The following is a 246,009-nucleotide window of genomic DNA, read 5'->3' as shown; positions in this document are numbered from 1 at the left end:
TGCAAATGCAAATTCGAGCTCCAGGAAATACTGCATCACTCTCTTCCAGCAGCTTTATTTTAGTCTCATGTTCCTCTGGTCTGCACATGACTAATTGGGGTATGCTGTGGTACATGGCACCGCAATGGGTATAGGAGATCAAGGCCTAAGATTGGAGCTAAATATTTTATCACATCATCCAAGATAGTAAGTTGCTTATTAAGGCCACCTCAGGGAAGTTGTAGACTAGACAGTTTATTCAATACTGCAGACTTCCTGGGCTAGAATATCTCCCCACCTTGCTGAGTTAGTGAAAAGTTTCAAGACCTAATTAGATTACCTTGAAGAATTTGTTGACTGGTTGGTGTTTTGCCATTTGAGAAGTTATCTGAGGAATTTGTTGATTGAACTTCATGATAGGTTGAATGATCGAGTTCAATTCTTATTCTATTTCATTTAGAAATATGGAAATGTGAACCCTGGAATTATGACATCTCTATAGGGCTAATTTTTATGTTAGATGTCTTAAGTAACTTGCCATTTTTAAAAATATGTGCATTTCAATCCCCAGCCCCTCTGACTAGCAACATTCTGTTCTCTGTGTTCATAAGGTTAGGTTTTTATTTTTTTGAAATTTCACATGTAAGTGAGATCATATCGATTTGTCTTTCTCTGACTTATTTGACTTGTTATACTAAGTATTACACATGTAAACTTCCAGTTCAAAAGGAAATAAGTCATAGTGGTGTTAGATACTGCATGATGATTGTAGTCAGTCATATTTTGGTGCACATTTGCAAGTTGCCAGATCTTTACATTTCTTATTATGGGGTCAAGAAAATAGCTCGAAAGGTAGGAGCACATACTTTAAAGGCTGTAGCCCAGATTCAATAAGTAGCATGACAAAAAAAAATATAACTTTATATAGTAATTAGTAATGGTAACTAGAGTTGACTTTGATGATGATTTTAAAACATATTCACTTGAGGCTAATATGTCTTCTATATCAACTATAGCTCAAAAACATAACTATATGCAAGCACAATAACTTTGAAAATACTAAAATTAATAATAGCAGGAAAAAACATCACATGTAAACCATTCCCCTCAAAAAACTTAAAGACTTTAATTCACTGTAAATATGTAGGATTCCTTGCCCCAATATATTTTTTTGTTTTGTTTTGGGGCCACACTCCTGGCTCTGTACTCCTGGGGGTGCTTGGGAGACTATATAAGATATGGGGATGGAACCCGGGTTGTCCACTTGCAAGACAAACTCCCTACCCATAGCACTATTGTTATTTCTTGGGCCCCCAATGTTTTCAAGAATGAAAATACCAAGGAAAAAATAATTGTTCCAGACTCAGGGTTTGAAACTGAAATGTTTATTGAAAAGCAGATAAGAAAGAAACTCCTTAATGGCAAGAACTAAGCAAAGGGCTAAACTGAAGCATAGGTTCATGGTGTAGAACTTTAAAAGGGAAATTAGGGGGTTTTGTTTCTTATGAATCCAGACTCTACAAAGTATCAGAGGATTCCTATTTTTTCCTTACAAATACGGCATTCTGTATTTCCAATTAATTTAATGGTGCAGTCATCTTTCCTTAAAGCTTCTATTTGTATAAGATCTTTATCTTTAATTTTTGACTATTTGCCTTAGCACACCTTTTTTAGCCTCTATGATTCAGCGGAAGGTCTGGGGCATAATTTATTCAGTCATTTTAAGGTATGGTCTTAGAAAACTGTGGGCACCCTTGGTCTTAATGAGAGTCTAGGGAATTGCAAGAAGACTAGAATATAGGATAGAGACTGAAAAGATGGAGTTACTCCCAGAAACCTTCAAGGGAAAACTGAGGCTACCTCCTTCGAAAGGACGTCTCTCAGGGTTCAGTCTTAGATGACCTCTCATTTCCCTTTTATTAAAAAATAAACTTTAGTGAACCTCTACTAGAGATAGTTAAGTTGACAAGACAATTTATAGATCCATTTTTATTTTAGTTACTGTATTTATTCCCTTTTCTATTTATTATTTCTCTGGGATATTAACATTCAGAGTCAGCTATACAAAAGACAGAGCACTAAAGTCATAGAGCTGCAAGTACAAAGGGCTAAGTTAAATAAACAATTATTGAGCAAGCTGAGTTCTTCAAACAAAGTGAGATAATATTCCATCAACTTCAAAAGTATGAGAATGACGAAAATAACACAGTAAATATTTATTAATTGATCTTTTCTAACTTTTATTTTTAATATGTTTGTTATTCTAAAAATGCTGATTTACAATAATAGTGAGTTTTTTGTTGAAATATTGAATATAATCAAAATAAAGTGAAAGTAAAGTGAAATTTATCAGTTACACATGCGGGATGGGGGACTCGGGAGGTCCGGGGGGGAGGCATACTGTGATTCTTGGTGGTGGAATATGTGCACTGGTGAAAGGATAGGTGTTCGAGCATTGTATAACTGAGACTTAAACCTGAAAGCGTTGTAACTTTCCACATGGTGATTCAATAAAATAATAAATTAATAAAAATAAATAAATAAATAAATAAAGTTTATTATAGCCTTCTTAAAAATGCTGATTTACTAAATTTATAACAATATTTTTAAAAATATCAGAATCTGTTTTGGGCCTTCGATGTGAAGTGACAAATAGTATAAAATATGTTCCTCTTATAATCGTTCTTTTTGAATGAATGATTATAAGAGTATCTGCTTTAAGTATTAACAAATAACTGAATCCTAATGATGATGATTTGCTGCTCCTTTAACACATTCCCCATAAATCCCTAATTAGCCCTAGAGTTCTTTGGACTTGGAGGATAGAAAATAAAGAAATCCTAAAAAAAAACTAATAATTTATTCTCTCTGTCAAGAAAGTCGACCAGAGAAAGATCTTTAACTTTTCTGAGGTTCCTTCAGTACAACATTTTGTACTTAACTTTTAGGAAGGATAGAGGATTTGTTTACTCTTCTAACTATACTCTTTTAACTAATTTAAACTAAGCTTAAATTTAGTTTAAGCTCTTGAGAACCTCTTCTCTTACCAGACACAGAGAGCAATTATGGTAAAACCCCTAAATGAAAAGATATTTAATCCAGTGTACTGGTGACCTAGAAATACCATAGAATAAGAGTAATCATCGGGGCTGGAGTGATAGCACAGCAGGTAAGGCGTTTGCCTTGCAAACTGAGGCTGACCTGGGTTCAATCCCTGGCATCCCATATGGTCTCTCAAGCACCTCCAGGAGTAATTCCTGAGGGCAGAGCCAGGAGTAACCCCTGAGCAACGCTGGGTGTGACCCAAAAAGAAAAAAAAAAAAGAGTAATCATCATCATCATGTCTTAACATAATAAATAATTCGTGAGCTAATCATAATGTATCATGCCTAAGACTTCAAGTATCAAATTTTTAAAATAAATTTAATAATTAAATAAAATGCCACATTACATAGCTAATAAGATATTGTCTGGCATGTTTCATTTAGTAGGCCAAAAAGAATAAACCTCCACTTATTAAGCTGAGACTGTTTTATTCTTTGTCACCACAAAATATGTATTCAGTATAAGATTAATATTATAAGAGGAAATCTGCAGGGAGAACAGAGGTCACCTATGAAAGAGATGATTACCTCAAAACATCTCCAGAAGGCCATCTTCTAGGGAACACACAGTCAATAGACAAGGCAGAACTTAAGACATGCATATAATTGGTTTTACTGTGCCTTTTAAATACTGTGCCTTCTCCCTAATGTTATGCGCATCAGTTTTAAGATGGCATGCAAGACCAGATATCATGTAATTCAATTTTGGGGGGATCTCTTCCTTTTGTGAAGAAGTCATATAAACAACTAATAAATTTCTTCTTATTCTTTTTTGCCTTATCAATGTACCTCATGTTTGTTTATTCTTTTTGATCTCTGAAGAAACCAGAGAGATACAAGATGATTTATTTTGTACCCTGATACTGTCAATAAGAGTACTTCATGAAAGTTCATCCTTTAGATAAATAATTTTTTAAATGGACACAGCATATATTGTGCAAAAGGGCTGATTTCCTAGACTAAAGGAGAGAAAATAGCAGGAAGATTACTAGTTTTTTCTTATGGAGAAACCAATACAACAGCTCCACTATAGATCATGATAGATTTCTCTAATTTTACACACCGAGTACAGAGTCCCCTCACACATACACACATACACACATGGCAGGAGCAAATATAAATCCTTTCTAAAGCAATATACTTATATTTTAAGCCTCAAACTACTCCTAAATCGTTTTTGTTTTAAATTGCAATTTTGAGAACTCACTTAAAAATGCTTACATGGGAATTAGTACGAGTACCAAACTAAAAATGAGTACATAAATAACCATCAGAAACAATGCACAGTATGAACTTAGTCTTATACTAAGTTCCTCTCCACTTGGGAAGCTCCTTTATTTTCCTCTTCTACTTTCCAGTGAACTTTTCAGCTGCCCCCGGCACCATGGAAACCCATCAATGGCCAACATGCAGAGACTTAAAAGCAAGTTCCCGGAAGTACACGGCCGCTTTGTGGCTGTGTGATATCTTACAGCCTACTTCTCCCTGTGGGAGAAACTGGCAAGCTACTGAGAGTATCCTGCCCACATGGGAGAGCCTCACAAGCTCCACATGGTGTATTCATATGCCAAAACCAGTAACAAGCTGGGTCTCATTCCCCTGACCCTGAAAGAGCCTCCAATGTGGCATCATTGGGAACGACGAGTTAGAGAGAGGCTTCTAAAACCTCAGAGTTAGGGTGAATGGAGACGTTACTAAGATCGCTCGAGAAATTCAACGATCGACGGGATGATGATGATGATGATGATGATGATGATGATGATGATGATGATGATGGTGGTGGTGGTGGTGGTGATAAGGTATCTACATATAGCGGTACTTGGGGATTACTCCTGTCTCTGTGCTCAGGGTGACACATGGAATGCTGGGGACTGAGTCTGGGTTGGCCATGTTCAAGAAAAGTACCTTACCAACTGTACTACCTCTCCAGCCTCCTAATTTCATCATTTGACACCCTAAAGAAGTCTAATAAAAGAGAGATTAGTGCTCTATAGGAGACAGTACAAAAGTTTGACAGACCTTGGAAAAGACCTAGCAAATGTAGGAATATGCCATGTCTGTAGACTGGAAAACTCAATCTGGACACTAACTTTCCTCAACACTCCATCACTTCAAAACAACCCCAATAAAAAGTTTCAATAGGGAGTGTGAAGCCACCTGCAGGTCAACCTGTACCTGTGGGATGAGTACAGCAGCAGCCTGATGGTGCCTTCAGGCTTCCTGATACTCCTAAATTGCTGCTGTGCCTCTGGCAGCACCCCAACAACTTGGAACCAAGTTTCCATAGAAATTAAAAGTTCAAAAGTTAGGTATGGTGGGAGCCACACCACAAACCACTTCCAGCTCAGCTGCACAAGATAACTTACTGGCCTTGCTTCAGAGACCATAAATAAATCTCAAAAGGGATCAAAAGCCACAGTAAATTTTGGACCCACGCAAAACTTAACAGATGGGATTATTTTGGAGGGGTGGGGGGCAGGTCAACCTGCCCAAGCAGAGCCCTTGGAAGCCACTTGCTTCCACAATCCAAAACCTCCACCATGCCCCAGGCAGGACTCCACCATCTCAAGACAGACCTCACTGAGATATAACTGCTGAAAATTTGGGTATGTGAGTTTTGTAACAGAAATATCCAGGCTATCTTGTGGGTTGGGATAGGTTACCTCCCCCAACCTTCCTGTACTTCTGGATACCTCGGCAGTCACATCCACACCCCAAAGCTACCACCCAGTTAAAAAGCTACTCCAGCCCTACCTTCCTGATAAAAATTCTGAATGTCCTGAAAAAATATGAAACCATAATGCACAAAACAAAAAGGAGACAGAGAGAGAAAGAAGAAGTGCCTGCCATGGACGTAGGCTGGGGGTGGGGTGCAGGGTGTTGGGGGATGGTGAGAGGGAAAGGGGAGACATTGCTGGTGAGAAATATACACTGGTGGAAGAATGGATATTGGATCATTATATCACTGAGACCCAATCATGAACTTTGTCATGGTCTATCTCACAGATACTTAATATTGTGGAGTTCATGCCTGCTTCAATCTGCTTAATCAGAGGCTGAATAAATAGCAGTACTAGGGTGGAGTGATAGTATAACAGGCAGAGTGTTTGCCTTGCACGCAACCAATCTGGGTTCAATCTCTGGCATCCAAGATGGTCCTCTGAGCACTGCCAGGAATAACCCCTGAACATCGCCGTATATAACCCCAAAAAGAAAAAAAATATCAGTGCCCCCACATTAAAAAAAAAAGAAGTACCAACAATCACTGGCGGAGGGACACAAACTGGCTGTGGGTTTGAAGTTGAAATGTTTGGATGCCTAAAACTTTGTAAATCCCAGTGAATAAATAGAAATGAAAAAGAAAACAATCACAACAACAAATTCCAACAAGTTTTTATATGTGATCCATATGCTAATTCTAAAACTTAGATGGAACTTAACCAGAAACAGTCAAAATTATTAGAGAAGGACAAGTTGGTAGACTTGCTTCTACAAAAGGATATCAACACCCTTTTTAAACCTTTCTAACTTGGATGTAGAACTGACACTGATTGCTATAAACAAGTAGAAGAAATGAAATAGTCTGAAATATAGAACCAGACTTTTATATATACATATATACACATATATATCACTGTATCACTGTCATTCCGTTGCTCATTGATTAGCTCGAGTAAGCTCGAGCGGGCACCAGTAACATCTCCATCGTGAGACTCGTTGTTACTGTTTTTGGCATATCGAATACACCATGGGGAGCTTGCCAGGCTCTGCCGTGCGGACGGGATACTCTCAGTAGCTTGCCATCCTCTCTGAGAGGGACGGAGGAATTGAACCCAGGTCAGCTGCATGCAAAGCAAACACCCTACCCGCTGTGCTATCGCTTCAGTGTTATATATATATATGTACGTATATATGTATATATATGTACATATATGTGTGTATATATACATATACACATATCAGTAGTGGAGATTTTATCATACAGAGTAAATTTGCATTTATTTGAAAAATATTTGCGCTTATATAACAGTATGTATAAAATTAATTTTGCTTTAAGTATGATCTTAGAAATAAAATTCAAATTACAAATCTTTTTGTTGTTGTTCAGAGGTGGGGTATATACCTGACAGTTCTCAGGGGACATATATGGAGTTGACTGAATACAAGGCAGGTTCCTAAATTTCTGTACTAGCTCTCTGGTCTTAAATTACAAATCTCAGGAGATAATATAGAATATTGTGAAAATTATGAAAAACATTATTTTAAAAGGACAAGAACACTATTTGGATCACCCAAAGAGGAATCAGAAAAAGTATCACGCTTCACTCAAGTGAGAGAAGGAATCTGGAGTTCTGAACTCCGTCAACGATAGAAGATCAGGGACGCTGTCTCATTTGCCAAGTCATCGAAAATCAGATGGGCCGGACATGTAATGCGATTTAGAGATGACCGCTGGACTAGAGCCGTTACTGACTGGATTTCATGGGCCATCAAAAGAACACCTGCCCGCCCACCTATGAGATGGTCGGACTTCCTCATCGAAACCCTGAACAAACGGGTTGAGGCCCTTTATGTTCCTGGAGTGAGCAGACACCATTGGGCTACACTAGCACGTGATAGGGTTGAATGGAGACATTCCTGGCGCCCGCACAAACAAATTGATGAACAATTAGATGACAAGTGATTACAAGTGATTATTTTAAAAATAGCATCAACAGCACTAACTACAAAATAAAATATTTTTCTCAACATATTTTAATTCTACAAAAGTGTTGCAGATGACTTATGTTAAGTGGAGAGAAGGGATTGATGGCAGTCTTGAGAAAGGAGTCTGCCACTCACCTCTCCACCCATCTCAGTTACTGGGAAGTCTAGGTTAGACAAAAAGTCTGCTTGGAGCCCCTGCATGGTGTAGACCTCATGTCTACATGAGGCAGCCGTCAAGCTGCACCTGCAGCCCATTTGTTCTGCACAGTGTGGGAAATGATCTGCCATGGAATCAGGCTAGCACAAGAAATTGCTCTTTGCAGAAAAAAAAGTCAATCCTAAATTTTATCCAGGCTTTTCAGTTCTTCCTCACAGAAAAGAATTCCAGGAGTAGACAAATAATGAAGCAAACAGCATTATTTAGAGATTATAAAGAAGGGAGGAGAGAGAGAGAGAGACAGAGAGAGAGAGAGACAGAGAGAGAGAGGGAGAAGGAGGAGAGTGGAAAGGAGGGAGAGAGAAAGGGAGGGAGAGGGAAAAGGAGGGATAAAAGGAGGGAGAGAGAGGGAGGGAGGGAGAGAAACACAAGTCAGGTAGAGATGTGTGCCAACCCCCAGTATCGGGAGGTGTATTGTTGTAGTTGTAAAATTGGCTTTATAGGTTTTCTCCCAGGCTTCTCCCATGTGGATTTTTCTACTTACATAAGAGTCCAATGTTATCTACCTAACACCGTGTACGAAAATCAGATCAAAATGTTTTAAAGACCTTGACATCAGACCAGAATCCATAAAATACATTGAAGACAATGTTGGCAAAACCCTCCATGACATTGAAGCTAAAGGTATCTTCAAAGATGACACGCCACTGGCCAAGCAAGTGAAAACAGAGATTAACAAATGGGACTATCTTAAACTCAGAAGCTTCTGCACCTCAAAAGAAACAGCGACCAAGGGGCTGGAGCAATAGCACAGCAGGTAGGGCATTTGCCTTGCACGCGGCCGACCCGGGTTTGATTCCCAGCATCCCATATGGTCCCCTGAGCACCACCAGGGGTAATTCCAGAGCCAGGAGTAAGCCCTGTGCATCGCCGGGTGTGATCCAAAAAGCAAAAAAAAAAAAAAAAGAAACAGCGACCAAAATACAAAGTCAGTCTACAGACTGGGAAAGGATATTTATCCAATACCCATTGGATAAGGGGTTGATATGAAGGATATACAAGGCACTAGTTGAACTCTACAAAAAGAAGATATCCAACCCCATCAGAAAATGGGACGAAAAAGAACAGAAACTTTCTCAAAGAAGATATCTGAATGGTCAAAAGGCACATGAAAAAATGCTGTTCATTAACCATCAGGGACATGCAGATCAAAACAAAAATGAAATATCATCTTACACCACAAAGACTGGCCCGCGGATGTGGGGAGAAAGGGACTCTCCTTCACTGCTGGTGGGAATGCCAGCTGTTTCAGCCCTTTTGGAAAACAGTATAGACAATTCTCAAAAAATTAGAAATTGAGCTCCCATTTGACCCAGCTATACCACTTTTGGGAATATATCCCGGAGAGGCAAAAGAGTATAGTAGAAATGACATCTGCACTTGTATGTTCATTTCTGCACTGTTTACAATAGTCAAAATCTGGAAAAAAACCAAGTGCCCAAGAACAGATGACTGGTAAAGAAACTTTGGTACATCTACACAATGAAATACTATGTAACTCTCAGAAGGGAAGACCTAGTAGAGAGTGTTGGGAGGACCCACCCGGTTGAAAGCTGCATGCCAAAAGCAGACTATAGACTGAACATGATGGCCACTCAATACCTCTATTGCAAACTACAACATCCAACAGGAGAGAGAACAAAATGGAATGCCCTGCTGCAGAGGCAGAGTGGGGTGGTGGGGATTGGGGTGGGGGTGGTGGGAGGGATACTGGGAACATTGTTGGAGGAGAATGGGCACTGGTGGAGGGATGTAAACGAAATGCAAACATGAAAGTTCATAAATTTGTAACTGTACCTCACAGTGATTCACTAATAAAAGTTAAAGAAAAGAAATACTATGCAGCTGTTAGAAATGATGAAGTCATGAAATTTACATATACATGGATCAACATGGAAAGTATCATGTTAAGTGAAATGAGTCAGAAAGAGAGGAAGAGACGTACAAAGCACTCATCTGTCGAATATGAAGTAACAGAATGGGAAAATAACACTCAAGAATAGTAGAGATAAGGACCAGGAGGTTTACTCCATGACTTGGAAACCTGCCTCAAATCCTGCGGGAAAAAGCAGCTCAGATAGAGAAGGGAACACCAGGTAAAGGGTATTTGGAGGACCAGCTCGGGTTGGGAGATGTGAACTGAATGTAGACTATAGATCGAACACAATGGCTACTCAGTGCCTCTAGTGCAAACTACAACACCAAAAGGAAAGAGAGAATAAAAGAGAATGCCCTGCCATAGAGGCTGGGAGGGGGTAAGGGGAGGGATACTTGTATCATTGGTGGTGGAGAATGGGCACTGGTAGAGGGATGGGTACTCTATCATTGTATGACTGAAACACAAGCACGCACATTTATAAATCTCTGTACCCCACGGTGATTCACTAATAAAATAAAATAAAATTTTTAGAAAGAGTCCATTGCTATGGCATTATCAAGTAGAAGAGACTGAAGGTTTTTGGTGGTCAACCTCTCTCTCTGTCACAGCACTTTGTTCCTGCTGGAGCTTCTCTTGGGAGGGTTCCAGCTTTCTCTGGCCCTTTGCTGTTGCCAGTTAGAGCCTTACTAGACCTCAGTTTCTGTGTTCACAAGGTGAATCTAGAGATAATGCTTTTAGCTCTTATAGGACTGGTGACAGAGTAATCTCTTTATTATTTTTTTTTTTGCTTTTTTTTGGGTCACACCTGGCGATGCACAGGGGTCACTCCTGGCTCTGCACTCAGGAATTACCCCTGGCGGTACTCAGGGGACCATATGGGATGCTGGGAATCGAACCCGGGTCGGCCGCGTGCAAGGCAAGCGCCCTACCCGCTGTGCTATCACTCCAGCCCCCAGAGTAATCTCTTTAAAACTTACCTTGGATTCAAGCCCCAAGAACTCCGGGGGACCTCCCTAATTACCTTCCTGCTTCAAAAGAAAGCCACTAAGAAAGCAAAGGACAAGGCCCAGAGTCAAAGAGTTATTTATAACATACATAAGGAATAAAATTCTGGCCGGAGTGATAGCACAGTGGGTAGGGCGTTTGCCTTGCACGCGGCCAACCTGTGTTCAATCCCCGGCATCCCATATGGTCCCCAAGCACCGCCAGGAGTGATTCTTGAGTGCAGAGCCAGAAGTAACTCCTGAGCAATGCTGGGTGTGACCCAAAAAGAAAAAAAAAAGAATAAAACTCATCCAATACCAGCAAAAGAAAAGAATAACTATATTAAAATAAACTATACAAAAAGGGAAAAAATCAAATAAGCAGAAGAAGAGATGATCCCCATTATTAACAAGGAATGCATATTAAAGCAATAAGATGGAGCAAAAAACTGGAGTACAATCCTAAAGTACAAACAATAGGATGAACCTGAAAATCTAGAAATAAAAGCAATGCAAGTATTGTCAAGGTATTGCAGTGCCCTTTATTTTATGTTACAAATTAAAATAATAGTGTGGAAAAAATATAAAACTAGCCACTATTTAAGAAAAATAAGGTTAGACAATAGGAAGCAAAAAAAAAACAGAGATTGGTAGGGTGAAGGAGGTAGGGAGAGGAGAGAAGGGAAAGGAGAACATGATTTTTTAAAAAAGTAAAACCCTGAGCACCACTGGATGTGGCTATCTAAAATGATAAAATTTAAAGTTTATTAAAAAACCTTTTCTAATGGCAGGAAGAAAAACAATAGGTGGCCAACTGACAGAAGTGGAACATCTTTTTATTGAATGTCCTTTCCTGTTTGTTTGCTTGTTTCTTTCTGTTTGGGCGGGGCACACTGGGGAGTGTACAGGTTTATACCTGGCTCTGCACTCAGAATACTCCTGGTGGTCTTGTGAGACATTCTGGTGCTAGGGATCAAACCCCGGGTTGCCATGTGCAAGGCAAGCGCCCTAGCCCTAGCGTACTATTTGTACTTCTCCTCCTTTGTGATTTTTAAAATTCTGGATCATGTGACTTTATTTACTTTTTCAAAATAGGAAAGGAATTACCCTGTAGCAGTTTTCTAGAAACTTGAAAATACTTATCCACAAGAGGTCGCTACTTAATTACATTTAACTCACACTTAGCCAGAGAGAAACCAATCTGAATTCTAGATTTCACTAGAAGTTTCGTTCTAAATTAAAAAAAAAAAATGCTACCTTTTACATTTTGCTCCCATTTTATACCACATCATGTTCCAGGGGAAGAAATTTCAATTCCAAATATATAAACTTAAATTGTGTGTAGAAAGACAAAGAAGTGAAAAGATAATATGAAACTAGGAATGAGTTTACAAGAATTATAGTACGAACAATATATTTCCTATAGATAATTTACTAATTAGATCTAAAATTTCTAGCTCCAATGCGAAAAATGTTTTACAATTAAACCTGGTTCAGGAGACAGTCATGGCTAAGCAAAATGTTTTACAAAGTGGAGTCTTTTAAGGACAATCAGTGAGGACCCTCCCATGTGGTCTTACTTCGATGGCTAATCTTAATAACAGAAACAATTCATGAATCCATTGTGAAGCTATGCGATCTTACCATCTTACCGTTGAGAGAAATAGGAAATGCTTTGGGACTTCTAAAAAGAGAAGTTTCGTTCATGATTAGTCTTGAATAAAAATGAAACTAAGAATACAGAGGAAATCCCATAAAAGTGTGCTATAAAAAAAAATCTGACTTAACACTTAATCTAGAGAGAATAGGTGTTTTAATTTGACTGAAATTTTGAAAATTTAGCTTTTCTGATGAATTTGTTTTTTCTTAAGGCTGAGTTATTCTTCTTTGGCTAAAAATGGGTTAAATGCCGTCTTCACAGTTCAAGGGAAATTAGCCCTGCTCAAACATTTCTACTGGCTCACAAATGCAGGGCTTGGAAAGTATAAAGCACGAGGAAATCCATGTGTAAGAGACGTTTTTCTCACTGGCAGGAGCTACAAGGATAAAAAAACCACCTTGGCAGTTATGGATTCATCTGACATTCAAAGGAATAAAATAGCTATCATTGGCGGTGGCTTGGTAAGAATATATTTAGATGTTATTCCAGTTAGTGGTATTTTATTATATTATCATTACTCTTAAAGGCCATAATTAGTCATTTATACAGATTGTTTATTTTTTGTGAAAACCTTTTTAATATTTAAATACATCAAATTAGAATATAGCATTACTACTATTTTGCTTATATCTAGAAAAAGTATTTTAGTTCTACTAAAACTGAAGGTTTATGTTTTTGTTATTCTGGCTTAGCATTTTTTAAAAGAGAGATAGTAAATTAAGATTAATTCATTCCCACATTGTTTCTAAAGCACATTGTTTAGTTTAAATAGTCATTGTAATGAAAATGTTTACCTCAAGTTCCTTAGTTACTTACTTTATACTGTCCATTAAAAGGGTCAGAATAAAAGGGTGAAGAAAAATTAAATTAATGCAAAATTTTCATGTTGGATTTTTCACTAGATATTGGAATAACTGGGAATAATTTCTTTTTGGTCATCTGATTTAACTGCTAGTTTAGTGGGGTATGTAAAGTCATAAAATGAGCAGGTGAAATTGAGCAGGAACGAACTTACTCCACACCTACAAGTGATTGAAGGAGACTCACCTCGTCTTCAATTATCACTGAATTTTTAAAAAAGAATTTATTAAGGCTTCATATTTTAAAAAGTTACTCATAGTTGGGTTTTAGATAAGAATGTTCCAGCACCAACCTCACCACCAGGGTTCCCACTTTCCCATCCACCCACCTCCAGTGCACCACCTTGACAAGCACATTTTTAAGTTTGGTTATTGAAGTTTGATCCTCTTGTTTTTAGTGTTGTTGACTCTGTGTTTTGTATATTGTACAAAAGTCAGTTCTGTTGTATGTGGGATTGTCTAGGAAAATCTCGTGTTTTTCCCTTTCAACAGAACTAATTTGAAATAGAAATATACCCCTTTGTTAAAGTTCAATCATTGTTTCACCTTTAGTATAATCATTTGCAGGCTGTTGATTCATAGTTTTCCATTGATTTACTCAACAAAAAGTATCTATATACTAGAAACTGAACTAAAACTACATGTAACTCGGCATGTTTTATTCTACACACACACATATATAATGTCCTTATTTACATTTTTCACTTACTTTATTGCTTTTTGTCTAAAGTACTGTAACTGTTCCCTTAATGTTTCCCTTTCTTTGTGCTAATGAATATGATCAGATGTCATGTTGGTCAATACATGAGGCATACTTTTTAATTTTTTCATACTAGGTTTCATTCCAAATATTTCCTGCAAACATTAAAATTCACATATTTAACAAAATTAATTAGTATTTGTCATGTGCCAAGATTGTTTTAGGTGTTAAGAATACAGTTGCAGGAGCCTGAGCGATAGCACAGCAGGTAAGGTGTTTGCCTTGCATGCAGTCGACCCAGGTTCGATCCCCGGCATCCCATATGGTCCCCCAAGTACCGCCAGGAGTAATTCCTGAGTGCAGAGCCAGGAGTAACCCCTGAGGATTGTCGGATGTGACCCAAAAAGTAAAAAAAAAAATCCAGTTGCAAACATTTAAGGGATGAGATACACAGTGAAACCAAAAGCAAATAATTTCAGTTAGAGATAAGTATCATAAAAGATACACAAACAGGATAATGCTATTGGAAACATCAGATGATCTCTGTTTAGAATGTAGTCTAAGACACTCTCTCTGAGAGGAACATCTGACCAGAAGTTTGAATAATCAATCACAAGAAAAGCTATAGGAGGAAGATTTCAGGCAGAGGTGAGGCAAGAAGAAAAACGGTGAAGCAATGAGGAGTTGAATATCTGTTCAAAGAGCAAAGGCTACGACTATCAATCTGAAGAAGAGTTGAGGCAAAAGACATTCAGATTTTAAAGGGTCTTAAAATGTCAAGACAGTATGATTGTATTTTATTCTAAGAAAATGAAAAGTCATTGGAGGAATTTTAAGCAGGAAAGTAAGTTCTAATTTTGAAATATTCCTTAGTGGAGAATTGGGACAATTGTGAGAAGACAAGCTAAGGATGTAGGAAGCTATTGTGTTTGTGTAAAGTTTGAACTAGGGTAATAACAGTGGTGTCTCTTAAAATTTATCTTAAAAATCTAAGAGGAGACTACGAAAGGACATGATATATGATTTGGGAGACATAAAATTATGGCCATAATTCATGAATTTTTTCCTAGATAACACTTATGCTCCACATCATTTAATCATTTTATTATCTTGGCACACATGTTACAAAATAGAAATACGCATTCAAAAAAAGTAATATTCATGTGTAAAGAAACAATTAAAATTTCTCCGCTAAAGAATTCTATATACCTTATTGTTCAGACCCATGCCTATGAATCATGTTTGATTCTTTATTTAAATTTCATTTTGTGCAGAACTCCATTCCTCATTCATTCCATCAGTGAATCTTGGTGGCAATATCCAAAATATACTGGGTGATGGACTGAGTGCCATCCTATTATATTGAGTACCATCCTAATCGATGTCATCATTAACCTTCATTCACATTCATATGAATGAAGAATTTGCCAGTTTCCTCTTATCTACATATAGCCTATCAACGCTGCAGTCAGAATAATCCTCTTAAAGAATAAATCTAATAATAACTATGATAATTTTTTACTTAAGCCCTTCTAATGGCTTCCAACTATAAATAAAATAAAATCAACTTGTCTAAAGATCCTACATAAACTAATCCTGTCTACCTGTTTAGTTGGAACTTTTGCCTTCTTTGATTTTATATATTATCAGTCTTTGTCTGAAATTGCACACACTTTATTTGTTCATTCATTCTTTTTACTTATGTATTAAATTATCTATACCAAGTAAGATATAAACTTTTACCTGCCAAGATATTCCAGCATACATTACTTAATTTTATTTAGTATTTAATAGATAAGTGAATAAGAGAAATTGTCAAAGATCCCAAGTATTTAGCTCTCAGTGTAATAAAAATGGACATGAGAACGAGGAGAGATTCAAGTTGAAAAAAGAAGTAAGCATCAATAACTAGAAGTACATATAAATTGCAGTCATTACAACCAACTCATAAAGATAGTCTCAGAGTGCTCCCTGCCCAGATGAGAACCAGAGTGGCCACACACATGAAAGGGTTCCTCTGCTCCTTAAAGACTATGATCCTGGAGGGCTACTAATCACTTTTGGTACCCAGTGGCTTCTTACAGGAATGCCTCTAGACTGTGAACTGAGCTACAACCCCAGGCAGCCCGGGGAGGGGAAAGGTTTTTCTCTCTCGGCCTTGTCTTTCGGTAACTTCTGGCAGAAATCTCTCTGGACTTAATTACTAAAATATCAGAAATCCAAAACCACTCATATATTCTTCACTCTCAGCAGTGGGGAAAACTGTAAAACACTAAAGCACACCGACGGGCGTGTGCACTCGCGGGCTCTCCAGGCGGCTCTGTCTCACAGCGCTCTGGAAACGCTGTGTATGGACTAGATCAGGATGGACGTTGGCCAAGGACAGGCGAAGGAAGAACGAGGACCAAGCTGGTTGCTGATTAGTTACCGTTTGTTCAATCTTCCATCTTTCTCATCTCCCGGACTCCCAGCTCCGTCCTTCCTCTGGATCTATCACAGCTCTCTGGATTCTCCTGTCTCTATCCTCCCTCTTTCTCTCTTCCCCTTGCCCCTAGGCTACACACAGCCAGGTAGCAAAATCATCATAAGAAAGCCCTTCCTGAGGGCTCGCATTCTAAAGCCCTTCCTGAGTCTTAAGGTGTTTTTCTCCTTTCCTTAGTCCAAACACTCATTAACATCTTAATGCTAGTTATTTTTGTATGGACATAGCAAGAGATACATTGAGGCTTGCAAGGCAGCTCTCCTGGGAACATATTGCCAGACTCAACTACAGCACTCAGGCCAGATTAATCATTCCTCACCCTAGCAGGGTCCAAATCTAGTTATCACTGTTTGGATCATGACATTTGTCCATGACCAAGCTCTTAACTTATAGTTAAGCATTAGGCACTTTGGCCAGGCCCATCTCGATATCAGGGTAGCACACAACTCACTGATTGCTCTGGGTTCATCCCGTCCCTCATCGGGACCCTGTTTTTGGGGGTGCTAGGAAGTAAGGGCAGCTGAGCTTAGGTTGAGAGAACAGATGCCCAGGAGGAAAATATCATGTAGAGTCAAATGACTCCCAGGTTACAAAAGCATAGCATTTGCTAAGTCTTCCTGTGTCCATACAAAAAGGACATGGCTTTGGATAAACTATGCAAAGGACTCAAGGAGAAGAGAAAAACAATATTTACAATTTAACAGAACACTAAGAAAGAAGCTACAAATAAACAAAGAGGAATGGGAGTACTATGACGGGAGTAACCCAATAAACCTAAACTACCTGAGGCTATGTTATCCTACAGAAAACAAATTATCAAATGATGCCTTTTCAGCAGGTTTGATTGTTGGGGGAAAATTCTAAATAATAATAGTGAGTTCTCTGTTGAAATATTGAATGTACTCAAAGTATAGAGAGTAAAGTGAAGATCATTATCCACTCAGGTGGGGGGGGGTGTGGGAGGAGGGTATATCAGGGTTCTTGGTGGTAGAATATGTGCACTGGTGAAGGGATGGGGGTTTGATCATTATATGAAGACTTAAATCTGAAGGCTTTGTAACTTTTTTCACAGTGATTCAATAAAATAAAAATTAAAACTCAAAAAAAAAAGATGGTCTCACAAAATATCGCATTTAGAGGAACAGTTGTCCTCCATCCTAAGATAAATTGAAATTAATTTAACATGGTTTCTCAAAACATGGGATATCTAAAAATCTGAGTAAACTGCAACAAAACATTAAAAAAAAATATAACCTGCCCCACTTGTGCCTAAATCTCTTATTTACTTTGCATAGTTCTAAAAACAAAAGATTTAGGAAACTCTTCCTACATTGACGCAAACTCCTCTTATCCCTACTCCATTTTGCTCTGAGAATAAGGCACAATAGTCAGCGCTGCACATTGAGAAAGGATGTGATCTTAGGAGTTTCTGAGGTTGGTCCTTTCCACTTTGACTTGCTCTTTGGTGGATCATTTCAGTACTTGATTTTAGGCTGAGAATTCTAAGGTCTTCTTGAAGAAGGAGTGGTCAGCCTCTCTCCAGCCCCTAATATTTCTGGAATCCCTGGCAGCCAAACACACAACCCACAACTGCTGCATGTAAACTCAAGGTCTACTTAAATATTATGGAGGTTTTGGAACATGCAGCCAACAGCTCCAAATTCTACCATACTGACATCACAGTAAGAGCAGTCCAAATTAGACAGGAAAGTAGCATGGAAACCAAACAAGCTCAATAAACAAAAACATTCACACAGAAAGTTCAGCTAGCACCAAACAGCTAAATAAACTTTCAGGCAAGGACTTATTGACTCTGTGGTGAGATATAACAATTCGCATGGATCTTCTTTCACTGATTTTTGATCATTCCATTAGCCACTTAGTAGGGTATGTGCATAAGTGACAAAACATAGATATAGTAACATAATTTGAAGATGTAGAACCACACCCCTAAATGCACTTTTGAACCAACGTCTGCCAAATTATTAAAAATTCAGTAAGATATATTATCACTAAAGTCAGAATGTTTGCGTCCAGGTGAAAGGCTGGTGATTGTAACCGAGGAGGGAAGGTGGGGAATTAAGGGTTCTGATCTACTTTGTGACAACAATATTGAATACCACCATATGTGTCTTTTCTCCTCATTACTCATAAAATGTACATGTTTTATAACATTTTGGATGTGAATTATATATCACTGTAAATTGTTTTTAATGGAGAGCTAGAGAAATAGCTCTTTGAGATGGATCATAGGTTGCACAATCAGGAGATCTAGGTTCCATCCCTAACACCACAAGTTCCCCTGAGCACGAAAGGGTGTGTCCCCAAAACCAAAAGACAAAAGAAAAATAAATGGAAACTTACTCTAAAGTTGTACCATTTATTTATTTACTTGATTTTTTGCAGGGAGTCACATGGACAGTTCTCGGGGATCACTCCTAGAGGGCTTAGGGGACCACATGAGGTACTGGGGATCAAACCTAGGTCTGCCACATACAAAGCAAATGCACTATCCACTGTACTATTGCTATGCCCCCTAGTCATATTATTTAGTCGTGAATTAATTTCATTGTTTTGTAAATGGTGCTTTCTAGTAGTGTCTGAGTAAATCAGTATGATGACCTAAATAGTAAAGCATAACCACACACAGTGTTTGCATTTTACCAGTAAAAATTCTCTACATTTGTGTAATAAGCTAAAAACATGAAACAAAATGCTTTGATTTCCAGGTTGGAGCATTAAATGCATGTTTCCTAGCAAAAAGGAATTTCCAAGTGGATGTGTATGAGGCTAGAGAAGGTAAGACAAAACTGGTAATGGTCTGATGTGGTTCTGATTCTCTAGTCTCTATCTTCATAACTTCTAAAGAAAAAATTTTAAAAGAGGAAGTGATGTATTAAAAAACCAAATTATGCAAATTTAATGCAAACGTTCTATATTTATCTTTACTTAAAAGAAGTTAACAATGTCTTAGTTTGGTTCTGATTGTACTAGTGTGCTTATTCTGTCCAAGGGTATGAAGAGGTTTGAATAACATGGATTCTATTTCCAATGCCTTAGATATCCGGGTGGCTAAATCCGTACGTGGAAGAAGCATTAACTTGGCCCTTTCTTATAGAGGGCGACAAGCCTTGAAAGCCATTGGCCTTGAAGATCAGGTACCTTGTTTATACTTTAAAGAGAGAGAGAGAGAGAGAGAGAGAGAGAGAGAGAGAGAGAGAGAGAGAGAGAGAGAGAGAGAGAGCAAGAGTGTGTATGGGGGGGCGGGGAGGAGGTAGGGGTGATATACATGGTAGTTCAGACAGTAGGCAACAAATCATAGAGAGTAATATATATATAAAAAATATATACATATATATATACTATATACTATATAATACCTCTCGGAGAGCCCGCAAGCTACCGAGAGGTCCCACCCACACGGGCAGAGAGCCTGGCAAACTACCTGTGGCATATTCGATATGCCAAAAACAGTAACAATAGGTCTCATTCCCCTGACACTGAAAAAGCCTCCAATTGTTGGGAAAGATGAATAAGGAGAGGCTGCTAAAATCTCAGGGCTGGGAGGAATAGAGACATTACTGGTGCCCGTTCGAGTAAATGGATGAACAACGGGATGACAGTGCTACAGTGATATTTCAACAACTGCATGATCTTGATTTTACTTAGACCAGCACTAAATAATACAGCATAAAATGCCAGGAATACGGCATGAATATTCATTCTAAAAACGTGTTTAAACTTCAAATTTGCCAAAAAAAAATAAATAAAAGAGACTTTATTATTTGAGACACATTGTAGGGGTTAGTGGTGGGGGTGGTGTTGAGGTGGAGTTTGAGAGTTGGGGTTACCAGAGCACAATGCATTGTACAAAGTAGAGAACACTGAAAATCTATCTAATTAATTGCTCTGAATAGTGACTCTCTGTCTATGGAAGTATGATCTGATGCGGTATCTAAGAAGAGGTAGTCAGTTCTGTTCTTTGGATTATATAGGTGTATAGTATCTTATAAACAATTTTGTACTAACAAAACACAGGAACTAGAAAGTTTGCATCACACAATCAGCAGCAAATTAGACTCGATGGCCTTATAGATTTAAAAATATTTTTCATCTTGTTGGAGCTGGGGGCTGGAGGGATAGCACAGCGGTAGGGCGTTTGCCTTGCATGCGACTGACCCGGGTTTGATTCCTCCGCCCCTCTCGGAGAGCCCGGAGAGCTACCAAGAGTATCTCGCCTGCACTGCTGAGCCTGGCAAGCTATCCATGGCATATTCAACATGCAAAAAACATAACAAACAAGTTTCACAATAGAGATGTTACTGGTGCCCGCTTGAGCAATTCGATGAGCAACAGGATGACAGTGACAGTGAGAGTTGGGGCTGGAGCCACAGTACAGCGGGTAGGATGCTTGCCTTGCATGCTATTGATCTGGGTTCAGTTTCTGATATCCTATGTGGTTCTAGGAGCCCTGTCAAGGGACATCCCTGAGTGTTGAGCCAGGAGTAAATTCTGAGCACAACAGGTGTGCCCCCAAACAAAACAATACTTTTTTATTGAGATAATGATTTGCAGCAGAAATTGCATTTGTGTTGCTCTGACTCCATATGTCACTGATATCCACATACAGTTATCTATCTTAAATTTGAAAATGTCTGAATTCTGAAACCAGTGAGTTTCAAGCTTGTGTGTAAAGATTGTGAACCTATGAGTAGATTTTTCCCCATTTGGGTTGTATGTTGCTGAATTGCTCACTTTATCATGTAGCTTGGAAATGTGAGTAGAATTATTTTATATGCTTTTTTTCTGATAATACCTTTGCTAACAATGTGTCCTCTAAATGTTAAGATGTTATATGAAATATAAATAACAAATGTCATTTGCATTTTCACAATATTTTTTAGTTGTATATGGAGGAAAAGACTTTGCGGTTGAGATTTAGAAGTCCGGGGTTTTAATCTTCATGTGATTTACAAATCAGTCATCCTTTCTGAAATGAACTACTTCCTCAACTATAATATTTGGTTTAGAGTAAATAAATTCTAAGTCAATTTAAAAATCTGTTAAAAAGTTAAAACCAAAGTTTGCAGAAATAATTTTAATTAAGTTTCCACCATACTTGATGGTCTTTTACAATACTTTTAAAATTGTTCGAAAATACTTAAAATTCATATTTAAAAATAATATCTACTTTATTTGCACTGAGTCTATATTATAAAAATAAAAATATATGTTTTCATTTTCATTTTAGATTGTATCCCAAGGTATTCCCATGAGAGCAAGAATGATACATTCACTTTCAGGAAAAAAGACTGCAATTCCTTATGGAACAAAGTCACAGGTCAGTTTACCCTGGAGATTCTTGTTCAGTGGTTCTTGAGTCTAATGTCAGAAAATTGCCAAATGCATATTGGCCCTCCATTTCTTCTCTAGGAAGAGAAGGCCCACCTCAGTCTAGACTTTCAGAACTTGGGGATGGGAATGTAGTTGAGTGGCAGAGCACTTGCCCTGCTTTATAAGAATGTGAGATCTTGAGTTCTAGCTCTGGCATGATACACAATTATGAAATTCATATTAGTTAGTAGGTTAATTCAAACAAATCTTGACTAAGTTATCATTATTATATTTATTAGGCTATTTTATTTTCGCCTATATGTAAAGTTCATATAGTTTGGGAATCCCTGTTCCCTCTCCTTCCCTTCAGTTAAATAATAAAAAATTTCATGTTTAAATTGGAGAAGAATGACATTGTTAATCGTAATATGCCAAAACAATTCAAGATAGCTTTGTGACAAGATAGCCTTCTTCAAAGTGAAGAATTTATAGAATGAACCAGAAATGATTTTAATATTGCACAATTTCTATCATAATGGAGGCCAGACGGTGATATAGAGTTTATGAAATAAAATATTTTGTCATAGTTTATGTTTTACTTCTACATAGGAATGTATGTAGTTGGTCAAAATATGACTTTTTATCTAACTTCTAACTATACTTCGCAAGTTTGTTTCCTTGAGAGAGAATGAATGTGTCAAACATCAAGTAGAGAAAAGCTCTTACTTGCTTTATACAACAACACCTCATTTTATTTTAAAGTCTCCCCCTCATTTTATTAAGTGAAAATTCCATGTGAAGTTAATTTCTTCTGTGTTTCTGACCCTCAAGCTCCCATTTCAGGTAGATCAGAGTCCCGTGGGAACTTGTTAACACTCAGATACTGATTCCAGAGGGCTAGGTAAAGGCTGAGGTTCTGTATTCCAAATACACATAGAAGTTGTCCAAGTTGAATACATATTTTGGACAAGAGATAAAGCACATAAACTCAAGGAAGTAAGGCCCTTGTTGATCCTGTGATGAAAAAAGTGCCTGGAGCATTATACTCTTTAGGATGTACTATTAGAAAACTAAATCAAAATAAAAAAACAAGAGTTGCAAAGAATGTGAAAAAATCAGAAATTTATGCACTATCGGTGGTAATATAAAATAGTGTAATCACTATGGAAAACAATTTTATGGTTCCTCAAAATACTGGAAATAGAATAACCATATGCTACAGCAATTACTCTTCTGGGTATAAAAACAAATCAAAACAAAATGCAAAAAAAAAAGTGAAATCGAAGTCTTGATGAGATATTTAACTGTTCACATTCATAGCAGTGCTATTAAAATGCTAAAAAATTGAAGCAATTCAAATATTTGCTCATTAATGGCTTGAGAGATAAACAAAATGAGCTTATCATCTATCTATCTACCTATTTATTCTGGTAATCAATGATGGGCATGATTATTGATGAGCATCAATATCTACTCCCAATTCCTGGCACTGTTTCTAAATCCCTTGTGATTTCCTAAATAAAATGTCGAAGAGCACCGTTTACTATGATATTTGATATTTAACCCCAGCTCCCTCCACAGAGTTCTTATATGTCTTGGAATCTCTGGGATGACAAGAACACCTTTTGTTCAGGGGAGGATGGGAAAAAAAAAAAAGAACACCTTTTGTTCAGGACTCTTGATGCATGCCTAGAGACTGGTCTGCAGAAGAACCAAGCCAGGATTAGAAAGCTCGCCATCCTCCATTCTCCAGAGAGAGGAAAGGGGTTGAAAGTTGAACTAATCTCAACCATACTCACATGAAGCCTCATAAGAATTGCAAATGTGTAGGGTTCAAAGAGCTTCCAAGTTTGGGGTTGGAGCACAGCGGATAGAGAATTTGCCTTGCACGAGGCCGACCCGGGTTCGATTCCCAGCATCCCATATGGTCCCCTGAGCACCACCAGGGGTAATTCCTGAGTGCAGAGCCAGGAGTAACCCCTGTGCATTGCTGGGCATGACCCAAAAAAGCAAAAAAAAAAAAAAAAAAAGCACTTCCAAGTTTATAGTAAATGTGAAAGAATTGGGAGACTGTCATGCACACCACCTTGCCCTATGTGCATCTCTGTTAACCCATATACTTTTTTACATCCTTTTGAACAATCTAGTAAAAAGAAAATAAACTGCTTTCTTCTGTGAGCCGGTCTAGAAAATTAGTTGAATCTGAAAGAAGATGAGAACTTCTGATTTAGAGTCTATTGGTTAGTGTAAATTAAAACTAAACTTACATCTGAGGTCTCTGAAGAGTGGAGAGGCAGTATTTATAAAAGAAAATGTATTATTACATTTTGTATTTTCTTCTCTTATAATTAATGTACAAAATTGGCCACAACATATGTTTTTCCTAACTGCGATTTTTTTCATAGCAAGTTTAATTCCTTGAGAGGAAAAAAAAAAGATGTACCAAATATTATCAACCAGAGGAAAACATTAACTTGATTTTGGGACTAAACTCTTCGTTTATGAGGTTTGACACCATCTCTAAAATTGAAATAACTCAGAACTGAGTCAAAATTGTAGGATATCCAGTTGGTAAAGCAAAGGAATTGTTGGTGGGGTAAAAGTCATATATCTGGTGTCAGAAATATTCTGTGGTAATAGTATGAAACTAAAGGGGAAAAACATAGAATGAGAAATATAGATATTCTGTCTAACAAACATTGGAATATTACTTAGCCTTGAAAGGGAAGGAAATTCTAATATATACTATATATTGAGGCAATTTGAGAACTTTATACTAGATGGAATAAGACTTACAGAGAAGGATAAATAATCGATGACCATATGAATCATTTACATGAGGTGCCAAGAGTAGCTAAGTTCATGTAAACAGGAAGTAAGGTTTCCTACAGATGATTACCTGGAGGAAATGGAGAATGGAGGAGGTAGTGTTTAGTGAGTACCAGGTTTTGGTCTGTACATGAAAATTTCTGTAAAATGATGATTGTAGTTGTTGAACAATAATGTAAATGAACTTAATGCCATAAACTGTATATTTTTAAATAACCAAAATTATGCATTTTGTTATATGTACCTTTCACCATTAAAATCTGTTTAAAATTATTAAATAATAAAATATTCTAATAAATAAATATTTGGGGTAAGGGGAGTAGGGGAAGAATCAAATTTTCTGTTAATGATTGAAATTATAATATTCTTTTAATTGATTTATAAAAATGGAGCAACATATGAGCATGACAGAGGGGAACAAGGCCACTGACCTTGCATAGTCAGAAAAATAATGTCAATTATTAGTAGTTTCTCTTTAGTTGAGCCTCCAATTGAACAAGGAAAGAAAAAAGAAAAAGAAATAAATTGCTTCTTTTCAACCAGCAATTGAAATTTGCAGTTAAAGTTAAGTATTTACAATTACAACAATTACAAGTTAAATCAATAATCACAAGAAGTTGTATCAAATATATCCTTTCTATAAACAATAATTGTCCTCCATTTTGCACTGAGAGCCAGTTGCTAAGTGATTGGAAAGAAGCACGTCACATGGTGGAGAAGGTAATACTCAAGTTCATTAGGAAGAGAGCTCTGCTGACTGGTGGCAGGAATACGCAACTGTATGATTTATTTAGAAATTAGACTAAACTGTCTCAGAGAGGAAGTAAAACTTTAATTTCCAGAGAACATTAGAAAGAGGAACTGAGATTTGGTTGGTTTTAAAACTTATTTTAGCAGAAAAATAGCGCTGTCTTAAATCAAATGAGGATATTTGCCTATGGGAAGGAAGTTGGATAAGGCAAAATCCCTAAATGTGTACATTTCAAATGCCTTTGTGTATTCTGTCACTGTCACTGTCATCCAGTTGCTCATCAATTTGCTTGAGTGGGCACCAGTAACGTCTCTATTGTAAGACTTGTTGTTACTGTTTTTGACATATCAAATACGCCACAGGTAGCTTGCCGGGTTCTGCCCTGCCGATGAGGTACTCTCGGTAGCTTGCCGGGCTCTCGAAGAGGAGCGGAGGAATCGAGCCCGGGTCAGCCGTGTGCAAGGCAAATAAATGCCCTACCCACTGTGCTATGGCTCCAGCCCTTTGTGTATTAAGTGAGAAATTTATGAATTCATTTTTGTATAGGAGATCCCTTATAGCAATCAGCAACCTTAAATTCATTAAATCCAGCCACTTGCTTTACAGATGAAGAAACAGCTCCAGGAACATGAGGTTGGCATTAAGTTTAAGGCAAGGCAGGTTGCCTCAGAGAATAGCAAGCAGAGTGGGGGTAGGAGGAAAAGAATGCGTGATGTATTTCTCAATGTCCCAAACTGTTTACCTGGGTGCTAATAACTCTCCCCTGCTGCTTTTATCTTGTATCAACAACACAGAATTGCTGAAGAAGGTAAATTTATCACACCAGAGATTTCATTAATAACACGTAAAAAGACCAAGGAGCAGATGTTGCTAAATTGAACAACATATTGTTTAAAGAAGAAGACTTTAAACCTAAAATGAAAATAATCTTCCTTGAGAGAGAACCAAAGACAGAATGATAGAGACAGATTTCTCACCCCCAAGAGGTGTCAGTGGGGCCCTGAATCAGGGGTATATTAATCTAATCCCTTGCTCAAAAATTCTGCCATTTTTCAATTCTCAAGATTTGAATTGACATTAAATTTATAGTCATCTCTGTTTAATTTTCAATGCTGCTTTTATATATCAATGAGAGCTGAGGCCTTTTTTTCCTTTTAAGAATGACATAAAGTTACTCTGGACCACTCAGTTCTACACCTTATACAAAGAAATCCAAAATTAATCCCATGACCCAGGATTTCAGTAAATCCCCAAGGAATCTACCTGATAGAAACTTCTATCTCTTGGTGTTCTGCTCTCTTCAACTTGGCATTGTCTGTGTACACAATTTCCCAATTTCACATATAATTCTCACTAAAAAACTCATGACTATGCAGAAAATTTGAGGTCATGGAAGGCCCACATTCTGCAAAGAACAGCAAACAGTTAAGAAATTCCTGATGTGCACAATTTCATCTCCCCAAATCCTTTCTGAGCCACAGTTTCGCATCTCCGTATCCCTTTCTCTACTGCTTATCTGCTCAATGTTCAGACTTGTCTTACTGGTTCCTCCCACATGCAACCCCTCTCACTGCACTAAGAACAACCAAAATACCAAACCTCTCACTGCACTAGGAACCAAAATACCAAAATATTCTTTAATATAGAGGTGGTCAGAGTTTTCCTATTCTAACTCTTCACCTCATACTCCCTAAATAGAGAAATAGTATCCCCTAATTAGAGCATATTTTCATTTGGAATGAGGTGTGTTCCCAAACAGTGCTCAGGAAGGAGGTCCACAGTTGATTTTCAGGAAGGTGATTTTTTTTCAGGAAGGAGGCCACTGGTGATTTGCAGACCCAGTGATTAAGGGTTGGTGATGTGAAGCTTACAAGAACCTGCAGTGGTGGGGATATCTGGGGCAACTCTTTGGTGCTGGATGTCTTCTGGGCTGCACCTGGGGATACTTATTGGGCCATGTGTTACTGCAATTTGAACACAAGTTAGGTACATGATAGATAATTCTGTCCTAATCTGTAATCTGTGTGCTATCTCCTGACCCTCTAAGACATTTTAAAAGGCACCAATGTGCTATTGTTATAAATTTCCAAAGAATGGTTTTTTTTTCTTTTTCTTTCTTTTTTCTTTTTTTTTTTTTGCTTTTTGGGTCACACTTGGCGATGGCACAGGGGTTACTCCTGGCTCTGCACTCAGAAATTATTCCTGGCGGTGCTCAGGGGACCATATGGGATGCTGGGAATTTAACCCGAGTTGGCCGCGTGCAAGGCAAACGCCCTACCCTACCCGCTGTGCTATTGCTCCAGCCCCAAGAATGTTTTTCTTTAGTTTTTTGTTTGCTTTTGTTTATTTCTGTTTATTTCTATACAAAGCCCACTTTATAGTTCATTTGTCTATTTTTATTTATGTATATTTATATAATCAACCACTTAACCAAGGTATTGGAAAACTGTCATTTTATGAGCATGACTCGTTTATTTACATAAAATAATACCCAAAGATATGTAGGCAGACAGGTTTATTCTCAGGTTTGTCTGCAAGAGCAATATTTATATTGGCTTCTGAATGACAGCGATTTCAACCAAAGGTGATAACAAATATAGAACAAATATTTTCCCAATATGAATGTTTCCTCACATACTTTGAATGTGTTTATCACCAAAGTTTATCGATTAATGACATACATTTCATAAAGACTGGAAAACAAGGCTAGACAGATAGTACAGCAGGTAGTACCTTGCATGCAGCCAAACTGGGTTCAATTTCCTACATCCCATATGGTCCCCTGTGCCCCATGAGGAGTGATTCCTAAGCACAGAGCCAGGAGTGAAAACTGGGTACAGCTGTCATGACCCAAAAACAAACAAAGAATCTGGAAAACAGAACTATGAAAGGATTTAAATTCAGGGGTCCATATTAATTTCAATTTATAGCAAACAAACAGTAGAGTCCTTAGTCACTTCTTGTGTAGTATGACTAGTACATTTAGTAGCATATATTACTTCAATATAATAGACTTCAAATTTTTTTTTAATAATTTTATTGAATCACCATGTGGAGGGTTACATAGTTCTCAGGATTATGTCGGTTATACAGTTCTCAAACACCCTTCCCTTCACCAGTGCCCATCTCCCATCACCAACGCCCCCAGTATACCTGCCACCCCCTCCCACCTCCCCAGTCCCCACCCTTGTACATGATAAGTTCCACTTCGTTTTTGCCTTATCTCGATTATATTCCATGTTTCAACACACAACTCACTACCGTTGTTGGGGTTTCCCCCAAAAAAGGAAAGCAGTCCTATTGCCAAGGAGGCATTTGATAGTTCTCCACTGCTAAGAATATAGAGATATTAAGTCCCGCTGTTTGTTACATAACTTTTGTTTTTCCCCCTTGCCCCGCGCCACCGAGTTCACGCCTGTTTAGTAATCGCCACGCTGCCTGACAAGGGAAAAAAAAACCGAAAAGGATGGTTATTTCCCGTCATCGGCAGGCGTGGGGCTCTGGCTTAGTTGATAGACTAGTAGAGTGTCTGCAAGCAGTTTCTGGAACCGAAGAGCTTGCGCTGGTATCGGCTCTGGCTCGAGATTCCACCAGCGTCCCACCGTTCCATGTACATAATTTTTCCCCTTATATCCCATTCCCACGCCACCAGGTCTGTTTGCTTAATGGACATCACACTATGTTTGACACCACGCCGCGTTTCTTCCCGAGAAAGAAGGATATTTCTTCTCAGCCGGTGTGGGGATATAGCTTAGTTCAGTCTAGAGAGATGGCTACCACTTTGATTGCCTTCAATATTTCACCAACAGACTTACTATTCTTGTTAGGATCTCCCACAAAAGTCCGACCCATTAAGAAGGGACATATTACATATTGCTGATGCTAAGATGACATTAGGTCGCTCGGTTTTGGGTTTCTGTATAAAGTCCAGGGAAAGTACAACCAGAAATAACATCACTACAAACTTTTACCCTTTTATGGTGCTCATAAGATGGAGAAACCTAGAGAGAGGCTCGGCGTCTCCATTTTGCGCTCAGGAAAACCGCGGATCCTGCGCTGTGCTCAGGGGGGAGGTGTGGAGAGAGAGAGAGGTTAAAAGAATTGGGGGATGCCCGGTTCCCACTGTTTCAGCGCACCGTGGGGTCTCTGGTCCCATGCCGGAATTAGTTCAGTGGGCTGTTTGGAGTCCAAGGGCGCTTTCTTGGGCTCTTCCATCATGCTCGCTCCACAGGGCTCCAAAGGGCTAGACTTCAAATTATGAATGTCTCTATGTGGATAAGATGAAATTCACAAGTTAATATATTTGTATTAAATATTGTAATGTCTCATAATTTGGAAAAAAGTAATTTTTAAATATTTAAAGCAGTAGATTCACCTGAATTGTAAAACTATAAGACTTTAATGTGTCCTGAGTAGGCATTTTTGTCTTTTAAGGGTCCTTTATTCTAAGTTTTTTTTAATGTGTGACATAAAGAAACTAAGAAAAAGAAGAAACAAAACCAAATCAAAGGAAATCCTTAGCCTCCTATTTTAAAATGAATGAAAAAAATTTTTCATGAATTTTGAAAAATGTTGTGGGTCTAGTCAGTATGTCTACTGTGTTATAACGAGCAGAAATTTCTGCTAAATAATACCCTGTAAAGTTCAAGACAGTAAGACATGACTAATTGAGGTTAGTGGTATTCTTAACAAACCCCTTTCCACCAAAACCAACACAAAACACACACACCCCAATATCTTTGAGATGAAAAGGAAGGCCTTCCAAATAGTCTGCCTAGGGAATACTACATTTACTTGAGTGATACCTTTCTTTATGAAGCTTTTAAAACTTGGAACCCTAAGCCAGATAAATTGTATAGTGGATAGGGCATTTCCTTTTGTATAGCCAACCTGGGTTTTAACTCTGGTAAGATATATAGTCCTCACTATTCACTATTATTGTTTGGCGTTTCCCCCCGCCAAAGTCAGACCTGCTGGAAAGGAAGCATTTGATAATTTGTTTTCCATTGCTGATAATGAAGAGACATGAGGTTGTGTGGCCACAATAGTGGCAGTCAGTTTTTTGTTGAAATATTGAATGTAATCAAAGAGAAAGTAAAGTGAAATTTACCAGCTACACAGGCGGGGTGGGGGGCTGGGGGGTTGGGGAGGTGGGGGAGAGGTTTACTGTGGTTCTTGGTGGTGAAATATGTGCACTGGTGAAGGGATGGATGTTTGAGCATTGTGTAACTGAGACATAAGACTGAAAGCTTTGTAACTTTCCACATAGTGATTCAATAAAAAATAATAATAATAAAAAAATTAAAAAATTTAGGGTTCGAGGAGAAAAAAAAAGATATATGGTCTTCTTAGTCTCTCAGGAATGATTCCTGAGCACAGAGCCAGGAGTAGGCACTGAGCACTGCTGGATGCACTCTACTTAACAAATCAAGAAAAATTTAGACTCTAAGTCCCAAATACGGGATGTATGATATGTTGTTAAAACTTTAGTAGAAATACTATTTTTTCAAAAGAGAAAGGTTTAGTTTTTATATTAAACTTCGAAGATCCTGAATTTAAATTTGAGCATCATATTACATATATTTGTGTAAAGTTAATATTTTAGAGGTTACTTAGGTGTATGATTATAAAACTAAGATCTCAGCCTCCTGCCAAACAATATCTGCTACTCTGAATAAACATAGTATTATATTTGTCCCTTTTTTTTTTCAGAAGCTAACATTATCTAACATTATCTACTCTATTTCTTTCCAGTATATTCTTTCTATAAGCAGGGAAAATTTAAACAAAGATCTACTAAATGGTAAGTCTAAATGTTATTTACCCACTGTCATTTTGAGCTATGCACATGTAACTAATTTTGTCATATGACTTACTAGGATTGTTTACGCTTCCCTTTTATGGATTATTTTAAGAACGAGATTTTCGGGACCAGAGTGATAGTACATTGCGTAGAACACTTGTCTTGCACATGGCCTACATGGGTTCAATCACTGACATCCCATGGATAAACCCTCAAACCTTGCCAAACTCAGAGTCAGAGTAAATCCTGAGAATAGCTGAGTGTGGCCCCCAAACAAACAAACAAATGAACAAAGAACAATGTTATATACAATGCAAAGTTTTAATTGAAAGTTAGTGGTAATATATCTTTTGCCATTTATTTCCTTTTTATTTGTTTATTTATTTATTTATTTTGGCTTATTTGGTCACACCTGGCAATGATCAAGGATTACTCCTGGCTCTGCACTCAGGAATTACTCATAGGGATTCTTGGTGGACCATATGGGATGCTGAGGATCAAACTGGGTTAAACACATGCAAAACAATACTGCTGTACCATCTCTCCAGGTCATTATCCATCTCTCCAGATCTCTGCAGTGCCTCTCTTATCTTATTAATGATCTAATGAAAGCCATATTTTTGACATGTATTGAGTTCCTATTGTCCTCTAGGGATGAATGAGTTCTCACTGCCTGATAAAGAATTCAATCTAGGGCTTAGGAGTGATAGCATAGAGTTTAAGGCACCTGTTTTGATCCAGCACTGAGCACTGTCAGGCTGATTTCATGAGCACATAGTCAGCCTTCAGCTCTGCTTTGAACAATACAAAGTATGGCCCAGTCATTTGTGTGTATATACATACACACACATATATAATATGAATAAAATCATTTGAATATATATATAAATACATATATTCAAATGATTTGTAAAGTGGCAGGGTTAAAATTACACTTCAGTAAAATGAAAAACAGTAGTGTGAATGACACCTGCAGTTTTTAGAGTACTGTACTAATTCCTGTGTTTAAGTACTAGGTCATGATTAAAACTATATGAATATGCTTATAAGGCCACCGATTTATAAAAGATCTAATAGAGGTGTAGGAGGCAAAGAAAAAAGAAAATACAAAATATAACCTTGAAGTATCTCATTTGAGTAACTAAAAAGATCTATCTACTGATGAAAAAACTCAGAGGATTATAACATTAAATGGATAATTGCTTATCAGTCTGGTCACTTTTCATCTATTTTTTGGGGTTTGGTTTTGTTTTGTTTGGGGGTCAGATCAGGCAGTGTTCAGGTCTTACTCCTGGCTCTGTGCTCAGGGATCACTTCTGGCAGTGCTCAGGGGACTATATTGGGTGCCAGGGATTGAACCTGGTTCAGCCGCGTGGAAGGCAAACACCTTACATGCTGTAGTATCACTTTGGCCCCTCCATGAACTTATGATCATAACAGTGTTTTCTTTTATTTTTTCATCATGTCTTAAACAGATTCATTCTCTTCAAAGCACTCCACTTAAATATTTCTATTGTCTTCTGTTTCACTTCCTTCTGACAAAGTCTAACAACCTCTGATCTTTAGCATGCGGTTTCCACATCATGTATCTATTTTTCTACATTCTACTTCCCAGTGTTTGAAATATGTTTTAATTAAACTGAAAATTTTAAAATATATATAATTAAAAATCATGTTTTATAAAATTATTAATAGTTGTTTTAAACATATATTATTTCTACACCAATCCCAATATTTCAACTTCCCTCCACCAGTGATTCATCCATCTTTCCCCTGAATTAAACTGGACTAATCTGGAAGTATAAGTAAGGGGGAAAATAACTCCAGCAACTTTTGAAATAGGTCTTGTTTTATTGTTTATTTTATGTTATTTTTAATTTTTAGGCTGTTTTAAAATGTGTGGGATGAGAACATGTTGCTAGACTTATTTTATATTGATATTAAGAAAACAAATCACAGAACAGTTTTTTTAGTGGTAGGATAACATAGCTAAAATGGTCTCATTATAGTATCCAATGAATTTATTAAGATTAGGATGATAACAAACACTTACTGAGACCCCAGTGATTACTTTATATGCATTGGTTTATGTAACTTTACTAACAATTAATTGAGGTGGCTATCAATTTTATATGTTTTACAAATTGCAAAGGAGGTTTAGAGAGTTCATGGTTGGAACAATTCACACTGTTTCTAAGTAGTACTATCTAATTTGAACAGTACCTTTGTTACTGTTTTTATGGTCACTCCCTAAATAATATATATGAAATATATACTAGTAGTAAGGAGCTGAAACAGGGAATAGTAAATCTTAGTTCATAGGTAAAAAAACTTCCCAGTTTTTTATTAGTAATATGTAACACAGCATGCAATTTCTAAAATGCCATAAATACATTAATACTATTAATGTTTCATTGCTTGAATCCTCATCTTAGTTTGACATGGAAAATTCTGTATTCCTTTTATACTGCATCAAATATGTGAGCTCTCCATTTCATATGTCCAATCAATTACAAATGCTTATTCCTCCTAACTGAATAGCCTTCTCTCTGAAAATGTTGTAACTTAATTATTTCACTGCATCAGCATTTCATGCAGAACTGTTTCATGATTCACATTCTTTGGAGGTTAATAATTGTTATGCAAAAAACAGAAAAAAAATATGTGACCAAGTAAGTTTGATAAGTCCTGCATATTACACATTTTAAAAGGTTTTTTCCCTTATTTCTTCTCAGGGCTTTTTAGTTAATTTGTAGATCTTTTAAAGTAGCATTGTCCAAGATGTGGTCACCAATGTAAGCCACATGTATAATTCTAATTTTTATGGTAACCACGTTTTTTTTTAATTTAAGAAAGCATAAATGATATTAATTTAAATAGCAATGCATTTTAATCTATTAGATCCCAAATATAATCACGAAGTCACTATAAGACAGTTGTTTAATATAAAAATATTTTTAAGTGCTAAGTTTTATATTCAGCTCTGAAACTTGCATTTTTATTTCAAACTTTGAGAATAATAGGTGCCTGGTGGTAGAGGGGGACACTGGATGATGGTAGAGAGAATTAGATTATGAGAGAGGGTCTGGTTCTGGGTTGTGTTATGCATGGAACTCAACATTAATAGTATTGTAAAACACAGAGCCTAGGGCTGGAGTGATAATACAACAGGTAGAGCATTTGCCTTGCACGCAGGCGTCCTGGGTTTGATTCCCAGCATCCCACATGGTCCTCCAGCACCGTCAGGATTGATTCCTGACTGCAAAGCCAAGAGTAATCCCTGTGCATTGCTGGGCGTGACCCAAAAAGAAAAAGAAATCAAAAACAAAGTTGCCTAAAATTTATTGAAAAGGGAGTAAACATCCTGTCACTATAGTTCACTTAACATTAATAGGGACATAAATAATATTTTGTCATTGTGATAGGAACATGGTTAATAGATTAAAAAATAAAGTTTTATATATTGCTGATAGGATAAGCAAACAGAACAAAAATAACTTGATTTTATTTATTGAAATGATTCTTCTTGCTCATTCTTTCCTGAATCATTCCAGTGTTTTATTAAAAGAAGGTGTAGTATAAATAATCTTTATTATTTAAATAAATCAAAATAAAGTTTAGATATAAAGTTAGGAATGCCATGATAAAAATTTTTGTTTAAATATTTTCAAACACAAACAAAGCTTTTAATTAGAGGCAAGTTCTAAAATATGTAAAGTCTAATTATTTTTTTTGGTCACACCCGGTAATGCACAGGGGTTTTTCCTGGCTTATGCACTCAGGAGTCACTCCTGGCGGTGCTCAGGGGTCTATATGGGATGCTGGGAATTGAACCCGGGTCGGCCACGTGCAAGGCAAATGCCCTACTGTTGTGCTATCGCTCCAGCCCCTGTAAAGTCTAATTCTTTGTCAGGGTATCAATATTTACAGTGATATAAAATTTATGTAATGGGATTCATTTATGTGGTTTATATGAGGATAACTGATTTCTGTTTGTGTTTTACTATGAAATCATCTGAAGCATTTAACCAGTTACCATTTAAACAAATAAATTTTATATAGTGAATAATAGATGTTTCTTATCATACTATTTTCAGTAAAGGATTACTATTGCAACTTGAAAAATTGAAATGCCATTTTTATTTGCTTTCTTTTATTCCTTAGCTGTTGAGAAATATCCCAATGCGAAGCTGCACTTTGGCCACAGGCTGTTGAAATGTAATCCTGAAGAAGGCATGATCACAGTGCTTGGGTAATCACTGGTCAGCTTTTTTTACTTCAGGGTAAAGGGTTAGAGTGGAGAACGTTATCTTTAAACTTTGTTCTCTGTTCTTTGAGTTAAATGGTTACTAAAGGGATAACTCAATAGTGTTCAGAGTCAAAGAATCTTAGATCGAAAATGGGTATAAGATGACTCCTAAACACCACAAAAGTGCTTTTTCATTTGTTCATCAATCTACAGTTCAACACTATGGCTTCAGCTTTTACTCCCTTCATATAAATGACTGTCTTCTTTCTACCCTGATGCTCCTCTCTTTTTAATAGAGAGTTTTTTTCCTTAGTTGACTCTTTTTTGTCAAAGAGTCTTGACAAAAGACCTATATCCCAGTCTTGGAATATGATATGTGCTCATAGTCCATTCCGCCATTCCTTTTTAACATAAAACATTTTATCCCAGGTACCTTATCTTTGTTCTCATTCTCACTGAACATCTTCATAGGTATACAACTTTCCATATACTCTCAAATACTTTTAAAATTTGGGTCATCTATTTTTTGGGGGGTCACACCCGGTGATGCACAGAGATTACTGATGGCTCTGCACTCAGGAATTTCCCCTGGCGGAGCTCAGGGGACCATATGGGATGCTGGGAATCGAACCTGGGTAGGTCGAGTGCAAGGTAAACGCCCTACCCGCTGTGCTATTGCTCCAGCCCCATGGGTCATCTATTTTTTGATCAGAAGTTTCACTCCTAACATTCTTAGAACCAATATTTCCCCTATTTTCTACATTTTCCTACTTTCTCTGTTAGTTCTACAAACATTTCCCAGTCTCTCTTCCTGCCAGCCTCAGATCCTATGGTTTCTTCCTTCCAAATACCATAGTGCTTAGAGTCTTATACTTGCACATTTAAATGACAGCAGTCACCTTATCCCTCTTTTCCCTGCCTTCTAAGTTCCATGTTCACTTTAATATGTTCACAGTCAAGAGAATTTTCTTAACTATACATCTTTATATATAATCTTTCATTGCAAAAGAATTCTTAGTCAAAATAATGTATTTAAATCTTTTGTATTAATATTCAGCTGTCTTCTCTCCTACTTTACCCTTCACATTGTATTTTCCTTCTCTTCCTTCCTTCTTTCCTTCCCTCTTTCTCCTCTTTCCTTTCTCCTCTCCTTCCTTCCTTCCTTCCTTCCTTCCTTCCTTCCTTCCTTCCTTCCTTCCTTCTTTCTTTCTTTCTTTCTTTCTTTCTTTCTTTCTTTCTTTCTTTCTTTCTTTCTTTCTTTCTTTCTTTCTTTCTTTCTTTCTCTCTTTCTCTCTCTCTTTCTTTCTTTCCTCCTTCCTTCCTTCCTTCCTTCCTTCCTTCCTTCCTTCCTTCCTTCCTTCCTTCCTTCCTTCCTTCCTTCCTTTCTTTCTTTCTTTCTTTCTTTCTTTCTCTCTCTCTCTTTCTTTCTTTCCTCCTTCCTTCCTTCCTTCCTCCCTCCCTCCCTCCCTCCCTCCCTCCCTCCCTCCCTCCCTTCTTTCTTTCTTTCTTTCTTTCTTTCTTTCTTTCTTTCTTTCTTTCTTTCTTTCTTTCTTTCTTTCTTTCTTTCTTTCTTTCTTTCTTTCTTTCTCTCTCTCTCTCTCTCTCTCTCTCTTTCTTTCTTTCTTTCTTTCTTTCTTTCTTTCTTTCTTTCTTTCTTTCTTTCTTTCTTTCTTTCTTTCTTTCTTTCTTTCTTTCTTTCTCAGTCACAAGTGATATTCAGGAGATAATTCTGGTAATATGCTTGGAGGTTACTCCTAGAAGTGTTCACAAGACTGTGTGGTGTCAGGCATAGATCTGACATTTGCCACATGAAAGGCACACTCCTTACCGTCTGTACTATGTCTCTGTAGTATTTCTTAAGCTTATCTTCTGATATTCTGCTCTCAAACTACACATAGTGATCCTTGAAATTCCTGCTTCCCCATACTTAAAACATTACCTTCTTCACAAGATTCTCTTCCTTTGTGTATAGAACTTAACTCTTAGTCACATTTTGTGTATATGTGTGTGTGTGTGTGTGTGTGTGTGTGTGTGTGTGTGTGTGTGTGTGTGTAAAAATAAAAAGAAAAGGCGCGGGCGAGGGAAGGGACGCCTCACCGCACCGAGCCAGGCACAGGGCCTAGGGCAGCAGCTGTCTCTCCCGCCACCTGAGTTCGGTAGCCTCCGGCCGCTTCCCCCACCCAGGGGAGGTTGATGGCGAAGATGTGGCAGGCGAAGGAAGGAACGGAGCCAAGATGGTTGGTCTCACTTGCAGTTTATTCCAATCTTCCCTCTATACACTCTCCTCTGGAACTCTCCCCCTGCCCCCTCATACAGCTACCTTAAATCTCCCCGTCCCCCAGCAGCCTGGGGCTATCTAAAGGTGTGGTTATAATCCATAGGGGGTATAGTTCTATCTCTTAGGGGAATGCCTTCACTAGGACAGAATCTCTCTTTCAGCAGGAAGACCCACCCAAGGGCAGAGTCCCATGAATGTGTTTCTCTTCTCCTCAGCCAGCAAACATATAAGAATTCATAATATTAATCATTTTGTATGGACACAATAAGAGATGCATTAAAGATTATAGAATTGCTCTCCTGGGGCCATCTCAATCTCAGACTACAGTGCTCAGGCCAGATCAGTCTTTCCTATCCCTGGCAGGGTCCCAGTCTCATAATTACTATCGGATCATGACAGCATTTGTCTATGATCAAGCTCTTAACTTATAGTTAAGAATTAGGCACTTTGGCCAGGCCCATCTCGATGCCACGGTAGCACATAAATCACCGCTTGCCCTGGATCCTTCCCGTCCCACGTCGGGGACCCTACTTTGGGGTGCTAGGAACTGAGGGCAACTGAGGCTTAAGTGGAGAAAGCAGATGCCCAGGAGGGAATATCGAGGCCAATTAAGTCTTAAGTTATAAAAACATAATATTGTCTTCTTGTGTCTATACAAAAAAGACACAGCTTTAAAGTAAATTATTCAAAAGGCATAAAGAGGAGAGAAAGGCAATGTTATAATATTCAGTGTCCTAGGAAGTTCTGACCTTACCAATTAACAGAGTTTGATTAAGGGAAGAGCAGATAAACTGGTAGAATTGGTTACAGATAAACAAAAGAATGGGAGTGACTCGGGAGCACTTTGATGGGTGTGACTGATAAACCTAAGCTCCTTGGGCAAGGGGAGCAAGGACGAACCAAAGTCAGGCCTAACATATTTAGAGCTATATTCCAACATGTGTGTGGTATAAAATGCCTTCTTTATTTTTTTTTATTGAATCACCATGTGGCAAGTTACATAGTTCTCAGGGTTATGTCAGTTATACAATATTCAAACACCCTTCCCTTCACCCGTGCCCATATTCCATCACCAACCACCCCAGTATACCTCCCACCTCCCGCCCCCTCCCATCTCCCCAGCCCCCCCTTGTAAGTGATAAGTTTCATTTTCTTTACTCTTTATCTTGATTACATTCCATGTTTCATCTCATAACTCACTATTGTTGCTGTAGCTCCCCCCCCCAAAAAAAAGGCAGTCCTTCTGCCAAGGAAGCATTTGATAGTTTTCCATTGCTGAGAATGTAGAGATATTAAGTCCCGCTGTTTGTTACATAACTTTTCTTCATTTTTTCCCCCCCTCCTTCCCGAGCCACCAAGTTCATGCCTGCTTAGTAATCTTCATAGTATGATTGACACCACGCTGCCTGACAGAGGGAGAAGAAACCTAGAAAGATGGTTATTTCCCGTCATCAGCCGGTGTGGGGCTATAGCTTAGTTGATAGTCTAGCAGCATGTCTGCAAGCAGTTTCTGGAACCAATAGTAGTGCGCTGGTATCGGCCCCGGCTCCACCAGCATCCCGCTGTTCCATGTACATAATTTTTTTTCCTTATATCCCATTCCCACGCCACCAGGTTCATGTCTGCTTAATGGACATCATAATATAGTTAATTCCATGCCACATTTCTTCCTGAGAAAGAAATATTTCTTTCCTTCAGCTGGCATGGGGTTATAGCTTAGTTCAGTCTAGAGAGATGGCTACCACTATGATTGCCTTCAATATTTCAACAAAAGACTATTCTTGTTAGGATTATTCCCACAAAGTCCAACCCACTACAAAGGAACCATTTCATATTGCTGATGATTAGATGACATTAGGTTGCATGGCCGTAGTAGCGGCCACGCGGTTTTGGGTTTCTGTATAAAGTCCAGGGAAAATTCTGCCTGAAATTCTATCACTACAATCTTTTACCCTTTTATGGTGCTCATAAGATGGGAAAACCTAGAAAACCTAGGGGCAGCCTGGCGGAAACGCTCAGTTCACATACTGGAAGTATTTCAGTGGGCTGCTGGTGTCCAAAGTAGCTCTTTTGGCCTCCTCGGTCATGCTGGAGCGGCGGCAGCGGCGAGTGGGGAGCCCACGTGGCTCCACTGTCCTTAAGTATCGGCGGTGGGCGGAGACCGGTACTTCCCGCCACGAGATCTCCCGCAATCCGCGCTGCGCTAAAATGCCTTCTTTAATAACAATAGTTGTGTGTTATTCTGGTTCTCAAAAGTAATTCTGTGACTGGGTCAAGTATTATTATTTTAATTTAATTGTTAAGGAATCAAAGCTCTAAGCAGATATATAAACATGAAGAAGTGAATCCTATTACTAAAAGTAAGTACATTATTTTATTATTTTTTTCACTGAACTTTTGTTTTGGGATGGTTTACTTCATTTTTCAGATCTGACAAAGTTCCCAAGGATGTCACTTGTGACCTTCTTATAGGATGTGATGGGGCCTATTCAACTGTCAGAACTCATCTTGTGAAGAAACCTCGCTTTGATTACAGTCAGAAATACATTCCTCATGGATACATGGAATTGTCTATTCCACCTAAGAATGGAGATGTAAGTTCTTCTTCCTAATGTCCTTTTCACAACCTTATATCCCCTTCTGTTTTGGAAGAAGTATATTCTAGTTCAGTTTCTATCAATAACATGTCCTGATTAGTTCTAATGAATAATGAAATAATTATTCATTATAACAATAATGAAAATTGGATATAGCAGTTTCTCTTTACTTGTATTATTCTCACTCCTCATATTTAAATACAGTGTCCTGAGTGGAAAGTGAAGCAGAGAAATTACAACTATCCTATGCAAACACATAGGGAATGTTTATAAGTAATAATTTGTTTTTTCTATTTTCTCTTAAAATGGACAGAAGGGTCAGAGAAATAATAAGCAAGAAAGGTCCTTGCTTGCCTTGCAAACAGTGGATCCAGGTTCAATCCCTTGTATCAGTATATGGCCCCCATAACATAGTCAAGAGTAATTCCTGAGAACAAAGTCAGGAATCAGTCCTGAGCATAGTTGGTTGTGGCTCCCAAACCAAAAAAAACCCAAGAAAACAAAAAAAGAAAAGGGAAAGGATTTAAAAATGACACACAGAGGGTCAAATACCTGTTTAAAAATGCTCATCATCACTTTTTGCAGTAAAGTATAAACCAAAATCACAATGATATATCTCATACCAATGAGAATTACAAATATTTTTAATTTTTTAAAAATTAAAAAATTGTACTGTATTGTACAATTGGAAACAGTATTGTACTGTAGCACCGTAGTCCCATTATTCATTGATTTGCTCGAGTAGGCACCAGTAATGTCTCCATTGTGAGGCTTGTTACTGTTTTTGCATATCGAATATGCCACGTGTAGCTTGCCAGGCTCTGCCGTGTAGGCAGGATACTCTCAGTAGTTTGCCGGGCTCTCCGAGAGTAACGGAGGAATAGAACCAGGTCAGCTGTGGGCAAGGCAAACGCCCTACCCACTGTGCTAACGCTCCAGTCTTATGTGACACAAATTAAAATGCTTAATACCAAAAGTTAGCTGACAAAACAAATTTCTCTTTTCCCTAAGCAATACTGTTTTTAATCAAAGACATTTGGGGTTGGGTTATTTCAGTATATCCCTTTATCCCCCCAAAAAAATCTTTAAAAATAATTTTTTAAAGGATAAAATTGGGCTCATCGTAAGGCATTTGACTTATATACTGCCAACCCTAGTTCAATTTCCAGCACCATATATGGTCCCAAGAACACCATTTGCTCCAATGTAAAACCTGAACACAGAGCCCTGAGTACCACCAGATTTGGGGGTCCTCCACTGAGAAAAAAATCCATATTTAAAAGGAAAATATCTAATGTCTAGGATTTGGGGAGGGGAGGGATCAAGCTGGGCTTCAAAAATAACATTTTAAAAGACTTATATTTAACTCAGGGAACCAAATTAGACAGATTTATTAGAAAATAGCCCTCATTTACCATTGGTTAGAATGTTACCTAGTTACCCTTTCTCTTTGGAGAAAAGTATGGAAATTTCTCATAAAAGTAAAAAATAATTCTGCTTATTAGCATCTAAGCCCCAAACATCACTGTCACTGTCACTGTCATCCCATTGCTCTTCGAATTGCTTGAGCGGGCACCAGTAATATCTCCATTTTGAGACTTGGTGTTATTGTTTTTGGCATATCAAATACACCACGGGTAGCTTGCCAGGCTCTGCCGTGTGGGTGAGATACTCTTGGTAGCTTGCCGGGCTCTCCGAGAGGGATGGAGGAATCAAACTCAGATCAACCGCATGCAAGGCGAACGCCCTACTGCTGTGCTATCGCTCCAGCCCACCCGCAAACATCACGATCACAATCACGAAATCCCATTAATCATCAATTTCTCGAGCACGCTCAGTAACCTCTCCATTCGTCCTTTCCCTGAGATCTTAGAAGTCTCTTGTAACTCGACCCTCCCAATGATGTTGCACTGGAGGCTCTTTCAGGGTCAGGGGAATGAGATCCAGCTTGTTACTGGATTTAGCATATGAATACACCATGGGAAGCTTGCAAGGCTGTCCCCTGTGGGCAGGAAACTCTCAGAAGCTTGCCAGTTTCTCCCAGAGGGAGAAGTAGGCTACCCACAAACATAAAAACATTAATTTGTAAAGGTAGCTACATTCATTGCAACCAGTTTACAATAGCAAGGATATGGAAACAACCCAAAAATATAATGAAAAATGAATGGATAAAGAAGTGATTCATATACATAATGAAATTCTAGGGTGCTGAAAGAAAAAGTAAAATCATGCATCTTGCCAAAACTTGGATAGAGGACAAATTAAATAATATTTTAAAAAAATAAGTGAAATAAGCTTGATGGAGTAACACAAATACTGGCTGATCTCACTTTTCTGTGGTATAGACAAACAAAACAAGGAAATATTAATAAATGATGATGAGCCCTTAGATCTGGATTGCATAACTGAGAACAACAGATTGTGAGGAGATTTAGGGGGACATGCTGAGGTGAACCAGAAGTAACAAGGCATTAGTGGAAGCTCTTGGGCACATTGGTGATGATGAGGTGGAATAACTACATATCAAAATTTTTTAATGTCAACAGAAGAGAAAAATGGAGCTGGAGGTGATTTGTTTACTGAAAATCCAGAATTATTATTATATCACATGATAATTATTAAATAAAGTAGTTAATAAATGAGTTAAATTATTAGAAGAGATTTTCATTAAATTTCCTTATTCCCTGGTTTTCATGTTCAGCATACAGTGTGAAGCAAATATGTTGTAGGTATATTTTATGTTGTCAAAATTAAAAAAAAGTTAGATTAAAGAGCAAAATATGCAAGATCAATAAACCACTAGCAAGACTTTCACATACACACAAAAAAAAAAAAAAAGAGAGAAAACCCTAATAAACTGAATCAGAAATGGAAAGGAAGTATTACAATAGAAATTACAGAAATCCATAGGATCATACGAGGTTACTTTGAGAATCTTCATCCTAAGAAATAAGAGAACCTTGAAGAAATTGATAAATTCCTGGATTCCTATAACCTCCAAAGGCTGATCCAAGAAAGATTTGGAATACCTGAACAGACCTACCACCACTGAGGAAATTGAAATGCTAATCAAAAGTTTTCCCTAAAATAAAAGCTTAGGTCAAGATGGATTCACTAGTGAATTCTTTCAAATAGGACCTACTGCCAACCCTTTTCAAACTTTTCCAGGAAATAAAAGAAACAGAAACACTTCCAAATAGTTTCTATGAAGCAAATATCACCTTGATACTCAAAGCAGATAAAGACACCAAAAAAAAAAAAAGAAAAGAAAATTACAGACAGATATCTGTGATGAACACAAATGCAAATATCCTCAACAAAATATTGGAAGATGGAATCCAACAACTCATCAAAAGGATCATACACCATGGTGGAATATGAGCACTGGTGAAGGGATGGGTATTCGAGCATTGTATAACTGAGATTTAAACCTGAAAACTTTGTAACTTTGTAACTTTCCACAATAAAAAATTAAAAAAAAAATTAAAAAAAAAAAAAAAAAAAAAAAAGGATCATACACCATAACCAAGTAGGATTCTTCCCAGAGATGCAAGGATGGTTTAACATTCACAAGTCAATCAATATAAAGCAACATATAAATAAGAGAAAGATTAAAAATCATATCATATTAATAGATGCAGAGAAAGCATTTGATAAGATCCAGCACCTATTCATGATTAAATAACATGATAATAACAAATGATAATAACAAATGGGAGTTGAAAGAACTTTCCTCAGCATAGTCAAAGCCATCTACCACAAGCCCACAATTAGCATTATTCTCAATGGGGAAAATCTAAAGGTTTTACCCCTAAGATCAAGCACAAAGCAAAGTTTCCAACTATTGTCACATGTATTCAATACAGTACTGGAAGTACTTGCAATAGCAGTTAGGCAAGAAAATTATATCAAAGGCATCCAGATAGGAAAGGAAGAAGTCAAGCTTTCACTATTTACAGGTGACATGACACTGCACTGTAGCATGTATCACTGTCATCCCATTGTTCATCAATTTGCTTGAGCGGGCACCAGTAACATCTCCATTGTGGGACTTGTTGTTACTGATTTTGGCATATTGAATATGCCATGGGTGGCTTGCCAGGCTTTGCCATGCAGGCAGGATACTCTCAGTATCTTGACGTGCTCTCTGAGAGGGACGGAGGAATTGAACCCAGGTTGGCCACATGCAAGGCAAACGTCCTACCCGCTGTGCTATCGCTCCCTAAGTATTAAACTATTGTATTGCATTTCTTATTCCAGGACAAAAATGTATTTACTAATTCTTAAATGCTAATTTTATGGATTTCAGGATGAATCTTGCTCTCATGGTCCAGGACTTGATAATTCTGAGTTATAAGATAATAGGATTCTGTTGAAAATTTTGACAAAAAAAGGAAAGATGACCAGAGAAGTATTTGATAGGTTAAGTGCATGTCCTGCATATGGGAAGCCAAGGTTTGACCCCAACACTGCCTGGTACCCTGAGCACTGCCAGTAATGATCCCCCCAAGCATAGAATCAGGAGTAGCCCCCAAGCACCACCAGGTGTGGCCTGAAACCAGCACTCCTAAGGAAAAACTGGAATGAAATAATTCCAAATGTAAATTTGATGGCCACTTATTTTCTATTCATTTTAATTGTGATGATTGTTAAATTGTAAAAGTTTCCACTCTTTCAAGAAACACTTTTGACATAGGTAGTGATGAAACATAGGAAAATTTTTATATTCCCCAAATAATCCTCTAATTGATTCTTCTTTTTTCCATTTTTCTTCCTGCCTTATTTCCTTCCTTCATCTTTATTTCTTTCATGTAATAGACAATTTCACCCCATCTCTTATGGTTGGAATGGTAAAAAATGATTAGGTAGATTTCAGAACTGAGCTATTATTTGAGGATGATTTGGAGAATTGTAAGGAAGAGTAACATAATATAGCATATATATTTACTTTAGCATAGCAAAGAAACTACTTTTTTGCTAAGAACTTTATGCTTGAAGAGACTTATTAGGAAATTAAAGTGGGTTATAAGGGGCCTATCATTGACATTGCTGTTTGATAAGAATATGTTTGCTTGGTTTTAGGGTTAAACCAAGTGATAGTGAGGGTTTATTCTTGGCTCTGTGTTCAAGGATCTCTCTTGAGTTTGCTCAGGGGACCATATGTGGTGCTGAGTATGGAACTGGGGTTGACTGCATTCAAGGAAAGTGCCTTAACCTTATAATATTTCTCCAACCTGTTAAGGGTGTCTAATGAGTGAATGAAATATAAAAAAGGAAACAAAAATTTCACAGAATTATTTTCTAGTAATAAATATATGCAAACATAAAAATCATTTTATTATTATATTGAGCTGGAACAATAGCACAGTGGGTAGGGCATTTGCCTTGCATGTGGCCACCCAGGGTTCGATTCCTCCATCCCTCTCAGAGAGCCCAGCAAGCTACCGAGAGTATCCCGCCCCCATGACAGAGCCTGACAAGCTATCCATGGCGTATTTGATATGCCAAAAACAGTATCAACAAATCTCACAATGGGGGGTGCTGGAGTGATAGCACAGCAGGTAGGGCATTTGACTTGCACAAGGCCGACCTGGGTTTGATTCCCAGCGTCCCATATGGTCCCCCAAGCACCGCCAGGAGTAATTCCTGAGTGAATGAGCCAAGACTAACCCCTGTGCATTGCCGGGTGTGACCCAAAAAGCAAAAAAAAAAAAAAAAAAAAAAAAAAACCATCAAAAACAACAACAAAAAAAAACCAAGCCTCACAATGGAGATGTTACTAGTGCCCGCTTGAGCAAATCAATGAAGAACAGGACAACAGTGCTACCATGCTATTATTATATTTGCTATATAAAAAATATTACATGAACCATTTCTATGTCAATGATAAAGATATGTGGTATGTATTATCTTCCCAATTATTTTCAGTCCTTATTATCATAACAAATAACAAATCGGTTTCAGCTGTCAGTTCTCTTTATCTTTTTGAGTTCTGAATGTTTATGAAAGCAATCAGATATCAAGAAGAGAAAGAAAAGACCTTATCAAGACTGGTCTTAGATAAAACATTCCTTTCAGCCTCTTTCACTTCTCTCAAATTCTTCTTACCTAGAGTCACTTTCCTTCATTTTTGATTGCTATATTAACACCTATTTTTAATTATTTCATTTCCAAATGTTTCTTACCTGCCCTGCTTTTATTTCCTATATTCCTTTGACACTTAATCATTTATTGCCTCTCTACTATTTGTACTGTTAAAGAAAACTGAGTTTTTCTTACACATACACTTTTCATACACGTACCTTATGTATCTTACCTATTAAGCTGCATTATCAAAAAGTTACACATTCATTTTTATACCTTTGTGTTGGGCATTATTTGAGGCTCCAGGGACCTTTAAAAAGCCAGACGATGGGACCTGAGCAACAGTACAAAAAGTAGGATACTTGTCTAAATGCAGCCAACCCAGATTTAATCTCTATCACCCCATATGGTCCCATAGCCCCATCAGGAGTGATTCCCTGAGTGAGTCATGAGTAAGCCCTGAGCACCAACTGTTGTGGCCCAAAAAACAAAACAAAAAATAGTAGGGAGAAACTGGAGAGATAGGACAGTGAGAAGCGTGTTTGCCTTGCACTTGGCCCACCTGACTTAGCTCCCGGGCATTGTACGTGGTCATTTCCCCAAGGAATAACTAGGAATAACTCTAGACCCAAGGGAAAGCTTTGAGCATCAGCAGGTATAGGTTAACCACCCCCTCAAAAAAATTAAAAATCCAGAAAGAAGAAATCGTCTCTTCTGGGATGCAAATACCACAGCAGATTTGAAAAAATTTAACTAGAAGACCATGTTGTGCAAGATAAACACATCATGGATGCTTTCCAAGGTTTTATGAGGAGAAAGAAAGAAAGAAAGAAAGAAAGAAAGAAAGAAAGAAAGAAAGAAAGAAAGAAAGAAAGAAAGAAAGAAGGAAGGAAGGAAGGAAGGAAGGAAGGAAGGAAGGAAGGAAGGAAGGAAGGAAGGAAGGAAGGAAGGAAGGAAGGAAGGAAGGAAGGAAGGAAGGAGAGAATGAGGGAGAGAATGAAAGAAAATACAAACTTGGATAATTGAACTCCCCTCATATATAAAGTCTAGTAATTTATGGTTTCAATAAAGTATATCTGATAGAAAAAATACAACACAAATTTAAACTCAGAGTTAAGTCCTTACTAAAAAGAATTAGATTTAAAATTGATTAAAATACTTAAATATCTATGCACATATGCATTTATGTACATATAATTGTTGATATGCATTGAAAAGTATATAAAACAATAGGTAATGTGCTATGCCACTATACAGGCACAGTGAGCTGAATAGTTTTTGTTGGACATTTAAAGTAATCCAACTATTCAGTAGGCATTCTTATCAAGCATATGAAAACTGGCAGTAGGATAATCATGAGTTTGCAGTCAGCTATATGTAGGTGTGAAATCTACATGTAATATTGACAGCTTTTTAGTGTTGATACTAATTTCTCTCTACCTCTTTGTATTCTCCATTTTTTAAAAAAATTTTTATTAGTGAATCACCATGAGGTACAGTTACAAACTTATGAACTTTCGTGTTTGCATTTCAGTCATATAGTGATCTTTTACCCATCCCTCCACCAGTGCCCATTCTTCTCCACCAATGTTCCCAGTATCCCTCTCACCACCCCTACACCATCCCCCACTACCCACCCTCCCTCAGCGCAGGGCTACCCCTAGAGTATTTAATATGCCAAAAACAGTAACAAGAAGTCCCACAATGGAGACGTTACTGGTGCCCGCTCGAGCAAATCGATGAACAATGGGATGACAGTGATACAGTGATGCAGTGATTTATATCTGATTGACTGTTATGTATGTTCCCCATATCTCTTGGTTTAGGATTGAAATTGGAATTCAAAAAAAAAATACAAACTTGAAATAGTTGGAAAAGATGGCATATTCATATGTATATAATACCCTTGAGAACGTCAAGTGTTCAGGTTAGTTAGGTTTTGGGACTCTTTGATCTACCCAAACAACCAATTCTTATTTCTGTTGTTGTTGCATTATCAGAGAGTCACTAGAGAAAGAGTTTTTCATTCATGTTATAAGAAGCAGGTAATGAAGCCATTTGTAAAATTTCGCATTTCCCAGGAAATTTAAGCAAGTAGTATCTCTGTCTATTATGTCCCCAAATAAAGTAAAAATTAAGTACAAAAACCATAATCACATAATATTATTTGTGTGATATGCAAAAATGTATATAAATTATGTCTTCATGTTTTATTGGAAGGCTTGAGCTATAGCTGGTAGTGTTCAGGGTCTACTCCTTGATCTGCTCTCAGGTGGTGTTTGAGAGACAATATGTGATGCTGGAGATCAAACTAAGATTGGTGGGTGGCAAGGCAAAGTGCCTTAACCCCTGTACTCTTTAGTTCAAATATTTATATATGCAAATATAAAATACACAAGAATATGTATATGTTTGTGTATATGTCTATGTTTGTATATGTGCCTGAAAATAGAGAGAAAATTTCTCATAACAAATTCTAAAATTTTGAATACTGCATGGTATTACAAACTCACTTAAGTTTATAAACTCAAGATATTTTTGATTGAGTTTATAAACAAAATATTTTCTAAGAAAGGTGTACTTTGTCATAATAGATGTGCATGTTATCATACACATACTATTTATATTACTATAAAAGCATTGAACATACAGTTTTTGTTATACTGTGCATTAAAACACTAATCAAAAAATGTATTTTTTTCTTGAAGTTTGCCATGGAACCTAATTATCTTCATATCTGGCCTAGAAATACCTTTATGATGATCGCACTTCCTAACAAGGTAATATAGAATTTTTTATCAACAATAGACTTTCATTTAAAATTAATATTTTTTTATTTTACTATTTACTGAGTACATGTATACCTAATGCCATTCAATTTAGTGATTTTAATTTCAAAAATTGGTTGTCACTAAGATAAAACTGAAAGAATTCCATGGGGGTGGGGAATATAATAAGTAACAAAAGTTCATGTGTGCTGGTACCTGATTTATCTCCCCCAAGATGGTATAGGAAGAAATGACTACCAGTTAAAGGAAAAAAATATATATATAGATAGATTGATTGATAATCTATTAAACAATACTTTCAGTGTTTAAGTTTGTAGTATATTAATAACATATATTATCCCAAAGGAGCATGGCTGTTCCTTCATTTGATCCTAAGTACTCTTTTTCTGAATATTAACTATTTATCTATTTTGTTTTTAATTTGTATTGATATCAATCCTGGCCTCCAATGACTCATAACACTGTCTTGAAAGGAACAATAGAGGGAAAGAAGGGAAAAATAAATTAAATCTATTAGTAACCTAAGGAGGATAGTGTTTCTTCAGTAAAAATTGCTGTAATTTACATGTAAATTTTTTTGTCTTTTCTTTTTTTGAAATAGAAAAGCTTTTTGGAAAATAGAAGGTAAAGGAACTCCCAAGCTGGGGAAAAACCTAGTATCGGCTAACTTCGACATGTGGAAATTTTCTAATAACCAAGTGATCTGGGAAACAACCCCGAGACTTGACAGAGGTTTACTTTAAAAGTGAGGGAGGAAAGAAAGCAAGGATGCATTCCCGTTTATGTGGACATTATTTCCCAGTGTCCTTGGTTGCAGCAGGAACCCTGTGATTGTTGAAAATAGAACCTTGTGATTTAAGATGCACCTTTAGGATAGTATTGCCTGATGCCCATTCTCTCAACTGTGCCTTTTCTTCTCACAGAACAAGTCTTTCACATGTACCTTGTTCATGCCCTTTGAAGAGTTTGAAAAACTTGTCACTAGCAGTGATGTGCTGAATTTCTTCCAGAAGTACTTTCCAGATTCCATTCCTCTAATGGGAGAGTAAGTTTCAAGATGCAGTTGTGTCTGTGGTTCCATTGGTCTGCATAATTCAAACAGAGGTTATCTACTTTATTTTAGTTTTTGAACAGTGTGAGCAGTTGTGGGCCTGAATCATAAATATAATGAGAGCCAAAGTCTAAGCCAGATTTCAACTTGGTAAACTTATTTGACCTACTGCCCCCTTTTCAAAAAAAATAAAAATCCATCAGTGTCATTCCCCAGAAGTCTAACCTTCTTTAATGGGACTAACAGAATGTGACTATCTCCACCAACCGCAGTTGCACTGAGGCAATCACTGCCCTTCAGGATCTTTACAGGGCCTTAGGGGGCATATCAATTACCTTGATAAACATTATTCCAAGCAATGCAATGTGAGCAGAAACTGAAAAATCACAATCCACATTAGTTTCTTTGAGAGTCACCAATGTCCCTTGGTCTTCTTTATCATATACAGGCTCTTGCATCTCTCAGGGCTTGGTGTGTAGGTAGCCCCCAAATAATCATGTAACCATCTGCTTTATTATCCAGGAGCCCTTGTGGCCCATGCCAATATCACTCTCCATATGGACATTGTCATTTGTTCTTTTTCAGTGTCCGGTGTTTCTGTTCCCATGGTCTCTCTTCTCGAATCCTTTTTTACATTCGGCCTTCAGTGATTCCCATCTCCACTGAAGTAGCACAATATTGCAAAAATTAAACAAGTTTTAGGACTGTTTCTGCCCTTACTTCCTAGAACCTCAATTTTGTTTTAATGGGCCTCAAGATACCTCCTTCAATGATACCTGAAAATTAAATGAGCCAGTTATGTGAAAGAAATACCCACTATCAATTCATAGAAAATCTTTCTTTCTAAAAAATTCTTTCCTGTACACTAATTCAATGTATTGGTCACCACTTTTTACTCTTTTTAATTTTGGGTCAGTGCTGAGGGCTTACTCCAGGGTCTACATTTTGTGGGGCTCAATCCCAGGGACTTGATACAGTAGCATACAAAGCAAGTGCCTACTAGCCATATTAACTTTCCAAACTTAGTAATGTTTTCAATTCCACCTTTGAAGGAAAATCTCTGCATACCAAATTAAGCCCTTTTGTACTTTTAAAGCTCATTCTACAGCTATTTGTCTTTCCTATCAGATTTAAGATCCTTAAGGGTGTGTAAGCTCTTCCTATAGTTTTCATGAAATTTTGTAGATGACTGGAAAAACTAGGTTGATTACAACTGTTTAATTTTGTGTTTGAGGAGCCTTCTAAGTAATTCTCAAATGTTCTGAAGTTCATTCCTAATGATATTCAGCCAATCTAGCTAGATGATTTGATACTAGGGCCCAGAGTTGTAGTGATGGCAGTACCAGGAGATGCCTCACTTGATCAAGCTCAGAGACCTCAAGATCAACACACAATAATATTCAGGTGTATTTTTGCAGTACAAGAGATGAAATTCAGGTCCTTGAAAAATCATACTGTGCTCCCATGGCTCCTGGTTATTCCTTCAGCCTTCAGCTGTCCATTTCTAATACATAAAAATTTCATTTTAATTTTTATTTGGTTATCACAATATCATTTAATATTCCACATAAATGCATAATAAATCAATGTGTTTGAAAATTGCATGACCCAGTGGAAAGGGGAGCCGCTGAGCAGGGATAATTAGTCACAATAATGTTATCATCATCACTGTTACTGGCTGAGTAAGTCTGTGGGGTTAGTGAAGCTGTGAGTGGGGGGTGTCAGATAAAATCTGTCAGACAAAACACTCTCAATCTCACTAAGACAGTCATCAGTCATGGTTCTTAGACTGAGAAGTCACGCTCTTCACAGGAAAAGAAAGTCACTCACAAATATTTCCTAGGTTTGCTGTCCATTCTTGTAGGAGAATTTCAGGAGAAACAAAAATACTTTCATTAAATGATTATGGGAGAGAAGAGAAACAAGGGAGAACCACTAAAGGAAAGAAATTATGCCCAAAGTTGGAATGTGCAAGCAACCCTAGAGTGGAGTATACTGGGGTTGCTTTTGCAAAGCTGATTACAATAAGCCTTTTCTAATCTGTCAAGTGTTTGGAACTTTCTGTGCCAAGAAGAGTCCTTTGGTAGAGCATCACTGTCAATGTCACTGTCACTGTCATCCCGTTGATCATCGATTTGCTCAAGTGGGCCCAGTAGTGTCTCCAATCATCCTAGCCCTGAGATTTTAGCAGCCTCTTTACTCATCCTTCCCAATGGTGCCAAATTAGAGGCTCTTCAGGGTCAGGGGAATGAGACCCATCATTGTTACTGTATTGGCATATGAATACGCTACAGGGAGCTTGACAGGCTCTTCCCCGTGCAGGCAGTAAACTCTCGGCAGCTTGCCAGGTTATCCAAGAGGGAGAATTAGGCTATCAGAGATCAGGCTTCTGGGAGCTTGGTTTTATAGTATCTGGATGTTGGCCATTGATGGGATTATATGGCGCCAGGGGCAGTTAAATTCATATAGAATAATAAACCCCCTCGAATAGTAAAGCAATTCTTGGGGAAAAGAAGACGGGAGGCATCACCTTCCCCAACTTTAAACTGTACTACAAAGCAGTAGCAAGTAAAATAGCATGGTATTAGAATAAAGACAGCATTGCCAAGGGAAAAAACAAAAACAAAAAACAAAAACCATGAGATCTCGTGGCCCTCAGTCAGAATCCTTTTTTGTTCATTTTTTAATTTTGGGCCACACCTAGTGATGCTCAGTAGTCAATTCTGACTCTGCACTCAGGAATTACTCCTGGTAGTGCTCAGTGGACCATATGGGATGCAGGGAATCAAACCCAGGTTGACCAGTGCAAGGTAAATGTCCTACCTGCTGCACTATCTTTATGGCCCCTCATCCAGAATCTTAGTCCAAATTCTTGGTATTGGACTAATGTACAGACTGATGACAGTAAACTCTTCATATTTTGGGAATTCTTGTTTTTATTGTCACTATAATTGCCTATTTTATAATAAAATTTAAATAAATATTACAGGCATATTTCAGTTTTGTGACAGACGAATTTATTCTTTTTAGATGTAATTAACACTGCTGCAAGTAAAATGTATTTTGAATAATAGGGTATCAGATTTGGAAGAAACACATTTTTTATTTTCTGTTTACTTGGATTTATTGTTCATCATAAATTAATATCCTATAGTAAAACTATTGGTAAATCTGAAGGAATCCTGCAGAATTCTGCAATACTATTAATGTAGCCTCTCTACCTTCTGTTTATTTTCCTTTGAAGGCAAGCCCTGACACAAGATTTCTTTCAGTTGCCTGCCCAGCCCATGATATCTATAAAATGTTCTTCTTTTCACTTTAAATCCCACTGTATGCTGATGGGAGATGCAGCTCATGCTATAGTGCCCTTTTTTGGGCAAGGAATGAATGCGGTAAGTTATTCTCCCTGTGTGTTCATAAAAAAAAAATTTAGGATCAGACACTATTGTAATGTTTTTAATTGTAAAATCTTACCATGTAATCTGTGAGAAAACAATCAACTCTACAATCATAACAGCTGTCTAACTAGACTGATCACTAACCATAGTGAATATATTGGCTTATTTGATTCAGTAATCTAATGTAGAAAAATCATATAGCATAAAATAGTCCTCTGCTCACTTAGAAATAATATTAAACTTGAAATTTTGAAAACTATTAATGCTTCCAGACTATATTTTTAAAAATATAACATTTTCTTATATATAACTTGCCAGCAAGATAATTCAAGTGATAGAGCATATGCTTGGGTCTTGCAAGTTAGACCCCTGACAATACGTGCACCTCAGCTACCCAGCACCATAAGTGTGACCTTATAAAAAGAAATCAACATTAAAACTATATGTTACTAAATATTATACATAAATGCATATTAGTAGCACCCACATATAATTAATAGAACCATCTCAAGTATGCAGTTCATGGAATTTTATTCATAATTCAATTTTATTCATAATTCAGAATAACTTCATAATTCAATGTAAGTCAATATTTGTGTGCTGCTTGATGATAAAATATCCTACTAGTTGTACTCACCATGGAAGATCTGTTCAAAATTGCTAAGAATCTATTACTACCAGTTTATTTTTCATAATTTTCTTATTTTAGGGCTTTGAAGACTGCTTGGTTTTTGATGAATTAATGGATAAGTTCAATAATGAGTTTAGTAAGTAAATGTTCTCAATTGGTTATGAACTAGTTAATGATTAATTGTGGACCTATTTTTTAATCTTAAGCATACCAACCTATGATGCATACTCCATGTCTAGAATAATAAATTATTCTACTAACATTAATTGTATTGTTATCATTGTTGTCCAATGTTGTTCAATGAAGCATCCAATCAGAGAAACACAGTTTAAGGTCCTACATGGAAGTTTCTGCATTAATCCACATAAAGTCCTGAGTACCAGTTTGGTGAAGGACTCTTCTTATCTCTCCTTTGAAATCTAGGTAATATGCGCTCTCTGTACCCCCTATAACATACACTTACACATACCTTTTCAAAAGCTTCAAAGTCCTCTTGCTTTTTAATTTGTCGGAGATTTCACAAGGAATTCAGCTAATATTGCAAGCATAAACTAATAACATGTGCCCACAGAATAATGGAGGGGAAAGCTTACGATAAACCTAATGATGTATCTTAAGTACAATAAAACACATGTGAATGGAAGCAAGGATGAACAAAAAGAAAGGTAGCAAGATCTAAGAATATATTGTATAAACTTCTTTATACTTGTGAAATACAGAAAAAATTATTAATCAAGCAAGCATATATTAGTTTTACTAATATCAATTAGTAATACAGAAAAATTACTAATCAAGCAAGTATATATATGTCTTACTTCATAACATGTATGCCCTTACATTATTGCTTGCTATTAGTTACACAGCTGATTAGAGAATACACTTGCAGTAAATACAACATTTAGTTTAATCTGTGCAGAATTCAGCATATTATAGACTATAATAGCACATTATAGACTATTTTGGAAAATATATATTATTTATTGATTTCCAGGTCTGTGTCTCCCTGAATTTTCAAGAATGAGAGTTCCAGATGATCATGCAATTTCAGACCTATCAATGTACAATTACATAGAGGTGAGTAATTAAATTTAGCTCTAACCCAGAAGCTCATTCACTGATAATTTCATTAAATGTTTCCTTTTTCTTTTCTTTCAGCCCCATCTCATGCATGATGTCTATAATAGGTACAGAAGAACATACTAACACACCCACACCATTTTATACATTTGAGTAGATTGTGACTGTGGACCAGAAGTTTTCAAAGTTATTTGGCCTACTTCCACCTTTACAAAACAAAGAAACAAAATATCCACTCAGTATCTATAAAAATCTACCCTTCCTTAAGCAAAACAGTCAAAGCAAAACAGAAAGTGCTCCCAGTTACGCCTGAAGCTTCGACCACAATCCTGGAGATTCCCAGTGCACCTCAGGCGGTGGCATTGTCACCCAGTTTCAGAAACACTGATCTAGATTATGACTCACACATATCACCTCCACCTATCTTTCAGAGACACTTAGGAGATGAAAAAGATGAAGAAATGTTTGGTTGCAATCTTTAATAATTCATAGGTTCAAGCCTTACATATTTGGTAGAGTTAGTATTATGACATTTTAATGTAAATATAACCTTGATTCTGTTCACTTACTAGAAAAGACAGAAATGTTAAATGACTTTTCCTTTTTTTTTTTTTACTTAAAAAAATTGTTTTTCAAATGCCCATAGGAGTCAATTACTGACAAACAAGCCAAGGTCAGACCAATCCACATCTGCTCAGCAGAGCAGAGTATTCAAGGACAGGCTCTAAACCCAAGACAAACATCCAGAGCACCTGGGTGAGAACTGTTCCAGGAGTTAGAAGAAATTAAACTCAGAGTCTTGATCAAGAGTATCCCGGTGTCCTTTGCTCCTGCTGCCAGGCGAGACCAGTAGACCTCCGGCTCTCCTGTCTGGCGGCCTCACCTACGGGCTGCACCTGGGCGGCATGAGCCTTGAGTGAACGCAAGGCTTCCCGCCGCTGAGCTTCCATGAGCTCCCAGTAGTGCCCAAACACAGAGCAAACCAGCTGTCTCTTCCGGGCCAAGAGGGTCTTCCGCTGCGAAAGGCTTGACTTGCTACAGAGCGGGCTCTTTCCCTTTGGGGTTGGGTCTCTGCATCTTCAGTGCTAGCTCCAGCTGCTCCACGCACCAGGCCAGTTCCCTGGTGAGCTGCTCCTCCTGCTCTTTGCATTTTGGAGGCCTTTCTCTAGGATCAGCTCTTCTGAGACCTCTCTCTCTCTCTCTCTCTCTCTCTCTCTCTCTCTCTCTCTCTCTGCCTCTGTCTCTCTGTCTCTCTCTGTCTCTCTCTGTGTCTCTGTCTTGGTCTCTGTCCTGTCTGTGTCTCTGTGTCTCTCTCTGTCTCTGTGTCTCTCTGTGTCTCTGTCTTGGTCTCTGTCCTGTCTCTCTCTCTGTGTCTCTGTCTCTCTGTCTCTCTCTGTTTCTCTGTCTCTGTCTCTGTCTCTGTCTCTCTCTCTCTCTCTGTGTCTCTCTCTCCAGTGACTTACTGGTAATAGAGGGAACATATGGTGGAGGGAATTGAATTGCATGTGAGAGCCTCATCACATGCAAAACATATGTTCCAGTCATTTAAACCATCTCCTTGAGCTAACTTTTCTACTTTTAACATTATAAAATTCAAAATTACAGCAGCATTGACTATCCTTGAGAGCTTATTTTGGAGATTCTAGTAGAAGAGAGCAGCTACCCTCAGTGGAAGAATAGTCACTCTCTATTCTGGGAAAAACAGCACACAGCTTTGGAAGGGAAGTATATGGATAGTGAGGTCAGAAGGGGACACCCACTTAGCCCACCAAATTAGCTGAACCAACCTTGGTGATCAGTGGAGTGACAGATGTCACAGCTAAACTGCTCTCACATCCAGCACTATCCTTTGACACATAATGTACCTAAAAATGTAATACCAAAGAAATTCATGATTAGAATATCAATACTCTGAAGAAAACCGCAATTCCATTTTGAATCAGTCACATTAAAATTATAGCTTAATATCTATAGTTTGTAAATAATCAAATGAAAAAATTTTCAACATGGGTTTTAAAAGAGTGTGGTTATTTTCTATCTTAAAAACAGAAAGTCATAAAATAAACTTCCACTTAAACAGAATTGTTTCAGATGTGATAAAAGGAAATTTGATAAAATGCTAAAAGGCCTCATTCATTTTGCCTACGTCAGTGGTTTGTACTTAAGAACTATATTTGTCCTGAATATGTTGTAAATCAAGGCAAAATACCTTTAAGCGGACCACTTCTTGTGATAAACAATATTTCAGACTTACCAAGAAACGAAGCTGGTCAAATGTTTTGGCTTACAGATAAGATGTTGATCCAGTTGAACAAACACCTTGCTGAAATTGTTTCTCATATCTACTTCTGAGCAAAATAGTCACCTAACAGGTATAGCATAATTGCTCTCATTTTCAAAGCAATATCCTACTGACATTTATTGAAAAAATGTGAGTTTTATTATTATTATTATTATTATTATTATTATTCACCACGGAAGAGCCTGGCAAGCTCCCTGTGGCATATTTGATATGCCAAATACAGTAACATTAACAGCCTCATTCCCCTGACCCTGAAAAGAGCCTCTAATCATTGGGAGAGACTGTAAGGAAAGGCTGCTTAAATCTCAGGGCTGGGACAAATGGAAACATTACTGGCACCTGCTCGAGTAAATCAATAAACAATGGGATGACAGTGGTACAGTGGTACAGTGATATATTATTATTATTATTATTATTATTAACATTTACTAAGAAGAATTGAGACTGATTGTTTCAGAAAGAAGTTAGTATTTTGTTAGTATTTTGCGGTGAATGGAAAAAATGTAATAACAGATTACAGTAAAGAAATAGTTACTTTGTTTAAAGTATTCTGTAAGAATTTTACACTATTGCAGATGCGAGCACATGTCAACTCAAGATGGTTCATCTTTCGAAAGAACATAGAGAAATTTCTTCATGCTATTATGCCATCTACTTTCATTCCTCTATATACTATGGTAAGGTTTGAATTTAAGATTTTTACTTATTTCAATATTTTGTATAACTATCACAAAATTCGCCAAAACATCTTTTGAAACTTCTTTACAGGTTACCTTTTCCAGAATAAGATACCATGAAGCAGTGTTGCGCTGGCATTGGCAAAAAAAGGTTGGAACAGATTATTGCTTTCAAAAATATCTGACACATTAAAGTTAATAATATTGGGGGCCAGAGCGATAGCACAGCGGGTAGGGCATTTGCTTTGCACGCGGCCGACCCGGGTTCGATCCCCGGCATCCCATATGGTCCCCCAAGCACTGCCAGGAGTAATTCCTGAGTGCAAAGCCAGGAGTAACCCCTGAGCATCGCTGGGTGTGACCCAAAAAGCAAAAAAAAAAAAAAAAAAGTTAATGATATCATGGGTCATGTAATTTTGATTATCTTTATATCAGAAAAGTAAGGAAGTTATATGACACCTGCCAAATATCTGTATTTTAGGTAAAAATATACAAGTGAAAATGTCCTGGGAAAAAAGAAATTCTAATGACTAGAATAGTAAAAATGAGGTACAGTGGGATCATTTAAAAAAATTTATTTGGGATGGTGCTGGAGATTGAACCATAGTTGGCTATTCTCAAGGCAAACTCATTACTTGTATACTATCTCTTCAAAGAAAGAGTTTTAATAGGGAAGAAATATTTTAGAAAAGGTAGGAGTATTTCTAACTATTTTAGACATGAAGACATGATTTAAGAATTTTATTTAACAATTCACTTTTGCTTAATGTGATATTTTATCGACTTAATTTATAAAATTGGACAATTGATCACTTCTCACACACTATTTGATTCTAATAAGGCTATTATACATCTGTATAAAGTGTATTAATCTGGGGTGGTTAACAAAAATAGATGCCAATGAGTAACATTTGTATACTAGTTCTTCCACTTTGGAAACTTTGAAACTGCATATAAAAATAGTTTTGTTTAGTTTGTAAACAAAGAAGTTTGGAAGTGACTAATAAGTAGTGTCTGTACATAGCACGGGTCTAATAAGGACTTGACCTAGAGGAGAGACAAATCCCATCCCTGACAGAAAAGTCAAGGACTGTAGACTGGTGGCTGCTAGGAATTTGACAAGTATTTCAATGAAGCTGGAAAGAATTACATATGTGTAAGGTTGGGCAGAGGTGGAGTTGGAAAAGTTAAGTGGGGTCTTAAACACTTTGAATATTATCTTAAAGAGAACTAGAAAAGAAAGAAGATCTGTAATTCAGATGCATATTTTTAAAAGGAGACTGCTCTGATAAACTTATATTGGAAGAAATCAACATTTATTTACATATAGGTAAATAAAAAATGTCCCTGCCCCCAAGAAACTAAGAGTCTAATAGGGAGAAACAGAATGAAACTAAATTTTCAGCATGCACGATTATGAGTGCAGTGATAAGAGGTCAAATTATAGGGAAGACTCTTCACTCCTACCAAACCCTGACTAGAACAATCCTTTATTGTCTACTGCCACTTTATTTCCCAGTGGCAGAAAAGGATCATGTTTAATAACTGTGTATGTCTTCTGAATTACAGAGACCGTATGTCCCTCAGTCTTCTCATGGGTGCTTTTCGCAGTGTCTGTAAGAGAATGAATTATTTTGACTTTGGCACAGTGTTTTCCTAAAATAGCCTTCATAAATCTTTTTTTAATGCATGGTGTTTTTTTTTCCTGGTGGTACAAAGACCAACTGCTAAGAATTCTTCATAGAAAACAAAAGAATCCAGAAGTTTCTGCAGAGAGAGGGAGGGAGGAAGCAACTGAAATCTTCATACAAATGGTTATGCTATTAAGTTGTCAATTCTGGTTTTAGAATAAAGAGGAAATTGTGCATAATGTCATTTAAGAATGGGATTTATCTTAATATTTTAACCTCTGGACAAATAAAATGAATGTTCTTATTGTATTTACAGGTGATAAACAAAGGACTACTTTTCTTTGGAACGCTGACAGCCGTTGGTAGTACTTACCTTCTAATACGCTCCATGTCACCAACACCCCTGAGCTATTTGAGAAGTCCAAGGGACTGGGCCACTTACATTCATAATACAGGTCATATTTCCCTGAAAATGCCATGGGGCTACTAGAATAAATTCCTTTTTTCATCAACAAGTAAATAAAGGCCCTAAAGTAGCAAATTCTTGATTTTTCTATAACCAAATTTAGGAGTCAAACTATGTTTTTGTCATCATATTGAATTTGCTAAAGGATGATGTTTGACTTTCTTTTTTTTTTTTTGCTTTTTGGGTCACACCCGGCAATGCACAGGGGTTACTCCTGGCTCTGCACTCAGGAATTACTCCTGGCAATGTGCGGAGGACCATATGGGATTCTGGGAATCAAACCCAGATCAGCCGCATGCAAGGCAAATGTCTTACCTGCTGTTCTATTGCTTCAGCCCGATATTTGACATTTTATATTTAAATTCAATGTGAATGTTCTATCTGTTCACTGCAGTAACTGGAAAATTTTCTTTAAGTTGCAACATTACTTCCCTACAACAATATGAATTCTAAATATAAATTTACATGCCAAAATTTCTGTCTCAATTTTCAAAAAGTAAAGCCCCAGAAGTCTGGAGGAAAACAGTTATGGCAATTTCCTTTAAAAATACAATAAAAGTCACTATAGAGTTGGCATGCTTGGAACAAAAACTTTCCTTCTTGCCTATATGCTAATTTCACTTTTTCTACTCTGATGGAATTCATCTAAGTACATGTTTTAGCTTCATTTAATGAAACTGGAAGTGTAAATGAATGTAAAAAGGAATTCAAAAAGAACTACAAAGAATTAAATGAGTATGTTTTATTTCCCAGTTGTTAAATGTTAATATTACTTTCTGAACATGAGTGTGTGTATGTGTGTGTATGTGTGTGCGTGTGTGTGTGTGTGTGTGTGTGAGAGAAAGAGAGAGAGAGAGAGAGGGAGAAAGAGAGAGAGAGGGGAGACAGAGACACCATTAATAATATATTTAAAAATGAATGTGAAGACTTTACTTTCGAATTAAATATGTACTTACACAAAAGAGGGGGAGATATTTTCATAAAAATTTGAAGTCATGCATAAGGTTTTTAAAAGCTCATTAAAAGAAACAGTAACACTGTCTTTAGTTCTTTCTTCTCTAAGAGATGATTTGAGTAATTAAAAAACCTTTCTTAAATTTGGAAATTTTGACTTTTAAAAATCCCTGTTTAGAATTTCCCAAGGCTGTGGTGTTGGAGGGAACAACTCTAGAACTCTCCAGGGGAATGTTAGTGGCCTCGAGTGCAATTGGGAGTCACCATCCTTTTATTCCTTTAAAGAAGGAGGATTTCTAGAGGGGCACTGAAAGGTTTTTTTTCTTTTTTTTTTTTCTGAAAAGGAGGTGGTAGACCTAACAAGTTTGGGAACCTTGAGCTTTAACAATGACCTATGGAAAGGTGGTGTCTTTACTAGCATTGATCATTAATTATTCAGTGCTTTAACTGAGGAGAGGTAAAATTTCTATAACATTTTATCTGAATACAGTTTTCAACTTAGTTTCATCCACATTCAACTGTTAATTGAACTTTTGTTTGTTTGCTTGGAACACCTTTGACAAATCTAGAGCTGCTGATAAAACTACAAAAAATTATTTATTTATTTACTTATTTATTTAGTTTTGGGGCCACAGCTGGCAATTCTCAAGGGTTTCTCCTGGCTCTGCATTCAGGGTACCATATGATATCTCAGGAATCAAACCTGGGTTAGCAAGACAAGCTCCCTACCCACTGTAATGCCTCTCCAGCCCCTAGAAAATTATTTAAAATTAACTAATAGGTGAGAATAAAAATGCCATGTTCTTGTTTTGAATTGAATTCATGGAAATGCTTCATACATGTAGATTTCCTTATCAATGACAGATCACACATACAACTATGGGCCCAAAATTCTTATTGTCTAATAGATAACACAGTCACCACCATATTATTATACAATGTTACTATGCTCTTTTTTTCAGTATTTACCAATGCTATTGATATATTCGCCTTTCCTTATGTTTAATAAATTGCCTATAGTTCTGTTCATTCTAAACTCTAAGCTAACAAATTCACTTTCAGCATTGCCAGTTAGAAACCATATTAAGTAACTAACCTGGATGAAAAATTTACTTGAAACTATACCATAAAGCTATACTAATCAAAACAGTATGATAATGAAATTAAATATAGAGTCTTTGATAAATAGTCTATAAATAGAGTACCCAAAGACAAAGCCCCAATTTCCAGTCAACTTATTTTGATGAAAGCGGTTGATACATGAAGTAGAGTGAATTTCTTCAATCAATGATGTTGGGGAAGCTAGATAACCACATGTAAAAAAAAAATGAATCTGTACTTACATCTCACATTTTATACAAAAAAATTTGAAATGAATCAAAGACCTTAAGGACGACCGAAAATCTATTATAATACACTGAGGAAAACATAGACAGAACTCTCCAAAATTTGAACCTCAACTGGTGTCTTCAATGATACTATTCCAAAGGAAATAGAAACAATAGTAAGCAGGGGCCAGAAAGATGGAACAATAGTAAGTCACTTAGCTTGGACGCAGCTGACCCAGGTTCAATCTTAGACACCCCATTTGGTCCCGAGAACCACCAGGATTGATCCCTGAGAGCAAAGCCAGTAGTAAGCTCTGAGAAGCATTTGGTATGACTCAAAAACAAAAAAATTAAGAAATAGAAAACAAAAGGGACTACAGAGAAAACAGAGTTTCTGCATAGCACTAGATAAAACTGAAAGACAGCCACTAAATAGGAGAAAATATTTGCACTCAACAATCAAATAGAAGTCTAATATGTAAAGAACTTACAAAGATCAGCAACAAAAATAATTCCAAAAACCCTATCAAAAATGGGGGATTAAGTAAAGACAGGTACATTAAAAAAGTGTTCATCACTTATTTTCAGAGAAGCGCAATCAAGATGACAAGTATCTTTTCTCACTGGTGATGGAAGTTACTAATAAAAACAAATGGAAACAATCTGTGTTTGGTAGGAATGAGAAAAAAGAATTCTCATCCATTTATAGTGGTAATTTTTTCTGGCTTAAACCCTATGGAAAACAATATAAAGACTTTTCAGAAAATTAAAATAAAGCTGCCATATTACCCAGACACTTTGCTTCTTAATACAAAAGTATTCATTAAAAATGACATTCATTCAAAATGCAGTTCTTAGAACAGCAACTAGGATATGAAGTCAACCTAGGTGCCCAATGACAGATAAGCATTGCTTTAATTTGATGATCTCAATTAAAATTTTAATTTAATAAAAATTTTGGCACCTAAGCATTGCTGGGTGTGGCTCCAATACAGAACAATTAAAAATTAAACAAAAAATTTAATGAGCCAGAAAGTACAGTGAGGAGTGCATTTGCCTGCACACACCAATGCAAATTCTATTCCTGGCATTGTATAGGATCCCTTGAGCATCACCAGTGGTAATTCCTAAGTGCAGAGCCAGGGCTAACTCCTGAGAATCAACAGATGTGGCCTCCAAACAAACGAAAGCAAAAAAAATGGACTATCTACCTCATATCTAGGATATAAAGAAACATAGTAAGAAGACAAAAAAAAGGCCAAAGGCAACTGAAACTGAGAATTGGTTTTTAGTGTGAAGCATATCGCTGCAGGGGAGATGGAGTACAACAGGTTGGGGTTGGGTAGAGACACCTGGATAATAGTAGACAAAAGTGCTATATGGAATCATAAAGTTTGTGAAATCATAGTCAAACCCATACTGAAAAACAAGTAACTGGGAGGTATCTCACTACGTAAATTGAAGTTATATTATAAAGCCATAGTGATAAAATAAGCATGGTACTGGAACAAAAACTCTCTGACCAGTGGATCCGAATAAAAGATACAAACATAAACCCCCTTACATATGTTCCGCTAACTTTTGACAAAGTTGCTGGGAGCATGAAACAGAATAAAGACAGCCTCTTCAACAGCTGGTGCTGGGAGAATTGGATAACCACATATGAGAAATTAAAGCCGGATCCATTTCGCACACTTTACTCAAAAGTCATTTCTAAGTGGATCAAAGACCTTAAGATAAAGGAAAGTATATCTAGATCTAGATATTAAAAATCTAGATCTAGATATAAAAAATCTGGATCTAGATATAGATATAAAAAGTATCCAAGATCTAGATCTCAAAGGAGTCTTCTACAATACAGTGGCATTGGCAAAGGTTACAGAATCAAAACTACACAAGTGGGACTACAGCAAACTTAAACGTTTCTGTGTGGGAAAAGAAGGGAGACATCACGACATCGGCAACTATCGCCCAATCTACCTGCTGTCTGTCGTCTACAAGTTGTTCACTCGTGTCATCCTGAATAGAATAGGCAGAACACTAGATGAAGGACAACCATGCGAGCAAGCCAGGTTCCAAAGGGGATTCAGCATGATAGACCATATCCACACAGTGACCAAATTCATTGAAGTTTTGCTAGAGTTCAAGATGCCACTCTGTCTAACGTTCATTGACTTAAAGAAGGCCTTTGATTCTGTTGAGACTAAAGCAGTCATCAAAGCCCTGGCCAAACAAGGTGTTCAAATTCAGTATATCAAAATCCTCCAGGAGCTGTATTGTGGATTCACCACCAGGATCTCACCATTCTACAAGGAAGTGATCATTGATGTAAAAAGAGGGGTTCGGCAGGATGATACCATTTCACCAAAACTCTTCAGTGCCACCCTCAAGAACATCATGTGACGACTGGAATGGGAAGGAATGGGAGTGGAGATAGACAGTCGGCAATTACACCACCTCCGCTTCGCTGATGACATAGTTCTCATAACGCCAAACATTAGCCAAGTGACACAAATGCTGGCCAACGTCAACCACGAGTGTGGAAAGGTCGGATTGCAACTGAATCTCAACAAGACGATGCTCATGAAAAACGAACTAGTCCCTGAAGCTCCATTTGCTCTCAATGGAACGAGCATCTCCGAATGCAGCAGCTATGTGTACCTGGGTCGAGAAATCAACATGAGGAATGACTTGGTGCCAGAACTGTGCAGGAGGAAGAGAGCAGTGTGGAATTACTTCAAGAGCATCAAAGAAGTGGTTAAGAGAATGAAGAACCTCTGACTCTGGGCACATCTTTTTGATTTCACCATTCTTCCTGCACTAACATACGCCTCAGAGACCTGGGCCCTAGGTCTCTAGGGAAAGCAGGATGAGAACACTATTCCGGTATCCCAAAGAAGAATCGAAAGAACTATGCTAGGAGTATCACATCTCACTCAAGTGAGAGAAGGAATCCGGAGTTCTGACCTCCGTCGACAATCAAGAATCAGGGACGCTGTCTCATTTGCCAAAGCATTAAAAATCAGACAGGCCGGTCATGTAATGTGATTCAGAGATGACCGCTGGACTAGAGCTGTTACCTTCTGGATTCCACGGGACGTCAGAAGACCTCGAGGCCACCCACCAACTAGATGGTCAGATTTCTTCGTCAAATCCCTGAATGAACGGTTTGAGGATCTTCCTGTTTGAGGATCCTCCAGAGCAAGCAGATATCATTGGTCTGCACTAACACGCAACAGGGACAAATGGCGACATTACTGGTGCCTGCTCGAGCAAATAGAAGATCAACGGGATGACAAGTGATACAAATGATGGCAAAAGAAACATGGACTATAAAAACTAAATTACACCTGCAGGGAGAAAGGAACTCTATTCATTGCTGGAGGGAATGCTGATTGGTCCAGCCTTTTTGGAAAACAATATGGACATTCCTCAAAAAAATTAGAAATTGAGCTCCCATTGACCCAGCAATATAATGTCTGGTTGTATTGGGGTCCAAAAATAGACAATAGAAACACCATCTGCATTTCTATCTTCATTGCAGCACTACTCACAATAGCCAGAATCTGGAAATAACCCAAGTGTCCAAGAACAGATGAATGAACAAAGAAACTATGGCACATCTACACAATAGCATACTACACAGCTGTTAGGAAAAATACAGTAATTAAATTTGCCTATAAATGGATGGACATGATGAGTATTATGATGAGTGAAATGAGTCAGAAGGAGAGGGACAGATACAGAATGACTGCATTCATTTGTGGGATATCAAAAAAATAGTATGAGACTAATAGCCAATGCCAGGGAAAACAGGGCCTAGGAGGACTGGTCAATGGTTGGAAATTACCACAAATTTGTGGGGGCAACTTCTGGGAATATATCCTGGAGATGCAAAAAAAAGTATAGTGCAATGACATATGCACTTGTATGTTTATGGCAGCACTGTTTACAATAGCCAGAATCTGGAAAAAACCAGAGTGTCCAAGAATAGATGACTGGTTAAAGAAACTTTTGTATATCTACATATTGGAATACTATGCAGCTGTCAGAAAAGATGAAGTCATGAAATTTGCATATAAGTGGATCAACATGGAGAGTATCATGCTAAATGAAAGAGTCAGAAAGAGAGGGACAGACATAGGATTGCACTCATTTGTGGAATATAAGGTAACAGAATGGGAGACTAACACCCAAGGATAGTAAAGAAAAGGACCAGGAAGATTGTTTCACGGCTTAGAAGCCAGCCTCACATGCTGGGGAGAAAGGCAGCTCAGATAGAGAAGGGACCACCAAGTAAAGGATGATTGGAGGACCGGCTCAGGATGGGAGATGTGTGCTGAAAGTAGACTACAAATCGAACATGATGGCCACTTAATACCTGTATTGTAAACCACAACAACTGAAAGGAAAGAGAGAGAGAAAGGGAATGCGCCTGCCACAGAGGTGGTTGGGGAGGGGGCGGGGGAATGGGGTGGTGGTGGTGGTGGGAGAGACTGGGAACATTGGTCGTGGAGAATGGGCACTGGTGGAGTGATGGGAACTCGATCATTGTATGACTGAAACATAAGCGCAAGAGTTTGTAAGTCTGTAACTCTACTTCATGGTGATTCATTAAAAAATAAATGAATAAAATTTGTGGGGGCAGAGAGTAAAGATAGAGGAGGGTCTAGTATGACAACAATAGTTGGAAATGATCACTCTGGACAAGAATTGATTGTTGAGTGAAGGGAAAGGGATATACATGATAATCTTTCAGTATCGGTATTGCAAACCATAATGCGCAAAATGAGAGGGGGGGTGAATGCTTGCCATAGAGTGAGGATGCTGGGAGGGAAACTGGGGACACTGGTAGTGGGAAATTTATACTGGTGAAGAAATGGGTGTCGGAACATTGAAAAACTGAAACACAATCATGAACAACTTTGCAATTGTGTATCTCACTGTGATTCAATTAAATTTTTAATAGGAATAATCTAATTTGTAAACAAACATATGGAAAAAAGAATAAAAACTTCTGTAAGTTTAAACAAGAACTCCTCTTTCCCTACTGAAGTCTATAGATCATATAACAATCAAACAGGCTTCTGTGTGCTCTTCTATGAACACCAGAATAATGCCACTTAACTGAAGTCTAAGTATTTCTTACAGGATTTTGTGAAGAGGCTGGGGTACAGTTGTCAAATGGTCATGCAAGCAGCTGTGTTTTAGGGGCAACCTCGGGCAATAAAAATTGTGGGATCAGGAAAAGTGAGTGGGACTGAATTTCTCTGGCATTGGTACATGGAAAAGCTTCTAGACAGGTTTTGCTCCATGAACAAAACTTCTGTGAAACTTGCATGTGAGCTGTACACACACTGGGGTCAGAACAAGGGGTTGAAATTATTTTAGTTTTGTATTTATTTATCTTCTAGCTCATCGTTTCTAGCTCATTGTATCACTTGTCATCCCATTGATCTTCGATTTGCTCAAGCGGGCGCCAGTAACGTCTCCATTTGTCCCTGACGCATGCTAGTGCAGCCCAATGATATCTGCTTGCTCCAGGAACAGGAAGATCCTCAAACCGTTCATTCAGGGATTTGACGAAGAAATCTGACCATCTAGTTGGTGGGCGGCCATGTGGTCTTCCGTGGAATCCAGTCGGTAACCCCTCTAGTCCAGCGGTCATCTCTGAATCACATTACACGACTGGCCCATCTGATTTTTGATGCCTTGGCAAACGAGACAACGTCCCTGATTCTTGACATCGAAGGAGGTCCAAACTCCGGATTCCTTCTCTCATTTGAGTGAAATGTGATACTCCTAGCATGGCTCTTTCCTCTTTGGGATTCCTCTTTGGGATTCCTGTTTGGGATACCGGAATAGTGTTCTCATCCTATTTTCGTAGGGTCAGTATCTCTGAGGCGTATGTTAATGCAGGAAGAATGGTGGAGTCGAAAAGATGTGCCCGGGGCCAGATTCTTTATCTTCTTAACTACTTCTTCTACACTCTTGAAGGCGTTCCACGCTGTTCTCTTCCTCCTGAGCAGTTCTGGTGCCAAGTTGTTCCTCATGTTGAGTTCTCGATCCAGGTACACATAGTTGCTGCATTCAGAGATGTTTGTTCCATTGAGAGCAAATGGAACGTCAGGGACTAGTTCGTTTTTCATGAACATCATTTTCTGAGATTCAGCTGCAGTCCGACCTTTCCACACTCGCAGTCGAAGTCGGTCATCGTTTGTATATAGAAATGCAACTGATCTTTGTATATTGATTTTGCAGCCTATTTCTTTGCTGTATTGGTTTTACTGTTTCTAAGAATATTTTAGTGGAATCTTTAGGGTTTTCTGTTTAAAATATTCTATCATCTGTAAATAGTGATAGTTGAATTGTTTTTCCAATATGAATCTCTTTCTTTTTCTTGCCTAATTTCTATAGTTTTCCAAAATGATAATAATAATAGTGGAGAAAGTAGATATCATTGCCTGGTGCTTCATCTTAGAGGAATAACTTAATTTGTCTATGGGTTTGTTTTAAACAGCCATTACTATCTACAGGTATGTTCTTTCTATCCTTATTTTGTATGTGTGGAAGGACTGGCTGGAGAGTATCATAAATGGTTGTCCAAACCTCTCTCTGTTAAAAAAAATCCCTTTATCTACATCAATAGATTTGATCATATGACTTTTAATTCTTCTTTTATTAATATGGTAAAGTACACTAATTGATTTGTGTATATTGAGCAATCCTTATATCACTACAAGGAATCCTACATGATTGTGGTGTATGTATTTTTTAATATATTGTTGGATTCTATTTGCTACAACTTTGTTGTGAATCTTTGCATTATGTTGATCAGGGATATTTGTGATCATATTTAGTTATAGCTCTGTCAGTGTTCAGTGTTAGGGTAATGATATCTTCATAAAAATTATTAGAAAGGATTCCCATTTATTTGATATTTTTAGAAAGCTTTAGATGTATAGATAATAAGTCCTTTATGAAGGTTTGGTGAATTCTTATAGTTCATCCATTTGGGGGACACATAATAGCACATAACTCATCATAGAGGCATAGAGTTGTTAAACTCATGTAGTAAACTCATGCTCTTTTGCATTTCTGAGATTTCTATTATAATCTCTCCCCTCTCATCTCTGAATCAGTTTACTTTAGTTTTATTCCTTTTTTCATCAAATTGTCTGACAGGTTGTTTATTCCTTTGAAAAATCAGCTTCTGGTTTTATTTACTCTTTACATTGTTTACTTGGTATCTATATCATTGATTTCTGATCTTTAATTATTTCCTTATTTAATTATTTCTGATCTTTAATTATTTCCTTCTACTTGCTTTTGGATCTTTTGTTCTTTTTCTAGATTCTCAAGGTATAAGTTCAAACTATTGATTTGAGTGCATGCTATATAGTGATGTAAGCTTGCATATCTATGGACATCCCCATTAGAAATGCTTTTTTGGGTACCCCCTAGATTCTGATAGTGTGTGTTCTCATTATACTCATTTCAAGGAAATTTATTTCTCCTTTGATATACTCTTCAGCTCAAAAGTTATTTAACAACACGTTGTTCAGTTTTAAAGTGCTGGAGCTTTCTTCAATTTTTTTAATACTTAATTTTTTACTGTAATAGCATTGTAGTTTGTAGGATAACACCGGGTTCGTCCATTCAGCCTTGCTTAGCTTACCTTAAAGCAATGTCCTTTCTGTATGGACACAGGAAGACAGTTAATATTATGCTTTGTAACTTGGGAGCTGATTGATTCCAATAATATTTACTCCTGGGCATCTGCTTTCTCAACTCAGGTGCCCCTAGTTTCTAGCACCCCAAAAGCAGGGTCCCTACAAGGGACATAATGGGCCCAGGACAAGCTGTGAGCTACCCTGGCATCGAAATGGGCCAGGCCAAAGTGCCAGAATACTCAACTATATATTGAGATCATGGTCATAGACAAATATTGTCATGATCCAAAAGTAATGATTAGACTAGGACCCTGCTGGGGTTAGGAAGACTAACCTGGCCTGAAGACTGTGGTCTGGAATATATAGTGAGTGTCCTTAGGAAGAACCAAACTTTAAGTCTGATCTATCTCTTACTGTGCTCATACAGAATGACATTGCTAGAAATATTAGAAGTAAATTTACTACAACAAATTAAGTGGGTTACCAGCTGAGGAAGGAAGAAATTGACACACCCTTATTTGGATCCCACCATTGAGTGGATCTCCTAGTAATCTGGAGTCATCTTCTTAGATGAGATTTTGTTAATCTCCTGGAGAAGTGGTCTTACCCTTTTTTTGTTGATTTGTTAATGTTCAACCCACCTTTGTGTCACCACCCTACATGATTGCTATATAAACTAAGACTGTAAAAGAAGTAGAAGACAGAGGCAAGACAGAGCAGCAGAGAAGACACAGAGGAGAGAAGACACAAGTGGAGGAGAAGAGAAATGGGAGAAGTAAAACAGAAGCAAGGAGAAGAGACAGAAGTGGAGAGAAGACACAGAGGGATGACAGAAGACACAGCAGAAGACACAGAAGCAAGAGGGAAGACACAGAAGCAGAGAGAAGAAACAAGCAGAGACAGAGAGAGGTTGGAAGAGACCAGAGAAGAGACTACAGAGGCAGAGACAGAGATAGAGAGATAGACAGGAGCGAGCACAGCAGCACACACAGAAGCAGAGCACAAGAAGGAGCCATCCCGATCTGGTCTATACATAGCGGCTCGAGAACACCGAACACGAGCAGCGAGAGAGTGCTGCCTCGAGAGTCCGAGAAAACACAACACACGTCATCACCCCCTTCCTCGAGTGCGCGCCTCGTTTATATTTTTTACAGCTGGCACCCAACATGGGCCCAATGTTATCCTACAGTAGTATATAAAAGTTCTTGATATGATTTATACTTCTGCAGCTTTATGGACTCTCAACCTGTGCCCCAGAATACTATATATCCTGGAGAATGTTTCATGTGCACAGGAGAAGAATGTGTGTTCAACTTTAGGGGGATAAGGTATACATGTTTAACAACCCCTTTTTAAAGTTTCTTCTTTTAGGTCTCTTGTTTCCTTACTGGTGTTCTTTCTGGTTGATTTGGATCTTATGTCTCTGACTACTATAGTGTTGACATCACTATTTCTCCTCAGTTCTATTAGTAGTTTTTAAAATAAATTTCCCTGCCCCTTCATTAGGGCATACACGTTGACAAGAATTCTTCTTGATATACTGATACCTTATGCATTATGCAAGCTCTACATTATTACATTCCTATATTTCTTATTATATATTTAGCTTTAATACTATTTTATTGGGCTGGAGCAATAGCACAGCGGTAGGGCGTTTGCCTTTGACATGGCTGACCCATGTTTGATTCCTCCGCCCCTCTTGGAGAGAACGGCAAGCTACCGAGAGTATCTCGCCCTCATGGCAGAGCCTGGCAAGCTAACCGTGGCGTATTCGATATGCCAAAAACAGTAAAAATAAGTCTCACAATGAGAGACGTTACTGATGCCCGCTTGAACAAATCGATGAGCAACGGGATGACAGTGACAGTGGCTAATTGATCAGATACAAATATGTTCATCTCTGAATTTTCAGTCTATCACTATCTTGTATGATTTTTTCCAATTTTTAACTCAGAACCTACACTTATTATGAGAGTTCAAGTGTATCTCTTGTAAGCATCAGAACAATAGGCTTTTAAAAAATTCATCTTCTTCATATACCTGTGCCTTTTCATAGGAAATTTTAGTCTTCTGACATTTAAAAAAATTATTACTATTTTTCTGTGATGATTTTGGTTATTTATGCCATTCAAAATTTGTTTTAATACAGATGACATTAAATAGTACTTGCAGAGCTGATAAAGATGCAGTTTATGTCTTTAGGTATTGTTTTTCTAATGATTTTTATAACTCCCTAAAATTTGAGTAATAGTCTTAGAGGGTAGAGAATTTTTGGTTGCGAGTTCTCTTCAGTATTCTGAATATATCATTGTTTGATTCTTGCTTATAGGACTTCATTTGAAAAGTCTGATGAAAATTCTATGTTATTTCCCTTGTATATTAAGCTCTATTTATTTTCCTTTCTTACTACTTTAAGGAGTCTAACTCTCTGTTTACATTATTGTCATTTCGACTACAATGTGCCTTGATATTATGTTTGAATTTATTTGTTTGGCTGACTTTGGATGTCCTGGGTCAGTGCACAAGTCTCTCCTGGAACTGACTTTCTTCGATCAGTCATTTTCCCATTCTCTTTTTTCCTGTCCTTCTGGAATTCCTATGATTCAGAGGTTGTCTTTCTTGCTATTGCCCATTGAATAGTTTAATGTCTCTTCATTTTAAAAATTCTGTAGTGTGTTATATAGATAATTCAGTAGGTAAAGCACTTTCCTTGCATGCTGCTGACCTGGATTAGATTCCTAGCACCCTTTAAGGTCTCCTGAGCTTCCCAATAGTGATTTATGAGCACAGAACCAGGTGTATACCGGTGTGGCCCTCAAACAAAACAAAATAAATAAAACTTCTCTATTACCGTTTTTGTTATTGTTGCTGATGTCATGTTTCATGTCTTGGAGACCACTGATGAGATTTCAGGATTCTTCCATTGTGCTATTGAGTTCTGCTACTGTATTCTTAGTTCCTTCTTTTCTGCTGGAATGAATTCTGTAAGTTTTTTCTATTAGCATGTCATTGATTTATTGAATTTCTTTTCCAATGATTTTCTCAGCTCAGTGAATAATGGGAGGATTACTTCTCAGAAGATATCCTCTAGAGCTGTTGAAAGTTCTGTCATACTTTTAGACTTCCCTGAATTTCTGTATCCATCTGTTTATGTTGCTGTATTCCTTTCATTTTTAAATTCCTGATGATTTGTGGGAGCAAAGAGTGGAGCTGCAAGATCCAGGTAGTCTGAGCAGCCATTCAGAGCTCCCATTTGCAATATAGGACTTGTGCCTATGAACCTACTAATTCACTAAGATCAAGAATGTCTTCTGAGGAAGAAGCCAGGCAGTCTGGTGAGCAACGCGGCCGGAGCAATGCTCCGGCCCCGAATCCGGGCCAACAACACCAGGGATCCAGACGGAGAAGGTACAGCTAGTACACCTTCTCCATATGGAGCCCTGGCAACACTGAGCAGCAACTAAAACGGCTCCAGGTTGCGGGACTGGAACACATCTGAAACGCGCGGCCGCGTTAGCGGCCACGCGACCTTTTCTAAAAACTGAAAACATACAATCTTTTAATGGAAAATCAATTATCAAATGCTTCCTCAGTGGGGCTGTCTTTCTTGGGGGGAAACTCCAACAACAATGTGAGTTTTGTTTTGCAATATGGAACGTAATCAAGGTAAAGAGAAAATGAAGTGAAATTCATCAGTTATACAGCTGGGGGTGGGGGGCAGGGGCGGGGGGTATCCTGGGGATTTTGTTTGTGGAATATGGGCACTGGTGAAGGGATGGTGTTTGAATATTGTATAACTGAGACATAAACCTGAAAACTTTGTAACTTTCCACATGGTGATATAATAAAAATTTAAAAAAAAAAAAAGAATGTCTTCTGAGGGTTTCTTAAACACCTGAAAAATCTATCTTCTGCTCATGGCTTTGATTTTTCTGAGATGTGTGTATGAGCACAAAGGATGTGGTACCAGTGTACTGTAACTGCTATGCCAGCAGGTCTACCTGGCCTAGGTTGTGGCCCAGTATTCACAGTTACTAGTGTGATGTGATATCACAGTCCATCTGACTTGGGCAGTAATTGGACATTACTGTTCATGTGACCAAGTAACAACTGTTCAGCAACCTGATTGTTAGGACTTTTGCATTTTCCAGTACTAGTTTGAGGATGTCTGCTCTAAAATATAATCTAGTGAGCTGGACTCACCTCCAGGGTGTCAGCTTCCTGTTTTCACCTCTGGAATGACAACTCTTAGTTGCTTTCTTGGGAACAAGATGTTCCCAGATGTGTCCTAGGGACAACTCTACTCTCTCTGTGATGGATACTGCCAGTTTCCCATCTCTTTCTGACATAGGGCCATAAGCAGAAAATAATACTTTTTGATCCTCTGCTCTCTTTGTCCTCTAACTAATTTTGATGATTAAGTCTGGTGTGACTACTTAGTTTATGAGTTGTGTGCAGGTAAAAACTGTCAGATTTTGTGAACGGTGGATCTGGAACTTCAGTCTGTGTGGCCAGGGCTGAGACTGTGGACCTGTCATAGCAGGGCTATGACTGTGACCCCCTGTTTGGCACAATGCAGACTGAGACTGTGACCCTGCTGGGAAGTGCTCATCTCAGTAATAAAAATTTCCAATGAAGCTGAGGTGTCATCACAACTTTGGTGGGTGGGGGGGTTGACAAGTCTTTAGAATCTGTGATTACTTAGTTCCAGTGCAAAATTTAATTCTGTGATGTCTAAATGCTCAGCATTTCAGAGTGCTGTGTTGGCTCAAGTAGCAAGACAATTGGGTAAGGTCAAGACTAACACCCTATTGAGCACAGGCTACCTTGACACTGACTCCTCCTGCTAATGTCAGAAGCAGCAGTTTACCACATTAAGATTTACCAGCTCTGAATCTACACTTCACTTTGAATTTTACTCGTATAAAACTGATGTTCTAAAAGTTTTTGTATTCAGCATCATCCTGCCCTAGGTTGTTGTTTTCTGTATGATACCAACCTGCCAGGCTTTCCAGTCTCTTTTCTCTTCCAGATGCTGCCTCTCCCTTCCACCTCTGCCCACTTTTCCAGAGCAAGCATTCCTTTCCTCTTGTTTGTCCACTATTCAGCCTCCTGCAAAGTTGAGTCTCCATGAAAAGATAGGCATTTTCTCCATAGTATTTTCTCAATGGGCAAAAATATTTGTTAAGCATGTAGATTTAGGAAAATTCTAGAGCTATTATCTACAATTTTAACAGAGAATAAGAATATGGCTTTCATAGAAGTAGGACAGAGATAAAGGTGATATATTTTCAAGATGCTAGGTGCCCAATAACAAATTCTGTAACTTTGGAAATTCATACATTCTCTTTAAACTTCAATTTTGTTTTTCTTTCCATAAAACTGAAAAACGTTCACATTATAAAAAATTTCAATAATAAAAATGAAATTATAAGATACTAGACTCAGAAAGCAGCAGTAAAATATTTATGCCATAACCTGTTTTTATTTGGAGGGAGAGCAGTATTGCTCTCAATGTCTGATAAACGTGGCATTCAATAAGTACTTATTTAAAATGCTTAGTAGATACATACTTTATGGAAGATTAGATTTTGAAATGTAGTCAAAGAAAATGATTAATAAAATAAAGTATAACAGGAAATAGTGGAATTATTTTATTTTATTTATTGCAACACCGGGGCTGAGATCTCCAAGCCTGCTTGGATTTGGACTAGGCCTCCTCCACCCAGACCCCCCATTTTCCAGTAGCTAGGTAGTCACACCCAGAAACTGACCCCAGCGCTGTGTAATCCCATCAACAGCCAAGATCCAGAGACTATAAAATAAAACTCCTGGAAGGGATCAATGAAGAGTGTCCTGCCCCCGCACCTGGCTGTCTTCACCAGGGCCCATCGGAGAGGGGCAGGTTGAGTTTCCCTCCCTGCCATGAGCAGAGCCCTGAGAGCCGAAGACCTCCAGAACCCAGCCATAGTCATGCTCAAGGCCACTCTCCATGCAGAGAAACCCAGGTGTGTGGGACCCAGGGCTGAGATTTCCAAGTCTGCTAGGATCTGAACTAGGCCTCCTCTACCCAGATCCCCCATTTTCCAGTAGCCAAGCAGTCACACTCACAAACTGCCCCCAGCACTGTGTAATCTGATCAATGGCCTAGATTCAGAAACTATAAAACAAAGCCGCTATAGGAGTCACGGTGATTCAATAAAAGAAAAATTAAAAAAGAAAAGCCACATTCGCGACAGGAAGACCTCTTATTGTTCTCCCTCTTGGAGAACCCGGCAAGCTACTGAGAGTATCCTGCCCACAGGGCAGAGCTTGGCAAGCTACCCGTGGTGTATTCAATATGCCAAAAACAGTAACAACAAGTCTCACAATGGAGATGTTACTGGTGCCTGCTCAAGTAAATCAATGAACAATGGGATGATAGTGCCATGACCGTGCTATGAAACTGATTGAAATACTCTGAGAACATTATAAACAAAATAATTAGCTGGAAATATGTGTTTTAAAATGATGAATGTAGCTTTTTCTCAGCACAAATATGTGTATCAACTAGAATGATGTCTCATTTCCTCCTATTTTTCCCATTATAAAATTGAAGATTTCTTAATCACAATGTATATCTAATGTCTAAATATTTTATTATGTCCAATTATGTTGTTTATATGAATATTCCTCTACTCAATGATTTGGACTCTTCTGAATTTGCTAAAAGACAGTGTGCACTGTCAGTAATTGCTTTTTAATAATTTGCCAACAAAATTTTATTAAAGCAAATATAGAATGGCCATTCATTTTCTTAAGATACGGGTCAACATTTTAAATGGTGGTTTTGCTTGCCATTCTGAAATAGCTTCCCACCATCACCATTGAAAATTTTCTTTGGGTAAGCTTCTGATTGGGAAGGAGGAGGAGTTTGCTTTATGTGTAAGATGGAACAATGACTAAGTGACACCTGGATAATAGGTAGCAAATAAACTCCACACAATACACATTAAAGTTGGAAAATTAAAAATATCTTTGCAGATCCAGGTGCACCGGCCCCCCTCACCAGGCACCCCAGCCCTCCATGCCCACGCGCCACTCGGTCCCAAGATCTGATCTCAACTCAGCATTCAGCGGGTAGGAACCCCAACCCCCAGGCACCAGGGCACACACTGTGCTTCCTGCTTCTTCATCCAGAGGGCCAGTCTCCATCATTGAAGGCCAGAAGGGGCGTGGCCTCTGCTACAGGGGGCGTGGCTCGGGGGGGCAGCTGCTTACTGCCACAGTTATTTTCCCCTGTTTTAATATACTTGACAGACATCTCAATCCCCATTACCTAACTTTGTAGAGATCTCCCCATCTACCTCAAACGGAGAAGGCAAATAAGCCACTGGCCTACTCCAATTGCACCAAAATATTGGTGAGCACAAATCCGTTCGAATTACATTAGATTACCATTGCGCATAGGAAGATACACAAGCCCAATATAAAAGCACACAACCTCTGAACCTTTTCCAGAAGTCTCACAAAGAGAGAACAGCCCTAGTGAATTGGAAGGTCCCACCTCCATACAACCATCACAGCACGAAGAAACAGCACAAATCCCTACAGCAAGGAGAAGATGAAGAAAAGAGTCCAGAAGCCTCAGCAGGGGTTTCCCACAAATATGATCTCTCCGATAGAGAATTCAGAGAAAAAATTCTAAGAATGTTCATCGAACTTATAGAAACGGTGGAACAGTCAGCGAAGAAAATACGGGAAGAAATGAGAGCAGACAGAGGAAAGCTACATTCAGAAATGTCACGAATAAAAGACTCAGTAAACGAAATAAAAAACACAGTGGGAGCCCTCAACAGTAGAATGACTACAGCTGAAGACAGAATTGAAGATTCTTGAAGATGCTTGAAGAGGAGCAGCAGAAAGCCACAGGCTACAACAAACAATTGGAAAAGACTTCAAAATAGCTCTAGGGAGAATCAGAGACCTAGGGGATGATTTCAAGAGGAATAATATAAGAATCATCGGAGTTCCAGAAGGGCAGGGAGGAAACCCTAATGAGAAAACCACAGTTAAAGAAATTGCTGAAAAGTTCCCAGAGCTGGATAATGCAGACTTCCAGATCCTAGGAGCCTGAAGGGTGAAGCTAGAAGAGACCCTAATAAAAAGACTCCAAGACATATTATAGTCAGAATGATAGATGCCATGGATAGGTACACAATACTGCAAGCAGCAAGGTCAAAAAAAAGAAATCACATACAAAGGAGCACCCCTTAGATTCACAGCAGACTTATCAGAGGAAACCCTCCAAGCCAGAAGACAATGGTGGAATATAGTGAAAAAACTCAATGAAATGAACACCTCACCAAGAATACTCTATCCGGCTTAGCTCTCACTCAAACTCGAAGGAACAATACACTATTTCATGGATAAACAACAGCTCAGGAACTTCATAGACTCAAAGCCAAACTTAAAAGATGGACTAAAGGGACTCCTGTAAGAAAAGAAAAATCCCTACAAGCACAACAAACCCCTACAGAAAGATGGCACAAAACTCCACGACAATAATTTCTCTCAACGTCAATGGTCTAAATGCACCCCTCCACCAATGAGATTCAAAAGATAATCAAAGACTACTTTGAAGGTCTGTACTCCATGAAACAAGAGAACCTAAAAGAAATGGATGAATTCCTTGATTCCTACAATCCTCAAGACTGAACCAAGAAGACCTGGAATACTTGAATAGACCCATTAACATCAAGGAAATTGAAACTGTAATCAAAAGTCTCCCAAAAAACAAAAACTCAGGTCCAGATGGATTCACTGGTAAATTCTTTCAAACACTTAAAGAGTACCTGTTGCCAGTTCGCCTCAAGCTTTTCCAGGAAATTGAAAAAACAGGAACTCTCCCAAAGTTTCTATGAGGCATATATGTCCCTAATACCAAAAGCAAACAAAGACACCACTAACAAAGAAAATTACAGACCAATATCCCTGATGAACACCGATGCAAAGGTCCTCAAAAAATATTAGCAAATAGAATCCAATAACTCATCAAAAATATCATACACCTTGACCAAGTGGGATTCATCCCGGGGATGCAAGGATGGTTTAACATTCGGAAATCAATCAACATAATCCATCATATCAACAAAAATGAAGACAAAAACCATATGATCATATCAATAGATGCAGAGAAAGCATTTGACAAGATCCAATATCCATTCATGATGAAAACTCTCACCAAAATGGGTTTTGGAGGAACTTTCCTCAAGATAGTCAAAGCCATCTACCACAAACCCATGGCAAGCATCATTCTCAATGGGGAAAAACTTAGGGACTTTCCTCTAAGGTCAGGGACAAGATAAGGACGCCCACTCTATTCAACATAGCTCCGTAAGTACTTGCAATAGCTGTTAGACAAGAAAAAGACATTAAGGGCATCCAGATAGGAAAGGAAGAAATCAAACTCTCACTATTCGCAGACAATATAATAATATATCTAGAGAAGCCTAAAACCTCTGCTAAGAAACTCTTAGAAATGATAGGCTTGTACAGTAAAGTTGCAGGCTACAAAATCAATACCCCAAAATCCATGGCCTTTCTACACACAAACAATGAGACAGAGGAAAGGGACATGAAAAAAAGCAATCCCATTCACAATTGTGCCCCAGAAAATCAAGTACCTCGGAATCAGCTTAACTAAGGAAGTAAAGGATCTCTACAAAGAAAACTATAAAACACTACTCCATGAAATAAAAGAGGACATGAGGAAATGGAAACATATCCCCTGCTCATGGATAGGGAGAATAAACATTATCAAAATGGCAATATTCCCCAAAGCATTATATAGATTCAATGCGATCCCTATAAAGATACCAATGAAATTCTTCAAAGAAATGGATCAAGCTATCCTGAAATTCATATGGAACAACAAACACCCACGGATAGCTAAAACAATTCTTGGGAAAAAGATGATAGGAGGCATCATCCTCCCCAACCTTAAACTCTAGTACAAAGCGTGACCATTAAAACAGCATGACACTGGAACAAAGGCAGAGATGCAGACCAATGGAACAGGGTGGAATACCCCTACACACAATCCCAAATGTATGATCATCTAATATTTGATAAGGGAGCAAGAAATGTGAAGTGGAGCAAGGAAAACCTCTTTAACAAATGGTGCTGGCACAACTGGAGAACCACATGCAAGAGAATGGGCTTAGATCTCGACCTGACACCATGCACAAAAGTCAGATCAAAATGGATTAAAGACCTCAACATCAGACCACAATCCATAAGGTACATTGAAGACAAAGTCAGCAAAACCCTCCATGTTATTAAAGCTAAAGCTATCTTCAAAGATGATACGCAACTGATCAACTAAGTGGAAACAGAGAAAAACAAATGGTACTATATTAAACTAAGAAGCTTCTGCATCACAAAAGATACAGTGAGCAGAATACAAAGACAATCTACAGAATGGGAAAGGATATTCACCCAATACCCATCAGATAAGGGGTTGATATCAAGGGTATATAAAGCACTGGTTGAACTCTACAAGAAGAAAATATTGAACCCCATCAGAAAATGGGGCAAAGAAATGAACAGAAACATTCCCAAAGAAGAGATACAAATGGCCAAAAGGCACATGAAAAAATGCTCTTCATCACTAATCACCAGGGAGATGCAGATCAAAACAACTATGAGATACCACCTCACACCACAGAGAATGCCACACATCCAAAATAACAAAAGCAACCACGGTTGGAGGGGATGTGGGGAGAAAGGGACCCTTCTACACTGCTGGTGGGAATGCCGACTTGTTCAGCCCTTCTGGAAAACAATATGGATGCTCCTCAAAAAAATTATAAATTGAGCTCCCATTTGACCCAGCAATACCACTTCTGAGAATATATCCCAGAGAAGCAAAAAATTATAGTTGAAATGACATCTGCACTTATATGTTCATCGCAGCACTGTTTACAATAGCCAGAACCCGGTAAAAACCCAAGTGCCCGAGAACAGATGACTGGTTAAAGAAACTTTGGTACATCTATACAATGGAATACTATGCAGCTGTTAGAAAAAATGAGGTCATGAACTTTGCATATAAGTGGATCGGCATGGAAAGTATCATGTTAAGTGAAATGAGTCAGAAAGAGAGAGACAGACATAGAAAGAAAGATTGCGCTCATCTATGGAATATAAAATAACAGAGTAGGAGACTAACACCCAAGAATAGTAGAAATAAGTACCAGGAAGTTGGCTCCATGGCTTGGAAGCTGGCCTCACATGCTGGGGGAAAAGCAGTTCAGATAGAGAAGAGAACATCAAGTAAACTGTGGTTGGAGGACCCGCTCGGGAGGGGAGATGCATGCTGAAAGTAGACTATAGATTGAACAGGATGGCCACTCAATACTCCTATTACAGACCACAACACCCAAAAGGAGAGAGAAAACAAAAGGGAATGCCCTGCCACAGAGGTGCGGGGAGGATGGGGTGTGGGGGGGAGGGAGACTGGGTTCACTGGTGGTGGAGAATGGATACTGGTGGAGGGAGGGGTGCTCGAACATTGTATAAGGGAAACACAAGTACGAAGATGTGTAAATCTATTACTGTACCCTCATGGTGATTCACTAATTAAAAAATTAAAAAAATTTTAAAAAAGAAAAAGATTAGAAGGGGCTGCAAAGGCCATTTCTTACTAATCAAGGGATACGTAGAGCAAGAAGAGCTCACATTCCTAAACGTATATGCACCTAATGGGGGACCAACAAAATACTTAAAACAACTGCTAACAGATTTTAGAGAGGACATTGTTAGCAACACATTAGTAGTTGGAGACTTCAACACTGCCTTATCACCTCTAGATTTATCAACAAGATCAAAACTCAGCAAGGAAACACTGGACTTGAAGGAAGAAATAGAAGAGAGAGGGCTAATAGATCTATATAGGGCTTTGCATCCCCATAAAAAAGAATACACATTCTTTCCCAGTGCACACAGAACATTCTCCAAAATAGATCATGCGCTGGTCCACAAGGCATACCTCCATAGAATCAGGAAGATAGAAATTGTATCAACTATCTACTCAGACCATGATGCACTGAAGATAGAAGTTAATCATGCACAGATGCAGAGGACCAAACCGTACACCTGGAAATTAAACAATGTTGAACAATGAGTGGGTCAGGGAGGAAATCAAGGAAGAAATCAAAAGATACCTGGAAACAAATGAGAATGAAGACACGAGCTACCAGAACGTGTGGTACATAGCTAAAGCTGTATTAAGGGGAAAATTCATAGCTCTGCAAGCATATCTCAGGAAGGAAGAAAGGGCCCACATAGATAACCTGACCTCACAGCTCAAGACCTTAGAAAAAGGACCAACAAAAGGAGCCCAAACCAGACAGAAGGAAAGAAATAATAAAAATTAGAGCAGAAATCAATGATATGGAAACCCAAAAAACAATTAGAAAAATTAATGAATCTAAGAGCTGGTTCTTTGAGAAAATAAATAAGATTGATAAACCACTAGCAAGACTCACAAAGAAAGAGCGAGAAAGAACTCTAATAAACCAAATAAATGAAAGGGGAGACATCACAACAGAAACCAAAGAAAGTCAAAAGATCATCAGAGACTACTTCAAAAGTCTGTACAGTACAAAACAGGAGAATCTAGAAGAAATAGATAAATTCCTGGATTCCTATAGCCTCCCAAGGCTGAACCAAGATGATTTGGAATACCTGAATAGGCCCATTACTATCACGGAAATTGAAAATGTAATCAAAAGTCTTCCCAGAGACAAAAGTCCATGTCCAGATGGATTCACTAGCAAATTCCAAACATTTAAAGAGGGCCTATTGCCAGTTCTTTTCAAGCTTTTCCAGGAAATCAAGGAAACAGAATCACTCCCAAACAGTTTCTGTGAGGCACATATCACTCTAATACCAAAAGCAAACAGAGACACCACAAAAAAAGAAAACTACAGGCCTATATCTCTGATGAACATGGATGCGAAGATCCTCAACAAAATATTAGTGAATAGAATCCAAGAACTCATCAAAAAGATCATACACTACGACCGAGTGGGATTCATCCTGGGGATGCAAGCATGGTTCAACATTCAGAAATCAATCAACATAATCCACCATATCAACAAAAGAAAAGATAAAAACCATATGATCATATCAATAGATGCAGAGAAAGCATTCGTAAGATCTAGCACCTGTTCATGGTGAAAACTCTCACCAAAATGGGGATAGAAGGGAACTTCCTCAATATAGTCAAAGCCATCTACCACAAGCCTATAGCAAGCATTATCCTCAATGGAAAAAAACTAAGGGCATTCCCTCTAAGATCAGGGACAAGGCAAGGATGCCCACTTTCACCACTTCTGTTCAATATAGTACTGGAAGTACTTGCAATAGCGATTTGGCAAGAAAAAGACATTAAGAGCATCCAGATAGGAAAGGAAGAAATCAAGGTCTAACTATTCGCAGATGATATGATATTATATTTAGAGAACCCCAAAGCCTCTACCAAGAAACTCCTCAAAACAATAGACTTGTATAATAAAGTTGCAGGCTATAAAATCAATACCCAAAAGTCCATGGCTTTCCTACATGAAAATAATGAGAGAGAAGAAAGTGATATGAACAAATCAATCCCGTTCACAATCATGCCTTAGAAAATCACGTACCTCAGAATCAACTTAATTAAGGAGGTGAAATACCTGTACAGATAAAATTACAAAACATCACCACGAAATAAAAGAGGACACGAGGAAATGGAAGCACATCCCCTGTTCATGGATTGGAAGAATTTTAACATTGTCAAAATGGCAATACCTCCCAAAGCATTATACATATTGAATGCGACCCCTATAATACCCATGACATTCTTCAAGGAAGTGGACCAAACACTCCTAAAATTCATATGGAACAACAAACCCCCACGAATAGCTAAAGCAATTTTGGAGAAAAAGAAGATGGGAGACATCACCTTCTCCAACCTCAAACTCTACTACAAAGCGGTAATAATTAAAACTGCATGGTACTGGAACAAAGGCAGAGCAGTATACCAATAGAACAAAGTAGAATATTCTTACTCACACCCTCAAATATATGATCATCTAATCTTTGATAAGGGAGCAAGAAATGTAAAGTGGAGCAAGGAAAGCCTCTTTAACAAATGGTGCTGGCAAAACTGGATAGCTACATGCAAAAAAATGTGCTCAGACTTATACCTAACACCATTCACAAAAGTCAGATCAAAATGGATTAAAGACCTCAACATCAGACCAGAATCCATAAGGTACACTGAAGAGAAGGTCGGCAAAACCCTCCACGACATTGAAGCTACAGGGATCTTCAAAGAGGACTCACCACTGACCAGGCAAGTGGAAACAGAAATAAACATATGGGACTACCTTAAACTGAGAAGCTTCTGTACCTCAAAAGACACAGTGACCAGAACACAAAGACAGTCTACAGAATGGGAAAGGATATTCACCCAATACCCATCTGATAAGGGGTTGATATCAAGGATTTACAAGGCACTGGTTGAACTCCACAAGAAGAAAACATCCAACCCCATCAGAAAATGGGGAGATGAAATAAACAGAAACTTTCTCAAGGAAGAAATCTGAATGGTCAAAAGACACATGAAAAAATGCTCCTCATCACTAATCATCACGGAGATGCAGATCAAAACAGCAATGAAATACCATCTTACACCACAGAGAATGGCACACATCCAAAAGAACAAAAGCGACCAGTGTTGGTGCGGATGTGAGGAGAAAGGGACTCTCCTTAACTGCTGCCGATTGGTTCAGCCCTTTTAGAAAACAGTATGGACATTTCTCAAAAAATTAGAAATTGAGCTCCCATTTGACCCAGCAATACCACTTCTAGGACTATATCCCAGTGATGCAAAAAAGTATAGTAAAAGTGACATCTGCACCTATATGTTCATTGCAGCACTGTTCACAATAGCCAGAACCTGGAAAAAAAACCTGATTGCCTGAGAACAGATGACTGGTTAAAGAAACTTTGGTACATCTACACAATGGAATACTATGCAGCTGTTAGAAAAGATGAAGTCATGAAATTTGCATATAGGTGGATCAACATGAAAAATATGATTTAAGTGAAATGAGCCAGGAAGAGAGGAACAGACATAGAAAGATTGCACTCATTTGTGAAATATAAAGTGGATAGGTGTTTGATCATTGTATGACTGAGACTTAATCCTGAAAGCTTTGTAACTGTTCTCATGGTGATTCAATTTAAAAAATAAGTAAAAAATAAAAGTTCTTAATTGAACAGTGTCCTATTCTTGGGGTGTCCCGGGGGCAGTGGGGACGTTTCCCACACTCCCTGACCAGCAACCCTCCAGCACATCCACCTAGGTCTCACTGGAAAAGCTAGTTTTTCTAATTTTCAACCAGGCTTTAGAAAATGGCCTTGAGCATGGCTGTGGCTAGGTTCTGGAGGTTTTTGGCTGCCAAAATTTTTCTAATCCAAAAATATAATTTTCAAATTAGAATAGTATCACTGTCATCCCGTTGTTCATTAATTTACTTGAGCGGGCACCAGTAACATCTCCATTCATCCCAGCCCTGAGATTTTAGCAACCTCTCCTTACTTATCTTTCCCAAAGATTAGAGACTCTTTCAGGGTCAGGGAAATGAGACCTGTTATTGTTACTGATTTTGGCATATGAATAGGCCACCAGGAGCTTAGAATAGTACGGAAGGAAAATATATCACAGAACCCCTTCTACCTGTTAGAAGCCAAGAAGAGGTGATCATGGGACAATTATCTCACTAGGTGTAGGGCATAATCAAGATAATGGCAAGTCCTCATATGACTCACCCTTTATAGTGTTGCTATTAAAGTGGTAGAGCCAAGGAGGTGGTTTCACCCTGAGAAAAAATGTTTTATTTAGGTGGTATTATTTTAGCCGCACTCAGTGAAGCTCAGGGTTTATTGCTGGCTGTGCTCAGAGCTGGCAGTTCTCAGGGCCATATATAGCGCTGATGATCAATCCGGCCAGATGCAAGGCAAACTCTTGTACTATCTCTCCAGCCCACAGGTGGTATTGGTGTTAAAATCCAAGTTAAAAGTGTCTCGATCAATTTCTTTTGGAATTTCAGAACAGCTACTCTAAATTAACTTTCCCTAGGACAGTTTTTCTACTCTTTTATCCTGAGTTATTCTTTTTGGTGCCAGAGGAGGACTTTGCAAAAATGTCTGGAACTAATCTTATCCCTTAAATTTTCTTTGAAATAAACATTCCAAGAATGAGTTCTTCAACTGCTAAATGAACTATTTATAAAGTTTTCTTGTAATGTGGAAGATTTTCCAGTGTTATTGCCTTACATGTTACAATGCTCATGTAGAACTAAATTGCAGTATGTATTATAATAAACACACTTTCAGAAAGAATCATGTGAAGATAACATTTTAATGATTATAAGCTGTGAAGATAACATTTTAATGATTATACGCTATTTTATCATAATGGCCTTTGCATTAGTTATTACTGCTAGCACATCTCTGATTATTCCAGTAGAATCTCTCATATTAAAATAAAGTGCCCACAAGACTCTAGGCTTTGTAAGTTCTTCCTGACCTATCTCTGTTTCCGAATATGGGGTAAATAATTTTTTTACCACTGATTCTAAGTCTTCTTTTGCTGTTTTAGAAGATGAGCAAGTCAAATGTACCAAATAGGTACCTTTCATGCATGTCATGGTTGAAGAACATAATTCAGTGACCCGAACAGCACAAGATGTTTGTTCCACTGGTGGTACTACCAAAATGGAAATCTGCTGATCTGAATCGGTCTTCAGAATAGACTGATCAGTAATGAGCACAGCTCTGGAAATCTGCTTATACTGTATATTTGAGCATGTTTCCTCAGAAAAATAACTATCCTCCACAACAAAATATTTTGCACTTATTCTTTGACCAAACTGATCTATAATTGCTTTACATCTTCCAGATTCTTTGTCAACCACAAGGCATTGTGCTTTACGGCGAAGACAATAGATTCCACCAAAAACTGCACTCATCCTGCAGAAACACTGGGAAATTTCTCCTTGGCCATACAAGGGAAACAAAAAGGGAGTGTTGCCAAATCGTCCAAGACACTGAAGGAAGATTTTTGTTGCTTTGAGACCATCTACTGTAGAGCAAGATGCCTCTGGTGTCATAGCAATTGAGTGTAGTATAAAATGTTGAAGATTAGGGGTTAATTTCTTAGTTTTTAAGTAATCTGAAAATGAACATTGAATGAAAGCTTGGTATTCATCAGGATGTTGTTCATAGTCTAAACAAAATGTAAGAAATTTCATTAGCATTCTCTTTTCAATCATAGTGAGTTTCTTGTTATTAAAAACATCTGCTCTACTTTTCCTTCATGAAATCCAAGAATTCTAGTTACATTTTTAAATTCTGCATAATGACTAACTTTTGATCTTATTAAAAGATCAATCAGCAACCCTTGAGAATACAGCAGCTTTGATACCAAGTCAATATTAAACCTCCTACCTTCCTTAATTATTTGAGAGTATTTAATTAGATTCTTCTTTGGTTTGTCAGTAGATTCGTTTTCATCTTTAGCTTCATTTGAAAATGTATGTATACAAGTGTTATCTCCACAATACATTTCTTTTGCCAGGGTTTCCTCAACATGAGTTACTTCTGGGCAAGTTTCTCCAGTGTTTTCCATATTTTCTCCTGTACATAACTCATAGCCCATGTTTTCTGACTGTGTTTCTTCAGATAAGGATGCAGAATCCAAAGGTTTAGTATGGATGCTAGATGGCTCAGGTGAAGGATTTCTTTGTAAAGCAGTAATCTCTTCAACATTGTCATCCATATTCTGATTGACATAACAAAAAACTTCTGTGTGTAGAATTGTTTTGTCCTTCTTGCGAAGAGCAATGGTGTCTTCTGTTTCATGGATCAGGTCCTGCCACACATTATTTTCTTCTTCATTATCCCTGTTTTGCTGATTCTCCCTCAACCAGGATAGCAATTCTGGAAAGTTGAAACTAGCCCAGTTTCCTCCATAATAACCTTTCGAATCAATATGCAAAACCCTCTGACCATTTCTTGAACATGCTGCTGCAAGGATGGATTCAGGCAAACCTGTTCCTAATACAATCACATCAAACTCTGTGGGTAGATTATTTGCCATTCTGGGAGGAGTGGTGTCTGATGACAAAGGTTTTGATGGGAGAAATGTGTATGACTGTAGGAAGAATGAGATGTGAATATGCCATAAAAAAATATCTTCTCATAGTGTTCATTTAATCCATGAAATGTCAAGGTTGCAGAGAGTAGCTGTTTTACTATTATCCTCTTAATTTCTTTCTTATAGGTCAGTAGCATAAAGACATAACACAGTATATGTAATCAAATTTGAGACCAAAAAAGTGGATGTGTAGTTTTCATTTCTGCATTTCGTCTTAACAGTAAATGTCAACTGCATGACAAGCCTGTGTAACTGGAACTCTTCTCTGAAAGAAGAAAATTCAAGAAAGAATACAATTGTAAAAAATACACGAGAAAAGTAATTTCATGCAACAATTACAAACAATTGAGGCCTGGTTTTTGTTATTAGTCTATAAACCTTAGCCATACCAAGTCACTAAATGCTTTCTCATCTATTTTAAAATTTATTAAAAAGGAACAATAGACATACATCCCTCCCCTCAAAATAAGCAATTCAGTAAGAATGGTTTTAGTAAGTTACACACCACCAGAACATAATTCTGTAACATCTACCTTTAAGAAAACTAAAATTTGATACATAACTTTAAGTTTAGACTATAGAAATTCACGGCTCAGTGGTATTTATGGAAACAGACCATTATCTATGAGCACACTGCCATGATTCGGAATATTTCTGAGGTAACTACAGTCCAGATCAGCTAGAAGAATTTCTATCCTTAGAAATATGTATTAGCAACATAAGACTATTTTAACTGAATTAACCAGATTAATATACAAGGACCTAATTCAGTGAAGCAATTAGCATTTAAAAATAATTAGTTGCACAAAAGGAAAAAATATTTTTAAACAAATATTTATGTGCACATTATTGTTTTCTATGAGCAAGTTAAAAAAGAAATCCATGGGTTCATTTGTTAAAATATCATCACATCCGGATGTGCCACCCTGAAACTCTGTATTCCAAAATAAAAGTCTATACATCCTAGACCACAATGAACATGTTGCTATTCTTGTGTTAAAGGAACAGGAAGTAATAGTGAATAAGGTGACTGTTAATTTCAGGCTTAAAACTGGCTGTGTTCTATATGAAGAATATCTGTGTGGCACCAGGTGTGGCCAGGATAGAACAGTTAACAGAGCTGAAAGGAGATTGGAGGTTTGATTCTTGGCATTGCATGGTCATCACCCTATGACTAAGGGCAAGCAATGAGATGAGACAGTAAAAGCCCCAATCACCAAAGAGCATGGCAAATGAAGAGGAAGGGAGGGGGAAGATATTTTGCTGCTGAAAATTTGCTTAGATAAAATTAGTAATAAATTATCAATAGACTGCATTTCTTGAAGAGCTCCTTAAGAAATGAGTTGCAGATAGAGCTCACGTAGCAGAACGTGTAACTAGCAGTTTTGAGGCCCTGAGCTGAAATTCTTACTCTAACCCCCACAGTGAGCATAGCTTTAGAGTGTCTCTGTATGCCTGAGTATGGACCGTATAAAAAATAGTAAGATCAAAGTGTTATTTCAAAGCAAAGGGAAAAAATGAAACTTAAAACAATTTAAGAAAACTGAAATTTGAAAACGGTGAAACAAAATTAGTTTCATTTTCACCACTGTGTATCATTGTCATCCCATTGCTCATCAATTTGCTCGAGGAGGCACCAGTAATGTCTCCATTTTGAGACTTGTTACTGTTTTTGGCATATCGAATACACCCCGGGTAGCTTGCCAGGCTCTGCTGTGCGGGTGAAATACTCTCAGTAGCTTGCCAGGCTCTCCGAGAGGGGTCCAGGAATCAAACCCGGGTCGGCTGCGTGCAAGGCAAATGTTCTACTGCTGTGCTATTGCTCCAGCACAGAAGATTAGCATGGCCCCACTGTATATACCATAAAAAATTCCAAACAGATCCAAAATCTAAATAAGATTCAAAATCTAAATGAGATCCAAAATCTTTTCAGCAGGTCTGACTTTAGGGGAGAGACTCTCCAAACAATAATAGTGAGTTTTGTTGAAATATTGTATGCAATCAAAGTGAAAGTAAAGTGAAATTTATTAGCTACACAGGCGGGGGGCTAAGGGTGGGGGGGGCTAGGGGTGTAGGGGGATTAGGGGTGTGGGGGTCCGGGGTGGAGCTATACTGGGATTCTTGGTGGTGGAATATGTGCACTGGTGAAGGGATGGGTATTCGAGCATTGTATAACTGAGATTTAAACCTGAAAACTTTGTAACTTTCCACATGGTGACTCAATAAAAAAATTAAAAAAAAATTTCTAGGATGTTCTGATAAAAATAAAATATTGAACATTATCTGCAATAACAAATATTCTATATGTAAAAATCAAAATATATCTATCATTATGCACAGCAGAAAAATATTAATTTATCACTGTTAAAATGAATAAATAAAAGCTACCCTTGCAGAATTTGTGAAAATATCTAAATATTAATGCATGCTTACTAATTATAAATGAGTAAATAGTGAATTTAGTTTTAAAAAAAAAATTCCAAACAGATCCAAAATCTAAATAAACATTTCTAGGAAATGAAAAAAATACATTTCTATTTCAAATTTACGTTCAAAAACTATTCCCTGGAGCACAAATTTAAAAAAAAATCATTTCTTTTCCAAGCTTAGAAAAAAAATTACATATTCAATATTATTTTGGGTGGATCCTCTTTCAAAACATCAAGTTTGTGAGACTTAAAATCTTCTACAAGGATTACTAGTTCTGTTGAAGTGAATCATCAATAATAAGTATTGGCTGCACAACGAAGTATTTGTTCAGCTGAGTAGGTATTATCTGAGCCATTTGTGATTTCACCTTAAATTTCGGTGTGTTGGAGTCTATAATAAAGAAATACAATAAAAATTGTATAGAGTATACTAATGTGCATTCTGCAATGTGCATTCTTATTTTTTTGGCTTTTTGGGTCAGACCCGGCATTGCACAGGAATTATTCCTGGCGGTGCTTGGGGGACCATATGGGATGCTAGGGATCGAACCCGGGTCGGCCGCGTGCAAGGCAAACGCCCTACCTGCTATGCTATCGCTCCAGCCCTCTAATGTGCATTCTTAAGACCTAAAAGAAAAGCTAATTTCTTGGGAAGCACTCAAAGGTTTATATGTTATTGGGCCATATAATTTTTTTAAATTTCGCAAAGCTACTGTCAGCCTTATTTCCGGAAACAGCTTATGAATTGAAGCACATCACCCTCACCAATTTGCACGAGTCTGTCACTTTTCTCCTTCAATTTCACGGTTCTAAAGCTTCTGCTTTCTCTCCTCTCTGTAAGAATCCAGTTGAATCACATTAGGAAATGAAAACAGAAGTCTGGAATGCCGGGAGCTGAAATTAAGAGGTGCAGGGGCTTTAGAGAAAATGTGATTTAAGGTAGGCTTGGGTGCGAGAAGAAGCAGCTGAGAGGCAGAGCTCAGTCGGGGAGAGGCGGGAAAGTAGCAAAACTTAGAGGAAGGAAAACACCTCAATTTCGAGGCGGAGAGTTGGAGGAGCGTCAAGGCTGGTGCAGAGCCGGTCGGAGACGAGGCCAACCCGGGACAAACTGGGGGCGGGTAAGCGGCAAGACTGTTCACTGAGTCTCACAGACAGAGTCTCAGCACTTTCTCCTCTGGCCCAACTCACCCAAAACACTGCAGCTAAACGCGCCCCGGCCCTCTGTCTCCCAGACCCAGCAGTTCCTCAGGAAGAACACGAAGGTGATCCCGAAAAGCGACACCAGCAGCTTTCCGCGGCTGACGTTGACCGGGCCGAGCTGGGCAAGGGGTGAGGGGACGCCGGCACTTCTGGTGAAGAATGAGCACCAGCAAGGTGCCGCGGCCGGCGCCGAGCAGCAGGGCGGCAGAGAGACGCTGACCGCGTCGTCCGCCCGCCCGGGCTCCGTGGCCCCGGGAGCTCCGCCGCGGTCTCCGGCGTCCAGGCCCCGCCTGGACGTGTGGACGCTCCGTGAGCCGAGGTGCTAGAACTTCCTCCGCGCGGTCCCGGGAGCGACCTGAAGGTGGTTCACTCCCGGCGGCCGCCCCCGCGCCGTCCCGCCCCTCTGCGCGCCTGGTCAGGGTATCTAGAGGCTGGGGTCGGCGCCCCGCCCCTTCCGTCAGGCGCGCACTCGCGGCCCCGCCTGCTCCTTACGGGCGCGTTCCCGCGGCTCTCCCTCCTCCCATCCCTTATCTGGCTCTCTGCTGGCTCATAGTCCCGCCCCTTCCCAGTGGGCGCGTTCCCGCGGTTCCTTTTTTGCCGAAAGCTTCCTCCAGGCGCTGCCCCCTGCTGGTCCGCCATCAGGCTTAGACGCACTTTTCACTCTGGGAGCTGGAATCTAGGCTGGTAAACGCTAGGGAAGAGGGGAAAGGGCCGCTTCCAGTCAAATGAACAACTATAGCTTTCTCATTCCTCCAGCTTGAAAACATCGCGTCTGTTCTCGCCTTTATTTTCTCTCAAGGATTCATTCAAAACATTAATAACCTGGAAGAGAAACTCTCACTCTAGCCTTTTTTCTCCCCAGAAAGCTGTAATATTTCGCGAGGAGCATGTAATACTACACTGACCTGAGAAATAAAAGCACCAAGTGGACTCCAGTATCCATTGATATTTTCCTTCCTGTTCTGCTCTAATGAGATTTGTATATCTCTTTACTGAAACCTAAATCTGACATGTATAGGTGGTACTATAGTTATAAGAGCATACATTTCCCACAAATTTTTAGTCTCTCAAATTTTAAGCTCCAAAACAGGTTATGTGGGGTGACATTGGAAATCCCCATGGGACAGTGGTCATGGTCCACATTGGAGGAGTCATCATATGCCTGCCTCACCAAACACAGAACAAGAATCATGTGATTAAAAACATTTTAAATTGAATCATCATGAGATAACAGTTGCAAAGTTATTCATGATTGGCTTACAATGCTCCAACACCTGTTCCTTCATTGGTGTACACTTCCCACCACCAATATCCCCAATCTCTCTCTCCTCCTATCACCTCTATGGCAAGCACTTCGCTCGCTCTCTCTATCTCTCTCTCTCTCTCTCTCTTTCTCATACACACAAACACACCACACACACACACACACACACACACACACACACACACACACACACACACACACCCTTTCCTTTTGGGCATTATGGTTTGCAATACAGGTACTGAAAGGTTATCATGAATATCTCTTTACCTACTTGAAGTACTCAGTTCTTGTCCATAGTGATCATTTCCAACAATTGTAATAATGGTCCCTTCTCTATCCTAACTACCCTCCTTGCCCCTCCTCACCACTTTTGGCAAGCTTCCAGCTGTTGACCAGTTCTCTTGGCCCTTATTTCTAACATCTTTGGGTATTAGTTTGATATTGTGCTTTTTTAAAAAAAAAACCCACAAATGAGTGCAATAATGTTATGTCTGTCTCCTGAGTATAATGGTTCTCTCTATGTCCATCCATTTATAAGCAAATTTCATAATTTCATTTTTTCCTGGTGGCTGCATAGAATTGTATTGTGTAGATATACTGTTGTTTCTTTTTCCAGTCATCTGTTCCCAGGCATTTGGGTTCTTTCCTGATTCTGGCTACTGTAAATATGCACAATGATCATAGAAGAGCAGATGGCTTTTCTGAGTATGCTTTTAGGACCAGTGATTGAAGCTCTGCCCTAACCAAGTTCCCTGGCCACCAGAAAATCCACTTATCCAGGATGCAGTATAATGTGTCAAGTTTAACAAGTTTGATGACATGGTGGATGAAAAGCAGTTAATTCCAAACACCTGTGAGATCAAATGTATTCGAAATCATGGACCACTGTAAAAAAAAGGAGGATACTATTTTGTAGAGGGTGCATTGTGATAGCCTTGCTGAACACCGTAGGTGCATACTTGCACAAGACTGTGCTTGGCGTGTTGAAAGAATAGCAATGAAAGAATGTAGCTGTAACATAATGAGAATTGAAAAATAAGTGCAGATAAATGGATTGGCCACATTATGCAGGGTTATAGCCTTTTAAAGAATATTTTGTTTTATTTTATAAATGTCCAGGACACCTGTGCTACCAAAAGAGCCACCAGAACCACTCCTGATGATTATGAGCATCCTTGGGATAAAACTATAGCCAAATTCTGATATTTGTGCATGTGTATGTGTGTGTATACATATATATACACATATATATGTATATGTATATATCAAGAAGGAGTCAGCTCAGGCTGCAGGAATGGGATTCCAAGAGACAAATAGACAAATATATGGTGTGTGGTATTAATCATTAGATGAATTATAAAACTGTAAAGATTAATTTTCATGAAGATAATTTTTCTGGTATGTCATCTTTTTATCTTGAAAATGCCTACATGATCATAGTCCCCATTTTAGCAGGAATCTTTCAACAGAAGATGTGTTCTATTGAGCCTTCAATCCTCTCCATTCCATACTACAAACATCTGTGAGTATAGTTCATTAAACTCTAGAAGGGATCTTTAATGACTCATCTGAAAACTGAAGTTGGCTCTAAGAAATTAAAAGCAGACAATTCAGAGTAACTTTTTGCTCCTGATAGGATTCTTATCAGATCATTAGTACTCAGACCATGTCACAGATTTGCCAAGCATGGATGTTCTTTGACCCTGGATTTTTTGTTGTAGCATTTTTTTAAATAAATTGTTTGATCTCTGAATTTTTTTTATTGAATCACCGTGAAAAAAGTTACAAAGCTTTCAGGCTTAAGTCTCAGTTCTACAATGATCAAACACTCATCACTTCACCAGTGCAAGTGTTTCACCACCAAGAACCCCAGCATACCCCCCTCATACCCTCAATCCTGCCTGTGTGGCAGATGATTTTCACTTTACTCTCTCTTTACTTTGATTACATTCAATTTTTGACAGAAAACCCACTATTATTATCTGGGATTTTCCTCCAACAATCAGACCTGCCGAAAAGGCATTATTAGATAATTTGTTTTCTATTGTTGATAATGAAGAGCATATGATATCACATGGCCTCTGCCACGTGGTTTAGGAACTCTGGTATTTTAGTAATTAAGTCCAGAGGTATTTCTGCCAGCAGCTGCTGCTTTCCGAGATTGGTTTGTGTGACTCTGGGATCATGGGCGTTCAGGAGCAGAAGAGCTGTTCCTGGGAGGCCGCTCAGGGTCTTGTCTGGGTTGGGAGCAGGGCTGTTTCCACCCCACCCCCCAACATCATAAGATTTCCCATGCGCCCCAACACTGCAAACTCCTACCTCTGTCCAGTTGGCTCTGAAAGGTGGCAGTCGTCATGCTGCTGCTGCAAAGGGGAAAAGGCGGAAGGACAAATACCTTTCCCCTCCTAGGGCGGCACAAGGCTAGGAGCATTTCTGCCAGCAGCCACTGTGTTCCAAGATTACTTTGTGATCTCTGAATTTTTTGCCTGCTCCTTGGAATACCTATGCCTACTTAAAACATGGAATGCTGCCTCACTTTCCTCAAGTTAAAGAGACCCACTCTGATCTCCCTAACATCTTTGCTTTGATTTATTCTCTAACACACATCTTTATCTTCTCTTTCACAACCCTCATCAGATTTTAGTAATAATTTTGTGTTCTTCATTATTGTTATCTATAGAAGAATATTTTGTCCATTATTATGTCCTTACTATCTGAAACATCTAACAAGAAATAGACATGAAATTTTTAATTGATCAAACACTCATCTGTGACATGGTCTGAGTACTAACAATCTGATAAGAATCCTATCAGGAGCAAAAAGTTACTCTGAATGAAATTTTTAAAAATAGACTTGAAATGTATGGAAAAATATAATGTATGCATTAGTAGTAGTATAATATAGGGACTAGAGTGATAGTACAATGGGTAGGGTGCTTGCCTTGCAAGAGGCAAACCTGGGTTCCATCCCCAAGATCCCTTTTGATCCCCCAAGCACACGTATGATTACTGAACACAGAGCCAAGAGAAACTCCTGAGTATCACCAGCATGTCCCCCATACCCCCAAATAATAGTAGAATAAATGGTTCTTCAGTTGTCAATACTAAGCACTTTGAAAGGAAGATATGCATGTGTGTGTGTGTGTGTGTGTGTGTGTGTGTGTGTGTAAACACAGACTACTAACAGATTTATAACTGAAGGAAAATTTGCAGCTGGTTTTAAAGATGTATTTTATCTAATTTAGCTAAACCATTGGAAATAAGTGAATGTGGGCTTTGTTTAAACATTCTTTATTTTTTGAGAAGACAAGCTATCCAAGACTTTATCACTTATAAAAAATTCATGTGGGTTCCTTTTGTCACCACACATTATTGTTGGTAAAATAATAACTAGATAATCTCTCCTTCCCATGGAGTTGAATCTAGGGTAACTTAATTCCATGTAAATTGGATTAAACTAGTTTTTGGATTAGTTTTTGGAGTTTTCAAGGTTTCGGTTAGACATGAGCCAGTTCATTGTATGAATGAAACTCAGTCATAAAAGCTTTGTAACTGTATCTCATGGAGATTCAATTAAAAAAATTAAAAAAAAGAAGCTCATGATTGGGGCCAGAGAGATAGTAGAGGCAAGTGGCTGACCCCAGTTTGATCCCTGGCATCACAAATGGTCTGTCAAGCACCACCAGGAATGATCACTGAGCAGTCAGGAGTAAACCCTGAGAATCACACTTCAGATATGCCACCAAAAAAAGGAAAAAGGTCTGTGTTTTTATGTTCATTATAGTCACAAGAATAAAGATGAGCATTTTAGCATTCTGTGGGAGGCAGCAGACTGGATGAAAAGACATAAAAAATAAAGGAAATAGTTCTCAAATTACGTGGTATTTATCCATCCTTCTTACCTTTCAGGCAATGTACACACAGGCACAAGCAAAACATACACAGAAACATAAACACAGCATTTATGGGAAATAAATTTCAATTTCTTTATGAAGGATGCAGAATGTTGCAGAGATATTATGATGCAATACAGAACCACATTAACATTATGAAGTCAGGATTTTTGCTGAAATATTTGTATGAAAGTGTTCCTCTGTGTTAGTCACAACACTTATTCCTACTGGAATATGGGGTTTTTATATTAAAGGAATAAGACCCAGAGCAAACATTGGTACAGTAATACAGCATGTAATAACTGGAACAATATCCAAGTTAGCAATTTTGCAATATTATTTTCTTTTTGAGATAAAAGTTTTTCTTTCTCCCTATAGAAGTAATGGATGACAAAAATGTCAACGGTGAACTTCAGTTTAACAATTTCAGGATTGCCTTAAAGGGTTTTGAACAATTGGTTGAACGTACAGCGGCACAGAAAAGAGATGAAAGAGCAGGCTTGATTATCCCAAAAGAAGGTAAGATCAGCAATGCCAGTACAATCCAACTGGGTCCATTGATTAGTATTAAACTATCAGAGATAAGCAATGTAGCAAAGACAATGAATGGGGGTAAGAGTGAGGAATGATTCCTTATTCTGATCCTGTTCCTGAAAAGCCAAGTAATCTTAAGGAAACATTGCACTTCCAAGAACATCATTTGCCTCCAGTAACTTCAAAATTTGTTCCTATTCTTTGTTTTCTCAAATGAGAAATCAAAACAAACTTGAGTTGTCTCAAATGTAAAATTGGAGGGATGGATTAAATGATGTCTGAAGGTTCTCCAGAAGTATCTACCTTGTGATGATTTATTGATTAACCAAGGAGGCTCAGTAGGGTACAGTGACCATTAGCAAACCACACAAGAAGTCATTGCCATCATTTTTACTTAATACTATCATGAAAACAAAAAAATGTCATAGGAGTGATTATGAAATTTACCATAAATTTCCTACTTCACCATAATTCTTGTGTCCAGAAATAAAAAGGTTAACTCTGCTTTCACTAAAAGCTTACAATCACAAAGCATGCTAAAATGCTAATTTTCTATTATATATGCATAAATGGATGATACACATCCTATAATATATTGTATATATGTAGTATATAATTAACATATATTATATGCTTATAGAGAACATAAGTATGTCAAATATACTATAAAGATATAGTTTTTCATTTAATAGTTTTAATTATGTTATAATTTATAATATAGAATACAGCACATTATATGATTATTGTATAATATATAATTTAATGCTGCATAATGCCATATAAAACTGCCATATATATTACATATACATACTATGTATTAAGAAGGGATACATATAACATTAACTTTTATTAGCCTCATAATATCAGCACACATCATACTTATTCATAAATACTAAAAAGTAGGGTCTATTCACTATAGACAAGAAACTAAGAATTAGTGAGAACGTTTTTCATAAACAGTATCTACCTCAAAATTTATATTAAGTACACTGAGGAAATTTCTTTCACTCACCGCCTTTACAACTAACATCTTCCAATCTACTAGCAAATCTTTAAAATTCTACTTCCAGCCATCGCTTGCACATTTGTACATGCTTTAGGGTGCATATATCACCATCTAATTGAAGACAGTCAAGGGTGGAAAGAGATGTTACTGTATGAAATGTTACTGTAAAGTATGAGGAAATTTTCCATGGCAGTTCAGGGTCTCATTCTGCACAAGCTTTAATCATGTTAATCAATTTATCATTGATTTTTAAAGCTTTCACTCATCTCATACTAGCCAGAATATTTTCAGATTTTTAAAATGAACCCTGGTACTGGAGAGATAGTACAATGGGAAGAGTACTTGTGTCCCCTGCCTCCCACTCCTCCCCAGCCCCACTAGGAATGATCCCTGAGTGCAGTAAGACCTAAGTAAGTCCTGAGTACTGTAAAAACTACAAACGAGTGCACGGAAGTGGATGATGTGATGTGTGTGTTTTGTTCTCGGGCTCTCAGAGCTGTGCTCTCTCTCTCTCTCTCTCTCTCTCTCTCTCTCTCTCTCTCTCTCTTTCTCTCTCTCTCTCCCTCCCTCCCTCCACTCGCGTTTGGTGCTCTCGAGCTGCTATGTATGGACCAGATCGGGATGGCTCTTCTTTGTGCTCTGCTTCTGTATGTGCTGCTGTACTCTCTTCTGTCTGTCTCTCTATCTCTGACTCTGTCTCTGAAGTCACTTCTCTGGTCTCTTCCGACCTCTCTCTGCCCCTGTGTCTTCTCTCCTGCTTTTGTGTCTTCTCTCCTGCTTTTGTGTCTTCTCTCCTGTTTTTGTGTCTTCTCTCTTGCTTCTGTGTCTTCTCCCACACTCTTTTGTGTCTTCTCTTGCTTCTGTGTCTTCTCCTTGCTTCTATATCCTCTCCTTGCTTCTGTGTCTTCTCCCCTCTTCTGTTTTCCCTCTTGCTCCTACAGTCCTAGTTTATATAGCAATCACATAGGGTGGTGACACAAAGGTGGGTTGAATATTAACAAATCAACAGAGGGGTAAGACCATTCCCCCAGGAGATCAACAAAATCTCATCTAAAGGGATTACTCCAGATTACTAGGAGATTTGCTCAAGGGTGGGATCGAGACAAGGGTGTGTTGCTTTCTTCCTTCCTCAGCTAGTAATCCACTTAAATAGTTGTAGTAAGTCTACTTCAAATATTTCTAGCAATGTCATTCTGTATGAGCACAGTAAGAGATATATCAAACTTAATGTTTGGTTCTTTCTGAGGACATCTCACTATATATTCCAGACCACAGTCCTCAGACCAGGTTAGTCTTCCTAACTCCAGCAGGGTCTTAGTCTCGTGGTTACTTTTTGACCATGACAGCATATGTCTATGACCATGCTCTCAACTTATAGTTGAGTATTGTGGCACTTTGGCCTGGCCCATTTCGATGCCAGGGTAGCTCACAGCTTGCCCTGGGTCCATTTCATCCCTCGTCGGGACCCTGCTTTTGGGGTGCTTGAAACTAGGGGCACCTGAGTTGAGAAAGCAGATGCCCAGGAGTAAATATTATTGGAGCCAATCAGCTCCCAAGTTACAAAGCATAATATTAACTGTCTTCCTGTGTCCATACTGAAAGGACATTGCTTTAAGGTAAACTAAGTTCCCTGCGGCCAGGCTGAAAGGACAAACCCAATGTTATCTTACAGAGTACCATTTGGTATCTCTGTAATTAATATATATATATTAATATGCCCACACGGCCAAGCCTGGCAAGCTACCAGTGGCATACTCGATATGCCAAAAACAGTAACAATGACGGTCCTCATTCCCCTGATCCTGAAAGAGCCTCCAATATGCCATCGGGATACACTAGCACATGACAGGGAAAAATGGAGAAGTTACTGGCGCCTGCTCGAGCAAATCAATGAACAATGGGATGACAGTGATACAGTGATATTAATATATTGCATAATATTTTAACTACGTTCCTAGTTGTGTTTCCAGCAAAAAGATCTTTAAAGTGCAGGTACGTGTACTTTTTCTATCTTGAAATAATGAAATGGAACAGCAAATAGTAAAGGCAGCTGAAAATATATCGTCCTTAGAATCCCATGATGATGATCTTATACTTTGTTATTATGCAGATATGCTCGATTATGACAAGTTTTATGCAGAAGTACAGGAACTCTTTGGCCCAGAAGTGAAGAATCAAGATGTGAAATGCTATTACAGAAAACTCTGCAACAAGCCTGATGCAGCAATAGACTGGTGTGAGGTAGTCATTTTAAGTATTCTTAAGAAATTCAGGTATTGATTTTGTTGTTTCAGAAAAATAATTAAAAGTATTATTCCCATAGGGGTTAAACTAACAATATACATGTGGTCCATTTAAATATATGCACCCATAAAGAAATCACCATTCCCCATAAATGAAAGTATGTAAAACAGAAGTTTAACTCCTTTATTAATGAATAATTCTTCCTATTAAATAAAATGCCAACTTGGAAGAACTATATATACACTTAATAGTAACTAAGATTTTTGCTGCACTGTAAACTAGATAGCAAGTTTCATTAGTGTTAATACACACAAATTTTAGTATGTTGACACTCTTTATACAAAAGAAAAATGAATTATAGTTGATTGCTAACTACCTGAATATAATTCTGGTGTTAATAGGAGAGTACGCAAAAGCCTGTTTGGCTGTTAAATGATCTCTGAACTATGGGAAGGAAAAGAGGAGCTTTTGTTTAAACTCACAGAAGTTTTTATTCTTTTTTCCATACATTGTTTATAAACCAGATTATTCTTATTTTATTTATTAAAAAATTAATTGAATCACAGTGAGATACACAGTTACAAATTTGTTCATGATTGGTTTTCTGTTGCAAGAAGTGATATATTAGTCTGTTGGTCAGAGGCACAAAGGCAAAACACTGAGAGGAATGTAGAAGCATGGAGGGTCAAGGCTCACTTTGGCTCAATGGCAGAGAAAAGTCTCCTGCAGCCTCCTTTTATTTCGTTTCCTGCTGTATACACCTCTAATGAACTCAGTACAGGGAGGGGAGTCATTAACAGAGAAAAAAGGAGTTACAGGATGAACATCAAGACATCAAAGTATACATTGTTCTATCAGGTCTATGAACTAAATGGCTACAATCTGGGGGCGGTGTGGAGTGGGGGTGGGGGTGGGGGTGGGCAGTGGAGATTGGGGAGGAGGCACAAGGTCAAGAACATAAGCTCTACAGGTCATGGCCTCATTGCACCAGGGTGATAAGCAGGAGGTGAGAGTGTTTGCATTTCAAAGCCAAGCTAGGTCTGAGATACATGGGAAGGGGAGGACTACTTCTTTGTATCGCCAGGAGTTTAAATAAGGCCAAGGCAGCTGAGGCTGAGGGAAGACTTGTCAACCCTTTCCAGATCAATCAGACTCATAAGTTTTAGCACGCTCATTTGTAAAAGTGGGGTCCGGTTCTGCTTCCTGCTTGCGGGGCAGCATCCCAGGACTCATGCTAATAATCTGGCTAGCACCAACAGGTTTTAGTTTTTTAATGTTCCAACACCTGTTTCTTCACCAATGTATTTACCACCACCAATGTTCCCAGTTTCCCTCCAGCCTCTGTATCTAGGGCAGTCATTTTCCTCTCTCTCTCTCTCTCTCTCTCTCTCTCTCTCTCTCTCTCTCTCTCTCTCTCTCTCTCTCTCTCTCTCTTTCTCTCTCTCTCTCTCTCTCATGTCTGCCTTTTTTTTTACTTTGGGCATTATGGTTTGCAATAAAGATACTGAAAAGTTGTTAGGTATATTACTGTACCTACTTTCAACACTCAGTTCCTGTCCAAAGTAATTATTTCCAGCTATTATTGACATACCTGTCCCTTTTCTATCCTAACTTCCCTTCATCCCTCACATAATCATGACAAGCTTCCAACTATTGACCAGACCTCCTGGTTCTTGTTTTTCCTGGCCTTGGATATGAGTTTCATAATTTTTTTATATTCAACAAATGAATGCAGTCAATCTATATCTGTCCCTCTCCTTCTCACTCATTTCACTCACTGTGAATTACGTGTCCATTCATTTATAAACAAATTTCATAACTTCACTTTTCTTAACAGAAACAGTATTCCATTGTGTAGGTGTACCATAGTTTTTTTATCCAGTTGTATTTATTAAAAAATTTTATTGAATCACTGTGAGATAGACCATTACAAAGAAGCTGTTCATTATTGGATTTCAGTTACACAGTGTTCTAACACTCATTCCTCCACCAGTGTACATTTCCCAATTTCCCAGCACCAGTGTCCCCAGGTTTTCTAGCATTACCCTGCCACCATATACACCCTGCCTGCCTCTATGGCAGGTGCTTTTCCTCTCTTTCTCTCTGTTTCTCTGTCTCTCTGTCTCTCCCTGTCTCTCTGTCTCTGTCTCTGTCTCTGTCTCTCTGTCTCTGTCTCTGTCTCTGTCTCTGTCTCTGTCTCTCTCTCTCTCTCTCTCTCTCTCTCTCTCTTTCTTCCTGTTTGGGCACTGTGGTCTGCAATATTGATACTGAAAGGTTATCAAGAGTATCCCTTACCTACTTTTAACCTTGTCCAGCATGATCATTCCCAGCTGTTATTGTCATAGTGGTCTCTTCTCTCTCTTAGCTATCCTCAGCCCCCCACACGCTTGTAGTTAAGTTCTAACCATTGACCGGTTCTCCTAACTCCTGTTTTCTCTGGCCATGGATATTTTTCTTCTACTATATATATTTTATATGTAACAAATGAATTCAGTCATTGTATATCTGTCTCTCTCCTTCTGACTCTTTTCACTCAGCAGGATACTCTCCATGTCCATCCATTTATACACAAATTTCATAACTTCAGTTTTCCCGAACATCAGAGTGCAAATAGTGTTTCTGCTGTGTGTTTTTGGGTCCCTAAGTTATATTCCAGGAAGTTGTATTGTTGAGTCAAATGGGAGCTCAATTTCTAGTTTTTTGAGAAATGTCCATATTTTTTTCTAAAAAGGCTGGACCAGTAGGCATTCCCACCAACAGTGAAGAAGAGTCCCTTTCTCACCATATCAATGCCACACTGGTTGCTTTTGTTCTTTTGGATGTGTGCCAGTCTCTGGTGTGAGATGATATCTCATTGTTGTTTTGGTCTACATTTCCCTAAAGATTGGTGATGAAAAGCATTTTTAATGTGACTTTTGGCTATTTGAATTTCTTCTTTGAGAAAGTTTCTTTTCATTTCATCTCCCCATTTTCTGATGGGATTGATTTTTTTTTGTAGAGTTCAACCAGTGTCTTGTATGTCTTTCATATCCCTTATCAGAAGGGTATTGGGTGAATGCCCTTTCTAATTCTGTAGGCTGTCTTTGAAACCTGGTCACTCACTGTTTCTTTTGAGGTGCAGAAGCTTCTTAGTTTAAGATAGTCCCATTTGTTTATCTTTGTTTCCACTTGTTTAGTCAGTGGTGTTTCAATTTTGAACATGCCTTCAGCTTCAGTATTGTGAAGGGTTTTGCTGGTCTTTCCTTCAATGTACCTTATGTATTCAGGTCTGATGTTGAGGTCTTTACTCTATTTTGATCTGACTTCTGTGTATGATGTTAGGTAGAAATCTGAGCCTATTTTTTGCATGTAGCTGTCCTGTTTTGCCAGTACCATTGTTAAAGAGCCTTTCCTTGCTCCACTTTATATTTCTTGCTCCCTTATCAAAGATTAGATGATCATATACTTGAGGGTGTATATAAGGATATTCAACCCTATTCTATTGGTCTGAAGATTTATCTTTGTTCCATTGCCATGCTGTTTTAATTATTACCACTTTGTAGTAAAAAAAAAGATGCCTCCCGTCTTTTTCTCCCCCAAGAATTGTTTTAGGTATTTATGTGGAATTATTTTTCCATTGAGAGATGCAATATTTGCAGAAGTAAGCTAGAAATGATAAAAAACAAGAAAAAGGACTAAGGATTTTTAAGTAGAATTGACTTTGAAAAGTTTGTATTTTTATTTTTAATGTGGGGGATATTTGAATATACCAAAAGGGAAATCATAAAAGTGAGGTAGAGGGGGAAGATATTGGAGGATATCTTCCAATATCTTAGAATTCCAATATCAAAACAAGAAAATGGAATGTGATGCAGAGAAGACGCAGAAGGATTAGTCTGGTAAAGAAAAAACACATTACCCAGGAATTATGAGATGATGGCCAGATGGGACTGAAGACTGTGGAGGCTGGAGTTCATGAATGAATAGCAGTTCCATCCATGGTGGTACTCTGTGATTTACTCTGTGGGAAGCCATGAAAGCTCATGATTGGGCAGCTGTATTCATTTGGTAAATGTGTGTGGAGGTTATAGAAATGCATGACTGAGGTGATAGACCTTATCCTAAATGTATAAGGAAGGAAGCAAAAGTGGCAGGGATCTGCTAGGTTAGGAAGTGCAAGGGCTGAATTTCCTTGTTTCATTGACTGGGGAAGTCTTATACTTCTTTCATGGTGAGATCCCACAGATCAGTTTCATCATCAGTTTCATACTTTACCGTAGTAGAGGCTTACCATTTTATATACTGTGCTTCATCCCCAAGTAAAATGACTTACTATCCCCCAAAGAACCTAATTTTCACATTACTCATTGTTATCTTGATATAGCTTATGATTTTTTTCTTTTGGGTCACAACTGATGGTGCTTATGACTTTGTGCTTTGTGATCAGACATCACTTCTATGCTTAGGGATCATTCCTGGGGCATGGGGGAATACATGGAGGATTGAATCTGGTCAGCTGCCTGCAAGACAAGTTCCTTCTCTGTTGTACTATATCTCTGGCCAGATCTAATTTTTGACTTTTTCTGTTCTTCCATGAGGTCTTCTCAAACTATTCTGTCCAATGATAGTTAAGTCTACAACTAATAAAAATAAGCATGTATGTGTTGTATTGAGTAAGTTGAACAGTCTTCTTCAATATGAGAAACCCTGGACATTTGCTACATATTTACTGATAATACAAGTTGCACTTGATAGTCCACCCAATCAGTATTGTTACTTTATAGCTAATTATAAGACTTTATATGTGTTCTTTGGGATTTTAGATCTTTGGATACTATTCCTCTGGTGATGATTATTTTGCTACTCAAATGGATGAAGAAAATTCTGTTTTTTTTATTTCTAAAAAACAACAAATTGTAATTCCAGGTAAAGTTTTGATTTCTCTTAGAAATTAGTATTTTTGTTTTAAAATTTTATTTTAATTGAATCACCATGAATTACAATTATTAATAGTTTACTTACTCTTCAAAGAGGGATTACTCTATGAAAGAGGAGTAATCTTAGAATTGGCCCTTTTTCCAGACTTCACCCCCATACTGAAATGTAGTCTGTGTTAGACATTCATTTAAAAACCACCTAAATTTATTTCATGCTTTTTTTTTAAACCAATGCCATCACTATCCTCCCAACTATCAATCTCACCAGAGGTCAATCTCTGGGCATTGGAACTATTATTAAAGAAAGGAAAGAAGTGGCTCATCTCCACTTCTGACTCTGAGTTGAGGAGGGATCAGTAAAGTGGAAAAGATGTTGCTGGCATCATGTTAGAACACTCAGATCGTCTTTTCAGGCAAGAATTGGATTGTGTAGCTTAGTTATTTACTAAAAAAATAAGATCTAATATGAGGGTCAGCACCATTCTAAATACTGAAGACAAAATAGTGAATAATAATATCTGTGACCTGATAAAATTTATAATGAAAGGGAAAGAAAACAAAAGTATTTGTAAGTACAATGTATATTAAGAACATGTAAGTACACATAACCACAGTGTGTGTCAGGTTAGTGTGTGTCACAGAGAAAACTGTGAAAAAGCAGCAAAGTAGAAAAAATATAAAGCTGCAGTGTGGCAAATAATAATTTCGTTTGGAGATGATGCATCGTATTGTTATTTTTTAAGTAGGAAAAGAGCACTGAGAAGGTAATCAAAAACCTGGACCTGTGAGAACAAACATATATTCCAAATAGAATAAGTAGGTGTATGAATGTTGTAGGGATGGCAAAAGTTGAGGCCAGAGAGGCAACAATAGGTGGGAGAAAGAGATCTAAAGTCAAGGTTTGGGTGTTTTGTTTTTTTTCCACCACACCCAGTGGTGCTCAGGCCTTACTCCTAACTGTGTGCTCAGGGATCTTTTCTAGAAGGATTAGGGGGACCTGGTGGGGTGCTGAAAATTGAACCAGGGTTGGTCTCATGCAAGGCAAATGCACTTCCTGCTGTACTATCATTCTGGCCCCCTTTTACTTTTTATTTTTAAAAAGAAATTTACTGCTGGAAGTTAAAATAAACATTATGCCATTCACAGGAAGTAGAAGACGAGATGTTATTAAGTCCATTGTCAAGGTTCCTCAGCTAGACTTATTAATAACAGCTTCTCATAAAGGATTAATAACAGTGTTCAATAACCAGGTACTTTGAAACCTTGAATTATTTCTTTCCCAACCCCATCTTCCCTCTTAATATAAATTTCTTTGTTTTGTTGTTTTTTTAATGAATTATTGCATACGAGTCATATGCAGAAAAACCAAAAACACAGACCACATTTCAAACAATTATAAAAGGAGTTATTAAAAATAAATATTTCTAAAATAAAGAAATTGCTGAAACCTGAAGCAATTTTTGAAATGTTAGTACTTACATTTGATATTATTGCTTGGAGTACCCATGGTGAACCATGAGATGTCAGCCACAAATTAAGTGAGTTTGTCAGAAGCTAAGTGACTTTGTCATAAACCAAAGAATAATAGGTCCCCAAAATAACCTGCATGGTCTGAATCAGTGATTCTTAACTAGCATGGTACCAGGGTATGATATTCACTAGAGAGTGTTAGATCTGTCATTAACTTTAGAGATAATTTTCAAATGAAAGTTTTTTTTTCTCTATCAATCCAATTACATATTGATCTATTTAGCATTCTTTTAACTATTAACTATTCTTGCATTTATTTTGCATTTTCATATATGACATTAATGTTTAATTAAATAAAGGATATGAGTCAGTTTGCAAATTAAAAGGGCAAAATACAAAATCATTGGTAAAGTATGACTTAAAGAAAATAGCAGCAAGAGAAATATAACCTTGACCAAAGCAATAACTTAGTCTAATTTCAAAGTGAATTGTTTAACACATAGGGAAAATCATAAAAAGACTCCTGCAAGTTGTAAGTGAGATTAAATTGGGGAGATATACTATTTTAAAGTCATACTTTTTGGTGAGAAATAAAGGAGCTGAAGGTAAATGGGGTGGGAGTGTGTTCAGGACCACATTCAGTAGTGCTCAGCATTTACTACTGGTCCTGTGCTTGTGGGTCATTCCTGGTGTTGCTCAGGAGACTAGATGTGGTCCTGAGGATTGAACTATTATTGGCTATATGGAAGCCAAGTAAGTGCTTTCCCCTGTTATATCTCTATGACTTTCTTATTTTTAACAGTAGTGTCAAAGAGCCTTCATTTATTCTCTTTGTTTATAGATGAGAGTTCTGGCCAGCACCAGTGTCACAGTAAGTACACTTAAAATATTCTCAATTTAGTCATACTTAAGGGTTTGATCATGGTTCCTCCATAACTAATCTGTCAGTGAATAACTTTAAAATACTTCGAGAATATGATGTCTTTATAGATTACAACCTAATGTTATTTGGGAGGGATCAAGACTTACCCTTGAGTAAGAGCAAAGAGAATCCATTGCTTGCTCTCTGGAATTAAATTACTTACAGAGAACTGCTGATAAACTGATCATTACTCTAAAGTTACTATTTTAAAAGCTTTTCCTATGTTTTGTGTTTTAATTTTCCCCAATTGAAGAAAAAAAAATATGGACATAGTCCAAGTTGTGAGAACATGGAAACAGCTAACAAATAATGTTAACTTTTATTTTAAACTTGAAAACAACATAAAATTAAGGCCTAATTTTGTCATCTACCGAAGTCATACTATTACTTGAAGAGTAATTTAAAACATGATATTTTAGGACCTGTTTGCCTCTACTGACTGCATTGAAATGCAGTGCGGGGCACTGGACCACCAATAGAAACTTGTTCATTTTTTCTCTATTCTATTGAGGATTTATTTCTTAAAATAAAAACAGTGACTCCAATTCCTTATGGCTTTGTACACATGTAGCAGTCTCCGGCACAGTCCTTGTGAATGTTGCTCTTCTTGTTCAGAAGTGTGTTGCTAATATTATGGTCCTAGATAACATGCCTTTAGTGGGATCATTAAAAAGATAATCACTGAGGTTTTCTAGATTAAAAAAAAAAGAAGAATTATGCAAAAGATACAGACTTAAAGAACTTGACCAACGCCTTAAATTGAATTCCTCTGTGTGCATGTAAGTAAGTGTTCTCCTGGAAGTGTAAACAGATTTCAAAGAGTTCTACCAGACATTGGTTGCTTTATTTGCCAGTTTGTGATGCTTAGGATGACCGTTTAAGGGTAAAAGAGAAAAGCTTGTCCTCAAGACATCAAAGAAGAGGCATTCCTAGGTTCCTCTGCAAATAAAAAGTGGGGGATTGGTGTTTAATGAAATTGACCTATTCTTTAGTAACCATTTCCATGTGATACAGCAATACACATGTTAACTCTTTCCCTAATTTTATGCATTATCTATCAGGATACCTCCTGGATTACAGGATGTGATTACCTCTCACAGCTAAAACGCGTTGTTGCTGTTACAGAAAGGACCATTATTGTCTGGGATTATAAAGCTCAAGGGGGCAATCAGGTACTAATATCAAGAGAAATATCTAAAAAAATAAGATAATTTTTTTGTGCTGGTACAATAGAAGCGATCCACTTTGTTGAACACTTATACATATATACATATATGTATACATATATACATACATAAACTAAGAGGATTAAACAAATAATCAAGTTCAGTGTAAGTATTCTTATATTCTTGAGAACAATATTCTTATATTCTTAGAATTATAAAATAATTCTATAATTAAAAGAAGATGTTCTTTTATTTATTTAATTTTTTTTTTTGGTTTTTTGGTCACACCTGGTGATTATGCGCAGGGGTTACTCCTGGCTCTACACTCAGGAATTACTCCTGGTGGTGCTCAGGGGACCATATGGGATGCTGTGAATCGAACCCAGGTCAGCTGTGTGCAAGGCAAACCAATACCCGCTGTGCTATCTCTCCAGCCCCTATTTAGTGAATGCTTAATTTGGTTTTGATTGAGAAAAAGATAACATCTATTCTTTATACTGAATCTAAGTATAATATTATTGGTTTTTCTTCTCATTGTCAAATTAAAGGACTTTCTATCTAATTTAGCTCCCTTAATAAAATCACTTAATCACTTCACAAAATTTACTGAATTTTTGCAGACACATAAAAGTTATAAACATGTTCCCTGTGCTCAAACAAAATTCAATCTTGAGGAATAAAAATAATATATAACGGCAGAGTAAATACTATAGTGAAGAGGAAAAATTACAGCAGGAAGAGCCACAGCTAAGTGGGCATCATGGGGCATAAAGGGGCATCAGGGTGCAGCACAGGGATCATCAAAAAAGTTTCAGATGACCACATCAAAAAACCAATGACATCAGTGCTCTGAGGTCCTAGGCAGGTATCTGGGATTGGGTAGAGTGAGCAGTGCATGCAGTAAGAGGAGTCAGCGAGAAAAGAAATCTTAGTGCTATTCTTCCTCAGTAGTCCTTTACCCCAAAGTAAGGACCTACCAAAGTCCTTGACAGAAGCTGAACTCAGTCGACTGTTAGAATCATCCTGAGAAAAGTAAGGCTTCGATAATCAGGGAAAGTTTCTGGAGATTCTTGGTCCAAGAAATCTTCTGAAGAGTTTTCTATATTGATTTTGAATTAGGTCATGACAGTGAACTAGTTGGAACCAGGAATTATTTCATCCCCATAAGCAGCAGAACTGCATCTCGATTGGAACAGCTAACTGTGTATTCTTTTGTTCATTTGTTTATTTAATTTCATTTTTGATTTTTGTTATAGTTTAGGTAGTAGATTACAATGATGTTCAAGTTTGTGGTGTTTATGTACAAAATTATTGCATATCGCCACATATCCCTCCATCCTGTCATAATGGAACAACTAACTCTGAAGAGAACTGAAAACTAGTGGAGCCGAGTAGCTACAGGAAAACTGATAATATACCAAAAAAGAACAGGGACGTCCAAGACACAATTCTGTGCAGAACAATGTTTGAGCACTGGAATCCAATATCAGGAAGAACTTCAGGAGTCATGGAGCTCCACTTTCCTCCAACTAGGAACCCAGCACCAGGGAATGATCCTTAGAGGTTTGCAATCAGCTAGGTCTGATTGCAATCATCTAATCTAGACTCTCTTTTATCTGGCTGATTCCAGCATAGACAGAGTTATAATGATTGAAATCAGATAATGGATGAGGTTGGAGGACAAACCAACCCACCTCTGGATCATAGATGATTCTAAGGTTCCTAAGGTTCCTAGGAGTTCCCGCATTCTTTGAGCCATACCAACCCAGTTTGCTAATGCATAGACTCCCTGGTAGAAGGAATAACTTGCTAGAAACACATTGGAATTGGGTTCATTATGGTGATTTTTCTGGAATGGAGGCTTCCTGGCTTCTGGTTCTATGGTTTTCTCCAGAGATGTGATCAATAGAATTCCCTCAGAGAGTTCTGAGGGTTGGCCAGGAGGAGGGACACTCACTGACTCAGCGAGTGCCTTCCCTCTGCCTTCTTCTCTGCCAACTTCTCTAGAGCAGTAAGGAAGGCTTAGAGAGCTTAATAAGTCATACTTGAAGAGGAAAGTATATGGGCTTACCCTCTCTGCACCTCCATGGGCTTTTGGATTGCCTGTCTCTGGCTTTAACTTCCTAGAGTTTGCCATAGCCTGAACAAACAGCTCTCAGCTGCCCTGCCCTTGTCTCAGCTTCAGTGGGAAATTACTTCTGGCAAGACTTTCTAAATACAGTGAGGCAACAACGACTTGGGTAGTTGCAGTTCCATATATCTGAAAAAGTGTTATAAGTGGGAATGGCATTCAAGCTGAGTTTAGATCTCCCTGACTAGGGCCTGAGAGATACCACAGTGGCTCAGTCACTGCCATCAGTGATCCTTGAGTATACAGTCAGGAGTAAACCCTGAGAACAGCTTGGTAACAGCCTAAAAACAAACAAATAAAAGAACGCCCTGTCCAAAGTTCAAACAAATAAAAACAGTCATTCAGGTCAGTGTACCTGACACATCAAGGCAGCAATTTCATCACTTCTACCTTCTCAGCCTCTTACTCTGTAGCTGAGTTCTTGATCAACAGACTCGATGGAAGCCTTCTACACATGATGGTGCTTCTTTCTTCTCCTTTTTCTTCTCCTTCTTCTCCTTTCCCTTTCCTTCTCTTTCTTCTCCTTCTCCTCCTCTTCCTCCTCCTCCTTCTCTTTCTTCTCCTCCTTGCACTTCTTCATCCTTCTCCTCCTTACCTTCTTTTCTTTTTGTTCCTCGTCCTCCTTCTTCTCCTTCTTCTCCTTCTTCTCCTTCCTCCTTCCTTCTCCTCCTCCTCCCTCTCCTCATCCTCCTCCTCCTCCTCCTCCTCCTCCTCCTCCCTCCTCCTCCTCTTCTTCTTCTTCTTCTTCTCTTCTTCTTCTTCTTTTCTTCTTCTTCTTCTTCTTCTTCTTCTTTCATTTCTTCTTTCTTCTTCTTCTTCTTCTTCTCCTCCTCCTCCTCCTCCTTCTCCTCCTCCTCCTCCTCCTCCTCTTCTTCTTCTTCTTCTTCTTCTTCTTCTTCTTCTTCTTCTTCTTCTTCTTCTTCTTCTTCTTCTTCTTCTTTTCTTCTTCTTCCTTCTTCTTCTTCTTCTTCTTCTTCTTCTCCTTCTTCTCCTCCTCCCCCTTCTCCTCCTCCTCCTTCTCCTCCTCCTCCTTCTACTCCTCCTCCTCTTCCTCCTCCTCCTCCTCCTCCTCCTCCTCCTTCTCCTCCTCCTCCTCCTCCTCCTCCTCCTTCCTTCTTCTTCTTCTTCTTCTTCTTTCTTCTTCTTCTTCTTCTTCTTCTTCTTCTCCTTTCTTCTCCTCCTCCTCCTTCTCCTCCTCCTCTTTCTCCTCCTCCTCCTCTTCCTCCTCCTCCTCCTCTCTCTTCCTCCTCCTCCTCCTCTCCTCCTTCTTCTTCTCCTCCTCCTCCTCCTCCTCCTCTTCTCCTCCTCCTCCTCTTCCTCCTCCTCCTCCTCTTCCTCCTCTCCCTCCTCCTTCTTCTCTCTCCTCCTCTCCTCCTCCTCCTCCTCCTCCTTCTTCATTCTCTCTTCTTCTTCTTCTTCTTCTTCTTCTTCTTCTTCTTCTTCTTCTTCCTCCTCCTCCTTCTCCTCTTCTTCTTCCTCCTCTTCTTTTTCTTCCTTACATATTAACATGCACTGTAGCTCTGCCATCCCATTGTTCATCGATTTGCTTGAGTGGGCACCAGTAATGTCTCCACTGTGAGATTTTTTACTGTTTTTGGCATATCAAATACGCCATGAGTAGCTTGCCAGGCTCTGCCATGCAGGCAAGATACTCTCAGTAGCTTGCTAGGTTCTCCAAGAGGGACGGAGGAATCAAACAAACCTGGGATGGCCACATGCAAGACAAATACCCTACCCACTATGCTATTGCTCTAGTCCATTTTCATAAATATTTTAAATCAGGGGCTGGAGCAATAGCCCAGCAGGTAGGGTGTTTGCCTTGCATGTGGCCGACCCAGAAAGAAGTTGAGACTGTTGGAGGGATTGGTGTTGAATTATTGTATGCCTAAAACTGAACTATCAGTTACTTTGTCAACTAAGGCTCTTTACTAAAAAAAAATTTAAAAGAAAGGAAAAAGTAAATTCCAATCACACCCTTACTTACCTCTAAATAAACAATATCCTTGCTGCCCTCGGCCCAGGTGAGATTCGGAGCAGCCGCGCATGACACGACCGGCCCCTCTGCTCCTTAAAGACTATGATCCAGGAGGTCTACTAACTCATTTTGGCGCCCAGAGACTTACAGAAATGCATCTAGACTGTGAGCCGAGCTATGACTACAAGCCGCCCGGGGAGGGGGGAAGGATTCTCTCTCCCAATGCTTTCTTTCTATGGGGATGACAGCGGCAACTGGAGCAGCAGCGCCCATGTGGCATCCGCCATCTTCTAAGACTCACAACCCAGAGGTACTTGCTTGTTGTGATGTGGAGCGCAAGAGATCATGGGATGGAGATGTTACCGGCACGCCCTTGGCTCAGATGAGATCCGGAGCAGCTGCGCACGACACGGCCGGGCCCCTCTGCTCCTTAAAGATTATGATTCAGGAGGTCTACTAGCCCATTTTGGCACCCAGAGACTTATAGAAATGCATCTAGACTGTGAGCTGAGCTAAAATAACAGAAATCCAAAACCATGCAGCCGCAACAGCAGCTGCATGAGCTCCTATAATCTTCATTCTCAGCAGTGGAAAACAAACTATCAAATGAAGCCTTTTCAGCAGGTTTGATTGTTGTGGGAAAATTGCAAATAATAATAATCAGTTCTCTGTTGAAATATTGAATGTATCCAAAGTATAGAGAGAATAAAGTGAAGATCATTGGCCACTCAGGTGCGGGGGGTGGTGGGAGGGGGGTATATTGGGGTTCTTGGTGGGGGAGCAGGGGCACTGGTGAAGGGATGGGGGTTTGATCATTATATGACTGAGACTTAAACCTGAAAGCTTTGTAACTTTTGTCACGGTGATTCAATAAAATAAAATTTAAAAAAATTAAAAATAAATAAAAAATAAAAAAATAAAATAAAATAAAGAATATCCTTGCATGTGAACGCTCTCCAATCTTCTGTTTCATCTGAAAAGGTTGTACAGTCGTTTCCCTCTCTGTCCACTTGACATTAATTTCCCCTTCCTCTATCTCCCCTGAATCCTCCTTAATCAGTTCAAGTCCTAGAACACAGATCACTTTTCCTGACCACAGTGTCCAAAGTGACCTCTTCACTAATTTCATCACAGTTTTCACAGTTTATTTAGTTTAGTATATTCTACATTATTTGAAAAGATATTTTATTCATTTCTCTTTTTCCGTGGTAGTTCACTGAGTCAGAGATTTGTCGCCTCCATCTTGTTCATTAATTTATGGTCTATACCTAAAATAATTTATGACATATCATAGGTAGTTAATAGATAATTATTGAGTAATTGAGAGAGTCTATACAAAGACTCACCTCACTCATTATAAAAAATAAATTAAAATGTTTGTTTCAATAGTCTTCTTTACCAAGTTAGAAGAGTCGTAGGGACAGTGGTAAAAGATTGTGTGCACTTTGTTGATAGTGAGATGAAGTTATTTCATATATCAAGACCATAAACTTTAACAATATTTTAACTGCTTAAATTACAATCAAATAAAAATTAATATTATGTGATTATAATAAATATTATTCAACCTTCAATATTGGGCTGGAGCGATAGCACAGCTGTAAGGCCTTGCACTCGGCCAACCCAGGTTCAATTCCTCTGTCCCAGCAAGCTACTGAGAGTATCCCACTCACACGGCAACTCCTGGCAAGCTACCTGTGGCGTATTCAATATGCCAAAAACAGTAACGACAAGTCTCACAATGGGGACGTTATTTGTGCCCACTCAAGCAAATCAGTGAACAACGGGATGACAGTGCTACAGTGCTACCTTCAACATTGGATTATGTGATAGTATTTCAATAAACATAGAGCTAAATAAATCCAATACAGTAGTACAAAGTCAGCTTGACAAATGCTAAATATTTAGGGATAAACTTGAATGCCATTACATTTCACCTGATAATATCTTGGGAAAATTTTTTGGTTTATTTTTTTCAACATTCTTTAACATAGTATGAGTGCTTAAATTAAGAAATGTCAGAAATTAGTAAAACTTATCAATTAATAATGATAACATTTGATACTAATTAAATATTTATATAATCACAACAAAGTGATAGTTTATTTTTGTTTCAAAATAGGAAAACTATTTTGTCATAAAGCCTATGGATCACTGCCTTCTCTCTGTTTGTGCTGTACCTGTGACTGACCAGTTGTGCCAAGATGATATACTTTTAGGGGATGATGGTGGTTTTGTAAGCAAGTACACTGTAAATAGCGATGACTTTGGACTAAAACAGGCAAAATCAAAAAAGAGATCACAAAACCAGATTTTAGACTCAAAAAGCTTTAAAAGGTAAGTGTATTATGTGGATAGTCTGCTTGATTTTAATATAGGCATATATTTCAAATATTTATATAGTGAAAGCAATGTGCCAGACCCCAATGTATTCAAGAAAATTCTAAGCAATTTGAGGTGAAGAATTTTACCCTAATCATCTTTATGTCCTTAGTATGTGGATATAGTAAGTGTTCAATAAATATGCAATGAAGACAATAGTATATGATAAAACATGAATAAAGATGACACCATGGAAGTGACTTAGGTTATATATGAAGTTCATGGCAGAAATTTTGGCCTCTAATTTCAAACTCTCACTAAAAACATAGGATATAGAATATGAAAAATAATTTAATTATAACATCACCAGAGATTAAAGATTTTCCAGTTATTAAAATTTGAAAGCACTAAAAATGTACTTATTCATATAAAATTCAGAAAACATTGTGAAATGTCCTTCTTGAATAATCTTAACTTTCTTCAGTAAAGTAAGCAAAATAGTGCCATTATTAGGTTGAGATTCTAATAGATTGTTCCTTTAACCTGAATCTATAGCACAACACTTTATGTAGATTTCAGTTTTTCACTTAAAATATGCCATGCTATTGAAAAATTAAACAGTTAAATCATATAAAGCATAGGGTGGTATTACACATTCTGGCTCTAGCCAGCTCAGTGTGTTGGTCTGGTTAAAGTAAATGTGAAAATATGGGATAAATTCTCAACATGTTATATTTGTGCATTTAAATAAATAACCTCTCTTTCTCATTTTAATTCACAGTGTTAAAAGGAAACTACATAATGACTGGGTTATAAAAATTAAATATATCTCATCTCTAAAGTGCTTTGGATCCTGTTCCTTGGACAGCGTTCATTCATTAGTTGTGGAAACCCTGAAGAGACTTGATGATAATTTGTAAGTACAGTAAATTTATATACATGACTTCTCTGTGATTTTCAACCCTTTTTTGGAATTGGTAAGTCCATAGAAGTCTGAGTGCTCTCAAAGTCTTCATCTTATTTTGAGAATAATAAGATGTTAATTATTTCATTTGTTTTTCAAGATTAAAATTTCATGAAGAACTTTAAGCTACTGCAAATCTGAACCTATTTCTTCTTAGTAGCAACTTTACTTGTATGTTGCTTGTTGCTATAATCTATTAGAGTAGATAAATACATCTATAACTATATATCCCAGATATAATTCTGCCGTTGAAATTTTCTAAGTTAAAATTATTTTTGCATGTTAGTTTGCTGGCCAGTAATATGTAAATATCTGTTACACCATCACATTTATATTTCATGGTTGGAGCGATAGCATAGCGAGTATAATTTAAGCACTCATACTATGTTTGATTTTTTCTTATTATGTTTTACAAGTATTTATATATGTTAAATATATAAAGATGTATGTCTTTATATATGTATATTTATTAAATATATTTATGTATCTATATATTTATGTATCTATATATCTATAGGTGTTAAATATTAGGGATTCATATGTGTATATATAGTATATATGTATACATATATCTTTGTCAGGTGGTGTAAAATGTTCTTTCCTAGTCCCATTAAACCACTGTGAGATAGTTACAAGCTTTCATGTTTGAGTTTCAATCATAAAATGATCAAACACCCATCCCTCCACCAGTGCACATTCTCCACCACCAATGTCCCCAGTATACCCCCCATTTCCAAGCTTCCCCCTGTCTCCATGGCAGACAATTTCTCCCATACTTTCTCTACTTTTGGGCATAATGGTCTGCAATACAGATACTGAGAGGTTATCATGTTTGGTCCTTTATCTACTTTCAGCACACATCTCTCATCCCAAACAATTCCTCCAACTATCACTGACTTAGTGATCCCTTCTTTATTCCAGATGCCTTATCCCCAAGTTCATGAGACAAGCTTCCAATTATGGGGAAATATTCCTGGCCCTTGTGTCTACTGTTCTTGGGTGTCCTTCTCATATAATGTTATTTTATGTTCCACCTGTGGCATACTCCATTTGCCAAAAACAGTAACAACTATGTTCCTCATTCCCCTGACCCTGAAAGAGGCCCCAATATGCCATTGGTCTACACTAGCATGCTAAAGGCACAAATGGCCTAGTCGGGCCCGTGCTCGGCTCCGGCCGGCCGGGTTTTCGGCCCGGGCGCCCATGCCCCTGCAGAGCCGGTGGATGTGGAACAAGCGGGAACCAGAGACAGCTTTAGGAATTGGGGTTCCAGCAAGTGCCTGCACCCATGTATGGAGACTGTGAATTAAGCCTTTGCCCCACGCCGGCTAACGGAGGAAAGAACCTTCCTTCTTGGTCTCTCTCCCCTCCGGGAGAAGGCGTGGTGTCCGACATTTTGTGGGTCCGTTGAGAAGGTACGAACTTGGTGGCGCGGAAAAAAAAAAAAAAAATGTGTGCTTTGAACTTGAAACAGCCGCAGGATACAGGGCCAGCCCTAGTCGGGCCCGTGCTCGGCTCCGGCCGGCCGGGTTTTCGGCCCGGGCGCCCATGCCCCTGCAGAGCCGGTGGATGTGGAACAAGCGGGAACCAGAGACAGCTTTAGGAATTGGTTTCTGGCAGAATTTTCCCAGGACTTTATACAGAAATCCAAAACCGCGCGGACGCGGCAGCGTCCGCGCGACTTAACATTTATAATTGTCATCAATGTGAAAGGGTTCCATTTGAACAGGTCAGACTTGGGGGGGAAACTCCAAATAATAACAGTAAGTTTTTGTTGAAATATTGAAGGTTCTTAATGTAACAGCCACCTCTGGACTATGAGCTAAGCAAAAGCCCCACGCTGGCCAACGTGGCGTGGAGTACACCATACTATGAGGCGCAGGAAGGGGGATGAGGGGGAAAAATTAAAAAAAAAAAATGGAAAAGGAAAAAGAGAAAAAAAAAGAGAGAGAGAGTTATGTCAACTATAGTGAGTTTTGTGTTGAATTATGGAATGTAATCAAGGTAAAGAAAAAATGAAGTGAAATTCATTAGTTATACAGTAGGGGGTAGGGGGTGGGGGCGGGGGGTAAACTGGGGTTTCTGGTGGTGGAATTTGGGCACTGGTGAAGGGATGGGTGTTTGAATATTGTATAACTCACATATAAACCTGAGAACTTTGTAACTTTCCACATGGTGATTTAATAAAAATTAAAAAAAAAAATAAAGGCACAAATGGAGACTTTACTGGCACCCACTCAAGCAAATCGATGAACAACAGGATGACGATGACAGTGATATAGTGATGTTCCACAAATGAGTGCAGTCCTTCTATGTATATCCCTTTATTTCTGACTCATTTCACTTAGCATAATACTCTTCATGACCACCCATGTGTAAACAAATTTCATGACTTCATCTCTCCTAACTGCTGCATAGTATTCCATTGTGTAGATGTACCAAAGTTTCTTTAACCAGTCATCTGTTCTCGGCACTCGGGTTGTTTCCAGAGTCTGGCTATTGTGAACAGTGCTACAATGAGCATATATGTGCAGATGTCATTTCTACTGTGCTTTTTTGATATATATCTGGATATACTCCCAGACTTGGTATTAAGGGGTCATATGGAATCGCAATTTTTAGTTTTTGAGGGAATGTCCATATTGTTTTCTAGAAACACTGAACCAGTTGGCATACCAACCAACAGTGAAAGAGTGTTCCTTTTCCCCCACATCCATCCCAGCACTGGTTGCTTTTGTTCTTTTGAATGTGTGCCAGTCTCTGTGGTGTGAGATGATACCTCACATCTCCCTGATGATTAGCGATGTGGAGCATTTTTTCATGTCCCTTTTGGCCATTTGTATTTCTTTTTCGAGGAAGCGTCTGTTCATTTCTTCTCCCCATTGTTTGATGGGGTTGGAGGTTGTTTTTGTACAATTCTACTAATGTCTTATATATACTGTATATTAATCCTTTGGTGTCTTTTAATTCTGGTCATCATTTCTTTTGTGGTTTAGAAGTTTCTTAAGTTTGCTTAATCACATTTGTTTATCTTTGCTTCACCAATATCAGTTAATTATTAAAGATGCCTCTAACGTTAATGTTATAAAGTGCTCTGACTATGTTTTCCTCAATATGTTATGGATCCAGGTCATTAATCCACTTTGAGTTGACTTTTGTATCTGATATGAGATAGGAATCTAAATTCATTTTACCTCTTTGACTGACCAACTTCCTCAGCACTATTTCTTAAGCAGGCTTTCACTTTATATTCATTATTTTTCTAAGGAAAATTAACTATCATTTGACTGGATGATCTTTCTCCAGACTCTCAATATTATTCTATTTACATGAGTCATTTTATTTCAGTAACACATTGTCTTGATTACTATAGATTTGTACAATAATTTGAACTTGTGAAAAGAAAAACTTCTCATATTTCCCATCACTTTCCCCCTATGATTACTTTGTTTATTAGGGATAAATATAAATTTTATAAATTTTAATAGTATAAAATTTTTAACAGCAATATGTCATATAATAAGTATTTTTATTGTGACTGCAATGAATTAGTATAGTGTTTTGAGGAGGATTGTTATTTTTGCATCATTAGTCCTATATACTTTCAACCTATTAACAATGGATTGTTAATCCATTAACAATCAATGGATTGATTAATTGTTAATCAATGAAATTGATTAAAATGAAAATAAATTTTCATTTTCATTTATTTCTTTTAGAAGTGATTTATGCATTTCTCTGTATTTATTTCACCTTTTAAAAACATGATTTCCAGGTACTTGATTTTTCAGAGCAATTGTGAATGGGATCATGTTTTTTCATTTCTCTATCTCTCCAATTTCATTGTTTGCTTATATAAATTCCATGGAATTTTATTTATTGAGTTTGCATCCTGCCACTTTACTATGGAAGTATATTATTTCTAAGGGCCTTTTTGCAGTTTTTTTTGGTGTATTAAGTATAGTAACTTTGTGCCACGTTTTAAAGGGAAGGCTTTGAGTTTTCACCAGTGAATATGATGTTTGTTGTGGGCTTATCATAAATGGCCTTAATTATGTGGAGGATTGTTCTTTCAACCCTCACTTTATTGAATATTTTTATTTTGAATGGGTTTTGGATCTTGTCCAGTGTTTTCTCTACATCTATTGTTATGAGTGTCTAATTTTTACTTTTCCTTGTATTGACACAAAATATTGTGTTGACTTGTGTGTAGTAAATCATCCTTGTATCCAAGGGATAAATCCTACCTGGTTGTAGAGCATGATTTGGTGTGATTTTTGATGTATTGTTGGAATCAGTTAGGTAATATTTTTGAGGGTTTTTAAATCTATATCAGACATAAGATCTATAATATTCCCCCTTTTGTGGCAGCTATGTCTTCTTTTGATTACAAGACAATATTTGCTTCATAGAAACTATTTGGGTGGATACCTGTTTCTTCGGCTTTTGGAAAGAACTTGGAAAGGATTGGGAGTAGGTCTCCTATAATGATTTGAAAGAAGTCATTATTAAACCATCTTGTCCTGGACTTTTGTTTTAGGAGAGACTTGATTATTATTTTGATTTCCTTGTGATCAGCCTTTCGTGTGCTCTGCTTTCTCTTGATCCAACATTGGAAATTTATTAGAATACATTCTTTCTAGGTTTTCCCGGTTTTGTGGTATAAAGATTTTTATAATTAATTTATTATGGTCCTTTAAGTTATTATAGGTATTCGTTGTGCCATCATCCCTTTCATTACTGATTCAATTTACTAGGGCTTTATTTGTGAATATTACTAGTGGTGATATTACTAGTGGTGATCACCAGCTCTTGAGATCAGTTGATCTTTTGAAATTTTGTTTGTTTGTTTGTTTCAATTTCATAATGTCTACTTGCTAGTGAGAAAAGTGGTGTGTTGAAGTCTCCCACTACTATTGTATTTCTGTCTGTGTTTCTATAGGTTCATGAGCAGAAGCTTTATGAACTTTGCTGAGCCTTCATTTGGTGTGTAGATGTTGATAACAGAATTTTTTTTATCTATTGTTCCCTTGATCAATAAATAATGTTCATCATTGTCTCTAATTACTTTCTTTATATTGAGTGGAATTTGATCTTATATAAATGCAGCTATCCCAGCTTTTTTTTCTATCTTCTATTGTCTTATATGATTATTTTCCATCCTTTCACTCTTTGTCTTTATTTATCCTGAGAGTTCAGGTGTATTTTCTGCACTCAGCAAAAGGATGGATTTTCTTTCATGATCCACCCAACTATCTATGTCTTAGTATGGGGAAATTTTATTTCATTGACATTCGGAGAGACAAATTTTATAGAGGGCTGTGTTATAATTTATGTGTGTGTGATCAATTATTTTTGCAAGAGTACATATTTTTATAAATGACTTTCCGTAATTCTTGAATAATTGGTTTCGTTGCAAATTAAACCAACTCTAGTTTATCTAAAATGGTTTTTGGAGTGGGGCAGGTGGGGAGGTTGGCAGAAAGGAAGCTGGGGACACTGGTGTTGAAAAATGTAAAATGGTGAAAGGATGGGTAATGAAAAGTTGTATGACTAAAACCCAGTTATGAACAATCTTGCACCTGTGTAACTCATGGTTGTCAGTTCACAAAATAATATACAGGGGTACAATTACACATGTGTGTTCAGTGGCTCAGAACTGCCTTCTGTCCTCTCTTGCCTCCCCAGAGAGAGACAGAGATGGGACCAGGAGACTGCAGCCTGATGGGGAAAATGGCCCATTTTCCATTATGAGCTGCTAGCATACCTGTAGAATATCTGAGGGGGGTTGAGGTAAGGGCATAGGTGTGATTGATCATTTACATATGGAAATTTACACAGATCATTTACATGGATAGAGCATAGGAAATTCTCTTGGGGCAATTAAAGAAAGGAGACACTATGTCTCCCAGGGATATCTACATTGCTTTTATTTACCTCTAGTTGTATATGTTATCAATACTTGCAGTTGTTGGGATAAACACAGTGAGAGACAAAGATCCCAACACTTAGTTATCTGGGCTCTGAGAGCAAGGAAGTCTTTTATCTTAAATCCTAGACTAAGTCTCTTCCAGCCAGTTCATCTTGTCCTTTCACGTGGGGGTCCTATCTCTTAAGTTGTAACAGCTTGCATCAAGACCATGAATTTATGCTTTCTAGACTGTCCCATTTCAATGCTGGGGTAGCAGCTTTGTCACTCACCCTAAGTCCATCCTAGTCCCATGGTGGGACTTCCCTTTTGGGGTGTTAGGAACTACAGCAACTAAAACCTGAGCCAAGTAATTATGACCAATACCCAAGAGTAGTTCTATTTCAGCGTCAGTCAACTCACAAATATTTGAAGCATAGCATTAATGGTCTTTCTGTGTTTAATCAAAGAACATTGTCTATAGTAAAATATGAAAAAGCCATAGCGAAATAGAAAAGCAGGTACTATTACACAGCACTTCAAATACAAATCATTACAAATACAAAGTCCATAATTAAGAGAAAGTTTTGGCTTTATAAGTAACCAAAAATGACTTGGGGAGCTGAGACAAAGACAGGTAAAACACAAAGGAAAGGGTAAAGATAAACTTTAACTAAATTAGAGATGCTAGCACAATAAGCTTCTCTGGGAGGAGGAAAGGGGCAATTCACTGATGAAGCCTAAAACACTTAGGGTTAATATACAACAATGGTGATTTTATTTATTTATTTTTTAAAGGTTCTCCTCCAGTCTAAATGATGGCTTTGTAGGGTGGTGGATCCTAGACTGGAAAATTTTTTTCAGTCAGTACTTTGTGTCCTTCCAATCTTTCCTGGCTTATATGGTGTCATACTGAAGTTCTGTTGTGATTCTTACATTGTTTTTCTTCTATTTGAAGATTTTTTTCTCTCCTTTTTCTTCTTTAAGCAGTCTTTCTTTGTCCTTTGATTTTCTATTTTCATTACTATGTGTCTTGGCATTTTTTTTAAGTTCATATTGTTTGGTACTCTGGACTTCTTGAATCTGTGCAGAAGCCTCTCTCAAGATATCATGAAAGTTCTCAGTTATTATTTCTTTGACCAGCTGTTATTCCCTTTTATCTTTGTCCTCTCTTTCTGGTATTCTTATGGTTCAAATATTATTTGTTTTGCTATTATCTATCAAGAATTTTACATTTTTTCCATTTGCTTACTTTTATTTTTCATTTTGTTATTGATGATGACTTGTATTTTGTTTTCAGTGTCAGTGAAATGGTCCTCTGCATGTTGAATTCTGTTGCTGTGGCTTCCAATTTTTAACTCCTTCAATTTCATTTTTCTAGGGCTTCTTTTTTGGGTCACACCCGGCAATGCTTAGGGGTTACTCCTGGCTCTGTAGTCATGAATTTGACATATTTGAGGAAATATATTATACCCATGATCTGTTGAAGTGGGTGCAGAGGAAGAAGTGGTGCTGCCATTCAGAAACATTAGCATACCTACAGATTTGGGTTTGAGAGAGGTTTGGAAAGGACCTTTTCTATCTGGGAGACCCAGGATGAGGGCTGGTGCCCTTGTCAGTTTTCTGGGTCATTGAAGCTTGTGCAGAAATTTGGAAGAGGCCTCCTCCACCTGGGGACCTAGGAAGAAGTTGCAGATTGAGGTACAGACATCGTGGGGTAGAATGAAGCTGGCATATTTGATACACCTGAACCTGTGCGATTACTCACTCTTGGCAGAGCTGGAGGACCATGTGGGGTGCCATGCTTTCTCCTGGCTCCAAAAATTGGGTTTCTTTTTAAAAACAGATGTAGGTAAGTTAATACCACATTATGAAGAAGATTCTATGGGTCAATGAGAATTTGGTCATTATTTAATTTTTATGGTTCAATGGATTTTTAACATAGAAATGAACCCACTGAACATGAGCTATATTATATGTTAGAATTAGCTTTTTAAAGATGCCAATTTTCCATAAAATTTTTGTTTTCCAGGCCTGTTAGAGAGTTTTCTATGCCAAGAGGAACAAACACCTTTTGTTACTGTTTAAAAGCAAATGTGATTATCACTGGAGGTAAGAGAGTAGTTCATGTATACAGAAACTGTCACTTTGCAAAGAGTTCTGTCCTTGATTAAATAGGTTTTCACAAAGCTGTAAACCTTTACTTTTAGAGAAAACTCTTAGAAAATGTTTAAAAAAATTTTAAAGTCAGATCTGTTGTTCTGTTCCTTTGTAACTTATAGATTTGATGACATACTTGTCAAGTCCTCCTGAATTTAAGAATTCTTTATTTTGCAATAGACTCTATGTTTAGGGATCACTCCTGGTGGAGCTAGAGTGCTGAAAATTGAACCTGGGACAGCAGTGTGAAAGGCAAACACCCAACCCACTATAGTATCTCTCCAGCCCCTGAATTTTATATTTTATCTCACTATATTTTAAATGTCTAGAACTTCTTTCATGTGTAAGAGTGTGCATTCATACTAGTAATTGCATTCCTACTCTGGTACCCACGCACAGTTTTTAAAGGAGTCCTAGAATCTCTGGATATAAACACACATTATTTTCTGAAAAGTTCAAAATGTTTACAGTGAGCATACATGACCCAAAAACTCAAGAGCAAAATTTTAGAATTATCATGGAAGAAGACCAAAAATATAACCTTAAAACATTCCAGTGTTTAAGGATTAAGAAGGTCTAAAATCATCTGCTGAGAGTAAAGGAAAAAATGGAAATATAAGAAGTTTGGGGGGGAAAAGAGTGAAATGGTGTCAAACTCTAAGTACATAGGTGGATGAAATTAATTTTTTATTTTTTCAAATACCCTGTGTTTTTGGAACTTATATTGGCATCTGTGTTCAGCTTTGGGCCCCTACAGCATTAAAAGTTTGTCTATAGTTCAAGTATTAATTTAAAAAAAACTATACAGTAATCCACTGGAAAGCAAAACTTAAATTTAAAAGAGTTAGAAAAGTAGTTATATCGTGGAAAGTATCATGTTAAGTGAAATGAGTCAGAAAGAAAGAGACAGACATAGAAAGACCGCACTCATCTGTGGAATATAAAGTAGCAGAATGGGAGACTAACACCCAAGAATAGTAGAGAAAAGAACCAGAAGGTCTGCCCCACAGCTTGGAAACTGGCCTCACATGCTGGGGGATAAGGCAGCTGAGATAGAGAAGGGAGCACCTAGTAGAGAATCTTGGGAGGACACACTTGGGTTGAAAACTGCGTGCCAAAAGTAGACTATAGACTGAACATATTGGCCACTCAATTTGTTCTATTGCAAACCTCTATTGCAAACTACAACATCCAACAGGAGAGAGAACAAAAGGGAATGCCGTGCTGCAGAGGAGAGGTGGGGTGTTGGGGGATGGGGTGGGGGTGGAGGGAGGGATACTGGGAACATTGGTGGAGGAGAATGGGCGCTGGTGGAGGGATGTAAATGAAATGCAAACATGAAAGTTCATAAGTTTGTAACTGTACCTCACAGTGATTCACTAATAAAAATTAAAAAAAAGAAAAGTAGTTCTAAAAGGTAGGTTTAGTCACAGCACAGCTGTTAACTCACTAAATTTTCAATAATAACTTATCTCCCCCTGTTGTTCTTTTTTTGCCTGATAAAATGAGGAGGTTCAACTCTACAGATTTCAAGGTTCTTTGAGTTTTCCCTGCTTAGACAGATACTAAAATTTTCTTCATAAAAATTTGGAATCCAGTTTGCCAGTATAGTCTCATGTTTGTGTACTTAGGAAAACATGACATTAATTGACCACAAATATGGATATTTAACCTAAAGACATCAAGAAAAAAGAGATAAATTCTATCCTTGATTAAATTGATTTTCATAAAGATGTAGATAGTTCCGAACTTTGGGTCATAATGAGTCTTAAGACAAGTAGTAGATTGAGTCTCTAAATTGTTCTAATTAAACTTATCCTTCATAAAGCTCTGCACTAAGATTTAGAACTCATGGAAAATAAATATTAAAACGAATGCTAACTACCCCCAAAACAAAAAAGAAAATGATGAATGCTTGTGTCACAGTTAATCTTCATGACATTCTCGAGTTAAACATTTTAATAGAAATGCAGATGCTACCTAGACTGAACTGGAGATGTTTTCTACAAGAGATTAGGCCAAGGGAGCATAGTGATAATAACACAAAAGCAACCAAAATTTTTAATAATCAATTTATAATGGAGGCTGTGTCTTCATTTAGCACTATAGCACTGTCCTCCCGTTGTTCATTGATTTGCTCAAGTGAGCACCAGTAACCTGCCCTCACAGCAGAGCTTGGCAAACTCCTCGTGGCATATTCGATATGCCAAAAACAGTAACCACAAGTCTCACAATGGAGACGTTACTGGTGCCCACTCTAGCAAATTGATGAGCAACGGAATGACAGTGATACAGTGATATCAGTGTCTTCTATATACTGGATATTAACCTCTCATATAATGGGTATTGGGTAAATAATTTTCCCATTCCATGGGCTGTCTCTGTATTTTGGTCATCATTTCTTTTGAGATGCAGGAGCTTCTTAGTTTAATGTTGTCTCATTTATTTATCTTTGCTTATGCTTGTTTGGTCACTGGCATGTCATCTTTGAAGATACCTTTAGTTCCAATATTGTGGAAGATTTTTCCTACCTATTCTTCAATATACCTTATGGATTCTGCTCTGATGTTAAGGTTTTTTTTAAATTTTCTCATCTGGACTTTATTGATCTAATAAAATTACATTAAGAATTGAAATGAATTATACATTAATGTGCTCATGTTTCCCCCATACAAAGTTCGAGAACCCATCCCTTCACCAGTGCCCATTCTCTACCACCAGTAAACCCAGCATCTCTCCCACCCTCCCCAGTCCCGTCTCCCCCCCACTCCACAATGCCACTATGGCAGGGTATTCCCTTTTGTTCTCTCTCTCTGATTAGGTGTTGTGGTTTGCAATAAAGGTGTTGAGTGGCCATTGTGTTCAGTCTCTAGTCTACATTCAGCACACGTCACCCCTGCCCCGCATGACCTCCGACCTCATTTTAATTGGTGTTCCCTTCTCTGAGTTGCCCAGAATGAGAGACCAGCCTCCAAGCCATGGAGTCAACCTCCTGGTACTTATTTCTACTATTCTTGGGTGTTAGTCTCCTAGTCTATTATTCTATATTCCACAGATGAGTGCAATCTTTCTATGTCTGTCTCTCTCTTTCTGACTCATTTCACTTAGTATGATACTTTCCATGCTGATCCACTTATATGCAAACTTCATGACCTCATTTTTTCTAACAGCTGCATAGTATTCCATTGTATAGATGTACCCAAGTTTCTTCAACCAGTCATCTGTTCTAGAGCACTCAGGTTTTTTTCCAGATTCTGGCTATTGTAAACAGTGCTGCGATGAACATATAAGTGCAGATGTCATTTCGAGTATACTGTTTTGCTTCTCTGGAATATATTCCCAGCAGTGGTATTGCTGGGTCAAATGGGAGTTCAACCCCTAGTTTATTGAGAATCGTCCATATTGTTTTCCAAAAGGGATGAACTAGTCGGCATTCCCACCAGCAGTGTAGAAGGGTCCCTTTCTCCCCACATCCTCTCCAACAGTGGTTGCTTTTGTTCTTTTGGATGTGTGCTAGTCTCTGTGGTGTGAGGTGGTATCTCATGATTGTTTTGATCTAAATCTCCCTGATGATTAGTGATGTAGAGCACTTTTTCATGTGCCTTTTGGCCATTCTTATCTCTTCCTTTGGAAAGTTTCTGTTCATTTCTTCACCCCATTTTTTGATGGGGTTGGATGTTCTCTTCTTGTAGAGTTCAACCAGTGCTTTATATACCATTGATATCAACCCCTTATCTGATGGGTATTGTGTAAATATCCTTTCCCATTCTGTAGATAGTCTTTGTATTCTGGTCACTGTATCTTTTGCAGTGCAGAAGCTTTTTAGTTTAATGTAGTCCCATTTGTTGATCTCTGTTTTTACTAGATTGCTTAGTTTCATGTCATCTTTGAAGATACCTTTGTCTTCAATATTGTGGAGGGTTTTGCCGACCTTGTCTTCAATGTACCTTATGGTTTGTGGTCTGATGTTGAGGTATTTAATCCATTTTGATCTGACTTTTATGCATGGTGTTAGGTCGAGGTCTAAGCCCATTCTTTTGTTTTTTTTTTGTTCTGTTTTGTTTTTAATTTTTTTTAATTTAATAGTTTATTTTTAATTAGTGAGTCAACGTGAGGGTACAGTTACAGATTTATACATTTTTGTGCTCATGTTTCTCCCTTACAAAGTTTGATAACCCATCCCTTCACCAGTGCCCATTCTCTACCAAAAGTAAACCCAACATCCCTCTCCCCCCTCCCCAGTCCTGTCTCCCCCCACCCCACACTGCCACTATGGCAGGGTATTCCCTTTTGTTCTCTCTTTCTGATTAGGTGTTGTGTAAGCCCATTCTTTTGCATGCGGTTGTCCAGTTGTGCCTGCACCATTTGTTAAACAGGCTTTCCTTGCTCCACTTCACATCTCTTGCTCCCTTATCAAAGATTAGATGATCATACATTTGAGGTTGTGTGTAGGGATATTCCACCCTGTTCCATTGGTCTTCGGCTCTGCCTTTGTTCCAGTACCATGCTGTTTTAATTGTTACCGTTTTGTAGTAGAGTTTAAGGTTGGGGAGGGTGATGCCTCCCATCATCTTTTTCCCAAGAATTGTTTTAGCTATCCATGGGCATTTATTGCTCCATACAAATTTCAGGATTGCTTGATCCATTTCTTTGAAGAATGACATGGGTATCCTTATAGGGATCGCATTAAATCTGTATAATGCTTTTGGGAGTATTGCCATTTTGACAATGTTTATTCTCCCTATCCATGAGCAGGGGATATGTTTCCATTTCCTCACGTCCTCTTTTATTTCATGGAGTAGCGTTTTATAGTTTTCTTTGTAGAGGTCCTCTACTTCTTTAGTTAAGCTGATTCCAAGGTATTTGATTTTCTGGGGCACGATTGTAAACGGATTGTAAACATGCTTTTTTCATGTCCCTTTCCTCTGTCTCATTGTTTGCATATAGGAAGGCCATGGATTTTTGGGTATTGATTTTATAGCCTGCGACTTTACTGTACAGGCCAATTATTTCTAAGAGTTTCTTACTCTAGCTTTTAGGCTTCTCTGGGTATAGTATCATATCATCTGCGAATAGTGAGAGCTTGATTTCTTCCTTTCTGATCTGAATCCCCTTAATATCTTTATCTTGCCTGATGGCTATTGCTAATACTTCCAGTACTATATTAAAGAGAAGTGGTGAGAGTGGGCATCCTTGAGTAGTCCCCGATCTTAGAGGAAAGGCCTTTAGTTTTTCTCCATTGATGATAATGCTTGCCATAGGTTCGTGGTAGATGGCTTTGACTATCTTGAGGAAAGTTCCTCCAAAACCCATATTGGTGAGAGTTTTTATCATGAATGGGTGTTGTATCTTGTCAAATGCTTTCTCTGCATCTATTGATATGATCATATGGTTTTTATCTTTACTTTTGTTGATATGATGGATTATGTTGATTGATTTCCGAATGTTAAACCATCCTTGCATCCCCGGGATGAATCCCACTTGGTCATGGTGTATGATCTTTTTGATGAGTTGTTGAATTCCATTTGCTAGTATTTTGTTGAGGATCTTCGCATCGGTGTTCATCAAGGATATTGGTCTATAGCTTTCTTTGTTAGTGGTGTCTTTGTTTGCTTTTGGTATTAAGGAGAGATGTTCCTCGTAGAAACTGTTCGGAAGGGTTCCTGTCTTTTCAATTTCCTGGAAAAGCTTGAGGAGAACTGGCAACAAGTCATCTTTAAATGTTTGGAAGAATTCGCCAGTGAATCCGTCTGGACCTGGGCTTTTGTTTTTGGGGAGACTTTTGATTACAGTTTCGATTTCCTTGATATTGATGGGCCTATTCAAGTATTTCAAGTCTTCTTGGTTCAGTCTTGGGAGATTGTAGGAGTCAGGAATTCGCCCATTTCTTTTAGGTTCTCTTGTTTTGTGGCATACAGACTTTCAAAGTAGTCTCTGATGATCTTTTGAATCTCCTTGGTTTCTGTTGTGATGTCCCCCTTTTCATTTCTGATTCGGTTTATTAGGGTTTTCTCTCTTTCTTTCTTTGTGAGTCTTGCTAGCGGTTTATCAATCTTATTTATTTTCTCGAAGAACCAGCTCTTTGTCTCATTGATCTTTCGGATTGTTTTTTTGGTTTCCATATTGTTAGTTTTTGCTCTAAGTTTTATAATTTCTTTCCTTCTATCTGGTTTGGGTTCCTTTTGCTGGCCCTCTTCTAAGATCTTGAGCTGCGAAGTCAAGCTATCTATATAGGCCCTTTCTTCCTTTCTGAGTAAAGCTTGCAGAGCTATAAATTTTCCCCTTAATACAGCTTTAGCTGCGTCCCATAGGTTCTGGTAGCTTGTGTCTTCATTCTCATTAAGTTTCAAGGTATTTTTTGATTTCTTCCTTGATTTCCTTCGTGACCCACTCATTGTTCAATAGTGAGTTGTTTAATTTCCAAGTGTTTGATTTGTTTCTCCGCGTCTGTGTGTGATTAATTTCCATCTTCAGTGCATCATGGTCTGAAAAGATAGTTGATACAATTTCTATCTTCCCGATTCTATTAAGGTATAATTTGTGACCCAGAACGTGGTCTATTTTGGAAAATGATCCATGTGTGCTGGAAAAGAATGTGTATTCTTTCTTTTTGGGGTATATAGCACTGCATAGGTCTATTAGCACTGAATCTTCCATTTCTTCCTTCAGAGCCATTGTTTCCTTGCTGAGTGTTGTTCTTGTTGATCTATCCAGAGGTGATAAAGCAGTGTTGAAGTCTCCTACTACTATCGTGTTGCTAGTTATGTCCTCCTTACATTCTGTTAGGAGTTCTTTTAAGTATTTAGCTGGTAGTTCATTAGATACGTTTAATAGTGTGATTTCTTCCTGTTGTACATATCCTTCGATGAATAGGAAATGACCTTTGCTGTCCCTTCTAATCTTTTTCAGCCTGAAATCTATGTTGTCGGATACTAGTATGGCCACCCCTGCTTTTTTGAGGGAGCTGTTTGCTTGCAGGATTGTTTTCCATCCTTTGATTTTGAGTCTGTGTTTGTTCTGACTATTCAGATGCTGGGGTTGCAGAGATCCTCCCTTCCATCTCTGCTGGTGGTGGGGATTTTCGCTGTTTTTTCATGTTGATATGGGTTTTACTATTAGGCGCTCTCCTTAGCTTGAGAGGGGTCTCAAGAGAAAGTGTGGGGCTATGATCTTTTTACAAAGGACTCTATGTCCGGCTCTATGAGTTCATTAACAGTTTTTGTGAAATGAGGATAGGCTAGGTCAGTTGACTATTAACATATAGTGACTAAGATTACCAGGGTAATCTTCAGAGGGATAGATTCTATCGATTATGGCCAGAGTACATGCATTGAGTGGGAAAAAAATCTTCGGCCGCTCCAGAAGGAGGCCACGCCCCCTTTGAGGCCATGCCCCCTCACGTTTGGACACACCCTTTACAACCTGATAGAGATGGGAGGGGTCAGGCCCGCTGCAGGGAGACTGAGAGGCTCAAGACGGACGGGCCTGGGGTCTCCGGTGATGTTAAGGTTTTAATCCATTTTGATCTGACTTTTGTGGCTGGAGTTAGACAGAGGTTTGAATTCAGTTTTTTTTAGGTAGCTGTCCAGTTTTCCCAACACCACTTTTTGAAGAGGTTTTCTTTGCTCTGCTTCACATTTATCACTCCTTTATCAAAGATTAAGTGGCCATATATTTGAGGGTCTGTGTTAGGATATCCAATTCTATGTGGGTCTGTTTCTATTCCAGTGTCATGCGGTTTTAATTGCTACTGCTTTTTAGTAGAGTTTGAAGTTAGGTAAGGTGATGTCACCTATCATTTACCCAAGGATTGCTTTAAGTATTCGTAGTGGTTTATTGTTTCATATGAATTTCAGGAATGTTTTATCTATTTCTTTGGAAAATGTCATGGGTATCCTTACAGGGACTTCGTTGAATCTGTATAGTGCTTTGCGGAGTATTGCCATTTTGACAATGTTAATCTTCCCGATCCATGAGCAGAGGATGTGTCTCCATTTCCTACTGACCTCTTTTATTTCTTGAAGTAGTTTTGTAGTTTTCTTCGTATATGTCCTTTATCTATTTAATTAAGCTGATTCTAATGTACTTGATTTTCTGAGCCACTATTGTGAACAGAAATTTTTAAAAAATATTTCTTTCTTTTCTTTCATTATTCATATATAGGAAACCCATGGACTTTTCGGTATTGATTTTGTAAACTGCCACTTTACTATACAAACCTTTTTTTCCTATGAGCCTTTTATAGCATCTTTGGGATTTTCTAAGTACAGTATTATGTCATCTGCAGATAGTGATAGCTTGACCTCTTCCTTTCTTATCTGGAGGCCCTTGATATCTTTTTCTTGCCTGCTATGGTAAGTACTTCCAGTATTATATTGAATAGAAGTGTCAAGAGTGGGCAACCTTGTCTTGTCCCCAATCTTAGAGGGAAAACTTTTAGTTTTTTTTCCCATTGAGAATAATGCTTGCTATGGCCTTGTGGTAGAGGAGCCAGCTCTTTTCAATCATGAGTGATGCACTTAGTTTAGTTGGTTCATCAGTTGAGATAAAAGCTTTCAAATGAAGATAAAACTCTATTTTTTATGTGTCCCTTGTCAAATAATAGTTAAATAAAAAAATTTAAGTGAAAGTAATAAAAAATACTACAAAGAAATGGTACTATAAAATTCTATTTTTAGATTATCTATTTTTTAAAACTTACCTTTATTTCATATCTTTTATGCTTGGTTTATTGCTACTACTATAACATAAACTTTAAAAAGTGGGAATATGTTTCATATATTTGTGTGACAATCTTTATATTTCCCAAACATTTTGTAAACTGCATCAAACACGGTTCAATGGGGGAAGATATAAATTTAAGACTAGTTCTCCCTGTTAGTAATAGTCTTAAATGTTTTTAATGCTTTCTTAGCTCATGCTATCATAACAAAGTTTTGACAAAGCTTTGACAAGTTTCTTAAACTTTTTCCACTCTCAACTTCTTGTTGCCTGAGAATGAAAACCAGGAGTGCACTGCCAGAAATACCTCAAATACATTACACAGTTGCCTTTTGGTTTTGGTTGTTGTTCATTCAGAAATCTTTTTTACTGTTATTAAATTTTCACAATCACCAATCTCAGTGATGCAATCTTATATGGAGTTGAAGAAACTAAGACGTAGACAGCAGAAATTAATTTTTCATGGTTTAAGAAGCGAAGACATACATAGCAGAAATTAATTTTTTCAGTTGTGGACATTGCAAGTCTAGGATCAAGAATGATTTATATAAGCCCTCTTCCTGGTACGTCGATGCCCATTTTCTTACTGTATCTTTATATGCCTGCTACACAAAGAAAGGGAGAAAGCTTTACAGTGTTTTTTTTTAACATAAGATAATTAATTCCAACATAAGGTCCATTCTCATGATTTCCTTTAGGCCTAACCATGTCCCAGAGACTCCATCTCCGTATACCATCACATTGGTAGTCTGGAGGGAGATAAAGATGAGGGAGCAATTCAAGTCACAGCAAAAGCTCCAGAAATGTCAACTGTCCTTACTAAAAACACCCAGAGTCAACAGAGAGTCATTTTTTTCTTTGAATAAATGTTTTACTGTTCTTTTAATTGTTAAACTTCTAAGGTAGTATTATTCATAGTCATTTTAATGCTAATATTTTATTGATGTTCTGTAAATACATTTTGAACTCATACTCTAAATTGTTATTATGGTATCACACAGGTCACTGTATCACTGTATCACTGTCATCTCGTTGCTCATCGATTTACTCTCGTGGGCACCAGTAATGCCTTCATTCATTCCAGCCCTGAGATATTAGCAGTCTCTCCTTACTCATCTTTCCCAGCGATTGGAGGCTCTTTCAGGTTCAGGGGAATGAGACCTATTATTGTTACTGTTTTTGGAATATCAAATATGTCATGGGGAGCCAGGCAAATAATGTAATTATCACACAGATAATGTAAAAAATAAGAAAATTCTTTCCTCCAAACATTACCATGACAACATGGTAACTGATAAGTAATTATAAAAGATGATAGAATTAGGGAGTACAAAGATAATATGAAGACATGTCAATAGTATGAAGACATTCTAAATATTCTTAGAAAGAAAGCTATGCTAAGATCAAAGAATGAATTGAAATACTCAAAGGAGATAAGTATAGAAAAAAAAGTATAATCTTTTTTAATGAGTCTTAACAAAATAATCATAGAATTGTGTAATTATACGTGTCTATAATATTTTTCTGGCTTATGGATGTCCAACTAGCAAGCCACCTAACTCTCCTTTACACAACACTCATTCAACTTGGTTGAATCTAATTACATAAACTAAACCATCTTGGCAAATTTATTCTGTCATGACCAAACACAAGCTCCCTCATTAACTAGAATGGTCATTTTCATTTTAAATTTCAGATTTTAAAAATTGTATTTTTAATAATACAACATGATTTACAAAGTTGTTTATAATACTGTTGTTTCAGGCATTTAGTGTTCCAACACCACCAGGGTGATCTTCCTTCTACCAATGTCCTAAGTTTCTCTCCAACCTCAAACTGCCTCTATTAACACATAACAAATTTACTTTATACTGCTTGCTCCAACAAAATTTAAATAAATGGCAAACAGAATGTCATAAAATAAATTAATAAGAGCCAATTTGTGATTTCTATATGATTTTTACCTATATAAATTAAAACCATTTAATATAATATAATACAATGCCTATTCTCATTTACATAAGTAAGTTTTCAACTCTGTAAAGTATATTGCACTAAATTTTATTTTATACTTGGATCTCATCTTGTGGTAATCATGCCTTACTTGTCACTAATTAAACTTTAAAGAAATTCTATGATTTATTTTGGAGTTTTCTCCAAAATTCTATATTTTAAAGTTTGCATGGGTTACACTTTATTTTAACACTGTGGTTTACAAAGCTGTTCATGATGATTTGTTACAGGCATTCATATTCCAACACCAATCCCACCACCACTATCACCTTCCCTCCATCATTGTCTCCAATTTTCCCAAACACACCTTAAGTCTGATCCTGTAACAGGTCCACAATAACTTAATTCATATTGCTTGTAACCAATAAATTGCCAACAGAATGCTCAAAAATATTTCCTTAGAAAAAGTTAGTGTAAATTGCTGTATCTAACCATGAAGACATGAAGTCCTTATGAGGGATTACTAAGATATTGTTACAAGTTAAGCCTTCTGTGTTAATGTTTTGTTAGTCAAGATTGGTTGCTTTCTACATTACATCCATCAAACCTGTTGTGCTACTACTGGATTATCAGTTTTGTAGAGTTTGGGTATGTTGCAAGGCCATGAATTTACACTCCAGAAAGTCCAGAATTTTTTGATTGGGTGGTTCAGCTGGAGTTAAATTTTTAACTGGACTATGGCTTCGATGAAGACATGACTGTCAGGGCTTCCAGAAGTACGGGGAGCTTTGGGAAGGTAGCCCATCACAACTCTGAGAAAGCCTGAATATTTCAATCACAGAGACATGCATACCTGATTTCTGGGCAGGTTAATTTCTTGGTAGGGCTCAGTCCCAAGACAATAGAGTCTGGCTGGAGGCATGGTCCCTTGGGTACAGGTTGAGTTGCTGGCACCACCACATTCCCTATTTTTTTTTTATTTAGTCACCATGAAGTTGCAAAGTTATTCATGACTGAGTTTCAGACATACCATGTTTCAACACTGATCCCTTCATCAGTGTCTATTTCTCGCCATCAATACCTCATTTTCCTCCCACCCACCACTCTGTTTCTATGAGGGGCGCGCTCTCTCTATGAATGTATGTATATAGATAGATAGATAGATATTTGTATATAAATATACATATATATGTATGTATATTGTACTGTTGCACTGTGGTCTACAATAGCATTGGTGATAGATTCCATACATAACATTTTACTACCTTTCAGCACCACCTCCTCCTGGTTTCATCATAGACATTACCCCCAGATCCCCTATTATCTTTCAGCCCCCTGGGTGGCATGTTTTCTACTAAATACCAGTTCTCATGTTCTTTGTTTCCATTGTTTGGGGGGTGCTTATTGTTCCACAATGTGTTTCTCTATATTCAACATATGAGAGAAATCGTTCTGTGTCAGTGTTTCTCCCTCTGGCTAACTTCACTCAGCATGATACTCTCCAGGTGTCTCCATGTAACAGCAAATTGCATGAGTTTATCTTTTCTTATGGCCGAGTAGTAGTCTACTGTGTATACATACTATAGTTTCTTTATCCAGTCGTGGACACTTGAACATGATTGTTGGCTTGTTTCCAAATTTTGGCTAGTAGGAATAGTGATGTAAGGAATATAGGGGTACAAATGTCTTTTTTGGGTTTTGTTTCTGGACATTTGGCAGGAAGATATATTGCATGAAGTAGAGTCAAATGAAAGTTCAACTCCTGGATATTTTTGTTTGTTCTTAGAAATGTCCATATCGTTTTTCAGAAAGGCTGGACCAGTCAATATTTCCACCAGCAGTGAATGAGAATTCTTTTTCTCTCCACATTCATGCCAATACTGATCCTGTTCTTTTTGATGTGTACCAGTCTGTGGTGTGAGATTATATCTCATTATTGTTTTGATTTCCATCTCCCTGTTTATTAATAGTGCAGATAAACTTTATAAAATTATCTAATATGTGTACTAGGGGGAAAATTAAGTGGTTTTTTTGTTATTGAGAAATTTAAACATGAATATGAAAGTGCTATTCTTAACTGTGGAATAGAATATCTATTTGTAAGAGATGTGTGAGGGAAGTTAACAGTGATTAGCTAAGGTGGAAGTATGAGGATGGAGTTGTGTTAAAAGATAGTTTTTACAAAAATTCTGCTCCCATATTAAATTTTATTAGGTGCCCATATGTTTTTGACAACTAAAAAGTGGTTGGATTCAGAGATAGTACAGTGGGCAGGGCTTTTACATGGCCAACCTGGGTTTGATCCCTGGTACCACATAAGGCCCTCCAAACTCTTCCTTAAGTGATCCCAGAGTGTAGAGTCAGGAGTAAGCCTCTCAGCACTTCCAAGTATAGCTTCAAATCCCCAAAATAAAATAAAAGTAAAGTAAACCCAACAAAACAAAACAAGTAGCTATTCAGGGGCTGGGGCATAACTTAGTGGAAGAGTGCTTGTTTTTCATGTGTGAAACCCTTTCACTATGGGATGGGGGGAATTACCTATGGGTCTAGGGAGATTGGTTGAAGGAATGAAGGACATGTGTTGCATGCTTAAGCTCTCCCCTATTAGCCCCTGGCATGACATATTACCTCACAACTCTCTCAGCACTACTTAAATGTAGCCTATTGTTTCCTAGAATCATAGGATTATTTCAATGTAGCCTATTGTTTCCTAGAATCATAGGATTATTTCAGCGTGGTACTTCTTGGCCAAGCATCAAACCATTATGCCTGCACTAACTGTAATACAGAGTATTGCTGAGGGGCCCGTGACCTGGAAGCATTGCTGGGGAGGCCCTATAATAATTAGCGTCTATTCCATAAATTATAGATTTATGGAAATACTTAGTAGAAAGGAATAAATATGTACTGAAAGGAAAAATGAAATAAGTGAAAGCAATTGACTTGCTATAATGGTAGAAATTCTGTACAATCTTTTTCTTTCTTTGATTTGTTTTATTATCATAGTGTTTACATACTTTTAAACTGTCAAAATAAAAGAACAGCTCTCTTAAATATTTTGTGGTAAATAAAGTATAAATATGAATTATTGAATTAAGAAAGAGACTCATAAAATATAATTCATGTCTGTATATATAAATATAGTTTCATAATTTTATATTTAAAATAAATAAAATCATTTTGATAAAATTTAAGTCTTGATGAGAATCAGTAGTTCTAAACTGACACTTTAAGCGAACCAATTTTAGGCTGTATCTTGAAAGAAATGGGTTGGCATTTTATAATAGAAGCAATTAGAATGCAATTGAGAAAGAGATTGGACCATTTTACCCCTGAGAAAATGATCTTTCCTTGCTCTGCTTTCTAGGAGATGATAAAGTGCTCCGGTTGTGGCACCCCAATATCAGCACTAAGCCTGTGGGGAAACTTGTGGGGCACATGTTCAGTATCACTGATATCGCTGTAAATGAGAAAGAGCAACATGTTGTCAGCCTTTCCTCAGCAAAGGTAGCAAAATTGAAATAATAAAAATGAAAAAGTGTACTTTTACTTTAAATCAAACTATTAGAAAATACAGCGTACATGCTATTTTTTTTGACTGAAATAATATATAGCCACTGTGAAAAATATTGTTAATGTAGGCATGGAAGTGATAACCCACTGTTTCTGTTGATTATAGAATTTCTATTTAATGTGGTGTATGATATGTTTTATAGAATGTAACGTGTATTTTCTTTAGCTTAAAAATATATTTAAAACAAGAGTAGAAGGAATATATTCATGAGAGGGTCAATATAATCTTCATTAGTAAAACGCAAGATTTTTTCCAATGATAGAAATAAGAATTTTTGCTATTAATTTTATTGTTTGACAATAAAAGTTCTAACAAATTTAATGAAATTAATAATTAGCCACACATATTAGAAATAAAAGAACTGGATTGCTGTATTTATATATAATGAATACCTGAACTTTTTTTTTAGTTTATTTTTAATTAGAGAGTCATCGTGAGAGTACAGTTACAGATCCATACACCTTTGTGCTCATGTTTCCCCCATACAAAGTTCGATAACCCATCCCTTCACCAGTGCCCATTCTCCACCACCAGTAAACCCAACATCCCTCCCCCCCTCCCCAGTCCCGTCTCCCCCCCACCCAACCCTGCCACTATGGCAGGGAATTCCCTTTTGTTCTCTCTCTCTGATTAGGTGTTGTGGTTTGCAATAAAGGTGTTGAGTGGCCATTGTGTTCAGTCTCTAGTCTGTATTCGGCCGGCATCACCCTTCCCCCACATGACCTCCAACCACATTTTACTTGGTGGTCCCTTCCCTGAGTTACCCAGAATGAGAGACCAGCCTCCAAGCCATGGAAACAATCTCCTGAATACCTGAACTTTCATTAAACTAAGTTTAAAATTTTTATGACACATGAATTTGTGGGGCTGGAGCGATAGCATAGCAGTAGGGCATTCGCCTTTCACTCGACTGACCCGTGTTCGATTCCTCTGCCCCTCTTGGAGAGCCCGGCAAGCTACCGAGAGTATCATGCCCACATGGCAGAGCCTGGCAAGCTACCCGTGGCATATTGGATATGCCAAAAACAGTAACAATAAGTCTCACAATGAGAGACGTTATTGGTGCCCGATCGAACAAATAGATGAGCAATGGGATAAATTTGTTGTTCATTTGAATAGCATATGATTGGTTATAGCGACGTTTTTGTTGTAGCAATTTACAATAAATAAATAAATTTCTGGGCTGGAGTGATAGCACAGCGGTAGGGTGTTTGCCTGGCATGCAGCCGACCTGGGTTTTATTCCTCCTGGAGAGCCCGGAAAGCTACCGAGAGTATCTCGCCTGCATGGCAGAGCCTGGCAAGCTACCCGTGGTGTATCTGATATGCCTAAAACAGTAAGGAGTCTCACATGGAGATGTTACTGGTGCCTGCTTGAGCAAATTGATGAGCAACAGGATGACAGTGATAGTGACAGTGAAATACATTTCTGTTCAAGACCACTAGTCAGTTGGAGAAAAATTGTCAAAAGACAGCATTCACAAGAATGAAATGGATATAAAGTACACTTAAATATATTAATATTCACTATTAATGTATAGTTTTCTGAGAATGCTCTTATTTACAAATTTGAACAGACAAATCTGCATGGGAATGTTGTACTATAAAATGTATTCTCCATTAGGGCTGGGGAGGTCGCTCAAGTGGGAGAGCACGTGCTTAGCACGTGAAAAATATGAGTTCATTTCCTAGCACCATATAGCCCCCTAGCGCTGCCAGTAGTGGCTCTATTTCTTTATAAAACTTTTAAATGAAATATATTAAAAATATTATCTTTTAGAAATATATATTCTTTATCAAAGTAAGCTATATATTTAATCCTATTCGGTATTACTTAAATTTAAGTTTGCTGTTTGATTTTAATGTAAAAATATAAGAGCATCCTAGAAACTGTAAAACTTAATTATAACATGACTCTGCCCATTAGATATTAAAATAAAATAGCTATAATAAAAAAAAACAGGGGCTGGAGCGATAACACATTGGGTAGGGCGTTTGCCTTGCACGAGTCTGACCCGGGTTCGATTCCCAGCATCCCATATGGTCCCCTGAGCACCACCAGGAATAATTTCTGAGTGCAGAGCCAGGAGTAACCCTTGTGCATCACCAGATGTGACCCCAAAAAAAGCAAAAGAAAATAGTAGGTAGAAGAAAAGTTAGAAAATCTATAAAACAAACAAAAAAATCATTCACTTATGTATGTATAAAAAGTGTGTCAAGCAAAATATTTTATTATATTTATTAACAAAGATAATATACTCATTAAATGCTGGGAAAAATTGATTAATAATAAAGATAAAAACAGTTATTCTATAACTTTGATTAATATAAAAGTACATTTCATATTCTTTAAATATTCTAAATGTAAAATAAAAATCATAGACATTTTCATAATAATTTTATATTCATGTTATCTTAGGAAAATTTATTAAAATAAAACTGCATTAGTATTCAAAGCTTTCTATAAATTATAATATTATCATTAAGTAAAGGTTTACTAAGTACAAGGCACCAAGTAATTTTATGTATATAATTTATTTGATACTAATAAAATAATTATTCCAATTTTGCCCATGTGTAGGAAGATGATATTTAAACAAAGTCACTTAGCTATCTACTGGCTAAGAACAGACAATTCATATCCATTTTCACCCCAGCCAACATCCCCATACACAGAGAAAAGTTAAAGACAACAGGAAGGAATTAAAAAATGACAAAATGATAGAAACCAGTAGTTGTAAGCAAACAAAATATCTTAAGGAAAAAATTAACATGAAGGAAAAGAAGCCTGATCAGAGAACATACACCTGCTTCCACAGTCCTGTGGGGAGAACGCTGGCAAACATTTGAGGAGACTTATTCTAATAATCAAAGAAGTGCTCAAAGTTCTATGTTAAAGGGTGGTTATTGCACTGTTCCTATTATTGGCTTGAAGTATAGAGGAGAGGACCTGGGGATATAGTTCACTGGTATGGGGCCTGTCTTGCATGTGTATGGGTATAGGTTCATTTCCCAATACTGCAAAATAAAAAAAAAGAAATAAAAGACAGAGGAAAGAAGGAGAAAGAAATAAATAAGGAAAAGAAGAAAAAAATTCCATGTTAGAATAAGGTTTAGTAAATTTTAATATATATTTTTATATAATTGTGTACAGATTACTATTACTATGACATCAAAATTGTATATTGTGTGAAATGTTTTATTTTATATTTAATTATATATTTTTATAGTTAATTATATTTTGTGGAGAGCATTTATTAAAAAGAAATATAATGAACATATTGAATCATGTCAAATGATTTGTCTACATGAAATTGAAATAATAGTATGTTTCTTTCCTTTTATTTTTGTGGTGTTATGACACAACTTGAATTCTGAGCCACATATTGAACTATCCATGCATCTCTGGAATGAGGTTCACTTAATCATAGTGTATTATTCTCTATGTACTTCGTTTAATGTACTTGGGTTGCTAAGATTTTTTGATCCTTGTCTCTGTTTTCTTCAAGCTTATTGATCTCCAATTTTCTTATTTAGGGATTTATTTGTATTCTTTTGATATCAAGATCATGTTGGTTTTATAGAAATCAACAGAAATCCTTATTCTTTGACTTTTTTTTATTATTCTTTTATTGAATCACCATGTGGAAAGTTACAAAGCTTTCAGGTTTAAGTCTCAGTTATACAATGCTCAAACACCTATCCCTTCACCAGTGCACATATTCCACCACCAAGAATCACAGTATACCTTCACCCTTCCCTCCACCTCCCCAGCCCCCCACCCCACATGTGTAACTGGTAAATTTCACTTTACTTTCACTTTACTTTGATTAGAGACTGAGAAATTATAAAGTAACTTCTCTTTGAAAGCTTGGGAAAGTTCACTAGTAAATCCATCTATACCTGGTTTTTTATTTGATTATGGTACTCAGAGAAAAATGAGGTCAGAGAGATAGTATAAGAAATAAGTTATTTTTGACTTGTATGTTGTGTCAACTTGTTGGGACTGTTCAGGACCCTGAACAAAAGAGGACCCCGAAACCTTTACCCTGGACAAACCGGAAAATTCCATTACCAGCTTTGCATGACCTGAGGCACAGGTGCCCTTGTGACAAAGGAAATAGCTAAACTCAAGAAGTAAAAGTAGCCCAGGGCAATTAACTAAGAGACCCCAAAAAGCCCGTAAAGTAGAATGCCTTCTTCTACACTAAAAGCCTTGTGCATTCCTCCTGACAGATGCTCCTGCCAGATAAACCCTTGCCTTCCTCTCCCCACTATTTCTCAACCTACTCTTGGAGAATGTTGTAAGCCCACCAAAGTACGCCCCGAACCTTTCCTTATTTGGTCTGAGAAGACACTTCCCTGATGATTGACAACTTATGTACCAACCCCCTGCTAAGAAAAGTATAAAACCAGCATGGCTGTTAATAAAGTTGCCCTTGATCGGCATGTGTCATCTTGGGCCCCCTGTTTACTAACCTCACTAGTCTTATTTCAGGTCGGGACCCTCACAGAATCCACCCAATTAGGAGCGCTTTCCACTGTTGTCTCTCCGCGGGCAGGAGAGATCTCCAGAGGAACGCGCATCAACTGTGACCTTAATTTGAATTCTCAGTATCACATATTCCTGGTACACTAAACACTGCCAAGGGTTAAGCACAAAGCTAGAAATAGTCTTTGTGTAATTCCAGGGATAGCCCACAATTTTTAAAAAGTTTTAAAATATTGACTTAAAATTAAAAAATTAAAATATTGACTTATCATTGGTTAACAATATTATAGAATTTCAGATATTTAGCTACACACCTAAGTATAACTGCCAGTTTTCACAACCAAAGTCTAGTGTCAGCCTATTACCTGAGATTCCTCTACACATTCTTCTCACATTCATCAATTATATTTCACTTACCAAAAGTAATTTCATTTTATCCCTTCTGCCCTAAAAGGCACAGTTATCTCAATCACAGAATAAAATTTTATTTAGTACATACATCACAGTCTCCTTTTGAAACTATTTTATTTTTAAAATTTGTTCACAATAATTTATTACATTTAATATTACACCAATCACACCACCATTACACCTTCCCACTTTTGGGCCTATGTGCAAAAAAAAAATTGTTTGATAGAGATTGGTTGCCTTCTACTTTAAACCCCATCAAATGAGGTATGTTACTCTTGGTACATGAGTATATTCTAATATGAGATGTCGTGTAGCCGCAAATACAGCCACGTGCTCCAGAAATTCTAAAATGTTAAATAGGGTGCTACAGCTGGAGTTAAATTTTCAACTAAATGGTGACTTTGGGGTCTGGAGGCATCTCTGAAGCTGAGGCTCTCTTCTGAGATTTATTTGTGAGTATCTGGATCATGACCTTTAGTGAGCGTAGATGGCACCAGAGGCAATTCATGGGCATGACTGCCAGGCTCCTGGAAGAAAAGAAAGATGCAGGGAGATCGTCAGGACTCTCTGTGAGCCTTGAGATTTCGGTCACAAAACCCGCATACGTGAGGTTTTTCAGCAGATTTACTCATGTATGAGGCTCATCGGAACCTGCATCTCAGCCTCTTTGACTAATCATCTGTTGATGGACATTTATGTTGAGTCAATGGTTTGGCTATTGTGATCAATGCTGCTCTGAATATAGGGGTGCAAAACATCTTTGGAATAAGATGATTAGTATTGGTGGATCTTTGAAAATTTATATTTTTAACAAAATTCTGCACTGTGTTTCCTAAAAGCTGCACCAATTTACATTTCTACCAAATGATTTTTTTTCTTTTTGGGTCACACCCAGCGACGCTCAGGGGTTACTCCTCGCTTTTCACTCAGGAATTACTCCTGGAAGTGCTTGGGGGACCATATGGAATGCCGGGGATCGAACCCGGGTCAGCTGCATGCAAGGCAAATGCCCTACCCGCTGTGCTATCACTCTGGACCCTCTACCAAATGATTTTGTGAAGATTTTGTCATTCTACACAACTTCATCATTTGCTTCTAATATGTTTGATGTATGCTATACTCATATGTGGGAGATGCCATATTTCATTGTGGTTTTTATTTGCATTTCTTCAGTAATAAATAATCCTGAACAATTTTTCCATGTCTGTGGAAAATTTTTTTGTCTTCTCGAGATTGTCTATTCGTGTCTTTTTGTTCATTTGTTGATTGGGTGCTTATTATTATTGCTGTTGTTGTATTGTGCTGGTTCTATTTTTTGGCTATTAGCCAAGATCAAATAGAGTTTCACAATTACTAGGCTGCTTCTTTATTTTTGTGGCACTGTTTTTGTCTTGTAGAGATTTCTGATTTAATGTCATCCCATGTTTATTCTTTCTTTTGTTTCTCCTGCTACTGGAGTTAACTCCCTGAGTTAATGTTGTGGTCCTGTGGCTATCTTTTCTTATGAGCATTTTGTTTTAGAGTATATTATCGAGGTTTTAAATACAACTTGAATTAATTTCTACGTATGGTTTTATATAATGATCAAATGCCATCTTTTTCATGTAGAGTTCAGCTTTACCAATGATATTTATTTAGTTAGTTTTTTGGGGGGCTTTACCTGGAGGCTATACCTCAGGAGTTTTTTTCCTCCCCTTCAGAGACTTGACTAATTTATCAGAGAACTGTTGCTCAGTTTCCAGCTATTTGTTAGAAGTGGTTAGAGTTATCCTCAAAAATTTGTCCTAAGATCTATTACTATGGTGAGTGACATAGGTTATGAATGGTCTTCCAGATGGTGCCTGCCAGGTTCTTTAATCTATATTATTCCATTTAGTTTATTATCTCTCATTTAAGTGTCTTAAGTATAGAGTCACAGGATTTTTCAGTGTTGGATGCTCAGCCTAATTCCTATTTTTCTCCTTAGAGCAAAGTTCCATGCCTTAGAAATGTCTTTCTGATTTCATCTTGTAGCTCCATAGGGTTTCATTTTTAGTGTGGGTATCTCTGTTTTCAGTTCATCTTGATGTAGGTGAGAGACTTAGCTATCACCTAAACAAAACAAAAAAAAAAAAACAGATTTCTTGGATGATTTGTGAATTATGTTTTAGGTCATAATTCTGGCTACTTTGCTAAGTCTTCCAAATGAGTTTGGTAAAGTGAAGAAAGGGAGGTAATCTCTAGAAAAAAATCCTACCTCCTCCCTACTTGACCCACCTCAATCAGGCAGGAATATGCTTAGGAAGGTAGAACTGTTAAAGTTTGCCACAGGGAACTATGTGATATGCACACTAGCATCCCACTAGCTCCACAAGGCAACTGTCAGCTTTATCTATCTATAACTGAAGTCCATTTTATATATACAGCACGTGAACTAGTCCTCTTCACTCTAGTTCTTGGGAAACCATGTATTCATGATGCAACTATTAATTTCTCTTTATAAGAAAAGGAAAGAAATATCAATCTTTGCCCATATTTTCTAGGATAACTACCTTCCTTCACAGAAAAGAATTTCAGGAAGAGACAATGAAGCAAAATAGTTTAATTTAGAGAAAAATAAGAGAAAGACAGAGATTTTCTTTTTTTATTTTATTTATTTATTTTTTATTAGTTTATTTTTAATTAGAGAGTCAACGTGAGGGTACAGTTACAGATCCATGCATCTTTGTGCTCATGTTTCCCCCATACAAAGTTCGATAACCCATCCCTTCACCAGTGCCCATTCTCCACCACCAGTAAACCCAACATCCCTCCCCCACTCCCCAGTCTCGTCTCCCCCCACCCCACCCTGCCACTATGGCAGGGTATTCCCTTTTGTTCTCTCTCTCTGATTAGGTGTTGTGGTTTGCAATAAAGGTGTTGAGTGGCCATTGTGTTCAGTCTCTAGTCTGTATTCGGCCCACATCACCCTTCCCCCACATGACCTCCAACCACATTTTACTTGGTGGTCCCTTCCCTGAGTTACCCAGAATGAGAGACCAGCCTCCAAGCCATGGAGACAACCTCCTGGTACTTATTTCTACTATTCTTGGGTGTTAGTCTTAATAGTCTATTATTCTATATTCCACAGATGAGTGCAATCTTTCTATGTCTGTCTCTCTCTTTCTGACTCATTTCACTTAGCATGATACTTTCCATGTTGATCCACTTATATGCAAACGTCATGACCTCATTTTTTCTAACAGCTGCATAGTATTCCATTGTATAGATGTACCAGAGTTTCTTCAACCAGTCATCTGTTCTAGGGCACTCGGGTTTTTTCCAGATTCTGGCTATTGTAAATAGTGCTGCGGTGAACATATAAGTGCATATGTCACTTCGCCTATACTTTTTGGCTTTTCTGGGATATATTCCCAGCAGTGGTATTGCTGGGTCAAATGGGAGCTCAACCTCTAGTTTTTTGAGAATCGTCCATACTGTTTTCCAAAAGGGCTGAACTAGTCGGCATTCCCACGAGCAGTGTAGAAGGGTCCCTTTCTCCCCACATCCTCTCCAACAGAGGTTGCTTTTGTTCTTTTGGATGTGTGCTAGTCTCTGTGGTGTGAGGTGGTATCTCATGGTTGTTTTGATCTGCATCTCAAAAGAGAGAGATTTTCAATGGATAACATGTGCCTCTCAGAATTACAACCCGGAGGTCAGCCACGTGCAAGGCAAACGCCATGCCAGCTGTGTTATTGCTCCAGCCCCAGGAGCCTTTCATCTTTTTAATGTACTTCTCAAAGACATTTTTTGTTGAAAAGCTTAGTAAATCATGCTATTGTTCTTAGGGAACCAAACCAAACCAATAGTCCTGTAGACTTATGAACCAAATCGGAGGTAAGTAATTTATAAGAGGGGAGTATTGTGTCAGATAATCTGAGCAGAGAAAAGTGGATGGTGAAGAAAATACATAGAATTTCTGGGCATATTTTACCAATTGTTTCCATGAGGACTTTCATATACAAACCTGGGATTTTCTTCTAGGGGAACTAAATCATTCCTCTTCGCTGAGAAGCTTCACTGACTACTTCATTGTGTCAAGTATTATTCTAGGTTTTTGAGACAGAACAATGTAGAAAGGTCTTTAAACCAAATGCGCATCTTCTAGAAGGATAAAAGACAAATGCAAGAAAAGTAATAAATACTAAGAGAACAGTATGATGACTACTAGAATAAACAAAAATTAAATAATATGATATGATTGGCTCTTAGATGATACAGTCCCATGAAGATTTGAGAAAATAGCATTTTAGACAGAAATAAGAGCAAGCTAGGAAAATTGTTTTAGCTGATGTGTGTTTATTTTTGCTATTTCAAAAATGGCATTTGTTTTACACATACATTTCTTCAAATTCTGTTCAAAAATTATTGTAAATAATTTTTACAAAATTATTGTATAAAATAATTTTGTAATTATTATTGTACAAAAATTATTGTACAATTATTTTTCATTAGATTTATTCAAGTTTGTATAACTAGCTAATCATGTGCCTGTTTTTCATTTTGTTAATTATTAAAACATATTTTTATAATTCTTCCTATTTATGCATATTTTCCATCAGTATTATTTTATCCTGTAACTATATGTGAAAAATCATCTTCCAACTGCTAAAATTGAGTTTCTGCTTACACAGCTCAATTTTTTGACAGCTATGTCACACTTACTGTACCTAAAAAAAAATTGTAATTATTTAAAACTATAAGAAATGTAAACTTTATTTTCATTAATTAACAAAATCAATAAGAACAATGGTTGGAAGCTTTCTCAAATATAGCTCTTAATACGAGAAGTCACTTATCTACTTTATTCTTATAAAAGTGGAAAATGCACATGCTTAATTATATAATAAATTCAATGACATTTAAAGGTTGCTGTTTACTTTAATATTTTACCTTGGAAAGTGATATAAGGAAACCTCAGAATATACTCATTCCTCCATAGTTGCAGTTTTTCCTCTGTCGCACCCTTTAGATCCTGGTTTAGAAAAAGTTATTTTTTCTTTTTCTTAATTTATATTTTTATAAGGTTGTTCACAATAATTTATTGCATTCTATATTCTAACACCAAACCCACCGCCATTTACATCTTACCACCACCATTATTTTGAGTTTTCCCACCACTACCCAACATGCTTCAAAGGCAGATTCTAAATTATTTATTTTGTATTGCTTGTTAAGAGTAGCACTGTAGCACTGTCGTCCCATTGTTCATAAATTTGCTCGAGCAGGCACCAGTAACGTCTCCATTGTGAGATTTGTTGTTACTGTTTTTGGCATTTCAAACACACCACAGGTAGCTTGCCAGCTCTGCCATGTGGGCGGGATACTCTCGGTAGCTTGCCGGGCTCTCTGAGAGGGACAGAGGAATCGAACCTGGGTTGGCCACGTGTAAAGCAAGTGCCCCACCCACTGTGCTATCACTCCACTGTTTAGAGTAATCCGATAAAAATTATCCAAAAAGGTTTCTTTAGAGAAAAGTGTATGAAGATTGTTATATCTCACATTGCAGCTGTTAAGCCTTTGTATAAGAAATTACTAACATGTTGTTACAGGTTGTGATCAGTTGTTTTCTGCTTTGCACCCCATCAAATGTGGCGTGCTACTCTTGGTTCATCAGTGGCATAGAGTATGAAATATCATGCAGCCACAAATGCGACTGTGTGCTCCAGAAATTCTAAAATTTTTAATAGGGTGATAGAGCTGGGATTAAATGCATCTCTGAAGCTTGTTGTTCTCTTCTGAGATTTATTTGTGAGTCTCTGGATCATGGTTGTCAATTTCATGTTTATGACTGCTAGGCTCCGGAAGAACAGGGAGATGGGAGTAGGGCACCCACTCCCGACTCTGTAAGCTTGGGGTTTTGGGTCACAAAACCCACATACCAGAGTTTTTCAGCTGTTATGTGGAAGACTCATTCCGAGCCTATGGAGATTGACCATGAGAATGGCAGCAATTGGATTCTGGAAGTTTGGAAAAAGTTTTAATTCCTGAACTTAAATCTAGTTTTTAGTCAAAAGGAAGTGTCTTGTTCTGACACTGGTCCTACAACTTTCCAAAAATTATAACACCAAAAGAAAAAAGGAGCAAAGTTTACTTCTTCTCAGCTTTGTCTTTCTGATTTGGGAGACCTGCTTTTGTGCTCTGCTATGGGGCAGTGATATGCATTTTCTGTTTTTTTTTTTCTTTTTGGGTCACATCTGAAGATGCACAGGGGTTACTTCTGGCTCTGCACTCAGGAATCACCCCTGGCGGTGCTCAGGGAACCATATGGGATGCTGGGAATCGAATCCGAGCTGACCGCGTGCAAGGCAAACGCCCTACTCAATGTGCTATTGCTCCAGCCCCAGTGATATACATTTTATCTTAAAAGTCTTGGTAGCTTTTTCTTTTCTTGCCAATACCGACTTCAGATTCAGATTCCCAGCCTCTGACTTCAGCCATTCATTACTTTTTATATTTCTCTATTTTGGATCTTTACTCTCTGTGTGTTGCTTTTGAACCTAGCTATTTTATTTTGTTTTGTGTTCTTTGGGTCCTTTCTTCCATCTTGATGAATGCTTGCAGTGCTATAAACTTTCCTCTTAACACTGCTTTTGCTGTGTCCTTCAAGTTCTGATAGCTTGTGTCTTCATTCTCATTTGTTTCCAGGAATCTTTGATTTCCTCTTTGGTTTCCTCTCTAACCAACTGGTTGTTCCATAGCAAGCTGTTTAATTTCCAGGTGTTTGATTTGATTCTCTGTTTCCACATTTGATACACTTCTATTTTCAGTGTATGATGGTCTTCAATCCTCTTAGTTTTATGGAGGAATGTTTTGTGGCCTAGCATGTGGTCTATCTTGAAAAATGTCCTATGTGCACTGGACAAGTATGTGTATTCAGTTTGGGTGGGATAAAAATCATATATATGTATATACATGTACACTAACATATATGTGTATATAGACACATGTGTTATATATGTTGTGTATATATACATTATACATATATATGTTACACACACATATATATGAACACTAACCCAACCCCATCTCTTCCATTTCTTCCCTCAAATAAAACATATCCTTGCATAGCTTTAGTCTGTTTGATCTGTGGAGAGGTGACAAAGTGATGTTGGAAATCTCCAACTATTATTGTCTTGCTATCAGTGTCTTTCTTCAAGTCTATAAGAAGTTGTTTTAAGTATTTTCAACTCTGTGTCTCTTAATTGGTGCATTTAGCCCATTGACATACAGGAAATTATTGTTGTGGGGTTTTGTCCCAGGTTTCTGCGGGAATTTGGTGTTTTTGAGGAACTTGGCTTGTCTGAACATAGTCCATTTAGTTTTTCTTGTAACCTGAGTCTATAAATTTTCTCACTTGTTGTTTGTCTGTGAATCTGTGCACTGTTCCTTTAAACAGGATGAGAGTCTAACCAGAAAAGGTATTCTTGGTTATGTGTTCATTTTATTGAGTTTTTTTCATAATATCCCATTCTTTCTTTGGGCTCAATGGTTTCAACAGATAAGGCTGCTGTAAATCTTACGGATGTTTCTTTATAAGCAATTTCCTCTATTGATCATGCTGCTTTCAGTATTCTATCTCTATCTCTGGTTTTTGTCATTCTGTTTAAGATGTATCTTGGAATATTATTATGTGGATTTCTTTTAAATACCCTTGGGACCTCTTGAAGCCAGGTGCATGCACTCTTCAGCTCTGGGAACTTCTCAGCAATGATGGTTTTGACAGTTGGTTTTTCCATCAGGGTTTTCTTCCTGCCCCTCTGGTACCCTAGTGGTTCTTATGTTCTTATTCTTGAATTTACCCAAATATTCTCTTGTCATCTCTTGGTTTATTTCGAGGCTCTTTTCTATCTTCTGCTGTTATCGGGAGATTCTCTAACCTCGTCTTGGGTCTCACTGTTCTGTCCTCAGTAGCTGTTACTCTGCTGCTGTGGCCTTCCATTGATTTTTTGAAATTTCAGCTGCAGGATTTTTATATCTGTAACTTCTGTTCATATTTTTGTTTGTATTTTCCTCATTTTTGCTCTCATATTCTCATATTTTGTTGATGGTGTGTTCTGTTGTTTTTATCCATCCTTAACAGCTTCCCTCACTAAGCTCTTTAGATTTCTGTGTTGCTTTACTATTGTGAGCTTTGCAGTTCCAATTCTTGTGCTCACTTTTGCTTTTGTGTTTTTGGTGTAATGTTAATTGAAGTAGGGCTAATGGACTATTGGCCTAATGTGGTTGTGGGCTCAGGCTGCCCTAGTGAGGTTTCATATAAAAGGCTAATTTGTGGTTCTTATGAGATATGGTGGGGCAAATTAACTTGCAGCCATGTTAGCTAATGGCCACCTATTGGGAAGCCACTCCCACTGGGCCTCTGATCTTTAATTTCAGGTATTAGGTCCTTGCAGCTTGTGACCCTAGTTTGGAGTGTTTCCTTCAGCCTGGGGCCTGTAGTTCCATGCCTTTCTGTTCTCTCCAAGTTCTTAAAGAATAAGAAATACTGTCTTTACCTCTATCTTCTAAATTCTAGAAAAATTTAGTTTCTTTAGCAAGCTTTCATCAATATTTTTCTCAGATATTAGCACTGTAGTACTGTAGCATTGTTGTCCCATTGTTCATCGATTTCCTCAAGCAGGCACCAGTAACATCTCCATTGTGAGACTTGTTGTTACTGTTTTTGGCATATCAAATATGCCATGGGTAGCTTGCCAGGCTCTGCCTGATATCTAATACTGAGAGTATCTAGTACTCTCAGATATTAGTGAGCAATAATTAAATGAAAACTATTTGAACATCTCAAAAGCTCTATAAATGCTTCATTTTTGAATGGATAATCAAATGTCTCAAAGTAACAAAATATGTTTTTTATTCCCCAAGGTCTTCAGGGTGTGGGATATACAAACACTTTCATTACTACAAGTCTTCCATGACAGTCAAGGAGGACCAGGAGATATGCAGATCTATGCTATGATATATGATTCCAATCACGGCATGCTCATTACTGGTAAGTGTGCCTAAGTAACTAAAGACAAAAATTTCATCTGATTTTAGATATTTTTTAGTGAGTGATTACTAAAAGAAAGAAAAATAAAGCTAGAAGAAAAATTATAAACTGATTCACCATGATAGATGTTTAATTCAATTGTTTCTTTTGATTTTTCGGTGATCAGCTGGTCAAAATACATAGCTCCACTTTTCTGAAAATACCAGACTAGTGCTATAAGTTTTTTAACTTAGAAAGCTGTGATCTGGGAAAGTAGACCAATGGTATAAGACATGCTGTTACATTTCAAGCAAATCCAGATTTCACTCTCCAGAGTTGGAAGACAGTGCATTTTACAGAAGCCATAGCTGCAAGTTGTGATGAGACCACTTAATGTCGTGCATTCTTGATACCAAGAGTTACTCAATAATAAGTGTGAGGACCTGCCACATGCCTTTGCTTCTAGGGGAAAAATTAGTGAAGAAGAATAAAGAGTCCTTTATGACAGATCTCCAGTACCGATGCCAACAAATGTATTGCTTCTTTTTCTTGCTGAACCTTCACAACACGTGCTTACTATGACTAAGAACACAGGAAAAAAAAAAAAACCCTGTCATGCTTTTAGGTTGAACACTTCATATGAGTAACTTCAGGTTGGAAGAAAATTCGACAATACTAATTATACTTCTAAAGTAGAGCAATTTTGGTATCATCAGTGTAGAATACTATAGAAGCTATTCAATTTTATTCTCTATTAGAATAGCACTAGTACTTTATGCTTGACAGGTAATTCTCTATCCTATTTTTTAGAAAAGAAACTAAACTCTAGTTATAAGTACACCTTTACTCTCTATACACCCTTAAAAATAATCATAGTTGCCTGAATTAAATTTAATCTCTAGTACCCCAACTCCGGCTGGAGCGATAGCCCAGTGGGTTGGGCATTTTCCCGGCAAGTTACCGAGAGTATCCCACCTGCAGGGCAGAGCCTGGCAAGCTACCCGTGGCGGATTTGATATGCCAAAAACAGTAACAACAAGTCTCACAATGGAGACCATTTCTGGTGCCAGCTCAAGCAAATCAATAAACAACGGGATGACAGTGCGACAGTGCTACTGTGCTACCCCAACTCTCATGTGTTTTTTTTTTTTTTTTTTACTTTTTGGGTCACACCTGGCGATGCACAGGGGTTACTCCTGGTTTTGCACTCAGGAATTACTCATGGCGGTGCTCAGGGGACCATATGGAATGCTGGGAATTGAACCCGGGCCGGCGACGTGCAAGGCAAATGCCCTACCCGCTGTGCTATCGCTCCAACCCCTCTCATGTTTTAAATAAATAAAAAAATATTAAAATGGCCATTAAAAAGCTTGAAAAGAAAAATAAAGATCTGTAGTCAGCTCCATGCAGCAGACTCTTTCTATATGTAAAAACACCACAATTAATGTATGATTATTCAGGGGGAAAAAACCTGCTCTACATCACTCTAATCAAAAGGGAAATGCAAATAAAACAAGGCATCAACTCAAACCAGAGAGAATGGTACTCATCAAAAATTCTAAGCTTGGGGCTGGAGTGATAGCACAGCAGGTAGGGCATTTGCTTTGCACGTGGCTCTCCCGGGTTCTATTCCCAGCATCCCATATGGTCCCTTGAGCACCACCAGGTGTAATTCCTGAGTGCAGAGCCAGGAGTGATACCTGTGCATCACTGCGTGTGACCCAAAAAGAAAAAAAAAAATTCTAAGCTCAAAATGTCCAGCACATTTATCATCAGAGAAACTAATAATTTTGTTTCATTAAAGAAAGAAAGCATATAAATGGTTAGAGCAATGGAAGAGTGGGTAGGCTGTTGTCTTTCGTGCAGCTGACCTAGGTTCAATCTCTGGCACTCTATATGGTCCTCTGAGCACCACCAGTAGTGGTCCTTGAGCAATGAGTCAGGTGTAAGCCATGAACACCCTTGGAGTTGCACAAACCCAAAATAAAACAAACAAAATATTAAGGATTTCCCCAATTTTTTATAATTCAAATAATATTTTGGTTTCAAATGTGGAAGTAACTTATTAGTTAACCACTAAAATTGCATACATTGACTATAGTCACAACTTGTTTATTGCTCAGATTATAATTCATGCTTTGATTCAAATCAAGAAGTCTCAAATTCCAGTGACAGCAGCAATTCATCTAGAATTGCTTTGTGATAATATATTATAACTCTCACTATTGTTTTTATTCTTACTTTAATTCAGACAAGTGCTATTTGTGAAGTTCTATTATAAAGCACATCTGTCTATACCTTACCAAACTGTTGAACTATCATAGGATGTAGAAATTATATTCATCTTATTTATTAATGATAATTTTGAATATCATGTCAACTGATGAGAAGGGTATGAAACAGAGCTAGAGCTTAGAATAGAGCTAGGAATGGGTTTCAAACTTTTGATTGTCTAATTTACATTCTTTACCATGCATGTTGCTATTACAGTAGTATAGCTATCCTAATTTGGAAAGGATTATCGCTCGTTTTAATTTGTTCATTAACTTTTCTAACATTTTCCTGAAAACATTAGTCACAATCAGAATTAGAGTCTACTAAGACGCTCAAAATCTTGAGTATTTAGTGGACATGTTGTTTTTATATTTAGTATTGAGGCTGTGGATTGATAAATAATATCAGGAGAGTCATCACATTCCTTTGTTTTCCTTTTTGCATTAAAAGTAATGCAAAATGCACCCAGCAATGCACAGGGGTTACTTTTGGCTCTACACTCAGGAATCAGTCCTGGCAGTACTTGGGGGACTGTAGGATGACATTACTTTGTCCTTTCCCTCCTTGCCACAAGTAGCTTGTCCCGGTTTTACCCAGAGTTTAGGCTTACCCCAGTCACACCCATCAAGGTGTTCCCGAATCTCTCCCATCCCTTTGTTTAGCTATAATCACTTCTCCATGCTCTCTTCCCCAAAAGAGTTAATCCTCGGCTTTCCCTTAATCCGACTCTGCTAATTTGCAAGGTCAGACCTTCCTAGGATACTGAATTTATATTATATAAGTTAATATTGCCTTTCTCTTCTTCTTGTGCCTTTTGAATAATTTACTTTAAAGCTATGACTGTTTTGTATAGACACAAGAAGACAATATTATGTTTTTATAACTTGGGAATTAATTGGCCTCGAATATTCCCTCCCGGGCCTCTGCTTTCTCCACTTAAGCCTCAGTTGCCCTCAGTTCCTAGCACCCCAATGTAGGGTCCCCGACGTGGGACAGGAAGGATCCAGGGCAAGCGGTGAGTTATGTGCTACCCTGGCATTGAGATGGGCCTGGCCAAAGTGCCTAATTCTTAACTATAAGTTAAGAGCTTGATCATAGACAAATGCTGTCATGATCCGATAGTAATTATGAGACTGGGACCCTGCCAGGGATAGGAAAGACTGATCTGGCCTGAGCACTGTAGTCTGAGATTGAGATGGCTCCAGGAGAGCAATTCTATAAGCTTTAATGCATCTCTTATTGTGTCCATACAAAATAATTAACATTATGAATTCTTATATTTTTTTGCTGGCTGAGGAGAAGAGAAACACGTTCATGGGACTCCACCCTTGGGTGGATCCTCCTGCTGAAAGAGAATTAAGTCCTAGGAGAAGCATCCCCTAAGGGAAAGGAACCTTATCCTATTGATGGTGACCACACCTACGTGTATGCCCCAACCCCCTGATGCTGTGGAGATTTAACTAGGCTGTAAGAGTGGGTTGGGGGGCCAGATCCACGGGCCAGATCCACAGGGCAGATCCACGGGGAGAGACCCAGGAGAGCGGGAGAGAAGCGAAGGGAGAGAATGAAATAAACGGATCGAGCAACCAGTTTGGCCTTCTTCCTTCTTCCTTCCGTCGCCTGCCCTCGACCGACGGCACACACAGTGGTTCCTGTGCACCGGACACGGGCGGTGAGACAGAGCTGCCCGGAGAGCCCGCGAGTGCACGCGCCCCCTCGGCGCTCATTAGTTTTTTACAGGGGACCATATGGGATGTAAGGAATCATACCTTGGTCAGCCGTGTGCAAGGCAAACGCTGTACCAGCTGTACTATCCCTCCAGTCCCCACATTTCTCTTTGTTATATGTGAATATACCTTATATTAAAATGTAAACACCTTTTTAAAGTGTTTGGTAACTAACTTCTGATGAAAATTCCTCTAAAGTTTATATTTATTTGGAAATATTTGAGCAACTCAATTTTAAGGGTCATATTTTGGTAACTTAATCTTTAGAAATAAAAAAAGAGTTCTATTTACTTTTAAAACCACAAGTACCTTGATAGTTTAATTTTATTTCTCTAAATTATACAAAAACTATTGATTTTAGAGTTAAATTAAGATTTAAAGTTTATATATTGTTATAAAACCAAACACCTTTAGAAACAAGAAATACCCACTGCTTATTTACTTTATATGGTTACTTAGCAATTCTTATTTAATATTGTGATGCAAATACTGACTTTCAACTATTCTCATAATAAGATCATATTCTCTTAATAAGATCATGTTTTCAGGGTGCTTTCTTACTAAGATTAAAAAGGATTATTTAATGATAAATTTCAATTACTAAATAGATTCTTACCTCAGTAGAAAGATGGTATTATAGGGATTATATGAAAAAATAGGATCACGAAAAAGAGAAAATCAATGAAGTACACATGCTCTGAATTTGAAAAGAGTGAATTTTTTTCTAACTAAATTACATTTATTTATCAAAAAATATTTTAGACTTAAAGCTTATTTTCACATCATTTGATTTCCTAGGCATTGATGTTACAGATTAGCTATTTCCAAACACAACTGGTTATGTAAATTCCTGGGTGTTTCTGAGATTCATTTTTTCTTTTCCAGGATCTAGTGTCATAAGCATGTATCCTTTGACTAGGATGATACAAGAGACAAAGCAAGTTCCTCATACTCATGAACGAGAAATCAGCGCCATGCTTTATAACAAATATTTTCACCAAGTACTTACTATCTGCTCTGAGTCTATAATTAAGGTAAGTACACATTGGAAAGTCAGATAAAATTTTCTTTCATCTTCTTTTTCTTTTTTTTTTTGCTTTTTGGGTCACACCTGGCAATGCACAGGGGTTTCTCCTGGCTCTGCACTCAGGAATTACTCCTGGCGGTGCTCAGGGGACCATATGGGATGCTGGGATTCGAACCTGGGTTGGCTGCATGCAAGGCAAACGCCCTACCCTCTGTGCTATCACTCCAGCCCCCTTTATTTCATTTTCATTTCTTTCTTTCTCTCTCTGTATCTCAATGTATTTAAAATAATAACCTCCAGTTCTACACAAGTTGCAGCAATTGTGTGATTATATCATTACTTGCAACCTTATCCACTTCTCTGAAGAAGATAGGCAGATTTCCAAGAGACATAAAAAATGCCCATGATTAGTTATTGTCAGGGAAATTTAAGTAAAGTCAATAATAAGATATCTCACACTAGTTAGAAATGCACACATGAAAAAATACTGGGAAAATATATATTGGCAGGGAAGTGATGAAAAAGGAACTCTCACTACTAGTGAGAATGTTGCCTGGTTCAACCTTTTGGGAAACAATATAAAGGTATCTCAGAAAAATTAAAATAGAGCTCCCATAGACACAATAATCCCACTTCTTGGTATGTATTCCCAGGGCTCAGAGGAATTTATTCAAAAGGACATAGGCACAACACTATTTATTGCAGCACTTAGTAAAATGCACCCCTCTGGGTGCCCCAGAGTGGGGCGGGTGAGAGCCCTGGCAGCTGACCTCCACTGCTCAACCGCTGCCATGCTCCAGGCTACTTCCCGAGACTCACACATAAGCAAAGTCACACGGAACCCAGGTAATGTGGAACTTTGTGATCTTGGACTCTGGGCTCAACGGGATCTGGGAGCAGAGATCGTCTTCCTGCTTCCCCCAATCTCTGGCGACCCAGGGGTCACACCCATAAGCCACCTCTGCTGGCACCAGATAATATCCTCATAGGCCACCCTCCAGAACTCACAGTTGCTTTTCCCAGAAGGGAGCATAAAATGAAGCCCCATAACCATGCCTCCGGACTCTGCACCAGGGGCACCCCAGAGGTGGGGTGGGTGAGATCCCTCCCCGCCCCAAGGGACCCCACCCGGCAGCCAACCTCCACAACCCAACTGCCACCAGGCTCCAGGCCACTTTCCACATGCTCTGGCCAAGACTCACGCATGATTGAACATATTCTTGGACTGCGCAGCTGCAAAGTGGCTGCACGACACATCATCATAAAGGGAAATATATATATGTATATATATGTATATATATGTATATATATGTATATATGTATATAGATGCCTCTCGGAGAGCCAGGCAAGCTACCAAGAGTATCCCACCCACACAGAAGAGCCTGGCAAGCTCCCCGTGGCATATTCAATATGCCAAATACAGTAACAATAATAGGTCTCATTCCCCTGACCCTGAAAAGAGACTCCAATCATTGGGAAAAAACAAGTAAGTAGAGGCTGCTAAAATCTCAGCGCTGGGATGAATGGAGATGTTACTGGCACCCACTCGAGTAAATTGATGAACAATGGAATGACAGTGATACAGTGATTAGTAAAATAGCTAGGATATGAAATCAACCTGGGTGCCTAACAACAGATGAATGGATAATAATAGGGTTTGTGCAACAGACTTGTGTAGTAAAGTTGCAGGCTATAAAATCAATACCTAAAGTCCAAGGAACAGGGTTAAATATCCTTACCCACACTCTCAAATATATGATCATCTAATCTTTGATAAGGGAGCAAGAAATGAGAAGTGGAGCAAGGGAAACCTCTTTAACAAATGGTGCTGGCAAAACTGGACAGCTACATGCAAAGAAAAAAAAAAGAAAAATGGGCTCAGACCTCTACCTAACACCATGCACAAAAGTCAGATCAAAACAGATTAAAGACCTCAACATCAGATCAGAATCCACAAGGTACATTGATGAGAAGGTCGGAAAAACCCTCCATAACACTGAAGCTACAGATATCTTCAGAGAACTTGCTACTGACCAAGCAAGTGGAAACAGAGATAAACAAATGGGATTATCTTAAATTAAGAAGTTTCTGTACCTCTAAAGAAACAGTGACCAGAATACCAAGACAATCTACAGAGTGGGAAAGGATATTCTCCCAATACCCATCTGATAAAGGGTTTGATATCAAGAATATACAAGGCAGTGGTTGAATTCCACAAGAAGAAAACAGCCAACCCCATCAGAAAATGGGGCGATTAAATGAATAGAAACTTTCTCAAAGAAGAAATCCGAATGGCTAAAAGTCACGTGAGAAAATGCTCTATATCACTAGTCATCAAGGATATGCAGATCAAAACAACTTTGAGATATCATCTCACACCACAGAGACTGGCCCACATGCAAAAAAACAAAAGCAATTGGTGCTGGTGTGGATGTGGTGAGAAAGGGACTCTCTTTCACTGTTGGTGGGAATGCTGACTGGTTCATTCCTTTTGGAAAACAGTATGGATGTTTCTCAAAAAATTAGAACTTGACCTGACATTTAACCCAGCAATACCACTTTTGGAACAGCTCAATAAAATGTGAGTTGGAGGAACTTTCCTCAATATAGCCAAAGCAATCTACCACAAGTCCACGGAAAGCATTATTTTCAATGGGGAAAAACTAGCAGCCTTCCCTTAAAGTCATGCACAATACAAGATTTCCCATTCTTGCCATTTCTATTCAAAATGAATCGTGTACCATTGTGTATATGTACCAAAGTTTCTTTAACCAGTCATCTGTTCTTGGCCACTGAGTTTTTTCTAAATTCTGGCTATTGTAAACAGTGCTACAATGAACATACAAGTGCAGATGTCATTTCTACTATACTTTTTTTGCATCTCTGGGATATATTCCCAGAAGTGGTATTGCTGGATCAAATGGGAGCTCAATTTCTAATTTTTTGAGAAATGTCCATACTGTTTTCCAAAAGGGCTGAACCAGTCAGCATTCAGGTATCAATGGACTATTCTACCTCAGGGAATGACCAATTCCCCTACCATGTGTCAGTATTTTGTTGACTTGATTTTGCACCCATCACATGTTAAGTTTCCTCAGGCTTATGTTGTTCATTATATGGATGATATTTTGCTTGCATGCTCCAATGATGGACAGCTCCAAAGATTGTATGAGGATGTTATAACTCGCATATCAGCCACTGGATTACAAATAGCCACAGAAAAAATCCAGATGCTGTCTCCATATGAATACTTCATTTATGTTCTTGAGCGTACCACTGTGCAACTTCAAAATTTTTCTATTCGCCATGTGAGATGCAGGCTTCAAATAGACTATAGACCGAACATGAAGGCCACTTAATATCTCTACTGCAAACCACATCACCTAAAAGGAGAGAGAGAGAGAAAAAAAGGGAATGCCCTGCCACAAAGGCAGGTGGGGTGGAGGGGACAGGGTGGGGGTGGTGGGAGGGATGCTGGGACCATTGGTGGTAGAAAATGGGCACTGGTGGAGGGATGGGTACTCAACCATTGTATAACTGAAACACAAGCACAAAAGTTTATAAGTCTGTAAACGTACCGCATGGTGATTCACTAACAAAAAATAAAAAATTAAAAAAACAACCCTTAATGACTTTGAAAGACTGCTAGGAAACATTAACTGGGTTCACCTTTTTCTAGGCATTACCAACTCAGACCTCCATAATCTATTCCTGACCCTTGAAGGCAACTCCACCTTGGGCAGTCCTAAGCAGCTAATCCACGAGGCTCAGAAAGCATTAGTATTTTTTCTAGACTGGCTCCAGAAATCCCATCTTTCTTGGTTTGCTCCCAGAGAAAAATTATGGCTTCTTCTCTTTGATACTTCCCAGTCACCCAATGCTGCACTTGCATAGCTTTGGGGCCCGATAGAATGGCTCTAATTGCATAACAAAGAGCCTACACTCACGTGCCTTATCTCCAGGTAATAACTTAACTTATAATTAAAGGAAGACTTCAAGCCTTTGCTATGCTGAGGTTTGATCTTCATATCACTGTTATCCCTGTCCCTGTGAAAGAATTTACCTCCATCCTGCCCCTTAGTGATGCAAGAGAAAAGCACTTCAGCTGATTTTTCAGGAGAACTTTTCTCCCACTATCCAGTGGGAAAAAATTTGGGGATTTTTTTCAAAAGAACTCAGGATGCAACACAGGTTCTCCCTAGTCAGCCACAATGGCCCTGCCTCAGCATAACGTTACAGTAATACTAATGACAAAAAGCTAAACAGGTTATATATGCATAGTACAAATTTTGAAGATGTTTAGAAAATTATGAACTAAGCAACAAGAAAAAAGATGTGAACTATTGGATTATCCTGTTTTTTCCTACAGGTATGGGAACTCGAAACTGGCCTCCAAGTATACCATATTTTAGACCCTCATGGCCTAAACGTTGAACTGACTTGTGCAGATATTAATGAAAGTGGATTTCTTTTCGCCACAGGAGCATACAACGGTTAGACTAACATCCAAAATATGACATTCCTGCCTTAGTATCTTGAGACTCTGTCTTAGTAACTTATTAGTTCTTTGTGTTAGAGTATTAAACCGACTGGAATGTGTAAACTTGCCAGTGGCATCACTGTGCCTGACTAAGTAGTGGTTGACTCTCTTTCAATGGACATTAGTGTTCTTGATATAGAAGTTCAAATTGATAAACACCTTACATTATGCATACATAGTTACTTTAGAGAGTAACATGTTTCTCATTACATATTTAGTGAGATTTATTTTTTTCTGTGTTTTATTGACTCATTCTATCTACTTTGTTACCATAAGAGAAGAGAAATTAGAATTAGTAATAGCTGGCATTTTTACTGATGATGTATTTGGGGATCAAACAAAATAACCAGTTTACTTTCATTCTCTAAAATATACTTAATTATAAGTGCAAGTTTCTTGAATGCATGCAGCATGGCATATTTGAGAGGTTGTTGAGTTCAGGCTGTTTTATGACACTTGATGCTCCTCATGTTCCAATTTTCACTGCATGGGAATTCCTGGAACTAAAGAGTTGTCATCAGCCTCGTGTTTCATTTCATCTTGTTCTTAACTTACATGATAAAATTCTTCTATCTAGACTTATCTGGACAATTGCTTACAATACTCAGAATATAAATAATATAGGGATATATTTGCTAATTAAACTATTAGTTTGCTTGTAACTCAGTTGATTAATTGCAAAACAAACCAGAGGAGAAAGTTTGATTTTTTTAAGTGTGAGCATATAGCAGTACATATAACATAAAATCATAACTACTTACTACATATGAAATGATTAAGTGAACATCTCTTCATGTGAGATAGTTCCTAAGAACTGTCTAGTTCTCTCAGGGTACTTTGCAAACATATGAAAATTTGTTATCATAAAAATTCTTAGAAACTTGTACATTATAAATAAATAACTCAATTCATATACAAGATTATGTATTATTTTTATGCAGACAATCATATTTTACATAAATAATACTGGTCCCTAGAATAACTATAAATCTTGACAGTTTTTCCTCAGAGGTATATATTCAGGTCTAGTACACCACAGAAAGTAGAATTATCCGATTTCTAGAGAAGTGCTTCCCCACAAGTTCGCACAGCAGCAGGGCGTTCGCCTTTCACGTGGCCAACCCGTGTTCGATTCCTCTGCCCGTCTCGGAGAGCCCAGCAAGCTACTGAGAGTATTGCACCCGCACGGCAGAGCCTGGCAATCTACCCGTGGCGTATTGGATATGCCAAAAACAGTAACAATAAGTCTCACAATGAGAGACGTTACTGATGCCTGCTTGAACAAATTGATGAGCAATGGGATGACAGTGACAATATGTTGCATAAATATTTTCTATAAAACTGTAAAATCTTGAGTTTGACTTAAAGTTCTTAACCCAAGAACTCTTTGGATTCAGTTTTTATTTCTAGCTCCCATCATAATGTGGGGAACCCAGAAAGAATCTGAACAATGTTTAATGATGCTATTAATCATTAAACATCATCAACAAATCCACAATAGTCAAGTGGTGGATATTGTTAAAGTGGCTGGTTGAAAACAGCACAGTTTTCACATTTCACGTCCAGCAGGTTAAATTGGGGAATAGTAAACAGTGGATGAAGTTAGTGTTGGAATGGAAAGAGATGCTCTGAGAGGTAGTCTGTGATTATAAACTTGAGATAATAACCACTTCAAAAGTCTGAGCCAAGTAATGAGCTAAAAGAATACATACAATGCTAATCTGACCCCCCACCCAAGATCTCCTAAATCAAATATGCAGTGATAGCTTCAAAGAAAATATGATTTCAAATGCAAAACATTTTGTCACCCTCTTTTCATTTTCTTATCATATCACCAATAAAACTTGATAATTTCTAAAAAGTTAGAAGTTCTCAAATCTTCTGTTATCCTGTAGCAAATCCTTATAACATGTGAGCAACACCTTAGGAAATATGACATTAATCATCTTTTGCTTTTTAGAGTAATTGAGGTATTACATTAAATGTTGAGAGAAATTTGGCAAAATGGTAAAAATTAAAAGAATAAAGGCAAATAGTGTACACTTGAGACAGAAACCTCACATAGGTTTCAAAGAAAACTGTCATAAATTTCAAGACATTTCATGGTTCTGTTAATTTTTCTATTAGTCAAAAGAATACATTTAGAAGTATATTTTAAATACTCCAAGGCCAGGGAGACATAAATGTTGGGCTTAGCAGGAAACAAACATCAATATATTATTGGCAGAAATATTTTACATATATATATTTGTCTTTGAGATAAAAGCTTGTCTTTTCAGAAATACTTTAACTTACATGGTCTTTTCTTTATGTCATCAGGGACAGTTAAAATTTGGGATTTTGGCAGTGGGCAAGAGATGAAAGTGTTGCCAAGAGGGAAAGACTGGAAGGAAGAAGAGCACTCATTGAAACACCTGATTTTCCTGAAAGCCCATGAAAAACACAAATATTTGATACTCACCTTGGGGCATAATGGGAAGATACAAATGGTCCAGGTACAATTTTTCTTTAAAATTTGTATTTTATGTACTCTTATTGGAAAAATCAACTGAGTTAATAATACTCTTGTAATTATTCTTTTGGGATTTATCTCATGATAATATTTTTCATCAACTTTCTGAGGGTGTCCTAAGTTAATTGTGTCCAGGTCCTTACAAAAAAAACAAAATAAGAATGAAATACAATAGTTTCTCAGGCTAGGGAATTAATACAGGTTTTAGAACATAAACCTTGCATAAACCTTGCGTGGACCATTTGATTCTTTACCCCTAGCATCTCTGGGTGTAACCCTGTGTGCCCAGGGTACTGCAGGAGCAAGCAGAACCTCATCCTTGTGCCAATGCAATGAACTTCCTGCCTGTTAAACAAGAATCTCATGAGTAGCTCCCTGGACTTTGGAGGCAAATAAATAAATAAATAAATAAATAAATAAATAAATAAATAAATAAATCCTGCTTGGACAAACTCTAACCCACCCAGCATTTAATGAAAGATGGTCAATATCCTGAAAAATGACTCAGAAATCCAGACCTGTTGCCACATCTGACATTTTTTTAGAGAAGTTTTTATATACTTTATTCCTTTGACCTATGAAAACTCACATTTGATATATACAGTCTATGGATTATGACCCCATATTACATGGATGGAATCAGTCAGAAGTTCAGTAGTCAGATAACAGAGGAGTTTCTAGGAATAGAAACTACATTCTAGGCACCAGGAATGCCACTGGACTAGTAGACAGTAGGATGGTTTTTATACAATTAATGTTTGATTGAATGATTCTTGAAGTCTATAGAATTACCTTGTCATAGAAGAAAAGAGGTGATTGCGGTCAATGTAGCTTTTCAACGCACTTTCTTCTGCACTGTATCTTTTCTTTAATTTTATTTTATTATATTGAATTGCTGTGAAAAAACACAAAGCTTTCAGGTATAAGTCTCAGTCAAATAATGATTGAAACTCCATCCCTTCACCTATGCACATGTTCCACCACCAAGAACCCCAATATACCCCCCTCCCACCCAGCCCCCACCTAAGTAGTTAATGATATTCATTTTATTCTCTATACTTTGAATACATTCAATATTTCAATAGAGAACTCACTATTATTGTTTGAAATTTTCCCCCAACAATCAGGTCTGCTGAAAAGGCATCATTTAATAATTTATTTTCATTGCTGAGAATGAAGATTCTATGAGCTCGTGTGGCCGTTGCGTTTTGGATTTCTGATGTTTTAGTTCAGTTCACAGTCTAGATGCATTTCTGTAAGAAGCTGCTCTGGGTGCCAAAATGGGTTAAAAGACCTCTTGGATCATAGTCTTTAGGAGCAGAGGGTCTGTTTCTTGAGCAGCAGCTCCAGATCTTATCTGGGCCAAGGGCATGCTGGTACCGCCCCCTTCCCATGATAGCCTATGAGCAACAACACTGCAAAGTTCCTACCTCTGGGTGGAAGTCTTAGGTGGTGGCTCTCGCCATGTGAATGATGCTACCGCCGACATTTTCCGCGCAGAAAAACAGGGTGGAGAGGGAAAATCCCTCCCTGGACGGCACATAGTCATAGTACAGCTCACAGTCTAGATGCATTTCTGTAAGAAGACGCTCTGGGTGCCAAAATGGGTTAGAAGACCTCTTGGATCAAAGTCTTTAGGAGCAGAGGGTCTGTCTCACGAGCAGCAGCTCCAGATCTTATCTGGGCCCCACATCTGACATTCTTTACATCCCATTTGTGGATAATTCACTAGTAAAGCTATGACCCAGTAGACTTCATGAAGGGAACAAAGATTTTTCTTAAACCATAATATATTCAAGAATGCTCAAGTAACTTTTTCAGCTTGATATCAAAATTACTTTGTTTATTTTAGGTAAATGATGTAATTTTCGAAAGGCAATTTTGGTAATATTGAACTATACTAATTATTTTGTTTAAGTCGACCTATACCTAAGAATACTAATAGCTTTTTCATATTTAAAAAGAAGAATAGACCATTTATCCTATTGAGTGTATGGATCGCAGAATCTCCTGCCCCCGAATTAGGCTGTCTTCACCGGGGCCACTCGAGGGGGGTGGGTTGAGTTTGCCTCCCTGCCCCAAGAAGAACCCTGGCAGCGTCAAACCTCCAGAACCCAGCCACAGTCATGCTCAAGGCCACTCTTCACATGCTTGGACGAGCCTCAAGCACAAAGGAACCAGTAGAGGAACCCAGGTATGCGGGACCCGTGCCTGAGATCTCCAAGCCTGCTCCGATCAGGACTGGGTCTCCTTCACCCAGATCCTCCATTTTCCAGTAGCTTGGCAGTCACATCCACAAACTGCCCCCTGTGCCATGTAATCCATCAATGACCAAGATCCAAAGACTATAAAGCAAAACTCCCAAAAGAGAGTGACACAGTATTTCCTCCATCCCTCTTGGAGAGCCTGGAAAGCTACTGCAGGTATCCCGCCCTCATAGCTGAGCCTGGCAAGCTGCCCGTGGCGTATTTAATATGCCAAAAACAGTAACAAGTCTCACAATGGAGACGTTAGTGGTGCCTACTCAAGCAAAGGGATGGAGCGATAGAACAACAGTAAGGCTTTTGCCTTTCACGCGGCCGACCGGTGGTTGATTCCTCTACCCCTCTCGGAGAGCCCAGCAAGCTACTGAGAGTATTGAGCCCGCATGGCAGAGCCTGGCAAGCTACCCGTGGCGTATTGTATATGCCAAAAACAGTAACAATAAGTCTCACAATGACAGTCGTTACTGATGCCCGCTTGAACAAATTGATGAGCAACGAGATGACAGTGACAGTAACTCAAGCAAATTGATAAACAACTGGACAATTGTGCTGCAGTGCACTTTTATCATAGAGTTTTATGAAGTCTTTGTATTATTTAGATGAATGAGTGAAAATATCTTTTCCCTTTCTGTAGAATATCCTTTCAATTTAATGAGAGTTTTCTCTTTTTGGTTTGTAGTCTCATTTGTTTATTTTTGCTTTTGTTTCCTGGACTTCAGTGTAATCAAATATATGCATCCTTTCCTTTAAAAAATTTTCAGTATTGGGGCTGGAGCAATAGCACAGTGGGTAGGGCGTTTGCCTTGCACGCAGCCGACCCGGGTTTAGTTCCCAGCATCCCATATGGTCCCCTGAATACCGCCAGGAGTAATTCCTGAGTGCATGAGCCAGGAGTAACCCCTGTACATTGCCAGGTTTGACCCCCCCTTTTCCCCGAAAAAAGCAAAAAAAGAAATACAAAAAAACCTAAACATAAAAATTTTCAGTATTATTTATATACTTATCCTGTGTCCTTAAATGCACTCTTCTATTTTAACTGAAAAATAAATACTTTATTTTTTGTTTATGGTTTTGCTTTAGTTTTCAATTAATATCATGAAGTCATTAACTCACAAGACACAGTACTACATGGGAGACACAAAATTAAGGGTTTTTCCCGTATATTTTGCCAAAGCCATTTATTATAAATTATTTTTGATTTTATTATTTAAAATTATATTCTTGCCATATAAATATGTCATTACTTATATGAACCTGTTTTTGTTTTGCTATTATATTTATGCTGTTATATGAAAATATTTTGTTTTGCTTAATTATCTCTATAACCAAAACTTACTGACTTGTTTCCTGTGCACCTAATTATTTTTTTTATAGAAGTACTAGTTTGGAAGCATCTTAAAATAAGTTTGGAGTTGGGATTTCCTTAAGCCCCTATGCTTTATTAGTCTAGGTTGTGAATGTATTTGAATTCTAAGTATGGCGGTAGTTTCTTAGGGAGAGGATTTTGTTTCTTCTCAGTTTGCCTACTTTCCCCTGTTCAGTTACATTTGAGAGCTGCCTTTCTTGCATTGCTCATGGAAGAGTCTTCTCTCTGATTTACTATTACATTAGTATAATTCTTAGGTTCCATGTATATGCCCTTCCCAAGCACAACTCAGGGTTTTGGGTGTGGATCCCAAGCCCCAGTCAACCCCAAACTTTATTAAAAATAAAACTTTAATAAATATTTTAAAGTCTGTCAGTTGTTTTTGCATGTAGCTGTCCAATTTTGCCAGCAACACTTGTTTAAGAAGCTGTCCTTGCTCCATTTCATATTTTTTGGTCCCTTATCAAAGAGTAGTACTGTAGTAAATGACCATATATTTGAGGATGTGTGTAAAGATATTCACCCCTATTCTATTGGTATGTGGGTCTGTCTTTATTCCAGCACCATATTGTTTTAGTGACTACCACTTTGTAGTACATGCCTCCTATCTTTTCTTTCCCAATAATTTCTTTCCCCATTCTTGGGGGTTTATTGTTCCATATGAATTTTGGAAGTGTTTGATCAATTTCTTTGAAAAATGTCATGGTATCCTTGTAGGGATCTCATTGAATCTGTATAATGATTTGGGGACTTTGCAATTTTGACAATGTTAATTCTTCCAATCCATGAGCAGGGGATATGTTTCCATTTCCTTGTGTCTTCTTTTATTTCTTGAAGTAGCATTTTGTAATTTACTGTGTAAAGAGATCCTTTTCCTCCTCTGTTAAATTGATTTGAAGGTACTTGAATTTTTGTGGCATGATTGGTTGTTGAGTAATGAGCTTTATAATGCCCAGGTATTTAAGTTGTTTCTCCATTTCTGTTTGTGAATGGGATTGTGTTTTTAATATTACTTTCTTCTTTTTTATTATTTGCATATAGGAAATCCATGGACTTTGGGGTATTGATTTTGTAGCCTGCCACTTTACTATATAAATCTATTGTTTCTAAAAACTTCTCATAGAGGCTTTGGGTTATATATATGTAGTATCATGTCATCTGTAAATAGTGAGAGCAAAATTGCCTCACTTTGAAACTAGTTTCAATTCATGAGCTCTAGGTTTTCACTAAAGCCAGGAAGTTTTATAGATAAAATGAGATAAAATAGCCTGAGTCATGGACAGTGCAAGTGTTCTTTTTTTTTCTTGGAGTTTACTCATTTCACAAGAAAAATCAATACATGTTCCCTTCTCCAAGGCTTGAATCTAACTACCAGTGCCTGACCAGTCCCCACTGGACTAAGTCTGCACTTTCAAACACCTGAAGGAACCATAGACGCAAATACCTGCAGCAGCAGGAGTTTGTGGTTTCTCGTTGTTCAGTCCTGGTTCCTTGGATGGTGACTAGCCATCTGACAACCACTGTTGCTGGAGTTTGTGTGATCCCCAGTACTGGGACCATGGAGCTCTCTGTCCAGTGTTCTACTGCTTTCCAGAAGAAAAACTCTCTCTTGGTTTTTATTCTGATGGTTTTGCAGATGGCAGCCTTCCTTTCCCTCCTCTCCAATTTCTTGCCATTTCTTTCTCTCTTTTTAAACACTGATTCTCTAGACAAACAATCCCTTTCCCAGAACATATACTTGAATTTATTTATTGTTTAGTTGAAGATTTATGGAAGCAGAGAGCATGATGTCTTTACCCATCTGTCATCTTGCAAAAATTATTTAAAAACTGAACATTCATGGACAAAGCAAAGGAAAAACTAGTTACAAGATAATATTAAAATACAATGTACTGGATTCTTTTTCTGCCCTTCAAGATGTAAACTGTCTTTAAAACTGTCTCGGTGAGCTCCGCTGAGATGTGACCTGAGAGGCCGCATGTGTGTGGCCTCTCTGCTGCTGAATGACCATGATCCCGGAGGCCACCTATCTACTTTTGGCACCAGCAGTTTCTTGCAGAAATGTCTCTAGAAGCCCAGCCCCCATATTGCCCCAGGAGGGGAAAGGTCTTTCTCTCTCAGCTTTTCCTTTCCTGGGGGGCAGGGGGGTGTGGCGTGGCAACCGCCATATATAATGACCACTAAAGAGAGGTACAAGCTTGCAATGATGTAATTTCTGGCAGAAATTTCCCTGGACTTAGTTACTAAAATACAGAAATCCAAAACCTCGTATCTCTTCATTCTCAGCAAAGGAAAACAAATTATCAAATTCTTCCTTTCCAGCAGGTCTGATTTTTGGTAGGAAATTCCAAACAATAATAGTGAGTTTTTTGTTGAAATGTTGAATGTAATCAAAGTAAAGAGAAAGTAAAGTGAAATGGGAGGTATACTGGGGTTCTTGGTGGTGGAACATGTGCACTGGTGAAGGGATGAGTGTTCGATCATTGTATAACTGAGACTTAAGCCTGAAAGCTTTGTAACTTTCCACATGGTGATTCAATTTAATTAATTAATTAATTAATTAGAAAAATGTACTCCAGGTAGCTGAGAAAAGGATTAGGGGCCAAAATATCTAAAAGAATGTCATAAACCCCAAAGTAAAGTAAAATGAATAAAGTGGAGGTAAAGAAACCTATATGACTCCCAAGTACATGATGAAAAGTTAAATTCATTAAGATTATATAGATAATACATTCAGAATATTAATTTGACATTCCCATTTCCAATCCAACAAATAGACTTTAGTTTTTCTGTATCAGGTATCCAGCCTAGGGCTTCATGTTTGCAAGGCATCAGCTCTACTTCTGAGTTACATTCCTAAATAACAAAATATTTTTAATCAAGGTAAAACAAGCGTTGGCAAAATTTTAGGAAAGGATAGTTCTAATCTACTCTTTTTGGTAGCAGCAGTGGGTAACAATACCTTGAAGAGTCATTTGACAAAGTCTAACAGGTCAAGATATTTTGATAAATCTGTTTAAAACATATTCTGTAAAGACCTTGGCACCTGCTCATAAAACAAATGACACAATTTTGGCAACAACTTAACATTCTCTAGCTAAAGAATAGATAAAATATAGAGAATTTAAAAATAAGTCTAAGTCCTAAGTAATAATATATACTTATTAAAATATGTTAAGTAAAATTGAAGAATCTTTATAGTTTTATAATACTTAGAAAGGTTACAAACTCTGAAAGCAGTATCATTACATGTGTTTATTCATATGTGTTGAATTTTGTATATACATAAATTTATGTGTAAAAGGCTAAAGTTCTATTGATATCACTGTCACTGTCACTGTCATCCCGTTGCTCATCGATTTGCTCGAGCAGGCACCAGTAATGTCTCTATTGTGAGACTTGTTATTACTGTTTTTGGCATATCGAATACACCACGGGTAGCTTGTCAGGCTCTGCCATGCGGGCGCGATACTCTTGGTAGCTTGCTGGGCTCTCCAAGAGGGGCGGAGGAATCAAACCCAGGTCAGCCACGTGCAAGGCAAAAGCCCTAGCCGCTAGGCTATCGCTCCAGCCCCAATTGATATCATATCCTAATTTTTTAAGAACAAAGAATAAAAATCAATTATATTAGGGAGAAATAATTATATTTGATAAAGAAGACAAATAATAAAAATAGTGTGGTGTAGGATATCATAGCCTCAGGTAGTTTACGTTTATTGGATTGCTCCCATCACAGTGCTCCATTCCTCTGTATTTGTTTGTAACTTCTTTCTTTGTGTTCTCTTGACTTGTTGTTGCGTGAACGTTCTGCAATCGGAGGCGCTGAGATAGGAACGCGGAAGAAATAATCACTGATTGGAGGACTTAGCAAAGGCAGATGGCCTCGTGGACCTCCTTTTATTGATCATGGTACCTCTAAAGGGCGCAATATAGTGACGTCACCAAAGGCATCAAAAAATGTTACAGGGAGAACATTGAGACAATGGAACATATTGTTTCCTTGTATGGGTAGGCCTATAGCCTCGGGAAAAGAATACAGAACTGAGAAGGAAAAGATACAAAACCGAAACTGAAACCTTCTTCAGGCACCTGGATTTACATCCCAAAGACTAGGCTGTGCTTGCCACTTCAAATACAAACTGGGCAGGCACCTGAAATCTGCATCCCAAAGACAAAGCTGGGCCTGCACCTGAAATCTACAATTTACAATATCAAAGGTCAGGCCTGGCTAACACCATCTGCATGTCAAAGACCAGCCAGGCTTCTGTGAGAGAAGGAAAAACTGCTCTTTTCAGTATTCTGAAATTATTTTTCTGAAGGCAGCTTGAAGGGGGAAAATGTTCAGCTTCATCCAAACCAGTCAGGACACACGAGAAGTCTCGCCCATTTTCATGGGTCCCTATGTTCCTGTCCGTAGTACAGTACAGTATACATGGGCTCGCCCTGATAGCTCAGTCCAGCCCCAACAACTTGTAAATGCTTTTTTTCTCTTCTCCTTGAGTCCTTTGCATAGTTTATTCAGAGCCACGTCCTTTTGTACGGGCACAGGAAGACTGTAGCAAATGCTATGCTTTTGTAACCTGTGAGTCATTTGACTCTACATGATATTTTCCTCCTGGGCATCTGTTCTCTCCACCTAAGCTTAGCTGCCCTTACTTCCTAGCATCCCCAAAAGCAGGGTCCTGATGAGGGACGAGACAGACCCAGGGCAAGCGGTGAGTATGTGCTACCCTGGCATCGAGATGGGTCTGGCCAAAGCGCCTAATGCTTAACTATAAGTTAAGAGCTTGATCATGGACAAATGCTGTCATGATCAAAAAAGTAATAGCTAGATTTGGACCCTGGTAGGGTTAGGAATGATTAATCTGGCCTGAGAGCTGTAGTCTGAGTCTGTGGGAAGATGTTGCCAAGAGAGCTGCCTTGCAAGACTCAATGTATCTCTTGCTATGTCCATACAAATATAACTAGTATTAAGATGTTAATGAGTGTTTGGACTAAGGAAAGGAGAAAAACAATATTTACAAGTCAACAGAACACAAAGAAAGTTACAAACAAATACAGAGGAATGGAGCACTGTGATGGGAGCAACCCAATAAACCTAAACTAAACTACCTGAGGCTATGTTATCCTACAGTGTGGTGACAGAGTTGTAAGCGGGAAGTTTTATTCCTTATGGTAGAAAATGGTTCAGAGATTGAAAAATTGGACTCCCATTAAATTAAAGGGATTGAAGGTATATATATATTTAAAAGTAGGGGACAAGCAAACTACAAAAAGAAATTATTAATGGTCTTTTGACTCAAGACACAGCAATTCTTCTAGGCTGTTAGTTGCCAATAGCAAAATGTTCTGCTTGTGCAGAAAGGTATTTTGATACTAAAATACAGAAATCCAGAACCTCGCAGCCGCTGTGTGGCCACATGACCTCATATATCTTCATTCTCAGCAATGAAAAACAAATTATCAAATGCTTCCTTTCCAGCAGGTCCGACCCCGGGAGGGGGGGGGACTCCAAACAATAACAGTGAGTTTTTTGTTTGAATGTAATCAAAGTAAAGAGAATGTAAAGTGAAATTTATCAGCTACACAGGCAGGGTGGGGGGCTGGGAGGATGGGGGGTGGGGGGGAGGTTCACTGTGGTTCTTGGTGGTGGAATATGTGCACTGGTGAAGGGATGGGTGTTCGAGCATTATGTAACTGAGACTTAAGCCTGAAAACTTTGTAACTTTCCACATTCTGACTGATTCAATAAGAAAGAAAGAAAGAAAGAAAGAAAGAAAGAAAGAAAGAAAGAAAGAAAGAAAGAAAGAAAGAAAGAAAGAAAGAAAGAAAGAAAGAAAGAAAGAAAGAAAGAAAGAAAGAAAGAAAGAAAGAAAGAAAGAAAGAAAGAAAGAAAGAAAGAAAGAAAGAAAGAAAGAAAGAAAGAAAGAAAGATATTTTGAGAAGGTGCTGTTGCTGTTCTCGGGCTGGAGCGATAGCACAGCAGTAGGGTGTTCGCCTTTCACACGGCCCACCTGTGTTGGATTTCTCTGCTCCTCTCGGAGAGTCCGGCAAGCTACCGAGAGTATCGCGCACGCATGGCAGAGCCTGGCAAGCTACCCGTGGCATATTGGATATGCCAAAAACAGTAACAATAAGTCTCACAGTGAGAGACGTTACTGGTGCCCGCTCAAACAAATCGATGAGCAACAGGATGACAGTGACAGTGACAGCTGTTTTCAGCTATATATTACTTGCAGAATATGATCAGTATCAGAGAATTACTGGGTTCACGTTCACTCAAGGAAATCTTTGGACATTATAAAAGAGTTCCTATACTGAGTGAAGGCTTGACCTGAGACTATGTTCTTTTTTTTTATCAATGTATGTTCTATTTTTCTTTATATTAAAATTGAAACAGATTTAAATAAACTAATAAAAGGCATTGTATTTGTGTTAAAGGGCAAGGAAGAAGAGATTTATCTTGTGGTCATATGGGAGCTGCCTGATGTCTTGCCTGTCCTGCAAGATGAAAATCATACTATACAACTGAAAATGCACGCTAAAGACAAGAACACAAATATTCCTTTCCCAGGTGTTGAGTTGATAGCTGAAAAAGATTTTTCTAATGTAAATATAATTTCTTTATTTTTACTGTTTTATGGAAAATAATGAGCACATACAAAATTAGAAAAAAAATCACTGAACTATGTACTTTGAACTCAGTCAAATTATGTGCAGGAAAATAGTATGCTTCAACTATGAGTAGATCAACTTTGTAAATAATGATGTCTTAATTAAATAAAAATAAATTAAATAACTCCAAGGAGCCAGAGCAGGTAGGACTCTTGCCTTGTATGCATTTGATCAGGGATTGATCCCCAGTACCATCCATCCCACAGCTGAGTGTGGCACAAAAACAAACAAAAAAGATAAAAATAAAAAGATAAAATTACATTCATATTTCTCAAGGTTTTGCAAAAATTGTATTTGTTTTAGGTGTGCATCCCCCAAATTTTATATGTTGTAAAATCATTCCCATAATAAATTTAGGTAACATCCATCACTTAAAAAATTATGATAATTAAATTTATTCTTTTTATTTCAACCATTTTCTCATGATCACCACCAATTAACTATTTGGAAGAAAATCCAATACATTGTGTCTATTTATCCATAAGCATTTCACTATGTATAAATGTTAGACTCAAAAGAGATGATAATGATAACATTATTTTCTTAAATTCTTTCTAAAATAATATGCAATAAACAGTTCCTTTTGAAGATCCTCGAGAGATAGTTCAGTGAGTAGGTGCTTGCCTTGCACACAGCCTACCCAGGTTTAACCCCCAGAACCATATATGGTCCCCTAAGCACTGCCAGAAGTAATTCCTGAGTGTAGAGCCAGAAGTCACCCATTAACAGTATCAAGTGTGGCCCAAAAAACAAAAACAAACAAAAAAAAGGAGGTGGAGGGAGTTTCCATTAATTTGGGGGCCAACACCGGATCCCACACCAGGCTGTCTCATACAGGGCAATCCAGAGTGGGGTGGGGGGTGGGGTGAGTCCTGCCACCTGCCCCTACAGAGCCCCAGAAGCTGAAAATCTCCAGAATTCAATCACTGCCATACTCACGGCCAATCTCCACAGGCTCAGATGAGACTCATCCATGAATGAATCTGCTAAAAAAAACAGGTATGCGAGACTTGTGACCAAAATCTCCAGGCTCGCACAGAGTCAGGAATAGATGACCTCCTTTCATCTCCATGTGCTTCCAGTAGGCTGGCAGTCACACCCACAAACTGCCTTTGGCACCTTGTAAGCTCATTAGCAGCCATGATCCAGAGACTCACAAATAAACCTCGGAAGAGGAAGAGAACGACACACCAGAGAGATGTCTCCAGACCCCAAAGTCACCATCCAGTCAAAAATTTAATTTTAGCTCTTTCACACTATTTAAAATCTTAGAATTTCTAGAGATTGCAACATCTCGTACTCTCTACAAAGGGCTTAATGGCTCTAGGGTGGTACAACAATCTTCACGCATTTTCCTCTAAGAAAATTTCTTGGATCATCTTTAGCGGATTATTCATGTGTGGTTCCAGGGAATAAAACCCAAGTCAGCAGCTTGCAAGATAAGCGCTCCTACAAAAGTTACCAATGTTATCACATTTATTAAAACTTCTTAGATTTTCTTCAAAGTTCTTATTATTGCAATTCATTTTACCTAGAAGTCAAACAAGATCTGTATGTTGCATTTGGTGAATATTTTATTCACATCACTATTGTTTTGATGTTATTGAGTTATTGTAATTAATACTCAAATTTCTCATCTCAGACTTTTTATACCCCTTTCAGACATCTGAGTTATTTTGCTATGACTCCATTTGTTCTGGAGAGCTTCTTGAATGTAACAAGATAGTTACATTCAAATTATATACTTTTTATTACAGATGTAAATAGAATTCATTATCTCTTAATAAAAATATTTAGCTATGCTTCATGGAAAATAGTATAAGAAAGTACCCTATTAATTTTAGATAACCCTAATTTTAGATTGATCCTTGTTTTTTTTAAAAAAGCTTTTTTAAAAGCTTTTTTAATAGACCGAAGAAAAATAACAAAATAATATTAATAAAATAGTAATGAGAATTTTTTCAAAAGTAAATGCATAATTGATTCAAATCACATTCCCTTTTAAGTTAATAATATTTGACTTAATTTAATATATCCTATCTCCCATTCATAGTAACCAGGCCTAGCCTAGTTTAGCTTCTGAAATCAAATGAGATTGGGTGCAATAGGGTGATATGGCTATAGACATAATTTTTCCATTATCAAGATCCCTGTTCCTAATGAAGTCAACATAATTACTTACTCGCTTTATCTTATTAATTATACAGAATACATTGCATATTCTATGTAATATTCCATTATGTGAATATTATGAATATATAGCATTCCATTGAGTGAATGTTGAAGGAAGTATTTGATACTATGTACAATAGTTACTTCCATGTGTCTGGAAGACTTAAAAATATCAAAAGTGAATACAAATGTAGATTTATATGGTATAGCACATTACATTAAAGTATGCTGTGTTATCACTGTATCACTGTCATCCCATTGCTCATCGATTTGCTGGAGCGGGCACCAGTAACGTCACCATTGAGAGACTTGTTACTGTTTTTGTCATATCGAATACACCATGGGTAGCTTGCCAGGCCAGGAAACAAAGAACATGTATTTGAAAGCAGAAAATTCAGATCTTGTTTTCTTTGCAGTTCTTTTGTCATTAGACTATATATTACTGAGACTGTTCCATCAAATTACTAAGGTTTAAAATTACTTGAAAGTGAAAATTGAAGTTGCATTGTAATGACATGAAGTGGCCAGCCAGTCCCTGCCACTGCCAAGGGGTTATTGGCGGCAGTGGCAGCTTCAGCAGCTGCTCTTTGGGTTGCTTCTGCTTTAGAGATTTCTCTTCTGGCAAGAATGCACCTGGAGGACTGGCAGAGTTGGGTCATTTCTGTCAGGGAAATTTTTTACCTGATGGTGCTACAATGATTCAGAAATTACTGACATTGATCCTGCCCAACCATTTCTGCACCATCCACCAATGAGTGCTGGGTCCCCTGGACCCACTAAGCTCCTCCCAGAGTGCTCTTGCACCCCAAACGCCCCAATGTAATGAGTCTGCATGACAACAACACCGCTTCATTCCACCAACTTCTAGAAATCTTGGGTTTTACATATCTCCTCAAATATGTCTATTTTAAAACTTTTGTTCAAATGGATATATTAGAGACTGAATTACATTGCCAGTGAAGTAAAAGTCTAAGTGCACATACACTGTCAGACTAAAAGATTATAAAGAGTACCACTTGCTGAAAAACAACAGATTAGGTCAGATCTAAAAATATCTGTCATCTTAAACAAAATATTAGCATCTATATCTTTAGGAACAACAGTGGAGCAAAAAATTTCACCTGCTCTGGCAGACAGTGACAGAGTCCTGGCAAAACACAGAGCTCAAGTAAATCCTAAAGCCTCATTAATGAGAGATGCAAATCAATGTTCCATACAATGGCCATTGAATTAAAGCAGTCAATGGGAGAAAAATTTAACCAACTTAAAGAGGAACTGATACAGGATACAAAAGAGTCCATACAAATGGAATTGAAGGAGTTAAATAAAAACAATAGAAAGTCACAGCAATAGAATTCAGCATGCAGAGGACCATATCAGTGATATTGAAGACAAAATATTAGCTATCACTAATAATGAGTGAAAAAAGAAAAGTAAACAATGGGAAGAGAATATAAGATTCCTGATATATAATAGCTAGAGAAATAATTTTTGAATCATAAGAATACCGGGAGAGGAAAAAGGGAAAGGGAAAGAACAGCTGGTAAAAGAAATAATAGCTGATAATTTTCCTTATATCCTGAGAAGCTTCTGCACAGATTCAAGAAGCCCAAAGAGTTCCAAAAAATATAGTCACAAACAAAAGAACACCAAGATATATATAAATTAAAATGGTAAAATCAAAAGAAAAGACAGATTACTTAGAGTAGCAAGAGAGAAAAAAACTTTCAAATGGAAGGGATAAGAATCACAACAGAATTTTCATAGGACATCATACAAGCCAGGAAAGAATAGAATGACATAGTCAAAGTGCTGACACTGCTATAGCCATGCTGCAGGCCCCTGCACCAGGCTGTTTCACTCAGGGTACATGGGAGGGGGGTGGATGAGGGCCCTCCCCAAGGGATCCAGCCCCAGCAGTCAAAAACATCCAGAACTTAACCGCCACCATGCTCACGGCCACTCTTCATGCACTCAGACTGAAACTCACTTATGAGTAAACTTATCCCTGAATGACATCTCAATCTCATACCTCATACCACTCATACTCCAAGAGTAACGCAGCACATTTGATGGGGTTTAAAGTAGAAGGCAACCAATTTTGGAGGGAAATATATTTGATGTATGTTTTGACATATATTTTTACATATATAGGCACACAAGGCTCAACTCTTAACAACGTATTAGTAATTTCTTACAGAAGAGCTTAAGGGTCCCTGGCTGAAATACAACAACCTTCACACACTCTTACCTAAGAAAAAGTTTTTTGGAGCATTTTCAACTGTTAATTCATAACAAACAATACAAAATAAATTATTTTGGTTCAGCTTTGGGGAAGTGGTTGGGGTTTGGGATGGAAACATCCAAAATATGGTGGTGGAAAGATGTAATGGTGGTGGGATTGGTGTTTGAATATTAAATGTAACCAAATATTGTGAACTACTTTCTAAAAATTAAATTAAATTAAAATTAAAGATCTGTAGAAGGAACAACAGATTCAAAAAGCAGCAGAATGAGGGAAATAATGAAATCAGAGCAGAAATTAACAACATAGAAACCAGGAAAGCAATTCAAAGAATCAATGAAACCGGGAGCTGATTTTTTAAAAAATACATAAACAATATAGATAAACCTTTAGCTATACTTACAAGGAAAAAAGAGAAGAAGATGTTTAAATAAATTGGATCAGAGATGAAACAGGAGAAATTACAACAGATCCTTCAAAATTCAAAAATAATGAGAGGTTATTCAGAATTATCTTAACTAAGAAAGTAAAGGACCTGTACAAAGAAAACTACAAAATGCCACATCAAGAAATAAAAGAAGAGAGGAGAGGGAAAAAAAGAAATGAAAGAGGGAGCTGGAGCAATAGCACAGGGGGTAGAGCGTTTTACTTGCACGTGGCCGACCCGGGTTCAATTCCCAGAATCCCATATGGTCCCTCCAGCACTGCCAGGAGTAATTCCTGAGTGCATGAGCCAGGAGTAACCCCTGTTCATCGCCGGGTGTGACCCCAAAAAGCAAATAAATAAATTAATTAATAGTTTCAGACATTAAATAAAGGCTTAATTATCAGAATTCAAAAGCAGGATGGAAAAAGCTGAAATGTAAATCAGTAACACAGGCACTTGCAATTGTGATAAGGCACAGTAAACAATAAAAAGGGAAAAAAGAGTTAAATTTAAAAAAAAAATAAATAAAAGAGGACACGAGGAAATGGAAACACATCCCCTATTCATAGATTGAGAGAATTAAAATTGTGAAAATGGCAATACTCCCCAAAGCATTATATAGATTCAGTGCAATCCCTGTAAAGATACCCATGACATTCTTCAAAGAAATTGATCAAACACTGGAACCTAGCCACAGCCATGCTCAAGGCTCCTCTCCACACGTTTGGACAGGCCTCACACATGAAGATACCGGCAGGGGAACCCAAGTGTGTGTAATCCCATCAACGGCCAACATCCAGAGACTTAAAAGCAAGCTCTCAGAAGCAATATCTTATAAGCTACTTCTCCCTCTGGGAGAAACTAGCAAGCTACTGAGAGTTCCTACCCACATGGGACAGCCTTGCAAGCTTCCCATGGTGTATTCATATGCTAAAGCCAGTAACTAGCTGGATCTCATTCCCCTGACCCTGAAAGAGCCTCCAATGGTGCTGCATCCTTGGGAAGGCCAAGTGGAGAGAAGTTTCTAAAATCTCAGGCATAGGACGAATGGAGAGTTTACTGAGCCCGCTCGAGAAATCGATGATCAACGGAATTTCGTGATCGTGATTGTGACATGCAAAAAAATGGGCTGAGACCTCTACCTAACATCACAAAAGTAAGATCAAAATGGATTAAAGATGTCAACTTCAGATCAGAATCCATAAGATACATCAAAGAAAAGTTCAGCAAAATCCTCCACGACATTGAAGCTAAAGGTATCTTCAAGAAAGAAACACTACTGACCAAACAAGTGGAAACAAAGATAAACAAATGGGACTATCTTAAACTAAGAAGCTTCTGCACCTCAAAAGGCACAGTGACCAGAATACAAAGACAGTCTACAGAATGGGAACGAATATTCACCCAATACCCATCCAATTTAGGGTTAATATCAAAGATATACAAGGCACTGGTTGAACTCTACAAGAAGAAAATATCCAATCCCAGCAGAAAATGGGGCAATAAAAAGAACAGAAACTTTCTCAAAGAAGAAATTCAAATGGACAAAAGGCACATGAAAAAATGCTCTTCATCACTAATCATCAGTGAGATGCAGATCAAAACAACAATTAGATGTCATCTTACACCACAGAGACTGGCACACATGCAACTGAACAAAAGCAATCATTGTTGGCATGGATGTGGGGAAAAGGGACTCTCCTTCACTGCTGATGGGAATGCTGACTGGCTCAGCCTTTTTGAAAAACAATATGGACGTTTCTCAAAAAACTAGAAATTGAGCTGCCATTTGACCCAGCAATAGCACTTCTGAGAATATATCCCTGAGATGCAAAAAAGTACAGTAGAAATGCTATCTGTGCTTGTATGTTTATTGCAGCACTGTTCACAATAGCCAAAATGTAGAAAAAGCCCGAGTGCCCAAGAACAGATGACTGGTTAAAGAAATTCTCGTACATCTACACTATGGAAACTATGCAGTTGTTAGAAAAGATGGAGTCATAAAATTTGCATATAAGTGGATGGACATGGAGAGTATCATGCCAAGTGAAATGTATCAGAAAGAGAGGATCGTAGAATGACTGCACTCATTTGTGGAATACAAAGTAACATAATAGGAGACTAACACCTAAGGACAGTAGAGATAAGGGCCAGGAGGATCACTCCAAGGCTTGGAAGTCGGTCTCACGTGCTGGGGGAAAAGACAGCTGGGATAGAGAAGGGACCACTAAGCAAATGATGGTTGGAGGGCTTTCTCAGGATGGTAGATGCATGCTGAAAGTAGACTACGGACCAAACATGTAGGCCACTTAGTACCTGTATTGCAAACCATAACACCCAAAAGGAGAGAGAGAATAAGAGGGAATGTGCCTGACACAGAGGCAGGAGGTGGAAAGCGGTGGTGGTGGTAGAAGGGATACTGAGAACATACTGGTGGTGGAGAATGGGTACTAGTGGGGGGATGCGTATTTGAACATTGTGTGACTAATATGTAATCATGAAAGTTTATAAGTCTGTAACTATCTCATGGTGATTCATTAAAATAAAATTTTAAAAAATTAATATATAAATGATTTTAAAATAAAAAATAAGTCAATTGCAAAAAAGAAAAACATATTTTGTATATAATTTGGAATTATATGCAATTATATACAAAAAATTGTTTAGTCATAGTAGACATACTGCATGTTTATCTGAAAACAAAACTAATGTCAGTTTAGAATTGCAATTTGAATTTCAGTCATACTATTTTAAATTATAAGTAGGTTTTGCTGTTTGCTAAAAGAATTTTGAAGTCAAATGTCAACATAGAAATGCAATTTGAATTTCAATCATGCTATTTTAAAGTATAAGATTTTGTTGTTTGCTAAAAGTATTTTGAAGTCAAGATATAAAATGACTGACTATGCAATAACAGCATCAAGTAAGGAGCAAAAAGTATCAGAAACCAAAATGTATGCCAGTATAAAGTCAGTGTGATTCACTTCTTCCAATTTTTCACACATTGGGAACACATTTAGTTCTATGTTCAGTAAAAACAGAAATAAGTGTCCGGGAGATAGTATAGAGCACATGTTTAGGGCGCATGTTTTATATTCAACTAACCCTTGTTCAGTTCCCAGTACCACAGGATCTCGTGATAACCAAGTGTGGCCCTGGATGCTCCTACACAGTTTGGTTGGGGGAGAGGGGCCTGGGTAATCTCTATCACTTCAGAATGCAAGAAGCTTTGCCTCACAGTAAAATGCTGGCCTGATAAACTGATGAACTGATTATCTTCTGAGATTCTCCAGGAGGAGGGAGCCCCTGAACACTGGTTGGAAGTCCCTCATAAAATGAAAGAAGTTGGTTACACAGTGAGTTAGAACCAAATGCAACTGGAAAAAAAAATATATATATATATGTATCTCACTTGTATCACTTGTCATCAACTGTCATCCCATTGCTCATCGATTTGCTCAAGCAGGCACCAGTAACGTTTTTGTTCGTCCCTGTCATGTGCTAGTATAGGCCAATGGTGACTGCTTGACTGCTTGCTCCAGGAACACAAAGAGGATCAAACCGTTCATCCCAGGTCTTGACGAAGAAGTCAGACCATATTGTAGGTGGGCGGCCAGGCATTCTTTTGATGTCCCATGGAATTCAGTCGGAATCCAGACATCCTGTGGAATCCATATATATATATGCAGATATATATATGTATATGCACACACATACATATATATCTTAATACAATGGCAAGAAGAAGTCAAGGACTGAGACCAAGATTACATTGTAATTAAATATGTTAATTAAATAACTCTAATGTTAAAAGAAGATATGCTTTACTAAATTTCATGTTATGTGATGTTTTAAATCATCATCATCATCCCATTGATCATCAAATTTCTCGAGTGGTCTCAGTAATGTCTCCATCATCCTAGCCTTGAGATTTTAGAAACCGCTCTTTACTCATCCTTCCCAAGAACGAGCATTGGAGCATTGGAGGCTCTTTCAGGGTCAGGGAAATGAGACCCAGCATTGTTACTGTTTTTGGCATATGAATACACCATGGGGAGTTTGTGAGGCTCTCCCATGTGGGCAGGAAACTCTTGGTAGCTTGCCAGGTTCTCCCAGAGGGAGAAGTAGGCTATAAGTAGCTTATAAGTAGGTTTCCAGGAGCTAGGTTTTAAGTCTCTGGATGCTGGCCGTTGGTGGATTTACACAGCGCCGGGGGCAGTCCCTGGGTGTGACTGCCTAGCTACTGGAAAATGGGAAATCTGGGTGGAAGAGGCCCAGTCCCAATCCGAGCAGGCTTGGAGGTCTCAGCCCCGGGTCCCACACACCTGGGTTCCTCTACCGGTACCTTCATGCATGAGGCTCATCCAAACGTGTGGAGAGGGGCCTTGAGCATGGCTCAAGGATTTTTTAAATAACATTATATAATTCATGAACGATGTAATTTAATATAATTTATATATTTGTAAGTTAAGAGCAGAATAACAATGCTACTAACAGTACTAGTACTGTGGTTAGATACTATATCCTTAATGGTTGATGAGTTGGTCAGTCTGTTTCCTTCCTTCTTCAGAATCCTGCCATTGGTATGGAAGTGAACTGCATGGATTTATTACAAGTAGAAGAATATAATTTGATAGCTACTGGCAGCTTAAATGGTGTGATTATCTTATGGAATTTTGTAACAAATACTGTCAAAGAATTGTAAGTTGCCATTTCCTTAAACAATACCAAAGTTGTATACAGAAGAGCCAAAGTAACATCCAGTACTAAAAGTTATTGAACAAATATTAAGTGGACCTGTTGATAGCTTTCAGGGAGGCTTTCCTGAAGGCTATGTTTATGAGGAGTCCATGTTCTGTGTCTAAATTCCAGAATGTTTTGAATAAGGTGAACCTTGGGTATTTATATTCCCAAGTTCTTTGACCTAGAATTTCAGTCTAGCACCCCATTTGTGATTTCTTAACTGGATGTAAGGGCCATAAAAATAATTGGCAATAGCAAAAGGTTTATAAACACACATTGCCCAAATATTAATTCAAAATCAGACATAGAGTTGGAACAATAGCCTGGCTGGTAGGATATTTGCCTTGCACTTGGCAACATGAGTTTGATCCCTTGTGGTCCCCTGAGCTCTGCCAGAATCAGTTTCTGAGTTCAGAGCCAGAAGTAACTCCTGAGCATTGTCAGGTGAGCAAATTCCATCACCTACCTCCCAAATAAGACATGTAATGAATTTGAAGTTCTTCTGGAAGCACTTGGCCATGTTTCATTTTGGGGATGAAAAAGGGATCATGAGAGAAAAAAGTCCAGAAGCCTAGCTCTAATACATGCTTTCCATGTTCAATCTTGTCCAACTTCATAAACTCAACAAATACTTAAATAATAATTCTAAATATTTCTCTTTAGACTGTGGCATCAGGACTAAGGTCTTTGCCCTTATAGTCCATCTGTTTACACAAATTAACACTACCAGTGAGAATTGCATCAATCACTAACAGGTAGAGGACTTGTGTAATACATATTGATATCGGTATCAGATAACAAGTATAAATAGCTACACATATCTAATAGCCTCTGGAAATTACTTTCTTGATTGCTACCAAGTCCATCTGCCACAAAATTCATATCAATCTACCCTTCTTCCAAACATGTCATTGATCTATAACTTCAGTAACACCATCATCTACTAAGTCAAAATAGTCAAAGGATAAAAGGCATTCAAGAGTACTTCTTTTAATCACCCCCCCATACACACACACACACACACACACACACACACACACACACACACAAAACCATCCAATTTATTATGGTATCAAGGCTACAACTCTTAGTTTTGTTCTGAATCACAGTCTCAGACTTTCCCTTCACCATTCCATCCATTTCTAAATGTTCTTTACTGGGGGGTGGCGTGATGATGAGGTCACATTCAGAGGTGTTCAGGGGATATTCCCAGATACTGCTCAGAAGTTACTCCCATCAGTGTTTGGAGGACCAAGCCATACCAAGCATCACAGTAGGCGTTTATAAATATGTTATAAACAATGACCATAAAAAAACTAACATAGCGCTGCATTATTTAGTATGGGTGTTTTATGACTAATAAACTCTACACAGCTGCAAAATTGGGTTATTTTAAATGAGGATGATAAGTAAGGATCCTATAAGAAGGGTGTTTGAAATATACCTTGAAGGATAATTGGTTCAAGAGCGTTACAGTTTCTTTTTTTTTTTTTTTTGCTTTTTGGGTCACACCTGGCCATGCACAGGGGTTACTCCTGGCTCTGCACTCAGGAATTACCCCTGGCCGTGCTCAGGGGACCATATGGGATGCTGGGATTTGAACCCGGGTCGGCCGCGTGCAAGGCAAACGCCCTACCCGCTGTGCTATCTCTCCAGCCCCACAAGAGCGTTACAGTTTCTAGGGGGAAAAAAAAGTCTGCACGTACATTTGAGGGAAGGAAAGTGAGGTAAAAAGTAGAGGAGAAAATAGGAAGAACAAGGGAAAGGAAGAAAATGTGAAAAAAAACTCTGCTTATCTAGTCACAACACCTTACAAACACTAGTCTACTTGGATTTAATGTCTTTTTCAAGCATAAGCATGAAAATTTTAATCTACTTTTGAGATGAAATGATCCATTATTGACTGAATCTTAATATATTCTTTGAATCTTCAGGAACATAGCTGTTTCTTTTTGTCCTTTTCTTCGCATTTCAGCCGTGTCCTTCTGAGGCCCAACTCTATAATTTCTATAATCCTTTTGTTCCTTCTCAATATGTTCCTTTAAACGTTTCAAAAATTGCATACTTGTTATTTGATACCTATATCAATGTGCATTACACAAGTCCTCTACCTGTTATTAATGCAATTCTCACTAGTGTTAATTTGCGTAAACAGAATAAAAGGGCAAAGGCCTTAGTCCTGATGCCACAGCCTATAGAGAAAACAGCTCCTCTGGGAAAAGGAGTCAGCTTTCCCAATTTAAATGGATAGAATCTCCTTTTTGGAGTTCTAAGCATACTGGTAAGTGGATAAGGGTGGAATTAGGTGCATGCAAATCCCAAATAATAACTGATAATACTAAGTCTTAAATATTGCATCTGTCCTATGAGATTATATACCATTAATTTATCATTCTTGGTTATTTTGTAGAGGATATGATTTAGCACAGAGTTTAGGTCTAGCTTTAAAGGTTGTAAAACTCAAGACAGTTCTACTATTTATGATGGGTAACTCAAGCAGCAAGAATATGATAGCCACTGAAATACTGGCCTTATCCTCAATTAACAATTCCTTCAAGGTAGTAGCCATATTTTATTCAAAATAGTCATACCACTTATTCAAAAACTAGCATTGTTAAAATGTATGACTAAATTTAGATTTTATAAAAAATATTTTTTAATTCTTAATTTATTTGGGAGGGTCATTCCACGGGGTCCCCTTTTAGTGATTCTTAGAAAAGCTGGCTAATGATACTTGAAGGACCACGTGACAGATATAGAACAGGCTTGGCTGCACACAACATGTACTCTTTAACCTTTATGTCTTTGGTCCTTTAAATTCTTTTAACTGTATAAAATATTCTGGAGTCTATATCAACATTTTTTATGAATAATGGGTAAGAAAATTAAACCAATTACTTAAAAGACACTAAATGGGGGCTGGAGAGATAGCACAGTGGGTAGGGCGTTTGCCTTGCACGCAGCCGACCCGGGTTCAAATCCCAGCATCCCATATGGTCCCCTGAGCATGGCCAGGGGTAATTCCTGAGTGCAGAGCCAGGAGTAACCCCTGTGCATCGCCAGGTGTGACCCAAAAAAGCAAAAGAAAAAAATTAAAAGACACAATGATCATTTTATTATACTGAATATTACAAAGGAAAATATGTTCCTTACTTACACTGCTGATTTTTCTCTTCTTGTTCAGTGATAGCAATAATCCAAAAATGGATTAGCTCTGCATGATAACTATATACAGCATCAGGTACATAATTTATTCATTTTATGACATAAATGTATATTATTTTAAGGTATAGACCAGAAGACTGCTTCACCATACGACCCGACATGGATCCCAAATGCTTTAGAGTTAATGACATAATGTTCCTGTTTCGTAGTCCTGAGTGTACAAAGTAAGTCATAAATTACTGATTAAAAACTACTGTGGTGGAATATATGCACTGGTGAAGGGATGGGTGTTTGATCATTGTATGACTGAGACTTAAACCTGAAAGCTTTGTAACTGTTCTCATGATGATTCAATAAAAACAACAACAACAACAACAACAACCTACTAACTGGACTGATGTGAGAGATACAAAAAAGAGTAATCCTACCCAACTGCTTAGGAAATTACAAATAAGGGGACAAACCTTTTTTGAGTTGACCTCTTAGTTTCAATTCTATTTCTTAGTACTGTCTTTTGTACATAGGTGATTCTCAAGGACCCAATTTTCTACGTAAGAATCTAACTTCTCTTACAATGTCAACTTCATACTTTTCTTTAATAAGTAGCAGAAATAGTATTGCAATGAACATAGGAATGCATAAGTCTTTTCTGAAATATGCCTTTGAGCTCTCGGGGTATAGTCCCAAGAATGGAATTGCTGGGTCATATGGAAACTCAATTCCTAGTATTTCTGAGGAATGTCTTCTCAAAATATTGTCTTCCAAATAGACTGGACTAGTAAGCATTCTCACCATCAGTGAATGAGTGTTCCTTTCCCAGACACACATCTTCACCAACACTGGTTATTTTTATTCTTCTTGATGAGTATCAGGCTCAGTAGTGTGAATGAAGTGATATCTCATTGCTTTTATTTGCATTTTCCTGATTATTACTTATTTAGAGCATTTTTACATCTTTTTTGAGTATTTTTATTTCATCCTTAAAGAAGTTACTATAATCTCATCTCACTTTTTTTATAGGTTGGATGCTTTTTCTTATGAGTTCTACCAGTGCTTTATATATCTTAGATAGTAACCCCTTTTCAGATGAGTGATGGGCAAACAAATTTCTCCCAGTGGCATTTCATCCTCAAAGACTCCTCAAACTTCAATCATGGAGAATTGTGCCTATTTTCTGTAATGTAACTTACATTTTCAGGTCTGATATCTAGGTCTTTAATCAATTTTGATTTGAATTTTGTGCATGTCATGTACTTCATAGGGGACTATCAAATGCCCCATGGCAATTGAAACAAAGAGCAGGAGAATTGAGTAGGAAGCTTGCCATTGGAGTGGGTTGGAGGATTAAGTTAGGGAAGGAAACACTAGGACAATGGGAGAAGGGGAAACTGTCCACCATAGAAACAAGAAGGATAGGGGTGAGGGAAACTGGGGACATTGGCGAAGGGTAATGGGCACTGGTGAAGGGATTGGTGTTGGAACAATATATGCCTGGAAATTAATCATAAAATCTTTGTAATCTTCTAATCATGGTGATGCTATTAAAAATTTTAAGTAGTTTTAAGTTTTTTCATACATCATCCTGATATACACAGTTTACCTCATGAGGTGACTTTTTAAATTTTATACAAATATCAGACCAATATATTGTGTACCTAAAATAACACAGTGTTATACATTAACATTTGACTCACAAAAAAACTTTGTCAAGGTTTTCAAGTACCCCATTGCCATCAGATTTTCCAACCATTTTAGTGTCATTGTCTCTGACAATGTCTTAGGGCATTGTCTTAGTCTTAGGGCAGATCTTTTTAATCCCAAAATCCAGGCAGCACTTTCCCTTTTTTTTTTTTTTTTTTTTTAGGTTTTAAGGGCATACCCAATTGTGCTTCCTGATTCTGAGTCAGGTATCACTCCTGACAAGGCTCAGGGGACCATATGCAGTGCTATGGATTGAATACTCTTTGGCATGCAAGAAAAGCACTTTACCAGAGGTACTATCTACACATACCCAGGAAGCTAGAAATATTAATGCGTTTAACTCGCCAGAGGTTACAACACCAGACAGATGAACATTTGTTACGCAAAAGATAGGGTATAATTTTTGTTGTTATTGTTGTGTCTTCACAGTAACAAAGCAGGCAAGCTTATTAATACAAAGAATGTTGTGAAAGATGGGAATTGGTGGTCTATATAAGCTGTAGCTAACCCAGCTATGCCTAAATAATTAGGTTTTGATACCATAACTTTAGGACAGATTTGGTGATTATATAACTTTGTGATGGGGTTTTGTTTTAATTTTAACTTTTTCGTTTATTGAGGTACTGTGATTCATAGTATTGTTTCTGTGTACATAATTCCAACTCCCTCCCCCAAGGATTCCTCTTAAACCTCCACCACCAAATTCAGTTTTGTGGATCAGTTCTTACTGTATTACCGTCGGCCCTTTGTTGCTACCGTGTGTATATCTTTAAGTTCTTCATATGAGAGTGATCACTCTGTATTATCCGTTTCCTTCTGACTTCTTTCAGCATGATATCCTGCTGTTCCACCCATGTCACTGCAAACTGCACGATTTTGTCGTTTCTTAGACCTGCATAGTATTCCATTGTGTGTCTGTACCACAACTTCTCGAGCCATTTGAATTTGTTTCCATATCTTGGTTGTTGTACTAAGTGCTTCAATAAACATAAGTGGATACAGTGTATGTACACACTATATAGCCTTTAGATTAGATGTAGTCCAAGTAGTAGTACCACTGGGTTGTGTGGAAGTCCTAGTCCTTGTGTGTGTATGTGTGTGTGTGTGTGTGTGTTCATATTACTTTTACAAAGCTGAAAATCCAACATTCCCACCAACAGTAAATAGTGAATAGGGGTTCCTTTAAAAGCACAACCCCACCAACACACTGTTTCAGACTTTTTAATCTGTGCCATTCTCACTGACATGAAATTCTACCTTATTTTCTCTTTGGCTTGTATTGCCCTAACATGAGTGATGATGAGCACTTTTTTATATTCCTACTGACTATCTACATGTTGTCTTTGGTTAAAGTGTCCATCTTCTCTCCCCATTTGTGAAGGTAGTATTGGATCCTTTTTGTTATTGAGCTTTGTGAGTGTTTTATGGATCTTGCATATTATCCTTTTATGCAATATATTGCAAGAAAAATTTTAACATATTCAAAAGGGTGTCTTTTTGCTATAACTTGAATTCCATTTGCTGTGCAGAAGCTTTTTAATTTATTGCAGTATTAGAGGGCATGATTTGTTTCATTAAAAAAGTAATCAGCTGAAATTAACTAAATAAGGGAAACACTCTTTGAGCACAATATGCAATCACAATATATTGACTTTTATATAATAGTTTATGTATTGTAATGTATTAACTTTTCCTCCATGGGTTTTCTTCCTTTTGTAGGAGAGCAAGTCAAGAATCTGTATGTTCTTCATCCCAATGCGAGTCTAGTAAGGGTCCACAAAGCAGCAAAGTAAGCAAGAAAAAGGAAGAAAGAATATGCTGTTAACAAACTTTGAAAGTGCAAAAGTTAGACTTATGCTTAAAAACAAATTCTTCATTTATTTTCTGATTAACTTTAGACATGCTACTTAATGAGTTTCTGTTTTATCATCCTTAAAAAGGGAATAAAAAACTAATTGTATGGGTGTTACTAGAATTGGAGAGCATATACACTTAAAGTGTGATATTAAGTTATTCTTATTAATATTCTATGTCTCAGACACTAGGAAAATTTGTTGCAGACACATGAATTATCAAAATGAAAATCTCTAATAATTTTTTCAAGAACTAAAATATAACTTTAAAATTTATGCTTATGGGCTGGTGCGATAATACAGCAGGTAGGGCATTTGCCTTGCATGAGGCCAACCTGAGTTCAATTCCCAGCATCCCATATGGTCCTCTGAGCACCACCAGGAATAATTCCTGAGTACAAAGCCAGGAGTCACCCCTGTGCATTGCTGGGTGTGACCCAAAATGCTAAAAAAAATAAATAAAATTTATGCTTAGAAATTTAAATTTAATTATCTGAAAAATATGTTCATTCACTTTTCTTACAATGTCACAGAAACGTTTTCTCTTTTACTCCCCCAATTCAGGGAAGCAAACAGAGCATACATGACAGTGAGGTTAAAGGTCAGTGTGAGATCATCTCTTCTTTATAATAAAATAATTTTATATGTTAAATATACTTATGGTGATTATTTTGCAATGCATATAAGTGCAAAATTATTATGTTATATGCCTGAAGTGAGAATAATGTAAGTCAATTATGTCCCTGTTTAAAATTAAAAATTTCTTTGCAACTGAGAGTTTAAGTGACAATAAACATATATATATATACATATGCATTTACTTAACAGATACATATATATGTGTATGGATAGGTATGCACATTCTTTTTTGTGACTAATTTTGAAGTCCTACAGGATTCAGTGTCTGAAGAAATAAAATTTCTGGGGCTGGGCTGGAGCACAGCGGGTAGGGTGTTTGCCTTGCATGTGGCCGGTCTGGCTTTGATTCCCAGGTTCCCATATGCCCCCCGAGCACTGCCAGGAGTAATTCCTGAGTGCATGAACCAGGAGTAACCCCTGTGCATCGCTGGGTGTGACCCAAAAGGCCAAAAATAAATAAATAAATAAATAAATAAATAAATAAATAAATAGATAGATTTTCTGTTATGATGATGTCTATTAAAATGCTAGTTCTAGGAGCCAGAGAGATGATACTACAGGAGGTAAATTACTTGCCTTCCTTGCAACTGTGCTGACTTGAATCTCAGTACCACATAAGCCACATAAGATCTCCTGAGTGCCACCAGAGTTCACTGAGCACAGAGCCAGGAAAAACACCTCAAGGCTGCCAATAGGCATAGTCCCAACACACATACACACACACACACACACACACACACACACACACACACACACACACACACACATACACACACACAATTCAATATTTTTTAAAAAGTTAAATGCTACTCAGCTGCATAGTCTTTAATCCATTTTCCTAGAACTTATTCTAGATCCGTTGGCAATTTTTACGTATAATTTTACATACAAAAGGTACTAATAATCTATGTGTAAAATAGATATTAGTACTTAAGAACTAAAGCAATAGTTTTATTTGTCATGTACAGTGCAAATTTTGGGGGGCTTTTTGGGTCACCGGCAATGCACAGGGGTTACTCCTGACTCTGCACTCAGGAATCACTCCTGGCAGTGCTTAGGGGACCATATGAAATGACAGGGATCGAACTCAGGTTGGCAGCGTGCAAGGCAAATGCCCTCCCCATTGTGCTATCCCTCCAGCCCTAGTGCAGAAGTTTTGTGATAAGATCAGAAAGTAAGTTCTTCAAGTTTTCTAGTGATATAAAATCTCATTTGTCATAATTTGTTGTTATTGATGTTTTCTGCCTTGATTGGAGTTTTCTGGAGTTAAAAAATATAGGGAAGAAGCTGGAAAGATAATAAATTGAGTAAGGTGCTTGCCTTGCTTGCTTCCAACCCAGGTTTAATCCCAGGCACTCCATGTCCCCAAGCCAGCTTGAAGTGCTTTCTGAGCAAAAGGGTCAGGAGTAAGCCCTGAGAACCATTGGTGCGGCCAAAAACAAAAACAGAAGTATACGGAGAAGCATATATTTTGGGGGACCAAGGAGACAACTCAAGTGCTAGAACACATGCTTAGAATATGTAAGGCCCTAAGAGGATATCAACACCACGTGACCTACCTGAGCACTTCCAGTTGTGACCCCCCACCACAAGTTCTCCTGGGTCAAGCATTGCCCTGCCTGTTTTTAAACACTGTCAGAACCATAGAAAATGTGCTAACAAAGCATTAAAAATGACCCTCTAAACTCCAGCACCACTAAGTATGACCCCTATAAAAATACACTTAAATTTTTTTTCCTATTTTCTCCTTTGTGTAATGGAGTTTTAAGTATTATCAACACCATTATAGATAACTGATTTTTCATAGATGGACGCAAATCTGTTATGGTGGAAGATCAACAACCAATATATGATAACATTCCTGGAGGCATCAGATTAGATACTCGGCCACCTCTCCTTGTCACTGCACATGAGGATGGGCACCTCCGTTTATGGACCCTGGAGGTGAGGGGACCATCATCTACCTGGAATATTAAAATAATGGAAAAGATAAGGATTATTAATAAACCATATCATTCTAATTTGTCATAGGGGCACCAATTCTAAAATTTTCATCGATCTAGTAAAATGGTTGGTTTTGAAGCTGCTCCCTGAATATATTACTCAAATATAATAGTATTTGTTATTATTTCAATAAGAAATAAAAATCATCTAAACTTTTATGCTACCATTTCAAATATTTTTGCTTTAAATTGAATATAAGTACATACTTCAAATATTTTGTTTAGAGAAATAATACTGGGGCTGGAGGGATAGCACAGCGGGTTGGGTGTTTGCCTTGCATGAGGCTGACCTGGGTTCAATTCCTCCGTCCCTCTCGGAGAGCCCGGCAAGTTACTAAGAGTATCCTGCCCACACAGCAGAACCTGGCAAGCTACCCATGGTATATTTGATATGCCAAAAACAGTAACAACAAGTCTCACAATGGAGACATTACTGGTGCCCGCTTGAGCAGATCGATAAACAACGAGATGACAGTGCTACATGACAGTGCTATGGTCTTGATAAAGGGTTCAAGTTCATCAGTAAATTCCATCTTACTAATGTGGAACTCTTAGTCTGAAGATACAAAATATGGTAACATTAACATTACCTGAAATGATCTTGGTATTTAAATAATGTCATTTTTTCTGATAGATAGATAAAAGAGAGAGGTAAATAGTATAGAATATTTTGTCCAAGTTAATCTCAGGAAACAAGTAGCAGATAAAAAATTGTTCTTCTCAAGACAGAGAAAGAACAAAATCTGGGAGGGGAAATTTAAAACAAGAAATAATGGGTGAATAGACATCAGGGCTTCAGTAATATGTGATATGAGTGAGGGGTATAGCTATATATTCCAAAACACAAACTTAACAAAACTGCAACCACTGAAACTTTATAATGTGCCTGTGAACTTGTCAGGCGGGGGTAGGGTGGGACTTGGTGAGGAGAGGGACTATGAGAACACTGATGGAGGGAAGTCAACACTGGTGGTGGGATTGATGTTGAAATATGTCTAAAACCCATCAATAACTTTGTAAATTATAGTTCTTTAATAAAAGGTGAAAAAAAATTTAATTTGGTCTTCTCTAAAAGAGGCAGTACATAGGAGCCATAATTAAAGACATAAATAAATGTTTATCAAAAAAAAATAATAAAAAAAAATAAAAGAGGCAGTACAGATAAGAGTTCTTCCCACACTTGACTTACAAGAATCACTGCAACATGGAATCTGCTGAATTGGAATCTCTCAACTTTTACCAATATTAAAAAAACAAATATTTCATAAAAGCATATTTTATTATATTTTATTCAGGGAAAATTACTGAAAAATTTGCTACCTTTCACAAAGCATTCTGCCATTTCTCTGACATCTCTACATGCTGATTTATGTGCTAGGACACTATTGGCTGGAAATATGGGTAAGTTGTTATTAATATGCATTAAGCTGCCGAATATTTAACATTTACACTATATAAAAATAAATATAGGAAAATGTTTGACATTTCTTGAGGCAAAGTAAAGAATACAGAGATGCTCAATCATGGAATATAATAAATTACTGAATGGAGAAAATAATACATGAATTTTGGCAGAAAGAAGTTCTTCATCTAAGCAAGATATTTTATTTCTTCCGTATTTATATTGGATATAAGTGGGTAACTTATATCCTGCTCACAATGGGAAGAAAGGGAGATTTTACTTTTTAACTTTAAAATGGTTTCATTTCATTCAGTTTCACTGTTTCAGTGAATGAAGTTATTACTTAGAGGAAAATTTTGTTCTCATAGGGGACTTGATTTTATATTTATTGTTATGTCTAATATGATTGCTCTTAATTTCTCCATTGGAATATCATTTTTAAGAATATTATATTATGTCCTTTCTTTTTCTAAAAAAATTGTATTGAATCACCGCTGTGCTGGAGTGATAGCACAGTGGGTAGCGCATTTGCCTTGCATGCAGCCAACACGGGTTCGATTCCCCCAATCTTCTTGGAGAGACTGGAAATCTACCAAGAGTATCCCACCCACACTACAGAGCCATTGCATATTCAATATGCCAAAAACAGTAACAAGTCTCATAATGGAGACGTTATTGGTGCCTGCTCAAACAAATCGATGAGCAACGGGATGACAGTGATACAGTGTTACACCGTGAGGTAGAGTTCCAAAGCTTTTGAAATTTAGTCATATAATGATCGAACATCCATCCCTCCACCAGTGCACATTTTCCACCACCAATATCCCCAGTATCTCCCCCACCCATTCCAGTCCTCACCCTGCCTCTTTGGTAGAAAATTTCCCCAACACTCTCTCTCTCCTTTTAGGAATTATGTTCTGCTCGAATTTTGCCACCACCATTCAAGCCTGCCTGCCAGGGGCAGACGCTAGATCACTTATTTTCCATTGCTCATTTTGTATATCATGAGAGCTTGTGCAAAAAGTGGCCGCACACTTCTGGAATCTTAGATTGTAAATGGCTGGGTTCTGGAGACATCTCTATAGAGCACTAATCCATTTTAGGATTCAAGTGAGAATCTATTGGTGTGCTAAGATGGCAAATTATGGGCATGACAGTCAGTCTGCTAGGTGGGCGGGGAGCCCGGAAGGGACAACTCAGAGCCTCTGCCACCATGAGACCCAAAGATTTAGTCCTGGAACCTGGGCCTTGCTTGTGGAAGCTCTTGGTCGCAGGGATTCCATCTGGAGTAGGCGGGAAGAATGAACCTACTCCATCTGGGGTGTTCAGATGAAATTGGCTCGGTATGGGGCCCAGAGAGTTCTCTGTTGTGTGTTCCGTGACTTGCTGCTGTGTCTCTGAAGTAGGTCTGTTGGTGTGCTAAGATGGTGCCTGGAGGCGGATTTTAGTGTCACAGCCAGGCTGCCTAGCAGGAGGGGAGCTGGGGAGAAACAGTTTGGTGCCACTACTGCCATGCAGCCCAGAGATTTACCAGAGATTTAATCCTATTGTGTCCTTTCTTATATATATATATATATATATATATATTTTTTTTTTTTTTTTTTTTTTTTTTTGCTTTTTGATCACACCCGGTGATGCACAGGAGTTACTCCTGGCTCCTGCACTCGGGAATCACTCCTGGCTCAGGCGACTAAATGGGATGCTGGGAATCGAACCTAGGTCAGCCGCATGCAAGGCAAATGCCCTACCTGCTGTGCAATTGCTCCAGCCCCCTTAAACTTTCTTTCTTTTAAACTCTCACATAATTTTAAAGATCACATATATGTGAATACATACATATGCAAAGAGTTTTTAAGTCTATTAGCAATTTATGTGTATATCTTTCCTCAAAAACTGACCAATAACTTAGACTGGTTAATCATTAAATTTTTGTTTCTTGTTTAGCTTTGATATTAGGGTCATGGCAACTTATGATATGGGTTGGTAAGTGTTACTTTAGCTTCTAATCTCCAGGAAGTGATTGCAAATGATTGATATACTGCTTTAAATGTGTGATAAAATTCAACATATTGTCAGGACTGGAGCGATAGCACGCAGGTAGGGCGTTTGCCTTGCACGCAGCTGACCCGGGTTTGATTCCTCTGTCCCTCTCGGAGAGCCCGGCAAGCTACCAAGAATATCTTGCCTGCATGGCAGAGCCTGGCAAGGTACCCGTGGCGTATTCAATATTCCAAAAACAGTTATAACAAGTCTCACAATAAAGTGCCTGCTCAAGCAAATCAATGAACAACAGGACAACAGTGCAGTGCAGTGCAGTGCTACTTATTTATGATTATTTCTTACAGGTATTCAATATTCTGGCACCAATCCCACCACTATTCCGACTTCCTTCCACCGTTGTCTACAATTTTCTCAACCATCCCTTAAACCTGTTGCCACAAGTAGGCCTTCAATAATCTATTTTATATTGCTTCCATTTGTTAAATCAATGGCATTGAATCATTGAAGATACTTCTGTATTCCATGTCATGACGCTTTTTGCCTATGTTTTTCCTTAATATGTTTTTTGGATTCAGGTCTTATGTATAGGTTTTAAATCCATTTTGAGTTGATTTTTGTGAATACTAAAAGAAAGAGATCTGAATTCTATTTTTTTTTTGTTTTTGCATGTGACTGACTAATTTTCCCAACACCATTTGTTGAAAAATCTGTTCTTACTCTGTTCATTCATGTATACTCTTTGCTCTACTGGTGAAGATTAGCTGTTCATGTATCTGAGGATCTGTTTCTGGACTCTCAATTCCATGATTAGTCAGTTCTAATTTCAGTATTGTTTTGATTGCTGCAAAACAATATTGAAATTCGTATTGAATCAAAACATAGCATTATTCCATACTGTTTTCATTACTGAAGCTTCATGGTGTAATTTAAAATTGAAGAAAGAAAAGTTGCCTGCATTTGACATTGATTTGGATATGCTGGGGGGGGATTGTTAATTTATATGAATTTCAGCAATATTTGATATATGTCTATATAATAAAGTCATGGGTACTTTAATAGGAACTGAGTTGAATCTGTATAGAACTTTAGACATGACTGACATTTTGACAATATTAAACCCTCTAACCCATGTAAAGGGAATGTGTTCCTAAATTCTTGTGTGTTCTTTTATTTCTTTCAGTAGTGATTTATAGTTTCTTTGCATAAGTGTTCTACCTTTTCTATTCATTTGATTTATAGGCACTTGATTTTCTGAGTACATACACAAGTGTATTGATATTTAAATTCTCTCTTTTCTATTTCATTGTTGTTTTATATCTTCTTAGCAATACAAATGAAAGGTCTGCTGTTAAAGTAAAATGGATAAGTTATAAATGCAGATGCTAAGTGAAAAAAGACAAATTGCAGTGTAATACCATTTATATGAAATTCCTCACACACACACACACACACACACACACACACCACATAAAATCCTAGAAAAAGCAAAACTATAGACATAGAATACAGAGCACTGATTGCCAGGAGCCTGAATTAGAGAAAAGAGAGTGACTTCTAAGGGGCATGAGGGAACTTTTTTGAGCATTGGAAATATTTTTATCTTAATTGTGATGATTCGGTTCTGCTTGCATTATTAGCAACAGCGACATATTTCCCCACAGACCTGGAAAAATAGCACAGGGCTTCAGAACGTCACCTTGCAAGCATATGGTTAGAAGCTCAAACCTCTGGCATCCCACATGTGCTGAGCATGATCCTGGCAGCTTTGCTGTTTAAGTTCTGAAGCTCTGCTGTCTCTGTACCCTGGTGCAGCAAGTGAATCCAGTCACACCACAGCCAGGTGTATATAAGCAACATCAAAAGTGGTGCAGGCCCAAGCAAGTAGGGCAACTAAGATATGTGAGTTTCAGAGCTGGGTAGTGTGAGCTCTGGCTGAGACATGTGAATCCTGTAGTGACTCCTTTGGTGAGCATTGCAACCCCAATGACATGTGCCTCGACAGAGAGTGCACTGCCCATGGTGAATACTTGAGCCAGTATAACAACTAACAGAGTGCATATTTCACTGGACTTCGTAGCCCTGTGCCAGCACTATAGGCTGATGTGCAAGGCCCCACTCATCACAACAATATCAACAACAAGGGCCGAGGAAGAAAGGGTGATCAAAATTAAAAGGTACTAAAAGGGGTCAGAGCAATAGTACAGTGGGCAGGATGCTTGCATGAAGTGGCCTGGGTTCCATCCCCACCATCCTATATGGTCCCTGAGCACTGCCAGGAGTAATTCCTGAGTGCAGAGCCAGGAGTAAACCCTGAGCATCACTGGGTGTCACCCAAAAGAGCAAACAAAGGGGCAAAGGGGAAAAAATGTAAACCACCTCTTCCAACTCAGTACTTAAGATAAATACATTTCATTAAAGGCAAATTGATACTCGTGATAATTATAATTAAACAACAGCAAAACTCCTCTAATGCTACATGGCCCAGACAAATAAAAATCTTATTCCTACTTTTTCCATTAAAAAAAACACTAGTTTTATTGTAGTACTTGAATTTCTAGCCCTTTAGTGAAATAAAAGCTGCTGTGGGGTTGTTATCGTCATTTAAGCCACTAATAAAATTTTTCTCTCTTTGAATAGCTAATGGGCTAATGGTTTAAATTCTTATCCATGTTCTAATATGTTCTTCTCTTCCATGACCATGCTGTGACCTCTCAAAACAAAAGTTAGAGATCGGAAGTAACTGACAATTACAGTAGTTGATACACTCCAGTTTAAGTAGAAGTGTCCTCGGTTAAAATATGGTTCATTCATCGGTCAAACTGTCCTTATTTCCTTTAATTGAATTAAGATGGACAAATGAGAGATATGTACAAGACAGAAAAAAATCCTTTCACAAATCACTGTTATCCTCCCTCTGAGTGTAAAACGAATCAATTAAAACCATGTCAAAGCATCTTTTACTCTTGAACAACTTTAAAGCAGACAGCATGTTATAAAAGAAAAAATTTGAGTAAGAAATTGATTACCTGTTGCTTAATTTAATCCTGAGAAATGTGGGTTGTATTGTTTTATATGTTTTTGTTTAGCTACCAATTATTTTTTATCCAAAAATTTGTTTATTCTGTTATTACGTCTAGTGTTAAGTATACAGTATTTCCCTTCTTTTAACTTATTTTTTTTAATTTTTTATTTTATGTTACTTCACAACATTTGATTGCATTTAATATTCAACACCCATCCCACCACCATTTCACCTTCCCACGACCAAATTCAGTATGTTTCCATCCCAAGCCCCAAGCCCTGTCCCAAAACACAAATGAAAGAATATATTTTGTATTGTTTGTTATGAAGAACTGCCGAACATGCCTACAAAAACGTGTTCATATAGAAAACAGTGTTAAAATTGTTTTATTTTGGTATGAATCATTAAGACACTCTATAGGATATCACATGTTGTTAAAGTTTGGGTGATGTGAGCTTTGGTATATATGTCTGAAAATATGTATATATGCATACATATATATTTTTTCCTTTATGATTTGTTGCCTACTGTCTGAACCCCATCAAATATGGTGTGGTAATTATGGAAAATGTGTAGGAAGTGTCTTATGATGTGTCGCACAGCCACAAAAGTGGCCGCACTGTCCTGGAATATGTTCACTCATGTGAAGTGTGGCCAGAGCATATGGAAAGCAGCCTGGAGTGTGGGTTCAGTTGGGTTGTGTAGGTTGGCTGCCAGGGTTGGGTCCCTTGGGGCGGGGATGGCTCTCTCGCCCCCCTCTGTGGAGTCCTGAGTGAAAACAGCCTGGCATGGAGTCCAGTGGCATGGATATGGGGGCCTCATTTTATGCTTCCTTCCAGGAGAAGCAGCCAAGAGTTCTGGAGGGTGGCCAATTGCTACCAATTATTTTTTGTAATAAAAAGCTTTCTGATTTTTTATTTCATCTTCAAGTTGAAAATACCTGATAATAAGGAAATACACCATTCAAAATTACATATGTACAGGTTGGATAATATTCTTTCGAGCAAATATCGTAATAGGATGGGAGGTGAAATATCATTTTTTGTTCTCTCCTCAAGTAACTAGCTACTGTGAAAAATGTTGTAACCCTGTGTGCTCTACTCCAGTCAATTATTGACCATTTGTACATTTCTAATGTGTGGATTCATATACATTCCATGTAATAATTTTCAGTCTGTTGCTTTTGGACCCGGCTGTGGAAGGAGCATGATGGAGGGGCCCGAGGGAGCGCCCTCGGACCCCAAGCAGCCCACTGAACTAATTCCGGCATGGGACCAGAGACCCCACGGCGTGCTGAAGCTGTGGGACCCGGGCATCCCCCAATTCTTTTAACCTGTCTCTCTCTCAACTCCTCCCTCCCGAGCACAGCGCAGGGGCCGCGGTTTTCCTGAGCGCAAAACGGAGTCGCCGATTCAGCCAAAACAGGACGTGAGCGCGCTTGCGGGAGTCCCCAGGGGGCGGGGGCGGCGACCCCCGCCCACCGCAGTTAGATACTTAAACCCACCTCCCCCACGTGTGCTTCCTTTTGGACCCGGCTGTGGAAGGAGCATGATGGAGGGGCCCAAGGGAGCGCCCTCGGACCCCAAGCAGCCCACTGAACTAATTCCGGCATGGGACCAGAGACCCCACGGCGTGCTGAAGCTGTGGGACCCGGGCATCCCCCAATTCTTTTAACCTGTCTCTCTCTCAACTCCTCCCTCCCGAGCACAGCGCAGGGGCCGCGGTTTTCCTGAGCGCAAAACGGAGTCGCCGATTCAGCCAAAACAGGACGTGAGCGCGCTTGCGGGAGTCCCCAGGGGGCGGGGGCGGCGACCCCCGCCCACCGCAGTTAGATACTTAAACCCACCTCCCCCACGTGTGCTTCCTTTTGGACCCGGCTGTGGAAGGAGCATGATGGAGGGGCCCGAGGGAGCGCCCTCGGACCCCAAGCAGCCCACTGAACTAATTCCGGCATGGGACCAGAGACCCCACGGCGTGCTGAAGCTGTGGGACCCGGGCATCCCCCAATTCTTTTAACCTGTCTCTCTCTCAACTCCTCCCTCCTGAGCACAGTGCAGGGGCCGCGGTTTTCCTGAGCGCAAAACGGAGACGCCGAGCCTCTCTCTAGGTTTCTCCATCTTATGAGCACCATAAAAGGGTAAAAGTTTATAGTGATGTTATTTCTGGTTGTACTTTCCCTGGACTTTATACAGAAACCCAAAACCGCGCGGCCGCTGCCGCGGCCGCGCGACTTAATGTCATCTTAGTATGACCAATATGTAATGGTTCCTTTCTAATGGGGCGGACTTTTGTGGGAGATCCTAATAGTAAGTCTGTTGCTGAAATATTGAAGGCAATCAAAGTGGTAGCCATCTCACTAGACTGAACTAAGCTATATCCCCACGCCGGCTGAGAAGAAATTTTCTTCTTTCTCGGGAAGAAACGCGGTGTGTCATCAACTACAGTGTGATGTCCATTAAGCAAACAGACCTGGTGGCGTGGGAATGGGATATAAGGGGAAAAATTATGTACAAGGAACAGCGGGACGCTGGTGGAATCTCGAACCGGAGCCGACACCAGCGCAAGACCGTCGGTTCCAGAGACTGCTTGCAGATACTCTACAAGTCGATCAACTAAGCCAGAGCCCCACGCCTGCTGATGACGGGAAATAACCATCCTTTTCGGTTTTTTTTTCCCTTGTCAGGCAGCGTGGCGATTACTAAAACAGGCGTGAACTCGGTGGCGCGGGGCAAGGGGGAAAAAGAAAAACTATGTAACAAACAGAGGGACTTAATATCTCTATATTCTTAGCAATGGAGAACTATCAAATGCCTCCTTGGCAATAGGACTGCTTTTCTTTTTTGGGGGAAACCCCAACAACGGTAGTGAGTTGTGTGTTGAAACATGAAATGTAATCGAAATAAGGCGTAAACGAAGTGAAACATATCATGTGCAAGGGTTGGGACTGGGGAGGTGGGAGGGGGCGGCAGGTATACTGGGGGGGTTGGTGATGGAAGATGGGCACTGGTGAAGTGAAGGGTGTTTGAGAACTGTATAACCGACATAATCCTGAGAACTATGTAACCCTCCACATGGTGATTCAATAAAATTTAAAAAAAAAAAAAAAAAAAAAAAAAAACAAGAAATCAAATGAAGTTAAATAAGAAATAAGTGAATCAAGACTATGTTACTTCTAATCTTACCAAAAGCTCTTCTTGTAGTGTTTCTGCCTTCTTTTTGTAACTGGCAAGTTCTTCCTTGTTAGCTGCTGATTCAGCTCGAACTGCCTCGAGCTGACCAAATAATTCACTTTCCTCATTGTTTTGAATTAGTTCAGTGGTAGTCTGAATGGTAGTGCAAAACAAAAAAATTTACATCATTAAAAATATATACAAAAAAAAAATAATAATAATTTTCAGTCTGTTAATGTATATTTTATTAAAACTAGTTTGTTTTGCCCATATAACCTAAATCTACTTTTTACCTCTTTCTACTGGTATAAACATGTATCTGTACAACTCAGAGCTCTTTTCCCATTTGTAATTTATGTTTTGTACTTGATTTTTTCTCTTTCTAAAGCACATCATTGATAATTGTTATGTGTTTATTTGGATTTTTTATCTTTACCTTATATTTGGAGGGCAAGAGGGATAGTATTGCATGGATAGGGTTCTTCCCTTGCATACTGCAGACCTGGGTTCAATCCCTGGAATCCCATATGATACCCCAAGGAGTGAGGTGATCCTTGTGCTCAAAGTGATCCCTGGGTGAATTTGAAACTTTCCTTTCTGTTACACAGCTGATTGAAGCAATACAACATACTGTTGTTTGTGGGTCATTAGTGAAAGAAAAAGAAATTGCACAAATATCAAAGCACCCCCCATTTCAAAATGTTTATGTTTTTAATTTGAATCAACATGCCCACACTAACTAAATCTAGAATTTTGAGTCTAAGATTTTAAGTGTTATCATCGACATCAGTATAGGCCTTCACAAAGAGAGCTTAAGAACTTAGAATATTCTGAATATCAGGCTTTTTGAGTTTTCTGTTTCTGGACTTTATGTCTTTGACATGCATCCTAGGCTACAATTCTTGTGTGTCTGTGAAATTCCTATCTTATTTCTTTTTTAGTATGAACCATGCCAGCAGTGAGAGCATGAGTATGAATTAATTGATAAGCACAGATTATCAGCACATCTACCCTTGTAACTTTGCCTTTTATTTCAAAGAGTTTATTCTTTCCATTACTTTTTTTCTGAACCACCCAGGGCTGGTTACCCACCTTCTTTCAATATAAATAAATAACCAAGGACAGGAAAAGAAATTCCAGGGAATATTGGCAAATATGCTAAGGGCTATTTATTGATGACTTTGCTCATTGGCAGAATAAAGTGTGTGTCACTTGTCATTAGCAGTAACAATTTCAGCACCTTATGTTCTTGTTTTATGTACTCTGGTGACATGTTTCTGAACAGGGCCACTGGCTGTGGGTCATTAGATCAATCTTTTAGGTTAGAGTGAATGGGGTCATTTGCTATTAACCTAAGATTAGCAACTGTTTTTTTTTTCTTTTATTACTTTTTTCTTTTTTCACTGATTTCCTCCTATTTGTGTAACATGCCTAATTAATCTTTGTGAATGTTAGGACTTCTCTTATCTAATCTGAATTTTACTTAAATTTTCAGATTCAGACTCCTTTTTCCAGTCCACAAAGCAATGCTCACTTTTTCTAGATTTAAATAAAATCACTATTTCTAGAAGGACCGGAGTGAGAGCACAGCAGGTAGGACATTTGCCTTGCAGTGCTGCTGACCCGGGTTTGATCCTCCGTCTCTCTCAGAGAGCCTGGCAAGCTACAGAGAGTATTCCACCCGCATGGCAGAGCCTGGCAAGCTCCCCATGTCAAAAACAGTAAGAACAAGTCTCACAATGGAAATGTTACTGGTGCCCGCTCGAACAAATCGATGGATAACGGGATGACAGTGCTGACAGTGCTACAGTTTTATAAATATGCCATGAATTTTTGCTCATTGATTTCGTAGTCTGCAACTTTCCTGTACAAATTTTGTTCCTAGGAGTTTTTTGTAAAGTCCTTAGGATTTTCTAAGTATAGTACCATGTCATATGCAAATAGGTATAGTTTTTCTTTTTTAATACAGATACTCTTATAATCGCTATTTTGCCACTAAATTCAATAGTGATGAGAGTGAGAAATCTTGTCTGTGCCTGAGCTTAGAAGAAGAGTTTTTAGTTTTTCACCACTGAGTATGATGTTCACTGTAGATTTGTGGTACAGCTTTAATTATTTTGAGAAAAGCTCTTTCAATCCTCATTTTATTGAGAGTTGTCATTTTATTGCTATCTTGTTATATACATTTACCTTGTATTAATTTTCCCTTATACTTATTTTTCTCATTAATTTTTATTGTATTTATTTTTTTATATTTTTCCTTGTATTTTTGTGTTATGTTGATTGACTTGGGCTGCAGCGATACCACAGCAATAGGGCATTTGCCTTGCATGCGCCCAACCTTGGTTCGATTCGTCCACCCCTCTCGGAGAGCCAGGCAAGCTACCTAGAGTATCTTTCCCTCACAGCAGAGCCTGGCAAGCTCCCCGTGGCATATTCAATATGCCAAAAACAGTAACAAGTCTCACAATGGAGATGTTACTGGTGCCCACTCCAGCAAATCGATGAGCAAAGGGATGACAGTGAATACAGTGATGGTACAGTTAATTGACTTGTGTATATTATACCATTCTTGTATGCTCAGGACATGCTGTATGATCCTTTTGATACATTGTTGGATTCGGTTTGCTAATATTTTGTTAAGAATATTTCTACCCATATTCATCAGAAAAATGGGTCCATAGAATTGTGTGTGTGTGATATCTGTCTGTTTTTTGTATCAAGATAATGTTTGCCTTATAGAAACTCATTGGAAAGATTCTTGCTTCTTCAACTCTCAGAAAAAACTAAAAATATTGAGAGTAAGTCTTTAAAGGTTTGGAAGAACTCTCGAGTAAACTGATCTGGACCAAGGTTTTTCTTTGGAGGAAGACTTTTTATTACTGTTACAATTTCCTTGACACTGATTGGCCTATATAGGTGTCCACTTTTCACTTGAATTAAGTGTTAGAAGATTTTTAATATTCCAAGATTTTATACAGTTCTTCCAGGTTCTCCAGTTTTATGGCATAGATTTTTTTTTAATTTATTTATTTTTAATTAGAGAATCACCGTGAGGGTACAGTTACAGATTTATACACTTTTGTGCTTATACTTCCCTCATACAAAGTTTGGGAACCCATCCCTTCACCAGTGCCCATTCTCCACCACCCGTAAACCCAGTGTCCCTCCCACCCTCCCCAATCCCATCTCCCCCCCATCCCACCCTGCCACTGTGGCAAGGCATTCCCTTCTGTTTTCTCTCTCTAATTAGCTGTTGTGGTTTGCAATAAAGGTGTTGAGTGGCCGCTGTGCTCAGTCTCTAGCCCTCATTCAGCCCGCAACTCCCTTCCCCCACATGGCCTTCGACTACAATGTAGTTGGTGATCGCTTCTCTGAGTTGACCTTTCCCCGGAACGTGAGGCCAGCCTCGAAGCCATGGAGTCAACCTCCTGGTACTTATTTCTACAGTTCTTGGGTGTTAGTCTTCCACTCTGACATTCTATATACCATAGATGAGTGCAATCTTTCTATGTCTGTCTCTCTCTTTCTGACTCATTTCACTCAGCATGAAACTTTTCATGTATGGCATAGATTTTTATAGTAATCCCCAATGATCATTTGAATTTCTGTGATATCTTTTTTGTGACACCTCCCTTTTCACTTCTGATTCAGTTTATTAGAGTTTTCTCTCTTTCCTTCTTTGTGACTCTAATGTTTTGTCAATCTTGTTTATTCTTTCAAAGAACTAATTCTTGGTTTCATTGTTCTTCGGGGGGATGGAGTGACAGCACAATGGTAGGGCGTTCGCCTTTCACGCCACCGACCCGTGTTCCATTCCTCCGCCCCTCTCAGAGAGCCTGGCAAGCTACTGAGAGTATCTTGCCCTCACGGCAGAGCCTGGCAAGCTACCCGTGGTGTATTGCATATGCCAAAAACAGTAACAATAAGTCTCACAATGAGAGACATTACTGGTGCCCGCTCGAACAAATTGATGAGCAAAGGGATGACAGTGACCGTGATATTGTTCTTCTGGATTGCATCAAAGTTTTCCATTTCCTGAATTTCTTTATTATTTCCTTCTTTTTGTTTGCTTTTAGTTCTCTTTGTTGATCTTTTTCTAGTTGCTTATGCTGTGCATTTAGGCTATTTTGGGGGGCCTTCTCTTGCTTTCTGAAGTATACTTTCATTGCTGTGAAATTTCTCTAGACACTGCCTTTGTTCTGTCCCATGTGTTTCTGGTAACTCAGATCTCCATTCTCACTTGTGTTCTTTCCATTTTCACTTTGATCCATACCTACTCAAAAGTGAGTTGTTTAATTTCCAAATGCTTGATAGATCGTATATCAAACAATTTTCATAGATCATAGATCCTACTTTTATTAACTCTGAGTTTCTGATCTATGCATTTTCTCAGCATTTAAAAACATTTATTACAAGGTAAATGCTGTCGACTTTTATTTATATGAGAGTTTTAATTTATCCTTTTCTTTTGAAAAAAAGTCTCAGGAAACAAAATTCCAGGCTAATGCTTTTTCCTTTTCTCAATATTTTATTTTTTTATATTGTATTAAATGGCTTTAATTTCCTTATTTACAGGTTAAAATGATATAGCAATCACAAGTTAGCTTTTTTTTATTTTATTTTATTGAATCACCGTGACAAAAGTTACAAAGCTTTAAGGTTTAAGTCTCAGTTGTATAATGTCAAACTCCCATCCCTTCACCAGTGCCCCTGTTCCCCCACCAAGAACGCCAATATACCCCCTTCCCACCCCATCCCACCCAAGCACCTGAGTGGCCAATGATCTTCACTTTATTCTCTCTATACTTTGGATACATTCAATATTTCAACAGAGAACTGACTATTATTATTCGGAATTTCCCCCCAACAATCAAACCTGTTGAAAAGGCATCATTTGATAGTTTGTTTTCCATGGCTGAGAATGAAGATTATAGGAGCTCGAGCGACCACAATATGGATTCTGGATTTCTGTTGTTTTAGCTCAGTTTACAGTCTAGATGCATTTCTATAAGTCTGTGGGTGCCAAAATGGGTTAGTAGAACCTCCCGGATCATATTCTTTAAGGAGCAGAGGGGCTGTGTCGTGCGCGGCGGCTCTGGATCTCATCTGGGCCAAGGGCATGCCAGTAACACCCCCATCCCATGATCTCTTGTGCACCACGTCACTACAAAGCGAGTACCTCTGGGTTGTGAGTCTTAGAAAATGGCGGACGCCACATGGGCGCTGGTGCTGCTGCCACTGCTCTCTTCCCCATAAAAAGAAAGCGCTGGGAGAGAAAATCCTTCCCCGTCCCCGGGCGACATGGGGTCGCAGCTCAGCTCTTTTTCTCAATATTTTAAATACTTCACCTATTCTCTTCTTGCTTGTATGGTTTCCAAAATATCAGATTTAATTCCTATTTTTCTCCTCCATATATGTTATTTTTTCCCACTCTGGTTTCATTCAATATCTCATCTTTTTTAATTTAATAATCATTTATTAAACATATAATAATGTAGCTCTTCTGGCCTTAAGTTTTGAATGGACTACAAAGATGAATTAGTGGTAGTCACTGCAATTGAGAATCTAACAATTTATATCCGAATTGTAAACGAGTAATAACAATAGGGAGTAAAATTAGTTTCTAATCAACCCAGCAGCAAAACTTCCTGGAGGATTCCAGGAAGACTTTCAAGAAAGGTAATATTTGAGTTTTACTAAATAATAAGAAATTTACATGAAAATTATTACTAAAACCAATGTTATATATTGGTTTTAGTAATAATTTTACTAATTTATTTAATAAATAATTTAGTAATACTTTTGTATTACTAAAACCAATCCAATACTTTTATTAATCTCTGGATTTTAGCGTTTTGACTGTTATATGAGTAGCAACTATTGTTTCTTTCAAAATTGGGATTTTGAGGGCTAGAGAGATAGTATACTGGCCTGGGTACTTGCTTCACACACGATTAGCCCAGGTTCTATCCCAGCACCACATATGTTCTCTCAATAATCAGTAGAAATAATACCTGAGCACAGAGCCAAGAATAACCCTGAGCACCGCCAGGTTATGGCCCAAAACAAAAGCAAAAAAATGTAAATTTAGATTGTGTAAGAACTGATATTTTGGATTGTAGAATTACTACTGACATAATGGTTTGAACTACATTTGATGGCATATTCATTTATACTCCATGTGTCCTTATGTCTAGAAGAACTTTGAGTCTGAATCTGTAAGACAGCCTCACTTTTATTGTCAGAAAAGAATTACTGTATTACAAATTGGTATAAAATCTCATTTTATTCGTGTTTTTTCAGATTCTATTTATTTTACTATTAAAATTCCTAAATAAATATAATTTGATAGCCTATGAAGTACTTGCTTTTATAATAAATATCTAATTAAATATTATAACATTTAAATTTCATACAGAAGGACACGTTATTCTTTTCAATGTTGGTTCTTTCCTGGATCCACCGTATGATGAAAAGGTAAAGTTTACTTTTAATTGAATTAATGAAGCATCACATATTTATTGAGCTATGCTACCAAAAAATAGAAAACATATAGTACTATTTAAGCATGGTACATGTAAAAATAACATTGGTCTATTGATAAAAAGAGAATTATTGAGTGATAAGAGTGAACTAGATCATTTTACACATCTTTATGTTTTGACTTACTTGGGAGAATCTATGTAGAAACTTAAAACTTCACAGAGTGTGTATGCATAGTTTCACTATTTTACACAACATAGGAAAAATGTACTGAACCTTGTACTGAAAGGCTAGTTTAATGTCCAACCATTATTATTTTCAAGAGAATTCACACATTCTAAATAGTTATTAATATTTAAATATATTATTTCATTTCAGTGATAATAAAATGTACATATCACCACTTTATTTTTATAACCATTTAAATATGCACTTCTTGTGTGTTGTGGACATAAAATTATATCTTCTGATACTGGAGCCATACCACAGCAAGTAGTGTGGTTGCTTTGCATGGGGACGACCCAGTTTCAATTTCTACCACCACATATTTCTTCCTGAGCACCACTAGGAGTGATCCCTGAGCACGACCAGGAGCAAGCCCTGAGCACATCCAGGCACACTCAAAAAATTCAAGAAAACAGAATGATAGATATTTCATACATGCATTTGTCATTTGGTTTTAGATAGATAGGGGGTAGATAGGTCAAAGCACTTGTCTTGCACTTAGCCAACCCCGGTGCAATCCTGGCACTTCAGATGGTCCTCCAAGCACTACCAAGAGTAAGTCCTGAGCACTTTAGCTATGTGGCCCAAATATGCATATATATGCATATGCGTATATATAATGTATACATTACCAATTCCCAACACAAAGTGTGCATCAAGGCAGTATAAACTCATTTCTCTTTAATACTTCCATCTGAAACTCAAATACTGAACCCAGAGAGATAGCTCAAAGGCTTGGAATATGTGTGTGAGGCACCACATTTGATCCCCGATACTACACAAGCTCCTGAGCAATGCTGAGACTGACCCTGGTGGCTCAAACTGCTAGTCCCAAGCAGCATCGCATCATTTAGCCAGATCCCTACACCGGCAAGCCAGTATTGCTGGGTTGGGTATTGCCAGAAATGACTCTAAAATTTAATTACTATTCTTGAACAAAATTAATTTATAATTCTCAATTAAATATTAACTTGTTAACGATACTTCCTCTCCCAGACAACTTTATGATTAAAAAATATATCAAATTCTACAACATTTCTTGAGAAGCATATAAATATATGTTTAAGTGTAAATAAATTTAATAGTAAGTTTTATTGTGAGTATTAACATATAGTTACAGCAGCATAGGATTTAATTTATTATAAATATTTTAGGATGGTTATTGTTTTAAATTCTATTTTATCTAACCCATATCTGTTTTTTGTATCTAATAACACATTAGAGTTTTTATAAAGTCTTTGTAAAAGATAAAATCAAAGTGTGAACATAGAATCACATAGACAGTTAATGATTAAGTCAATACAAAAACAAGGTTTTTGTCCAATGTTTTTCCCATATATTATACTCACTGCTATCAAGTGGGAGATAATTAGGTTCAATTTATGAAGTACAGTGTTTAATTTATCAGTGTTCTATCATCAAGCCAAGCTGTGAACTGAACAAAAACAATCACATCATTTAACCATATATTGGTGGAAGGTTATCTAATGATTTTCTCCAATTTAATAATGATCAATCAATATTCTGCTACTAATCTTAACAGATAAATATATTCAAAACATTCATTCTTGCAAGATTTATTCCTAAAGGTAATTAAACTTTTAAAATTCATAAAAATTAAAAACACATTTATTAAAATTGAATTAAATAACAGTAAAAATAATTTCTAAAACATTTTACCAGTTTGAGAACATTAATTTTAATCGTTTAAGTCCATATCAACTTTTTATTTAGAAAAAATGATTTTTAATATCAACTTTTTATTCTCCATTTTGTTAATGGCTATCTATTTATAAATTAACAACAGAATATGATTCTACAATGTCTCTTATTATGAAACTAACATATTCTTTACTAAACCAGCTTCACTACAATGTCATTCTGTAAATTATAGGGTAATCTGTTTTTCTTGTTATTACAGAGATATTGTCTAGAATGCAAATATTCTAAAATATAACATAATTAAAACTGTTCACACAAAATAAATCATACATTATATTACATATACATGCCCTACAAAAATGTCTTAAGAGTAGCATATGCCTAACCTTTATTAAAATCTAAATGAATATGTTTATAGAAGAGCTATGAGTTACTGGTCTCACAAATGCTATGAGGTAAAGAAACCAAGGAGCAATATCTTAATCACTGAATGTTACTGAAGGACTCTCTTCTCTACTAGCAATTCTAAATCATGTTGTTTTTACTTCTGAGGCACATTTATGTTCTTTAATCTTGAGAGTAAGTCACATTCAGAGAGAACATACCAGTTAATCCAAACACTGTTTTTGAAAGGGAATGATATAAACTATTTCTTTATATACTTCCTGTGGGACATAGTTATCCAATATACCACCCCCATTCCACAAAGAAAATAAAAAACAGGGATGGGAGAGATAGTGCAGCTGGTAAGGCTTTTGTCTTGCATGAGGCTGACCCAAGTTGGATCTCCGGCATCCTATATGGTCCCCCAAGTTTAGCCAGGAGTGATCCCTGAATGCAGGGCCAGAAATAACCCCTGAGCATCACCAGGTATTGCCCCAAAACTAATATAAAAAGCCTCTATTAATCTATGCATAAAATTTTAAATTGAGAAATGTCACTTTTGACAATGTCCTCTTGTCTTTCCTTTTGTACTCTTCTTCTCCCCATTCTTGCATATATTCACTCTCTACTACAACCTCCAGCTTTCTCTAAAGGAGTATGTGTTTGTTTTGAGGTTCTTCTGTTTGTTTGTTTGTTTGTTTTTGCCACAGCCAGAAATACTCAAAGCTAACTTCTTTTGGCTAGGATCACTCCTGGAGGTGCTCAAGGGACCATTTTCAGTGCTTAGGATCAAACCTGGGTCAGCAGTATGTAAGGCAAACACTCTTCCCACTGTGCTGTCTTCCAGCCTCAAAGGCTTTTCTTTAATCTAGTCATTACTAATCTTTAACTAACTTAATTTTTAATTCTAAATTAAATGCTAAATTGCTAAAGATGATAACTTCTCCCCCAGACAAATGTATAGATTAAAAATATATTAAAAAATTGAGTATTGAGTACTTCAAAAAAGAAAAGCTACCTAAGGTATGGACTATATCATCTTGCACACTCATTCATTAATGTTTGGTCTTTGATGATTAATGGTTTTGCTCAAGGTAGAAATTTGATCATCACATACTAATTCCAAGTAATATGCTTTATTGCTGCAATTTAGAAATTCAAGCAGCTGCTTGCCTGGCGTGCTCATTCTATGGAAATCATTCGAATAATCTATGTAGAAGAAAAACAGTTGGTGATTACTGCTTCCACCGATGGCTCAGTAAGGTACAGAGCTTTCCTTTGCAAATTCCGGGTTTTGAGTATTAAAGTTAAAGGATTTTAAGCAAAAATTTAAGTGTGTAGTTTAAATATAATCTTCTATAACTGACATATGAATAAAAGGTGGAACGAAAAGGTTTTCAGTAGAATGCCATTTCATTTGGAACTATTTCCCATGCCTACGAAAATGAGATGCCATCCAAGTTTATCCATGTAGATAGCATAATACTTTCAATAAAAAGCACTTTGGTGGGACTGAAGCGATAGCACAGTGGTTAGGGCATTTGCCTCACACATGGCTGACCTGGGTTCGATTCCCAACATCCCATATGGGAACTCCTGAGCACCGCCAGGAGTAACCCCTGTGCATCACCGGGTGTGACCCAAAAAGGAAAAAAAAAAGCACTTTGGGAATGTGTGTTTAAAATTACTAAGGAAGGTAATTAGTCCATAAAGATGAACCTAAGACCAGAAAAGTTCACACAGAGAAAACGTCTGTAGCACTGTAGCATTGTTGTCTCGTTGTTGATCGATTTGCTCAAGCATGCACCAGTAACATCTCGATTGTGAGACTTCTTACTGTTTTTGGCATGTTGAATACACCACGGTAGCTTGCCAGGCTCTGCCGTGTGGGCGGGATACTCTTGGTAGCTTGCTGGGCTCTCCGAGAGAGACGGAGAAATCGAATCCAGGTTGGCCACATGCAAGGCAAATGCCCTACCCGCTGTGCTATTGCTCCAGTCCAAAGAAAACATAAGATCAAAAATAATTTCATATGTCAAAAATAATAATAGTGAGAAAAGTAAAAGTGAACTAATTGCTTCATTGATGTGATTGATCTTGTAAGCCTATTTCCTATTAATTGCTCAGATGTGTTAAGTATACAAACACAATATTCTAAACTCATACATGTATATTCATATGTACCTATATATGAATATATATGAAGAGCAAGAAAATGTTTTGACAATTCTTGAAACAAATTGCTGTATATTAAACTGTCTTAAGGGTTGGTGAGATGACCCAAGGGCTAGATTCCATGGTTTGAATGCTTCAACAAGTTAGATGTCCTCCAAGCACCCCAGGTCATTTCTCCCTTCAATTTAAAACAATTTTTTTAAGTCCTTAAATCATGGTATGAATTATCCTATCAACATCAAGAGAGGCAAATTTTTTAATGTGTATTATTAGCAAGCATTAAAACATAATGTAGGGACAATGAAGGAATATGTCATATTACTTGAGACTCTGGGACTGGATACTACTAGAAACAATAAATCAAAATAGCCAGCAAAATAGCCAGCTACAAAGTCAACTCGCAAAAATATCCCACTACTATGTTCAAATAATGAGAAAAAGAGATCAGAGTCCACTCAAATTTTTGTTTAAAAACCTCAAGTACCTAGGAATCAACTTAAAAAATGCAAGAGATTCACATCATGACAATTATAAGAAAGAGAAAAAAAAGAGCAAAGGCAATGGAAAAATAATTCATGTAAATGGGTTGGAAGAATCAACACCATCAAAATGACTATCCTACCAAAATTGCTATATAGATTTATTAAAATGCCAGGAATATTCTTTAGGGAGTTAAATTGGTGAATAACAACGTTTTGTTTTTTGGGTAACACCCAGTGATGCTCAGGGGTTATCCCTGGCTCTGCATTTAGCGGTTAGTCCTTTTTCTTTCTTCTTCCTTCTTCTTCCTTTTCTTCTTCTTCCTTCTTCTTCCTTCTCTCCTTCTCCTTCTTTTTCTCCTTCTCCTTCTTCTCCTTCTTCTTCTTCTTCTTCTTCTTCTTCTTCTTCTTCTTCTTCTTCTTCTTCTTCTTTCTTCTTTTTCTCCTTCTCCTCCTTCTTCTTTCTTCTTCCTTTTATTTCTTTTTTCATCATCTTATTCTTTCTCTTCCTCTTCTCTTCTTTTTTCATCATCTTCTTTCTTTGTCATCATCTTATTCTTCTTTATTTCGCTTCTTCTTCTGCTTCTGTTTCTTCTTCTACTGCTTCTGCTTCTGTTTCTGTTTCTCCTTCTTCTCTTTCTTCTTCCTCTTCCTCTTCTTTTCTTCTTCCTCTCTGCCCCCTCATCCTCCTTCTCCTCCTCCTTTTCATCCTCCTCTTCTCTTTTTTCCTCTTCCTCTTCTCCTTCCTCCTCTTCTTCTTCTTGTTCTTCTCTTTCTTTCTTCTTTTTCTTCTTCTTCTTCTCCTCCTCTTTCTTCTTTCTTCTTACTTCCTCTTCTTTCTTCTTCTTTTTCTCCTCTTTCTTTCCTTCTTTTTCTTCTTCATCTCCTCTTTCTTCTTCATTCTTCTTTCTTCTTACTTCCACTTCCTTCTTCTTCTTCTTTTTCTTCTTCTTCTCCTCCTCCTCCTCCTCCTCCTCCTTCTTCGTCCTCCTCTTCTTCTTCTTCCTCCTCTTCTTCCTCTTCTTCTTCTTCTTCTTCTCCTTCTTCTCCTTCTTCTTCTTCTCCTTTTTCTTCTTCTTCCTCTTCTTCTCTTCTTCTTCCTCTTCTTCTCTTCTTCTTCCTCTCCTCTTTTTCTCTCTCTCTTTCATTTTTGGCATTATCCACCCATATTTTGTTAAGGATTTTCATCATGAGTTAATGTTGGTCATTCATGAATATTCACACCATTCATGCATACATCATTCCAACACCAGATCTATAACCAGAGATTTCTCTTCCTTCCACTAATGCCCTACTAAGCACATTCTCAAATTTGATTGACAAAAATCTTCAGTTTCAATGACTTTGACCATTTGTTTTTCTCTTGCTATGTTTCTTCCCACACCGACCCCCCAAAACACATATATGGAGAGATATATTATTTTTGTGGGGGGGTGATCACATTTCAATTCAGAGACTATTAAGTAGCACTGTAGCACTGTCGTCCTGTTGTTCATCGATTTGCTCTAGCAGACACCACTAATGTCTTGCTTGTTTTCCAATGTTTTGCTTTGAACTGATGCTAATCTTCATTTCTTAATTTTTGTTTTGGGGCCACACCTGGCAGTGCTCAAGGGTCACTCCTGATTCTATACCGAGAAATTACTCCTGTAGGTGCTCAGCAGTGCCATATGAGATGCTGGGGATCAAACCTGGGTTGAATGCAAGGCAAGCAACCTATCTGCTAAGCTCTCTTGAACCCTGAGGTTACTCTTTAAAGTCCATGTGTATTTCTGTGAACAGCAAAAGTTTGGCTTTCATTTTATGATCGACCCCTTTACTGCATTGCCATTTTTTTGGTGATATCAGGCCATTGGTATTGTGAACTTATAGATATAAATGTATTTTGTTAGGTGATATCAGACTACTAATAAAGTGAAATTATAGATATAAATATATCTGTTCTAGGTGTTATGCTATTTCCCTGTTGGTTTTAAATATATCTTATTCTATCCTTTCTACTTTGATAGCTTCTTTTGCATGGTGATCAGTTTTTATTTTCCAGTTATTTTTCCTAAGTATTTCAGTGTTGATGTCACAAAGAAGTTTGCATCTAAAGCCCTATGCTTATAGATTATTTTTAAATGAAAGAAAGCAAATATTGAGACTTATCTAAAACCCCCCACTTCACACTTTATACTTCTTTAGGTATCTTGTTATTTATAATTTGAGTTTCTTTTGCTTTTATATAAGTTCATTAGCTACTTGTTTTTTATTTGTTTTCTCTGGTTTTATTTATTTATTTATTTATAAAATTTATTTTATTGAATCACCATGAAGAAAGTTACAAAGTTCTCAGGCTTATGTCTCAGTTATACAATGCTCAAACACCCGTCCTTTCACCAGTGCCCATATTCCACCACCAAAAAAAAAAAAAGAAAGAAAACCCAATATACCTCCCACCCCCACCCCCCAAATCCCCCACCCCACCTGCATAACTGATAAATTTCTCATTAGCTACTTCTTGAAGTGCCTGTTTTGTCTGAAAAACTTCAAATCTTCAAATTCATCTTTCAAATCTCAGTGATAATTTAGCTAGTATAATATTATGGATTTAAGCTTATTCTCATTCCAAACTGTATGTCTAAGGGCCAGAGCAATAGTACAGTAGGTAGGGTGTTGTCTTGCATACGGCTGACCTGGGTTTGATCTGAACAACATCTAGGAATAATCCCTGAGTACAGAGCCCTAAGCACCACTGGATGTAGCCCCCCCAAAAAAAAGCAAGCAAAATTCCACTTTCTTCAGGTCCATAGAGTTTCTGTTGTGAGATCTGCTAGTAGTTTTATGAAGCTTTCCTGTTCTGAGTCGTTTCTTCTATCTTTTGGTGCATTTAGAATTCTTTTATTTTTGCCATTTAATTATATTTTGTCTTGCATGCTGCCTGAGTTTATTTTGCTTGGGTCTCTCTAAGCCTTCTAAATCTCGGCTTTTAACTGTTCAGTTGGGACTTGCCTATTATTTCCTCTTGTTTTCCTCCGATAGCCTCTATGATTTAAAATGTTGTTTTCTCCTCATGCTGTTTTATGTATCACTTATGATTTCTTTATTATTTTTAATTTTTTCTTCCTTGGATGGTTTTTCATCTTCTTTTGGGTGAATGTATTCATGGGGAAAGGGCCTAGGGGTAATCAGGACACTTACAAGCAAGTGCCTGGCTCAAGCTATGGTGCCAAATTTGAGCAGACCCAGAATTACCAGGCAATTCATGTTTCTAAGAAACTAATGCTATTAAGACTTAGGGGGTAGTTGGGGCTTCACAATTGCAAGTGCCTGACTCTATCTGTGATGCTAAATTAATTTTAAGAGCCAGAGAGATAGTACACATGCAAAGATCCTTGCCTTAGGAATGCAGTCAAACCTGGTTCAACGCCCAGCACAATGTATAGTCATCCAAGCACCACAAGAAGTGATCCCTGAGCCCAGAGTTAGGAATAATGCCTGAGTAGAGGTAGGTATGGCCCAGAAAAAAATTATAATTGTGCTAGAGCTAAACTTTTGCTTATCTTTTGTGTTGAAAGAAAAAGTCTAATTATTGAAGATTCTAATCAGGTAATGTCATTAATATATTCTGAAGAATTTGTGTATTTAAGACTTTAAAGATATTCATGTTAAGTTCTCTGGACCCTGTTGGAGGTAAAAAGTCCTAACTGGATGTTTCTCAGTCTGCTTCTTTGATCTTGGAAAATACTTGCACTTTCCAAAATCTGTTCTTGATTCATTAAACTTGTGCCCCCCCTGGTTGTGTCATTACAGCTCTGTGATAAAAATCAATACATTAAAGAAAGATCAAAAATACTATTTTATCATTCCCTAAAATATAGAGCACAGGATGTGTTGCATGCATGCAGGTCTGATCCTTGGCACCCCATGGCTTCCTGAGCTCTGCCAGGAGAAACTCCCGAGAAAAACACCAAGAGTAGCCTCTAAGCAACAGGGGTATGAACCAAAAATAAACTAAACAAATAGAGAGAACATACTCTTTTGCTAATGACATCCTTTTATTACTTTGTTGCTTTAAACCACTTGAGTAATTCACCTCTCAAAGTGAATTGTTGGCAAAATAATGCATATGAATAAATATGAGCCACTTCTTTCCTCATCTGTTTGGGTCACACTCGGTGGTGCTCAGAATTTACCTCTGGTTCTGTGCTTAGGGATCACTCCTAGAAAGGCTGGGAGACCTTATACAATGTTGGATATTGAACCAACATGAAAGGCAAACACTTGAATACACAAGAGCTACTTTTGACATTCTATTTCAGAATTCAGAATTTTATTTCAGAATTCAGTTTTAAGAATTAATATGCTGTTACTTTCTCCCAATATGTAGGAATTATTGATGGATATTGACAGAAAGTAATAGTAAAGCATCAGTAGGTATATTGTTTCACAAATTCTGCTGATGATTACTTAAGCATAAAATATAGTTAATATATGATCAATTCTATAGCTTAGTTTTTGTATTAATAGTTAGGACAAGTTCTGATAAGCTTGAAAAATAGTCTTATACTTAAAAGCATGTTTCCAATTTTCTAACTTTAATGAATGGGTATCATAATTACTGATTTAAATTAATATTTCCCCCAAATTATCATCCGTTGAATGGTGAGATCCTGGTGGTGAATCCACAATACAGCTCACGGAGGATTTTGATATACTGAGTTTGAATGCCCTGTTTGACCAAGGCTTCGACGACCGCCTCAGTCTCAACAGAATCGAAGGCCTTCTTTAAGTCAATGAATGTTAGACAGAGAGGCATCTTGAAGTCTCTCGAAACTTCAATGAGTTTGGTCACTGTGTGGATATAGTCTATCGTGCTGAATCCTCTTCGGAACCCGACTTGCTCGCATGGTTGTCCTTCGTCTAGTGTTCTGCCTATTCTATTCAGGATGACATAAGTGAACAACTTGTAGACAACAGACAACAGGCAGATTGGGCGATAGTTGCCGATGTCGTGGAAGTCTCCCTTCTTGTACAACAGAACAGTCCTACTGGTTTTCCACTGGGACGGATCCTTGCATTCAGACAGGTAGCGTGTGAAGAGTCAGGCCAGGGTATTGATTAGTACTGGCGGCAGATTCTTCAGGTGTTCGGGTCTGACCTTGTCCGGACCAGGTGCTGTTCGCGTCTTTACCAGCGAAATGGCATGCCAGATTTCAGAAGGGAGGACGTTGGGAATGACATGTCCATCCTGCAGAATTTGGTATGTGGGCAGGTGGACATGGCTGTCAAAGAGATCTGAGTAGAAGAGTAGAAGTCGTGAATAATTTTCTCCATTGCCTTTCTGGAGGATGTGATCCATCGGGACATCGGAGGGCAGTCATCTTTGTCTTGTAGTTGGCGAAGGACAGGTGAGCACTTCGAATACTTTTCCTGGCTTCTGCTGCACTGGCCAACACTGCTGCTCTTCTCTCTTTGAGGTCTTCCTTTATCGCATCTCTGCACAGCTTTGTGAACTTGAATGTTAGCTTGTGGTTGCCTGAGGCTCGCGCCAAACCACGTTGATGAATGAGCTCGAGACTTTCCGAAGACAGGCGTCTGTTTGTGGCTTTCTCACTCTCGGCATTCTTTGCACAGACATGGAGGTGCTGAACCAGTCGATCATATTCCTCATTGATTTTGTCAAGGACAGCATCGTCCCACGTTGCTGCAATAGAGCCAAAGAGCTCCCAGTTGATGGTCATTCTGGGAGTTGTCTTCTTAGACTTAAATTTTGCAGACTTTTCTCCCCGCTCTGTGAAGTAGAATTTTGCACAAAGGAGATGGTGGTCCGATCCCGTTTGGAATTTTGGGACAACAGCGACATCGATCAGGCAAAACCTTTGATTGAATATGATGTGGTCAATTTCATTGTGGAACTGTCCACCGGGAGACTCCCATGTCCAGCATTTAGATTTGGCCTTCTGGAACTGTGAGTTACCATGGATGGTCTTGGTCAACATGATGAATTCAGACAGTCTCTCACCCTGATCCTTTCATTCTAGGCCATGTGTCCCAATGCGGAATTCTTCAGGAGACCTTCTAGGACCTATCTTGGCATTAAAATCACCTGCAATGATCTTGTAGAAGGTGTGTTCTTCTTTATAGAACTTCTCCAGTTCCATGTAGAACCTCTCAATTTCTTCTTCATCGTAGTTAGAAGTTGGTGCATAGACGATGAAGATAGAAACTGCAGGCAATGAGCCAAATCTATTCAAGCGTAATCATCCAATTCGGGTTGTTAGGCCTTCAAATGAATTGATGCTCATGGCCAAGTTTGTGTTGACAGGGACACCAACGCCACCAACACCACCAACGCCTCTGTTGTCGCATGTTCCGAGGAACAATTCTTCTCCAGTGTTGAAAATGGCATGATGTGATTGATGTCTCTTTTTTTCGGTCAGACCAATGATATCGTACTTGATTTTCTGCGTTTGCACCATCAGGTTTTCAATGGATGCTTCTGATGCCAGCAACTGTGCGTTGAAAGTACAGACAATCATCTTAGTCTTTGTTCGTTTTGGCAGTCTAGTTCATCCCCAAGATTTTTTCAGCCTCTCTTTGCTTATCTTTCTTAACGCTGCCATATTGGGGGCTCTCTCGGTTACAGGTGAATGAGGCCAATTGTTGTTACTGTTGTTGACATATCGAATACGAGATGGGTAGCTTGCTAGGCTCTGACGTGCGGGCTCAATACTCTCAGTAGCTTGCCAGGCTCTCCGAGAGGGACAAAGGCTTTTAGGGTGGCCTCCAATTCCCCTTAGAGGTGTTACCATGGTTCACACTAAATTGATCATTGATGTAAAGAGAAGGGTGCGACAAGGTGATACCATTTCACCGAAACTCATCAGTACCGCCCTTGAGAACATCATGCGACACCTGGAATGGGAAGGAATGGGAGTGAGGATAGACGGTTGGCAATTATACCACCTCCGCTTTGGTAGTGACATCGTTCTCATAACGTCAAACATTAGCCAAGCGGCACAAATGCTGGCCGACTTCGACCACGAGTGTGGAAAGGTCAGATTGCAGCTGAATCTCAACAAGACGATGCTCATAAAAAATAAACTGGTCCCAGAAGCTCCATTTGCTCTCAACGGAACAAGCATCTCCGAATGCAGCAGCTATGTGTACCTGGGTCGAGAAATCAACATGAGGAATGACTTGGTGCCAGAACTGCGCAGGAGGAAGAGAGCAATGTGGAATGCCTTCAAGAGCGTTGAAGAGGAGTTCTGACCTCCATCGATGGTCAAAAATCTGGGATGCCGTCTCGTTTGCCAAGGCATCAAAAATCAGATGGGCCGGTCATATAATGCAATTCAGAGACAACTGTTGGACTAGAGCTGTTACAGACTGGATTCCACGGGACGTCAGAAGACCTCGTGGCCGCCCACCAACTAGATGGTCAGATTTCTTCGTCAAATCGCTGAGTGAACGATTTGAGGCTCTTTCTGTTCCTGGAGTGAGCAGGTATCATTGGGCTACACTAGCTCGCAACAGGGACAAATGGAGATGTTACTGGCGCCCGCTCGAGCAAATCAAAGATAAACGGGACTACAAGTGATACAAGTGATCATACGTTTGAATTTCAACTAGTTATATTTTGTTGTCTGACCTTCATGCACTTATTATAATGTGTCCTAGATTCAAATTTAGAATCCCATAATGATCAGTTAAAGAGCTGTATACATTATCTAAAGAGATAAGTAAGAGTTAAGTAATAGAGTAACATCTATTGGATTCCAGTTACAGTCTCTCCCTACTTTTGCCTTTCCTCAGACTCTGGCAAGCACTCAATGGTCACTACTGTGGATACTTTGGACAGAGAAGGAACTTTGACACATCGCTGACACAAGATTTTATATTGCCTTGTGATATTAATGAATATCCCATAGAAATAAAAGAAGAAAACAAATTTACAAAGAAGCAAACCTATGAATATCCTTTGATATTTGATCAGCAAAGGTAATACTATTAATGGGTCATAGTTTAATAGGCTGGAGCATATGCTTTGCATGCAGGAGCTCTGGGTTTAATCACTGTCACTATATGACCCCCCCCCCCCCAACCAGCACCAAAAAGAACTGCCAAGAACCAAGCAGGGTGAAGCCCTGTGCACAACTTTTTGCCGCCCCCACCCCAAAGGTAAGAATATTAAATTTTATTTATATGAGAGGAAAAGAATTCAACTTTTATCATGCTCTAACATTGTTGAATATGAATACTTCAAACTAAAATGCCCAGAAACTGTCCATAATAATCTAATAAACTCAGTACGGTAATACTGCTAGGGACACTTAATTCTTAGGACTTATCCATTTATCAGATGGATAAATGGAATTTCATTCAGGAAAGAAGGCCAAAGACGAAATTTCCAAAGCAAAGGCACTAAAGAATAAAATAATGTGATATCTTTTGGAGATTTAAAGTTCAGGAAGCAAAACAGAGAGGGCAAGTTAGAAGATAAAGTAAAAGTAAAAACCTATAAGGGCCATAGCGCTGTGTTATCTATTAAGTGGCTCAACACTATAAAATGTAAAAGAATTTGAACTTTGTAGAAATCACTGTGACACCATAAACAAGCACTTTCTATAAGTCTGAGGAAAATTGAGTTTTTTTTAAAATGGATTAAGTTTAAGATGCTTCTAGGATACATAAAATGGAGCTATTTAATGAACACTGAGGTAGACTTGACTAGAGATTCCAAAAGAGGTCAGAACTATATACATTTTTGTATCATCAGAATAGTAATGCCTTTTGTAATGAATAAATTACATATAAAAGCATAAAACTAAAAGAGAAATTAAAATTATGTACATGGAAAATCATAAATAGTATTGTAAATAACAGAACCAGAATTAATTAAAAAGGTTTTTTTTAAAAAAAAAAAAAGAAAAAAAAATCAAGAAACAATTGTAGAGAACTGACCATGGAAAAGAAATCAATGAAAATTGTTGAAAAGAGTTTCTGCACACTGCCATGGTGTTTCAGGTAAGATTGATACCTTGACTGAAAACTCTGAGACCTTTTCACAATGGGAGCAGGTGGAGTTCCCTCCCTTTTGGCTAGTCCTGGCCTCCTCAACCATATCAATAGGCTCAGTTCTATAGTACTTGATGTAATCCAAAGAAAAATATACTGAATGAAGAAAGATCAAATATCAAAAAAGGCAGTGGTAGTGGAAAATGTACACTGGTGGGGGGATGGGTGTCTGATCATTGTCTGACAAACTCAATCATGAAAGCTTTGTAACTATATCTCATGGTGAGTCAATTAAAAAAATTTTTAAAAACTTAAATACAAAGGAAATCCCATAATATGTACAGTAGATCTATCAAATGAGACCCTACCAGCCAGAAGAATATGGGATATTATAGGACAAATATTCAAGAAAATGAACATCTCACCAAGAATACATTGTCCAGCTACATTATTATCCAGATTTGAAGGAACTATACAGATTATGGACAGGCTACATCTTAGGAAATTAATAGCCTTGAAACCAGTTTTTCAAGAAGTGTTAAAAGAGATCCCTTAAAGGACAGGAGAAACTCCCCATCATGTGGCATGGAGTATGGTGCTCACTGATGGTGGTTATGGTTGCCCTCTACTAGATTAAGAAAGATACATTACTCCTAGCTTGCTAAGAAATTTTGCACATTTTCAAGAATGAATTAACATCTCATTTGTATTTAATGTTCTATGTCTTATTAGTTTTATATCCATAAAGTTTTTATTGTAATATCTTACTTTTGTGTACTTAAGCAATGTCTATAATAAAATATTTTCTCTAGTATAAAAATAATATTCCCTTTCTTAGAATAAAACACTTTGTACTTTAATATGCATGTTCAGATTTCCCCTTTAAATTTTTTAATTGCTTTTATTTTTATAAAGTTGTTCACATTGATTTCTTACATTGAATATTCCAACACCAATCCAAACACCATTATACCTTCCCACCACCATTATTTCCAATTTTCCCAACCACCACCCAAGACTGCCTTAATAGCAGGCCCTAAATTATTTTATGTTGGTTATTATGAATAATTTGCTAAAAATGATCAAAAAAGTTTTCCTTAGAAGAAAGTGTGTGAAGACTATGTTATATCACCCTGGAGCAATTAAGCCCTCATATAAGAGATTGCTAACATGTTGTTACAAGTTGAGCCTTGTGTGCTAATATTGTCTTAATTGAGATTGGTTGCCTTCTGCTTTACATTCCATACAACATGGTGTCGTTCCAGAAATTCTAAAAATTTGAATGGGGTGATACAGCTGGAGTTAAATTTTTAACTGGATGGTGGGCTTTGGGTCTGGAAGCATATCCGCATCTTGTTGATCTCTTTTGAGATTTACTTATGAGTAAAGTAAATCTGGATCATGGCCAGTTAATGAGCTTATACGGCACCAGAGGCAGTTCAATTTATTTTCTGACTGCCACGGTCCAGGAAGAAAAGTGTAATGGAGAGAGGTCACCTATTCCTGACCCATGAGACCCATTTTGGTCACAAAACCCGCATACCTGAGTTTTTCAACAGATTCATTTCTGATTGAGGTTTATCCGAGTTTGTGGAGCTCAGCCACGAGCCTGGTGGCAATTGGGTTACGAAGTTTTGGCTGCCAGAGCTCTGTTTGGGCAGGTGGTGGGCTCACTGGCTCCTCTTCGGGGTGTCCTGGATAAGACTCAGCCTTGTGTGGGGTCTGGAGGCATCTCTCCTCCTTTAAATTTTCTTAGTGCTCTTCACTTCTACTACTTTTTACAGTTGTAGACTTCATCTATATCTAATAAATTCCAAAATATATTAGCACAGATTTTTAAAATTACTTTTATTGATTACAGGAAAGACATGATGGTTACTACAATACCCAAATACAAAATAAAATTTAATGAAAACTTATTTGTGTAAATGAGAATAGGCATTATATTATATATGCCTGAATCATTGTATTATATGATTCATTGTATTATATGATTGAATCATTGTATTATATGATTCAAATTTCTTCATTTACATGATTAAAATTATAGAAACCATTCATTACAAATTGACGCTTTGATATATTTTCTTATAATTCCACTTCCCATTCAATGTGAAGTCAATTTGTTATGTGCCTTCCAATAATACAGGCAGGGAAATGGGAAACTGGGGAACAGGGAAGGTGGTGGGATTAGTGTTGGAACATTGTATGCTTACAACAACTGTATTGTATATAACTGAAAATCACAATATTTTAATAAAAATAAATAAATAAATCTTAAAAATAATGAAATTAAACACCCAACAGGTTGAAAGAAAACAACAAACAAATAATATAAAAGAAGAGAATAGTAAGTAATAGAGAGGTGATATTTGTAGGCAAGGCAGTCAGGTCATATAAAATAATAGGAAAAAAATCATTGGATTTTGTAAATTTTTAGGTTAATGATCATTAAATGGACTGGAGCGATAGCAGAACAGGTAGGGCATTTTCCTTGCACGCGGCCAACCCGGCTTTGATTCCTCTGTCCCTCTTGGAGAGCCCAGCAAGGTACAGAGAGTATCCCACCCACAGGGCAGAGCCTGGCTAGCTCACCGTGGCATATTCAATATGCCAAAAACAGTAACAACATGTCTCACAATGGAGATGTTACTGGTGCCCTCTTGAGCAAATTGACGAACGACAAGATGACAGTGATCATTAAATATGACAGTGTGTGAAGACTGTGGTTTATCACCCTGAAGCAATTAAGCCCTCATATAAGAGATTGCTAACATGTTGTTACAAGTTAAGCCTTGTGTGCTAATATTTTCTTAATTGATATTGGTTGCCTTAGGCTTTATATCCCATTAAAATATCCCTAATATTTTCTTAATTGATATTGGTTGCCTTAGGCTTTATATCCCATACAACATGGTGTGCTACTCCTGGTCTATCAGTGGAGTAAAGTGTGAGGTGTCATTCCAGAAATTCTAAAAATTTGAATGGGGTGATACAGCTGGAGTTAAATTTCTCCACATTTTTCATCTGTGGGATACTTTTGACTTCTTTTCTTCTTATGACCTCTCTGAATCCCCTAGTCTGGTGCTATGTCCCACCCTATCTACATTTAGATGATTTTCAGCAGTGACCCCGGATACTCTAGGAGCTACATAAGGCCATGTGGCCTACAGTCAAATAATTCTGGTCTAAGATCTGAGGGAAATCTCAAGTGAATCAAAGCTGAGGAGAACTCAATACCATTGCCTAACACAAAGGTGGAATAACTGAATATAAACATCAGTAAGAATGATAAGCCATACAAAATTTATATAAGAACAGGAGAAATTTGAGAATAATCAACAAAGGTTTCATGATAGACAAAAATTATTTAAATATTAAAGAAATGTTTTTGCTGGTGAGTTAGAGAAAAATTGGAAAAGTCTGGTTGAAATGTTAGAGGCAGGGTTATAGAACCAAGACTCATCAAGATGTGGTAAAGTTCACCAAGAAAATTTTTACATTCCTCATTTAATACTTATGCAAAATTACCACCAAAAAGACATTTGTGGAATCAAATAAAAAATCAATACGAATATTTCAAGCAGAAATAACAGATATTAATGACAGATATAGAAGTTAAAACAATATGATATAATTGACATTTTAAATGCACAGCGGGTAGGGCATATGCCTTGCACTTAGCCAACCCCGGTTCGATTCCTGTGTCCCTCTCGGAGAGCCCTGCAAGCTACCAATAGTATCTCACCCCCATGGCAGAGCCTGGCAAGGTACCCGTGGCATATCCTATATGCCAAAAACAGTAACAAGAAGTCTCACATGGAGATGTTACTTATGTCCGCTCGAGCAAATCAATGAGCAACAGGATGACAGTGATGACAGTGATGGCATTTTAAATATAATATACCATCTACATTAAGATATAAGTTAACAAATATGCCTTTTCAGCAGCAAAATTTGTCTTCTATAACCATTCCACATGAAGGATTGTACTTTTAATCTTTTATTTTTTTTAAAACTTTTTATTAAATCACCATGTGGAAAGTTACAAAGTTCTCAGGTCTATGTCTCAGTTATACAATATTCAAACACCCATCCCTTCACCAGTGCCCATATTCCACCACCAAAACCCCCAGTATACCCCCCGCCCCCACCCCCTACCCCCTACAGTATAACTGATGAATTTCACTTCATTTTCTCTTTACCTTGATTACATTCCATATTTCAACACACAACTCACTATAGTTGTTGGAGTTTCTACCCAAGAGAGACAGACCTACTACCAAGAAAGCATTTGATAATTAGTTTTCCATTGCTGGGAATGAAGAGATATTGAGCCCCACTGCTACAAGTGCATAACTCTTCTGTTTTTTTTCCTTTTTCCTTTTCCCTTTTTTTTTTTTTCACCCTCATCCCCCATCCCACGCCTCATAGTACGGTGTATGCCATGCCGCAATGGCCGGCGTGGGGCTTTTGCTTAGTTCACAGTCCAGAGAGGTGGCTGCTACATTAATAACCTTCAATATTTCAACAAAAACTTACTGTTATTATTTGGAGTTTCCCCCACAAGTCAGACCTGTTCAAAAAGAACCGTTTCACATAGCTGACAATTATAGATGTTAAGTCAGTTTTGGATTTCTGTATAAAGTCCAGGGAAAATTCTACCAGAAATTGCATAGACCAGTTTGCAGTCCCAGCGCATTATTAGAAGCTGCGCTGGATGCCCGAAAGTGTTAGGTCTCTGGAATCAAAGTCTTTAGGCGCAGAGGATCCACTTCCCGCTCAGCAGCTCCGAATTTATCTGGGCCAAGGGCGTGCCGGTTACACCCCCTTCCCATGAGTCCCTGGGAGCCCCAAGTGTAGAAATCGAGTACCTCTGGGTTAGGATTCTTAAGATGGCACCTGCCATGTGGTTGCTGCCGCCTCCGTTTTGCCGCCACCACCATTTTCCGTGCAGGAAGACAGGGTGGGGAGGAAAAAAAATCCACCCCCGGGCAGCACAGAGTTGAAGCCCAGTTCGCAGTCCCAGTGCATTGTTATTAGAAGCTGCGCTGGATGCCCGAAAGTGTTAGGTCTCTGGAATCAAAGTCTTTAGGCGCAGAGGATCCCTGTACTTTTAATCTTTTAAACACACTTTCATTCTTATTTAATTCTTATTAAAATGTGTTTAAAAGAAGTAAGAACTCTAAAATTCTTACTCTTAAGAAAAAGTACTCTTTAACTATAGTTGAAACCACCCTACTCACAAAAAAATATGCATTTTTTAATACCAAAGATTTTCTTATTTCTATTATAGAGATTCCTCCCATTCCTGTGACTATGAATGAATTAAATGATACAGAATGTTGGAGCTTAATTTTAAAAAAAAGTATGGTTTCCATAAAGGTAAACATGGAATGCCACGGGGTATAAAATAAAATTCAGAATTAGTTTATTAAATTTAGACTGGTAACGTGGGAGCCAGACAATCTGGGGATCCAAAGGAAAAAAGGCATAATGGATACCTTTTAGTGGCAAAGAACAAAAGATGTGGGTTTGTGTATAACAGTTTTTCTTTTATCATTGTACACAGATGGAAAAAAATGAGCTCAATGTCCTTGCTTTTTAAACGTGCACCCCCCAAGGCTTTTGAAGTGGAACATGATTTTAAGTTTTTCAAGTCTCTTTCTTCTTCCAAGGTAGTTTTTTAAAAAATAAAAATAAAAATAAATAGTTAATTTTTCTTTTTCTGGATTCAGATATATCCACACCATATATGTTTAATGTTTCTGCTACAAATGTTCTTGAATGATAATTTTTAAAAATTATAGTTCTTGGGCTGGAGTGATAGCTCAGCAGGTAGGGCATTTGCCTTGCCCATGGCCAACCCGGGTTCAATTCCCAGCATCCCATACAGTCCTCTGAACACCGCCAGGGTTAACTCCTGAGTGCAGAGCCAGGAGTGACCCCTGTGCATTGCCGGGTGTGACCCAAAAAGAAAAAATATATATATATTTCTTTAGGTCAAAAGTCTGAACAATGTCTTGTAGGGTTAAAATTAGGTGATGTTAGAACTATGCTTCTTTGCAGATGTTCTAGGGGAAAATATTATTCCTTAGTTTCTGACTCTTTTCTGCATCTTCAAAATTAGAAATATATTATTTTAGACCTTTCTTCTGAAGTCATGTCTCTCTGACCCAGTCATGTCCCTCTGCTTTTAAAGATTCTTATTAATAGGCTGGACATACCAGGATACTGTGTCTCAAGTTTTCGAACCTTAATCCCATTTGCAAAGTCCATTTTGCTAAATAATAAAACATTCTCAAGCTGCATGTGGGGAACAAGGGTACTGATACCTTTGGTATTACTTTGCCTATTATAGACACTTTCTTACTATGAAGAGAGAAAAACACAATTTTTGTTTATTCTGTTTATTTATAATGCCTATAAAGGATAAATATAGCATCAACCTTAAATCTAAAATCTGGCACTAATTAATTAAAATAAATTTTCTCATGAACTTCCACAAAATAACACAAACATACCTTTCTAAAGTGATCTCACATTGCTAATTTACAAGTTAGCATGTTCCACTACAAGTCAAACTCTCTGTTTCCCTAAACATTCTTCTTTCAGTTCTGTCTAATGCTAACTTAGGATATCCTGGTGTGTATATGAACCATGATAAAAGTTACCTGCAAACACCTACCTTACCTTTCTACCTACTTTTGTAACCATCAAAGAATTAGTAGAAAATATAGGAAAAGTGTTCTCCACAAGTAAAAGAAAATGTAGCCTTTTTTTTAAGTAGTTAAATTCTCTAATATGTCACAAAAGAAAACTTAAACACATGAATAGTTGTCTGAATTTATTATAAATTATAAAAATTACATAATGTTTTATGGCTACCAGATTAGCAAATATCAAAAGAATTATAATAACCAGGCTTAATGTGTATGGAAAAATTCAGAATACTAAATAATGGTGCAAAAAGTGGAAACTGTAGAAACACTATGGGAAATGACATAACATTATCCAGCAAAGTTGAAAATTTTACTGGATAAAAAACAAAGACATAATCAACTTAATATACACCTGGAAAACTCAAGAATATATGGGTTTTTTTTTTTTTTGGCTTTTTGGGTCACACTGGGCAATGCTCAATGGTTACTCCTGGCTCTGCACTCAGGAATTACTCCTGAGTGCAGGGGACCATATGGAATGCTGGGAATCGAACCCGGGTTGGCCACGTGCAAGGCAAATGCTGTACCCGCTGTACTATTGCTCCAGCCCCACATGTTTATTTTTTTTTAATTTTAAATTCTATTTTCATACGGTTGTTCACATTGATTACATTTAATATTTCAACACAAATTCCACCACCGTTACACCTTCCCACCACCATTATTTCAAATTTTCCCACCACCATTCAAACCTGCTTGCTACAGACAGATGGTAGATAATTTATTTTCTATTGCTTATTGTGAATATCATGAGATATACATACATAACTCTGTACAAAAGTCAAGTAGAGGCAAAACTAAAATATTGTTTTAGTTCAAAACAATGAAAAAGCACAAAAAGTAAAACTGTAAAAAGCAAAAACAGAGTTAAGAGCACAAAATTCCTTTTAAACATCATGTTAGATGGCAGATGAAAAGGACAGGGGCCAAAGAATATAAAGTTAAATAGAGTGGGCAGAGAACTTGTCTTATATGACTAGAGTTCAATCCGGGGCACCCCAAATGATCCCTCTGAGTCCCGCCAGAAGTGATCCTTGAGTTCAAAACCAGGAGTAAGCACTGAGGACTGCAGGGTGTGTCCCCAAAATAAAACAAAACAAAAAATAAAGGGAATTATTCCACTTTATAAATCAGAGCAATGGGTTCATTAATATTTATATCATTATTCTTTTATACTATCAACTTTATTTAATATAGTAATATGTACTAATTGTATGAATAGTTAGTGGTAAGATTTCATACTTCAACAATGAAACTATTTTCATAAGCCTTGCCTTTCTTTCCAGGTAGTTTTCCCTCAAAATATAGACTGACAGGCAAGAGAGGCAAAAATATTGACTATGACAGAAATAGGTTTATTCTTAATAAATTTACTTATTGATTCTGAAAAATTCCTGAGTTTTTATACAGATTAAATGGTAAATATCCCAAATGCATAATAGATACTCTATAAATGCTAATTTCACTTTCTCCAAAAGTATAATCCTTCAGTTTCCATGTCTTACCACATTCTAGTTTGAATCAAAATAATTTCTATACTGACATTTGCTTTGCAAAGTTTTTTATTGGAAAATATATGCATAGCATGAAACAAATATTTTATTTTGTTGAGCAGGATTAATGTAGCATAACCTTAAAAAAAAGACTGACATTCACTTTAAGTATTCTCTTTCAATTTAAGAATGAGACATTTTTCAAGTAACTAACCTAAAATATTAAATAAAATTGAAAAAAGAAAGGTTTTAAAGATCTTGAAACAATTGAACATACCAACTCTTATATTGCTATCTACTTACCACATTTTCAAATGGTTGGTTAAAAAAGCAACGGTTGGATGCTAAAATGAATTAAAAATATCTTCCACTTAGGAATATTTTATTTTTTACCGTAATCTTGTTTGACCATTTGTTTTTAATCACAAATGATGTGATATTTATCTGTTCTGCTGTTTATTCCTTTTTGAGAAATTATTTGCAATAATAATAAAATGATACCAAATCTTACTTTTGAGTAGCTCTTTACAGTACAAGCTATCTCATTTGATCCTCACAGCTACTCAGCTATTCAAAAAAATAACTTGCCCTAGGCCATATTGTCAATAAGCAGCAGAGCCAGATTTAAATTTATAGGGTTTTTTATGATAGAATGTCTTTTCATTAAAAACTCTCCTGTTTTGCAGTCTCAAAGACATCCATTGGAAGGTTTCACATCAGAAAACAAAGAAGCAGGGATCGTTTTTGGTTCTCTGCCTATATATAGGGTAAGTTACAGTTCTCTAAGACTGAGTAACAACCAGGAATATGACATACCATTCCTCACCTGATCTTGTATAAGGTTGGAGAAAAAAAATGTTTTTGAATCACATTGTTGATTCCATTAACAAGCAGTGTCCTGTCACAGAAAAATTTTCAATTCAATGCACTAATGAATGACGTCATTTGAGTCCGTCATTCTACAAAAGAGACTTGTGTGTGATGCTCAAGAGAATGTGGTAAAAAATTAGGCAAACAGTTCAGTGCAGCTCATTCATTCTCTTGATGAGTATCACATACAAACTTTGTGAAATAGCTTGCCATTCTTTAAGCATCACTGTTCTTTTGTGACTTTATGATGTTCTTAAACCCAGAATTAATCCACTTAATTCTCTTCAAGTTATTATTCATCCTTCAAGTCTCCAACCCATACAAACTCTGTTAAAGGTGGGAAGGTGCAGTACAATGGTTCACCAAACACATAACATTAACACTATTGTAAGCTATGTTTCCTCAATAGCAATAATTTTTAAAAATTTAATTTGGGGAGAAGAGTCGATTTGGAGACACACATAGCTGTCTTTAATTTACTTCTGGCTCTGCACACAAGAATCACCAATGCTCTGGGTACCATATGCAATGCCAGGGATACAAAGTGAGAAGCCTGTATGCAAGGCAAGGGCTTTACCCACTCTATTAGCTCTCCAACCCTACAATAATCTTTTAATGCTTTAAGTAATTAATAATGGCATAAAAGAAGGGGAGTATGTTTTTTTAATTTATTTATTTTTTAATTAGTGAATCACCGTGAAGGTATAGTTACAGATTTACACATTTTCGTGCTTGTGTTTCCCTCATACAATGCATGAGGATCCATCCCTTCCCTAGTGCCCATTCTCCACCAACAATAAACCCAGCATCCCTCCCACCCCCCAATCCCATCTCCCTCCACCCCACCCTGCCTCTGTGGCAGGGTATTCCCTTTTGTTCTCTCTATCCAATTGGGTGTTGTGGTTTGCAATAGGGGTGTTGAGTGGCCATCGTGTTCCGTCTCTAGTCTACTTTCAGCACGCATTACCAGAAGGGGAGTATATTTTAAGAGTTAAACCACTTCCGCCATTATCTTCCATCCTTGAATTCATATTATAGTAGTAATCACCTTTTGTCTTAGTAACCCAATCTGTGTCTTCTAGGTACCAAGTCCCACTAGTCTAAGATTCCTTCCATTAATAGGATCTGAAGCACAAAAGGATTCCTCTGATGTCATTGCAGAAAAAAGGAAAGGAGGTCATGTGCAACATGATAAAGTAAGCTGTTATTTAGAAGCCCATAGTGTATTCCATTTCTGTGCAGATTGTCAACTATATTATCTGTTCCAGAAAACATTTTGGAACATGCTGAAAACTGGGGATGATGCAGAGCAGAGCACTTGCCTTACATGAGCCCTGGGTTCCATCCCCAGCACTTCAGGGGGAAACACACACACACATACACACACACACACATAATATAAAGTAGATGCATCCTTATGTATAAAATACATACATAAATATCATAAGCATCTATTTTTAATTCATGGAGAAGGAAATTCATAAATTTACTGAATGGAGAAAAATGTCAAACAAAAAATGTCAAATCTCTGAGCCTGACCAATTGAAACTTTACAGAGCAAAATAAGACTTATAGACACTGACTACTTTTTTTTTTAATTTATTTATTTTTAATTAGTGAATCACCGTGAGGGTACAGTTACAGATTTATAAACTTTTGTGCTTATGCTTCCCTCATACAAAGTTCGGGAACCCATCCCTTCACCAGTGCCCATTCTCCACCACCAGTAAACCCAGCATCCCTCCCACCCTCCCCAATCCCATCTCCCCCCACCCCACCCTGCCACTGTGGCAGGGCATCCCCTTCTGTTCTCTCTCTCTAATTAGCTATTGAGGTTTGCAATAAAGGTGTTGAGTGGCCACTGTGCTCAGTCTCTAGCCCTCATTCAGCCTGAAACTCCCTTCCCCCGCATGGCTTTCAACTACATTATAGTTGGTGATCCCTTCTCTGAGTTGCCCTTTCCCCAGAATGTGAGGTCAGTCTCCAAGCCATGGAGTCAACCTCCTGGTACTTATTTCTACGATTCTTGGGTGTTAGTCTCCCACTCTGTTATTCTATATGCCATAGATGAGTGCAATCTTTCTATGTCTGTCTCTCTCTTTCTGACTCATTTCACTTAGCATGAAACTTTTCATGCCGATCCACTTGAATACAAAATTCATGACCTCCTTTTTTCTAACAGCTGCATAGTATTCCATTGTATAGATGTACCAAAGTTTCCTCAACCAGTCATGCGTTCTAGGGCATTCGGGTTTTTTCCAGATTCTGGCTATTGTAAACGACACTGACTACTTTTTAAAATTAGGCAATATGATATATCTGAGAGATATGTACTAATATTGCTTCTTAGTATTATTTGTTCCTATGAGATAGAACCATATCATTGTTTCTCATTCACTATAGAGTCAAGGAAATAGTGATTTTATAAATTATTCCCTTGATTTTCACCAAAAAATCCTACTGAGAAAGAGATAAAGTCTTATTTTATTGGTCTTAATGTAGACTTGTAAGTGAAAATGTGCTTCTTTTTTTAAATTTAATTTTATTTTTATAGTCTTTCACAGTAATTTATTACATTCAATATTCCACCACCAATCCCACCACCATCACACCTTCCCATCACCATACTTTGAGCTTTTCCACAGACACCCCAAAGCCTGCACCAAAGCAGGACCTAAATATCAATTCAAAAATCCTTAACAAAATCTTAGCTAACTAAAACCAACAAAATATCAAAAACTCATATACCCTGATCAAGTGGAATTCATCCCAGGGATTCAAGGATGATTCAACATATTCAAATAAATTCACATAATTCACCACATTAATAAGAAGATAAATAAAAAAGGTTTTTGATTCACTTTAAATTGGCTTTTGTGATGTGAGGTACAGATCCAGTTTTTCTCTTAACTGGTGGTTATCCACAATTTGTTGAGAGGCTATCTTCATTTCATGTTTCTTGTTGAAAATTAATTGTCTATAGATTTGGAGATTTGTCTCTGGGCACTTGATTCTAACTTATTTGTCATATGATCTATCCTTATTCCAGTATCATGCTGTTTGATCACTATAGCTTTATATCTTTAAGTAGGTTAATGAGAAACTTCCCAATTTCTTATTTCTTCATATGACTTTGGTTAATTGGGATGTTTTATGACCCTATACAAATGTTGTCATTGACTGATTAAGTCCTTGAAGAAGGCCATCTATATTTGTATGATGATTGCATTGAATCTACACAATTCTAATTTAAAGTAAGATGGTCATTTTTTACAATGTTGATTCTTCTAATCCATGAATATAAAATAATTTTTCATTTCCTAACGTCATCTTTTATTTGTTATGTGACTTATAATTTTTAAAGTATAGATCTCTCATATTTTATTTTAAATCAGTGTGCCAAAACTGAATAATTACTGCTAAAACTGCCAATACTGAACAATTGTTATACTCTTATTTAATCTTAACAATACTTTGTGGTAATTACAATTATTATCCCAAATTTACAGTTAGAAAACAAACACAGGAAGAGTAGTTTATTTAAGATTTCAAAAGGTGAAATAACAGAGTATTTAAATCATTTTGACTATGGAGACTGAGCATTTAAATGCAGTTTAATGTAATTCACAGGTAGGTAGATATTATGACTCTCCTCACAAATTATGAACACTTAAAATTCATGATAGAAAAATTAAGTTAATTTTGTTGATTTAATTTTATTAAAATGCAAGATTTAGGAGGACTTGGACTTTGACTTACTTTCTGCTGAAACTCCAGTACTTAGAACGGACATGATACTCAGAAACTCTTTTGCTGAATGAACAAAATGAATGAGTTAGAAGAATAGGAAGGTTGAGGAATTAAGCTTCTGGTGGGAGACTGGAGAAAAATAATATACACTCAAAGAAATAAAGATCAGTGCATCCTGAGAAGCTGACTAATTTATTTACCAGATTAATCTAGGAACTACTAAGTCTCCCACCTTCTCTTAGGGAGAAAGAAGAATAACTATGTATGACCATGTGGCCTACTAGTTTCCAAGTTTAAAAATTCTTAGGTAATGGGATTTTGATCTTGGGTTTCACTCACATTGTTCTTTTCTGTACCTTATAATACTCAACATCTCTTCCCTTGTTCTTCTTTAACTCTTCTTCTCCATAATAGACCACAAAGCCAAGTTAATACATACTACAAATATTATTTGAGTATTATTCATAAAATTAGATACTTCCAGCCTGAATTCTTAAACCAAACAAGCTTAACTTTACATCTGTATAACTACATATAATAATAAAAAATAACCAGCTTTCAACAATAGACAGCTCAGTGCTGAGCACATGAGACCTAGAGTTTGACCCCATGCACTACACACACACACACACACACACACACAAACACAATTAATGAATTTAAAATTTTCATAAAGATCATCACTTTATTTTATTTGTTTGTTTTATTTTTATGTAAGTCAGTAAAATCTGTTAAAATAAATATATTATGTAGGCTTTCCAACATCCTAGGAAGATTTTAGTTAAATTAGTCTGACACACTAATTTTAAGATAAACATGGGAGATCTATACTTTTTGCTCTCTGAATACAAACAGCAGAGTTAAGTAACTATATTTCTTTCTAGAAGGATCAAACTCTACTGAAAAAAAGAGAAAAAGTTGGGGTTGGAGTGATAGTTCAGTGGAGAAGCACATCCCTTGTATACATATGGTTCCTGAGCCCCACTAGGGGTAAGCCCTGAACACTGCTGCATGTGGTGCAAAACCCAATATATACTGCAATGTGCTCAGAGGACTGTATTTATCATATAATTTTTAACTGACATTTTCTTTATTTTACAGCTACAGAGGAAGAAAAGTCTTAGAAAAAATCTTATCCCACAAATAAACCTGGCTGCTTCCTTTTTCCCACACATCAGTAAATGAAGAGAGAAAAATCAAAAGTGGATGTCTGGGTCTGAAATATATATAAAATTTAAAGAACTAAGTCACATTCCAGTCTTTATTTCAAAGTGAAAGGGTAATTCTCACCCTCTGTGAATTCTTGTGCCATACTATCTACATAGTTAGCTCGGGTGTGCTAGGCAGCAAAGTTAGTCAATTTTTATACATTGAAATCTGTTTAACAAATGGCCAATGTTTCTTGTTTACTTGCCAGAAAAATGACACATAAGAAAATATATAAAGGCAGTAGGATATATAAACTTAAAATAATATGGTTATCAATAATTAATCTCCCCACTCCCCAAGTTGTCCACCTTAATTTATAACCAGAATTGCTATCAGATGTATTCAGTAAAAGACAAATCACTAGTGTGTCATGCTATGTGGTCTACAAAGTGAGTAACTAATCAGTCACACCTCTGGCTATCTTTTCTTTATTGAGGGGAAAATATCCAGAGTTTCTTAAAGTCAGAAGTTATTTACTTTCTGGAGTCTCGGGCCGGGGTCGGTGCCGGCTCGAGCTCCGCCAAGACTCGACCCGGGTGGCCATGCCTTTGCACAGCCGCTTGGCTGCTGAACGACCAGGATCCAGAGCCAGCTATACAACTTGGGGTCCCAGCGAGTGCTTGCAGCCATGTGTCCAGACTGTGAACTAAGCTTTTGTCCCATACTGCTCCAGGAAGGGAAATAATGCTATTTCCAACTTAAATCTCCCTGGACTTAATTACTAAAATACAGAAATCTTAAACCTGTAGTGGCCGCGCAACTTTATATCTCTTCATTCTCATTAGTGGAAAACTAATTATCAAATGTTTCCTTGTTAATAGGGCTGTATTCTTGGGGGATAAACTCCAACAATAATAGTGAGTTCTGTGTTGAAACTCCACCAACAATAGTGAGTTTTGTGTTGATATAAGGAATGTAATCAAGGTAAAGAGAAAAGGAAGTGAAATTTGTCAGGCTATGCGGGGGTGGGGGGGCGGGTTGGGGGCTGGGGGTGGGAGGTATACTGTTTTTGTTTTGTTTTGTTTTGTTTTATCTTTTTTTGTTGGTGGAATATGGTCACTGATGAAGGGACGGGTGTTTGAGCATTGTATGACCGAGACATAAGCCTGAGAACTTTGTAACTTTCCACATGGTGATTCAATAAAATAAAAAATAATAAAATAAATATTTTTTTAAAATGAAGTTATTTACTTTCTGTTTAGAAATTACTCCAAATATGCCCTGCCAAAGAGGCGGGGTTGGGAGGGGGATGGGGTGGGAGTGGGTGGGAGGGATAATGGGGTCATCAACGGAGGATGGGCATTGGTGGAGGGATAGATACTCAAGCTGTATATGACTGAAACATAAGCACGAGAATATGTAAACCTGTATCTGTACCCCCTTGGTGATTCATTAATAAAAAATAAATAAATAAATAATTTTTTAAAAAGTTAAAAAGCTGAATTAGACAAATGCCAAGGTTTTTATGGACTTTTAATAACAAATAATAACTTTTAATAACAAAAAAGGAAATTACTTCAAATAAATGTAATGTGAATACTTATCTTAACGTTATTGAAGGGGTTAATATTTCATTAATTCTTTCTTGGGTGTGTTACTCAATTGGCTGTGTGTGTATTCAGTGCTAGAGTAAGCGTGCAGTGCTGTCTGAATCCATTTGTGCTGGGAGACATTACTAACACTCCAGTGGTACTTCGAGAACACCAGAACCTCACTGGATGGTGCTGTGATATTTAATGTGCTCCCTGGTCTTTGAACTACTTTCTGTACCCCGATTATTTTAATTGATTTTTATATTTTGACTGAAATGATTTTTTCCAGTGGATATCACGTAAAGAAATAAAAGAACTGGAAATGATCATTATAAGCAAGATTTAAAAATAAATCAATGTATAGACTATGTAGCATAATTAAAATTCCCCCCAAAGAGCTAGATTATTCTTAGCTTAAATAATAAAAAGAAAAAGATGTTTCATAGAAGTACTCTAGGATCAAATAGAAATTCAAAGAAGTGGCAGGTATAAGAATTGAGATACTTATTTCTTTTTTAGCAGAGAAAAAATATAGTTATTGGGTGGGACATTTATTTCGTGTGAAATCAGCTTAGCTGAACTACCCTTTTTATAACTTTCTTTTCCTTAATTAAGGTTTATCATAGGCTGTCTAACCTTAGAAATAATATGAAAGGCAAACTGAAGCAATAACCATGCATTTTTATGCACAAAAGGTAAACACAACAGGTACAGCTGCATTTTATGCACATCATCTCTGATCAACTTACCTGATCTTGCTCCTACTCACAGAGTCATGTGAAGGTGCTCCTTATTCTGCATTACATTAGACCTCCTTCCTCAGCCTCTTAAGACTCTTAAGTTGGACCACATTTCTTGTTGACTTCAGAACCAACATGCAAAACAGAAGCAACAAATTTATATAAACTGTTTATCCACTTTCCAGAGTTGTAGAGGTTATGTCTCTCTAAAAGAAAATCTTGCGTTCACCATTTTCTCTAATGAAACATTGATCCACTGCCAATCCTGAAAAAGGCCTATTTTATGCATTTTTTTCTTGATGTGATTACAGTTATAATGGTGTTCGTTATATTGTATTGTATTGTATTGTAAACATTTTTCTGCAGGTGTACTGTATGTTCTAGTTTCTTAAACTGTGGGATCCTATTCTATATGCATACCTTAAGGTGTGGATGTGAAGAATTTGCCAACAAAAAATGTTTCTGAACATGCAATAACCAAATTTTAATTCAAAATTAAATGAATAATGAAACAGCAGTGCTTCTGGCAGCACTTGAACTTGCCTTTCATTTTTTAAGGAAAAGGGGTTGTTAGAGCTGGAGCTATATTACTGTGAGTATGATGTTTGCCTTGCACACGGCCAAATCAGATTCAATCCTTAGACAAATTAATTATAACCATATATAGTCTTTTATTCTATTTTGAAATGTTATAGGTGTATTATTATATCATTTAAGAATTTTACCAGACGAATGAAATGTATGAACTGAAATATATTTTATCCCTCTCACTGAACTCGTGTATATAAATATCATTTGTTTTGTTTTATTTTGTTTGTGGTGGGGGCCACACTCAGTTGTGTGCAAGGCTTACTCCTGGATCTTTGCTCAGGGTTCACTCTCAGTGGAGCTCATATGGGGTGCAGCCCAAACTGGTAGTGTGTGAGGTTAGTGCCTTTCTTGCTGTGCGATCTCTCTGGCCCCTCAACACCATTTATTAACGGTTCCTGCTTCCAGCTAGTGTCCATTATTAGTATAAATTATATAAGATGATTAAACTAAAAGTTGTATTCAAACTAATATGACCTCTACTAACTGTCATCTATATCCTATACTGTAGTTATCTCTCAAATGGTCATATTTCATGAAGCAGAAATATTTTGTCTTAACTGCTAATTTTTAAAATAAAACAATAAAACAGTCTAAAAATATACCAAGCAACAAATTGAACTACATTAAGCTAAGAAGCTTCTGTACCTCAAAGAAACAGTGACCAAGATACAGAGATAGCCCGTGTAATAGGAAGAATTCTTTATGCAATACCTATTATATAAGGGTTAATATCCAAGATAAATAAAAGTCGTGGTAGAACATTACAAGAAAAAAATCCAACCATCAAAAACTGGGGAGGAGAAATCAACAGAAATTTCCTCAAAGGAGAAGTACAAAAGGCCAAAAGATGCATGAAAAAATGCTCTACCTCAGTAATCATCAGGGAGATGTAAATCAAAACAATCGAGAGAGAGAGAGGAGGGGGCGGGTAGAGAGGGAAAGAGAGAGGGAGAGAGAGCTTCAAATCCCGTGCCAGGCCAAGTCTCACACAGTGCACCCAGGAGAAAGACAAACAGAACCGTGGCAGCTGAAAACTTCCATAAACTGATCGCCATCATGCTCACAAACTCCTACAGGCTCAGAATAATTCATCCAGAATGAATCTGTTGAAAAACTCAGGGTTGTGTGTTTCGTGAGCGAAATCCTCAGGGTCTCATAGAGTCATGGATAGGTGACCTCCTCCCACCCCCCCCCATTCTTCTGGGAGCTGCCTCTGGTGCTATATAAGCTCATTAACCAGCCATGATCCAGAGACTCATAAGTAAATCTCGAAAGAGATCAACAAGATGCAGATATGCTTCTGGACCCCACAGTCAACATCCAGTTAAAATTTTAACACCAGCTGTATCCATTCAAATTTTTAGAATTCCTTGAGCGACACCTAATACTTTACACCACTGAAAGACCAGGAGTAGTACACCACATTAGATAGGATGCAAATTCAAAGGTCACCAATCTGAATTATGAAAATATTAACACAAAAATGTTAACTTGTGACAACATATTAGTAGTCTCTTATACAAGGGCTTAATTGCTCCGGGATGAGATACAACAATCTTCACACACTTTCTTCTAAGGAAATATTTTTGATCATTTTTTTAGCGAATTCATAGTTAGCAATAAAAATAAATTATTTGGGGTCAGAGCAATAGTGCAGGGGGGAGGGCATTTGCCTTGCATGCAGCTGACCCGGGTTTGATCCCCGACATCCCATGTAGTCCCCCGAGCACCTCCAGGAGTACCTCCTGAGTGCAGACCCAGGAGAAACACCTGAGCATCGCAGTGTGTGACACAAAAAAGCAAAATAAATAAACAATAAATAAATTATTCATGTTCTGCTTTGGGGGCAGACTTGGGTGGTGGTTGGGAAAATTGAAAATAGGGTGGTGGGAAGGTGTAATGGTGTTGGGATTGGTGATATACTATTGAATGTAATAAACCATTGTGAACAAACTATAAAAATTAAATTTTAAAAAGTAACAAGGAGATCTGATGCTACCAAGACTAGCACAACCCAAACAAGAACAACCAGTTCTGGCATGGATGCAGGGAGAAAGGGATTCTCCTCCATTGTTGGTGGGAATGCAAACTGGTCCGGCCTTTTTTGGAAAATAATATGGGCATTCCTCAAAAAACTAGAAACTGTATGGGTATGGTGCCGCCAGCAGATAAACCTGTACCTATGGGGAGAATATCAGCAGCCTGATGGTGCCTTCAGACTTCCAATACCCCAAAATTGCTGCTGTGCCTTTGGCCAGACCCCAACAACTTGGGGCCAAGTTTACCAAGAAATTAAATGGCCAAAAGTTAGGTATGTGGGAGACACACCCACAAACCACCTCCGACTCAGCTATACAAGCTCATTTATTGGCCTTATTTAAGAGACCCATAAATCTCAGATCAAAGATGCAGTTAGGGCCTGTAGCACAGAGGTAGACGAAACCCATGACTGAGCTCCAGACTCATTTGGACGGGGACTAGGCCTCCTTCCCCCAGGTTCCCAGTTTTCCAGTAGGTTGGCAGTCACACCCACAAACTGTCCCCCCACCCACTGCCCCACCATGTAATCTCATCAATGGCCAAGACCCAAAGACTATAAACTAGAGCTCTGAGAAGAAAGTGCCGCAGAATGTCCTGACCCCATGCCAGGGCACTGGAAAATGGGGTATCTGAGAAGAAGAGGCCCAGTCCCAAACCGAGCAGGCTTGGACATTTCAGCCCCGGGTCTTGCACAACTGGGTTTCTCTACTGGTTCCTTCATGTGTGAGGCTCGTCTGAATGTCTGGAGAGGGGCCTTGAGCATTGCTGTGGCTGGGTTCTGAAGGTCTTCAGCTACTGGGGCTATGTAATTAAAATGCTACACAATGAATTAATTCTGGTAACTTTCTAATTTTAGGGAGTATATATATATGTATGTATATATATATACATATTTATATATATAAATCATCATCATCATCATCCCGTTGATCGTCGAATTTCTCGAGTGGTCTCAGTAACGTCTCCATTTGTCCTAGCCCTGAAAGTAACTCGAATTATTACTGAGATTCCTAGAGCCCAAAAAAACCTTTGTCTACACTTTTTAACAAAAACACTGCTCTGACAACGGAAGCAAAAACTTGCAAACTAAAAATCAGGCTACACAGTGGTCTTTCAACAACAACAAAAACAAAAATTAAAAAGCAGGGCTGCCTAGAAAAACCCAAAATGCATGGTTCTAGGACATTCATCAGTTCATAGATTCAGAAATTTTTTAATCAACGAATGCTGGACACTAGAGATATGGAAATCATTATCCTTGCACTCAAAGTTTCTAAAATTCCCAGTCAAGTTTTAATTTCAAAAAAGCAGTTTTTGAAAGTATTTTAAACAATTTGAAATTTCATTACATGTAATTCAAATTTAACTAGGTCTGAATTATTTATTAGATCTGGGGGGCCAAAAGCAGTTTAAAACAGAGTTTGAGGGACTGGAGAAATAGCACAGCGGGTAAGGTGTCTGCCTTGGACACAGCCAACCCGGGTTCGATTCCCAGCATCCCATATGGTTCCCTGAGCACCGCCAGGGGTAATTTCTGAGTGCAGAGCCAGGAATAACCCCTGTGCATCCCTGGGTGGTAACCCAAAAAGAAAAAAAAAAAAAGTAGTACCCGAGTAAGGCATTTTCCTTGCACGCAGCCCACCCGTATGGTCCCTCGAGCACCGCCAGGAGTAACTGAGTGCAGAGCCAGGAGTAACCCGTGAGTATCGCTGGGTGTGACCCAAAAAGCAAAAAAAAAAAGCTCCAAAAAAAGCCGCGCCCTCCAAGCAACCTAGAGCTGCGCCGCCAGTCATGGGGAAACTACAACTCCCAGCAGCCCCAGCGCCTGCCCCGTGCTGTTCCCGGGGCGGTGCCGGGCCAGCTAGTCGGTGACAGCTGAATATAGGCCTTCTCCGGGTTCTGGGACCCAGCGTGGATGGAGCCCTACGGCCGTGGCCGCGTCGCGCCGGAAGCGCCGCTATCTCCGGACCCGGAAGAAAGCGGCGCGACCTCGCGGGGTGGAGCCGGCGTCCGGATGTGTCGTCACGACGTTTCCCTCGGGGGCGGGGCCGCCGGCTCTCCCGCGCAAATTGAAATGCCCTTCATTGTGCGCGGCGGCACCGCGACCCGGCTCTGCGTGTTGCCCGCGCCCTGCCTCTGGCCTTCCTGCCTACGTCCGTGAGGGACCCCCGGAGCGGCTTTCCAGACTCCTTCGAGCAGCTCCTTCCGACGCCCGGAGAGCCCGTCCCGGAACGTCAAGGGAGCGGCGCGCGGTGCAGCGGCGCTGCCGGAGCCCTGCGGGGTTCTGCGTTCCGCGGCTTCCAGGAATAGGGGGACGGTGGGACGCGGGCGTCACGACTGTGCAGCTGAGTCC

At 37.8% G+C, this 246,009-nt stretch overlaps 3 protein-coding genes across 3 annotated transcripts; 2 read left to right on the top strand and 1 right to left on the bottom strand.

Annotated features, from left to right (window-relative positions):
* Positions 1–12,912: 12,912 nt before the first annotated feature.
* KMO (kynurenine 3-monooxygenase) lies at positions 12,913–60,937 on the top strand. The gene is made up of 15 exons (XM_004619015.2): positions 12,913–12,990; positions 19,301–19,370; positions 19,632–19,729; positions 21,823–21,912; positions 31,240–31,288; positions 35,453–35,540; positions 40,244–40,409; positions 49,205–49,276; positions 50,209–50,330; positions 53,581–53,728; positions 54,444–54,501; positions 55,357–55,439; positions 58,320–58,421; positions 58,513–58,572; positions 60,369–60,937. Exons 1-15 carry the CDS (start codon positions 12,937–12,939, stop codon positions 60,540–60,542), a joined length of 1,434 nt encoding a protein of 477 aa, XP_004619072.2. The 5' UTR covers positions 12,913–12,936; the 3' UTR covers positions 60,543–60,937.
* A 25,970-nt stretch (positions 60,938–86,907) lies between these two features.
* Positions 86,908–92,781, bottom strand: CHML (CHM like Rab escort protein). Its single transcript, XM_004622837.3, is given in 4 exon segments — positions 86,908–87,874; positions 87,877–88,988; positions 91,918–91,986; positions 92,341–92,781. Coding segments are annotated over 2 exon segments (1,695 nt in total). The 5' UTR covers positions 88,667–88,988; positions 91,918–91,986; positions 92,341–92,781; the 3' UTR covers positions 86,908–86,969.
* Positions 92,782–94,290: 1,509 nt separating this feature from the next.
* Positions 94,291–238,729, top strand: WDR64 (WD repeat domain 64). The gene is made up of 30 exons (XM_055117874.1): positions 94,291–94,321; positions 97,888–98,028; positions 101,160–101,290; positions 106,096–106,198; positions 107,356–107,459; positions 108,521–108,550; positions 109,663–109,773; positions 115,996–116,210; positions 116,977–117,111; positions 125,100–125,179; positions 139,269–139,408; positions 153,261–153,387; positions 158,253–158,401; positions 162,765–162,888; positions 165,255–165,430; positions 175,519–175,686; positions 176,388–176,396; positions 185,167–185,297; positions 188,627–188,728; positions 191,925–191,994; positions 192,623–192,659; positions 194,505–194,641; positions 195,996–196,101; positions 210,717–210,775; positions 214,206–214,315; positions 223,507–223,692; positions 230,282–230,387; positions 233,611–233,691; positions 234,877–234,990; positions 238,646–238,729. The coding sequence occupies exons 1-30, from the start codon at positions 94,291–94,293 to the stop codon at positions 238,727–238,729; spliced, it is 3,297 nt and encodes a 1,098-aa protein (XP_054973849.1).
* Positions 238,730–246,009: the final 7,280 nt, after the last annotated feature.

Source organism: Sorex araneus, chromosome 9, assembly GCF_027595985.1.
Source record: "Sorex araneus isolate mSorAra2 chromosome 9, mSorAra2.pri, whole genome shotgun sequence".
NCBI classification, from domain to species: Eukaryota; Metazoa; Chordata; class Mammalia; order Eulipotyphla; family Soricidae; genus Sorex; species Sorex araneus.
The sequence above is the reverse complement of the archived record's forward strand: the minus strand, read 5'-3'. Positions and strand labels throughout refer to the sequence as shown.

Coding starts and splice junctions, on each gene's coding strand:
- KMO (XM_004619015.2), top strand. CDS start 12,937: ATGGATTCATCTGACATTCAAAGGAATAAAATAGCTATCATTGGCGGT. Junction 55,440..58,319: donor CAATGTACAATTACATAGAG/GTGAGTAATTAA, acceptor ACACTATTGCAG/ATGCGAGCACATGTCAACTC. Junction 58,573..60,368: donor GCTGGCATTGGCAAAAAAAG/GTTGGAACAGAT, acceptor TTGTATTTACAG/GTGATAAACAAAGGACTACT.
- WDR64 (XM_055117874.1), top strand. CDS start 94,291: ATGATCATAGAAGAGCAGATGGCTTTTCTGA. Junction 153,388..158,252: donor TCACGGCATGCTCATTACTG/GTAAGTGTGCCT, acceptor TTTCTTTTCCAG/GATCTAGTGTCATAAGCATG. Junction 230,388..233,610: donor AGTCTCTTTCTTCTTCCAAG/GTAGTTTTTTAA, acceptor CCTGTTTTGCAG/TCTCAAAGACATCCATTGGA.